This window comes from Triturus cristatus, chromosome 1_1 (assembly GCF_964204655.1).
Source record: "Triturus cristatus chromosome 1_1, aTriCri1.1, whole genome shotgun sequence".
NCBI classification, from domain to species: Eukaryota; Metazoa; Chordata; class Amphibia; order Caudata; family Salamandridae; genus Triturus; species Triturus cristatus.
Genome location: NC_140579.1, coordinates 148365493 through 148653850, shown reverse-complemented (window position 1 = coordinate 148653850; position 288358 = coordinate 148365493). Strand labels below are relative to the sequence as shown.

At 49.7% G+C, this 288358-nt stretch overlaps 1 protein-coding gene across 2 annotated transcripts; it reads right to left on the bottom strand.

The window, feature by feature from the left end:
• Positions 1-74586: 74586 nt before the first annotated feature.
• On the bottom strand, positions 74587-261831 carry SIT1 (signaling threshold regulating transmembrane adaptor 1). 2 transcript variants are annotated; one of them, XM_085623801.1, is made up of 8 exons: positions 261761-261818; positions 189593-189750; positions 164103-164618; positions 161041-161157; positions 160613-160649; positions 141349-141404; positions 119266-119333; positions 74587-76102 (listed from the first exon to the last, which is right to left on the bottom strand). In XM_085623801.1, the coding sequence occupies exons 3-8, from the start codon at positions 164140-164142 to the stop codon at positions 75848-75850; spliced, it is 573 nt and encodes a 190-aa protein (XP_085479927.1). In that variant the 5' UTR covers positions 164143-164618; positions 189593-189750; positions 261761-261818; the 3' UTR covers positions 74587-75847. The 2 variants fall into 2 exon arrangements, with proteins under 2 accessions (XP_085479927.1, XP_085479921.1); XM_085623795.1 differs by lacking the exon at positions 189593-189750 and having other exon boundaries at positions 261761-261831.
• Positions 261832-288358: the final 26527 nt, after the last annotated feature.

Below are 288358 nucleotides of genomic sequence, written 5' to 3'. Positions count from 1 at the left end.
AACTGCTAAGCCAGGTCCTCCCTAGACCGGAAACAAGCATCCTAGGAACGGTTTCGGGGTTTCACCCCTCTGCAGCCAGGTTAGCTTGATTCCAGTGGCACAGTGAGCCCGGGACCCACATCTGGGCATACCCGGTGCACTTAGGGCGAGAAAGCAAAAGACACACAATTGATAGACGGAATGCAGAACAAATCAAAACATTCACCCCCAGTCAAGAGATCTGGGTTAAATCCATCATTCTTTTGCTCACCATGCCACCCCAGTTTAGACCTGGCCATATGCCAATCAGTCATGACCCTGTGCCTCATGGGAACAGTGCAGCCCAAACTGCTAAGCCAGGTCCTCCCTGGACCGGAAACAAGCATCCTAGGACCGGTTTCGGGGTCTCACCCTTCTTCAGCCAGGATAGCTTAATTCCAGTGGCACAGTGAGCCCGGGACCCACGTCTGGGCATACCAGGCACACTTAGGGCGAAAAAGCAAAAGACACATAATTGATGGACGGAATGCAGAACAAATCAAAACATTCACCTCCAGTCAAGAGATCTGGGTTAAATCCATCATTCTTTTGCTCACCATGCCACCCCAGTTTAGACCTGGCAATGTGCAAATCAGTTTTGACCCTGTGCCTCATGGGAACAGTCCAGCCCGAACTGCTAAGCCAGGTCCTCCCTGGACCGGAAATAAGCATCCTAGGACCGGTTTCGGGGTTTCATCCCTCTTCAGCCAGGATAGCTTGATTCCAGTGGCACAGTGAGCCCAGGACCCACGTCTGGGCATACCCGGCGCACTTAGGGCGAGAAAGCAAAAGACACAATTGATGGACGGAATGCAGAACAAATCAAAACATTCACCCACAGTCAAGAGATCTGGGTTAAATCCATCATTCTTTTGCTCACCATGCCACCCTAGTTTAGACCTGGCCATATACAAATCAGTCTTGACCCTGTGCCTCATGGGAACAGTCCAGCCCAAACTGCTAAGTCAGGTCCTCCCTGGACCGGAAACAAGCATCCTAGGACCGGTTTCGTGGTTTCAGCCAGGATAGCTTAATTCCAGTGGCACAGTGAGCCCGAGACCCACGTCTGTGCATACCCGGCGCACCTAGGGCGAGAAAGCAAAAGACACACAATTAATGGACGGAATGCAGAACAAATCAAAACATTCACCCCCAGTCAAGAGATCTAGGTTAAATCCATCATTCTTTTGCTCACCATGCCACCCCAGTTTAGACCTGGCCATATGCAAATCAGTCTTGACCCTGTGCCTCATGGGAACAGTCCAGCCCGAACTGCTAAGCCAGGTCCTCCCTGGACCGGAAATAAGCATCCTAGGACAGGTTTCGGGGTTTCATCCCTCTTCAGCCAGGATAGCTTGATTCCAGTGGGACAGTTAGCCCAGGACCCACGTCTGGGCATACCCGGCGCACTTAGGGCGAGAAAGCAAAAGACACAATTGATGGACGGAATGCAGAACAAATCAAAACATTCACCCACAGTCAAGAGATCTGGGTTAAATCCATCATTCTTTTGCTCACCATGCCACTCCAGTTTAGACCAGGCCATGTGCAAATCAGTCTTGACCCTGTGCCTCATGGGAACAGTCCAGCCCAAACTGCTAAGCCAGGTCCTCCCTGGACCGGAAACAAGCATCCTAGGACCGGTTTCGGGGGTTCACCCTTCTTCAGCCAGGATAGCTTGATTCCAGTGGCACAGTGAGCCCGAGACCCACGTCTGGGCATACTCGGCGCACTTAGGGCGAGAAAGCAAAAGACACACAATTAATGGACGGAATGCAGAACAAATCAAAACATTCACCCCAAGTCAAGAGATCTGGGTTAAATACATCAACTTTTGTTCACCATGCCACTCCAGTTTAGATCTGGCCATATGCTCAACAGTCTTGACCCTGTGCCTCATAGAAACAGTCCAGCCCGAACTGCTCAGCCAGGTCCTCCCTGGACCGGAAACAAGCATCCTAGGACCGGTTTCGGGGTTTCACCCCTCTGCAGCCAGGTCAGCTTGATTCCAGTGGCACAGTGAGCCCGGGACCCACGTCTGGGCATACCCGGTGCACTTAGGGCGAGAAAGCAAAAGACACACAATTGATGGACGGAATGCAGAACAAATCGAAACATTCACCCCCAGTCAAGAGATCTGGGTTAAATCCATCATTCTTTTGCTCAACATGCCACCCCAGTTTGGACCTGGCAATATGCAAATCAGTCTTGACCCTGTGCCTCATGGGAACAGTCCAGCCCGAACTGCTAAGCCAGGTCCTCCCTGGACCGGAAACAAGCATCCTAGGACCTGTTTCGGGGTTTCACCCTTCTTCAGCCAGGATAGCTTGATTCCAGTGGCACAGTGAGCCCGGGACCCACGTCTGGGCATACCAGGCGCACTTAGGGCGAGAAAGCAAAAGACACACAATTTATGGACGGAATGCAGAACAAATCAAAACATTCACCCCAGCCAGGAGATCTGGGTTAAATCCATCATTCTTTTGCTCACCATGCCACCCCAGTTTAGACCTGGCCATATGCAAATCAGTCTTGACCCTGTGCCTGATGGGAACAGTCCAGTCCGAACTGCTAAGCCAGGTCCTCCCTGGACCGGAAACAAGCATCCTAGGACCGGTTTCGGGGTCTCACCCTTCTTCAGCCAGGATAGCTTGATTCCAGTGGCACAGTGAGGCCGGGACCCACGTCTGGGCATACCCGGCGCACTTAGGGCGAGAAAGCAAAAGACACACAATTAATGGACGGAATGCAGAACAAATCAAAACATTCACCTCCAGTCAAGAGATCTGGGTTAAATCCATCATTCTTTTGCTCACCATGCCACCCCAGTTTAGACCTGGCAATATGCAAATCAGTTTTCACCCTGTGCCTCATGGGAACAGTCCAGCCTGAACTGCTAAGCCAGGTCCTCCCTGGACCGGAAATAAGAATCCTAGGACCGGTTTCGGGGTTTCATCCCTCTTCAGCCAGGATAGCTTGATTCCAGTGGCACAGTGAGCCCAGGACCCACGTCTGGGCATACCCGGCACACTTAGGGCGAGAAAGCAAAACACACAATTGATGGACGGAATGCAGAACAAATCAAAACATTCACCCACAGTCAAGAGATCTGGGTTAAATCCATCATTCTTTTGCTCACCATGCCACTCCAGTTTAGACCAGGCCATATGCAAATCAGTCTTGACCCTGTGCCTCATGGGAACAGTCCAGCCCAAACTGCTAAGCCAGGTCCTCCCTGGACCGGAAACAAGCATCCTAGGACCGGTTTCGGGGTTTCACCCTTCTTCAGCCAGGATAGCTTGATTCCAGTGGCACAGTGAGCCCGAGACCCACGTCTGGGTATACCCGGTGCACTTAGGGCGAGAAAGCAAAAGACACACAATTAATGGACGGAATGCAGAACAAATCAAAACATTCACCCCCAGTCAAGAGATCTGGGTTAAATCCATCATTCTTTTGTTCACCATGCCACCCCAGTTTAGATCTGGCCATATGCTCAACAGTGTTGACCCTGTGCCTCATGGAAACAGTCCAGCCCGAACTGCTAAGCCAGGTCCTCCCTGGACCGGAAACAAGCATCCTAGGACCGGTTTCGGGATTTCACCCCTCTGCAGCCAGGTTAGCTTGATTCCAGCGGCACAGTGAGCCCGGGACCCACGTCTGGGCATACCCGGTGCACTTAGGGCGAGAAAGCAAAAGACACACAATTGATGGACGGAATGCACAACAAATCAAAACATTCACCCCCAGTCAAGAGATCTGGGTTAAATCCATCATTCTTTTGCTCACCATGCCACCCCAGTTTAGACCTGGCAATATGGAAATCAGTCTTGACTCTGTGCCTCAGGGAACAGTCCAGCCCGAACTGCTAAGCCAGGTCCTCCCTGGACCGGAAAAAAGCATCCTAGGACCGGTTTCGGAGTTTCACCCCTCTTCAGCCAGGATAGCTTGATTCCAGTGGCACAGTGAGCCCGGGACGCACGTCTGGGCATACCCGGCGCACTTAGGGCGAGAAGGCAAAAGACACACAATTGATGGACGGAATGCAGAACAAATCAAAACATTCACCCCCAGTCAAGAGATCTGGGTTAAATCCATCATTCTTTTGCTCACCATGCCACCCCAGTTTAGACCTGGCCATATGCAAATCAGTCTTGACCCTGTGCCTCATGGGAACAGTCCAGCCCGAACTGCTAAGCCAGGTCCTCCCTGGACCGGAAACAAGCATCCTAGGACCGGTTTCGGGGTCTCACCCTTCTTCAGCCAGGATAGCTTGATTCCAGTGGCACAGTGAGGCCGGGACCCACGTCTGGGCATACCCGGCGCACTTAGGGCGAGAAAGCAAAAGACACACAATTAATGGACGGAATGCAGAACAAATCAAAACATTCACCCCCAGTCAAGAGATCTGGGTTAAATCCATCATTCTTTTGCTCACCATGCCACCCCAGTTTAGATCTGGCCATATGCAAATCAGTCTTGACCCTGTGCCTCATGGGAACAGTCCAGCCCAAACTGCTAAGGCAGGTCCTCCCTGGACCGGAAACAAGCATCCTAGGACCGGTTTCGGGGTTTCACCCTTCTTCAGCCAGGATAGCTTGATTCCAGTGGCACAGTGAACCCGAAACCCACGTCTGGGCATACCCGGCGCACTTAGGGAGAGAAAGCAAAAGACACACAATTAATGGACGGAATGCAGAACAAATCAAAACATTCACCCCCAGTCAAGAGATCTGGGTTAAATCCATCATTCTTTTGTTCACCATGCCACCCCAGTTTAGATCTGGCCATATGCTCATCAGTCTTGACCCTGTGCCTCATGGGAACAGTCCAGCCCAAACTGCTAAGCCAGGTCCTCCCTGGACCGGAAACAAGCATCCTAGGACCGGTTTCGGGGTCTCACCCTTCTTCAGCCAGGATAGCTTAATTCCAGTGGCACAGTGAGCCCGGGACCCACGTCTGGGCATACCAGGCACACTTAGGGCGAAAAAGCAAAAGACACATAATTGATGGACGGAATGCAGAACAAATCAAAACATTCACCTCCAGTCAAGAGATCTGGGTTAAATCCATCATTCTTTTGCTCACCATGCCACCCCAGTTTAGACCTGGCAATATGCAAATCAGTTTTGACCCTGTGCCTCATGGGAACAGTCCAGCCCGAACTGCTAAGCCAGGTCCTCCCTGGACCGGAAATAAGCATCCTAGGACCGGTTTCGGGGTTTCACCCCTCTTCAGCCAGGTTAGCTTGATTCCAGTGGCACAGTGAGCCCGGGACCCACGTCTGGGCATACCCGGTGCACTTAGGGCGAGAAAGCAAAAGACACAATTGATGGACGGAATGCAGAACAAATCAAAACATTCACCCCCAGTCAAGAGATCTGGGTTAAATCCATCATTCTTTTGCTCACCATGCCACCCCAGTTTAGACCTGGCCATATGCAAATCAGTCATGACCCTGTGCCTCATGGGAACAGTCCAGCCCAAACTGCTAAGCCAGGTTCTCCCTGGACCGGAAAGAAGCATCCTCGGACCGGTTTCGGGGTCTCACCCTTCTTCAGCCAGGACAGCTTGATTCCAGTGGCACAGTGAGCCCGGGACCCACGTCTGGGCATACCAGGCGCACTTAGGGCGAGAAAGCAAAAGACACACAATTGATGGACAGAATGCAGAACAAATCAAAACATTCACCCCCAGTCAAGAGATCTGGGTTAAATCCATAATTCTTTGCTCACTATGCCACCCCAGTTTAGACCTGGCCATATGCAAATCAGTCATGACCCTGTGCCTCATGGGAACAGTCCAGCCCAAACTGCTAAGCCAGGTTCTCCCTGGACCGGAAATAAGCATCCTAGGACCGGTTTTGGGGTTTCATCCCTCTTCAGCCAGGATAGCTTGATTCCAGTGGCACAGTGAGCCCAGGACCCACGTCTGGGCATACCCGGCGCACTTAGAGTGAGAAAGCAAAAGACACAATTGATGGACGGAATGCAGAACAAATCAAAACATTCACCCACAGTCAAGAGATCTGGGTTAAATCCATCATTCTTTTCCTAGCCATGCCACTCCAGTTTAGACCAGGCCATATGCAAATCAGTCTTGACCCTGTGCCTCATGGGAACAGTCCAGCCCAAACTGCTAAGCCAGGTCCTCCCTGGACCGGAAACAAGCATCCTAGGACCGGTTTCGGGGTTTCACCCTTCTTCAGCCAGGATAGCTTGAATCGACTGGCACAGTGAACCCGAGACCCACGTCTGGGCATTCCCGGCGCACTTAGGGCGAGAAAGCAAAAGACACACAATTAATGGACGGAATGCAGAACAAATCAAAACATTCACCCCCAGTCAAGAGATCTGGGTTAAATCCATCATTCTTTTGTTCACCATGCCACCCCAGTTTAGATCTGGCCATATGCTCATCAGTCTTGACCCTGTGCCTCATGGGAACAGTCCAGCCCAAACTGCTAAGCCAGGTCCTCCCTGGACCGGAAACAAGCATCCTAGGACCGGTTTCGGGGTCTCACCCTTCTTCAGCCAGGATAGCTTAATTCCAGTGGCACAGTGAGCCCGGGACCCACGTCTGGGCATACCAGGCACACTTAGGGCGAAAAAGCAAAAGACACATAATTGATGGACGGAATGCAGAACAAATCAAAACATTCACCTCCAGTCAAGAGATCTGGGTTAAATCCATAATTCTTTGCTCACTATGCCACCCCAGTTTAGACCTGGCCATATGCAAATCAGTCGTGACCCTGTGCCTCATGGGAACAGTCCAGCCCAAACTGCTAAGCCAGGTTCTCCCTGGACCGGAAATAAGCATCCTAGGACCGGTTTTGGGGTTTCATCCCTCTTCAGCCAGGATAGCTTGATTCCAGTGGCACAGTGAGCCCAGGACCCACGTCTGGGCATACCCGGCGCACTTAGAGTGAGAAAGCAAAAGACACAATTGATGGACGGAATGCAGAACAAATCAAAACATTCACCCACAGTCAAGAGATCTGGGTTAAATCCATCATTCTTTTCCTAGCCATGCCACTCCAGTTTAGACCAGGCCATATGCAAATCAGTCTTGACCCTGTGCCTCATGGGAACAGTCCAGCCCAAACTGCTAAGCCAGGTCCTCCCTGGACCGGAAACAAGCATCCTAGGACCGGTTTCGGGGTTTCACCCTTCTTCAGCCAGGATAGCTTGATTCCAGTGGCACAGTGAACCCGAGACCCAAGTCTGGGCATACCCGGCGCACTTAGGGCGAGAAAGCAAAAGACACACAATTAATGGACGGAATGCAGAACAAATCAAAACATTCACCCCCAGTCAAGAGATCTGGGTTAAATCCATCATTCTTTTGTTCACCATGCCACCCCAGTTTAGATCTGGCCATATGCTCATCAGTCTTGACCCTGTGCCTCATGGGAACAGTCCAGCCCAAACTGCTAAGCCAGGTCCTCCCTGGACCGGAAACAAGCATCCTAGGACCGGTTTCGGGGTCTCACCCTTCTTCAGCCAGGATAGCTTAATTCCAGTGGCACAGTGAGCCCGGGACCCACGTCTTGGCATACCAGGCACACTTAGGGCGAAAAAGCAAAAGACACATAATTGATGGACGGAATGCAGAACAAATCAAAACAGTCACCTCCAGTCAAGAGATCTGGGTTAAATCCATCATGCTTTTGCTCACCATGCCACCCCAGTTTAGACCTGGCAATATGCAAATCAGTTTTGACCCTGTGCCTCATGGGAACAGTCCAGCCCGAACTGCTAAGCCAGGTCCTCCCTGGACCGGAAATAAGCATCCTAGGACCGGTTCCGGGGTTTCACCCCTCTTCAGCCAGGTTAGCTTGATTCCAGTGGCACAGTGAGCCCGGGACCCACGTCTGGGCATACCCGGTGCACTTAGGGCGAGAAAGCAAAAGACACACAATTGATGGACAGAATGCAGAACAAATCAAAACATTCACCCCCAGTCAAGAGATCTGGGTTAAATCCATAATTCTTTGCTCACTATGCCACCCCAGTTTAGACCTGGCCATATGCAAATCAGTCATGACCCTGTGCCTCATGGAAACAGTCCAGCCCAAACTGCTAAGCCAGGTTCTCCCTGGACCGGAAATAAGCATCCTAGGACCGGTTTTGGGGTTTCATCCCTCTTCAGCCAGGATAGCTTGATTCCAGTGGCACAGTGAGCCCAGGACCCACGTCTGGGCATACCCTGCGCACTTAGAGTGAGAAAGCAAAAGACACAATTGATGAACGGAATGCAGAACAAATCAAAACATTCACCCACAGTCAAGAGATCTGGGTTAAATCCATCATTCTTTTCCTAGCCATGCCACTCCAGTTTAGACCAGGCCATATGCAAATCAGTCTTGACCCTGTGCCTCATGGGAACAGTCCAGCCCAAACTGCTAAGCCAGGTCCTCCCTGGACCGGAAACAAGCATCCTAGGACCGGTTTCGGGGTTTCACCCTTCTTCAGCCAGGATAGCTTGATTCCAGTGGCACAGTGAACCCGAGACCCACGTCTGGGCATACCCGGCGCACTTAGGGCGAGAAAGCAAAAGACACACAATTAATGGACGGAATGCAGAACAAATCAAAACATTCACCCCCAGTCAAGAGATCTGGGTTAAATCCATCATTCTTTTGTTCACCATGCCACCCCAGTTTAGATCTGGCCATATGCTCATCAGTCTTGACCCTGTGCCTCATGGGAACAGTCCAGCCTAAACTGCTAAGCCAGGTCCTCCCTGGACCGGAAACAAGCATCCTAGGACCGGTTTCGGGGTCTCACCCTTCTTCAGCCAGGATAGCTTAATTCCAGTGGCACAGTGAGCCCGGGACCCACGTCTGGGCATACCAGGCACACTTAGGGCGAAAAAGCAAAAGACACATAATTGATGGACGGAATGCAGAACAAATCAAAACATTCACCTCCAGTCAAGAGATCTGGGTTAAATCCATCATTCTTTTGCTCACCATGCCACCCCAGTTTAGACCTGGCAATATGCAAATCAGTTTTGACCCTGTGCCTCATGGGAACAGTCCAGCCCGAACTGCTAAGCCAGGTCCTCCCTGGACCGGAAATAAGCATCCTAGGACCGGTTTCGGGGTTTCATCCCTCTTCAGCCAGGATAGCTTGATTCCAGTGGCACAGTGAGCCCAGGACCCACGTCTGGGCATACCCGGCGCACTTAGGGCGAGAAAGCAAAAGACACAATTGATGGACGGAATGCAGAACAAATCAAAACATTCACCCACAGTCAAGAGATCTGGGTTAAATCCATCATTCTTTTGCTCACCATGCCACCCTAGTTTAGACCTGGCCATATACAAATCAGTCTTGACCCTGTGCCTCATGGGAACAGTCCAGCCCAAACTGCTAAGTCAGGTCCTCCCTGGACCGGAAACAAGCATCCTAGGACCGGTTTCGTGGTTTCAGCCCTCTTTAGCCAGGTTAGCTTGATTCCAGTGGCACAGTGAGCCCGGGACCCACGTCTGGGCATACCAGGCGCACTTAGGGCGAGAAAGCAAAAGACACACAATTGATGGACAGAATGCAGAACAAATCAAAACATTCACCCCCAGTCAAGAGATCTGGGTTAAATCCATAATTCTTTGCTCACTATGCCACCCCAGTTTAGACCTGGCCATATGCAAATCAGTCATGACCCTGTGCCTCATGGGAACAGTCCAGCCCAAACTGCTAAGCCAGGTTCTCCCTGGACCGGAAATAAGCATCCTAGGACCGGTTTTGGGGTTTCATCCCTCTTCAGCCAGGATAGCTTGATTCCAGTGGCACAGTGAGCCCGGGACCCACGTCTGGGCATACCAGGCACACTTAGGGCGAGAAAGCAAAAGACACATAATTGATGGACGGAATGCAGAACAAATCAAAACATTCACCTCCAGTCAAGAGATCTGGGTTAAATCCATCATTCTTTTGCTCACCATGCCACCCCAGTTTAGACCTGGCAATATGCAAATCAGTTTTGACCCTGTGCCTCATGGGAACAGTCCAGCCCGAACTGCTAAGCCAGGTCCTCCCTAGACCGGAAACAAGCATCCTAGGACCGGTTTCATAGTTTCAGCCAGGATAGCTTGATTCCAGTGACACAGTGAGCCCGAGACCCACGTCTGTGCATACCCGGCGCACTTAGGGCGAGAAAGCAAAAGACACACAATTAATGGACGGAATGCAGAACAAATCAAAACATTCACCGCCAGTCAAGAGATCTAGGTTAAATCCATCATTCTTTTGCTCACCATGCCACCCCAGTTTAGACCTGGCCATATGCAAATCAGTCATGACCCTGTGCCTCATGGGAACAGTCCAGCCCAAACTGCTAAGCCAGGTTCTCCCTGGACCGGAAATAAGCATCCTAGGACCGGTTTCGGGGTTTCATCCCTCTTCAGCCAGGATAGCTTGATTCCAGTGGCACAGTGAGCCCAGGACCCACGTCTGGGCATACCCGGCGCACTTAGAGTGAGAAAGCAAAAGACACAATTGATGGACGGAATGCAGAACAAATCAAAACATTCACCCCCAGTCAAGAGATCTGGGTTAAATCCATCATTCTTTTGTTCACCATGCCACCCCAGTTTAGATCTGGCCATATGCTCATCAGTCTTGACCCTGTGCCTCATGGAAACAGTCCAGCCCGAACTGCTAAGCCAGGTCCTCCCTGGACCGGAAACAAGCATCCTAGGACCTGTTTCGGGGTTTCACCGCTCGTCAGCCAGGATAGCTTGATTCCAGTGGCACAGTGAGCCCGGGATCCACGTCTAGGCATACCCGGCGCACTTACGGCGAGAAAGCAAAAGACATACAATTGATGGACGGAATGGAGAACAAATCAAAACATTCACCCCCAGTCAAGAGACCTGGGTTAAATCCATCATTCTTTTGCTCACCATGCCACCCCAGTTTAGACCTGGCAATATGCAAATCAGTCTTGACCCTGTGCCTCATGGGAACAGTCCAGCCCGAACTGCTAAGCCAGGTCCTCCCTGGACCGGAAACAAGCATCCTAGGAACGGTTTCGGGGTTTCACCCCTCTGCAGCCAGGTTAGCTTGATTCCAGTGGCACAGTGAGCCCGGGACCCACGTCTGGGCATACCCGGTGCACTTAGGGCGAGAAAGCAAAAGACACACAATTGATGGACGGAATGCAGAACAAATCAAAACATTCACCCCCAGTTAATAGATCTGGTTTAAATCCATCATTCTTTTGCTCACCATGCCACCCCAGTTTGGACCTGGCAATATGCAAATCAGTCTTGACCCTGTGCCTCATGGGAACAGTCCAGCCCGAACTGCTAAGCCAGGTCCTCCCTGGACCGGAAATAAGCATCCTAGGACCGGTTTCGGGGTTTCATCCCTCTTCAGCCAGGATAGCTTGATTCCAGTGGCACAGTGAGCCCAGGACCCACGTCTGGGCATACCCGGCGCACTTAGGGCGAGAAAGCAAAAGACACAATTGATGGACGGAATGCAGAACAAATCAAAACATTCACCCCCAGTCAAGAGATCTGGGTTAAATCCATCATTCTTTTGCTCACCATGCCACCCCAGTTTAGACCTGGCCATAGGCAAATCAGTTTTGACCCTGTGCCTCATGGGAACAGTCCAGCCCGAACTGCTAAGCCAGGTCCTCCCTGGAACGGAAACAAGCATCCTAGGACCGGTTTCGGGGTTTCATCCCTCTTCAGCCAGGTTAACTTGATTCCAGTGGCACAGTGAGCCCGGGACCCACGACTGGGCATACCCGGTGCACTTAGGGCGAGAAAGCAAAAGACACAATTGATGGACGGAATGCAGAACAAATCAAAACATTCACCCCCAGTCAAGAGATCTGGGTTAAATCCATCATTCTTTTGCTCACCATGCCACCCCAGTTTAGACCTGGCCATATGCCAATCAGTCATGACCCTGTGCCTCATGGGAACAGTCCAGCCCAAACTGCTAAGCCAGGTCCTCCCTGGACCGCAAACAAGCATCCTAGGACCGGTTTCGGGGTCTCACCCTTCTTCAGCCAGGATAGCTTAATTCCAGTGGCACAGTGAGCCCGGGACCCACGTCTGGGCATACCAGGCACACTTAGGGCGAAAAAGCAAAAGACACATAATTGATGGACGGAATGCAGAACAAATCAAAACATTCACCTCCAGTCAAGAGATCTGGGTTAAATCCATCATTCTTTTTCTCACCATGCCACCCCAGTTTAGACCTGGCAATATGCAAATCAGTTTTGACCCTGTGCCTCATGGGAACAGTCCAGCCCGAACTGCTAAGCCAGGTCCTCCCTGGACCGGAAATAAGCATCCTAGGACCGGTTTCGGGGTTTCATCCCTCTTCAGCCAGGATAGCTTGATTCCAGTGGCACAGTGAGCCCAGGACCCACGTCTGGGCATACCCGGCGCACTTAGGGCGAGAAAGCAAAAGACACAATTGATGGACGGAATGCAGAACAAATCAAAACATTCACCCACAGTCAAGAGATCTGGGTTAAATCCATCATTCTTTTGCTCACCATGCCACCCTAGTTTAGACCTGGCCATATACAAATCAGTCTTGACCCTGTGCCTCATGTGAACAGTCCAGCCCAAACTGCTAAGTCAGGTCCTCCCTGGACCGGAAACAAGCATCCTAGGACCGGTTTCGTGGTTTCAGCCAGGATAGCTTGATTCCAGTGGCACAGTGAGCCCGAGACCCACGTCTGTGCATACCCGGCGCACCTAGGGCGAGAAAGCAAAAGACACACAATTAATGGACGGAATGCAGAACAAATCAAAACATTCACCCCCAGTCAAGAGATCTAGGTTAAATCCATCATTCTTTTGCTCACCATGCCACCCCAGTTTAGACCTGGCCATATGCAAATCAGTCTTGACCCTGTGCCTCATGGAAACAGTCCAGCCCGAACTGCTAAGCCAGGTCCTCCCTGGACCGGAAACAAGCATCCTAGGACTGGTTTCGGGGTTCCACCCCTCTTCAGCCAGTATAGCTTGCTTCCAGTGGCACAGTGAGCCCGGGACCCACGTCTGGGCATACCCAGCGCACTTAGGGCGAGAAAGCAAAAGACACACAATTGATGGACGGAATGCAGAACAAATCAAAACATTCACCCACAGTAAAGAGATCTGGGATACATCCATCATTCTTTTGCTCACCATGCCACCCCAGTTTAGACCTGGCCATATGCAAATCAGTCTTGACCCTGTGCCTCATGGCAACAGTCCAGTCCGAACTGCTAAGCCAGGTCCTCCCTGGACCGGAAACAAGCATCCTAGGACCGGTTTCGGGGTCTCACCCTTCTTCAGCCAGGATAGCTTGATTCCAGTGGCACAGTGAGGCCGGGACCCACGTCTGGGCATACCCGGCGCACTTAGGGCGAGAAAGCAAAAGACACACAATTAATGGACGGAATGCAGAACAAATCAAAACATTCACCTCCAGTCAAGAGATCTGGGTTAAATCCATCATTCTTTTGCTCACCATGCCACCCCAGTTTAGACCTGGCAATATGCAAATCAGTTTTCACCCTTTGCCTCATGGGAACAGTCCAGCCTGAACTGCTAAGCCAGGTCCTCCCTGGACCGGAAATAAGAATCCTAGGACCGGTTTCGGGGTTTCATCCCTCTTCAACCAGGATAGCTTGATTCCAGTGGCACAGTGAGCCCAGGACCCACGTCTGGGCATACCCGTCGCACTTAGGGCGAGAAAGCAAAACACACAATTGATGGACGGAATGCAGAACAAATCAAAACATTCACCCACAGTCAAGAGATCTGGGTTAAATCCATCATTCTTTTGCTCACCATGCCACTCCAGTTTAGACCAGGCCATATGCAAATCAGTCTTGACCCTGTGCCTCATGGGAACAGTCCAGCCCAAACTGCTAAGCCAGGTCCTCCCTGGACCGGAAACAAGCATCCTAGGACCGGTTTCGGGGTTTCACCCTTCTTCAGCCAGGATAGCTTGATTCCAGTGGCACAGTGAGCCCGGGACCCACGTCTGGGCATACCCGGTGCACTTAGGGCGAGAAAGCAAAAGACACAATTGATGGACGGAATGCAGAACAAATCAAAACATTCACCCCCAGTCAAGAGATCTGGGTTAAATCCATCATTCTTTTGCTCACCATGCCACCCCAGTTTAGACCTGGCCATATGCCAATCAGTCATGACCCTGTGCCTCATGGGAACAGTCCAGCCCAAACTGCTAAGCCAGGTCCTCCCTGGACCGCAAACAAGCATCCTAGGACCGGTTTCGGGGTCTCACCCTTCTTCAGCCAGGATAGCTTAATTCCAGTGGCACAGTGAGCCCGGGACCCACGTCTGGGCATACCAGGCACACTTAGGGCGAAAAAGCAAAAGACACATAATTGATGGACGGAATGCAGAACAAATCAAAACATTCACCTCCAGTCAAGAGATAATCAATCAATCAATCAATCATGGAACTTATATCGCGCACTACTCACCCGTAAGGGTCTCAAGGCGCTTGGGGAAGGGGGTCTGCTACTGCTCGAACAGCCAGGTCTTGAGCTGTTTCCTGAAGGCCAGGTGGTCCTGGGTCATCCGCAGGTGGACGGGTAGGGAGTTCCAAGTCTTAGCTGCCAGGTAGGAGAATGACCTTCCTCCAGCGGTGGCTCTCTGGATGCGAGGGACGACGGCGAGGGCGAGGTTAGCGGAACGTAGCCGGCGGGTGGGCGTGTAGAAGGTGAGGCGGCTGTTGAGGTACCCTGGGCCTAGGTCGTGGAGGGACTTGTGTGCGTGGGTGAGGAGTCTGAACGTGATCCTCTTGTTGACCGGGAGCCAGTGCAGGTCTCTCAGGTGGCACGAGATGTGGCTGCGTCGGGGGACGTCCAGGATGAGTCGGGCGGAGGCGTTCTGAATTCGCTGAAGTCTTTTCTGAAGCTTGGCCGTAGTACCGGCGTAGAGGGTGTTTCCGTAGTCTAGTCTGCTGGTGACGAGAGCGTGGGTGACCGTCTTCCTGGTCTCGGTTGGGATCCATCGGAAGATCTTTCGGAGCATGCGGAGGTTGTGGAAGCAGGCTGAGGAGACGGCGTTGACTTGTCTGGTCATCGATAGGGAGGAGTCCAGTATGACGCCCAAGTTGCGTGCGTGGTCCGTCGGTTCAGGTGCGGTGCCTAGTGCCGGGGGCCACCAGGAGTCGTCCCATGCGGAGGGTGATGGTCCCAGGATGAGGACTTCTGTCTTGTCCGTGTTCAGTTTCAGGCGGCTGATGTTCATCCATTCAGCGACGTCTGTCATCCCTTCGTGCAGGCTGGCTTTGGCGGTGTCGGGGTCTCTGGTGAGGGAGAGAATTAGCTGGGTGTCATCGGCGTAGGAAATGATGTTGAGGTTGTGTTGGCGTGCGATGGCAGCGAGGGGTTTCATGTAGATGTTGAAGAGAGTGGGGCTGAGCGACGATCCTTGCGGGACGCCGCAGATGACTTCGGTGGCCTCGGAGCGGAACGGAGGGAGGCGTACTCTCTGTGTTCTGCCTGAGAGGTATGAGATGATCCATTCCAGAGCCTTCCCTTGGATGCCGGTGTCGTTGAGGCGTTGGACTAGTGTGCGGTGGCAGACAGTGTCAAATGCTGCGGAGAGGTCTAGGAGGATGAGTGCCGCTGTTTCGCCGTTGTCGAGCAGGGCTCGGATGTCGTCGGTGGCTGCGATGAGGGCGGTCTCGGTGCTGTGGTTGGCTCTGAATCCGGACTGTGATGGGTCGAGGGATCCGTTCGTCTCGAGGAAGGCGGCCAGTTGCTTGTTGACGACCTTCTCGATGACTTTGGCGGGGAAAGGAAGGAGCGAGATGGGGCGGAAGTTCTTGAGGTCGGTCGGGTCCGCTGTTGGTTTCTTCAGCAGAGCGCTGAGTTCGGCGTGCTTCCAGCTCTCCGGGAAAGTTGCTGTGTTGAAGGAGGTGTTGATGATGTCTCGGAGGTGGGGTGCGATGGTAGAGGCTGCCTTGTTGAAAACATGATGGGGGCACGGGTCGGTCGGAGATCCGGAGTGGATGGTGTTCATCATGCGTGACGTGTCTTCGGGGGTCACCTCGGTCCATGTCTGGAGGGTGGCGGCGGGGTGCGAAGGTACGACCGATGGGTGCGGGGGTGAAATGTCGAAGCTGTTGTGGATGTTGGCGATCTTGCGGTGGAAGAACGAGGCGAGGGAGTCGCAGAGGTCCTGTGAGGGAGTGATGTCGTTGTTGCCGGTGCTGGGGTTGGAGAACTCCTTGACGATGTTGAAGAGCTCCTTGCTGTCATGGGCGTTCTTGTCCAGTCGTTCCCGCAGAGATTTCTTCTTGGTGGTGCGGATGAGCTGGTGATGTCTGCGAGTGGCGAGTTTCAGTGCTGTTCTGTTGTCGGCGGTCTTGTTGAGGAGCCAGGCCTTCTCGAGGGTGCGGCAGGCCTTCTTGGAGTCCTTAAGTTCGTCGGTGAACCAGGGGGCCTTCTTGCTTCTGGGCCTGGTGAGGGGGTTCTTCAGTGGCGCGAGGTCGTCGGCACAGGAGGTCAGCCACTGCGTGAGGTCGAGGGCAGCTGTGTTAGGGTCCGTGGTCCTGACAGGTGGGCTCTGGCTGAGGGAGGTGGCGAGCTGGTCGGCGGTGATCTTGCTCCAGTTTCTGTGGGGAGCCTGCTTCGGGTGATGGTGGACCGTGTTCTTTCTGAAGCTGAAATGGACGCAGCTGTGGTCGGTCCAGTGAAGTCCGGTGGAGTGGCTGAAGGTGACGTGCTTGCTGGACGAGAAGAGTGGGTCGAGCGTGTGGCCGGCGAAGTGGGTGGGGGTGTTGACCAGTTGCTGAAGTCCGAGGTTGGCGAGGTTATCCAGCAGGGCGGTGGTGTTGCGGTCATTGTTGCTCTCCAGGTGGAAGTTGAGGTCCCCGAGGAGGATGTAGTCGGCGGAGGGGAGGGCGTGAGGGCTGATGAAGTCGGCGATGTCTTCGCAGAACTGTGCGCGTGGTCCCGGGGGTCTGTAGATGAGGGTGCCTCTGAGGGTAGTCTTGGGGTCGGTGTGGATCTGGAAGTGCAGGTATTCGGCGGCGTTGAATACGTCGATGGAGTCAGTCGAGATGCGAATGGTGCTCTTGTGTACGATGGCGATGCCTCCTCCGGTCTGGTTGACGCGATCCTTCCTGATGATCTTGTAGCCGTCCGGGATGGTAATGGCGATGTCGGGGGCTGAAGAGTCGTTCATCCAGGTTTCCGTGAGGAAGGCGACGTCTGGAGATGCAGTGTCGAGGAGGTTCCAGAGTTCCACGGCGTGTCTGTGGACGGAGCGGGTGTTGAGCAGGATGCACTTGAGGTGGTTGCTGTTGTCCGTCTTGGTGGGCGTGGTGCTTGTTTGGAGGCAGGAGAAGTTGCAGGATCTGCAGGCGAAGGGTCCATGGGTGCGTTAAATCCATCATTCTTTTTCTCACCATGCCACCCCAGTTTAGACCTGGCAATATGCAAATCAGTTTTGACCCTGTGCCTCATGGGAACAGTCCAGCCCGAACTGCTAAGCCAGGTCCTCCCTGGACCGGAAATAAGCATCCTAGGACCGGTTTTGGGGTTTTATCCCTCTTCAGCCAGGATAGCTTGATTCCAGTGGCACAGTGAGCCCAGGACCCACGTCTGGGCATACCCGGCGCACTTAGGGCGAGAAAGCAAAAGACACAATTGATGGACGGAATGCAGAACAAATCAAAACATTCACCCACAGTCAAGAGATCTGGGTTAAATCCATCATTCTTTTGCTCACCATGCCACCCTAGTTTAGACCTGGCCATATACAAATCAGTCTTGACCCTGTGCCTCATGGGAACAGTCCAGCCCAAACTGCTAAGTCAGGTCCTCCCTGGACCGGAAACAAGCATCCTAGGACCGGTTTCGTGGTTTCAGCCAGGATAGCTTGATTCCAGTGGCAGAGTGAGCCCGAGACCCACGTCTGTGCATACCCGGCGCACCTAGGGCGAGAAAGCAAAAGACACACAATTAATGGACGGAATGCAGAACAAATCAAAACATTCACCCCCAGTCAAGAGATCTAGGTTAAATCCATCATTCTTTTGCTCACCATGCCACCCCAGTTTAGACCTGGCCATATGCAAATCAGTCTTGACCCTGTGCCTCATGAGAACAGTCCAGCCCGAACTGCTAAGCCAGGTCCTCCCTGGACCGGAAACAAGCATCCTAGGACTGGTTTCGGGGTTTCACCCCTCTTCAGCCAGTATAGCTTGCTTCCAGTGGCACAGTGAGCCCGGGACCCATGTCTGGGCATACCCAGCGCACTTAGGGCGAGAAAGCAAAAGACACACAATTGATGGACGGAATGCAGAACAAATCAAAACATTCACCCACAGTAAAGAGATCTGGGTTACATCCATCATTCTTTTGCTCACCATGCCACCCCAGTTTAGACCTGGCCATATGCCAATCAGTTTTGACCCTGTGCCTCATGGGAACAGTCCAGCCCAAACTGCTAAGCAAGGTCCTCCCTGGACCGGAAACAAGCATCCTAGTACCAGTTTCGGGGTTTCACCCTTCTTCAGCCAGGATAGCTTGATTCCAGTGGCACAGTGAGCCCGGGACCCACGTCTGGGCATACCAGGCGCACTTAGGGCGAGAAAGCAAAAGACACACAATTTATGGACGGAATGCAGAACAAATCAAAACATTCACCCCAGCCAGGAGATCTGGGTTAAATCCATCATTCTTTTGCTCACCATGCCACCCCAGTTTAGACCTGGCCATATGCAAATCAGTCTTGACCCTGTGCCTCATGGGAACAGTCCAGTCCGAACTGCTAAGCCAGGTCCTCCCTGGACCGGAAACAAGCATCCTAGGACCGGTTTCGGGGTCTCACCCTTCTTCAGCCAGGATAGCTTGATTCCAGTGGCACAGTGAGGCCGGGACCCACGTCTGGGCATACCCGGCGCACTTAGGGCGAGAAAGCAAAAGACACACAATTAATGGACGGAATGCAGAACAAATCAAAACATTCACCTCCAGTCAAGAGATCTGGGTTAAATCCATCATTCTTTTGCTCATCATGCCACCCCAGTTTAGACCTGGCAATATGCAAATCAGTTTTCACCCTGTGCCTCATGGGATCAGTCCAGCCTGAACTGCTAAGCCAGGTCCTCCCTGGACCGGAAATAAGAATCCTAGGACCGGTTTCGGGGTTTCATCCCTCTTCAGCCAGGATAGCTTGATTCCAGTGGCACAGTGAGCCCAGGACCCACGTCTGGGCATACCCGGCGCACTTAGGGCGAGAAAGCAAAACACACAATTGATGGATGGAATGCAGAACAAATCAAAACATTCACCCACAGTCAAGAGATCTGGGTTAAATCCATCATTCTTTTGCTCACCATGCCACTCCAGTTTAGACCAGGCCATATGCAAATCAGTCTTGACCCTGTGCCTCATGGGAACAGTCCAGCCCATACTGCTAAGCCAGGTCCTCCCTGGACCGGAAACAAGCATCCTAGGACCGGTTTCGGGGTTTCACCCTTCTTCAGCCAGGATAGCTTGATTCCAGTGGCACAGTGAGCCCGAGACCCACGTCTGGGCATACCCGGTGCACTTAGGGCGAGAAAGCAAAAGACACACAATTAATGGACGGAATGCAGAACAAATCAAAACATTCACCCCCAGTCAAGAGATCTGGGTTAAATCCATCATTCTTTTGTTCACCATGCCACCCCAGTTTAGATCTGGCCATATGCTCAACAGTGTTGACCCTGTGCCTCATGGAAACAGTCCAGCCAGAACTGCTACGCCAGGTCCTCCCTGGACCGGAAACAAGCATCCTAGGACCGGTTTCGGGGTTTCACCCCTCTGCAGCCAGGTTAGCTTGATTCCAGTGGCACAGTGAGCCCGGGACCCACGTCTGGGCATACCCGGTGCACTTAGGGCGAGAAAGCAAAAGACACACAATTGATGGACGGAATGCAGAACAAATCAAAACATTCACCCCCAGTCAAGAGATCTGGGTTAAATCCATCATTCTTTTGCTCACCATGCCACCCCAGTTTAGACCTGGCAATATGGAAATCCGTCTTGACTCTGTGCCTCAGGGAACAGTCCAGCCCGAACTGCTAAGCCAGGTCCTCCCTGGACCGGAAAAAAGCATCCTAGGACCGGTTTCGGAGTTTCACCCCTCTTCAGCCAGGATAGCTTGATTCCAGTGGCACAGTGAGCCCGGGACGCACGTCTGGGCATACCCGGCGCACTTAGGGCGAGAAGGCAAAAGACACACAATTGATGAACGGAATGCAGAACAAATCAAAACATTCACCCCCAGTCAAGAGATCTGGGTTAAATCCATCATTCTTTTGCTCACCATGCCACCCCAGTTTAGACCTGGCCAAATGCAAATCAGTCTTGACCCTGTGCCTCATGGGAACAGTCCAGCCCGAACTGCTAAGCCAGGTCCTCCCTGGACCGGAAACAAGCATCCTAGGACCGGTTTCGGGGTCTCACCCTTCTTCAGCCAGGATAGCTTGATTCCAGTGGCACAGTGAGGCCGGGACCCACGTCTGGGCATACCCTTCGCACTTAGGGCGAGAAAGCAAAAGACACACAATTAGGTGCCGATCACGATCCGGTAAAAAATTACCCCGTGCGACTCGTATCCGGTCTTTTTACCGTACGAATCGTACAAGTGCCGTACGAACTGGCAATCACGATTCGCATGGGAAAAAGTCCATACGAACCGCATTGGGAACCATTCCCCACACGTCCTCAGGTCGGAAAATGTGTCCAACACGTCCTCGGACGATTTACCGTACAAACGTGAAAAGTCAAGTCCGACCAAGGAATCACGATCCATCCCGTGCGTCCGAGGTCACAACCGTATGGAAAAAACACCGTCCGCACCGAACTCCTATAGCAACCATGGAGACATGTGCCCGCATACGCGCCCAACACTCCCCCCAGCCCCCGTACGTCCGACACGTACCCCCCGTGTATGTACACCCCCACCCGTCTAGGTACACCCCAGTACGTTCGAGTCCTACCCCCACCCCTGTACGTGTCGTACCACCGTGTACCCAGTACGTTCGAGTCCTACCCCCACCCCTGTACGTGTCCTACCCCCGTGTACCCCCACCCCAGTACGTTCCAGTCCTACCCCCACCCCTGTACGTGTCGTACCACCGTGTACCCACACCCCAGTACGTTCCAGTCGTACCCCCACCCCTGTACGTGTCCTACCCCCGTGTACCCCCACCCCAGTACGTTCCAGTCGTACCCCCACCCCTGTACGTGTCCTACCCCCGTGTACCCACACCCCAGTACGTTCCAGTCGTACCCCCACCCCTGTACGTGTCGTACCACCGTGTACCCCCACCCCAGTACGTTCCAGTCGTACCCCCACCCCTGTACGTGTCGTCCCACCGTGTACCCCCACCCCAGTACGTTCGAGTCCTACCCCCACCCCTGTACGTGTCATACCACCGTCCATGTACACCCCAGTACGTTCGAGTCCTACTCCCACCCCTGTACGTGTCCTACCCCCGTATACCCACACCCCAGTACGTTCCAGTCGTACCCCCACCCCTGTACGTGTCGTACCACCGTGTACCCCCACCCCAGTACGTTCCAGTCGTACCCCCACCCCTGTACGTGTCGTCCCACCGTGTACCCCCACCCCAGTACGTTCGAGTCCTACCCCAACCCCTGTACGTGTCATACCACCGTCCATGTACACCCCAGTATGTTCGAGTCCTACCCCCACCCCTGTACGTGTCCTACCCCCGTGTACCCCCACCCCAGTACGTTCCAGTCGTACCCCCACCCCTGTACGTGTCCTACCCCCGTGTACCCCCACCCCAGTACGTTCCAGTCGTACCCCCACCCCTGTACGTGTCGTCCCACCGTGTACCCCCACCCCAGTACGTTCCAGTCGTACCCCCACCCCTGTACGTGTCGTCCCACCGTGTACCCCCACCCCAGTACGTTCCAGTCGTACCCCCACCCCTGTACGTGTCCTACCACCGTGTACCCCCACCCCAGTACGTTCCAGTCGTACCCCCACCCCTGTACGTGTCCTACCACCGTGTACCCCCACCCCAGTACATTCGAGTCCTATCCCCATCCCTGTACGTGTCGTACCACCGTGTACCCAGTACGTTCGAGTCCTACCCCCACCCCTGTACGTGTCGAACCACCGTGTATGTACATCCCAGTACGTTCGAGTCCTACCCCCACCCCTGTACGTGTCGTACCACCGTGTACCCAGTACGTTCGAGTCCTACCCCCACCCCTGTACGTGTCGAACCACCGTGTATGTACATCCCAGTACGTTCGAGTCCTACCCCCAACACAACCTCCTAACTACGGAGCGCACCCCAGGCCCCAACATCACAACCGCATGTACGAGTCGTACCAAGCCACACACAAGGACAGCACCGTACAACCAAATGGCCCATGTACACACCGTACACACGCTCAAAACGCACGGACACAACCAGGACAAAACAAAACAACACAACAATACACCATTCGAATGGCACAAAGCCACTAAACATGGCCAAAAAACACTAAAACAACACCTTCACTGACCTGCAACTGCCAAAAACAAACAGAGGCCCAATACACCACCACTCCTTATAACCAACCCACCCACAATTCAAACACAGGCACACCCACCAATGGACCAATAAAAAGGGCCCACACACACAAACCATGAGCCTTTGCAACAGACCCACTGCTGCCAGACCCCACAGACAACCCACAGCACCAGACCTCAACCTTTACTACACCTTACACTTGCACACCTTCACACAACCACCTTCACAAACACACCCTCATCACATTCACACACACACGCACCTGCACAACCACACCCACACACCCACAACCATCCACACACCACCCCCACCATCCACACCCCCCCCCACCATCCACACCCCTCATCATGCCCACTACCAAGAATCCAAAGTTCAGTAACCGAGAGTTGGAGGTTCTTGTTGATCAAATCCTCAGAGTCGAGCCACAGATCTTTGGAACATTGGTCAGAAACACCAGCCAGGCAGCAAAAACAGCCATGTGGCAGACCATCGTCGATGCTGTGAATGCTGTTGCGGACACCAGACGGACCAGGCAGGAATGCCAGAACAGGTGGTACGATCTGCGGAGGAGGGTCCGAGCCAAGAGGCAGGATGAACACGACCAGGCCAACGCCACCGGAGGAGGGCCCTCCCGCAGACCCGTACACTACCATCCCTGGGAGGAGAGGGTGATGGCCATACTGCCGGTGGAGGCAGTCGAAGGATTAGAGGGACTCCGAGACCCGGGTGAGTACACAAACAACGCACCTCACATGGGGGGAACGGCATCCACAACCAACATCACTAACAGGCACGCAACCACCACAAGCCATCGCATGACTCAACCACACTCCATGAGCACACACATGCCACTGCTGCCACCATGCCCCATGCACCCAGCTGGACAATGTCAAGTCACAGGCCACAGAAGACAACAACACATGACACGGTAACCCGGATGGCGGGAGGCTGGGCCCAAAAAAGCACATAGTGCAACTCAGAAGCAGACAACAATTCACTCTACCCGTATGGCCTAGGTCACAGCCAGACAAACAGTGTGTCCCAACACAGGAATGACTTGCCAGCAAATGGCGGACGCCTTGCATCAACACATGGGGGTGAAGGCACTGTTTTGCACATGACAGCAGCTAATGAACAGCCAACATTGTGAAAGAGTGGCAGCACACACCACCACAGCAGCAGCGCACAGACACACATCACACCCAATGGGTGCCTAGAGATCAGAAACAAACTCACATCAACAAGCCAAGGGCCACTCAAAGATCTGCTAACAGTGTGTGCCCAGGAAGCTGGGCCGAGGTGACAGAGGGTGACACACGGAGGGAGGGAGAGGGGGACAGAGAGGGAGGGAGAGGGGGACAGAGGGAGGGAGAGGGGGACAGAGAGGGAGGGAGACGGACAGAGGGAGGAGGCTGACACACGGAGGGAGGGAGAGGGGGACACAGAGGGAGGGAGAGGGGGACAGAGAGGGAGGTAGAGGGGGACAGAGATGGAGGGAGAGGGGGACAGAGAGGGAGGGAGAGGGGACAGAGAGGGAGGGAGAGGGGGACAGAGAGGGAGGGAGACGGACAGAGGGAGGAGGCTGACACACGGAGGGAGGGAGAGGGGGACACAGAGGGAGGGAGAGGGGGACAGAGAGGGAGGTAGAGGGGGACAGAGAAGGAGGGAGAGGGGGACAGAGAGGGAGGGAGAGGGGGACAGAGAGGGAGGGAGAGGGGGACAGAGAGGGAGGGAGACGGACAGAGGGAGGAGGCTGACACACGGAGGGAGGGAGAGGGGGACACAGAGGGAGGGAGAAGGCGACAGAGAGGGAGGGAGAGGGGGACAGAGATGGAGGCAGAGGGGGACAGAGAGGGAGGGAGACGGACAGAGGGAGGAGACTGACACACGGAGGGAGGGAGAGGGGGACACAGAGGGAGGGAGAAGGCGACAGAGAGGGAGGGAGAGGGGGACAGAGATGGAGGGAGAGGGGGACAGAGAGGGAGGGAGACGGACAGAGGGAGGAGGCTGACACACGGAGGGAGGGAGAGGGGGACACAGAGGGAGGGAGAAGGCGACAGAGAGGGAGGGAGAGGGGGACAGAGATGGAGGGAGAGGGGGACAGAGAGGGAGCGAGACACAGGGAGAGCTAATCAGCCGTGTTGCGTGTGTGAATGTCTGCTCGTCAGCAGGTAGACTGCGTGCATGTAGACAAGGGTGGCCAGTGCCAGAACCCCCCCTCTTCACCATGGCAAAACACAGGGCCATGTCACAACCTGTACACGAGCACAAGGACAGCTACCTGGATCATATAAGTGTGTGGATCCACTCCATGTGCGCATGTACAGTGCTACACGGAAGGCGCCAATGCATGGCTCGCCACACCTGCCCACTCCACTGCTGACTGCAGTCACACTTGACGCAGCAAGTAAGACTGTGCCACACATAGTTAAAGGGGCCAAAGTGGTGGCCAAGGGACACACCCATGCACAAGTGCACTGTGAGTGGAATGCAAGACAGATCCTAATTCCAAGAGGAAATGTGCCAACTTTGAAACGGATGAAACATGGATGTTGCATGGACCAATATTAACATTGTCTCTCTGACACACAGGTCAACGTCGTGGTGCACCCCCCAACACTGGGGGGGAACACTCACAGGACCCGGATCTGCAGGAGCCCGATCCCACCGGCAGCGACCACTCTCACCACTCTGCGGACGACCCCAACCGACCTGGCCCCTCTGGTGTCCAACCCCCTGCAGCACCTGCGTCAGGTACAACTGTGCCAACCACCACCCCCACTCCTGCCACATCCCAGGAGACACCCAGGATCCCTGCCCCAACACCACAATGCAGCCAGGCTCGCCAGGAGGGACACGGTGTCCCGGGCACCCAGGAGGAGGCAGGCGACAACGCCAATGCCACCCCTCAGGGGTCCCGGAGACCCCATGTGCCCACAAGTGCAGGCCAGGCGCAAGTGGGCAGGGGTGGTGGGAGTGGAGGACGGCGGAGGCGCGAGCCTGACCAGTTGGCTGGGGATCCGGTATTTTCCCATGTCCGTAACATCCTGGACTCATACCGGCAGGACACCACGGGCATGGCCCAGGTTGTGTCCGTCCTCGAGGGGATCAAGGCCCAGCAGGCCCAGCAACATGCGGAGCTAATTGCCTGTCTACAGGTACACCAACGGAGGATGGAGGACAGACAGGCTGAGCAAGTGACGGCATTCCAGGGGATTCACGCTACACTCCGTCGGATGGCCGACACCATGGCCGACCCTCCCTGTGCCAGAAGGCGGAGAACATCACCACCCACAGGGAGGGATCAGGAGGAGGAGGAGGAAACATCCGACAGAGCATCCCAGACGTCGTCACGGCCTGCTGGTGAGGTTCCCCGCAGGAGGCCGGGTCGTCCACGGAAAGGACCGTGAGGGTGGCTGCTACATCACCATCTCCCAGGACACCTGGCCTGGCACCTGGCCCACTGGAGCAACAGCATCACAGCATCAAGAGACATTCTCTGCCACATGGCCCTGCTGGTCACTGGCTGACCAATGTTGACAAAGACTGTGGCATGGACTCTGAGGATTTCCAATGGCAAGGACACCAACTCCCCTACTGAACTTTGGATTCCCTAATCCCGGAAAGCCCCTCACTTTGTCCCCCCCCCCCCAATAATAAATCACACTATGAAGAGTAGATGCCTGCTGGTAGCATTATTACCTAACATGTGTCTTGTAAAGTCTAAACATGCCTGAGTCATCTTTTCTCTTCAACCATCCACACCCTGGGGCCTGAGTCTGGCACAGGACACATGGGTCACAGTTTATTAGGCAAGACAGACATGGAGCACCATACACACCCGTGATGGGCACAACCAGCTGAGGGGGTGGCCGAACAACCGTGCTGACACACACATTGAGTACACCAACAGTCATGCGCAGAGGTCAGGGATCCAGTCCAGTGTCCTGGGTGGCACCCAGGTATGTGTAGACAGGTGGCAGAACCATGTCCTGCAAGCTTGAGTCCGGTGGATGCAGAGAATGGGGGCCTGGCCAACGTTGGATGCATGGGGATGGCACATGTCACAATACCCACGCAGTCATGGACATCATGCCCAATACACAGTCTCAGCCCACACACACAGCTTGCATCTTGCGACTCGACACATTGACACATAGCCACAATCAGGGAATACCATGCCAGACATGCAGGATGCACCGTGCCAACACACCAGCATTGACTGAGAAGAGGCACCTTGGAGGCATAGGGACACCTTTATTAGTCATGTATTCGGGTTTGCAGAGGCAACTCGAAGTACAGATGAACACATCATGTGGAGTGACATGTGGGTCCAACACTGGCACCCCCCTTCTGCAGCACAAATGCGTGATAGCCATGGTACTGGCACACAAGCGTCGGCTAACAGCTAAATACCCACAGCTGCACACGGAGAGCCTGCCATACACCATAGATCCGCTGATGTGGAAGTCCCACACCATGTCAAGCCAATGCTAACCGTATGTGTCCGAGGGCAGTGTCACACACATTGATGCCATCATCACAATCCACTATCCCATCACTGATGACTGTCAACCAGGCAGACCATCTATTCAGGTGTACACAGCTGCATGTCGTGTCCCATGGGGATGCGACATGGCTGCAGAGGAACCAAACCCCGACAGGGGCAGTGTGCACACATCGTGAACAGCTGCCACACCCAATACACCCCAGATGCATCCCTTACCCCATGGAGACTTCCAAACGTGTCCGTGCCTGTAACGCTGAGTCAGCCCACGATGTCATGTCCATGAGGAATAGCAGTGCCACAACAATGCAACCAGCAAACGGCATGCGCAGGTACCTGGGGAAGAGAGACACACAAGAAGTCAGCCACAAAAAGCACAGCCACTTGCATGTGCATTTACTCGACACATGTATGGATGACAACATGCTAGGTCACAATTATGACTGGGGAAATACTACCATCACTGCCACCATCACTCCAGTGACACACCCACACACACCTCTGACCCACATGCCATACATGCAGGTGGAGACACACATCACAACGCATGCCACACGGGGACCAATGCGTGCACACTCAGACACTGGTACTCACCACTAAGCAAAGAAGTCGCGTATGAGCCGAGTCCGGATGTCCTCTTGCGGCTCCACATCCTCCACATCACTAGCCCCATTGCCAAGCCCTTCGTCCTCCACGGGTGGATGGTCCTCGTCATGTTGATTCAGGATGAGTGGCACAGCTCTTTCAACTGCCATGTTGTGCAGCATGCAGCAGACCATGAAGATCTTGCAGACCTTCGCCGGTGCATAAGGGAGTGCACCGCCGGTCTTGTGGAGGCACCGGAATCGGCTCTTCAGCATGCCAAACGTCCTCTCTATCACTCGCCTTGTCCGGCCATGGGCGGTGTTATAGCGGAGCTGGGCCGGCGTGATGGGGTTGCGGAGAGGTGTGAGCAGCCAAGGCATGTTGGGATAGCCAGCGTCCCCTACATGGGAAGCACATGGACATCGTTAGAACTGGTGAAGCGGGCGTGCTGGTCGGCTATACAGAATACAGGACAGACAGACTGTACCCACCAACAACACATGCCCGTTCGTTGCGCAGCTGCATCATCATATCAGGCATCCCGCTACGCCTCATGATGTAGGCATCGTGTGCTGATCCTGGGAAACGAGCACAGACATGTGAAATCACCATATTGGACAGACACACCACAAGGGCATTGATGGAGTGGTAGTGCTTCCGATTGCGGTACGCCACCTCCCGTGCGTGTGGTGGTGCCAAAGCTACATGTGTCCCATCTATGGACCCAATGACATGGGGCATCCCTCCCAGGGCATAGAATCCACGCTTGACCTCAGTCATCTGTTCAGGGGTTGGGAACTTGATGAAGTCAACCAGGTGAATCAACATGGCCTCCAAGAAATCATGCAGCACACCGCTGAACATGCTCTGGGACATGCCACCAACATGAGCTATGGTATTTTGGAAGGTACCCGTGGCAAGAAAATGTAGGGCAGCCATTACCTTCAGCTGGGGTGTCAGTGCCGTAGGATACCTGTGCTGCGGTTGCAGGTGTGGTGCCAGTCTCGCCGTCAGCTCCAGGATCAACGGTTGGGTGAAGCGGTAGAGCCGGATCCTGTCATTCTCCTGCATGGCAGCCAAGTCTGGAATTCTTCGGGCAAGAGGCGGCGCTCTGCAGTAATTTGGAAGTGACAAGGAAGAGTGAGTGCACTACGACAACAACTCATGTCTACTGAGCACATGTAAATCTGGCAATACACACATGCTACATAGGGAGTCAGGTATGTGCTACATGCCCAGGACACGTATGGATGCAAGGTGACACTCCTTCCAAGACCCAGCTACACACGGAGATTGAGAACCTCCCCATGCCACGCCATGGGAATAGCTGTGTCCCAGTGCAAGTGAACAGCCCGACGCAAGACAGGAGTGACATACACCCACACATCAGCAGAAGTGGGATGCCGATTGCAGAGACTGGTAGCGGAACACCGGAGCCACAGGTCACATGACATTACACTAGGCCTGCCCACACACCTTGCCATGAAGGTGCACATGTCATGACTCACCACACATTCCTTGTGAGGATGCTGACATGGCCTTGTCACGCTACTCCGTGTCCCATGCATACATGTGCACCTCACATCCGATAACACATGTGGCATGGTGTGCGGAACAGTGTGCAATGACAATCTACACACAGACACATGTTGGTTGCTGCAACGGCTGCAGCTTTTGAGGGTGCTACAACATCAACCTGATGAAAATCCCGGACACATAAATGACATAGTCACATTGTGCACTGTGGGTAGTGACAAGTCATGTGTCATGACCCCTGTACCGGGCATCATGGGACACTTCCGTGTGTTGGTGTCCGTGCCATGCCAGTGACGCTCACCCCAAGTGCGCAGTACGACATGCACACATGTCAAAGGAGTCAAGGGCATGCCTGGCACACATTGCACCGTCACACAGTACATCTATACACATCTCATCATACATCTGGTGCCTTCTCCACTCAGGAGGCATGTTCCACATCACAGCCTGTCACACCTGTGCCCCACACATGTAGTAATGCACAGACGATGCCTTGATGTCCATTCCTGGACAAGTATGTCCATCCATGGACAAGTATGTCCATCTATGGACAAGTATGTCCGCCCTATTCCTACCTGTGTGTCGCCTATCACCACTGTGATGTGTAAAAACCGCCGTACTGCTGCTAAGAGGGCCTGTGTATGTTCCCAAATCACTGTGGGAGTGCTGCCGTATGTGTACCCATCGTGATGGCGAGCGTACAGGCATTTGTACGGTCCGTACCACTATGGGTACGCATACGCGTGCAGACCCATAGTGATAGTGAGCGTAGATGCGTGTGTACGGTCCGTACCACTACGGGTACGCATACGCGTGCAGACCCATAGTGATAGTGAGCGTAGATGCGTGTGTACGGTCCGTACCACTACGAGTACGCATACGCGTGCAGACCCATAGTGATAGTGAGCGTAGATGCGTGTGTACGGCCCTATCACTATGGGTCTGCACGCGTATGCGTACCCGTAGTGGTACGGACCGTACACACGCATCTACGCTCACTATCACTATGGGTCTGCACGCGTATGCGTACCCGTAGTGGTACGGACCGTACACACGCATCTACACTCACTATCACTATGGGTCTGCACGCGTATGCGTACCCGTAGTGGTACGGACCGTACACACGCATCTACGCTCACTATCACTATGGGTCTGCACGCGTATGCGTACCCGTAGTGGTACGGACCGTACACACGCATCTACGCTCACTATCACTATGGGTCTGCATGCGTATGCGTACCCGTAGTGGTACGGACCGTACACACGCATCTACACTCACTATCACTATGGGTCTGCACGCGTATGCGTACTCGTAGTGATAGTGAGCGTACATGCGAGTGTACGGCCCGTACCACTACGAGTACGCATACGCGTGCAGACCCATAGTGATAGTGAACGTAGGCATGCATGTACGGGCCGTTGCCATGCATTTGGGGTGCCCTAGGGCCCCGAAACGCACCGTACCTGTGTGTGATGCTCCAAATTACATAGGGGACAAGTATTAAGGCCTACATGCATGCTGGTTGTCATGGAGACCAAGTTCAAATTTCAAAATTGTTCTGGAAGGTGCACAGCAGAAGTCAGTTGGAATTCTTCTACTTTGTTGCAATGTGTTTGTGGGGCTGACATCATGCAGGAGAATGAAACCGATAGAGAACCCACAGACTGCTAGGTTTGAAGGGATTGGTGGAAACATAGGATGCAAATGTGAGTGACCAATCACTCTGTACTCCTGTGCATGAGACTGGGCAGAAGGGCACATATAAGGCAGCCAGGTCCCATGAGGGAGTACTTGCCTGCACATCTTTGCATTCGTCGACCCAGCTGCTGCTACTGATTCCCTGGAACCATGTCAAGGGCTGTGGAGAGGACACAGCCATTCACCCTGGAGGAGAACATGGCTCTGCTGGATGTGATCCTCCCACAGTACTCCATGCTGTATGGGCGACCAGGGTATCAGGTGAGTGCATAGGCCACTGCCACAGACTGTCCCTATGTTGTGACTGTGACTTCAGGCATTGTGTCCTGGTGTGACGCACATGCCATGTACTGTCGGGGGGGTCCCAGGGGGGGGGGTGCCTGATGTCTCCCAGCAGTGCCCTGAGACAGGAGGGGTGGGGGTCTATCACTCACAGCAGTGCCCTGAGACAGGAGGGGTGGGGGCCTATCACTCACAGCAGTGCCCTGAGACAGGAGGGGTGGGGGCCTATCACTCACAGCAGTGCCCTGAGACAGGAGGGGTGGGGGCCTATCACTCACAGCAGTGCCCTGAGACAGGAGGGGTGTGTGCCTATCACTAACAGCAGTGCCCTGAGACAGGAGGGGTGGATGCAGAGTCCTCCCAGCAGTGCCCTGAGACAGGAGGGGTGGGGGCCTATCACTCACAGCAGTGCCCTGAGACAGGAGGGGTGGGGGCCTATCACTCACAGCAGTGCCCTGAGACAGGAGGGGTGGGGGCCTATCACTAACAGCAGTGCCCTGAGACAGGAGGGGTGGGGGCCTATCACTCACAGCAGTGCCCTGAGACAGGAGGGGTGGGTGTGATGCACAGTGTGAGCCTTGATCATTGATTGTGACATTGCCATCATTCCACCTGTGTACCCACTATGGCACGTACTGCTTTTTCCCTCACCAGGGGATGATGTCCCTATGACAAAGGTGCAATGCGTTGACTGCATGACATGCCTTGTTGTAACCAGCTAATTTGTACTCATATGTCTCTCTGTAACATGTGGCTGGTGTATTGATGTGGTGTCACTTGTTCCTCCTCACAGGTAGGCGCCACTGCCAAGGAGCAGATCTGGCTGACCGCCGTCAGTGCCGTGAGGGGTGTGGATGGTCGGAGGCGGAGCCTGCCCCAGGTGAGGAAACGCTGGCAGGATATCCGGTGCTGGACGCGGAGGATTGCACGGCTCCTGCTGGGGGACTCACCTGAGAGCCACAAGAACCGCGGCCGCCGCCGTCTGAGCCACCTCCACAGGCGTGTGCTGCCGGTGGTCTTTCCAGACCTGGAGAGGCGCTTACAGGCGATGCAGCAGCCGGAAGGGGGTAGGTACATGTGTGTTTGTTGTGTGTCACCGGCATTTGTAAGGGCACAGTAGCATGAATTCACTGGCAGGGTTTAAAGGTGCTGTGCAGATCCTGTTTGCCCCAGTATAGCGCTGCGCCCCTGCCACCCTTCCCCTCCTTGCAATGTGTTCCCTGGTCTGTGTGTAGTCACTCCTTCACAAGATAATGTAGGCTGGCGCTTTGTCCACGAGAACAATGACTGTAGCATCATGTGTGGGGGTGGTGTGTAACAGGTTGTGGGACCTTGCCTGTGCACTGTCAAGTTCACTGCATGTGGGTTCCATGTCAGTTGGCACTGATGCTGACTCCAGACATGGGAGTTGGTCTCTCATGTGTCATGCCTTACAGCGCGCATGTCCTATGTAGTGGCCTGTGACATGATGTGCATGAGTGTGCGATACGCATAGTGCAGGGATGGTGACGTGTGTTGCAGTCATTACCATTCAGTAGCATGTAGTTGCGTGCCCACTACTGTCCCCTGGGGCACCTTTTCCTCAGTGGTGTATGTGTCATCATAAACGTGGACACTCTCAGTGTCTACAGCGTAGGTTGTGCTCTGTGCCATTGTCCCCTGTCACCATGTATATAGACGTGCTATTTTGTACAGGTGTCCACTGTGCAGCCTGACCTGATTGTCCTTCTTCATACTCACAGTTGCCAGTGCCTGTGTGTCTTGTTATACTCATCTGAGGATGGGCACTGGTACCTCATTATTTGTACAGGCGCACCTTGGCTGTTTGGCGTCCAATCTTGCATTTTGCCTGCCCCTGTGTTTATCACCCAGACTATGAGATGTTGGTGCCACCTGTGTCTCAACAATTTGCCTCGTGTAGGGTTTTGTTGGGGCGGGCAATGCCTATGTGTCAAATCCTGATTTCTACTTGCTGGGTCTGGGCAGTGTGTGATGTTTCTGGACACACACGCAAGGTGCAGTGACCGAGTCATGTTGGGCATGTTTTCAGCATTACCTATGCAGCATGTGTCTCAAGTTCATGGATATGGTCCCTGGTCATCGGTATTTTCGCCAACGCTGTGTGGTGCAGATGCAGTGCTGGATTGTCCCCAGGGCCTGGGTGCTATGTCAGACTCCGTTTCCTGTCTTTAGCTATTGTCTCATGCTCTCCATGGTATTTCAGTGGCATGGTGGCTCAACCAACTGTGTGTTTCATGCCCTACATCGGTACCTTGTTTAGTAGATGTTAGGGATCTTCCTTTTCAGGCTATGCAGTGTTACCTATGTCGATTGGACTCATGTGACTGATGTGTACAGCTGTCTGATTAATTTCTGTCTCTCCACCCTGCCCACAGCATCGTCGGGGGACACAGAGGGAGACATGGACACAGGCAAGGCGGAGGGACCGAGCACCAGTGCCAGCCGTGACATCGGGGCTGGCACATCGAGTGGGACAGAGGTGGAGGATAGTGCGGCCGAGGACCTGTCGACTGGCACGTCAGAATACGAAGCTGACAGGTCCGAGGAGGATGTCTCCGAGTGGGCGGTGGCTGCACCAGCAGCTGACAGCGGAACAACACCTCGCACCGCCCCCTCAGTTCCCATCAGCCGCCTCCCACTTGCTCGTGTCCCTTCCCAGCGTGCCCGGTCACCGCATGTCTCCTTCCGGCCAGGCACCGCACCCCCTGCCCCTGTCTCCACTGCTGCCGCCAATGCTGAGTCTGTGGACATCCAGCGGCAACTGCAGGTTGGTCAGGCTGCGATCCTTAATGTCCTCCATGCCCAAGGGAAAACCCTCACCAACATCGAGGCATTCTTGGAGGGCATTCATTCATCGCAGGCTGACCAACGCAACTTGCTGAGGTCCATAGACTCCACACTGACTGCAGCAGTGGGTCTCCTGCAGCGCGACCTCCCCCCACCTACCCCTGCCCCATCCACACTTCCCACTCCCATGCCTGTCCCACGTACACCCAGATGTCGGCATGCACCCACATCAACAGACACAGGCACCACACCAGCAGGGAAGGTCCACCGCACTCCTCCTGACACGCACACACAGGGTGAGGTAGGCACACCCACTGGGTCGGGGGGCAAACGTGTGACACGCAGCCATAGTGGGAGTCCGCATTCCACCCAGTCCACTCCCTCCAAATCCCCTCCCCTCAGCTCTCCTGGCCACATCTCCCCCAAGGACTCCTTCATGGCCGCTTTGTCCCTGAGCCCCACAGTTACACCACCACGCAAGCGGTCAAGGAAGTCCTCGGTCAGGGTGGTTGAGTCTCCCCCCCTGTCTCCACCCTCCCCCGGTGGCGCTGCGACCCATCCCTCTGACCCCCCCCCCCCCCTCCTTGGGGCCTGAGGTCCCTTCGGGTGCAGGGGAGTCCCTGGAGGACCTTGCTAAGGTGTGTAGTGCCATCCTGGCCTCCGCCTTTGGCCATGACACACCCCCTGTGGTTGAGTCCTCCATCCCTGCACCCACAACGCCGCCCCTTTGCCCTGATGTCCCTGCGGTGCCTGGTGCTTCCCCCCCCCCTGATGCCCTCACCAGTATGGAAGACGATGCCATTTGACTGTGCAGGCAAGGTAGGGGACACGCATCCCACTGTGTCCCCCATCCAGATGCGAATCATTGACTGCCCTATGGGCTTTGTGAATATTGAACTGCCTGCGATCCACGGACATTGTGCTCATGCTGAATAAAGCTTAATTTTGTTTTCATTATCACACTACTGCTATGGTGGTATTGGTGTTGTTGGGGCTGCTACATGGTTTTGGGTGGTGTTTAAGGGTTTGGGTGTGTGGGATATGTAGTAGTGTTCTGCTCATTGGGGGGACCCTGGGATCTGTGTGCCATCACAAGGTGTTGGCTAACTTCCTTTGGTCATGTAAGCAGTTACTGCATGGTGCAATTGTCCCAGGGTGTATTCCTTCCTCTGTGTACCCAGATTTCTTCCCTGCAGGGTGTTCCCAATGTTTAGCGCAGAGCAGTGTCTACATGAGCTGTGTGTGTGACGGAGCCCTTCTACTTTGGCCATGCATGCATGGCCATGTCTCCACCTGCAACAATCGTGGCATCCTTGGTGATCACTGTACTTGTGTGTGGAGTCTGTTGACATGAGTTCATGGGGACATGTTCCCTTGTAGGCAGTATGGATGTGGGTAATTCCGGCCTCACACACATGTGTTACACTCCTCCTGTCTCTGGGCACTGCTGGGAGGACTCCACACCCACCCCTCCTGTGTCTGGGCACTGCTGGGAGGACTCTGCACCCACCCCTCCTGCCTCTGGGCACTGCTGGGTGGACTCTGCACACACCCCTCCTGTCTCTGGGCACTGCTGGGAGGACTCTGCACACACCCCTCCTGTGTCTGGGCACTGCTGGGAGGACTCTGCACACACACCTCCTGTCTCTGGGCACTGCTGGGAGGACTCTGCACACACCCCTCCTGTGTCTGGGCACTGCTGGGAGGACTCTGCACACACACCTCCTGTCTCTGGGCACTGCTGGGAGTGATAGGCACACACCCCTCCTGTCTCTGGGCACTGCTGGGAGGACTCCACACCCACCCCTCCTGTCTCTGGGCACTGCTGGGAGGACTCTGCACCCACCCCTCCTGTGTCTGGGCACTGCTGGGAGGACTCTGCACACACACCTCCTGTCTCTGGGCACTGCTGGGAGTGATAGGCACACACCCCTCCTGTCTCTGGGCACTGCTGGGAGTGATAGGCACACACCCCTCCTGCCTCTGGGCACTGCTGGGTGGACTCTGCACACACACCTCCTGTCTCTGGGCACTGCTGGGAGTGATAGGCACACACCCCTCCTGTCTCTGGGCACTGCTGGGAGGACTCTGCACACACCCCTCCTGTCTCAGGGCACTGCTGGGAGTGATAGGCACACACCCCTCCTGCCTCTGGGCACTGCTGGGTGGACTCTGCACACACACCTCCTATTTCTGGATATGTACGCTTGGAACATACACGGTGGGGGTGCGCTCCATGCATTCGAGGTGAGGGTACGAGTCTAGTTACACTGGTGTGGTGGGGGTACGGTCCGTGAGTCCGCGGGTGGGGGTACGGGTCGTACTTACACTGTTGGGGTGGGGGGTACGCTCCATGCATACGTGGGTGGGGGTACGGGTCGTACTTACACTGATGGGGTGGGGGGTACGCTCCTTGCATACGCGGGTGAGGGTTCGAGTCGTACTTACACTGTTGGCATGGGGGGTACGGTCCGTGAGTCCGCGGGTGGGGGTACGGGTCGTACTTACACTGTTGGGGTGGGGGGTACGCTCCTTGCATACGCGGGTGAGGGTTCGAGTCGTACTTACACTGTTGGCATGGGGGGTACGGTCCGTGAGTCCGCGGGTGGGGGTACGGGTCATACTTACACTGTTGGGGTGGGGGGTACGCTCCTTGCATACGCGGGTGAGGGTTTGAGTCGTACTTACACTGTTGGCATGGGGGGTACGGTCCGTGAGTCCGCGGGTGGGGGTACGGGTCGTACTTACACTGTTGGGGTGGGGGGTACGCTCCTTGCATACGCGGGTGAGGGTTCGAGTCGTACTTACACTGTTGGCATGGGGGGTACGCTCCATGCATACGCGGGTGGGGGTACGGGTCGTACTTACACTGATGGGGTGGGGGGTACGCTCCTTGCATACGCGGGTGAGGGTTCGAGTCGTACTTACACTGTTGGCATGGGGGGTACGGTCCGTGAGTCCGCGGGTGGGGGTACGGGTCGTACTTACACTGTTGGGGTGGGGGGTACGCTCCTTGCATACGCGGGTGAGGGTTCGAGTCGTACTTACACTGTTGGCATGGGGGGTACGGTCCGTGAGTCCGCGGGTGGGGGTACGGGTCGTACTTACACTGTTGGGGTGGGGGGTACGCTCCTTGCATACGCGGGTGAGGGTTCGAGTCGTACTTACACTGTTGGCATGGGGGGTACGCTCCATGCATACGCGGGTGGGGGTACGGGTCGTACTTACACTGATGGGGTGGGGGTACGCTCCTTGCATACGCGGGTGAGGGTTCGAGTCGTACTTACACTGTTGGCATGGGGGGTACGGTCCGTGAGTCCACGGGTGGGGGTACGGGTCGTACTTACACTGTTGGGGTGGGGGTACGCTCCATGCATACAGGGTGGGGGTAGGGTCCGTACATATCCGTCCCCACGCTATGTGATGCTTGTGCGGGCCGTACCCAGGCCTTTGCCACGTGGGTACGATCCGTCCCGCCATTGTTGGGGTGACGTGTGTGTGGGCGTGGTACGACTCGTACCCACGCTCTTCAGGCGTGGGTACGGGACGTACCTGTCTGGTTGTGTTGCCGGTTCGCGTGGTGACGGACTTCCGTTGTGGCGGTCGCTGGCTTATCAGGACACGCCCCCACCCCCTCGTGGTGACCAGGGCATGGGAGTCAGGTATGTCCAGGCCATGTGTGGTGTGTGACTTATGTGGTTGTTTTGTGGCCTGCCCTGGTCGTGCCACCCCCACCCCACCCCACTTTCCCCCCTCCCTTAGTTATTCTGACCTTCTGCGGCGTCTGCGTCGTAACCTGTAGAGGAGGTGGACTGCTATGAGGGCAGGGATGACTCGTAGGTTCGGGTCCATGTCTGTCCGTCGCGTACTGGTACTCCTTGATCGCGTCGTCCTGTCGCGTACGGGTCCTCCTTGATCGCGGCGTCCTGTCGCGTACGGGTCCTCCTTGGTCGCGTGGTCCTGTGTGTCCGTCGCGTACTGGTCCTCCTTGTTCGCGTCGTCGTCTGTCCGTCGCGTACTGGTGGTCCTTGTTCGCGTCGTCCTGATTTCCCGGCAGTTTTTGGCTGCCGCAAAATATTCACCGTGCGGGGTGACGTCGGTGCGAATCGTGATTCCTGGGTCGTGAATGGCTGGCTGCGAGCGTCCCGACGTCAGGTCGGCGCTTTTCCGGATCGCATTGGTAGGTTTTTTTTGGTCGGTCGGGCTTTTTTACGATTCGTACGGTACTGGTGTACCCGTGCGAATCGTAATTCCTTGTTTGTAAAAATTAACGACCGGGTACGCGTCGGACGGAGATTATGCTCCGTCCGACGGTTCGTACCCGGTTTTTGCCGGATCGTGATCGGCACCTAAATGTCTCGCAGAGCAGCGCATGCGCTGGCTCAGCGAGTTCTTAAAACTAGGAGAAATAAGCATTTTTTCTCGTTACATCATGTAAAGACCAGGTTTTCCCTGGTCTTACTTATGGCGCTGACCATATTTACGCCACCCTTGTAAATATGGGGCAGCATAAAAATCAATGGGTGTTGCGGTGGAATGCCCACCTTAACACCCATTGCCCACCCCTTTCAGTAATGTCCACTGCAACATGTTCGGTCATTGGAATGTGAGACCGCCTTCCTATCCGTCATCTAACCCTGACCCTAATTAGAATTGTGACAAAGGCCCCGTACAGACCATGAATCTTTATGCATTAGCTCCAACCATTGGCTACTCCAGGAGGTGAGAATGAAATTCATGTTTACTACATCTGCCCCAAAGTGCTCAGACATCAACAACCAGCACAAGTCCACTCCACCCTAAATACGTCCAGAAATCCCAGAGGACAAGCACTTCTGCGACTGGAATCAAGAACATTTAAGGCTGACTGAGTCCTTTTTCAGGGGCTACGCCGGCTTTATGAAACTCAGTACCTGAGGACTGGAGAAGCCAGTAACACATTGTTACTTTCTGGAAAACAAAGAAGAAAAATATATATTTTGACCATATCAATGTTTAGGTGCATATTAATCAAGGTTTTGCACTGCCCTTGTGCCAAGTTAGGGGATGCAAGGGCGACGCAAAACCTAAATGAGAATTATCAAGCCCTGCGTGGCTTAATAAATCTGGAGTAATGCAGGGCAGCACAAATCCATGCCTAGTGTTATTCTGTGTCAGGGTGGCATGCCATGGGTGGAGTGTGGGTGTTCCCAGGCATCCACCCATGCATTATAACACATTCCCAGATTTACCAACACTGCTAGACCTGGGACTGTGTCAGAATTGTTTGCCTCCCCACCAGAGGCGCAACGAGGAGAAATATCCTTATTTCGCCTCATTGTTTCCACTTTGTAAGTGAGCTGCATTGAGCAGCACACGTAGAAGGAGGAAAATGCCTCTGAGGATTGTTTAGTGCAGGAATGGACACTGTCCTGCACAAAAACAATCCTGTCTGTAAAACACCATGGTGTATAAAGGCCTGCGTTGGCTCTAGGCAGAGGTTTTGTGCGCCAGCGCCGGCAGCAGGAATGAACCATATAATGTTAAATACAGCGCATTGCTGCCCTCTCCCTTTCGTGCAGTGCAGCTCAGCAAGGTGGCTTGTTGCATTGCGTGAACTATTGATAAATACAGACCTAAATCTCTTTTTTATCTTCCTCAGTAACAGACAGATTGGTGCAGACTCACCCCCCTTCCAATCTACCTAGTCTCTCCCCGTCCAAACCTGATTTATTAACTGTGCAGCATATGGCTTCACAATTTTGGCGACCCGGCATTAGGCGCTGGTAGTAGGGTGCGGGGGTGCTGCAGCGACAATAACCATGCTGGAGTTCAGAAGGTGAACGAGCAGTAAAGCGGACTTCATCGTGTTACATTTGCTGCGACATTGGTCACATGTCGAGCTGTGTCTTCTGCTGATTCTGAAACTGGTGTTTACTGATGTTTCTGTGGCTGCAAAGTGAGAGGATTTTGTAAAGTGAACTCTCTGACAATCTTGCCGGAAGAGGAAGTGAAAGGGGAGGCCCTAGGATGTCCCTTCTAACACAACAACTTTTAAATACCTGGAAATAAACTATGCACATATTTCAACTGAAGCATCTGTAATTCTGGAGTGTGATGGAAACAAAGACTTTAATAGGCTCAAAATAATCCAGACCCTATACTGAATGATGCGCAAATGATCAATATTCACTGAAACCTGATTTCCACACATTATCATTAGTGCGCTGTATAGTTTTACCTGTAAAGCTGCGCGTCGATGCACATTTAGTGGCCATTTCAAAGGAGAATTTGCGCTCTATAATGGCAGCGGCTGCCTCACGGCGCTTTAGTAATATGTTTGCGGCAGTGTGATCCAAAGTGCACCACCGGCTCCATACTCCACCCTCACCACAGGCTCCATACTCCACCGCCTCCATACTCCACCCTCACCACCGGCTCCATACTCCACCCTCACCACCGGCTCCTCCCTCGCCACCGGATCCATACTCCGCCCTCACCACCGGCTCCGTACTCCACCCTCACCACCGGCTCCATACTCCACCCTCACCACTGGCTCCATACTCCACCCTCACCACTGGCTCCATACTCCACCCTCACCACCGGCTCCGTACTCCACCCTCACCACCGGCTCCATACTCCACCCTCACCACCGGCTCCATACTCCACCCTCACCACCGGCTCCATACTCCACCCTCACCACAGGCTCCATACTCCACCCTCACCACCGGCTCCATACTCCACCCTCATCATCAGCTCCATACTCCACCCTCACCACTGGCTCCATACTCCAACCTCACCACCGGCTCCATACTCTAACCTCACCACCGGCTCCATACTCCACCCTCATCATCAGCTCCATACTCCACCCTCACCACTGGCTCCATACTCCACCCTCACCACCGGCTCCGTACTCCACCCTCACCACCCTCACCACCAGCTCCATACTCCACCCTCACCACCGGCTCCATACTCCACCCTCACCACCGGCTCCATCCTTTACCGGCTCCATACTCCACCCTCACCACCAGTCCATACTCCACCCTCACCACCGGCTCCATACTCCACCCTCACCACCGGCTCCATACTCCACCCTCACCACCGGCTCCATACTCTACCGGCTCCATACTCCACCCTCACCACTGGCTCCATACTCCACCCTCACCACAGGCTCCATACTCCACCCTCAACACCAGCTCCATACTCCACCCTCACCACCGGCTCCATACTCCACCCTCACCACCGACTCCATATTCCACCCTCACCAGCGGCTCCATACTCCACCCTCACCACTAGCTCCATACTCCACCCTCACCACCGGTCCACACTCCCCCCTCACCACTGGCTCCATACTCCACCCTCACCACCAGCTCCATACTCCACCCTCACCACTGGCTCCATACTCCACCCTCACCACCGGCTCCATACTCCACCCTCACCACCGGCTCCATACTCCACCCTCACCACTAGCTCCATACTCCGCCCTCACCACCGGTCCATACTCCCCCCTCACCACCGGCTCCATACACCCCCCTCACCACCGGCTCCATACTCCACCCTCACCACTAGCTCCATACTCCACCCTCACCACCGGTCCACACTCCCCCCTCACCACTGGCTCCATACTCCACCCTCACCACCGGCTCCATACTCCACCCTCACCACTGGCTCCATACTCCACCCTCACCACCGGCTCCATACTCCACCCTCACCATCGGCTCCATACTCCACCCTCACCATCGGCTCCATACTCCACCCTCACCACTGGCTCCATATCCACCCTCACCACCGACTCCATACTCCACTCTCACCACCGGCTCCATACTCCGCCCTCACCACCGGTCCATACTCCCCCCTCACCACCGGCTCCATACACCCCCCTCACCACCGGCTCCATACTCCACCCTCACCACTAGCTCCATACTCCGCCCTCAACCACCGGTCCATACTCCCCCCTCACCACCGGCTCCATACACCCCCCTCACCACCGGCTCCATACTCCACCCTCACCACTAGCTCCATACTCCACCCTCACCACCGGTCCACACTCCCCCCTCACCACTGGCTCCATACTCCACCCTCACCACCGGCTCCATACTCCACCCTCACCACTGGCTCCATACTCCACCCTCACCACCGGCTCCATACTCCACCCTCACCACCGGCTCCATACTCCACCCTCACCACTAGCTCCATACTCCACCCTCACCACTGGCTCCACACTCTCCCCTCACCACCAGCTCCACACTCCACCCTCACCACCGGCACCATACTCCCCCCTCACCACCAGCTCCATACTTCACCATCGGCTCCATACTCCACCCTAACCACCGGCTCCCTATCCACCCTCACCACCGGCTCCATACTCCACTCTCACCGCTGGCTCCATACTCCCCCTACCCACCGGCTCCATACTCCCCCCACACCACCAGCTCCACACTCCACCCTCACCACCGGCTCCATACTCCACCCTCACCACCGGCTCCATACTCCACCCTCACCACCGGTCCATACTCCACCCTCATCACCGGCTCCATACTCCACCCTCACCACCGGCTCCATACTCCACCCTCAGCACCGGTCCATACTCCACCCTCAGCACTGGTTCCATACTCCACCATCACCACCGGCTCCATACTCCACCCTCACCACCAGCACCATACTCCACCCTCACCACCGGCTCCATACCCCACCCTTACCACCGGCTCCATACTCCATCCTCAGCACCGGCTCCATACTGCACCCTCACCACCGGCTCCATACTCCACCCTCACCACCAGTCCATACTGCACCCTCACCACCGGCTCCATACTCCACCCTCAGCACCGGTTCATACTCCACCCTCATCACTGGCTCCATACTCCACCCTCACCACTAGCTCCATACTCCGCCCTCACCACCGGTCCATACTCCTCCCTCACCACCGGCTCCATACACCCCCCTCACCACCGGCTCCATACTCAACCCTCACCACTAGCTCCATACTCCACCCTCACCACCGGTCCACACTCCCCCCTCACCACTGGCTCCATACTCCACCCTCACCACCGGCTCCATACTCCACCCTCACCACTGGCTCCATACTCCACCCTCACCACTGTCTCCATACTCCACCCTCACCACTGGCTCCATACTCCACCCTCACCACCGGCTCCATACTCCACCCTCACCATCGGCTCCATACTCCACCCTCACCATCGGCTCCATACTCCACCCTCACCACTGGCTCCATATCCACCCTCACCACCGACTCCATACTCCACTCTCACCACCGGCTCCATACTCCGCCCTCACCACCGGTCCATACTCCCCCCTCACCACCGGCTCCATACACCCCCCTCACCACCGGCTCCATACTCCACCCTCACCACTAGCTCCATACTCCGCCCTCACCACCGGTCCATACTCCCCCCTCACCACCGGCTCCATACACCCCCCTCACCACCGGCTCCATACTCCACCCTCACCACTAGCTCCATACTCCACCCTCACCACCGGTCCACACTCCCCCCTCACCACTGGCTCCATACTCCACCCTCACCACCGGCTCCATACTCCACCCTCACCACTGGCTCCATACTCCACCCTCACCACCGGCTCCATACTCCACCCTCACCACCGGCTCCATACTCCACCCTCACCACTAGCTCCATACTCCACCCTCACCACTGGCTCCACACTCTCCCCTCACCACCAGCTCCACACTCCACCCTCACCACCGGCACCATACTCCCCCCTCACCACCAGCTCCATACTTCACCATCGGCTCCATACTCCACCCTAACCACCGGCTCCATATCCACCCTCACCACCGGCTCCATACTCCACTCTCACCACTGGCTCCATACTCCCCCTACCCACCGGCTCCATACTCCCCCCACACCACCAGCTCCACACTCCACCCTCACCACCGGCTCCATACTCCACCCTCACCACCGGCTCCATACTCCACCCTCACCACCGGTCCATACTCCACCCTCATCACCGGCTCCATACTCCACCCTCACCACCGGCTCCATACTCCACCCTCAGCACCGGTCCATACTCTACCCTCAGCACTGGTTCCATACTCCACCCTCACCACCGGCTCCATACTCCACCCTCACCACCGGCTCCATACTCCACCCTCAGCACCGGTCTATACTCCACCCTCAGCACTTGGTCCATACTCCACCCTCACCACCGGCTCCATACTCCACCCTCACCACCAGCACCATACTCCACCCTCACCACCGGCTCCATACTCCACCCTCACCACCGGCTCCATACTCCATCCTCAGCACCGGCTCCATACTGCACCCTCACCACCGGCTCCATACTCCACCCTCACCACCAGTCCATACTGCACCCTCACCACCGGCTCCATACTCCACCCTCAGCACCGGTTCATACTCCACCCTCACCACTGGCTCCATACTCCACCCTCACAACCGGCTCCATACTCCACCCTCACCACTGGCTCCATACTCCACCCTCTCCACCGGCTCCATACTCCACCCTCACCATTGGCTCCATACTCCACCCTCACCATCGGCTCCATACTCCACCTTCACCACCGGCTCCATATCCACCCTCACCACCGGCTCCATACTCCACTCTCACCACCGGCTCCATACTCCTCCCTCACCACCGGCTCCATACTCCACCCTCACCACTAGCTCCATACTCCACCCTCACCACCGGCTCCATACTCCCCCCTCACCACCAGCTCCACACTCCACCCTCACCACCGGCTCCATACTCCCCCCTCACCACCAGCTCCATATCCACCCTCACCACCGGCTCCATACTCCACTCTCACCACTGGCTCCATATCCACCCTCACCACCGGCTCCATACTCCACTCTCACCACTGGCTCCATACTCCCCCTACCCACCGGCTCCATACTCCCCCCTCACCACCAGCTCCACACTCCACCCTCACCACCGGCTCCATACTCCACCCTCACCACCGGCTCCATACTCCACCCTCATCACCGGCTCCATACTCCACCCTCATCATCGGCTCCATACTCCACCCTCACCACCGGCTCCATACTCCACCCTCAGCACTGGCTCCATACTCCACCCTCACCACCGGCTCCATACTCCACCCTCAGCACCAGCTCCATACTGCACCCTCACCACCGGCTCCATACTCCACCCTCACCACCAGTCCATACTGCACCCTCACCACCGGCTCCATACTCTACCCTCAGCACCGGTTCATACTCCACCCTCACCACCGGCTCCATACTCCACCCTCACCGCTCTCCTTTTAATGGGCGTGGCACGTTTGCTCCAGCTCTTCTTTGTGTGACGCTTGGATTTTTCACAACCCCTATGACTTCAGTGATTTAACATTAACGGCAGCCCCCACCCCACACCCACCCGGAGACTGTCCATTCACCACTGGAACCCCTTGCTGTATGCATGTTTAAAAGTATTTAGGCGACCCCCTGTCTCCTTTGGGGTCAGAGCAGCGCCCTATGAAGATCAGAAATACCTTTAGCAAGAAGTACTACGAGGCTGGTTTTATTGTCACACACGAACTGAAAACGGGCTCCGACCGGCTTCCATCGAACTGTTCAAGGCGTTACTGTCTAATGTGGCGAGGGTGAGACAGGGTGTGACGTTACTGTCTAATGAGTGTGAGATTGGGACAGAGTGTGGCGTTACTGTCTAATGAGGCGAGAGTGGGACAGGGTGTGGCTTTACTGTCTAAAGAGTGTGAGAGTGGGACAGGGTGTAGCGTTACTGTCTAATGTGGCGAGAGTGGGACAGGGTGTGGCATTACTGTCTAATGAGTGTGAGAGTGGGACAGGGTGTGGCGTTACTCTCTAATGAGTGTGAGAGTAGGACAGGGTGTGGCGTTACTGTGTGAGTGTGAGAGTGGGGCAGGGTGTGGCGTTACTGTCTAATGTGTGTGAGAGTGGGACAGGGTGTGGTGTTACTGTCTAATGCGTGTGAGATTGGCACAGGGTGTGGCGTTACTGTCTAATGTGGCAAGAGTGGGACAGGGTTTGGCATTACTGTCTAATGAGTGTGAGAGTGGGACAGGGTGTGGCGTTACTGTCTAATGTGTGTGAGAGCGGGACAGGGTGTGGCGTTACTGTCTAATGTATGTGAGAGCGGGACAGGGTGTGGCGTTACTGTCTAATGAGTGTGAGATTGGGACAAGATGTGGCGTTACTGTCTAATGAGGCGAGAGTGGAACAGGGTGTGGCTTTACTGTCTAATGAGTGTGAGAGTGGGACAGGGTGTGGCGTTACTGTCTAATGTGGCGAGAGTGGGACAGGGTGTGGCATAACTGTCTAATGAGTGTGAGAGTGGAACAGGGTGTGGCGTTACTCTCTAATGAGTGTGAGAGTGGGACAGGGTGTGGCGTTACTGTCTAATGAGTGTGAGAGTGGAACAGGGTGTGGCATTACTGTCTGAGTGTGAGAGTGGGACAGGGTGTGGCGTTACTGTCTGAGTGTGAGAGTGGGACAGGGTGTGGCGTTACTGTCTAATGTGTGTGAGAGTGGGACAGGGTGTGGCGTTACTGTCTAATGTGGCGAGAGTGGGACAGGGTGTGGCGTTACTCTCTAATGTGTGTGAGAGTGGGACAGGGTGTGGCGTTACTGTCTAATGTGGCGAGAGTGGAACAGGGTGTGTCGTTACTCTCTAATGAGTGTGAGAGTGGGACAGGGTGTGGCGTTACTGTCTAAAGAGTGTGAGAGTGGAACAGGGTGTGGCATTACTGTCTGAGTGTGAGAGTGGAACAGGGTGTGGCGTTACTCTCTAATGAGTGTGAGAGTGGGACAGGGTGTGGCGTTACTGTCTAATGAGTGTGAGAGTGGAACAGGGTGTGGCATTACTGTCTGAGTGTGAGAGTGGGACAGGGTGTGGCGTTACTGTCTAATGTGTGTGAGAGTGGGACAGGGTGTGGCTTTACTGTCTAATGAGTGTGAGAGTGGGACAGGGTGTAGCGTTACTGTCTAATGTGGCGAGAGTGGGACAGGGTGTGGCATTACTGTCTAATGAGTGTGAGAGTGGGACAGGGTGTGGCGTTACTCTCTAATGAGTGTGAGAGTAGGACAGGGTGTGGCGTTACTGTGTGAATGTGAGAGTGGGGCAGGGTGTGGCATTACTGTCTAATGTGTGTGAGAGTGGGACAGGGTGTGGTGTTACTGTCTAATGCGTGTGAGAGTGGCACAGGGTGTGGCGTTACTGTCTAATGTGGCAAGAGTGGGACAGGGTTTGGCATTACTGTCTAATGAGTGTGAGAGTGGGACAGGGTGTGGCGTTACTGTCTAATGTGTGTGAGAGCGGGACAGGGTGTGGCGTTACTGTCTAATGTATGTGAGAGCGGGACAGGGTGTGGCGTTACTGTCTAATGAGTGTGAGATTGGGACAAGATGTGGCGTTACTGTCTAATGAGGCGAGAGTGGAACAGGGTGTGGCTTTACTGTCTAATGAGTGTGAGAGTGGGACAGGGTGTGGCGTTACTGTCTAATGTGGCGAGAGTGGGACAAGGTGTGGCATAACTGTCTAATGAGTGTGAGAGTGGAACAGGGTGTGGCGTTACTCTCTAATGAGTGTGAGAGTGGGACAGGGTGTGGCGTTACTGTCTAATGAGTGTGAGAGTGGAACAGGGTGTGGCATTACTGTCTGAGTGTGAGAGTGGGACAGGGTGTGGCGTTACTGTCTAATGTGTGTGAGAGTGGGACAGGGTGTGGCGTTACTGTCTAATGTGGCGAGAGTGGGACAGGGTGTGGCGTTACTCTCTAATGTGTGTGAGAGTGGGACAGGGTGTGGCGTTACTGTCTAATGTGGCGAGAGTGGAACAGGGTGTGGCGTTACTCTCTAATGAGTGTGAGAGTGGGACAGGGTGTGGCGTTACTGTCTAATGAGTGTGAGAGTGGAACAGGGTGTGGCATTACTGTCTGAGTGTGAGAGTGGAACAGGGTGTGGCGTTACTCTCTAATGAGTGTGAGAGTGGGACAGGGTGTGGCGTTACTGTCTAATGAGTGTGAGAGTGGAACAGGGTGTGGCATTACTGTCTGAGTGTGAGAGTGGGACAGGGTGTGGCGTTACTGTCTAATGTGTGTGAGAGTGGGACAGGGTGTGGCGTTACTGTCTAATGTGGCGAGAGTGGGACAGGGTGTGGCGTTACTGTCTAATGAGGCGAGAGTGGGACAGGGTGTGGCGTTACTGTCTAATGTGGCGAGAGTGGGACAGGGTGTGGCATTACTGTCTAATGAGACGAGAGTGGGACAGGGTGTGGTTTTACTGTCTAATGAGTGTGAGAGTGGGACAGGGTGTGGCGTTACTGTCAAATGTGGCGAGAGTGGGACAGGGTGTGACATTACTGTCTAATGAGTGAGAGTGGGACAGGGTGTGGTGTTACTCTCTAATGAGTGTGAGAGTGGGACAGGGTGTGGCGTTACTGTCTAATGAGTGTGAGAGTGGGACAGGGTGTGGCGTTACTGTCTAATGAGGCGAGAGTGGGACAGGGTGTGGCATTACTGTCTAATGAGTGTGAGAGTGGGACAGGGTGTGGCGTTACTGTCTAATGTGTGTGAGAGCGGGACAGGGTGTAGCGTTACTGTCTAATGTGGCGAGAGTGGGACAGGGTGTGGCATTACTGTCTAATGAGTGTGAGAGTGGGACAGGGTGTGGCGTTACTGTGTGAGTGTGAGAGTGGGACAGGGTGTGGCGTTACTGTGTGAGTGTGAGAGTGGGGCAGGGTGTGGCGTTACTGTCTAATGTGTGTGAGAGTGGGACAGGGTGTGGTGTTACTGTCTAATGAGTGTGAGAGTGGCACAGGGTGTGGCGTTACTGTCTAATGTGGCAAGAGTGGGACAGGGTTTGGCATTACTGTCTAATAAATGTGAGAGTGGGACAGGGTGTGGCGTTACTGTCTAATGTGTGTGAGAGCGGGACAGGGTGTGGCATTACTGTCTAATGTATGTGAGAGCGGGACAGGGTGTGGCATTACTGTCTAATGAGTGTGAGATTGGGACAGGATGTGGCGTTACTGTCTAATGAGGCGAGAGTGGGACAGGGTGTGGCTTTACTGTCTAATGAGTGTGAGAGTGGGACAGGGTGTGGCGTTACTGTCTAATGTGGTGAGAGTGGGACAGGGTGTGGCATCACTGTCTAATGAGTGTGAGAGTGGAACAGGGTGTGGCGTTACTCTCTAATGAGTGTGAGAGTGGGACAGGGTGTGGCGTTACTGTCTAATGAGTGTGAGAGTGGAACAGGGTGTGGCATTACTGTCTGAGTGTGAGAGTGGGACAGGGTGTGGCGTTACTGTCTAATGTGTGTGAGAGTGGGACAGGGTGTGGCGTTACTGTCTAATGAGGCGAGAGTGGGACAGGGTGTGGCTTTACTGTCTAATGTGGCGAGAGTGGGACAGGGTGTGGCATTACTGTCTAATGAGTGAGAGTGGGACAGGGTGTGGCGTTACTGTCTAATGTGGCGAGAGTGGGACAGGGTGTGGCGTTACTGTCTAATGAGGTGAGAGTGGGACAGGGTGTGGCTTTACTGTCTAATGACTGTGAGAGTGGGACAGGGTGTGGCGTTACTGTCAAATGTGGCGAGAGTGGGACAGGGTGTGACATTACTGTCTAATGAGTGAGAGTGGGACAGGGTGTGGTGTTACTCTAATGAGTGTGAGAGTGGGACAGGATGTGGCGTTACTCTCTAATGAGTGTGAGAGTGGGACAGGGTGTGGCGTTACTGTCTAATGAGTGTGAGAGTGGGACAGGGTGTGGCGTTACTGTCTAATGAGGAGAGAGTGGGACAGGGTGTGGCATTACTGTCTAATGAGTGTGAGAGTGGGACAGGGTGTGGCGTTACTGTTTAATGTGTGTGAGGGCGGGACAGGGTGTGGCATTACTGTTTAATGTGTGTGAGATCGGGACAGGGTGTGGCGTTACTGTCTAATGTGTGTGAGAGCGGGACAGGGTGTGGCGTTACTGTCTAATGAGTGTGAAGTGGGACAGGGTGTGGCGTTACTCTCTAATGAGTGTGAGAGTGGGACAGGGTGTGGCGTTACTGTCTAATGAGTGTGAGAGTGGGACAGGGTGTTGCGTTACTCTCTAATGAGTATGAGAGTGGGACAGGGTGTGGCGTTACTGTCTAATGAGTGTGAGAGTGGAACAGGGTGTGGCATTACTGTCTGAGTGTGAGAGCGGGACAGGGTGTGGCGTTACTGTCTAATGTGCCGAGAGTGGGACAGGGTGTGACGTTACTGTCTAATGAGGCGAGAGTGGGACAGGGTGTGGCTTTACTGTCTAATGTGGCGAGAGAGGGAGAGGGTGTGGCGTTATTGTCTAATGACTGAGAGTGGGACAGGGTGTGGCGTTACTGTCTAATGTGGCGAGAGTGGGACAGCGTGTGGCGTTACTGTCTAATGAGGCGAGAATGGGACAGGGTGTGGCTTTACTGTCTAATGAGTGTGAGAGTGGGACAGGGTGTGGTGTTACTGTCTAATGTGGCGAGAGTGGGACAGGGTGTGGCATTACTGTCTAATGAGGCGAGAGTGGGACAGGGCGTGGCGTTACTGTCTAATGAGGGAGAGTGGGACAGGGTGTGGCGTTACTGTCTAATGTGGCGAGAGTGGGACAGGGTGTGGCGTTACTTTCAAATGAGGCGAGAATGGGACAGGGTGTGGCTTTACTGTCTAATGAGTGTGAGAGTGGAACAGGGTGTGGTGTTACTGTCTAATGTGGCGAGAGTGGGACAGGGTGTGGCATTACTGTCTAAGGAGTGAGAGTGGGACAGGGTGTGGCGTTATTCTCTAATGAGTGTGAGAGTGGGACAGGGTGTGGCGTTATTCTCTAATGAGTGTGAGAGTGGGACAGGGTGTGGCGTTACTCTCTAATGAGTGTGAGAGTGGGACAGGGTTTGGCGTTACTTTCTAATGTGTGTGAGAGCGGGACAGGGTGTGGCGTTACTGTCTAATGTGAGTGGGACAGGGTGTGGCGTTACTGCAAGAACTGCTGACTTTGCAACTGGAGAACCAGTATTTAGTCTTGGCTCTGGCTCGACATCCTCTGATTCTGTGCAAATAACCTAATCTTCCTAACGTACAAAAAACAAGCTTTGGCAAAGCCAAGAGTTCTGTGCCAACCATCAACCTTTATTGGCTTTAGATATTCTCGTGTTTTTTCTATCGTGGCTTCTAGAAAAAAAATTGTTGGGTAAGCTTGTGGGCCCTCATCATTCTACCCCAAAAATGTATTGAAGGCAAAAATATTTTTGGGTCTGCAAACACCACACAATATTAATGTAGTCCCTGGCACTGAAGAGAACTACTTTGTGCGTGCATGTACTCTTTGTGAAAGGGCAGTGTGCCTTACCTCACAGTGGAGTCCGCCAGTGGCTGAAGGGGACTGACACATTGCTGCATGATGCAGGCTAGGGTAGGTGGCAGGAGTGACCCGTGCAGGTAAGAGCGACGGGGCAGGGTGGGTGAACTCGACAGACGGCGAGGGAAGTTTAATTATCGAGGGAAAAATAATTATTTATTTAATTTCCCCTCATCGTCGTCTGTCAATTCCCTCATATCCCGCCCACCGCCCACTGCTCTTACCTGCATGGGCCTCTCCTGGTAGATGTAAGAAGATGATGAACAACACAACAATGGATGAAGTCTGGCTGGGAAGCCCCATATCCAGCTAGTTGGCTTGTGTTCTCGTCTTTTTGTGCTGCTTTGTTTCATGGAGGCCAGAGTTTCAGCGCAGTTGGTGATCCACTTGCTGAAGTTCTGAATGTTGAGTGCCAGGATGCCTGTGGGTTCTGATTTGTTCTCGTGTAGGGCGAGTGACCACTCCGCCTCTGTTGAGTTGTTTCAGTGTCAGGAGGATGAAAGCGCTGGTGTTGAGCACTGGAGGGGGGGGGGGGGAGGATGATGGTTGTAAAGTTAGCTAGAGGGCCCGGGGGGTGGGGTGGAGCAGTATATTAGGGTTCCACCCAGTGTGCAGTTTGCTGTGAATTGTAAGTTGAGGTGCTCCGTGTAGTTTGTTCTGGTTTTGGTGGACGTGGTGCCGATGAAGGTCCCTTTGTAGACGATTCCTCCTCCAGGCCTGTTTTGGGGTCTTGCCTGGTGATCTTGTATCCGGTGGGGATGGCGGTGGCGATCTCTGGCATTGAAGGTGTAGTCATCCATGTTTCTGTGAGGAAGAGGAGGTCCTGGCGGAGTCTTCTAGTAGATCCCAGATCTCCGTGGCGTGCTTGCTGAGTGAGCGGTTGTTGAGGAGTATGCATGCTGTTGGTGTGGGGGGTAGATGTTTGAGTGTGTTTGGGGTGGGTTCGGTGTGGTGGCTATGTTCTTGGTTGGTGTAACGGGAGCAGTGGTACAAGTGAAACAGCAGAGGGAGCAAGTGAAGGCTCTTTCCATGTTGTGTCGTGTTGCACACCAGCAGGGTGGCTGGACATCCGGGATTCAAGGCGCTAAGGAGAGCGGCAGGTTAATGGTGGGTTGGAGATGACGAGAGTTTCTGGTGCTGGGCACAGTCCAGGCACAGATGGGCTTGCCTTTGGTGCGCCCACTGCACGTGTCCGCACTGCACTGTCATTAAGTAGGTCCTGGGAGGGGGAGGAGCACGGTGGGCGGAGCTGAGATGGAGCACAACTGCAATTCAGGAAAGAGCTGCGAATAGCAGAGAGATAGCAAAGGTCTGAAGGAAGATGAGAAATGTCACACAGAGCTAGAAGAGCAAGGGAAACAGTACAGAAAAGTCACAGATAGAGTACGAAAAGAGTGAGTAAAAGGCACAAAATATTTCAGTAAGAGTTAGAGAATAGGTACAAAGACTGACAGAAGAGGCACAAAGAGAGAGAGAAATGGCACAGAAAAGTCACAGTAATAGTAAGAAAAAGGTAGAAAGAGTGCCGAAAGTGGTGCAAAAAGTCACAGAGAGAGAGAAAGAGAGAAACAGGACGAGGTGAGAGAGCCGTAGGGAGAGAGGCGAAGCAGGTGCCCTTGAGGCACTGGAGCTGGGTACACAAGAGCCTTGAGCAGTCGGAGTACAGGTCTCAGGTATGTCCGGGATGGGGGGTTGGGCCTATGCACCTGCTCAATGTTCAGGGGGTCATTGCATGTGATCAGCAGGATATTGTGTGTGCATGTGCTTTCAACAAGACTTCACGAGTGATCAGCGGGTGATCACATACGATTAGTGGGTCATTGCACGTAATCAAGGGGACATCACGTGCAATCAGCTGGACATGATGTGTGTGATCAGTGGTTTATCATATGTAATCAGCAGGACATTAGGTGACATTAGGTGTGATTGGCAAGGGTGTGATTGGCAGGATGTTGGGTGTGATTGGCAGGATGTTGGGTGTGATTGGCAGGACGTCTGACCACCAGGACATTGCGCGTGATTACCAAGACTCTGCAAATGATCAGTGGGATGGTGCGTCTGATCAGTGGGACATCACATGTGCTCCTAAAGCGTACAATTTTAAGCCAACCTTTATAGAAGTCTTCCTTAGAAGCCCCCCAAGGATGGACAGAAATTCCTGATCCATGTAAGGGCTCAGAGAACAATGGAGCTCCCAATGAGGGTCCCGCAGACTGCTCTGGGGTGCTATTGCTGTCCCTGACCCCAAAGAGGTTATATGAGTGGGGCTCTCCTTGTCTCCCACCAATGTCCCGGTGCTGGCAGTAGATGTGCACTCTCCAGGAAGCTAGCACCCCCAGCCACACCTGGAGGAAGGCAGGCAGGAATATGTGATGTTACAACGCATGCTGTTACATCGCATGCCATTGCAACGCAAAACTTTACCCTGACTTTCTGTCGGGGGAGCGCTGGAAGTTGGAATAGATTCATTTTCCATTCCACCTCCAGTGTGTGCAACAGTAGGGAAGGTGTTGGAGTTAAATCCAACACCTTCTACCCACTGCTGCACACCTTTTGCGTTGCAATGGCATGCGATGTAATCGCATGCGTTGTAACGGTTGCGTTAAAAAGGCTGTTTCCTGGTAGGCAGCGCCTTCATGAATTAACTGCAGACAAGTGGGGTTACACTCACAGCACACTTCAGCTGTGATAGTGAGTGGAGATGTCTGGGTGGTTAGTGGAAGATGTGACTGTTCAGGTAGGTGGGACCTAAGTTGAGTAGTGCCTTGAATGTGTGTGTGAGGAGTTTGAAAAGAGCATGTTTGCATATTGGGAGCCAGTGTAGTTCCCTGAGGTGTGGTGTGATGTGAGTTCAGTGTGGGAGTTTAAGGATGATCCTGGCTGCTGAGTTCTGGATGGTTTGTAGTCTTCTAGTTATGCTATGTTATATAGATTTGTATGGCACAGCTTGTCACCTGTGGTGGTATCCAGGTGCTGGAGCAGGAGGGACGGTCCAGCGGTGCTCTAAGTTGAGCATCCAGGTCTTCAGCTGCTCTGGAAAGTTGAGGAGAGGGGTGGCAGTCCTGATGTGTAGAGGGAGTTCATTCCAATTTTTGGCAGTGATGAAGGAGAAGGCTCGTCCCCCTGTCTTGCTTCTGCAAATGCAAGGGATTCATGCAAGGGAGAGGGAGATGGAGCACAGCCATCTGGATGGTTAGTGGAGTTGGAGTTGGTCATTGAGGTAGACTGGTCCTGGGTTTTGGGGGCTATATAGGCTTGGATGACAAGTTTCAATTTGCAGTTTTTCTGGATTGATATCAGTGCAGTTCCGAGAGGTAGGGGGTGATGTGCTTGGTTCTGGGGACGTCTAGGATGAGTCTGGTGGCGGTGTTCCGGGTGGTTTGGAGTCTTTGCATGAGTTGTTGAAGATGTCAACATAGAACGCGTTGCCTTAGTTGGTCTGCTTGTGATGAGGCTTGGGTGACCATGCGTCTTGCATGCATGGGGAGGCATTTGAAGATTTTGCAAAGCAATCTGAGGATGTGGCAGCAGGATGCAATCACAGCATTGACTTGTTTGCTCATGGAAAGCTTGTCGTCTTTGATGATGCCGAGGTTTCTGACATGGTTTCTGGGGATGGGCGTGGGACCGAGGTTGGGTGGCCACCAGGAGAAGTCCCATGGGAAGTTCTTCTCAGCAAAGATCAGGCTTTCTGTTTTGTCAGTGTGTAGTTTGAGGCAGTTCTCTTACATCTAGTTGGCTACATTGGACATGCAGGCGGTGAAGTTGTTTCTGGTTTTGTTCATGTCAGTGAAGAAGTGGATGAGCTGGGTATCGTCGGCATAGAAGTCGATGGTGATGTCATTCACGATGGGTGGAGAGCTGATTGTTAATTTCTTTCTCCAGGATGGCAGGAGAGAGATGGGCCTGTAGTTGCTGAGGTATTTCTTTTGCTTGGTGATCCTTGGGTAGAGGGTGTTCCCATAGTCCAACTTGCTGGTGACGAGAGCGTGAAACACAGTTTTTCTTTGGCTGTCTGGGAGCCATTTGAAGATTTTTCTAGGTATCTTCAGTGTATGGAAGCAGGATGCAGTGACTGTGTTGACCTGTCAGGTCATGTCCAGTTTACGGTCGATGAATATTCCGAGGTTCCTGGCATGGGTGCTGGTTGTGGGTGCAGGACCTAGTTCGGCTGACCACCAGTTGGAGTCCCATGGTGAGGTGGTCTTGCCAAAGATCAGTACTTCTGTCTAGTGAGTTTTGAGATTGAGGCAGTAGCTTTCATACAGTTAGTGACTTCAGACATGCAGGCAGTGAACTTGTTTCTTGTGTTGTGCGTCTTGTCAGAGAGGGAGAATATGAGTTGCATATCTTCGGCATAGGAAAGGATGTTGATGTCATGTGAACGAATAACGTTCGCCAGAGGGATCTTGCAAGCAGTGGGCGCCGGCATGAATTGTGGGCAGAATCTTGAGGCACAAGGGAAGAGATAGAGGACAAGATGCAGTCGATGCAGCATGTAGGGATGTGAGTCACAGAGTAGGAGACAAAGTACAAGGTGCAGTAGATGGCTGCAGGAAGGGTGGGAGAACCAGGAGGCACAGTGGAGCAGACAAGGGTACTTGGCCGGCAGCAGGAAGGATAGCGAGATCCAGACAGCACAGCGGAGGAGGCAAAGGGCAAGAGGCAGAGGGCAAGATGCAGTGGTTGCCAGCAAGAAGGGTGGTGAGAACCAGGAGACAGGGGGGAGGAGACAAGGGCAAGATGCAGCAAATGCCGGCAAGAAGGGTGGTGAGAACCAGGAGGCATAGGGAAGGAGACAAAGGATAAGATTCAGTGGATGTAGCAGGAAGGGAGGTAGAACCTGGAGGGGGGTGCAGAGGACAAGAAGATGCATTGGACGGCAGCAGGAAACATGGCTGAACCAGATGGCACAGCGGAGGAGGCAGAGGACAATATGCAGCGAACGCCGGCAAGAAGGGTGGTGAGAACCAGGAGGCAGACGGGAGGAGACAAAGGATAAGATTCAGTGGATGTAGCAGGAAGGGAGGTAGAACCAGGAGGCACAGGGGAGGGGATGATGGACAAGATAAAGTGGATGCAGCAGGAAGGGAGGTAGAACCAGGAGGCACAGGGGAGGGGATGATGGACAAGATGCAGTGGATGCAGCAGGAAGGATGGTAGAACCTGGAGGGAGGTGCAAAGGACAAAAAAATGCATTGGACAGCAGCAGAAAACGTGACAGAACCAGAAGGCTGGGAAGGAGGCAAAAAACACCAAGATGCAGCAGCAGGAAAGGTAGAGGGAACCAGTAGGCACAGGAAAGGGGACAAAGGACAAGATGCTGTGGCTTTCAGCAGGAATGGTGGTAAGAACCAGGAGGCACAGGGGAGGAGACAGAGGACAAGATGCGGTGGACACCAGCAGAAAGGGAGGTATAGCCGGTAGGCAGAGGCGAGGAGACAAAGGTCAAGATGCTGTGGATTCGAATGTCTGACAGAATATCGACGGACAGAAAATCGTAGTAAAAAAATATCGACACAAAAATATCGAAAGTCAAAAATAGCGAAGTCCTACTTAATGGTAAGTACAAATATAGCGGAAAAAAAATATTGTAAAAAATATCGATGTTAAAAATATCGTTTTTTTAATTGTTTTAAAAATAATGTAAAATTAAGTAAATAATACATATAATTAAAAGAAATATAGTTAAAAATATTAAAACATATTAAAAAATAATAACTAATACATATAATTTTAAAATAAATGAAACATATACATATAAATTATTATATATATACTTACTCCACATAGTGCAACAGTGGGGAAAGCGCTGGATAGCGTAGGGGTAAAAATTACTATTTACACTCCAGAGTGTGCAACAGTAGGGAAAGCGCTGGATAGTGTAGGGGTAAAAACTACTATTCCCACTCCAGAGAGTGCAACAGTAGGGAAAGCGTTGGTTAGCGCAGGGGTAAAAATCACTATTCCCGCTCCAATGAGTGCAACAGTAGGGAAAGCGTTGGATAGCGGAGGGGTACAAATTACTATTCACACTCCAGAGAGTGCAACAGTAGGGAAAGCGTTGGATAGCATATGTGTTAAAAATAACATACTTATAAATCAAATAAATATTGTAATTAAATAATGATTTATAAAAAAATTAACAATAAATAAAATAAAAACTACAAACATATCAAAATTAATAATTACTTTAATAATATTAAATACTTCCCACCCTATTCCCCAATAAACACACAACATACTCCACATAACATTTCAGACCACGCACGCAACCTGGGCTTCATCCTGGACTCATCCCTCTCCATGACCAGACAAGTCAACGCCGTCTCCTCATCATGCTTCAACATCCTACGCATGCTACGCAAGATCTTCCGGTGGATCCCCACCGAGACCAGGAAGACGGTCACCCAGGCCCTCGTCACCAGCCGACTGGACTACGGCAACGCCCTCTACGCCGGAACCACCGCCAAGCTCCAGAAGAGACTCCAGCGGATCCAGAACGCCTCAGCCAGACTCATCCTCGACATCCCCCGACGCAGCCACATCTCCGGACATCTGAGAGACCTGCACTGGCTCCCCGTCAACAAGAGAATCACCTTCCGTCTCCTGACCCACGCACACAAAGCCCTACACGACCAAGGCCCGAGCCACCTCAACAACCGCCTCAACTTCTACGCTCCCAAACGCCACCTCCGATCGACCAGTCACGCCCTCGCCGCCGTCCCCCGCATCCAAAGAGCAGGAGGAAGGTCCTTCTCCTACCTGGCCGCCAAGACCTGGAACTCCCTCCCTCCCTCCCGACCTGCGCCTGACCCAAGACCACCTGTCCTTCAGGAAGAAGCTCAAGACCTGGCTGTTTGAGCAGTAGCGGCACCCCCCCCCCCCCCCAAGCGCCTTGAGACCCTCCGGGTGAGTAGTGCGCTCTATAAATACCTTGATTGATTGATTGATTGATTTCATTTTCAATTAATCAATTAATAAAAATTAATTTGCAATGATTAACTAATTAACAATAAATTAATTGTCAATACCGATACATATTATTTAATACAAATTCATAACCAATTCATAATTGATTAACAAAAAAATGATTTATCAATACCCAAGTTTTTTTATTAATTACTTAATTACAAAGAAATTACTTCCCACCCTATTCCCCTATAAAGCCACAACCCACTCCAATAATAAATTAATACAAATAATATAATTATCAATTAATAATAATTAATTACATATTAATAATTAATTAACAATACATTAATTATTAATACCAATAATTAAAAATTGATAATTACTTACTTAAAATTAAATGACTTCTCACCCCATTCTCCTATAAACACACAACCCACTCCAATCATAAATTATTACAAATAATATAATTATAAATGTATAATAATGAACTACCAATTAATAATGAATTAAAAATAACTTAATTATTAATACCAATAATTCAAAATTAATAATTATTACCGAATTAAAATTTCATTACTTCCCACCCTATTCCCCTATACACCCACCACCCGCTACAGAACTAAAACACAAAATTTAATTACAAATAATTAATAATTCCTAAAAATAATATTTAATTTACTATAATTAAATTACTTCCCACCCTATTCCCCTCTAAACCCACAACCTGCTACGGTACTAAAACGCATAATTTACTTTAAACAAAATTACTAATTTAAAAAAAAGTATACATATATTTAAAAAAACAGTACAATACTTAAAAAAAAATATAGAACACATACATCTAAAATACATAATAAAATACATAACACTAACATAAATATCGATATTATTAACATTGATAATTTTACTATCGATATTACTAACATCGATATTTGCAACATCGATATTTCTTACCTTAAGTTCGACTTTCTGGTTGTCGATATTCTTGTTATCGATATTCGTTCCCTACGACATTTAAAACTCGATATAAATGTACTTCGATATTTAAAAATCTATATTTTGACTGTTCACCATGGATGCAGCATCAAGGGTGGCAGAACTATGAGGTAGAGGGAAGGAGACAGAGAACAAGATGCAGTGGACGGCAGCAAGAAGGGAGAGGGTGACAGAACCAGGAGCAGAAGGGTGGAGACAGAGGACAAGATGCAGTGGATGGCAGCAGGAAAGAAGAGAGCGTTAAAACCAGGAGGCAGAAGGAAGGAGATAGAGGACAAGATGTAGTTGACGGCAGCAGGAAGGGAGGTAGAACCGGGAAGTACAGGGGAGGAGGGTAAGGTTAAGACTCAAGAGGAGGATACACATAAGACATAAGACATAAGGGCTAGGAGCCACTATGGAGAATAAAACTGAGACTTTGCAAGACACCCAGGATAAGGAGAACATGATTTTGACTTTTGATGGTTACAATAAAGTTTTATTCACATCAGTGGACACAGATCCATGTTAACCACCCAACTGCGAAATTGCGATTGATGAAGTCAAATCTGTAATGCTGGTTGAGTCGGGTTCATCTTTTTCATTAGTATTGTTGGCTTTTTTTAAGGAACAATGGAAAAACGGAGAATTAGAAGATAACAATATAAAAGCCTATGGTTATGGGTAAATGATTATTAACATTCTAGGTTACTTAGCGGCATCTATTTCATTTTTGCCTCACACTATTCTAGGAAAGATATATGTAGTTAAGAATGGTCAACATGTGTTGGGCTAGAGGAACCAAGGAAGCCTTGGGCCTATTCTTGATCCATCATCTGATTTCTCACTATATTGTATGGTTGTTCACAAAGGTATGCATTATGTTATTTCCCAGTACAAGGATGCAATCAGAAAAAAGTTGGGATGGTTAGAGGATTCAATCATGAGATTAAACTTAAAGGTTGTGCATCTCCTGTTAAACATAGCTTTAGAGATGTACCTCTGAGTTTTTCCTCGCGCAATACCCTTGCGTGCCAGTAAGTGTGCGACAGTCAGCTCTGTATGACATTGTCGGCACCATCCACGACAGAAGTGACGTCTGCGCCACCTATAAAGGTGCCACCATGGCGCGCTGACACTCTTTGACAGGCTTTTTCGACATTTTGTCAATGAATTTGGTGTGCAGGTTTTTTTACAAACATGTCAAAGAAGACTTCTGGATTCAATCCATGCGGTGCCTGCCATCGCACCATGTCAGTGACGTATCTGGACTTGATTTGTCTCTGGTGCCTGGAGCACGACTGCAACTCGAAGTCATGCTCTGACTGCCGGGCTATGGCTCTGAAAGCTTTGAGGGAGCGGTCCCTAAAGCTGCTTGCAGCCTGGCGCTCAGCACCACGCCGTTCGCCCCGGAGGTCTTGTTCTTGGTCCTAGTCGAGAAGATTTGTGCACTGCTGCGGGCATCCTAAGTCCTTGCCCTCCTACTCAAATTTGTTGGGTCGGTCAGGTAAGAGGCATAAGAAACACAAGAAGATTAAGCGTGCTTCAACTTCTCCCCATCCGTCGGCCGACGTGAGGGAGGAGTCTCAGCGCACTAGGCCTCAGTCTTCAGAATCTGTGCCTGGATCGGCTATATGCTTCCCTGCCTTTCCAGGAGCTGGAGCAACCCATGCCAACCTTAAAGAATGTATGACGCCATGTGCCTCATATTTTGGTGACCTAACCCTGACCCTCCCCGCGCGCCTTGGGATCCGGAGGCAAAGAGGGGACTCCATCGGGTTGGTAGGTCCAGACAGGTGCTGGTCATGCCACTGTGACCTTTCCCTGAAGAAGGCCTCCACGCCGAGACTCCAGCCTGACAACCTGGCGCCGAATCGGCGCCTACCAACACGGATTCTGGCACCGGCGGTACCCTTGGGTCCTCAGTCGGTTCCTCAGCCCTATTTTGAAGAGCTAGGAATGGAGGCAGATTGGGAGGGGCCACGGGAGCCTTTACAAGACCAGTCTGAGCATGAAACGGGCTGGTATGAGGAAGTGGGTGAGGCTGGTGGAATAGATACCTCTCCAGATTCTGGCCTGCTTTCTCCCCCTACCGTGGCTACGGAGGAAGAAGATTCATATGCTATGGTGGGAGAAGGGCAGCTGAGGCCCTGGACCTTCAGCTCCCTTCCGTAGAAGTCAAGATGAACATCTTGACAGAGGTCCTGCAGCGAGGTGTCTCCTCCTCGGAACCCCTCCTGCCTTTCAACGAGGCCTTGACTGACGCCCTTCTGGGAACCTGGTCCAAGCCCAGCATAGGGGCTCCTGTGAATAGGATAATCATCCACCACCATCGCCCTGCACCGGGTGACCCAAAATTCCTCACCAACCAGCCTACCCCAGAGAGCTCGGTGGTCCAGACCTCTACCTCACGAGGCACATTCCCTTCCGCACCCCCTGACAAGGAATCCAAGAGGGTAAATAGTTGGAGCAAGACATGTTTTTCTTGCGCTAGCCTTGCATTGTGGGCGGTGAACACTGCATGCCTATTGGTCCGTTACTCCCACTCCTTGTGGGAAATGGTTGCGCAAGTGTTGCCACAGGTCCTGGAGGAGGATCAGGCCATTTTCCACTAAGCAGTATCACTCAGGAAGGATGTGGCAAAGTTCACCATTCGCTGAGGGCCTGACACCACCAACTCACTGAGCAGAGCGATGTAATCGACGGTGGCTGTTCGATGCCACGCCTGGCTGAAAACTTATGGCTTTTTTGACGATATCCAAACTTCCCTTCTGGTCATGCCCTTTGATGGCACCCGTCCATTTGGAGACAAGGCAGACATGGCCCTAGAGCGCTTTAAGGACTCACGGGCTACTGTCAAGTCCTTGGGCCTCTCAGTGGCCACCCGTCTCCCGTCTGCCTGTCACTCTTTTCATGGCCTTGGAAGGGGCTTTCAGCCGTGCCAGCCGTATCCCAGCCACAAAACCGCACAAGTTCAGCAACCTCTGCACAGCTGTGGGTGCGTCTCCTTTTAGACCATGTGGGTCAGGCTGCCAGAGATCGGGCCAGTCCACTCCTCTCCCTTCAGCCTCCAAACGTTCCTAGTCTGGCCCTTCAAGATCATCGGCGACCACTTGGTAGCAGGATCGGACATCACCTCCACTACTGGCAAAACATCACGTCGGACAGGTGGGTTCTTCAGATAGTCCAAAGGGGCTACTCCCTCCCCTTTGAGACATATGCATCCATGCCTCCAACATGCAGCTGGCTGATGGAGGACCATCTGAACTTGCTTTGGGAGGAAGTCAGGACTCTCTTGGCCAAGAGAGCCATGGAGAAGGTTCCGGTGCCAGAAGTCCTTGGTGGTTGCTGTTCCTGCTACTTTCTGGTCCCAGAAAAGGACAAGGGCCCTCGTCCTATCCTAAATCTACAAGCCCCCAACTACTTCCTCCAAAAGGAAAAATTCAAGATGCCCACTCTAGCTAAGGTTTTGTCTGCCCTAGACCCTGGTGACTGGATGGTAGCGTGGGATTTCCAAGAAGCCTATTTTCACATCCCCGTCTTGCCCTGATCATCGGCATTACCAGGTGTTCAGGGTAGGCCATTAGCACTATCAGTTCACGGTACTCCCCTTTGGCCTTACCAGCGCCCCCTGGGTGTTCATCAAGATAATGTCAGTGGTCATAGCTCATTTGCATAGGTAAGGGATGCAAGTCTTCCCCTATCTCGATGACTGGCTGTTGAAGGTGAACTCGCCCCAGGCAGTCGTCTCCTACCCCCAGACTAAGGTGACTAACATGCCTAAGTCATACCTGACTCCCTGTCAGACACTCCCTTTCATCGATGCTGCTCTGGATCAGGGCAGTTTCTAGCCTATGCTCCCGTATGTCAAGTCCAGGATATTCAGGCTCTGATATCGATGTTCCAGTCTCTAGCCTGGATTTCGGTGAGGCTGCTGGAGCTCATGGCGTCCTGCATCCGCTAGTGACACATGCCAAATGGCATATGTGGGTTCTGCGATGGGACTTGAAGTTCCAGTGGGTGCAGCATCAGGGAAATCTCTCCAACATGGTCCAGACCTCAGAGGAAACTGCACAGGACCTGCAGAGGTGGATGACAAATTGAGATTGGGTCAGAGGCAGACCCTTCTCCCTTCCTCAACCAGATCACACAGTAGTGACAGATGCTTCACTCCTGGGATGGGGCAGCCATCTGGAAAAGGTGGAGATCAGAGGACTCTGGACTCAAGCGGACTCCGGACTCCAAATCAAAGTGCCGGAGCTCTGGGTGATTCACTTGGCATTGAAAGCTTTTCTTCCTTCCATCAAGGGAAAGCGGGTTCAGGTGTTCACGGACAACACTACTGCCATGTGGTACTGCAACAAACAGGGCGGGGTGGGGTCATGTACCCTTCGACAAGAGGCCATACGTCTCCGAACATGGCTGGAACAGCAGGGTATATCCCTGGTGGTTTAACATCTGGCAGGTTCCCTGAACACCAGGGCAGACAAACTCAGCCATCGATGCCTAGTGCAGCATGAGTGGCATCTCCACCCGGAAGTGGTGCAAGGTTTCTTTCAGTGGTGGGGAGAGCCTTGATTAGATCTGTTTGCCTCCACAGAGAACACGCAATATCAGCAGTTTCCAAGGCGGCTGTCGCTCGGAGACGCTTTTCGTCTCGAATGGAGCTCAGGCCTGCTATACGCCTTTCCGCCAATACAGCTCCAGGACAGAGTGCTCAAGAAGATCAGGAGCGACTGGGCACAAGTAATTCTTGTGGTCCTGACGGGGCACATTGTGTCTGGTATCCCGAGCTTCTCCAATTGTGCATCGATCCTCCGATCATGCTGTCCCATTGGGAGGATATTCTATTGCAGCAACAGGGGAGGGTCCTCCACCTGAACCTGTCAACTCCACGACTTCATGCATGGAGATTGATTGGCGGCAGTTGAGAGCATTTGACCTTCCTTTCAAAGTCTGTAATGGTATTTTGGGAGCAAGGTGTCCCAAGACCGTATACGCCTGCTGGTGGAACAAATTTGTAGAATATTGTACCGAAAGATCTATTGATCCTCTTTCCGCTCCCCTCTTTCAAGTCTTGTTGTTTCTTTTGACCCTTGCCCAGCAGGGCTCTGCTCTGGGCACTGTTGAAGGGTACCTTTTGGCCTTGTTTGCCTTCTTGAGACTGCCAGACCAACTATTTTTATTTAAATCCCCTATTGTAAATTGATTTCTTTAGGGACTTGTACATAGGTTCTCACATGCCCCCTTCATCATGCCTCAGTGGAACCTTAATTTGGTTTTCACGTTCCTGATGTGTGCTCTCTTCGAACCTCTGTACAACTTTCCCCTCTGTCTGCTTACCATTAAAACAGTCTTTTTAGTGGCAATAACTTCCGCCAGGAGGGTGAGTGCATCGCAGGCTCTGTCATTCAAGCCTCCTTACCTGGCCATTTTCCCTTTTAAGTTGATGTTTCGCACTAGGGCCACTTTCTTAACAAAAGTGATAACACCATTCCACGTAGGGCAATCAGTCACCATGCCCACTTTCTATGCTCCTCCGCACCCCTCTAGAGGAACGACTCCACCGTCTGGACCCAAAATGAGTGTTGTTGTTCTACTGTGACCACTCTAAAGAGTTCACGGTGGATGACCAACTCTTCGTGGGGTACTTTGGATTAAAGAAAGGTTGTGCGGTGTAAAAGAGCACTATCTTACGATGGGTCATCCTCTTCATCAAAATTTGCTGTGCTCTGGCCAAAAGGCAGCCTCATAAAGGCTTAAGGGCTCATTCCACCAGACCTAAGGCTGCTACCATGGCATTGCAACATTTGCCAGGCAGCAACATGGCATCACTGCCCACGTTTACCAAACACTACTGCCTGGACAGTCAAGTCCGATGGGATGGCCTTTTTGGCTGCTCTGTCCTCAAGGACTTCCTGCTCTAACCTTGTCTGCAGTCCCTTCTCTTGAGATGGTACTGCCTGGGTATCTATTCAAAAGTAAGGAATCTGCGGATAGATGTCTCTATTAGATGGACAAGTTACTTACCTTCGGTAATGCTTTATCTGGCAGACACATGATCTAGCTGCAGATACCTTACTGACCCACCCATCCTCCCCGCACTGCGGACAGGTTCTTAAGGTCAGGGACCTTGTTGTTCTAAACACACCACTGTCAGTGCAATTCATGGCTCCGAGCTCCTGGCGTGCAAAGTAACTGACAGCAGCGATCCGAGGTAGCGCCTATATAGGTGGCGTGGACGTCACTTCCAACACAGACGACACCGACAACATCATGTAGAGCCGAACAATGCCACCTACCGACCCACAAGGGTATTGCTCGAGGTAAAGTCTTCTGGATCCAGCCTGACGCCTGTGAAATTCAAAGGTATGGAATCTGCAGCTAGATCATATCTCTACCAGATAAGGTGTGACCAAAGGTAAGTAGCTTGCTCAACAGAGTTGTTGTTGAAGCTGTGCAGGTGGCTTTAGCCAATGTTGAGGAGTTTGTTGTGGAAAACATATAGACATCATTTTTCCCAACTTATGCACAGGATTCTCACCATTTTCCATGCTTAAGGAACAGTTACCAAGGACTTCACTCATTCCTTTTTGGATCAAGCGAGATTTACCCATTTTGGATCTTATTTTGGTTTAGCTGGTTATGTTTCTGTCAGAAGGTGTCTAAAGCTGGGATGAGTGATAAAGTTAGTTTGAATCATACTAAGGTCAGGTTGGAGGTGGTAGTTTCCATCAAAATTAAACTTTCGTTTCATGTCGAAAAGGGTGAGTCCAAATTTTCCAAAACTTTTAAAATGATTAGGGTTGGAGAATCATCGGTCAGACTTAACCATGGCTCTTGGTGGAGTATGTGCAGGCTTGCCAAGGTGGAGGGGTGCCTGCTGAATAGTGATGGGTTATACCAATGTTGATATAAAAGAAGGCGAGAGATGTTTTGACTCTGATAATGCTGATTTTGATTCACAATTTTCTTCTCTTACAGATTCTAATGTCAAATTATCCCTTGAAACTTTTTCTCCTGATGCATGTGAGTGATCTCACTCATTGTGTGATGAAGAGGATTTGTTGGATGTAAATGATAGTAATAGAAAGGAGGAAGGTAATGTTTCCATCAGGGGGAGATTACCATCTCATCCGGCCATAGGAGTGATTCACTATCTATTAAGGAAGCAAATATGATGGACTTCCGTCTCAAGAGAGACATTACAACAACCAAAAGATCAAGTGCCTTATTTACAAGGAATGAATGCAGGGCGGTGCCACAAGCCATTTGGCTACACCAAGCTGCATTTATTCGGAAGCAAAAGTATGCGTCATATTTACAACGATATGACAGATCCCTTTGCTCTCCCCTGCCCTGGCGTCGAAGGAGAAGCATCATTTCCGATCAGCGCAAAGTATTCGATGCATGGGTTCTGCTGGGTCAGCGCGGAAAAGTCACTTCCAAGGGCCAAGGACTGGGTTGGCACCACTTGGTAAGGCAGGACTCACAGATGACAGAGTCCAGGTGCTGTTGCAGGGCTGTAGGAAGTCTTTGATGACCCTGAGACTTCAGAACAGGGGCAAGCCAGCAAACCATTGGAGTTACTCTGGGTTAAAGTGAGATGGTTCCAGTCCTTTACTCAACAGGGCAGAGGGTAGCAAGCAACAGGCAACAGGCAGCACATAAGAGCAGAAAATAAGTTCTTCCAGAGCAGCAGTCCAGCAGAGTAGCAGTCCTTGTAGCAGCACAGCAGTCTTCCTTCCTGACAGGGTTCTTCACAGGACCAGTAGGGTACTGTCTTGGTAGGGTCAGAGACCAAGGGCCTCATTTATGAGTTTTTGCTGTAGGCAAAAGAAAAGGGCAGGAATGCGCTGTATCTATCAGATATGGTGCATTCCTGTCCTTTTCTCCTGTGCTGGCGCACACTGGGCTGCCATGCGCCAACGCAGGCACCTTTGCACCATGGTGCAAGGGTGACTGCATTGCGGGGATGATTCTTTTTGTACAGGAAGGAAAACCTTCCTGCACAAAAACAATCACAAGAGGCTTATTCCTCTTTCTATTTGTGCTGCAGAATGCGGCACACATAAAAAAGGAAACAAAACAAGGAGAAATAAAGATGTTTCTCTTCGTTGCGCCTCCCTAACGCCTCCCCTGGGGAGGCGTAAGTTTTTGGCGCTGCCTCAGAATAACGATTTCTCGTCAATCTGGAGCAGTGTCAAAAAGCCATGGATACTACTGGGAACGCCACAGCAACACCCATGTTACCCCCTTTAACACAGAAAACTGCATTAAAGAGAACAATATTTACAAGGCAACATTAAGCCAAAAAAGTGGCTTAGTGCTGCCTGGGAAATATGGAGCAGACTCCTGCGCCACCGGAGCTTCACAAAAAGCGATGTACCAGCGGCACAAGGGACTTATAACTAAGCCCCCTAGTATTTATACCGAGTTGTGCCTTTGTAGTGGGGATGACTTCAAAGAAGGGTCTTTGAAGTGCACCGACGTCCTTTCTATCCACCCCTGGCTCCAGACTATCAGTAGGGGGTATTCAGCCCTTTGGGTGGAAAGAGGACACTGCCTCTTCAGGTGTAAGCGTCAGCTCCCCCTCCCGTTCCTGTCCAGGAAGAACCATCAGAATGCAGATAAGAATTCAGACACAACTAACCATCCTGTGTTTGTGGCTGTCTAGAGGGAATGCACAAAGTGTAGTTGTCACCCACCCCCAGATGTATTGAAGACAGGCCGCAGGCAAACAGCAGTAAGAGCAGAGAAATGTCCACTTTCTAAAAGTGCCATTTCTAAAACAGTAATATTAAATCCAACTTTACCAGTATAGATGATTTATCATTACCATTTCAAAGATATGAAACATGATGCAACTACTCCTTTCTAATCAGGAATTATAGCTTTAAAAAGTGTGAAGGAATACCCAATGTTAACATATGCGCGGTGTATGCCTCACAGTAGTGAAAAACAAATTTGGGTGTTTGTCGCGATCAGGATATGCAAAACGTAACAGTACATGTTCTACCTTTTACTTACATAGCACCCTGCCCTATGGGCTATCTAGGGCCTACCTTAGGGGTGACTAATGTGTAATAAAAGGGGTGTTTTGGCTTGGCAAATGGTTTTAAATGCCATGTCGAAGTGGCAGTACTGCACACACAGCCCTTGCAGCAGAAGGTCTGAGACATGTTTGAAAAGCTGCTTGTGTGGGTGCCACAATCAGTGCTGCAGGCCCGATACTTGCATTTAATTTACAGGCCCTGGTATATGGTATACCACTTAACAAAGGAATTATAAGTAAACGAAATATGACAACTGTGTATATACCAATGCTACCATGTTTAAGGGAAAAGCACATGCCACTTTAGCACTGGTCGGCAGTGGAAAACTGCTCAGAGTCCTAAGGCCAGCAAAAAGAATCAGCAAAAAGAAGAGGTGAGCAAGCACAATATTTGGGGGAAGACCACCCTAAGGATGACAGGTCTAACATACCCCCTCCCACTGTTCCTTCTAGGCAGAACTGTCACCTTTCGGGCTATCATGAGACAGCTGGTGATTTCATCCATATACATAACCTATGGCCTGGTGCAGCATTCAAACACTCATCCTTCGGCTTCTATGGCAGCACCGGCAGCACCCTAAGCTGGAGGAAACTGCAGAATAGCTCCTTGGGTAACATGGTATGATTCACAGAGGAGAGTCAAACACTTGTGTCCAAAGGTTTTTGTTTTATTTCAGGACAAGTATTTACAGTGAGACCCCGCTGCTGTTCTCAAGTCTCCCGTCAGCCTCCATGTGAGGGAAGGTGAGTCCTTATAATGGGATCCCAGCCCTGTTCTCAAGTCTCCCGTCAGCCTCCAGGTGAGGGAAGGTGAGTCCTTATAATGAGATCCCAGCCCTCTTCTCAAGCCTCTCGTCAGTCATGTGAGGGAAGGTGAGTCCTTATAATGAGATCCCAGCCCTGTTCTCAAGTCTCCCGTCAGCCTCCAGGTGAGGGAAGGTGAGTCCTTATAATGAGATCCCAGCCCTGTTCTCAAGCCTCTCGTCAGTCAGGTGAGGGAAGGTGAGTCCTTATAATGAGATCCCAGCCCTGTTCTCAAGTCTCCCGTCAGCCTCCATGTGAGGGAAGGTGAGTCCTTATTATGGGATCCCAGCCCTGTTCTCAAGTCTCCCGTCAGCCTCCAGGTGAGGTAAGGTGAGTCCTTATAATGAGATCCCAGCCCTGTTCTCAAGCCTCTCATCAGTCAGGTGAGGGAAGGTAAGTCCTTATAATGCGATCTCAGCCCTGTTCTCAAGCCTCCCATCAGCCTCCAGGTGAGGGAAGGTGAGTCCTTATAATGAGATCCCAGCCCTGCTCTCAAGCTTTCCATTAGTCAGGTGAGGGAGGGTGAGTCCTTATAATGAGATCCCAGTTCTGTCCTCAAGCCTCCTGTCAGCCTCCAAGTGAGGGGAGGTGAGTCCTTATAATGAGATCCCAGCCCTGTTCTCAAGCTCCCGTCAGCCTCCAGGTGAGGGAAGGTGGGTCCTTATAATGAGATCCCAGCCCTGCTCTCAAGCCTCCTGTCAGTCTCCAGGTGAGGGAAAGTGAGTCCTTATAATAGGATCCCAGCCCTGTTCTCCAGCCTCCCGCCAGCCTCCAGGTGAGGGCAGGTGAGTCCTTATAATGAGATCCCAGCCCTATTCTCAAGCTTCTCGTCACACTCCAGGTGAGGGAAGGTGAGTCCTTATAATGAGATCCCAGCCCTGTTCTCAAAGCTCCCGTCAGCCTCCAGATGAGGGAAGGTGAGTCCATATAATGAGATCCCAGCCCTGTTCTCAAGCCTCCTGTCAGCCTCCAGGTGAGGGCAGGTGAGTCCTTATAATGAGATCCCAGCCCTGTTCTCAAGCTTCTCGTCACACTCCAGGTGAGTCTATATAATGAGATCCCAGCCCTGTTCTCAAGCTCCCGTTAGCCTCCAGATGAGGGAAGGTGAGTCCATATAATGAGATCCCAGCCCTGTTCTCAAGCCTCCCGTCAGCCCCCAGGTGAGGGCAGGTGAGTCCTTATAATGAGATCCCAGCCCTGTTCTCAGGCCTCTCGTCAGACTCTAGGTGAGGGTAGGTGAGTCCTGATAATGAGATCCCAGCCCTGTTCTCAGGCCTCTCGTTAGCCTCCAGGTGAGGGAAGGTGAGTCCTTGTAATGAGATCCCAGCCCTGTTCTCAAGCCTCTCGTCAGCCTCCAGGTGAGGGATGGTGAGCCCTTATAATGAGATCCCAGCCCTGTTCTCAAGCCTCTCGTCAGCCTCCAAGTGAGGGAAGGTGAGTCCTTATAATGAGATCCCAGCCCTGCTCTCAAGCGTCTCGTCAGCCTCCAGGTGAGGGAAGGTGAGTCCTTATCATGAGATCCCAGCCCTGTTCTCAAGCCTCCCATCAGCCTCCGGGTGAGGGAAGGTGAGTCCTTATAATGAGATCCCAGCCCTGTTCTCAAGCCTTTCGTCAGTCTCCAGGTGAGGGAAGGTGAGTCCTTATAATGAGATCCCAGCCCTGTTCTCAAGCCTCTCGTCAGTCAGGTGAGGGAAGGTGTGTCCTTATAATGGGATCCCAGCCCTGTTCTCAAGTCTCCCGTCAGCCTCCATGTGAGGGAAGGTGAGTCCTTATAATGGGATCCCAGCCCTGTTCTCAAGTCTCCCGTCAGCCTCCAGGTGAGGGAAGGTGAGTCCTTATAATGAGATCCCAGCCCTCTTCTCAAGCCTCTCGTCAGTCATGTGAGGGAAGGTGAGTCCTTATAATGAGATCCCAGCCCTGTTCTCAAGTCTCCCGTCAGCCTCCAGGTGAGGGAAGGTGAGTCCTTATAATGAGATCCCAGCCCTGTTCTCAAGCCTCTCGTCAGTCAGGTGAGGGAAGGTGAGTCCTTATAATGAGATCCCAGCCCTGTTCTCAAGTCTCCCGTCAGCCTCCATGTGAGGGAAGGTGAGTCCTTATTATGGGATCCCAGCCCTGTTCTCAAGTCTCCCGTCAGCCTCCAGGTGAGGGAAGGTGAGTCCTTATAATGAGATCCCAGCCCTGTTCTCAAGCCTCTCATCAGTCAGGTGAGGGAAGGTAAGTCCTTATAATGCGATCTCAGCCCTGTTCTCAAGCCTCCCATCAGCCTCCAGGTGAGGGAAGGTGAGTCCTTATAATGAGATCCCAGCCCTGCTCTCAAGCTTTCCATTAGTCAGGTGAGGGAGGGTGAGTCCTTATAATGAGATCCCAGTTCTGTTCTCAAGTCTCCTGTCAGCCTCCAAGTGAGGGGAGGTGAGTCCTTATAATGAGATCCCAGCCCTGTTCTCAAGCTCCCGTTAGCCTCCAGGTGAGGGAAGGTGAGTCCTTATAATGAGATCCCAGCCCTGCTCTCAAGCCTCCTGTCAGTCTCCAGGTGAGGGAAAGTGAGTCCTTATAATAGGATCCCAGCCCTGTTCTCCAGCCTCCCGCCAGCCTCCAGGTGAGGGCAGGTGAGTCCTTATAATGAGATCCCAGCCCTATTCTCAAGCTTCTCGTCACACTCCAGGTGAGGGAAGGTGAGTCCTTATAATGAGATCCCAGCCCTGTTCTCAAAGCTCCCGTCAGCCTCCAGATGAGGGAAGGTGAGTCCATATAATGAGATCCCAGCCCTGTTCTCAAGCCTCCTGTCAGCCTCCAGGTGAGGGCAGGTGAGTCCTTATAATGAGATCCCAGCCCTGTTCTCAAGCTTCTCGTCACACTCCAGGTGAGTCTATATAATGAGATCCCAGCCCTGTTCTCAAGCTCCCGTTAGCCTCCAGATGAGGGAAGGTGAGTCCATATAATGAGATCCCAGCCCTGTTCTCAAGCCTCCCGTCAGCCCCCAGGTGAGGGCAGGTGAGTCCTTATAATGAGATCCCAGCCCTGTTCTCAGGCCTCTCGTCAGACTCTAGGTGAGGGTAGGTGAGTCCTGATAATGAGATCCCAGCCCTGTTCTCAGGCCTCTCGTTAGCCTCCAGGTGAGGGAAGGTGAGTCCTTATAATGAGATCCCAGCCCTGTTCTCAAGCCTCTCGTCAGCCTCCAGGTGAGGGAAGGTGAGCCCTTATAATGAGATCCCAGCCCTGTTCTGAAGCCTCTCGTCAGCCTCCAAGTGAGGGAAGGTGAGTCCTTATAATGAGATCCCAGCCCTGTTCTCAAGCCTCTCGTCAGTCAGGTGAGGGAAGGTGTGTCCTTATAATGGGATCCCAGCCCTGTTCTCAAGTCTCCCGTCAGCCTCCATGTGAGGGAAGGTGAGTCCTTATAATGGGATCCCAGCCCTGTTCTCAAGTCTCCCGTCAGCCTCCAGGTGAGGGAAGGTGAGTCCTTATAATGAGATCCCAGCCCTCTTCTCAAGCCTCTCGTCAGTCATGTGAGGGAAGGTGAGTCCTTATAATGAGATCCCAGCCCTGTTCTCAAGTCTCCCGTCAGCCTCCAGGTGAGGGAAGGTGAGTCCTTATAATGAGATCCCAGCCCTGTTCTCAAGCCTCTCGTCAGTCAGGTGAGGGAAGGTGAGTCCTTATAATGAGATCCCAGCCCTGTTCTCAAGTCTCCCGTCAGCCTCCATGTGAGGGAAGGTGAGTCCTTATTATGGGATCCCAGCCCTGTTCTCAAGTCTCCCGTCAGCCTCCAGGTGAGGGAAGGTGAGTCCTTATAATGAGATCCCAGCCCTGTTCTCAAGCCTCTCATCAGTCAGGTGAGGGAAGGTAAGTCCTTATAATGCGATCTCAGCCCTGTTCTCAAGCCTCCCATCAGCCTCCAGGTGAGGGAAGGTGAGTCCTTATAATGAGATCCCAGCCCTGCTCTCAAGCTTTCCATTAGTCAGGTGAGGGAGGGTGAGTCCTTATAATGAGATCCCAGTTCTGTTCTCAAGTCTCCTGTCAGCCTCCAAGTGAGGGGAGGTGAGTCCTTATAATGAGATCCCAGCCCTGTTCTCAAGCTCCCGTTAGCCTCCAGGTGAGGGAAGGTGAGTCCTTATAATGAGATCCCAGCCCTGCTCTCAAGCCTCCTGTCAGTCTCCAGGTGAGGGAAAGTGAGTCCTTATAATAGGATCCCAGCCCTGTTCTCCAGCCTCCCGCCAGCCTCCAGGTGAGGGCAGGTGAGTCCTTATAATGAGATCCCAGCCCTATTCTCAAGCTTCTCGTCACACTCCAGGTGAGGGAAGGTGAGTCCTTATAATGAGATCCCAGCCCTGTTCTCAAAGCTCCCGTCAGCCTCCAGATGAGGGAAGGTGAGTCCATATAATGAGATCCCAGCCCTGTTCTCAAGCCTCCTGTCAGCCTCCAGGTGAGGGCAGGTGAGTCCTTATAATGAGATCCCAGCCCTGTTCTCAAGCTTCTCGTCACACTCCAGGTGAGTCTATATAATGAGATCCCAGCCCTGTTCTCAAGCTCCCGTTAGCCTCCAGATGAGGGAAGGTGAGTCCATATAATGAGATCCCAGCCCTGTTCTCAAGCCTCCCGTCAGCCCCCAGGTGAGGGCAGGTGAGTCCTTATAATGAGATCCCAGCCCTGTTCTCAGGCCTCTCGTCAGACTCTAGGTGAGGGTAGGTGAGTCCTGATAATGAGATCCCAGCCCTGTTCTCAGGCCTCTCGTTAGCCTCCAGGTGAGGGAAGGTGAGTCCTTATAATGAGATCCCAGCCCTGTTCTCAAGCCTCTCGTCAGCCTCCAGGTGAGGGAAGGTGAGCCCTTATAATGAGATCCCAGCCCTGTTCTGAAGCCTCTCGTCAGCCTCCAAGTGAGGGAAGGTGAGTCCTTATAATGAGATCCCAGCCCTGCTCTCAAGCGTCTCGTCAGCCTCCAGGTGAGGGAAGGTAAGTCCTTATAATGAGATCCCAGCCCTGTTCTGAAGCCTCTCGTCAGCCTCCAGGTGAGAGAAGGTGAGTCCTTATAATGAGATCCCAGCCCTGTTCTCAAGCCTTCCATCATCCTCCAGGTGAGGGAAGGTGAGCCCTTATAATGAGATCCCAGCCCTGCTCTCAAGCGTCTCGTCAGCCTCCAGGTGAGGGAAGGTGAGTCTTTATAATGCGATCCCAGCCCTGTTCTCTAGCTCCCATCAGTCTCCAGGTGAGGGAAGGTGAGTCCATATAATGAGATCTTAGCCCTGTTCTCAAGCCTCTCGTCAGCCTCCAGGTGAGGGAAGGTGAGTCCTGTAAGGCTCATCACATTAAAGGGTGAATTTGTGGATTCCTCCCAGAGACGCCACTAGGACCCCTGCTTAATTTACATATCTTTTCTTCCCAGAATGCATCTCTGCAAGATAATCATCCATATTTACTGTTTTGTTTACGCTGAAGCTCAGAAATAAGCATGAAAGCACAGTACTGCTCACAAGAAGATTTCACCCACAAAACCTGTGAAATCTAAAGTAGGATCCTACAATTCATAACTACTTTAATATGTTTGAGTTTAATATGTTTGGAAATGATAAATGTTCTTTCATTTTGTTTTCACTGGTATCTCAACATCGTAATAGCTGTTTTTCATCCCTTTAACTGTGTGTGATGTTATGCATTCTCTATTTACTGGATATGACATCATAACTTTCCTATAACTGCTGGTGATGTCATGCATTGACCATTCCCTCTTTATAGCATCCCAAATCTATCTTGCCTGCTTCTCATACAAAGTGGCAGTGATCAGTCATGTGTCCGACATAACACGATCCCATTGACTGACTGTGATGGCATACAGTGATTATTCCATATCTATGACATCACACCTCATTGGCATACTGTGATGTCATATATTCAGTAATCCCTGTCTATGACATCACACCATCCCACTGACAGACTGTGATGTCATACAGTAATTATTCCTTTCTATGATAACACGCCATCTCATTGTTTTACTGTGATGTTCTACATTGACTATTCCCTGCCTAGGAGATCACACGATCCCATTGATTAATCCCTGTCAATGACATCACACCACCCCATTGAGTCGCTGTGATGTCATATATTGATTATTCCCTATATATCACCATGCCTTTTCATTGACTTGCAGTGACGTCTTCCACTGACTATTCCCTTTCTTTGACATCTTACTGATTAATTCCCTTGTCTGTCTGTGATGTCATATACTAATCAATCTCTGTGTATGACATCATGTCATCCATTGAGTGACTATTATGTCATACATTGATGAATTCCAGTCTGTGACATCACACCATCCCATTGAGTGACTAAGATGTCACAGGAAATTAATGTTCAACACCACAAACGGTCGATGGAATGTCAATAAATGACATCAAAAAATGTAGTGGCACCTCCTGGACCAGTCTTTTCTTATTACATAATTTGATGTATGATTTTAGGGAGAAGAAACAGATCTTAAGACGAATCAAAACAGGAATTAGGTGAGGAGGAAAAAAGCATGCTGCCTGTCATAGAACATTCCTGTCTACTTCAACGCAGTTGTGACTCAGTACCTGGATCTGTACCATTACTGGTCAGTAGAAGAAAGGCCGCGAGTTTAAGATCTTCCAAGTTGGTGTGCATCTCTCCCCTCATGACCAACCTCAAACCCTCATCAATCTGCTAACCCTTACCAAAGTATGCTTGATGATCACCCTAAACAGAGAAGCCGCTACCACTGACTCAAAGTAAGCCCTAGTACTCAATCGTACCCCCTGGTAGTCACTCCAAGACCCATCAGTTGTTATTGGCATAGTCCAGGTCCTCAAACTGTGTTTTGTACCGGTCTGTTTGTACCGAGGCATAGAGGGGGTCTTGAGCCTCCACAGCCCGCGGGGCAGCTCTCTTCTGCTTTCCAGGGTCCTTCCCAGGGGCGGTGGGCTGCGACGCTCCATTCAGCAGAGTCACCACGTCTGCGTACTGGATGCCGGAGTCCGTCGCCTGCTGGACCGCTGCTGGTTTCATCACCTTCAGATTGGCGTAGCACATCTTCTGCAATGAGAGAGAAGAGAGGTCTGTAGACTCTTTAGAGGTTTTAAGGATCATGAAGGCTTCTCAATGCCCCACAGAAGAGACACAACCACATTAATTCAGGACAAACTTACTACATGATAAATTCCTATCTGGATGAGTGAGAACCAGCTGTGCCTGGAACCAGGGGACACAAAAGAGAATGATGCTCCTCTTAGGAGTACACAATATATACCATTTCCTCTCCTACAGTCACCTCCCTGTTCTTTTATTGCCTGCCATCACCTCATCAAGGTGTGGGTAGCATTATTTTATCAATTACCTTGCCATAGCGTCCTCTATTTACTACTCACACAGGTCTTGCCTTTTTGAGATTAATTTTAATCGAATAGCTAATATTTAAATATTTCTGACTTATCCAAACCTCTATTGCTAAATATAATTAACACTGCCCCTCGTTTAACGTTATTAAATATTTTTACTTATTTAAACGCTTTTACATTTATTTTTAATACCTGAATCTAATGCTAGCGCTATGTTGTTTCTCTAAAAACCTCTTCCTCAAAGCCATTTGCATCCCTCTCTTGATTGTAAGTTATTAAATTCATGTAAAAATGATTTTACATGTTTAAATTAATTTAATTTAATTGGGGAACCCATATTTTGACCCTAATGCTAATCATAACCCTAACCGATGTTTAATGACTTAGGACCATATTTAGAGTTTGGTGAACTGGTCCCTCCATCACAAAAGTGGTGCATAAGTGGACACCTTTCTGCACAAAAACAATCCTTAGAGTCATTTCCCTCTTTCAATGGGTGCTGTTGAATGCAGCACACATAGAAAGCAAAAAAAAGAAGGAGAAATATAGATATTTCTCCTCGTTACGCTTCAACTGGGAGGCGAAGCATTTTGACCCATTCCCAGGTACTTCATTGTTGGTAAATCTGTGAATGCACCAAGATCCATGGGTGGATGCGTGGGAACACCCACGCTCCACCCATGGAACACCTCCCTGGGGCAGAGTAACGCAACACAGCAATTTGTGCCGCGCAGCGTTACTCTAGATTCATCAAGCCAGGCAGGGCCACGCAAGGTGGCCTTGCGTGACTTGATATATCTGATTTAGTAGTTGTGTCACTCTTGCGCCCCCTTGCGTGACGACACAACTCAATGATAAATCTGCCCCATGTGTTTTGGTCCCGTTCGAGAACATTTTTATTTTTAAACAAACTCCCGAAGTGGGACCTTCCTTCTGAAAAACAAAAAAAGGCCCTAATGTCATGGTTATTGTTGGATTTAACTGTCCATGGTGGTCCAGGACAGGGTACTCATGTGACAGTCGCCCCATCCAAAATAGGTCTCTATGACCTGGACTGGCCACCAGGTCAAATGCTTCAACCAGCAGAGCCAACTAGGGTCACTGGTGGAAACCCTGTGAACTTGGCTGCTGGGTGCATTTATGGTCATTTACCTACTGAGGCATCTCTCTGGAGTATATCTCTTTGGGCTCCTTTGTAAGGGCCTTAAAGACGATACACAACGCTTGGACTCTATAAAGTCTATTGATAAGATATTCCGGTGCTCCGAGTTACAGTAATCGAGCCTGCTCAGAATAACGCTGCATGCGAAAAAGCGTTTACAAGGCAGACAGAACTACGCAGTGCCGTTACAAAGCAGGCACTACAACAAACGCGTAGTTACCACGCGTTCCATTAAAACACAAGTTGTTACAACTACTTGCTTTAGGGAATGCATTGTTGTATTTTAAATCCAACACCTTCCCTACTGTTGCGCAGGCTGGAGTTGGAATAGTAGAATATACTATTCCAAAGTCCAGCGTTTCCCTAAGGCAAGTCGTTGTAACGACTTGCGTTGTAATGGAACATGTGATAACTACGCGTTCGTTGTATTGCCCGCGTTGTAAAGGCATGCGTTGTAAAAGCATGCATGAATTCATCATACATCCAGGCTGCACACTAAATGAGGTTTAGCTTGAGCTGGCAGCAGTGGGAAAACCTTCCTAAGACCACACAGAAGCACAAAGCAGGTCCCTGATACTTTTGTGACATGGTTCCCCAGGGATAGTTTTACATCAAAAGTAACCACAAGGTTGCGGACCGTGTCAGGAAGAAGCAGCTATTGCTCAGTTGGGGTTGGCCAGACATTAGAGGGGAGTGTCATGGGGACTTTGTTTTCAGAACAGCATCGGAATTCAGTTTTCCCCCATTAAATTTGAGGAAATTTGTATTCAACCCGTTAACAATGTCTGTCACAAAGTTATTGAAGGAGTCAACGACATCTTGCAGGTTATTATGGATTGACAGAATCAGCTGCGTGTGGTGAGCACTGTTAACTAGCCTGATATGGGCTTTGATAAGGGTGATGAGATGCCTCATATAAATATTAAAGAGGATAGAATGAGTGCCGAACCCTGTGGAACTCCATGTTGGATAGTTTTGAAAGCAGAATGATAAGGGGGTAGGGCAACCACCTGGCACCTATATGAAAGATAGGAGCTTATCCATTTCAATACGGTCCCACCACCTCCAAAAGTGGCTAGTCTATTCAGCTATTCAGGAGGGTTTGGTGGTTGACCTTTCAAAGGTGCCCGACAGATCTAGCAGTATTGGCCGCTGTCCACCTTCAAATGGATTTCATCCAGGGCAAGGAGTAGGGCCAACCCAGTCCCAAGCCCTGGCCTAAAACCAAGCTGTTTCTCCTCTAAAACACAGTGTTCTTCCAAATAGTGGGACAACTTCCTACTGACAAAGCACCAGACTATTTTTACTATAAAAGGAAAGAGAGATATCGACCTGTAATTACGTTGTAGATTTTATTCAGCAGGAGGGTGACTATTGCCCTCTGCCACCTTGGTGGAACAGTACCCGACTCCAAAGATTGATTGCATATCTGCAACGTAGGGGGGATCAGCTCTCATTTCTTTCCATACCCTATAGCCTGATGAAGTGGATATAGCAATGGCCTGGAAACCCTCCTCAGAAATTGGGTCGAAGATTTCAAACCTGTGAGAAAGATTACCTTCATGATTGGGCCCATCGTATGTTTCGATGTCACGTTGAACAGTAACTTCGACATTAGAAGGAATAGGTGTAACTGATACCGTACTTCCATCTGGGTGTGATTCCTCCAATATCCTCCAAAATCTTGCTGATCTTCTTCTCAAAGAAGTCCGCAAGATTATCGCAGAGATCTTATGAAGATGTTATTTCCAGTTTTTGACACTATGAGTTAGGCAGATCATGTAAAATGCCAAATCAATCAATTAGTCAGTCAGAAGTTTGTATAGCGTGGCTATTCACCCGTAAGGGCCTCAAGGCGCTGGTCGCACTGGGTGCAGGATCATTCAAAGAGCCAGGTCTGGAAGTCCTTCTTGAATTGGGTCAGCAATGTAGATTGCCTGAGGTGGAAGGGCTGGGTGTTCCAGGTCTTGGCGGTGAGGTAGCAGATCTAACTTCCTCCGGTTCTGGTCTTGTGGATCCTGGGATGGAGACTAGGGCGAGTTGGGCGGAGCAGAGTTGTCTGGCAGGAAGGTGGAATGCGAGGCAGTGGTTCAGGTATGCTGGTCCTTCGTCATGTAGAGCTTTGTAGGCATGAGTGATGTGGCTGCGGCGGGGATGTCGAGGACCAATCTGGCTGCGGCGTTTTGAATGTTCTGTAGTTTCTTGAGTTGTTTCTGGGTGACGCCGGTGTAGAGTGCGTTGCTGTAGTTAAGTCTGCTGGTGGTGAGTGCATGGGTGACCGTCTTTCTGGATTCTGTGGGGATCCATGTAAACGTCTTTCGAAGCATGCACAGCATGTGAAAGCAGGCTGAGGAAACTGCGTTGATTTGGCAGCTCACTGTGAGCGATAAGTCCAGTATGATGGTCCGTCTGGGTGGCGGCGAATCCCAGAGTATCTAACCGACAGGAGTCGTCCCAGCCTGAAGGAGTTGGTCCCAGGATGAGTACTTCGTCTTGTCCAAGTTGAGCATGAGGCAGCTGTCATTCATCCAGGGAGCAACAGCATTCATTCCACTGTGGAAGTTGGTTCTGGCGGTTGTGGGTTCATTGGTGAGAGAGAGGATCAGCTGGGTGTCGTCGGCGTAGAAGACGATGTTGAGTCCGTAGCTTCTGACAATGGCTGTGAGGGGGCCATGTAGATGTTGAAGAGGGTGGGGCTCAGGAAGGAATCCTGGGGAACTCCACAGCTGATCTCTGTGTGTTGTGAGAGGAACAGTGGTAGTCTAACTCGCTGAGTCTGGCCGGTGAGGAAGGAGTGGATCCTGTCCAGTGCCTTGTCATGGATGTGGGCGTCGTGGAGTCTCGTGATTAGGGTGCGGTGGGAGACAGTGTCAAAGGCAGCCAAGAGGCCTAGTAGGATGAGGGCTTTGGTCTTGCCCCGGTTGAGGAGGGAACGGATGTCATCGGTAGCAGCGAGGATTGTGGTCTCTGTGCTGTGGTTGCTTCAGAAGCCGTATTGGAAGGTGTCCTTGACGTGATTCACTTAGATGAACTTGGAGAGTTTGCCAATGATAGCCTTCTTGATGATCTTGGATGGGAAAGGAAGGAGGGAGATGGGCCTGACGTTTTTGACGTCCTCCGGGTATAAGGACGGCTTCTTCAGAAGGGTGTTGATCTCAACGTGTTTCCAGTCGTTGGGAAAGGTGGCGGTTTCGATGGAGCAGTTGATGGTGTGGCAAAGATGGGGGGCCATGGTGGCGGCTTCTCTGTGAAAGATGTGGTATGGGGAAGGATCCGTTGGGGCTCCTGAGTGGATGCTCTTCATGGACTGGAGTGTGTCCTCTGTTGTGTTCTATGGTGCCGGGTCTAGGGTGTTCAAGCTGTTGTGGATCTTCTGATCTTGTGGTGGAAGAAGGTGCTGAGTTTGTTGCAGAGGTCTTGGGAGGGAGGAACGTCTGTGGTCTCGCTGTTGGGCCTGGCGAACTCCTTGACGATTGCGAAGAGTTCTTTGATGTTGTGTGTGTTAGCATTGATTCTGTCTTGAAGGGCCGTTTTCTTTGTGGTTTTGAGGAGGAGGTGGTGTACGTTGACAGCAGATTTGAAGGCTGTGTGAGTTTCTGGGGTTTTGTTGTTCCTCCATCTCTTCTCGAGTTGCCTACAGGTGCTTCTGGACTCGTGGAGCTGGCTTTCTTGGGATGTTGCTTGCCTGGTCTTTTCTTGAGGGGTGCCAGGGTGATCGGCGCAGTTGGAGATTGGTGGAGGTTATGTGATGTGGTGTTGGTGTACATTGGTGTAGGTGGAGTGGTTGTGCTGTGGGATTTGACGAGAAGTTCTTCAGTGGCCTTGATCCAGCTGCGACGGGGGCGATGAGGGTGGTGGTGTACGTTGGGTGTGACGAAGGCGAGATGAACGCAGTGGTGTTCAGTCCAGGAGAGTTTGGTGGTGTGGCTGTAGCTGATGTTCCCGCTGGCGGAGAAGATGAGGACGAGTGTGTGTCCAGCTGTGTGGGTTGGTGCAGTAACTAGCTGGTTGAGTCTGATGTTGGCGAGGTTCTCCAGAAGGGAGGTGGTGTTCTGGTCACTGGGGTTGTCCATGTGGTCGTTGAGGTCTCTGAGTAAGATATAGTCAGTGGTTGCGAGAGACTGGGGTGCAATAAGGTCTACGATGGTGTAGGTGAAGGGCGGTTAGGCCGGGAGGCCTGTAGATGAGGGTGCCGCAACAGGGGTCATTGGGGTTGGTCCGGATCTGGAAGTGGAGGTGTTCCATGGCCGTCATTGGGTTGTTAGAGTGCGTGGTCAGTCGGAGTGTGCTCTTGTGGATGATGGTGATGCCTCCTCCTGAGCAGTCGGGTCAGTATTTGCGGGTGATTTTGTAGCCGTCGGGGATGGGGATGTCCAGTCCGGAGCAGGGGTTAGTACAGGTTTCTGTAAAGAAAGCGATGTCAGAAGAGGTGGCGTTGAGTAGGTCCCAAATTTCGGTGGCATGTTTGTGGAGGGACCGCACTTTGAGGAGGATGCAGTTTAGCCGGACAGGTGCGCTGTTGGTCGGCTGGACAGCAAGAGGACCTGGCGTGTTGACGTGGGAGAAGGTGTGGTTGCAGTTCCGGGAGGCAAAGGGTTCATGGGCCTGCTTCAGAAATGCTACATGACAAGCGGTGTGGCGTTGAGGGTGAGGAGGGTGCTGGCGTCATAATGGTGCAATGTCCGAGAAGCAGGGTCCCTGGGTGCAGTCCAGGCGTGGATGGGCGCAGACAGGGTTGCCTTTGGCAAGCTGTGTCTGCCATTAAGTAGTGCTGCGGGGGGTTGGACAGCTGGGAGGTGGGAATGCACACTGAAGAGGTGTCGGGCCACGGGGGATCGCAGAGGCAGGGGCGACAAGGGAGAAAAAAACAGAAGGGAAAGGGAAGAGGCAGAAGCAGAGATAAAAAGAGAGAGAGAAACGCAGTAAGAGAGACAGATGGGCAGTCAAGCAGCAGAGCGGTGATGCTCTACCACTGGACCACCATGGTTGAAGTACAGGCAGGAGTCTGCGGTTGGAGGAGGGCCTCAAACTCCTGACCTTTGGGTCAGCAGCAGCAGATGGGGACAGCAGCGGCTACCAGACGGTGCTGCACTGTGGAAGGAGCAAGTCCACTAAAAGATAGTGTACTGCACTTTCACCGTGCAGCGGCCACCATTAAGTTGTGTTGCGGGCGGGGGGGGGGGGCCAGCTGGAAGAAAAGGGAAAACCCAGGAGCTGGAAGGGACACTGGAGAATGGCATGGCTCGGGGGATCGTAGGGGCGAAGAGAATGAAAAAACAGGAGGAAAAGGAAAAGGAAAGAAAACAAGCCAGTAGCAAAAATAAAAAGAGAGAGAAACGCAGATAGAGACAGAGAAAGCAGAAAGAAAGACAGAAGAGCAGTCAAGCAGCAGAGGGGTGACGCTCTACCACTGGACCACCAGGGATGAGGCACAGGCAGGAGTTTGCGGGTGGAGAAGGGCCTCGAACTCCTGACTTTCGAGTCAGCAACAGATGGGGACAGCAGCAGCTACCAGATGGTGCTGCGCAGTGGAAATGCAAGTCCACCAAAGGATAGTGATCTTCTTTGCTCTATTAGGAGTGGACATGATAGTAGTGGCATGGTAGTTGGCCTTTACTTTACATACTACCCTTTTATATTCATTCAGAGAGTTCTTTAAAAAATGTTTGTCCTCTTCTGAATAAGACCTTCGCCACTGCCTTTCAAGTTTTTTACAGGCTCGTTTTAACTCTTTTAAAGATGTTCTATATTATGGGGCAGAGGGTCGGTGAGGCTTTTTTAGATTGTGAGGGGTATTTCTTTATCTAGTGTTGCTAAGATTCCCTTCTCGAGGGCAGAGCAATTGTTCTCTACTGTGTTCTTAGAGTTAAAGGTATTAGAAAGGCTGAAAATCTGTCCATATGTCCACCTCGTACCTGCCCATATGTTCGCCTGGTGAGTTTAAGCCAGGCCCTGCCTTTCCTTGTTATGGCTGAGCCTGTCTTTGGAGTGTGAGGTTCTTTTATATTGAGGATGAGGGCTAATAATGCAAGGTCGGTCCAGTACAAAGCTAAGATCTCTTTTACTTGGATTAATCCATCAGGTGAAAAAATAAGATCAAGGGTTTGACCACCCCGGTGGGCGGGGCCATGCACCAACTGCTGCAGTCCCAGAATTTCCCTGCTTCACATTTGATTTCCAGAGATACTGCTTCTTCTTTTACTTGCTCTTGTTTTCTACTATCCCCGACAAAGACGACTGTTTAAGAATAAAGGAGAAGAACTATCTTTCGCAATCTGAAGCAATTAAGAGCCCTCCCTGGATTAGGGTGTCAGATGCAGTCTTAAACGGAACAGTCAAGGATAGAGTGACGTGCATCCTGAACTGTACTCGGACAAATATTCAGCCAAATTGATGAGCCCTTCCCCTCAAGCCCCCATTCCTAGTTTCCATAACTTCTACTGAGGAGCCAGTGAAATCCAAGCACATCTAGCTTCAGAGCTTTATTTATACAGGAGCTAAGTCTGCCAGTTCCATCTAAACAGGGTCATGTGCTTATTTTCAATATAATTCAGGGGGTTGTAACTAGGGCAGCAGGTTGCTTGGAAAACGCCAGGAGCACCCGCAACCACGGAGGACCGAATAACGATGCCTAATAGAAGGACCTCCCAAGAGAATTCGGGATTGGAGGAACAAACTCCCACTGAGGTTGCCCCATACAGAAAAAATAATAAGAATAATCTTCCATGTGTTGATATGGTTGCAGTTAAAGACTACGAATAAAAGTGGAGGCTACTTGTAGATGTCGTGGTTACAAAATAATAAGCAAGTGGATAAGATTATGATAGTAGATCAGATCGGTCTAGGGAACAAATGTCCTCAAAACAGATAAAATAAGAAGAAATAAGGATATGACATAAGGAAGTGTGATTTAATGGTAACCAACCAGTGCCAATAATAGGAGAGACATAATTATTGGTCTTGAAAAAGATGGAATAGTGAATGAAGCCATCGAAACGCGTTGACGCTGAAACTAACACAATTCGTTGGAAGAGGTTCTCCTAATGATATAGAATTATAGAAAAGGTTTAGGATGAATTATTGCTAAAAGAACTCTGGGAGAACGGATGTGTTAATTAATGACAAAATATACTGTCTTCTTTCTTGTCTCTCTGTAATGTGTCTGTTGCAGTATTAGGTGTCCAAACTGAGGAGGGTATTGTGTATTGTATATGAAGTGTGTTCTGTATGAATTGTGCTTCATGATATTAGACAGTTATATGTCTATTTTAAATTGTAATAGAATGTGTTTTTAATAAATTTAATGTACAACATTTTTATATACGGAATATAGTGTTTGTTCTGATTTTTTCAAGTTGAGATCTATGTCCTAACAAATGGGCTCAGAAATCAGGGTGTAAAAGAACTGAACTTAATTGTCAAACTTATTATTTGTGCCAAGGTACAACAAATTTTCTCTACCTACTAGGGCAGCACCCCCAGATAACCTTCCAGGGCTAAGCTGGATTTCAGCCACGAAGAGGGCCTTACAGTGCATTTTCACGCAAAGTAGTAAGCTCCACGATAAATCCTCCATAAATGGGAGGCGAATGTCACAACATTGCTCGAGTCAAAGAAGACAGTGTTTGTACACTGAGACTACCCTCGCTAAAGGAACAATCTGTTGGCGCCTAAAATCTATTTACTTGCTGGACAATAATGACACTCTTGTGACACTACTTCGGATCACCTTTTAAAATTTCTACCAAACCCACACAAACTGCAATCAGTGCTGGTAACACTACTCTAGCTGCTTGCTAGTTCTATGCGAGCCACGATGATCCTATCCCTGAAAAGTTGATGTGCACATCCTTGATTGTGGGATCCTCTGCCACAGTCTACTGGTGTCTTTTCTGTATATATTTTGCGTCCTGAAGAAGACCCTTTTCTAAATAATTGTTATCGAGGTCGAAACATCAACAGGCAACTGGTACAGTGGGCTGTTTTTAAATTGATATAGGATACATACCTGTCGACTACGGCCACCTTGGTGCTCTTCTCTAGCTCTCCTCCTGGCAGTCACTAGGTACAGGCTCCCCACCAATCCCAGCACTGCTCAAAGTAGCATGAGAGCAACACCAGGATTGGTCTGAGCGGCCCGGTTCGCCGCTCAGACAGTGCCTGGGAGTCTGTGCTGTTTCTCCAACCTTGCTGTGCAACACAGCTGGGTTGGAGAAACCTAAGTGTGCACCCCCATATCTCCTCACAGAAAACAAACCCAAAACAAAGGGTCATTGAGGCAGTACCGATGTCCTGGGGTGTTTTCACTATACAGCCCTCCCTGACCCCTACTTAATGGTAGCCACTGCGGGGACAGGCGAGCAAGACCACTGACTCATTGTCAGTGAAATTGCTCTCCCTCCCTCGCAGCTCCACCATTAAGTAAGGCATTCCCCCGAGCCCCTGCACTCTTGAGTGTTGGTGATCGAGGTCCTCCTCCACCCGCAGGTTTCCCTACGCCTTATCCCTGGTGGTCCAGTGGACCTCTGTCTCCTTCCTCTCGCTCTGCTTTTTTACTCGTTTTTCTACCCTCTCTTATTTTTCACCTTTCTGCACTTTTCTGCATCTCTGCTCGTTTCTGCTTTATTTCTGCTTATTTTCCCTTTTCCTTTATTCCTTATTTCCTCCCTTTACCTTTCCCCGATGCTGCTGCCCCCATGGCCCCTCCCCCCCGGCACGACTACTGCGACCGGCCCAATCCAGCTCGCCTCCCCGCTTCCGCCTCCAAGCAGTCCAGCCCTCCCCGACTCCTACTTAATGGCAGTCGCTACTGCGCCCGTCCGTGATCCGACCGTGACCAGCACCACGAACCCTGGACCTCCGCACCACCAACGCTACGATCCAGTAGCACTCCACGCACTGCCAGGAACTCAGACCCAGCACAACCCGACCGCAAGAACACACCCGACCCAAAGACCCTGCAATACATCCTCCTCAACGTCCGATCCCTCCACAAACACGCCACCGAAATCTGGGACCTCCTCGACAGCACCACCCCGGATGTAGCATTCCTCACCGAAACCTGGACCAACACTACCTCCAGACCAGACATCGCCACCGCCATTTCCCAAGGATACAAGATCTCCAGGAAGGACCGCCACACCTGCCCGGGAGGAGGCATCGCCATCGTCCACAAATCCACCCTCCGCCTGAGCACACTCCCGAATGAGCCCACAGACATGATGGAACACCTACACTTCAAGATACTGACCAGCCCCACCACCACCCTCCGAGGAACCCTCATCTACTGACTCCCTGGACCCCACGGACCGTTCACCAACTCCATCACGGACATCATCTCCCCACATGCATTGGCATCCACCAGCTACATCTTGCTGGAGACCTCAAATTCCAACTCGACAACCACCTGGACCCCAACACCACATCCCTCCTGGACAACCTCCACATTGGACTCCGCCAAATCGTGACCGAACCCACGCACTCAGCAGGACACACCCTCGACCCCCTCTTCACAACAGGAAACTCCATCACCTTCAGCCACAGCACTGAACTCCCATGGACTGACCACCGATGCGTCCAATTCACCTTCAGAACAACCACAAACCACAGACACCAGCACCTACTCCCATGAAGAAACGGGACCAGAATCATCGACGACCAGCTCACCTCTCACTCAGCAACTCCACCCCAACCATTGCGGAAAACAAAGACCCCAACACCGCAGCCTGAACCCTGCACAGATGGATCTCCGACAGCGCCAACACCATAGCCCCCCTCAAGAAAAAGAACAACACCCATGCCAAGAAAGCCAGATGGTTTACCACCGAACTTCGAGAGTCCAGACGCACCTGCCGCCGCCTAGAAAAGGCCTGGAGGAACACCAAGTCCACAGAAGCCCACAACAACTTCAGAGCCGCCAACAGCGCCCACCACCGACTCATCAGAGAAACAAGGAAAAAAGCAATTGAAGACAGAATCTCCACACACGCACACAACAGCAATGAACTCTTCATCATCAAGGACTTCGCCCAACCCACCTGCGAGTCTACTGACATCCCTCCCTCACAAGACCTCTGCAACAAACTCAGCACCTTCTTTCACCACAAAATCAAGAGCATCTATGACAACTTCAATGAAGACAACCAACACACTGAACCACCACCAACCACCCCCGACACCCTGAAGCCAACGATTGACAACTGGACAGCCCTCACCTCCGAAGACACACTTAAGACGATGAAGTCAATCCACTCCAGGGCCCCCACGGACCCCTGCCCCAATCACATCTTCAACAGAGCTGCCAACACCATCGCACCCTTGCTTTGCCACACCATCAACCGCTCCCTGGCGACCGCCTCGTTACCTGACGACTGGAAACACGCTGAAGTCAACCCCATCCTGAAGAAACCCTCGGCAGACCCCATTGACCTCAAAAACGACAGACCCATCTCCCTGCTCCCGTTCCCAGCGAAAGTAATCGAGAAAGCCATCAACAGCCAAATCGCCACATTCATCGAAGAGCACAACATCCTCAACTCCTCCCAATCCGGCTTCAGAAAAAACATAGCTTTTGCGGCAGTTTTCTGCGACGATTTTGCAGGAGCAGGTTCGAGGTGGAGACAGGCCACTAGGGCTGGGGGCAAGTCAGTGGGCGTCTTCCTCTTGTTAGCTTCAGCACGGCTGTTCGGTACTTGTTCTTCTTTTCTTGTAGTTTCTTCTGGTCTGAGGAAGCAAGGTTCAGGGTTGCCCCTAAATACTAGATTTAAGGACGTTACAGGTAGGTAAAAAGGTTGAGACCAAAGGGTCCCTTTCCTGGGGTAGGTACACCCCCTATTATGCCACTCTCCAGAGGGAGGGGCGCATAAGCCTTTCCCTGGTTGGCTGAGTCCACCCATCTGCAAGATGGTGGGGACTGAGAGTTGTGCTTCACCTCGCCTACCCCACCTGAGGGGTGGAGTTCACAGAGGTGGGCACACCTCTCTTCCTCACTTGTTTTTCCCGCCGGTTCGCGAACCCAAAGTGGGGGTCAAAACCAGGTGCTGAAAGCAGCAAGTGGTCTGGGGAAGCTCACAAAGGTGGCAAGCCTTTGAAGCTTCCCTCTCGTGAACCCTGCCCATCCTGGGGGAGGAGGCTTGGCACCTTGTCCTAGGATGTGCATTGTTTCAGGCCCCCAAGAGCAGCAGGCTCTCGACCCAGGGGTCCAGAAACATGTCTGGTGGTGGCAGCTGAAAGCAGCCACCCAGCATTGACACTAGTGGTAGGTCGGTTTTCAGGGGGCATCTCTAAGATGCCCTCTGTGTGCATTTTTCATTAAATACCACACTAGCATCAGTGTGGGTTTAATGTGCTGAGAAGTTTGATATCAAAGGAGCCGCTCGCAGAGGAGTAATTGACCCGTGTTGCCTGCAGCTACTGGAGCCCCGTAGGGCATTGGCCTCACTTAACCTGTGTCCAGGGAGCCCCGTTGGGCATTGGAAGTTGATCGGTGAGCCGCTGTACAGGAGTACGGGACTGCGAGGACCAGCAGGCTGTGCGTGTTCCATCCAGCACACCTGCCGCCTCTTCCCGTGACTCCGCCCCCTGCTGACCGCTGAAAACTGCTCGCGGCCCCCGCTTCGCGGGAGCCGCTCGCAGAGGAGTAATTGACCCGTGTTGCCTGCAGCTACTGGAGCCCCGTAGGGCATTGGCCTCACTTAACCTGTGTCCAGGGAGCCCCGTTGGGCATTGGAAGTTGATCGGTGAGCCGCTGTACAGGAGTACGGGACTGCGAGGACCAGCAGGCTGTGCGTGTTCCATCCAGCACACCTGCCGCCTCTTCCCGTGACTCCGCCCCCTCTATCTACAGCCAGTATAAGACCTGAAGGTATTACGCGTCAGCGGGACGCGTTTGCGGGACATCACCCAGGACAAAGCCCGGACTAAGGGCGGACCCTCTGAGACCCTCCGAGGCCGATCGAGGCTGGGCTGGGCCAGGAGTGACTCCGCTGCATTGTGGTAATTGGGAGTTTCTTCATTTTCTTTCAAAAATTGCCATGGATTCTAGTGTGAATGTCATGCCTGGGGAGAAACCAAGGCCAGTGGTAAATGGCCCCCTTGACAGTTATTTTAAAAAATCCTACGTAATGGATAAGGAGCTGGACACTACCCTGGAGGAGCGTAGACTAGAACGTCGTCGCTCAATTGAAAACATGAAACGTAGAGCTCCAGAGGTTGTCTCCCCAAACATTCCTGCTGTCGATAGTGGTAGTAATGGTGTAAACGACACCCCCCTCTCGCAAGAGGGTGTTCCGCTATTGTTACGTGACTGTTCGCCCTCAAACTGTGTCCCTAGTGTTCAGGTTATCAGCGACTCTCTCCCCCCACATGCCACAAGTCATTCTAAAATTTTCAATACGCGCCTTGTGGGACGGGGGGTAGGAAAAAAGGCTAAGAATCTGAACAAGGGGATTATTCACGGCCCTCCTCCCAGAAAAAAAAGGCGTAGGGTGGGGGTGATCAATGGGCCCAGGACACTGCATTCAGAATTTGGCCACTATACTTCTAATGGGTCTGTTTCGGGGTTATTAATTGGGCCAGATCATAGCCAGACGACGGCCATTAGTACAAGTTCAACGGCTGTGAACCCTGTTGTGACCCCCTTAGAGCCTGCTCTATCAACTGTAGTTATCCCACAGGTGCCTATTCCCACAGATTTTTTACCCCAACTGGGGGATATGATTAGCATTCTCCTTTTACCCATTACTGACATCTTAAGGAAGTTGGAGTATAGGCTAGCGAACATTGAATCTACAATGAGAAATATGGCCGTTGTAGGTAAGGTTACAAAGGATGGTACTAGTAAACAGGCTGGAGCTCCCCCTATAAATCCACCTAGGGAACCTCCTGATCTTAGTAGGAACGTAATGCAGACTGCGGCCCACCTAGTTCCGGACCAGGGCAGAAATGAACCTTTGTTGCCGAAGGAACATTTAGTTAGCAAGCCCGTCATGGAGTTGGTGGAGGAAGCCAGTATTGCCCCAGTAGGGAGCACCGTCCAGGCGCAGGGTAACCCTAGGTGGGAGGGGGCCCCTGGGATTCATGGTCTTCGGGTTGATTTACCCCCAGAAGCCGCACCCTTAGTGGTGGTGCTGACTGGGGTTCCTGTTTTAACTGATAATAAGAGTGAGGATTACGCCCAGCTTAAAAATAAAACTATCCACTGGTTAAGAACATATAGACCCATAAATAGGAAAGTAAATGGTGAGATATTACATGTTAGACGTCTCCCATGGCTTGGTGGAAGGAATAAAGACGTGGATGGAGATATAGTTCTGATCAATTTCAGAGACCCAGAAGCGGTAGCTTCTATATTGAACTGGCCCCTGGGCAACGGTAATAGCCAAATTCGCCCTCGATCTTTGACCTATTTCTATCCTAGGTCCTTGGTTTTCCCCACATCCTATGTAAGGAAAAATCACTCAGTCTACACTAATGACCCCACTGCCCTTTATGCACCAAATCAGTGAATCGATCACCAAGGTTGGAATATGGTCCCCCTTAGCGGCCCCAGGAATAACAACATTCGGAGAATGGAGCACCTGAGGCCTTTTACACCTTTAGAATTAGGGAACAGGTTTGATGTTTTTTCCAGCATGGATGATTGTGTTTGAAAATTACAGTTTGGGCAGGGGAAGCGGGAGAGTCCAATTGGAGGTGGAGTTGTGGGGAACGTTACTGTGTTACCCAATGTGGTTGATGACCCTCAAAGCAGTGATGGGCTTCTCCAGGATGCGGAAAACATCACTCTAAGAACTTCTAATGTGTCAGATACCACCATATGTACTGCCGAAAAATGTATGATAAATCCAACAATATCATCGGCCACAATAGTTACCAACCCATCCCATGTCGCCTTAGAAGAGAACCTAAGGGCTATTACATGGAATATAGCTGGGCTAGCTTCCAAGGTAAACACCCCCATATGGGCTGATTTTATTAAACAAGGTTACGATATTATTTGCCTGCAAGAAACTTGGGATAGGGCTGAAGTACATGTTGAGGGCTATACTTCCTTTAATGTGCAGGCTGTGGCATCCCAAGCTGGTCGAGCCAAGGGCGGACTCGTGACCCTGATATCCACTGCACTGACTGAGTTCTGTGCTAGTGATCATGTAGTTCTAGGTGAACATGCCTCGGTTCTGCGTATGGTTCATAGCGGTTGCAGAGACTTAATAATAGTGAACTTTTATAACAACATAGCCGGGCACAAACAGGGAAAGTTTATTTCTGACATAGAGCAGGCCATTGATGCCTTTTTATTGAGTACACCCAAACCTGCAGCCATCATATGGGTGGGAGATTTTAACATTAAATCATGTACCTATGCACTCAAGGGGGCTTGTGGCCATAGGGAGGAGTACTCGGGAAGGGAAACAACATGTGTATATAATCATTTCCCGCATAACAACTATGGTAGTGCTCTGAATAACCTATTGGCCAAATATGACCTGGACCTCCTAGAGTGTGATAAGAACAAAAACAATGTTAGATGTCCGACATTCCACGGGAGGAACAGTCAATCATTTATTGATCATATTATGATATCTTGCTCTGTAGCTTATATCAATGTTTGGGTGATTGAACAAAAGGTCAGTGATCACAACAGTGTAACCGTTGAACTATTGGGTTGGGGAATCAAAAGGAATACCTTTGGTAAACCAATTCAGGACATTGTTGCAGTAAGACCGAATGGGATGAGAGTGAAATGGATAAAAGTTGACCCTACTAAACTTGTTGCCAATGTGATCACAAACTGTTGTGGTGAGGTTGAGTATTGTTTATTGCTGGACCCATGCCCACGAATTCTGCTATCCAAATTCCTAACTATTACAAAAACCATTGAGAAATCCCTGACACACAAACCTCGGAAATCAAGGAAAGTTAAGGCGGTGTGGTTCGATGACCATTGTGCGCAGTCATTAAAAAGGTTAAAAATTTCACTTGATGCCACACCAAGAGACGTTTGTAAGATCAGGGAAGAGCGCCTTAACTATAAAACTGCACTCTCCATTAGGAAGAAGGAATTGCAGGATGCGGCATGGGAAAAATTAGATCTGGCTGCAGATACCAAAGATCATAAACTTTTTTGGGACACCGTAAATAGTCCATTCTTGAAGAACGACAATGTCCCTGAACTAACCTCGCATGTCAGCTGTCAGGCCTGGATAGCTCACTTCACTGGGATTTTTAATTCTGATTTTACTACTGTTTTTAATTCTAATGTTTTAACTGATACTCCAACCTGTTTTAAATGGGAGAAATTATTGTTCTCGGTGACACTAAGCGAGGTGATTGTGGCAATTGAAAAGAGTAAGGGGGGGAAAGCCCCGGGTCCAGATGGGGTCCCCGTGGACTTTTTCAAATCTGAGATTGTTTTATGGGCCCCCATTTTAACCCGTTATTTCAATGCTGCAATCGAGGACGAGTTACCAACCTCATGGGGTCAATCCATCTTAGTACCACTTTTTAAAAAGGGTTCTAGGGCTGAAGCACGAAATTATCGCCCAATTTCACTTTTAGACTCGTCGTTAAAGATTTTGAGTCGTATACTTCTGATGAGACTAGAGACCTGGGCCGAGGACAATAATGTTCTTTCGCCTATTCAGTTTGGGTTCCGAAGGGGTCTAGGAACTATGGAGCAGTGCGTGAACCTTGAACTTATCATCGGCAAGTACACTAAAGCCAAGGAGGGGAATTTGTTTATGTGCTTTGCCGATCTAAGTTCTGCTTTTGATTTAGTGGAACACGCACTGCTCTGGCCAGTACTACTTGACATGGGCGCACCACCTGAAATCATCCACCTCTTGGCTAGAATGTATAGTAATCTTTCAAGTAAGGTTAGATTCGGAACAAATGGTGAATGCACCCCCCTTTTTAAAATTGGTAGAGGGATCCGACAAGGGTGTGTGCTTGCTCCCCTTTTATTCTCCCTTTTTATAAATCAGGTTGATCGATTTTTACAAGAATTTTATGCTGATGCTCCCATCATCAATGGTAAGCAAATACCCGTCCTATTATATGCGGACGACGCGGTCCTGATTTCCAGGACCGCGAATGGGTTGCAAAAGTTAATCGAGAAGTTTCATATTTTTATTCAGGGCAGAAAGCTTAAAATTAACAAGGGTAAGACTATGACTATGACCTGTGGTAAGAAAATAAAGAAAAACAAGTCATTCTTTTTAGATGGGGATAAACTTGAGGCAGTTCGACATTTCTGCTACTTAGGTATCACCTTTTCAGGTGATGGGAGATGGGTAAACGAGCAATCCTGTGTTGGTATGAAGATGACCAGAAATACAAATTGCATCTTCAGATTCGCCTCGAAATTGGGGGGTCGTAGAATCCGAGAGATGATTTCCATCTATAATTCAAGGTGCATGTCCTCTGTCTTGTATGGAGCAGGGATATGGGGATATAATCGCCAGATTGCGCTGTCCATCCAGCAAGAGGAAAACAAGTACTTGAAACGACTATTATGCCTTCCTGCTTCTGCCTCAAACGAGATTACCCACAGAGAGCTAGGCATAAATTATGTCACAGATCTGATTGCATTGCGTCCCTTGTCCCTATGGCGGTCCATATGGGCCAAAGAAGAAACTAGGTTTACCCAGGAAGTAATTTTGGACTGTATCCAATTAGATCGGCATTCGAAAATCCCCTGGTTAGAACATATTCACTCCTGGTATAAGATTCTCTTTGGCCAGGATATTTTTAAAGATATTTTAACAACATCGGTTTTAACAAAGCGTAACCTTAAAACCACTTACTTGGACCATACAAAAGGGACCAGAACGAAGGAGTATGCAATGCAAAGTACGTTCAAATTATATTTGGAGTATAACCTTAGTACAAGATTCCCACCTTATCTTACATTTGTTAGTATTAATTCTCATCGCTTCGTTCTAGCACGCCTGAGGTTGGGAATAGTCCACCATTTGGTGGCTTTCCCAACCGTAAAAAAACCCGGGTTATGTCTGTGCCCATGCGATGGGAAATCTAAACAGAGCATCTGCCACTTTTTACTCTTCTGTAATTTTTATTCTGGTTTTAGAAAGTTTTATTTGAAGCAATTATTTTTAGAATATAAGACATACAATACAAGAGCCGCAATACAATTGTTGTTTGATTTGGCTTCCCCAAATGTGTGCTATCGCGTGGCCACCTACATTTTAAAATGCACCTGGCACAGGAAATCAATTATTATATGATTCCCTCCTTCCGTTATCCCCGTTCACCCCGTTGGCTATTATATTTTATGACTATTGGTGATTTACTGTTAAGTTACATTGTTTGTTGTGTATTTATTTTTGTACTGACATTTGCACAAACTTTTATTACAAACAAACTGCTGCTAAAATGTCTAAATTGAATTAACTCCCCCCTTAACAACCATTACTAAAATGTACTTAATGATTAAATTTAATTCTGTATTCAATGTGATATACTTTATTGATTTAACAATATTGGCATGGATAGTGATGTGATTTTAAATGTTTTTTTTATTTTATTTTCATAAATTTGATTCTTTATTGTTTTGATGTATGTTGCTATATGGTTGTACTCGTACATACCGAATAAAGCATTTTTTAATTGAATTGAATTGATATCAAACTTCTCAGTTTTCAGTGCAGCCATTGTGGTGCTGTTGAGTTCGTTATGACAAACTCCCAGCACCATATACTCTGGCAGCACTGCACTTACAATGTCTAGGAATGGACTTAGATACTGTAGTGGTACAGGGCTCATGCACCTATACACTCACCACTGGTCTAGGGCACCCAGCTAGAGGGGTGACTGACCTATGCCAAGGCAGTGGGTTGTAGGCATTGCACACAGGGATGTGTGCCATGTCGACTCTTCACTTTGTTCTGCACTAAGACACGCAGCTTGCAAAGACAGTGTGTGAGTGTGAAGGTACAGGACCTCTAATGGTGGCACAATAAGTGCTGCAGCCCTTAGAGGCCTTCTCTGGTCACAGTGCCCTGGGTACCGGTGGTACCATTTACCAGGGGCTGACTTGTGTCCAGAGATGCCAATTGGGTTTAGGCTTCAATGCAGTTTTAGGTAAAGAACATTGGCCCTGGGTACTTGATTAGCAGGAGCCCAGGGCACACTCAGTCAAAGCACATCAGCAGTCCAGAAAAAAGTGGGGGCAACCATGCAGGTGGCGTACAGCCGAGTGTTGAGGTGTGTCATGGAATGGCATAGTGATGTGGAGTGGGGTAGTGTGGAGTGCAATAGTGCAGAGTGGAGTGTTATGGAGTGTTGTGGCGGGAGTAGAGTGTCATAAAGCAAAGTTCATAAAGCAAAGTGGCGCGGAGTGGAGTGGCGTACAGTGGAGTAAAGTGGCATTGAGGGAGTTGTGTACAGTGGAGTACAGTGTTGTAGCATATAGTGAAGTAGATTGGGGTAGAGTGGAGTGGCTTAGAGTGGACTAGAGTGTTATAGAATTGAATGGCATAGGCTGTCAAGGAGTGGTAGAGTGATGTGGAGTGGCGTAGTGTGGAGTGGGGTAGAGCAGAGTGGGGTGTCATGGAGTGTTGTGGAGGGAGTGGAGTAGTGTGTCGTACAGTGGAGTGACGAAGAGTTGAGTGGCGTAGAGTAAAGTAGCATGGAGCAGAATAGAGCAAGTTGTGGTTAGTAGAGTGTTGTGGCATAGAGTGCAGTAGATTGACGTAGAGTGTAGTGGCATAGAGTGGAGTAGAGTGTCATAGGATAGAGTGTCATAGGCTATCAAGGTGTGGCATAAAATGTCGTGGAGTAGAGCAGAGTGGAGTGGAGTGGCATGGGGTGGAGTAGCATAGAGTATCATGGGGTAGCATAAAGTGTCATAAAATGTCATGGAGTGTGTGGAGTGGTGTAGAGTGGCACAGAGTGTCCTGCCATGAGTAGAGTGCCATAAAGGGGGATTGAGTGGAGTTGACTGAGTGGAGTGGCCTAGAGCGGAGTAAAGTTACGTGGAGTGGCATAGAGAGACTTGTACAGAGTGGAGTAGCATGATGTAGAGTAGAGTGGCGTAGAGTGGAGTGGCCTAGATTGGAGTGGCACAGAGTAGATTACAGTGTCATAGAGTAGAGTGTTGTTGAGTGGAGTGTCGGCGAGTGAAGTGTCATCGAGTAGAATGTTATCGAGTAGAATGTTGTTGAGTAGAATGTTATCAAGTAGATTAGTGTCGTACGTAGAGTGGAATGTCATACAGTGGAGTGTCGTACAGTGGATCGGAGTGTCATCAAGTGGAGTGTCACTGAGTGGAATAGAGTGGAGTGTCATAGAGTGTCGTACAGTGGAGTGCATAGAGTGGTGTTGTGGAGTAGAGTAAAATAGTGTGTCTTTGGGTGGAGTGGCATTGAGGGAGTTGTGCACAGTGTTTTAGAATAGCATAGAGTGGAGCAGAGTGTTATAGAGTGGAGTGGCAAAGAGTGTCGTAAAGTGGAGAGGCGTAGAGTGGAGTGTCATAGAGTGTCATACAGTGGAGTGCGAAAAGTGGCATTGTGGAGTAGAGTAAAATAGTGTGTCATAGGGTGGAGTGGAGTGGCATGGAGGGAGTTGTGCAGAGTGTTGTATAGTAGCATAGAGTGGAGCAGAGTGTTATAGAGTGGAGTGGCATAGAGTGTCGTAAAGTGGAGAGGCGTAGAGTGGAGTAGAGTGGAATAGAGTGGTGTATCATAGAGTGAAGAAAAGTTATATAGAGTTGAGTGTTGTGGAGTGGAGAGTCATAGATTGAAGTGTAGTAGAGTGTCATGTCGTAGAGTGGAGTGGCAGGAGAGGCATATCGTATAATATTGGAGTGTTATGTTATAGAGTGGAGTGTTGTAGAGTGTCAGAGTGGAGGGACATGGAGTGGCATGTCATAGAGTACATTGAAATGAAGTGTTGTAGAGAGTAGTGGCATGTCGTAGAGTGGAGTGGCATGTCATGGTGTGGAGTGGAGTAGAGTGACATGGAGTGTCATAGAGTGAAGTGTAGTAGAGTGGCATGTGGTAGAGTGGTGTGGCATAGAGTGGAGGGTTGTAACGTGGATTGCTGTGTCATAGAGTAGAGTGACCTGCCGTAGAGTAGAGTGGTGTGTTATAGAGTGGCATAGAGTGGAGTGGCAGGAGTGGAGTGGTGTGTTGTAGAGTGTCAGAGTGGAGGGACATGGAGTGGCATGTCATGGAGTACATTGAAATGGGGTGTTGTAGAGAGGAGTGGCATGTCGTAGAGTGGAGTGGCATGTCATGGTGTGGAGTGGAGTAGAGTGACATGGAGTGTCATAGAGTGAAGTGTAGTAGAGTGGCATGTCGTAGAGTGGTGTGGCATAGAGTGGAGGGATGTAACATGGAGGGCTGTGTCATAGAGTAGAGTGACCTGCTGTAGAGTAGAGTGGTGTGTTATAGAGTGGCATAGAGTGGAGTGGCAGGAGTGGAGTGGTGTGTTGTAGAGTGTCAGAGTGGAGGGACATGGAGTGGCATGTCATGGAGTACATTGGAATGGGGTGTTGTATAGAGGAGTGGCATGTCATACAGTGCAGTGGAGTGTCATGGAGTGTAGTGTAGTGTCATGGAGTGGAGTGGACCAGAGTGACGTAGAGTGGAGTGTCGTGAAGTGGAATGTGAGAGAGTCGAGAGGGGTGTCATGGAGTGGAATGTCGTACAGTGGAGAGGGGTGTCATGGAGTGGAGTGCCAAGGAATGAAGTGGCATGTCATATAGTGTCACTGAATGTTGTAGAGTGGAGGGGCATAGAGTGGAGTAGAGTGTTGTAGAGTAGAGGGGCATAGATTGGAGTAGAGTGTTGTAGAGTGGAGGGGCATAGAGTGGAGTAGAGTGTTGTAGAGTGGAGGGGCATAGAGTGGAGTAGAGTGGAGGGGCATAAAGTGGAGTAGAGTTTTGTAGAGTGGAGTGGTGTAGTGTGAAGTGGTGTAATATGGAGTACGCACGGTGTGGTAGCGCACTGCCATTACAGACAACACATTTTCCATTGAAGTGTCCAATTACATTTGCAGACATACAGTTTTACTAATAAAAGTACACAACGTACCTCTCCATCTACTTTTCTTTCTTTTCTTTTCTTTCTTTTTCTCCTTTTCCTTCATTCTTCTCCTTTCCTGGCTTCTTCTACTCGCTAGACATGTCTGGTGCCCTGGATCCCTAGTACAATTTTCGGGATGTGAATATCTGGCTTTCAAGTTTATTATGCTGTTGAAGATATATGATTTTGATGGCTGTCATATGAGCCCTGCTATGTGGTATTTAAAATATTCGCATTTGTTCCTATGTCAAGACCCATACTTATTGAGTTCAAAAATTTGAAACCGTTCCTGATGGCCACTAACAAACAATGTGCCCTATCAAGCGATTTGAAGCTAGTGTCTCTAAATGTTAAAGGTCTTAATCACCCTGTGAAAAGACGTAAGGTCTTTGAGTATTTAGCCAAGACAAAAAGTGACATTGTGATGTTACAAGAGACAAAGCTTTCTGAGGATGACAATAAACTCATTAAATGCAACTGGATTTCGCAAATGGCATGCTCTCCAGCTGATAAGAAGAAACGAGGTGTTATTACCTTGATTTCGAGATCAGCTAACATAACGCTAGAATCCTATACACACGACAATGAAGGTAGTTTTTTGATCACTCACTTGAGGAGAGGCGAGGATTTATTACACGTGGTCAATATACATGGTCCTAACACGGATGATCCCTCCTTTTGGTCCAGCGTTTCAGACAGGTTAGATAGTATACCTCAGGAAGATCTTATAGTAATGGTAGGAAACTTTAATCTACCCTTGGATCCGATAATTGACAGGCAGTCCAACTGCCATTATCAACCCACGAGCTCACACGCAGTACTCACAACTACTTGCTCTAAACTTAATCTCAAAGATCCCTGGAGACTCCAGCACCCAGACACAAGGGATTACACTTTCTATTCGGCCCCTCACAACGCGTACACTAGGATTGACTATATCCTTGTTTCTGGGGCATACACCTGCCTCATCGAGTCTACTGATATAGCCCCAAGATTGATTTCTGACCATTCTTGCATTTCTCTTACATTAACAGGAAGTCACAAGGAACAAACTCCTAAAAGATGGCGGTTTAACAACGATGTCTTGTCAGACCCTGAGGACAGAGAGAAGATTGCGGAGGCCATTACAGACTATCTTGGACATAACAAGGTGACTGATACTAATATAAATATACACTGGGATGCATTGAAGGCCACTGTAAGGGGGCTAGTCATTGCAATAAAAACAAAAATAAATAAACGCCTGAACCAAGGACTACTCCAGCTAGAACGAGAAATTAGAGATTTAGAGACTGCCCACATTGCTTCCTTAAATGATTCTAGTCTATTGCTGACTTTGACACAGAAGAAATATGAGTACAATAAGATATTAAGTGAACGTGCGGGGGTGTGGATTAATAAATTTAAAGCTCTGAATTTATGTGAGGCCAACAAAGCAGGGAAACTTTTAGCTTCATACCTTAAACATAGACAAAACCAACATGTCATCTCTTCAATCAAAGATGCCAATAATCAAACTCATACGACACATAATGGCATTCTCAGTACTTTTAAACAATTTTATCAAGACCTGTATTCAAATAATCAGACTTTTGACAGTGAGAGGTGCACTGATTTCCTCCGTGATCTCAATCTGCCACAACTCTCAGAAGTGGATTCTGCCATGTTAGGTATGGAAATCAATAGCTCGGAGATAGAAAAGGCGGTCAGGTCCTTGAAAGAGAATAAAGCGCCAGGGCCAGATGGTTTCACGGCAACCTTCTATAAATCCTTTTTAGTTCAATTAGGTCCTACTATGAAACAGGTCTTTAACCATAGTGCCACCACAGGACACACGCCTGACTCTATGTCCGAAGCTAACATTGTCGTTATCCCCAAGGATGGGAAAGACCCTGTATATCCAAAAAATTATAGACCTATTTCACTTATAAATGTTGATTGTAAAATATATGCCAAAATTCTTGCGGTTAGGCTCAATTCGGTCCTTCATAAATTGATAAGCAATTCCCAGGTGGGGTTTCTCCGGAACCGTTTATCCAATGATAACACACGTCTGTTATGCCATGTATTAGAAAATGCTGCAACTAAAAATGAACCCTCTGTTGCCATCACGTTAGATGCCGAGAAGGCCTTTGACAGAGTCTCTTGGGCGTTCTTGGAACGTTGTTTGCATTTCTTTAATTTGGGTAATGATTTTATTAAGATGGTTATGTCACTGTACCTAAAACCGACTGGCCGTATAGCTGTTAATGGGTCACTTTCGGAGGCCTTCCCTCTTTATCAGGGTACCAGACAGGGATGCCCTTTATCTCCATGACTTTTTCTCTTGGCATTGGAACCTCTTCTTCAGGCCATCAAACTCAACACAGATATTACAGGAGTTGATATCAATGGCGTGCGAGTCAAATTGGCCGCATATGCGGATGATATTTTGAGTTACAGAACGCCCGGATTCTTCAATAACAGCCCTGATGGAAACAATAGCATTATATTCTATACACTCCGGGTATAAACTCAATAGAGACAAATCGGAAGTTAAACCATTAAACGTGTTTTGCACTAGCGATATGTTGGGGGACTCTGGTTTAACATGGCAATCGGGTTACATTAAATACTTGGGGATTGAATTTGGAAACAACATTATGGACACCCTGCATAAAAATGAGAAGGTGCTTCTAGAGAAAATTAAGAAACTTTTGGATGCCTGGTCCCCAAAATTTATCACGTGGTGGGGGAGAATTGAGACTATCAAGATGATGGTTACCCCTTTAGTTAATTACCTCATATGTATGCTTCCACTTATACTGACTGACTCCTTTCATCATAAATTAGATACTCTTTTAACCCCTTCGATGCTCATGACGGAGCGGTTCCGTCATGAGCATCGGTTGGGCTGGGGCATCGATCGTGCCCCCACAGAGGGGGATGGCAGCGGAAGAGTTCCCGCTGCCACCCCCGAGCCCCCCCACGCTTCCCCATGACGTCAGCGCGCACAGCGCGCGCCGGCGTCATCAGGAAACGCTGGGACGCCTGGAAGCCATTTGCTTCCAGGCGTCCACAGAGGGAGGGTGAGTGCTGTGTGCTCCGGTGGGGCGGCGGGGGCCTTTTGGAGTGTATTGAGGCATCGGGGGAGAGGAAAGAGTATTTCCTCTCCCCTGATGTCTCAATACAGGGCATTCCTGCTCCACGATCGCGCACAGCGTCGCGATCGTGGAGCAGGGATGCCCCACTAGACACCAGAGATGTGTGTTTTTGTATTTGGGAAGCGACCCCTTGGGCAAGGGTCGCTTCCTGGGCCCCTATAATGCATTGAAGACTTTTCTGCCCCCTCTGGGGGCAGATCGGTGTTATTTTTTCGCCGTTTCAGCTCCCAGGGGGGCAGAAAAGCCCAATAGACACCAGGGATGTAAATATTATTGTAGGAAGTGACCCCTTGGGCAAGGGTCGCTTCCTTTGGCCCCTAAATTATTTGAAGACTTTTCTGCCCCCTCTGGGGGCAGATCGGTGTTATTTTTTTGCCGTTTCTGCTCCCAGGGGGGGCAGAAAAGCCCACTAGACACCAGGGATATAAATATTATTGTAGGAAGCGACCCCTTGGACAAGATTCGCTTCCTTGTGCCCCTAAATTATTTGAAGACTTTTCTGCCCCCTCTGGGGGCAGATTGGTGTTATTTTTTTGCCGTTTCTGCTCCCAGGGGGGGCAGAAAAGCCCACTAGACACCAGGGATCTAATTATTATTGTAGGAAGCGACCCCTTGGGCAAGGGTCGCTTCCTTGGGCCCCTAATTTATTTGTAGACTTTTCTGCCCCCTCTGGGGGCAGATCGGTTTTATTTTTTCGCCGTTTCTGCTCCCAGGGGGGGCAGAAAAGCCCACTAGACACCAGGGATCTGATTATCATTGTAGGAAGCGACCCCTTGGGCAAGGGTCGCTTCCTGGGCCCCCTAATTCATTTGAAGACTTTTCTGCCGCATCTGGGGGCAGATCGGTTTTATTTTTTCGCCGTTTCTGCTCCCAGGGGGGGCAGAAAAGCCCACTAGACACCAGGGAATTAGTTGAAATAAAAATAGAAGTGACCCCTCGCTTCCAGGGTGCAATTTGTTATAATATGTATTTGGCTCACCCGCCCCGGGACTGAGTATTCTTTTTTTTCCTGCTGTTTTCTGCCCCACCTGGCACACAACCCGATTGACCATTTGGCTAGTGACATAGCATGTTATAATGTTTATTGTTATATTTTTTGTGAGTTGCAATTGTAATTTTTTTTTTTTTTTTACTTTTTTGTTCTAGGTGAAGGCTTTTCCTCTTTTCAGTTTGCCGTTTTGTTCTGCTGTTTGATTAGTTTGGTAAGAGACTTTTTTTTGTACAATGTAAATGTGTTTGATTTATCTGCCCTTTTTTTTTTTTGCAAATGGTGTAATAATAGCAGTATGTTTGGCTTTTGAGTGTCAAAAACTTTTTGCATTGGTGCTCGATGTGTATATTGTTGTCTTGTGAGTAATTTGGTTTTTTTTCTTCTTTCTAGTTTGATATCGTTGGTTTTTGCTGTGTCACTGGTTTCTGGTGAGTGCAGCTGTCTCTTGTAATTGGATTGTATAGTTTTTGAGTACATTGATCTTTGCGATAAAGGTACACATTTCTTTACTTACTTGGTTTGCACAGTGTTGGTTGTTGTTGGCTTGTTTGTGCAGTCTTCTATCTTAGTAAGTATAATGGCTAGCCGCAGGATTACTGCTCAGCAGGTTGTTGGTTTGCTGTTTGAGTCTTCCTCTGACCATGGTTCAGAGACTGACTCTGCATCTGAGGGAGAGGAGGCAGGGGACGATTCTGGCAGTGAGTTGTCTCTCCGTATGGAGTCATCGGATGATGAAGATACTCTTAGTGCGGATGAAGTGCCTGTGTTAGAGGAGGAGACTGATGTGCCGATAGTGCGGCAAGAGGCATCTGGGCTGCAGCCTGGGACTGCAAGGCTTCCCGTTGGTGTAGTGCGGCAAGAGGCATCTGGGCTGCAGGCTGGGGCTGCAAGGCTTCCCTTTGAAAGTGATGACCTCTGGGTTGCCCCTGGCATGGAGCAGCCGGCATTGCCAGAGTTTACTGGTGTTCCAGGGTCTAGAGTGAATACTGAAAACTTTTTGCCGGTAAATTTTTTTCAGTTGTTTATGGACGATGTGTTTTTGGCAGAGATTGTTGAGCAGACTAATTTGTATGCCGAACAGTTTTTGAGGGACAACAGTGCCAGACTTAGGCCCTACTCTAGAGCTACCCGGAGGACTCCCACAAATGTTGAAGAGATGAAGAAGTTCTTGGGTTTAACTTTTTTGATGGGCTTGCTAAGGAAGCCATCAATGTCTTCATATTGGTCTAGCAGTCCCTTGATGGCAACGTCTATTTTTCCGGCAGTCATGACTCGTGACAGGTATTTGCTTCTGCTTCGGATGATGCATTTTGTTGATAATGGTTTAGCGTTGCCACGAGATCACCCTGACTGTGACCGTCTTTTTAAGATTAGGCCTGTTCTTGATCACTTTGTTGATCGATTTTCTGAGATTTATGCCCCTGGGAAAGAAATTGCAGTGGATGAGTCTTTGGTGTTGTTCAAGGGCCGCTTGGTTTTTAGGCAATACATTCCTAGTAAGAGGGCACGCTATGGAATAAAGCTGTATATGCTGTGTGACAGTAGGACTGGATATGTCTCTAATTTCAGGGTGTACACCGGTAAGGAATCTAGGATTAACCTCCCTGGTTGTCCGTCCACTTTTGGAGTGACTGAGAAAATTGTTTGGGAACTTGGTAGAGGATTTTTTAAGAAAGGCCACCATTTATATTTAGATAACTTCTACACTGGTGTGCGGTTGTTCAGGGAATTGGCCAAAGTGGACACTCTTGCTTGTGGCACAATCCGTTCTAACCGTAAAGGTTTCCCGAAAGAACTTGTTTGTCAAAAGCTTGTGCGGGGACAGTGCAGTGCGTTGCGTTGCCAGGAGCTTCTTGCTGTGAAGTTTACAGACAGGAGAGATGTCTACATGCTGACTACCATCCATGATGAAAGCACTGCACCTGTGACTGTTTGGGGTCAGGTCGCTGAAGCGCGCAAACCTGTGTGCATTTTAGACTATAATAGGCACATGGGTGGTGTTGACAGAGTAGATCAGAGTTGGAACCTTACACTGCTCTTCGTAAGGCTTACATTTGGTACAAGAAGTTGGCTATCCATCTTTTCCACTTGGCAATGTTTAATGCTTTTGTTGTGTTCCAGGATTCTTGCCCTGAGTCAAAGATGACTTTTGCTAAGTTTCAGGAGTCTGTAATAGGCAGCCTTGTTGTAGTGGAACAGGCAAGTGTTCCTAGAGTTGGAGTGGTGGAGGATGTTGCTAGATTGAAAGAACGCCACTTTCCAGATCACATTCCTCCCACACCCGCAAAAGATTTTCCCAGTAGGAGATGTAGAGTCTGTTGGCGAAGAGGTTCGCGGAAGGAGAGTCGTATGTACTGCCCCGACTGTCCTTCTCATCCTGCACTGTGTCTCCCTGCTTGTTTTAGAGCGTACCACACGCGAAAGAATTTTTGGGAGCATTCATGAGTGGTAAAGTGAACTGCCTGGTCTGTATTCTTTGGATAATTTGATTCTGTTTCAAGGTTGGTGTTAGTGCAATGTATTTAGATGCTGATTTTCTGTTAGAAGATTTGTATCTATTTGCGATTTGTTTTTGTTTTTATTTTTTTCTAAAAAAATCCTACATGTGATGGCGGTGTGTGTAGGCTTGCGCTTGGCTGTTGGTGTGTGTGGACTGGCACTTGGTTGGTGGTGTGCGTGGAATGGTGCTTGGCTGGCGGTGTGCGTGGTCTGGCGGTGTGCATGGACTGGCGGTCTGCGTGGACTGGTGCGTGGCTGGTGGTGTGCGTGGACTGGAGCTTGGCTGGCGGTGTGCGTGGAATGGTGCTTGGCTGGCGGTGTGCGTGGACAGGTACTTGGCTGGCGGTGTGCGTGGACTGGTGGTGTGTGTGGACCGGTGCTTGACTGGTGGTGTCCGTGGACTGGAGCTTGGCTGGTGGTGTGCGTGGACTGGAGCTTGGATGGCGGTGTGCGTGGAATGGGGCTTGGCTGGCGGTGTGCGTGGACTGGTACTTGGCTGGCGGTGTGCGTGGACTGGTGGTGTGTGCGGACTGGTGCTTGGCTGGTGGTGTCCGTGGAGTGGAGCTTGGCTGGCGGTGTGCGTGGATTGGCGATTGGCTGCCGGTGGGCCTGGACTGGCGATTGGCTGGCGGTGTGCCTGGACTGGCGATTGGCTGGTGGTGTGCCTGGACTGGCGCTTGGCTAGCGGTGTGCGTGGACTGGTGTTTGGCTAGCGGTGTGTGTGGACTGGTGCTCGGCTGGCTGTGTGTGAGTAGTGACTTTCTGCTGGTCACTACACACACTGCTAGCTGAGTGGCACTCCACGCAATCCATCAGCCTGTGTAGTTGCTGTGTCTGGATTGTGGGCGTGTGAAAGTGATGGGCCCTTGAATGGCGCTGTGTGCTGGTGTGAGTTTTGTTATGTGATGGGCCCGCGGCTGGCGGTGTGAATGGTTTTGTATGTCTCACACGTATGAAAGGTGTATAAATGGCCTGTAAAGAGGTTGGTGCCTTGTCGTGGCTTTACAGCTCACGAGCTGTGAGTCAATGGTTCAGTTTCTCGCCCTTTCAATTATTACCAGTGCATTTCATTTATGTGAAATCACTTGCTAATACAATTGTATCTACTGAACCATCACTCACCCTCGTGCCAAATCCAACCAGTATGTGTGTGTGCTTGCGGATTAGATGGCTGTGCAGTAATATTTGTCTTTCTGAAGCAGGGTGTACCTTGTCCCTTTTTGGTGAATTTTGTAATTTGTTGCTTTTGTGCCTGGTGGTGCGAATGGTCTTGTTTGTATCACGTATGAAAGGTGTGTGAATGGCCTGTAAAGTGGTTGGTGCCTTGACGTGGCTTTACAGCTCACGAGCTGCGAGTCATTGGTTTGGTTTTTTGTGAATTTAATTATTGACAGTGCATTTCATTTTTGTGAAATCTCTTGTTAATAAAATTTAATACACTGAACCATGACTCGCCCTCGTGCCAAATCCAACCAGTATGTGTGTGTGTTTGAGGAATAGATGGTTGTGCAGGAATCTTTGTCTTTAGTTTCTCTGCCAAGGTACACTTTCCATGCAAGAATAACCCACCAACTGTAGATATTGTCGAAAACCCATGGGAGTTCATGTTGATGTCTCTCTTGTGAATTCCCAAATTTTTTTTATCCCCAATGTCCTGCAAACCTCAAAATGTCTGCCACATTTTCTTTGCAATATTATTCCAAAATTCTCACGCTGTAGGAACAATAGTTAATCTGGTTTTGCAAGGGGGGTCACTTTAGTTTTTGGCCCGGTGCTCGGCGGCCATCTAGGGAAACCTACCAAACCCACACATTTCTGAAAACTAGACACCCGGCGGCTTCCAAGGAAGTATGGCTTGCGTGGATCCCCCAACGTTTCCTTACCCAGAATCCCCTGCAAACCTCAATTTTAGCTTTTTGGGGTGGGAAAGTTGTGGCATCACCGGGCTCACACAAATTTACCACCACCCAGCGTTCCCCCAGGTCTCCCGGTAAAAATGGTGCCTCACTTGTGTGGGAGGCCCAAGTACCCGCGGCAGGCAATGGCCCAAAACGTAGTGAGGCGACATCAAAATGGCCTATCGCAAAACCACCGGGTTTTGCAAGGGGGGTCACTTTGGTTTTTGGCCCGGTGCTCGGCGGCCATCTAGGGAAACCTACCAAACCCATGCATTTCTGAAAACTAGACACCCGGCGGCTTCCAGGGAGGTATGGCTTGCGTGGATCCCCCAACGTTTCCTTACCCAGAATCCCCTGCAAACCTCAATTTTAGCTGAATAAATCACTTTTTTCACACATTTTGGGGTGGGAAAGTTGTGGCATCACCGGGCTCACACAAATTTACCACCACCCAGCGTTCCCCCAGTAAAAATGGTGCCTCACTTGTGTGGGAGGCCCAAGTACCCGCGGCAGGCAAGGTCCCAAAACGCAGTGAGGCGACATCAAAATGGCCTATCGCAAAACCACCTGGTTTTGCAAGGGGGGTCACTTTGGTTTTTGGCCCGGTGCTCGGCGGCCATCTAGGGAAACCTACCAAACCTACACATTTCTGAAAACTAGACACCCGGCGGCTTCCAGGGAGGTATGGCTTGCGTGGATCCCCCAACGTTTCCTTACCCAGAATCCCCTGCAAACCTCAATTTTAGCTGAAAAAATCACTTTTTTCACACATTTTGGGGTGGGAAAGTTGTGGCATCACTGGGCTCACACAAATTTACCACCACCCAGCGTTCCCCCAGGTCTCCCGGTAAAAATGGTGCCTCACTTGTGTGGGAGGCCCAAGTACCCGCGGCAGGCAAGGCGCCCAAAACGCAGTGAGGCGACATCAAAATGGCCTATCGCAAAACCACCTGGTTTTGCAAGGGGGGTCACTTTGGTTTTTGGCCCGGTGCTCGGCGGCCATCTAGGGAAACCTACCAAACCTACACATTTCTGAAAACTAGACACATGGCGGCTTCCAGGGAGGTATGGCTTGCATGGATCCCCCAACGTTTCCTTACCCAGAATCCCCTGCAAACCTCAATTTTGGCTGAAAAAATCACTTTTTTCACACATTTTGGGGTGGGAAAGTTGTGGCATCACTGGGCTCACACAAATTTACCACCACCCAGCGTTCCCCCAGGTCTCCCGGTAAAAATGGTGCCTCACTTGTGTGGGAGGCCCAAGTACCCGCGGCAGGCAAGGGCCCAAAACGTAGCGAGGCGACATCAAAATGGCCTATCGCCAAACTACCTTGTTTTGCAAAGGGGGTCACTTTGGTTTTTGGCCCGGTGCTCGGCGGCCATCTAGGGAAACCTACCAAACCCATGCATTTCTGAAAACTAGACACCCGGCGGCTTCCAGGGAGGTATGGCTTGTGTGGATCCCCCAAAGTTTCCTTACCCAGAATCCCCTGCAAACCTCAATTTTAGCTGAAAAAATCACTTTTTTCACACATTTTGGGGTGGGAAAGTTGTGGCATCACCGGGCTCACACAAATTTACCACCACCCAGCGTTCCCCCAGGTCTCCCGGTAAAAATGGTGCCTCACTTGTGTGGGAGGCCCAAGTACCCGCGGCACGCAAGGGCCCAAAACGTAGTGATGCGACATTTGGGATAGGCAATGTTGATGTCGCCTCACTACGTTTTGGGCCCTTGCCTGCCGCGGGTACTTGGGCCTCCCACACAAGTGAGGCACCATTTTTACCGGGACACCTGGGGGAACGCTGGGTGGTGGTAAATTTGTGTGAGCCCAGTGATGCCACTACTTTCCCACCCTAAAATGTGTGAAAAAAGTGATTTTTTCAGCAAAAATTGAGGTTTGCAGGGGATTCTGGGTAAGGAAACGTTGGGGGATCCACGCAAGCCATACCTCCCTGGAAGCCGCCGGGTGTCTAGTTTTCAGAAATGCAAGGGTTTGGTAGGTTTCCCTAGATGGCCGCCGAGCACCGGGCCAAAAACCTAAGTGACCCCCCCTTGCAAAACCAGGTGGTTTTGTGATAGGCCTTTTTGATGTCGCCTCACTACGTTTTGGGCCCTTGCCTGCCGCGGGTACTTGGGCCTCCCACACAAGTGAGGCACCATTTTTACCAGGAGACCTGGGGGAACGCTGGGTGGTGGTAAATTTGTGTGAGCCCGGTGATGCCACAACTTTCCCACCCCAAAATGTGTGAAAAAAGTGATTTTTTCAGCAAGAATTGAGGTTTGCAGGGGATTCTGGGTAAGGAAACGTTGGGGGATCCACGCAAGCCATACCTGCCTGGAAGCCGCTGGGTGTCTAGTTTTCAGAAATGTTTGGGTTTGGTAGGTTTCCCTAGATGGCCGCCGAGCACCGGGCCAAAAACCAAAGTGACCCCCCTTGCAAAACCAGGTGGTTTTGCGATAGGCCATTTTGATGTCGCCTCACTATGTTTTGGGCCATTGCCTGCCGCGGGTACTTGGGCCTCCCACACAAGTGAGGCACCATTTTTACCGGGAGACCTGGCGGAACGCTGGGTGGTGGTAAATTTGTGTGAGCCCGGTGATGCCACTACTTTCCCACCCCAAAATGTGTGAAAAAAGTGATTTTTTCAGCAAAAATTGAGGTTTGCAGGGGATTCTGGGTAAGGAAACGTTGGGGGATCCACGCAAGCCATACCTCCCTGGAAGCCGCCGGGTGTCTAGTTTTCAGAAATGCGTGGGTTTGGTAGGTTTCCCTAGATGGCCGCCGCGCACCGGGCCAAAAACCTAAGTGACCCCCCTTGCAAAACCAGGTGGTTTTGCGATAGGCCATTTTGATGTCGCCTCACTACGTTTTGGGCCCTTGCCTGCCGCGGGTACTTGGGCCTCCCACACAAGTGAGGCGCCATTTGTACCGGGAGACCTGGGGGAAGGCTGGGTGGTGGTAAATTTGTGTAAGCCCGGTGATGGCACTACTTTCCCACCCCAAAATGTGTGAAAAAAGTGATTTTTTCTGCAAAAATTGAGGTTTGCACGGGATTCTGGGTAAGGAAACGTTGGGGGATCCACGCAAGCCATACCTCCCTGGAAGCCGCCGGGTGTCTAGTTTTCAGAAATGCGTGGGTTTGGTAGGTTTCCCTAGATGGCCGCCGCGCACCAGGCCAAAAACCTAAGTGACCCCCCTTGCAAAACCAGGTGGTTTTGCGATAGGCCATTTTGATGTCGCCTCACTACGTTTTGGGCCCTTGCCTGCCGCGGGTACTTGGGCCTCCCAAACAAGTGAGGCACCATTTTTACCGGGAGACCTGGGGGAACGCTGGGTGGTGGTAAATTTGTGTGAGCCCGGTGATGCCACAACTTTCCCACCCCAAAATGTGTGAAAAAAGTGATTTTTTCAGCAAAAATTGAGGTTTGCACGGGATTCTGGGTAAGGAAACGTTGGGGGATCCATGCAAGCCATACCTCCCTGGAAGCCGCCAGGTGTCTAGTTTTCAGAAATGCGTGGGTTTGGTAGGTTTCCCTAGATGGCCGCCGAGCACCGGGCCAAAAACCTAAGTGACCCCCCTTGCAAAACCAGGTGGTTTTGCGATAGGCCATTTTGATGTCGCCTCACTGCGTTTTGGGCCCTTGCCTGCCGCGGGTACTTGGGCCTCCCACACAAGTGAGGCGCCATTTGTACCGGGAGACCTGGGGGAAGGCTGGGTGGTGGTAAATTTGTGTAAGCCCGGTGATGGCACTACTTTCCCACCCCAAAATGTGTGAAAAAAGTGATTTTTTCTGCAAAAATTGAGGTTTGCACGGGATTCTGGGTAAGGAAACGTTGGGGGATCCACGCAAGCCATACCTCCCTGGAAGCCGCCGGGTGTCTAGTTTTCAGAAATGCGTGGGTTTGGTAGGTTTCCTGTTGGACTTGGCCCTTCTGGCAGGTTCACCCCTGAACTTTTTTTGCTTTTATTGGTGACTTGGTGATAGTGGTTTTTGGTTTCTGCGCACTTTCCCTGTGTCCCAGGGTAAAGTGTGTGCGCACTCTGAGTGCATGTGGTGAGGTTGGCCTGCCCTCCCATAGGAATGCATGGGGAATGTATGTGTCCCTGGTAGTTCCTGATGCGTGGGGTGTGCAGGCTCGAGTTTGGTATGTGCGGACTCGTGTGATTGAATGCTGCGCGAGGATGTGTGCGGCGTGCATGTACCTAGTATGGAAGTGCCACTTCTAGAAGTGGGCACTTCGGTGTGCAGTGTAAAATGTGTGCCTTGTCGCGGGATTGGCTGGCTGAGGTCATGTGACGGGCTAGGGATTCCCCAGAGTCAGGAGGAGTCACCCGCTGGTGAATAGGGAGATTAGCATGCTGATGGCTGGGGAGGAGTGCACCTTGGACCTGAATAGGGCAGGGCTTTCCCCACACAATGCTGGCTCCGCCCCCTGTGGTGCGACTGACGACCCTAGCCCTGCCAGTGAATAGAGTGAGGGGCTGAGCACATCAAGGGTGCTCCCCAACCAGCTGCGACTGGTTTTCCCCCTCACCCTGAACCAAGAACAAAGGGTTTTACTGTATAAAAATGGGGCTCTGTCCCCACAGAAACTGTTCTCTGCCAGGATCTTACCTGAGGGGGGCTGCTGCTGCTGCCGCTGGACCAGAGGACCGCCACTTGGACTACCTCCCTGCCTGGAGGCCCAGTGAGCTGGCTCTGGGTCCAGCCTTGCCCGCCACCCCTGCCCTGCTGCATGCAGGGGAGAACTTTGCTGGACTTGGTGTCTGTGGGCATCCCTAAGCGCCTGGAAGCGCTTTTATTTTCCTTAGCGCTAGGAGCGCTTTATTTCTGAAAGCCGGTGCCCACCTGGCGTTTGCCCCATCTTCGCTGATCTTAGAGTCCCCTGGCAGGTGCCCACCCTGCCAGGGACATTGCCGTGGCCGTTGGCGGGTGCCCACCCCGCTTATTGGTCTTAATTTCACGGCGGGTGCCCACCCCACCGTGTATTTCATAGCGCGAGGGAGCCTACCCCTTTTATTTCCGAAACCACCGCCGCGGCCGGGCTTCAGCCGGAAGTCAAGCAGCCCTTGCAGGACGTGGGCGGGACTTGACCCGGAAGCCAACGGGAGCCCACCCCGTGCCCCGGTGCAGCCCGGAGAAGTGAGCCGGCGGTGGAGTCCAGGCGGGAGCCCACCCCGCACTGGACTGCAACCAACGGAGGCGAGGCCTCCTGGACGAAGCAGAGTCCGGCCGGGCTGACGCAGCGCGACCCAGGAGAGAGACGGAAGTGCTGGGTCCGCCCCCAGCCCCCGCCGCGAGGGAAGCGCTCGCCGGAGGGCCAAGAGCAGACCTTACCGCCGGTGAGTGAAGAGGGCAGGCCGGGGTAGTGGGTTTTACCTGCATTGTTGCTCCGAGCGCCAGTGCGCTCTAACGGGACTCCGCGTGGTTCCCGCCTCTGCCCCCCTGTCCCTCACAGCGGCGCCGCAGTTGCGGGCCGCTCCGAGAGGGGGTATTTCTGGAATGTGAAGAGCGGCCCCGGAAGGCAGCGGGCCGCTCCAACGTTGCCCCAGAGGTGTCCTAGGGCCCACCGAGGCTCCAACGCGTGGCAGTGGTGTACAGAGCCCCGAGTACAGGCTCCAACGAAGGGGCGCATTCTTGTTGTAGAGCCTGCGAGGCTCAGGGGGCATTTCTTGTTGTGGAGCCCAGAGGGGCTCAGGGGGCAACGAGTGTTTGCTCAGAGCCCAGCGAGGCTCCAACGGAGGCCATACTTGTTCTTAGGGCCCAGAGGTGCCCAGGCCTCAGTCCCTACAGCTGCCCAGCACTTAGTGGGCAGCTGCCACGTTTAGGCCCCCCCCCTGACATTGGGACATAGGGCGTCTTGCCCCTTCAAGGCCAGTTGGCCTCGGGACTGCCACAGGTGGTGGCGAATGTGAGTTTTGCGCTAATGTGCCTTGTGTTTACACCTCTGAATGTGCTTTTATGCGCCATGTGTATTATGCTTTTACCCCTACAGGTATCGTGATACTTAGGTGGTTGTTTGTTTTCTCCTAGTACAGGTGGTGCTAGTGAGGTCCTAGATCCCTGCGCGATATTTTCCTACGGTGGTTAGGGTTGCGTAGGTGGTACTTACCTGTTACCAGTAAGTACTGGTTGTGTGCTACATGTTCTATTTTAGCGCTACAGTGATTGTATGTGCTATGTGCTAAAGTATTATTCCTATGTTCTAAGTGCTAATTTCCACAAGTGCTAATTCCTGACAGTGGTCCATGTGGCCCTGTCCCCTGTTCATATAATCCCTTGTAAATTCTGCCCGTGCCTGTTGGCACATTGTAGAGTGTGTGTTTTTATCTAATATGTTGTGGTATAATACAAAGGTTATTTTTTTATAATACCTTGTGTGGAGTTTCCTTTGTGTTGGGCCTTGGGTGTTGTTGCTGGGTGCGCGCGCAAACGCTTTACACATCGCCTCAGAGATAAGCCTGACTGCTCGTGCCAAGCTACCAAGGGGGTGAGCAGGGGTTATCTTTGGCGTGTAACTTCCTTGCCCTGACTAGAGTGGTGGTTTCTGCCTGACTTTGGCGCAAGCCTTAGCCAACCAGAAATCCCATTTCTAACATTTCCCTAGATGGCCGCCGAGCACCGGGCCAAAAACCTAAGTGACCTCCCTTGCAAAACCAAGTGGTTTTGCGATAGGCCATTTTGATGTCGCCTCACTGCGTTTTGGGCCCTTGCCTGCCGCGGGTACTTTGGCCTCCCACACAAGAGAGGTGCCATTTTTACCGGGAGACCTGGGGGGAAGGCTGGTGGTAAATTTGTGTGAGCCCGGTGATGCCACTACGTTCCCACCCCAAAATGTGTGAAAAAAGTGATTTTTTCAGCAAAAATTGAGGTTTGCAGGAGATTCTGGGTAAGGAAACATTGGGGGATCCACGCAAGCCATACCTCCCTGGAAGCCGCCGGGTGTCTAGTTTTCAGAAATACATGGGTTTGGTAGGTTTCCCTAGGTGCCGGCAGGGCTAGGGTTAAAAAACTACAGCTAGTCACTTTGCCAAAAAAGGGTCATTTTTCACTGCAAAATTGAGGTGTGACCACGTTGCGTTTTGCGCCGTTTCCTGTCGCGGGCACTAGGCCGACCCGCACAAGTGAGGTACCATTTTTCTCGTAGGACTTTGGGGAACGCGGGGTGTGTGGAAATTTGTGGATCCACGCAGATTCCAGAACTTTCCATCCCAGAAATGTGGGGAAAATGTGTTTTTTTGTCATTTTTTTAAGTTTGCAAGGGATTCTGGGTAACAGACCATGGTGGGAGGCAGTCAAGTCACCCAATCCTGGATCCCCTGGGTGTCTAGTTTTAAAAAATGTATAGGTTTGCTAGGTTTCCCTAGGTGCCGGCAGGGCTAGGGATCAAAAACTACAGCTAGTCACTTTGCCAAAAAAGGGTCATTTTTCACTGCAAAATTGAGGTGTGACCACGTTGTGTTTTGCGCCGTTTCCTGTCGCGGGCACTAGGCCGACCCGCACAAGTGAGGTACCATTTTTCTCATAGGACTTTAGGGAACGCGGGGTGGGTGGAAATTTGTGGATCCACGCAGATTCCAGAACTTTCCATTCCAGAAATGTGGGGAAAATGTGTTTTTTTTGTCATTTTTTTACGTTTGCAAGGGATTCTGGGTAACAGACCATGGTGGGAGGCAGTCAAGTCACCCCATCCTGGATTTCCCTGGGTGTCTAGTTTTCAAAAATGTATAGGTTTGCTAGGTTTCCCTAGGTGCCGGCAGGGCTAGGGATCAAAAACTACAGCTAGTCACTTTGCCAAAAAAGGGTCATTTTTCACTGCAAAATTGAGGTGTGACCACGTTGCGTTTTGCGCCGTTTCCTGTCGCGGGCACTAGGCCGACCCGCACAAGTGAGGTACCATTTTTCTCGTAGGACTTTGGGGAACGCGGGGTGGGTGGAAATTTGTGGATCCACGTAGATTCCAGAACTTTCCATCCCAGAAATGTGGGGAAAATGTGTTTTTTGGTCATTTTTTTACGTTTGCAAGGGATTCTGGGTAACAGACCATGGTGGGAGGCAGTCAAGTCACCCCATCCTGGATTCTCCTGGGTGTCTAGTTTTCAAAAATGTATAGGTTTGCTAGGTTTCCCTAGGTGCCGGCAGGGCTAGGGTTAAAAAACTACAGCTAGTCACTTTGCCAAAAAGGGGTCATTTTTCACTGCAAAATTGAGGTGTGACCATGTTGCGTTTTGCGCCGTTTCCTGTCGCGGGCACTAGGCCGACCCGCACAAGTGAGGTACCATTTTTCTCGTAGAACTTTGGGGAACGTGGGATGGGTGGAAATTTGTGGATCCACGCAGATTCCAGAACTTTCCATCCCAGAAATGTGGGGAAAATGTGTCTTTTTTGTCATTTTTTTACGTTTGCAAGGGATTCTGGGTAACAGACCATGGTGGGAGGCAGTCAAGTCACCCCATCCTGGATTCCCCTGGGTGTCTAGTTTTCAAAAATGTATAGGTTTGCTAGGTTTCCCTAGGTGCCGGCAGGGCTAGGGTTCAAAAACTACAGCTAGTCACTTTGCCAAAAAGGGGTCATTTTTCACTGCAAAATTGAGGTGTGACCACGTTGCGTTTTGCGCCGTTTCCTGTCGCGGGCACTAGGCCGACCCGCACAAGTGAGGTACCATTTTTCTCGTAGGACTTTGCGGAACGCGGGATGGGTGGAAATTTGTGGATCCACGCAGATTCCAGAACTTTCCATCCCAGAAATGTGGGGAAAATTTGTTTTTTTTGTCATTTTTTTACGTTTGCAAGGGATTCTGGGTAACAGACCATGGTGGTAGGCAGTCAAGTCACCCCATCCTGGATTCCCCTGGGTGTCTAGTTTTCAAAAATGTATAGGTTTGCTAGGTTTCCCTAGGTGCCGGCAGGGCTAGGGTTCAAAAACTACAGCTAGACTCTTCGCAAAAAAAGTGTAAATTTTCAGTGTGAAAATGTGGTGTGTTCAGCTTAGGTTTTGTGCCACTTCCTGTCGTGGGCACTATGCCTACCCACACAAGTGAGGTACCATTTTTATCGGGAGACTTAGGGTAGTTCAGATTTGTAAAGCAACTGTTATTACCTATTGATTTTGGATGCATTTCTCCCTTCCAAATGAAAGACATTGCGTAAAAAAAAAGTCATTTTGAAAAATGACCAATAATTGTCATGCAAGTATGAGTATCCCCAATTTCGAAAATGTGCAAATATGCACTGTTTCTAAACTCTGTAATTTGTTCCCATTTCAGAAATACATAGGTGTCTTTCATACCGATTTTTCCATGTATACATTTTCCCACAATAATTGCTATATACCCGGAACAAAAAAAAAAACCATTACAAAATGCTGCTCAGTTTTTTACTCTGGGTTCGTTGGGCTCTTGGTGAACCTACAAGTCCTATATATCCCCACAACCAGGATGGTCCAGTGGATGTAACAGTACATTGCTTTCTAAGAGATGTGATAATTAGAAGAAGTTACAGGTGAAAACGTTGACTCAAAAGGCTGCTTTTTTCAACTAATTTTTAATTTTTCCTATATTTAACTGGTAGTTTCTATAAAGAAACCTTGATGGATCTACACAAATGACCCCTTGCTGAATTCAGAATTTTGTCTACTTTTCAAAAATGTATAGCTTTCCAGGATCCATTATTGTTTTTGTACCCATTTCTACCATTAACTGGAAGGAGGTTGAAAGCACAAAAAATAGCAAAAATAGGGTATGTCCCAGAAAAAGGCCAAAACTGTGTAAAAAATGTTGGTTTTCTGACAAAATTCTGTCATTCCCTAAAAGCTGGAGAAATGGTGATTTCAGCCCCACAAATCCTTTTTGGATACCATTTGCAGAGAAAAACCCAGACGCTTTCATTTGCAGCCCGTTTTTCCCATTTTTCACAAAAAAAACAAAATGTTGCTGTATTTTGACTACTTTCTGGGAACCCTCTATGAGAATCCACAAACCCTGGGTACCTTTAGAATCCCCAAGATGTTGGAAGAAAAGGACGCAAATTTGGCGTGGATACCTAATGTGGTCAAAACGTTACAGGGGCCTAAGCGCGCACTACCCCAAATAGCCCAAAAAAGGCTTAGCACAGGAGGGGAAAAGGCCTAGCAGCGAAGGGGTTAACATCCTTCCTTTGGCGCGTAGGTCTCCCAGATCTACAAACTTTTGCGTCCAAAATCCTCAAAGCTTAATATTAAGGTAGTTGATTACTGGAACTTGCTTTCGTCTACTCAGTTAACCGAAGACTCGTGGTCCTCATTATGGAGTTCAGTTTCACGCAATAAGATTTCCCCAGTTCTATCTCAAACTAAATTCTGGCTATTACATAAGGCTTTTTGGATACCGGCTAGGCTGTTTTCCATGGGGATCCGGGAGGATGACATGTGTTGGAATTGTAATCAAGGCAGAGGAGATTTGGCTCACCTTATTTGACATTGTTCTGTAGTGAAACCCTTCTGGGATAAGGTTTACTTATTTTTGAATAAACTATTTAATTGTGTACTTCCCAGGGATTTGCCAACCGTGGTAACTGCTTTTTTACAGGAGGATTTGCAGTCGGAGGATGACCGAGCTCTTCTTGATCTATTGTTGATTTCTGCAGTTAAAATGGTGCTCACCAATTGGAAAGATACTAGCAAGGCCTCCTACAATTGCTGGATGAACTGGGTCATACACCTCAGGGGGGCAGATAACATTGTCTTGCAAAATTCACCCTGGAAACCCTCAACGAGGAGAATGTGGTCTACCCTGGACGAATACTTTGCTTCTCATAAGCCGCCATGAACTCTTTATTTTGAAGGATAATTTCTATGTGGGCTTTACATTTATGAAAATTGTGCTTGCCAGATATTTGCTGTATTATGCTATGTTAAGTATAGGGTTCGAGGCTCTGGACAGTCTCTTCTGTCTTTTCTCTTCCCCTTCTGGTTTTCTTTTCCTCTTTCCTTTACTCATTCTATCTTTTCATCCTCTCTTGAGCTGGTGATTAAGAGGTTATTTTATTGTCAAGATGTACATCTATTGCCAGTAATTGCTTTATGATCATTTGAAATACCATTTTATGTACATTGTGATACTTGACCATGTTACCAACTCCTGTTATGATCCTCTTATTTTCTTCTTTTTTACCTTCTTTTTCATAAAATTCAATAAAGATAATTTGAAATCGACAATGACAAAAAAAAAAAAAAAGTACACAACGTACAAACGATGATGTGTGGAAATGTCGTCACCGAGAGAATTGATTTATTTTGATCATATTAAAATATGTGTTTCCTCCACATTTCAGGGAGCGAGAGTGGGAGAAAGAGAGAGAGAGAAAGAAAGAGAGAGAGAGAGAGAGAGAGAGAGATAGATTTATATTGTGTATTTTTGAACGATGTAGGCTAAACTGAAAGCTCGAGCCAGGGGCCTGACTTTGGTTCTGGCCCAGCTTGAGGTCTCGAAGTATTTTATCATATTTAAACATAATGTTTGTTGCATAATGTACATGTCAACGACTTTCAGGACTCAGCTCATGCATGGACTTAGAGTCAATGGCAGTGTGTGTAAGGTTAAAGGGAGGGTATATGTAAGTGAAAATGTCAGTTTAAACAAAGTTTTAAACTAACATAGCTATTGAAATTCCCCAGTTATCGTTATCTCTAGTAACTAAACTATAACTTGCGTCCCCCCCATCCAAAGTGTTGTTTTCAGGGGTCTTTAGGGCTGTTATCACTGCAGTCATTGAACATGTCACGAGTGATGTAATATGCAAGTGTACAACCCGCGCATGGTGAGGGTGCGAGTTATAATTACTTTAGGGCACAAGTTATAGTTGCTTGAGATAATTATAACTGGTGAATTTCAGTGGTTTTGTTAGTTTAAAAAGTACACAGCGAGGACACCCTTTCATATAGCACACTGACACCCTTCGTGGTCGAGTAAAGCTATATAAGAAAATAAGCTAAATAAATCATGTAATCAGGCACACGAAAGAATAGCTTGTTCCCACTCACAAAAATGGAGCACCCACTGAGTGAGTGCAGAGAGTAACTATGAAATATCTTACTAATGAGTAACCTTAAATACCATATAAGGATCAGTAGTGCTTACCTGAGGCTTCGGGGCGCGCTGAGCTGAGGGTTCCTGCTTGCCCACCGTTTCGCCAGTCACAAGAGCTTCTGTTGGCGAAGGAGTTACACAACGACTGTTAATGTGAGTGGGAGCAGTAACACCTAACATTTCACCGGATATCCAGACAGGGTTTTCTCCATGGAAAGAAGCGCCTAGCTGAAGGGGAGCTTGGCGCATTGCAGCGCTAGATTGGGAACAAAAATCAGCCCTGGGAATGTTCTAATGTCACCCCAAAAGAGCACGAGGGTGGAGGGGTTCTCCTGGTCGCTTATTTTTTTTAAGTGGGGTCACATGATTAATTTAAGAGCACAGCTTTCCAAAGATTGGGAATAAGCATGGGGTGTACATGACAGATTCACAGAAGCAGCACACAACGCATGTACCAGCTAAATCCCTCTGGTCTATGTTTCCACCTCTGTGGGATGAGGGACCCTCAAACTTATTCCCTCGCGCCCACCAGGAGGTGCTCAGTGCCCTTTAGGTCAGCCTAGTCCTGGTACAATGGGGAAGGAGATGGCTCAATGGGTCAGAGGGACAAAGACCTGCACTAGTGTCAATCACACCACAATTGTAAAGGGAGAGCAGTAGAAAGAGAAGAGGGCTGCAGTGAAGAGAGAAAACACTAGGAGCCAAGGTCACCGCTGCAGGGGGAGGGCTAACATAAATACACTGTAACATGTGAGCTAGCAAGCTTGATACAGCTTGATACAATGTAACATGTGTCCTAGCAAGCTTCATACATTGTACTGTGTGTCCTAGCAAGCTTGATGCACGGTAACATGTGTCCTTGCAAGCTTGATACGCGTAACATGTGTCCTAGCAAGCTTGATACACTGTAACATGTGAGCTAGTGAGCTTGATATACTGTAACATGTGAGTTAGCAAGTTTGATACAATGTAACATGTGTCCTAGCAAGCATCATACATTGTACTGTGTGTCCCAGCAAGCTTGATGCACGGTAACAAGTGCCCTAGCAAACTTAATACACTGTAACGAGTCCTTGCAAGCTTGTTGCACTGTAACATTGGTCCTAGCAAGCTTGATACATTGTACTATGTGTCCTAGCAAGAGTTATACACTGTAACATGTGTCCTAGCAAGCTTGATACATTGTAACTTGCAATCTTTCCAGTTGTATACATTGTAACACGTAATCTAGCAAGCTTGATACACTGTAACATGTGTCCTTGCAAGCTTGATACACTGTAACATGTAATCTAGCAATCTTGATACACTGTAACATGTAATCTAGCAAGCTTGGTACAATGTAACGTGTAATCTAGCAAGCTTGATACATTGTAACATGTAATCTAGCAAGCTTGATACATTGTAACATGTAATCTAGCAAACATGGTACACTGTAACATGTAATCTAGCAAACTTGATACATTGTACATGTAATCTAGCAAGCTTGATACATTGTAACATGTAATCTAGCAAGCTTGGTACACTGTAACATGTAATCTAGCAAGCGTGATACATTGTAACACGTAATCTAGCAAGCTTGATACATTGTAACATGTAATCTAGCAAGTTTGGTACACTGTAACATGTAATCTAGCAAACTTGGTACACTGTAACATTTAATCTAGCAATCTTGGTACACTGTAACATGTAATCTAGCAAACTTGGTACATTGTAACATGTAATCTAGCAAACATGGTACACTGTAACATGTAATCTAGCAAACATGGTACACTGTAACATGTAATCTAGCAAACTTGATACATTGTACATGTAATCTAGCAAGCTTGATACATTGTAACATGTAATCTAGCAAGCTTGGTACATTATAACATGTAATCTAGCAAACATGGTACACTGTAACATGTAATCTAGCAAGCTTGGTACACTGTAACATTTAATCTCGCAATTTTGGTACATTGTAACATGTAATTTAGCAAGATTGATACACTGTAACATGTAATCTAGCAAGCTTGGTACACTGTAACATTTAATATAGCAATCTTGGTACACTGTAACATGTAATCTAGCAAGCTTGGTACATTGTAACATGTAATCTAGCAAGTTTGGGACACTGTAACATGTAATCTAGCAAGCTTGATACACTGTAACATGTAATCTAGCAAACTTGATACACTGTAACATGTAATCTAGCAAGCTTGGTACACTGTAACATGTAATCTAGCAAGCTTGATATATTGTAACATGTAATCTAGCAAGTTTGGTACACTGTAACATGTAATCTAGCAAACTTGGTACACTGTAACATGTAATCTAGCAATCTTGGTACACTGTAACATGTAATCTAGCATGCATCATACATTGTAACTTGTATACACAGTACGAGGAACAGATGTCTCCACTGTTTATGGATGATGCACGCATGCTTGTAACCCTCATGCAGTGATACTAGGTGGGGGTCTTGGATGTCATGAATGGAACTCTGGGACGGGGTGCGGATCTGGGTCCAAGCATGATCCTAGCAGGTAAGCAGAAAGACGTCGGCACATTGATGCACAAACTCATGGCAGGCCTGGTGACCATGGCCACAAAGAGGGGTGAATGACCCTATCGATCTGACAGGGGGGCAGTGGGGCCAGTATGGATCATATATATCCGTAATGGAGTGGACAAGTGACCTCTAATGTGGTGAGGGGGTGCAAGGAGAAAGGAGCTTCCGAAGAGGGGGCTCAGATAACGGAAGCCCCGCCTACCCATCTCTGGTCATGGGGAATGGAAACCATGCCCAGAGCATGAATAGATAAAACACATAACTATTGGCCTTTGCCAAACAGTGACCATCGACAAATTCCTTGTTTGTAGTCAGAAGTGACAAACAAGGCTTTCAATGAACGTCAATAATGAAACAAAGCACATTGCAAGGAAAACACTGCTCTTTTTGAGAAAACAGGACCCTGCCAGTGAGGAGTCTGGTCATGAAGGCCTTATGCAGTAATCTCCAGGGCTGTAGGGACAGCTGGCCCCAGACCCTGCCAGTGGAGTCCGGCCATGAAGGCCTTATGCAGGAATCTCCAGGGCGGGAGGGACAGCTGACCCCAAACCCTGCCAGTGAGGAGTCCGGCCGTGAAGGCCTTATGCAGTAATCTCCAGGGCTGGAGGGACAGCTGGCCCCAGACCCTGCCAGTGAGGAGTCCGGCCGTGAAGGCCTTATGCAGTAATGACCAGGGCTGGAAGGACAGCTGGCCCCAGACCCTGCCAATGAGGAGTCCGGCCGTGAAGGCCTTATGCAGTAATCTCCAGGGCTGGAGGGGCAGCTGGCCCCAGACCGTGCCAGTGAGGAGTCCGGCCATGAAGGCCTTATGCAGTAATCTCCAGGGCGGGAGGTACAGCTGGCCCCAGACCTTGCAAGTCAGGAGTCCGGCCGCAAAGGCCTTATGCAGTAATCTCCAGGGCTGGAGGGACAGCTGGCCCCAGACCCTGCCAGTGGAGTTTGGCCACGGAGGCCTTATGCAGTAATCTCCAGGGCTGGAGGGACAGCTGGCCCCAGACCCTGCCAGTCAGGAGTCCGGCCGTAAAGGCCTTATGCAGTAATCGCCAGGGCTGGAGGGACAGCTGATCCCAGACGCTGCCAGTCAGGAGTCCGGCCGTAAAGGCCTTATGCAGTAATCTCCAGGGCTGGAGGGACAGCTGGCCCCAGACCCTGCCAGTGAGGAGTCCTGCCGTGAAGGCCTTATGCAGTAATCTCCAGGGCTGGAGGGACAGCTGGCCCCAGACCCTGCCAGTGAGGAGTCCGGCCGTGAAGGCCTCATGCAGTAATCTCCAGGGCTGGAGGGACAGCTGGCCCCAGACCCTGCCAGTAAGGAGTCCGGCCGTGAAGGCCTTATGCAGTAATGACAAGGGATGGAAGGACAGCTGGCCCCAGACCCTGCCAATGAGGAGTCCGGCCGTGAAGGCCTTATGCAGTAATCTCCAGGGCTGGAGGGGCAGCTGGCCTCAGACCCTGCCAGTGAGGAGTCCGGCCGTGAAGGCCTTATGCAGTAATCTCCAGGGCAGGAGGGACAGCTGGCCCCAGACCCTGCCAGTCAGGAGTCCGGCCGCAAAGGCCTTATGCAGTAATCTCCAGGGCTGGAGGGACAGCTGGCCCAGACCCTGCCAGTGGAGTCTGGCCACGGAGGCCTTATGCAGTAATCTCCAGGGCTGAAGGGACAGCTGGCCCCAGAACCTGCCAGTCAGGAGTCCGGCCGTAAAGGCCTTATGCAGTAATCGCCAGGGCTGGAGGGACAGCTGATCCCAGACCCTGCGAGTCAGGAGTCCGGCCGTAAAGGCCTTATGCAGTAATCTCCAGGGCTGGAGGGACAGCTGGCCCCAGACCCTGCCAGTGAGAAGTCCTGCCGTGATGGCCTTATGCAGTAATCTCCAGGGCTGGAGGGACAGCTGGCCCCAGACCCTGCCAGTGAGGAGTCCGGCCGTGAAGGCCTTATGCAGTAATCTCCAGGGCTGGAGGGACAGCTGGCCCCAGACCCTGCCAGTAAGGAGTCCGGCCGTGAAGGCCTTATGCAGTAATGACCAGGGGTGGAAGGACAGCTGGCCCCAGACCCTGCCAATGAGGAGTCCGGCCGTGAAGGCCTTATGCAGTAATCTCCAGGGCTGGAGGGGCAGCTGGCCCCAGACCCTGCCAGTGAGGAGTCCGGCCGTGAAGGCCTAATGCAGTAATCTCCAGGGCGGGAGGGACAGCTGGCCCCAGACCCTGCCAGTCAGGAGTCCGGCCGCAAAGGCCTTATGCAGTAATCTCCAGGGCTGGAGGGACAGCTGGCCCCAGACCCTGCCAGTGGAGTCTGGCCACGGAGGCCTTATGCAGTAATCTCCAGGACTGGAGGGACAGCTGGCCCCAGACCCTGCCAGTCAGGAGTCCGGCCGTAAAGGCCTTATGCTGTAATGCCCAGGGCTGGAGGGACAGCTGGCCCCAGACCCTAACAGTCAGGAGTCCGGCCATGAAGGCCTTATGCAGTAATCTCCAGGGCTGGGGGGACAGCTGACCCCTGACCCTGCCAGTCAGGAGTCCGGCCGTAAAGGCCTTATGCAGTAATCTCCAGGGCTGGGGGGACAGCTGACCCCAGACCCTGCCAGTCAGGAGTCCGGCCGTAAAGGCCTTATGCAGTAATCTCCAGGGCTGGAGGGACAGCTGGCCCCAGACCCGGCCAGGGCTGACTGTACTGATGGCCAACAGGGTCTCTTTGAGTTGCTGCATCCTTGATTTTAAAAACAAAATAACATCACAATTCATTAACTTGTCCCATCCCCCTCTCCCACACCCCCTAAATAAGGTGAGAGATGCGAGTCAACCGTGTGCAAATAAATATAACTCCATACATGACATCCAAAGTAAAAACAATCCTGTCTGTAACAAGGGGACCCTTGTAGCATGAGGCAAGGGTGCCTGTGTGGGCGCTGGGCAGTCTCCAGTAGGGTGCCAGACCTTAGCTGGGCGTCCTGCTCTGACTGTCCAGGTGGATGCATTTTAAAAGGTACAAATTGAAACAGCATGTAAATATCCCTTGGCTCCAGGATGGGCACGTTTGGCAAGAGATCTGGTCTAGCGCTTTGAACTTCTTGTGGTGAGAGTAGGAGCTAGCTGCATAGCGCCTTAAGGCTGCATAGGCTATCGCAGTGCTTAATTTGTGCCGGTGCTTTCCGGTGCTTAGCACCGGCACTTATTTACCAGGGCCGGGTCGCCCCTGCCCCTGCCAACTCACATCAACATCAGGACTGCACTCACTGCACGTCATATCGTACAAGTAAAAATAATTGGCTCACTCACTGCAGGTTAATCAAACTCTGCTACAGTCTCCCAAGTCTCCAGGTGAATAAGTGCTGCTGTGCTGAAAAACCGAAAATAAATCCCTATCCATGCAAATTTGCCTTCAGTTCCGTGTTAGCGGTGGGCGGGCCACTGATTGGCCTGTATTTGGTTCTGGGGGGTGGGGGGGGGGGGGGGGGGGGCTAGGGGCTGCGGCAGCCTGCGTCACCTTTTTTTTTAATTTTATTAAATGTCACGTCCGGCACACACGCACCTCATGCGTCACCGCCCGTAAAGCACTACGTTGAGGCGGGCACTATCATTCGAATTCGAGACAGCAGCAGGCCCCTTCATAAAGGCAGGGCCACCAGTAAACATCAAACCGATGCTGCTTTTTAGGTCGAGGACCGCCGGTCTGCCGAAGGCAGAACCGGAAGTCGGAGATTTAATGACTTGGAGAACAGGGGCTTGAAACCGCCCCTCTTCTCCCCTGTTCTCCATTGGCTGGCCTCTTCAATGCTGGCCAGCCATTGGAGAAGAGGTCCCGTCACTCCGATCAGGCCCCGTCCTTTTCGGATCGGGGGGCGTGTTTTTTGCAGAAAGTCTAATTATCACCTCCAGCCAATGGCTGGAGGAGATAACAGCAAAACACGCCCCCGAATCCGAAAACGACGCTGCGTTTCTCCGAGGCATTTCTGCTCTGCCTCGGAGAAAGGCGGCGGTGTTCGATGACTGCTTGGAAATATGCTTTTTACAAAACGCTGCAGCAAGTACTGAGGTACCGAAGATTCTCTGTTGCAGCAAGGCACTGAGTGGCGGTAAAAGGAGTCTGATGTAAATATACATGCGTCAGCAGTGGAGGTGCAATAAGTGTACTTGCTGATGGTGCAGTGTTGTGGATATATCTAATTAGTTGTCGATATTCCCTCTCGCCATGCCAGCCTATAACCCTCTAAATGCCCCCTTGTTCTTACTTGGTAAACTTCTCTGAGCCCGCACCAGGTCCTCAGGAGGTGCCCACCCCCAGCCGGTCGGCGTATCACCTCCGCAGCGTGGACATGGTCAGGTTCCACACGAAGCGGCTGCCGTTGAAGAGCAGGCCCTCCACGCCGCACATGAAGGCTGAAGCCATGGGTCGGGCGGCCCCCTCCTCAGAGCCGCGCCGCGTGCCTGTGCCTCCGCCGAGGGCTCGTGCCGCACTCCGCGCTCTCATAATTAGGATGAGAGTCAGAAGCTCCGTTAACATGAATTGGTTAAAAATAATAGCATGCTGTAGAGATCTATATAAAAATTGTCTTTCCATTGTACTGCTGCTCTCCTTATTTGCTAACCTTTGTCAACATGCAGCATGCTTCCTCCGCCCTGAACGGACTTTCCCTTCGACCTACCTCCCAGTGGTATTTTTCATTGGAGCCTGCGATTCTTGCAAATAGAAAGCGTAAGCATGTATCTCAAACAGAAACTGAAACTTCTCTATCAAGGGGAAAAATCACTGCCAAAGTTCAGAGCTTGTGAAAAAGCGACCAGCGAAATCACTTGCTAGTTAATGTTCGGGGGGGAACTAAACAAAAATTTCAGGGGGGGCTTAATCTTTAAACAGTAGGCAGAGTGGCGCTGATTTCAGGGGTGGGGGGGCTGAATCTAGGCAGAGTGGAGCTGCGGGGGTTCTTAGAAGGGGTGAACCAACAGCGAGGCCTCATTAACATGCAAATGGTCTTTTTAAAGACCTGTGAAGTGCTCGGGCGCGGCTTTGTGTCTGCCCGGGAAGAGGTCTCATCCCGGGCTGCCACACACGACGGGGGGGGGGGCTGAAGCCCTTTGAGTTCAATGGGTGTTGCGCGCCTGATCACAGGTAAATGCGGGAGAGAACGGGGTTGTTGAGCAGGGCCGGGCTGGCTTGCCCGGGCATCGGGCGTTTCCTGTAGCAAAAGTGCTTCACAGTTAACCTACCCCATGACCCTCCAGCTGGTCCGACATAATTGCCAGGCCTACTTTGGGGTTCCAGTTCGGCCCTGTTGTTGAGTATCCTACCCAGGGCTTTAAGTGGGATAAAAAAAAATAGGTGGGGGTGGGGGGCAGTGTTGCGCGGGGTCTATACGACTTGTATTTTGCTGTCTCTTTTGTCCTTGCATCCAGGCATAATGATACAACAAGTAACATGATACCTACAACAAGTTAGGACTATTGGCTTTGTCAATCGTTGTTAGTTGCATAAGATAAATTAGCAGTAACTGTGGCTTGTATATAATATTGAAAAAGCATCCACTTGAAGCCCTAGTGACACCAAGACAATGTTACTGCTCCTGAGTTTCAAAAAGAGACAACAATATAATCATGCAGTGGCTGAACTCGACAGATTAAGAAATATATCCCAAATTATATATAACAGTCGGTAGACGCATGCCTCTACAGTGTTCTCTTATATTTTGAAACCAGAATTGGTCAAGTTCGTATCCTTTCAAAGTTCCCTTTTCAAATAATCATTATCAACGCCAAGTCTGGCCCTGGCACGGTAGTGCGATTTTTGTTTAGTATTAATAAAATTTGACACTTCAGACAGCAGTTTCAGCAGAGAGGACAAAGAAGGAATGGGCATGGAATCCAAATACAGAAACTGAAACGCCTCTATCAAGGGGAAACATCACTGCCAAAGTTCAGAGCTTGTGAAAAAGCGACCAGCGAAATCACTTGCTAGTTAATGTTCGGGTGGGGCTAAGCAAAAATTTCGGGGGGGGGGCTGAATCTTTAAACAGTAGGCAGAGTGGCGCAGATTTTGGGGGTGGGGGGCTGAATCTAGGCAGAGTGGAGATGGGGGAGTTCTTAGAAGGGGTGAACCAACAGCGAGGCCTCATTAACATGCAAATGGTCTTTTTAAAGACCTGTGAAGTGCTCGGGCACGGCTTTGTGTCTGCCCGGGAAGCGGTCTCATCCCGGGCTGCCACACACGACGGGGGGGGGGGCTGAAGCCCTTTGAGTTCAATGGGTGTTGCGCGCCTGATCACAGGTAAATGCGGGAGAGAACGGGGTTGTTGAGCAGGGCCGGGCTGGCTTGCCCTAGCATCGGGCGTACATTGTACTATGTGTCCTAGCAAGAGTTATACACTGTAACATGTGTCCTAGCAAGCTTGATACATTGTAACTTGCAATCTTTCCAGTTGTATCCATTGTAACACGTAATCTAGCAAGCTTGATACACTTTAACATGTGTCCTTGCAAGCTTGATACGCTGTAACATGTGTCCTAGCAAACTTGATACACTGTAACATGTAATCTAGCAATCTTGATACACTGTAACATGTAATCTAACAAGCTTGGTACAATGTAACATGTAATCTAGCAAGCTTGATACATTGTAACATGTAATCTAGCAAGCTTGGTACATTGTAACATGTAATCTAGCAAACATGGTACACTGTAACATGTGTCCTAGCAAGCTTGATACATTGTAACTTGCAATCTTTCCAGTTGTATCCATTGTAACACGTAATCTAGCAAGCTTGATACACTTTAACATGTGTCCTTGCAAGCTTGATACGCTGTAACATGTGTCCTAGCAAACTTGATACACTGTAACATGTAATCTAGCAATCTTGATACACTGTAACATGTAATCTAACAAGCTTGGTACAATGTAACATGTAATCTAGCAAGCTTGATACATTGTAACATGTAATCTAGCAAGCTTGGTACATTGTAACATGTAATCTAGCAAACATGGTACACTGTAACATGTGTCCTAGCAAGCTTGATACATTGTAACTTGCAATCTTTCCAGTTGTATCCATTGTAACACGTAATCTAGCAAGCTTGATACACTTTAACATGTGTCCTTGCAAGCTTGATACGCTGTAACATGTGTCCTAGCAAACTTGATACACTGTAACATGTAATCTAGCAATCTTGATACACTGTAACATGTAATCTAACAAGCTTGGTACAATGTAACATGTAATCTAGCAAGCTTGGTACATTGTAACATGTAATCTAGCAAACATGGTACACTGTAACATGTAATCTAGCAAGCTTGGTACACTGTAACATTTAATCTCGCAATTTTGGTACATTGTAACATGTAATTTAGCAAGATTGATACACTGTAACATGTAATCTAGCAAGCTTGGTACACTGTAACATTTAATATAGCAATCTTGGTACACTGTAACATGTAATCTAGCAAGCTTGGTACATTGTAACATGTAATCTAGCAAGTTTGGGACACTGTAACATGTAATCTAGCAAGCTTGATACACTGTAACATGTAATCTAGCAAACTTGATACACTGTAACATGTAATCTAGCAAGCTTGGTACACTGTAACATGTAATCTAGCAAGCTTGATACATTGTAACATGTAATCTAGCAAGCTTGGTACATTGTAACATGTAATCTAGCAAACATGGTACACTGTAACATGTAATCTAGCAAACTTGGTACACTGTAACATTTAATCTCGCAATTTTGGTACATTGTAACATGTAATTTAGCAAGATTGATACACTGTAACATGTAATCTAGCAAGCTTGGTACACTGTAACATTTAATATAGCAATCTTGGTACACTGTAACATGTAATCTAGCAAGCTTGGTACATTGTAACATGTAATCAGGCAAGTTTGGGACACTGTAACATGTAATCTAGCAAGCTTGATACACTGTAACATGTAATCTAGCAAACTTGATACACTGTAACATGTAATCTAGCAAGCTTGGTACACTGTAACATGTAATCTAGCAAGCTTGATACATTGTAACATGTAATCTAGCAAGTTTGGTACACTGTAACATGTAATCTAGCAAACTTGGTACACTGTAACATGTAATCTAGCAATCTTGGTACACTGTAACATGTAATCTAGCATGCATCATACATTGTAACTTGTATACACAGTACGAGGAACAGATGTCTCCACTGTTTATGGATGATGCACGCATGCTTGTAACCCTCATGCAGTGATACTAGGTGGGGGTCTTGGATGTCATGAATGGAACTCTGGGACGGGGTGCGGATCTGGGTCCAAGCATGATCCTAGCAGGTAAGCAGAGAGACGTCGGCACATTGATGCACAAACTCATGGCAGGCCTGGTGACCATGGCCACAAAGAGGGGTGAATGACCCTATCGATCTGACAGGGGGGCAGTGGGGCCAGTATGGATCATATATATCCGTAATGGAGTGGACAAGTGACCTCTAATGTGGTGAGGGGGTGCAAGGAGAAAGGAGCTTCCGAAGAGGGGGCTCAGATAACGGAAGCCCCGCCTACCCATCTCTGGTCATGGGGAATGGAAACCATGCCCAGAGCATGAATAGATAAAACACATAACTATTGGCCTTTGCCAAACAGTGACCATCGACAAATTCCTTGTTTGTAGTCAGAAGTGACAAACAAGGCTTTCAATGAACGTCAATAATGAAACAAAGCACATTGCAAGGAAAACACTGCTCTTTTTGAGAAAACAGGACCCTGCCAGTGAGGAGTCTGGTCATGAAGGCCTTATGCAGTAATCTCCAGGGCTGTAGGGACAGCTGGCCCCAGACCCTGCCAGTGGAGTCCGGCCATGAAGGCCTTATGCAGTAATCTCCAGGGCGGGAGGGACAGCTGACCCCAAACCCTGCCAGTGAGGAGTCCGGCCGTGAAGGCCTTATGCAGTAATCTCCAGGGCTGGAGGGACAGCTGGCCCCAGACCCTGCCAGTGAGGAGTCCGGCCGTGAAGGCCTTATGCAGTAATGACCAGGGCTGGAAGGACAGCTGGCCCCAGACCGTGCCAGTGAGGAGTCCGGCCATGAAGGCCTTATGCAGTAATCTCCAGGGCGGGAGGTACAGCTGGCCCCAGACCCTGCAAGTCAGGAGTCCGGCCGCAAAGGCCTTATGCAGTAATCTCCAGGGCTGGAGGGACAGCTGGCCCCAGACCCTGCCAGTGGAGTTTGGCCACGGAGGCCTTATGCAGTAATCTCCAGGGCTGGAGGGACAGCTGGCCCCAGACCCTGCCAGTCAGGAGTCCGGCCGTAAAGGCCTTATGCAGTAATCGCAAGGGCTGGAGGGACAGCTGATCCCAGACCCTACCAGTCAGGAGTCCGGCCGTAAAGTCCTTATGCAGTAATCTCCAGGGCTGGAGGGACAGCTGGCCCCAGACCCTGCCAGTGAGGAGTCCTGCCGTGAAGGCCTTATGCAGTAATCTCCAGGGCTGGAGGGACAGCTGGCCCCAGACCCTGCCAGTGAGGAGTCCGGCCGTGAAGGCCTTATGCAGTAATCTCCAGGGCTGGAGGGACAGCTGGCCCCAGACCCTGCCAGTAAGGAGTCCGGCCGTGAAGGCCTTATGCAGTAATGACAAGGGATGGAAGGACAGCTGGCCCCAGACCCTGCCAATGAGGAGTCCGGCCGTGAAGGCCTTATGCAGTAATCTCCAGGGCTGGAGGGGCAGCTGGCCCCAGACCCTGCCAGTGAGGAGTCCGGCCGTGAAGGCCTTATGCAGTAATCTCCAGGGCGGGAGGGACAGCTGGCCCCAGACCCTGCCAGTCAGGAGTCCGGCCGCAAAGGCCTTATGCAGTAATCTCCAGGGCTGGAGGGACAGCTGGCCCCAGACCCTGCCAGTGGAGTCTGGCCACGGAGGCCTTATGCAGTAATCTCCAGGGCTGGAGGGACAGCTGGCCCCAGAACCTGCCAGTCAGGAGTCCGGCCGTAAAGGCCTTATGCAGTAATCGCCAGGGCTGGAGGGACAGCTGATCCCAGACCCTGCGAGTCAGGAGTCCGGCCGTAAAGGCCTTATGCAGTAATCTCCAGGGCTGTAGGGACAGCTGGCCCCAGACCCTGCCAGTGGAGTCCGGCCGTGATGGCCTTATGCAGTAATCTCCAGGGCGGGAGGGACAGCTGACCCCAAACCCTGCCAGTGAGGAGTCCGGCCGTGAAGGCCTTATGCAGTAATCTCCAGGGCTGGAGGGACAGCTGGCCCCAGACCCTGCCAGTGAGGAGTCCGGCCGTGAAGGCCTTATGCAGTAATGACCAGGGCTGGAAGGACAGCTGGCCCCAGACCCTGCCAATGAGGAGTCCGGCCGTGAAGGCCTTATGCAGTAATCTCCAGGGCTGGAGGGGCAGCTGGCCCCAGACCGTGCCACTGAGGAGTCCGGCCATGAAGGCCTTATGCAGTAATCTCCAGGGCGGGAGGTACAGCTGGCCCCAGACCCTGCAAGTCAGGAGTCCGGCCGCAAAGGCCTTATGCAGTAATCTACAGGGCTGGAGGGACAGCTGGCCCCAGACCCTGCCAGTGGAGTTTGGCCACGGAGGCCTTATGCAGTAATCTCCAGGGCTGGAGGGACAGCTGGCCCCAGACCCTGCCAGTCAGGAGTCCGGCCGTAAAGGCCTTATGCAGTAATCGCCAGGGCTGGAGGGACAGCTGATCCCAGACCCTGCCAGTCAGGAGTCCGGCCGTAAAGGCCTTATGCAGTAATCTCCAGGGCTGGAGGGACAGCTGGCCCCAGACCCTGCCAGTGAGGAGTCCTGCCGTGAAGGCCTTATGCAGTAATCTCCAGGGCTGGAGGGACAGCTGGCCCCAGACCCTGCCAGTGAGGAGTCCAGCCGTGAAGGCCTTATGCAGTAATCTCCAGGGCTGGAGGGACAGCTGGCCCCAGACCCTGCCAGTAAGGAGTCCGGCCGTGAAGGCCTTATGCAGTAATGACAAGGGATGGAAGGACAGCTGGCCCCAGACCCTGCCAATGAGGAGTCCGGCCGTGAAGGCCTTATGCAGTAATCTCCAGGGCTGGAGGGGCAGCTGGCCCCAGGCCCTGCCAGTGAGGAGTCCGGCCGTGAAGGCCTTATGCAGTAATCTCCAGGGCGGGAGGGACAGCTGGCCCCAGACCCTGCCAGTCAGGAGTCCGGCCGCAAAGGCCTTATGCAGTAATCTCCAGGGCTGGAGGGACAGCTGGCCCCAGACCCTGCCAGTGGAGTCTGGCCACGGAGGCCTTATGCAGTAATCTCCAGGGCTGGAGGGACAGCTGGCCCCAGAACCTGCCAGTCAGGAGTCCGGCCGTAAAGGCCTTATGCAGTAATCGCCAGGGCTGGAGGGACAGCTGATCCCAGACCCTGCGAGTCAGGAGTCCGGCCGTAAAGGCCTTATGCAGTAATCTCCAGGGCTGGAGGGACAGCTGGCCCCAGACCCTGCCAGTGAGGAGTCCTGCCGTGATGGCCTTATGCAGTAATCTCCAGGGCTGGAGGGACAGCTGGCCCCAGACCCTGCCAGTGAGGAGTCCGGCCGTGAAGGCCTTATGCAGTAATCTCTGTCTGTAACAAGGGGACCCTTGTAGCATGAGGCAAGGGTGCCTGTGTGGGCGCTGGGCAGTCTCCAGTAGGGTGCCAGACCTTAGCTGGGCGTCCTGCTCGGACTGTCCAGGTCGATGCATTTTAAATGGTACAATTTGAAACAGCATGTAAATATCCCTTGGCTCCAGGAGGGGCACGTTTGGCAAGAGATCTGGTCTAGCGCTTTGAACTTCTTGTGGTGAGAGTAGGAGCTAGCTGCATAGCGCCTTAAGGCTGCATAGGCTATCACAGTGCTTAATTTGTGCCGGTGCTTTCCGGTGCTTAGCACCGGCACTTATTTACCAGGGCCGGGTTGCCCCTGCCCCTGCCAACTCACATCAACATCAGGACTGCACTCACTGCACGTCATGTCGTACAAGTAAAAATAATTGGCTCACTCACTGCAGGTTAATCAAACTCTGCTACAGTCTCCCAAGTCTCCAGGTGAATAAGTGCTGCTGTGCTGAAAAACCGAAAATAAATCCCTATCCATGCAAATTTGCCTTCAGTTTCGTGTTAGCGGTGGGCGGGCCACTGATTGGCCTGTATTTGGTTCTGGGGGGTGGGGGGGGGGGGGGGCTACGGGCTGCGGCAGCCTGCGTAACCTTTTTTTTTTATTTTATTAAATGTCACGTCCGGCACACACGCACCTCATGCGTCACCGCCCGTAAAGCACTACGTTGTGGCGGGCACTATCATTCGAATTCGAGGCAGCAGCAGGCCCCTTCATAAAGGCAGGGCCACCAGTAAACATCAAACCGATGCTGCTTTTTAGGTCGAGGACCGCCGGTCTGCCGAAGGCAGAACCGGAAGTCGGAGATTTAATGACTTGGAGAACAGGGGCTTGAAACCGCCCCTCTTCTCCCCTGTTCTCCATTGGCTGGCCTCTTCAATGCTGGCCAGCCATTGGAGAAGAGGTCCGTCACTCCGATCAGGCCCCGTCCTTTTCGGATCGGGGGGCGTGTTTTTTGCAGAAAGTCTAATTATCACCTCCAGCCAATGGCTGGAGGAGATAACAGCAAAACACGCCCCCGAATCCGAAAACGACGCTGCGTTTCTCCGAGGCATTTCTGCTCTGCCTCGGAGAAAGGCGGCGGTGTTCGATGACTGCTTGGAAATATGCTTTTTACAAAACGCTGCAGCAAGTACTGAGGTACCGAAGATTCTCTGTTGCAGCAAGGCACTGAGTGGCGGTAAAAGGAGTCTGATGTAAATATACATGCGTCAGCAGCGGAGGTGCAATAAGTGTACTTGCTGATGGTGCAGTGTTGTGGATATATCTAATTAGTTGTCGATATTCCCTCTCGCCATGCCAGCCTATAACCCTCTAAATGCCCCCTTGTTCTTACTTGGTAAACTTCTCTGAGCCCGCACCAGGTCCTCAGGAGGTGCCCACCCCCAGCCGGTCGGCGTACCACCTCCGCAGCGTGGACATGGTCAGGTTCCACACGAAGCGGCTGCCGTTGAAGAGCAGGCCCTCCACGCCGCACATGAAGGCTGAAGCCATGGGTCGGGCGGCCCCCTCCTCAGAGCCGCGCCGCGCACCTGTGCCTCCGCCGAGGGCTCGTGCCGCACTCCGCGCTCTCATAATTAGGATGAGAGTCAGAAGCTCCGTTGACATGAATTGGTTAAAAATAATAGCATGCTGTAGAGATCTATATAAAAATTGTCTTTCCATTGTACTGCTGCTCTCCTTATTTGCTAACCTTTGTCAACATGCAGCATGCTTCCTCCGCCCTGAACGGACTTTCCCTTCGACCTACCTCCCAGTGGTATTTTTCATTGGAGCCTGCGATTCTTGCAAATAGAAAGCGTAAGCGTGTATCTCAAACAGAAACTGAAACTTCTCTATCAAGGGGAAACATCACTGCCAAAGTTCAGAGCTTGTGAAAAAGCGACCAGCGAAATCACTTGCTAGTTAATGTTCGGGGGGGGCTAAGCAAAAATTTCGGGGGGGGGGCTTAATCTTTAAACAGTAGGCAGAGTGGCGCTGATTTCGGGGGTGGGGGGGCTGAATCTAGGCAGAGTGCAGCTGCGGGGGTTCTTAGAAGGGGTGAACCAACAGCGAGGCCTCATTAACATGCAAATGGTCTTTTTAAAGACCTGTGAAGTGCTCGGGCGCGGCTTTGTGTCTGCCCGGGAAGCGGTCTCATCCCGGGCTGCCACACACGACGGGGGGGGGGCTGAAGCCCTTTGAGTTCAATGGGTGTTGCGCGCCTGATCACAGGTAAATGCGGGAGAGAACGGGGTTGTTGAGCAGGGCCGGGCTGGCTTGCCGGGGCATCGGGCGTTTCCTGTAGCAAAAGTGCTTCACAGTTAACCTACCCCATGACCCTCCAGCTGGTCCGACATAATTGCCAGGCCTACTTTGGGGTTCCAGTTCGGCCCTGTTGTTGAGTGTCCTACCCAGGGCTTTAAGTGGGATAAAAAAAAATAGGTGGGGGTGGGGGGCAGTGTTGCGCGGGGTCTATACGACTTGTATTTTGCTGTCTCTTTTGTCCTTGCATCCAGGCATAATGATACAACAAGTAACATGATACCTACAACAAGTTAGGACTATTGGCTTTGTCAATCGTTGTTAGTTGCATAAGATAAATTAGCAGTAACTGTGGCTTGTATATAATATTGAAAAAAGCATCCACTTGAAGCCCTAGTGACACCACGACAATGTTACTGCTCCTGAGTTTCAAAAAGAGACAATATATGCAGTGGCTGAACTCGACAGATTAAGAAATATATCCCAAATTATATAAAACAGTCGGTAGACGCAAGCCTCTACAGTGTTCTCTTATATTTTGAAACCAGAATTGGTCAAGTTCGTATCCCTTCAAAGTTCCCTTTTCAAACAATCATTATCAATGCCAAGTCTGGCCCTGGCACGGTAGTGCGATTTTTGTTTAGTATTAATAAAATTTGACACTTCAGACAGCAGTTTCAGCAGAGAGGACAAAGAAGGAATGGGCATGGAATCCAAATACTAATCATGAATATTAGTCTGGGCCACTGGCATTTTGCGATGCTGCAGCGTTTTCCTCATAATTATGGATTTGCCAAACTTCCCAAATAATGCTCGCATAATAAATCTCGCTTTTGAGAGTGATTAAGCTATTGACATTGTAAATAACAATGCCGTTTCTTTAAATGTTTTAAAAACAAAAACATAAACAAAAATAATGTCATGAGCAATGCCAATAGCTCTAACTTTAACAATGCCGAGACCGTTGCATTGTAAATGCTTGTTCTTGATGGTCACCGTGGGGGGAGTAAAACAGACTTGGTATGAACAGAGTCTGAGGCCCGAGCACTCTCCGGGCGGGGCACCGTGTGTGCAGGAGCACAAGTCAGGTCAGGAGGCTGAAAGGGCGGCAGGGTCTTGGCCTTTAACCCCTTTCTGTCTGTGATTTACTTTTACTTGCCTAAATTCAAATGAAATGCTGTTTTTCCTTGCATTTCATCTGTTTTGGAATCTGGATATTTCTATTTTACGTCATCGTTGCTCAGGTTGTTTGTGCATGCCAGTGCCGGCTTTAGGGCGGTGCGACTGGCTCCGGGTGCTGGCTTCTTGGGGGCGCCGTGTTTGCAAGTTTATTATGTGTTTGAAGCACCTGCTGCAGCGTTTCTTTCCTCTGGGAATTGCCAGGCCTCAGAATAATGTCAAAATAAATCGTGTGATTAATTATCTTCCCGGAGAGAGCTCAGTGTTTTGTATAGTTGAGGTTTTGACTTAGGTGAAGTTAGTGCAGAGGGTTAATATGCCTGCTGCAAAGAACGTGTACCAAGTAGATTACAGAGTGCATATGATGTAAACAGACCAACAGATTACTGCCTTCAAAAGAGACATCCTTTTGTTACTTGCGATTTATAACTTAAAGTCCTAATATAGGACAGTGAGCTATTAACTTTCATCCTAGAACTGCATACACACTGCAAAGTATACATTAGAACATTGGTTAATGTTGCATAAAGGGTTAATTTGACTAGAAATTGATTCTTATTATTAAAGAAAACTCCCAACTATGCGGTTTCTTTTTCGAGGGTGTGCTTCTCCACACCAGCACTCTTGAACTATACTGCCTCCCAGTATGGATGACATTTTACTCCTACACTTTCAGTCCTCTGGCTTATGTAACATTTCCTATATTCTGATTTAAAACACGTATGATTGATTGTCTCTGTGTAATCTGTGTGTGATGCAAAGTGCTCGGACACCCTACACTGGTATGAGTGGCGCTATATAACTAATTCAATGCATCTGAGAGAGTGTGGTTATGGTGACTTGGTCACTGTTAAAGGATGCTAGTGAGAGAATCCGTGGTGGAGGTGGACATTGGAGGGGGCGCCAACAAACATTGTCGCACAGGGCGCCACCAGCGCTAAAGCCCTCCCTGGTGCATGCTGTGGTGATTCCTGTTGTGAGGTACGGACCAGTTGGGCCACTGCATCCGTTTGCTGCATGGCCTCTTTACTTAGTTTGCAGAAGATGTTTGGCTGCATCCTGCGTTATTTTAACTTCAATTTGATTTCCATTGCCATTCCAACATCACTAGCCTTGCTTGTGCACATTCAGCTTCAGTGATGTTATCTCGCTGCTGGGGCTCTTTCCACGCTTGTCTGTGTTTGCTGAATGTCCCGAGGTCCAGGAGCCCCCGCTCTGTGCAGGTGTGGTGACCTTCATGAACTTTATATCTGCTGTGCTGTGGATCCTGAAGGCGGGCAAGAGTTGTTGATGTGTACTTTGTGTAGCAAGGGATGAGTGAAGTCAGTAACTGACTTCCAAGTTCCAACCCAAGTGAGTTAATGCCCCATAAGCATAACAAGTGACCTGAGAGAAAAATGCATCTAATGTTACACATATTGTTCATATACAGTGCCCACCTCAGCCAAGCAATACCTCATTTATAAAAGTATATTAAACAATGTGGATTTCATTTTTAATTTTGTATTCCTTACATATGTCACACGCTAGTGGCCCTCGTGGGATCAAATGAAAGGGGCGGGATTGTGTTTACATATATATGTACAGAATAGATCATCTCAAGGAGAGTTTATGTTAAGTAGTTGATGTATCATGAATCTAACTGCAAGATGCAGTGTGTGTCACTTTGTATTAAACATTTTTATTTGCGCATAAGCGTTCCAAACATTACATAAGTATATATATATGTGTGTGTATGTGTATATATATATATATATATATATATATAAATATATATATATATATATATATATATTACTGCTCCAACACACCGGTCAGGTGCACTCTCAGGCGGGTGCTTCTTAGTGCGGGGGTGTACCCGCATTCTATTACCGCTGCAACTCCCCTTCTCACATCCAACTTTACCGGAGAAAGACAGCACTCACGGGGGGCAGTTCCCAAAGTTTATTCACTGGAAACTTGCACGATCACAAAACATGTGGATGTGAGAAGGGAAGTTGCAGCGGTAATATATATATATATATATATGAGAGATATGTAAACTATGAATATTACATTTAGTCACATTGTCTAGTTCCTCAGTCTACAACCCCACTTTGGAGGGCCTGCTCTCTACCCAGTAGAGACTATTATTGGTAGGGCCCACCACAGCTGACAGCAATTTTCACCTCAAAAGTTAGACATCTGACACACTTGGACAACAAGACAGTAGCATGCACACAGAAACTAACAACACTTACAAAGTACAGGAGCACAACAACATGTAGGTAAGTGGAAGGTTACAAAACTTAAGTTGTGCCTGTCATTGGGAAAGCACCAACCTTCAGACAACAGTATCATTGTTCCGGGCTAGCAATAAAAAACTGGCATGCACATTCTAACAAAACCCTAAGGCGTTGGTGATGAATGCTCTATCCAAACCCAATGTTGTGTAATATGATATAAAACTCTAAAACTGATTTCTGCATTAGGGTATCATTCACAATAATTAAATTGGCCAAGGTGCCGAACATGAGCCTGCAAAACATGATATTTATTATTTATTCTCTCAATAGCTTGTATCTGAACAGAAAAAAGCAGGTATAGCATCATAGAATATACCACCATTGTGTCACAACCCTTGTCTTTTTTTGTCTGTCTAATATGATGAAATGAAACCAATCTAAGATATACAAAATTATTCTAGCTGGTTGAATGCTTAGATAGTTCCACTCAAACTAATCACAGGTCACCTAAAACTGCAGGAAAGAACACTTGTTTAAAGAAACTTTCTTTGTCCACTAAAGCACCCTGATTAAACATTTCAGGACAATGATATGCTGTGCCATTAGAATGCCAAATGCGATAATCTTTTATATTTCAGGAGAATATCTCTGTAGTGCCTAATTTGAAAAAATGTAGGTGCCAATTCCCATCTCAGGAGGCCACTGCAGCCTGCACCACCCATTGCCCCTGTCAGCTCTGCCAGTGATAGTACCAACCCAAATACTTACCATCTTACTCCTACAAGCGTGACAATTCAGACTATTACTGGCCATCCAAAGCAATAAGGATGTATATTGAAATTTTAAACACTGTCGCTATGCTTTTCTCAAAATTAGACAGATAGCTCTGTCATGTGGTGGACTGTCATTAGTGTCTGTGTTGAGAATTAAGTGCCATTACTGAGCATCGGAAACCACTGCCTCAAACTTAGCACTGGTTTCATGTAGTTTGTAGAAAGCATCACCTGATTACAGTCATGCATGATGCAGTTAAGTTTAGAGTATAAAAGAAAAATGGGGCTTTGTGCCTCAGGGGCAGAAATCATCATGTATGTTAAAGCTGCGCATTCGAAGCTCATGCCATAGTGCGTAAACAGGTAATCAGCTATTAGCACTTGCCCCTTCTTTGCTTGTGACCAATCTGAAGCTTGATTGGGAAATCAGTGAGCACTGCTATGATTGTAGAGAAACAGGTTAGGGCACACATTAGTATTTATACTGTAGCAAGTGAGGAACATCTGAGATGTGGAAAATTTTGGGCTACTCTCAACATGAGAGGATAACACATAAGCATGACTATCTAATCCAGGCAGCATTTAGGCCATGCCCTCCTAATAAGTCCATGTAAGGATGCAGCATAGCAATAGAGGGACAACTGAAAACAAGCCCTTGTCTCTCTCGCTCTCTTTCTTGCTCTCTTTCTTGCAAACACACATTGCCAGCAGTGCCTAAGTTTATATGAGAAGTGTCAATTCAACAAACACACATTTATGGTTAGATTTCCCTGCTTGCAATGCAAGTCCTGGGGTTGCATTCCACAGCATAGATAAGATGTGTGGCAACTCTAACAGCTCTCATTAGAAAGTGTCCACAAGCACAATTAAGTACTACAGTGTCACCCACATGCATCACTGGTCCAGTTATTGCCCAATTTAAGCAACTACTTACACTGGCAGGAATGCAGAGCACCAGTGCAGCAAGCAGTTATTTCTTTAACAACAACTGACTGCTGCTAACTTGCTTCCCTCATGTCAGAGGAATGAAAGGAATCTATTAAAGTGAGATACAATTTTGACATGGAAATGGAGTGCCAGCATTACTATTGTTACAAAAGGCTATCTTTAGCCAACCCACACACTCACAAAGATGGCGTCTTGATTTTGTTGCTGTGAAAGGGAACTAGTGGACTAATGTGTGGGGATGGAGTAGATGTCTGGGCGCTGTCTCATCTTCAGCAGCATGGAATCTTTACATTGCCAGAGATTAAAGTATGGAGTTCCTTTTAAATAAATACTTCCATTTTTACTCATTCAACACTCTTACAACCTACAGCCACTCACCCACCACGATTATGTAGATATGTAGATAGATAGAAAATGTTTACAGGGTAAGGGAACCTCCTATCAAAACCTTACTTGGAGGAAAGCTTCCTTGCTGAAATTCAGATCGGGCATTATATCTGACTTTCAGCAGTACCAGTTGAGGATGTGGGTGGGGCCAATATAGGAAGTGGGTGGAGCCAGTGGAGGCAGTGGGTGGAGCTGGGAAAAGTGGGTGTGGCCTCCAAAAAACATTTGAGCACCTGTACTTCATATTTTACAAATTAAGCACTGGGCTATCGGTGCTCACCTTCCTGTAGAAAGCGGAGGTTGCTGTACAGTGGGGCCTCATCGGATGACGTCAAGCTGAAAGAGAAAGGATTAGAGTCATAAATCATTCAGAGCGCGGACCAGACGCCAGAGGGTGCTAGAGAGCTGCACGAGTTGTCTGCTGGATGTCAGCACACCAAAAGGAGCAGAAACAATAGTCACGTCAAAAGTTTATTTAAGAAGTTGGCATTCTGAACACCGGTACCTATGGACTGAAACCTCTGAACAGGCAAGAGGTCAGAAATTCTTCACCATAAAGAACCTTTTCTTCAAGAGCATTTTGCATGATAGATTTCAAATATGTTTGTTCTTAAATTAATTGGCCAAAAATCACCAATACCAAATAAAATATTAGAAAAAAGTCACACACATGCACACACACAATCACTTATGCAAACGCAGGCCCAGATGTATTAAGGACTTGCGATGTCCTTGCGTGACATGTGATGCTCCTATATGCCGCCCCCATGCACCCACCCATGGAATTTGATGCAACCCCAGATGTAGTAAAGTTAGTAAACCTGGGATTGCGCCAGGATGGGGCGCCTACCACAGTGAGGCGTAACAAGGAGAAAGATGTTTATTTCTGCATTGTGCATTCTGCATCACACATAGAAGGAGGAAATTAACATTTAGGATTTTTTGGGCAAGAAGGTGTCACTTCCTGCACAAAAACAATCCTGTCTGTAACACGGGCTCCCTTGTAGCATGAGGCAAGGGTGTGTGTGTTGGCGCTGGGCAGCCTCACGTGCGCCAGCGCAGGTAGAGAGATAAAGAGTACAATATCTTAGAAGATATATATTTTTTTTCTCCTGAGTTTTATATAGCGCTAACTTGACACAAAGTTATCAGGCATCAGAGCGCTTTACATGAGCACCAGTTGCGTTACATGAGGACACATTCATTTTTGTTAGGCACGGGGAGATTAAGTGATTTGCCCAGAATCACAGTATGTTGAGCGTCATTGCCGAGACTCGAATCCGGTTCCCCAGATTTGAGATCGACCACCTTAGCCGTTTGGCTACATCCTCTCCCCAGATATGGCGCTTTTCAGCTCTCTCCCATTCACGCAACTGTGCTTGCTGCTTTGCATGCGTCAGCTCTTAGTAAATGTTACCCGCAGTATCTAAAAACAACAAGCACTGGCAAAAGCCAATAGGTCTGCCTTTAATCTGCTGACGCTTGCAAACAGCATTTGTGTTTGCACTCGTTAGCACATTAGCGCCAGACATATCGATTTGTCAGTGCCTTGTTGCTCAGAATGTTGTACATTGTGTGGACAACAAATCCACGAACAACTGACCTGGAGTTATGTCTAATGATTGGGACCCTCGACTCAACAAAGGCAACAAGAGGGACTTTGGAAGAGAAGCAGCGGGGAGGAAGCTTTGTGCGAAGCGGTGGTAGTTGGAAAAGCAAGAGCATTCCCTGCTCATTCTTGTAAAGAAATCCTCTATGATACGCAGTAGAATAGATGGGTGGGGAACAGACTACAGAGGTCACTCAGGCTCAGTGATATGGCTTGGGTTAAGAGCACCTTCTCATGCAGGTCAGATAACTTGGTGACCTAGGTTGGTTGGTTGGTCAGTGGCGTAACGAAACCTGAGGGGGCCCCCCTGCAAAGTACATGGAGGGCCCCCCCCCCCCACCACCCACCACTTTGCCACACCGCCCAAAAATCTGGTATATTTTTCATTGAAACCTCCAACATTTAATGAAATGCCTCTATATTCGGTACTCAAAGTTCCAATAAGAAAGTAAGAAACACTCAACATATAAGCTACACCATTAGCAACATTGTCAAGAGCAGATTATTTAACTGAGACAGGAATCAGAGCAATGCCAAGGAGTGGTCCTGTTGTTTGAGGACCTGCCTATCGCTGAAGACCAACTACATAGGGTCTGAATTAGAATTGACATTTATGGAAAATAACTCGAAACTCTGAAAGACAAACCCAAATCTGCAATTTAACAGACTCGACTGACAATATACATGAGCAGTACACAAGATATACATATCCCAGCATCCTGCCAGGTCCAAGAGAAATAAACTGGTGTGAATTATCTGCATGCCACACGCTTGCGTCTGTCAGGGATTTTGTATCATATTAACCACTCTATAGTAATTAAAATGAACTGAGGATGCAATTTCAATATCTACCATCAGGGCTTTATTTGTAAGCAGGGCATAAACAGGCAGGCACACAAGGCTGAAGATGAAAACTGCTTGGATGCTTCAGAACATTGATGCAGATGTGTGTCTGTATTTATCAATTTTGTATTGTACACAAAGCTAATTACACAATTCCAGGTGCGCATAATATAGACAGGTGCAAACAACACCATCAATAACGCATCATGTAGGATAAAAACAAACCATATTAGCAAGTACCTAATGACAGAATCTATACTAACTGTAGCTGGTGAAACAAAGGAAAAAGTGCAAATGCTTTCAAAGTGCATAATAAAAGAATCAGCAATCCAGCAATATACAAAACTCAAGCGTGTTTTGTAAAGCAATCCCCCTTTCGTCTTGCATCAAGGTGAAAACACTTTCAAAGTGTGTGATAAAAACAAATCCAGCAGTATGCAGAAATGAAGCCAGGTTGGTCAAACAATTCCCCCTTTGGTTTGTGTATGAAGGTGCAAACAATAACAAGCACAACAGAATGTATGACGTTACATTGCATACATTTACAACGTGGTATTTTACATCGCATTCATTACAACACAAGTCATTACAACGACTTGAGCTGGAGGGCGCTGGACTTAGGAATAGTATGATTTACTATTCCAACTCCAGTCTACGTACAGTAGGGAAGGTGTTGGAATAGTAAATCATACTATTCCTTAGGTTAGAGCGCCATCCAGCGCAAGTCGGAACGACTTGCATTGTAATGACCGCGATGTAGAGGCATTGCAATGCAATGTCGGCGTTGTAATGGATGTCTCCCAGCAGAACAGCATACAAAAATCAAATCTAACCAGTTTAATCAGACTAAGGCCCTTTGGTTTGTGAACGAAGGCGCAAATATTTCAAAATGACTTTTTAAACAATAACAAGTACAGCAGGCAGCAGCATACAAAATTCAAACCAGTTTAGTCAACCAATGCCCCTTTGGTTTGTACATGAAGGTGCAGATATTTCAAAGTCACTGTTTAAACAATAATAAGTACAGCAGGCAGCAGCATATAAAAATCCCTGTACTGTACCCTTCCCAGGCACACACACATCTAGCGCAGAGTCACTGCTCCTGCGCAGCACTGCACATCTACCTGAAGTAGGCCAAGGGTGAGTCAAGCACACAGCAGTGGAACTTTAAAGTCAGTGAGCCTGTTAGCCTCACTCCAGTGACAGGGTAAAAAGGACCTGTTCACTACTACTGATCACTACACAATATGTTGCCACCACTGCGCTTGTGCTGCTTAACACCTGGCGAAGGCTGTAGCCTTCCACCGCTATAAGGATCGCACTTTGGGTGCCCCTCCTGGTCCAACAAGACCGCATACCATGAGACAGACCTGTGTCATGGCGCATGATCTGTGTTCACCTATGAGTCTAGAGCTTAGCAGAACGGAAAACAGAGACCACGGAAAAATGAAAGAAAATGGAGCAGACGGGAAAGGAAACCAGAGAGCATGGGAAAAAGGAAAGTAGATACTAGCGGAAAACAAGTGACAAGTGCTAGATCCATGATTTTTCCACACCTGTCCTAATACTGATTAAGGTTGATTCCAAGCTGAGATTCTGGCTCAGAGAGCTCCACAGACCTCGATCCAGGCTCTGGGAGAGCTGCCTCCGTGCTTGCCCTGTTTTAAGACCGGTGTTGAAAATTAAGGGCAGCAAATGCATGTTTCTGTTGGTAACAGTAAAGGTGCGGTTTTTTTAAACTATAAACAGACTATACGTGTTTTGAAGGACACCAACTGTTAGAAGATAAGGGAATATTTATAAAAAGAAATTTGACCAAAATCACACAATTTGATTAAATAGGAGAGGGGATGGATCCTGAAATTAGTATTACTTGGTTTTGTAGCATCAACGCTGAAGAACAATTCCTCTCCCTTTAGACTCAAAATCAGTAGGTGCATGCCTTCAAACATGGGTATATTGGCTTTAAAAAAGTGTGAAATCTCTCCTGAAATCCGCGGAAAATCATTTAAACTGTGGGGGGTAGAGGCGGCTGGAAGTTGAGAAAAATCCAGGCCTAGCATCTTCGAAGTCACAATTGAGCCTCGGACATCTTTCGGGTGTTTGTTTGGCCATAAAAGTGAATTCTAAAGCATCCGGACCCCAGTGAGTGGCAGCTGCTTGTTAAGCAGTGTTTTAACACTCACATAGCTGCCAAGGTTTTAGATTGCTATGTGTGACATTTTCATAATTTCAGTGTAATTATGAGAGACATTCAATGACTATGAGTGACACTTTCTCGCGAGCAAAATTAGGCAATTTAGACCAGGGAAACATATAAATATCAGAAATTACACCCATTTGAGGAATGAGAAACTCTAAGAAGTTCTTAAAACTACTGTAAAGCACCAGAAATAGAAGAGCATTAACCTAGTAAAAAGCAGTAACTCACAGCTAATCCTCATAGAATACAATTTTGCGAATGCACCTGGTTCATGTTGGAGGAGGTGTGTGCAGAAAGACCTCTATAAACCTTCCAGTCGCCCTGTAGTGGGAGGATCAGTTACACGGTGTCCTGACACATTCCTGAGCAGGCTTAGGGCCTCCTGCAGTGACAGACACTCTGCCCACCCCACCCATTCCATAGGGCCCGGTTTCAAGCGCGCTTCCAAGCAGGGTTGGATTGGGACCAAAAATGGGCCCGGTCACCCGTAAAAAGCAGCCCATGTTTGTGGATCATGACCTATCATGAAACCTTGCTTGATATGTGTCAGTGGGCTAAGTTTTGGAAACATTTATGGTAAATTTAGTGTTTTAAAGCTTGTAGGGCCTGTCACTCTAGGTATGTTTTCCAGGACAACAATTAAAATGGGAAGCATTCAAGCAGAAAGGACTGCTTGTTTGTACCAGTTCACACCTAGGAGGTCTCAGTAGAGCAGGCGTGTGCCTTCTCCACCATCATGCTCACTCTACTCCCACTGGAACCACATAGACCCGTTTCTTTCTGCAGCCTTCACTCCGGACATGACTGTGCTTCTTGCATTGTCCTCAGTGACAAGAGTGTGCTTCCTGCATCCTCCAGACTGACAGAACCATTCTTCTGGGCCATTCCCCAGACCTGATGTGTGTTTCCTGAACTCTCTGTATGGGCAGGTCTTGGCCTGATGCACTTTTCCCAAATGCAGGTCTGCACTTACTGCATCCACCCCATAAATGGATGATGCACCTTGACCTCGATGGAACTGTATGTTGCACCCCAAGGCAGAAGACATAACTCATGTCAAAGAGTATTTATGTGGTGCATTTGTTGCCCCACGTAGTGTGAGCTGTTCACACGCTGCACTGCACACAATATGTAAAACCAATGTATGCCAAGAGTGGTGCTTTTGAATCCGAGCTCTTTTTTTCAGTTTTGCATATTATTCTTTTTTTGCACTTGCTCGGTTGTGTAACCTTCCCTTGAGAGAAAGTATGGTTTATTGTAAAGCACCTGAACATCAACTGGTGCATGTGTGCAACATACGACTCGTAAATAAGCAAAGCTTCTGCCTTCTTTGTGATCTTCCTCTTCACACTCCAGGTGCTTTCATTGTCTGGTTCTGCTGACTCTTGTTCCAGTGGTGTAACCTTCAAATTACTTTACCAGTGCATTTCCACTAAAGTTATGCCTGAAATACAGTACTGAACAAACTCCAGCAGCTCCAGCTTATTCCTGTGCAGGTAATCACTCTCAGCTGTGCCAAGGCACTCCACTAAAGTCTGGGGCACCTGCACTACTGAAATAATCAGAGTAACATACAGTTTAGAATAAGCATTGCAGTCACTTGCAGCTATAATTGTAATTCCAGGTGGCACAAAGGTGACCTTCGTTCTGTGCTCTGCAGAGAGGCCAAAGATTGGATGAGTGTGTTGTCAGGAAACCTTTATGACAAAGTGAAACTCACACTGCTTTCAAGCTTAACTTTGGAGCCCTCAATGTTACCCCGTCAAGAACCCCTTCCACAATCTGACCTGGCCCTAACCCTTAGAAGCAATTCAGCTTGCGTGATGCGCTGCAGACTCAAGCTGCATGACAAAATAAATTAATAAAAAACACATCTGGAAAAATTAAATACTCTTAGGAAACAGGCCTACATATACTATACAACATGAGATCAAACTAGTAAAATGTAAATGGGACTGCATGGCGGACATATTTTTTGAGTTCTTGTACATACTGTTGTGTTTTACTTCTATCGTTAAGGAGATGAATATAGGAGTTATTAGGGACCGTTACTGTTTTTAACTGGACCCGTCCCACATCATCCTCCGGCCTCAGTCTTTACACCCCCGTGGGCTACTTGAAACCTGAGAGGCCAGTGTAATGCAAAAAGGCATTGATGCCCGCGGCGACTGCGATATGCCCAATTAACGTTAGCTGACCTGTCAGGGCACCGGACTAACAAAACTGCTTTACTCCACCTCGTACCCTACTCCACACACCTCCTCATACATAGTGAGTGCCCTTCCGGGCATCTCTAGAGGATGCACAGGCCCAAGCACATGATCAGTTTGGAGGAGGGAAAGGCCTCACATTTGGTACTCAATCAGGACGGTCCATTGTTGTTCTGTGCGTGAGAGTAGGCCGAGCAGGCTGACAACTTTCCAATGCTACAGCAGCTTTGGTTTGTATGAGGTGTTCCTGGCAGGTGGGTTTGCAAATGAGGCACTGAGGGTAAAAACACACCGGCTAATAGATGGGCGTCATCTGCTGGCCCATCGGCCAATGCCTGAATTCCCAATCCCACCCTGCTTCCAAGACCCATAAATCCCCGATATGTGCTCCTGAACAATACATAATATTTTGCCCCCCCTCTGACAATCGTAGACATCCCATTGCACTACTTAAGTGCACTGTTGGCTCTCACCTGTGCCACCATGATGTGTCCTCCTGCAGTACCAGGGTGGGCCAGAGAGCATCTTTAACCAGGTTGTTGGAAAGAGGGTCACTGAAGCTGCACGCAGTAGTGCTGTAGACTGGCTGTAGGTGGCTGTTTGTACTGCTGAGAGAGTTGGCTTCTCTGGTTGATGCACTGACACTCACTGCCACTGCGCTAAGCTGCTCTCTATGATTGTCACTTTGATGGCCTTGGTCTGCTCGAGTCCTCAGTCAGGAGCTATAGTGCACTACTGTGGGCAGAAGCTTTCCTGTGTGCACGAGCCGATCTCTAGGGCCGCATTGGTAGAGGGGGCAGCTATCACAGGGCGTGGCATAAATGGACTGGGATTGTTAAATACTTGCAAGGTGAGATGATCCTGTGCGTTGAGTCACGTGCTAGTATATTAAATTTAATTAACATTAATTAATATAACGGGGAGGGCAGGCCGAGCCCCGGTACCAATGTCTCGTGGCCACAGGCACCTGGGGCAGAGGGTGATGGGACATAGGTCTGTGGGGGGAAAAACAGTCAGTCAGAAGATGATATTGTTTGTGTTACTTAGCTGCAAAAGGATACTTCAACAATTCACACAAGCACGCCTCATCAAATGGAGCATTAGAAAAAATACACACACACAGCATTTAGGGACGGCCCTAGGGAGTTCCCTACAAGACAGAGGCAGCTTCAGCAACATTACAGGCTTTAATTCACAGCAAGAATCCAGACATGTATAGGTTTATAAAATCGTGAGTTAGGAACAGCAAAACTAACGTGTCCTAGAGTGCACAGGACACCGTCATGTGAAAAAAAAAAGAATAAAAACGTTTGTTTCGTATGTTTTTTTGCTCTTTTTTATAAGCACCTCTGCAGTTTGAGATTGAAACATTCCCAGCGACCATAAATCTATTCTTGGTGATCACGTCACCTGCATGATCCCCGGCCCTGACAGGTTTTTTTACGGTTGCCCAAGAGAAGAGGGCATGGCAGCCGAGGGGCAGGTTTACTGCCAGGCCGTCGCAAAAAGGGCCGCAATCTGCGCCAGAATCGGACTTTGCAACCCGCCCTATATACTGGTGGGCTGGTTCTCAACCAATGTCCCCCTGACATCCTATGTCTATGTCTAGCGCCAAGGCTGGGAGCTAGGCTCGAGGCTCATAGCGGGGACTCCATCCCCTCTGAGGGTGCAGTTAGGAGAGGGGTTTAGGTCAGGATTACTGCACCGATTGAATGAGGGGTGGAGGAGTGTGTCCTCCCCAGAGTATGGCCGTAGAAGGGCTGTAGGAACTTTAATTTTTCCATGTAGGGTCTGACCATGCCACCCGCACCTCGTGGAGCGCGCGCGCATCTGCAGAGATTTATTGAAGGTTTTAGATATAACTTGGGCACTACTCATGGGCAGCGGCTTCAGATCACCACAATCATTGGTAATGAAATCTGGAGTGCTCCGGGAGAAGTTATTCCTAGGAGAGCACAAGTCTGATACACTTTTAACACGAGTCACTGCAGGCAGAGTCTGACCTGGATAATGCCCTGGGAACAAGAACATCCTGTAGCATACGGCCCGGGGGCCCTCCTCGCAGTGAGCATGGAATGTGGGGGCGGAGGAGGGGTCTGCGCAGGATGGAAAGGCACGAGGCTACAGTTCATTTGTGGTGGGCGTTCCTGGTTATAGGAAAAGGGAGTTCGATGACCACCTGTGATTATTCAGTGATCTGATCACACCTCAAGGGCGCACTGATTGACTTCCCATCCCAATCAGGCCGGATAATTACAGCTAAGTCAGTTCGCCACGCGCTGCCACACACACCCGCACCCCCAGTCTGCCTCCTGAAACTGTTATGAAATGAAGACCTGGGAACGGCGGGCAAGATGACGAGAGGCCTGCTTCGGTAGTGTCCACGGGAGCAGGCGCAGATGACTGCTGCTAAACTGACGCGCGTAGTTTACTCTGCGCACATTACCCACCGTGCATAGCAATGCGTGATGGCGCGCAGGCGGCGCACTAAATGTTAACGTGCGTGCGACACTGTAAACCCAGACTCTGTCTCTGAGGCGAGGGCCTGTTATAATAAACGCCTGCTGCCCGTGCACAGAGCCAGCCTTTGCGGTGCATGGGTGGCAGGTCATTATCAATATTAAAATGCTCCTCTGCCTCAAAGCGAGTTAATATTTATTTGGCCCCAGAGTAAAGCCAGTCTGCATTGTGCTGAGGGGGCCCCCGAGACTTGGGGGCCCCCCCGCACCGCGGGGGCTGCGGGGGCCTGTGTTACGCCCCTGTATTACCCGCCTTTTGCTCCGCGTTTCCCTCTTTGTGTTATATTTATCGCAATGACGCTGGCTGTGAGCGCACTCTGACATCGCTAACAGAAAGATAACGTTTTTGTCCTTCCGCTTTGGGGAAGTGGTGGCAGCTGTAAAATGATCACGTGTCTCTCTTGTCGGTTCACACGCTAGCACCTATCGTTCACTTCAGTCTGTTTACCAGGAAAGGCGCAGTTATGGAGTGCCAGGCTGGAGAGAGGCCAGGGTGTGTGATAACATGCACTGTCCAAAGTCCGCTGTCTGTGTTTTTCTGACACACAGATTACTTCACACAATGCTGACTGACATCTCTGTTCCCTTAACTTACACCTGCTCTCACACCATGCTACGCTGGACAGAAAAGCCAGACTGTTGGTGTGCACTGTAGCTTGTCGTTTCTTTTATTACAAGCACAAATTCCCTTTTTTTTCTGATGGACACTGTTTCTGTGTCCCAAGGGCCATGTACATTCCGATGTGCTGCAAAAAGAAGTTTGCAACCAAAACGGAATCCCAGCTGTGGTGCAAATTGTGCACTAAGGGTTTCTAATTGTTGAGTTTGGAAATGACTGTTTTTCGCAGCCTTGCAGACGGAAACATGAATGTATGTGTGTGTGTGTTTGGTGTGTGCGTGCCTGGGTGTGTGTGTGCATCTGTGTATGTGTGCATGCCTGTGTGTGTTTGCTTGTGTATGTGAATGCATCGGTGTGTGTGTGTGTGCGTGCCTGCGTGTGTGCGCGCATCTGTGTATGTGTGCGTGCCTGTGTATGTGTGCGCATCTGCGTGTGTGTGCATCAGTGTGTGTGTGCGTGCCTGGGCGTGTGTGCGCATCTGTGTGTGTTTGCCTGTGTATGTGAAAGCATCTGTGTCTGGGGATGTGTGCGTGCCTATGTGTGTGTGCCTGTATATGTGTGCACATCTGTGTGTGTGTGTATGCGTACCTGGGCCTGTGTGTGCATGCTAGGGCCTGTGTGCGCATCTGTGTGTGTGTGTGTGCCTGCCTGGGCGAGTGTGTGCATCTGTGTGTGTGTGCATGCCTGTGTATGTTTGCCTGTGTTTGTGAAAGCATCTGTGTGTGTGTGTGTGTTTGCCTGTGTATGTCGAAGCATGTGTGTGTGTGTGCCTCTGTGTGTGTGTGTGTGTGCATGTGTGTCCAGGGCAATGCAATCCTGCACTTCTGTCAAGATTAACATAACAAGCATTTGCAATGCAATAGGTCTCACATTATTAAAGTTTGAGCTATTGGTGTTACATTATTTAGCAATGCCAATAGCTCAAACTTTAATAATGCGAGACCTATTGCATTGCAAATGCTTGTTGTTAATGTGTGTTAGATCTTTAGAATGTACTACTTCGGTTTCCTGTTGCGCATGGTGAGGATGCCTTTAGGCTTAGTATTTTGAAAGGAACGAAGAAGTGGTCCAACTGATCCAATTTAAGATGGTTCGAAAAGTGTATGTGGTGTTCGTTATGAACATCAGGTCAGGGTACTGCATTTATTGTGAAGATGGAGGCTCAGTGGGGCATAGTCTCAAGTATTTATAGCCGAGTTATCGGCACTTTATCGCAGCCAAAGTGGTGTTAAATTCATCGCACCATTCACAAGCTGGTGCAAACAGCTGATATCACCAGTTTCCCTGCGATAGCAGACACAAAAAACATCACCACGGATGACACCGGCAACTAACGCTAATGAGATGCAGAGTAGGCGTTCCCGTGCAAAAAGCAGTGAAAACACCACTTCGCAACATTCTCAACGACCAGCCAGATTTGCGATAAGACCACAAAATAGGCGATAAGGCACGTTAGCAGCATGAAATTCACACCTGCTCTGACCTGGTGCAAAGTCGGACGACAACCGGCGCCAGACAAGGGAGCACAGCCCACATCCACACCTGAAGAACTACAGATGCCATGGAGCTACTCATCATGCAGCTCGGAGCACCAACAGGGCCACAACACCCACCGCAACTACCCCCAGGACCGCAACACCCCCGGACAACCCCGGACCACCCCACCCCCCGCGGACCACCAAAGAGGCAGCGCGGACAAAGACAGCGGACCTTCAGGAAACGCACCAGCCTCACAGACTTCAATCCAGAGCATGTCATTGCCCACTACAGACTCAAAGGGACAACCATCCTCCGCATCCTGAACATCATAGCCCACAGGCTGACGGTACCAACACAGCAGAAAACCAACATCCCTCCGCAGACAAAGCTGCTGGCTGTGCTGCACCAGTTGGCCTCTTGGACATTCCAACCAACAACCGCCAGAGTCGGAGGAGTCACACAGCCAGCCCTATCCAAGTTCCTCACACATGTCCTGGATGCCATCATCAGCTTGGTATCCCAGTACCTATACTTCCCACACACTGCGCAGGAACGGCTGGAGACCAAGCAAGGCTTCTACACCAAAGCTGCATTCCCGCACGTGTTGGGGGCAATCAACTGCACACATGTACTCCTTGTGCCCCCGGCCGCCACTGCACACAATTACCGCAACAGGAAGCACACGCATTACATCAATGTGCAGGCCATAGTGGACTACCGGGGACTTTTCACCAATGTCCTCGCCAACTACCCAGGCAGTGTGCATGATTCATACATCTTCGGACAGTCCATCATCAACCGACGCTTCCAGGATGGCACCTACGGAAATGCAGTGCTCGTTGGTAAGTACCACATTAACACGCCACACACCGCAACTCCACAATCAAGCAACTCACAACTCTGGGAATGCACACGTTACATACTCACATACAACATGCCAAACAACATGCTCATAAACCATACACAACTGCACAACGTACTGCGGCAACCTGGGCTAGCCACATACATGAGCCATCAACGGCATAGCACCTAAGCCACACAATAGCAGAATGTGGGGAGAGGTGGGAACTAGGCATGTCCGTAGGAGGCAAGTCACCCATGAATGAGAATGTACTCAATGCCAAGTGTGGCAGTGATGTGCTGGACAGACATATCCATGTCGACATATACTGCTGGTGGTGGTAGTGTTGTGGACAGTGGACGCAACCATGTCATCCCAGCCAGTGGGGAAGATCTCGGAAATGTAGCTTGTTACGTCTCCCCTGTAAGCCTGTGCAGAGTGGGCTGACCCGGCATACACCAGGCTAGTGTAGCGGTGTGAATAAAAACCACGTAGCCCTGGGCGTGGTTCTCTTCTGGAATGGCCAACGTGTCGGCCAGGGCGGCACCTCTCACCCGCCACGAGGCCGATGCCGTGAGCCGTGGTGCCTGTGATCCTGTGAGCCTGCTGCTCCTCAGGCTGCAGGTCCCCAGACCTCGTCCTGCCCCCCCCTGCGCATCCAGGCCTCACGGCTCACCTGCCGACACTGGCATGTCTCCAAGAGGGCCCACCACGTGCCCATGCAAGCACCAACCCCGAGGCCCGCGACCTGGCAGCCTCCTCAGACCATCACGGTCTCCGCGGGCAAGGCCCGCAGGACTCCTTTCACGTTGACGTACTCCACCGGCATACACAGCGGACAAGTAGGTCACAGATTTGAAACAGAGTCTTGATTACACAATGGCAGAGTACATATTTAATGGCATATTGTATGTCACTATACTCCCTTCGATGTGGTGCCACCAACTCTGTGCATAGCATTCCAACCACACCTGTCTGTGGGCCCTTGCTGAGTTCTGCCTTCGGCCTACACTGCGGTCCTGCAGGCCTCACACCAATTCAATACAGACCGTACCAGGCAGTACACGGCATCATCGCAGGGTGCACACCCGCTCAGCTCTGGTGCCTCCACCTCCGTCACCCAGAAATCTTCTACACATTCTATTTCAATGCGGTGTGTTTGAGATCCAGATGGAGCTGGCTGCACAGCGGTTGACCCGAGCTGACCGCTGCCTCTGGCCTCCACTGCGGTCGAGTAGGACACACAATTGGAACTGAGTCTTGATTTGGTTATGGCAGAGTTCATATCACAGTACGCAAGGAGAGGAGTAAGAGGAAGAAGTGGTTCAGTCCGGAGGAAAAAAGGATCTCTGTTACGGAGGTGATAGAACACTACCCACAACTGCACTGGTGCCACTGACTGTGCATCCCAAGCCGACGACACATGGCTGTGGGCCACTGCTGACCGCTGCCTTCGGCACACACTGCGGTCAAGTAGGACACACAATTGGAACTGAGTCTTGATTTCCTTATGGCAGAGTTCATACCATTATACAGGCCTCATCACAGACTGCATCCCCTTCCAGCTCTGGTGCCACTGACTCTGTGCTATGGGAGTCATGGACACTCTCTGGTTGAACTTTGGTGGCATCTGAGTCTATCGCCTGGGGTTGTCTTCATCATTGTGTAGCTGATACTGATGACATGGTGGGAAATAGGAGACTGTAGCATTCAACTCCACCATATTGCCTGTTTCTGCTTACTTCTGCCCTCTGCATCATGCCCTAGATGGACACCTTCCACTGTCCCCCATAAAACTCTACGACATTCTCCTTGGACATCAACGAGGACCCGCTCAGCTCTCGTGGCCTTATCTCAGTGCACCGCAAGTCACCGTCCCTTGCGGGTGTGCCTGTGCCGGCCGCAATGTATCCGGGGCCACTAACTCTGTGCAGCTCAAGTCATGGACCCTTGCTGTTTGTACTTTGAACTTCTGATTGTCTAATCACTGTTGTAGTTGTTGCCAGCACCAAACAACCCTTGAGGAGTGCTTACACTATCCAACACCCATCCAGCACAGGCGTCACTGGATGTGTGACCCTGGCAATAAAAGGTGCTGGGCGCACGTGCCTGTAGCCAGTTCCACAAATTATCTCAGTGTGTCCGTGTGGTCATTATGTATGCATGAGGGCCCCGGGCTATGCCACATTGTGCTGTGTACAGCGTGCGCATCCTTGTCACCTCAGGCAGTGGGCTAGACCTGGCACATGTAGCTGTGTTGTTGGACCCCCCTTTGAGCATAAGGGAGTGGCCCAGCGTACGGCAGTTCGGCTTAGGGGTGTGGTCATTCCACACGTGGCTCTGGGTGTGGTTGAGTTTAGGCCTTGCCAAGGAAGTTACTAATGCGTGTGTCACTGGTGTACTGTCGGCGCCACCCGTCACGCAATATACAATGTTGCTATGTAGAATGCCCCCGGAGTGAGGGCTCGGCCGAGGGGTACATGAGGGTGCGCAAGGCCGCTCGGGGTAAGGGATCAGACATGCCAACTGTTGTGTGTGTGGCTATTTCCGCACCATGAGCCAGAGGTCTAGCCTCAACCGCATGGCGAGTTCAGCCAGGCATGGACTACATCTGTGTCCACCCTGTCCTTACCACAGGCCTACACACATTTGGCCGGCCACCTTCAGCGCACAACATCACTATGTCGTTGTCAGGTTTGTGGACATGCGCAGACAGGCATGACAATGGTGTACCGTAGGGGTGCAAGTGATGCAACGGCACTGCGCACACTAGTGAATGGGCTCGGGGGGAGGGAGGAGCCGCTGTGAGGCTACGTAATACATGTTGATGCCGCTCATTTGCAACAAGCAGTACATGTCATACATAAATCACAAAGTCACACATATCACACACCAATGAACCAGTGAGCCTGCCTACACATCAGGCAGAACCAATTATTGACACATGTCTCTGCACTGTCACAGGTGACCAAGGATATGCACTCTGCGCTTGGATGATGACACCCCTACAAGCACCGAACACACAGACCCAGAGGCAGTACAATTCAGCTCACAAACGCACCAGGGGCATCGTGGAACACACATTTGGCGTGTTGAAGTCACGTTTCAGGTGCCTGGACGTCACAGGTGGAAGGTTCCTGTACAGCCCAGACATCGTGTGCAGGATGATCGTTGCATGTTGTGTGTTGCACAACATATGTGTACGCAGCAGAGCTCCATGGATACGAGTACCAGATGCACCAGAGGATGATGATAAAGATGAAGCAGGTGGATCACACCCCACTGCAGCCGCAGCAGGAATAGCCCGTAGGAACATCATCATTGACAATTTCCTCACATGAGCACGTCACATTGTGACAGTCCTTAGCAATCATGGGACAGTACAAAATGACCACAGGCACAGCATGTGCAAATAAAGGCATTCCAGAAAAACATTCCCTGAGTGCATGTCACTCATCTGTACAGGCACATCACTCAGCCAAGTGTGAGAGCGACATGTAGTACTAACAATTTTATGATTTGTTCATGGATGGTGGGTCTGTCACCTCTGTGCAGAGAGGCTGTTTGGGTGTCACGTATTCGAACTGCCAGTTCTGTGTGTCACAGTTAGTAGGGAATCCCACTCTTCGGCGTGTGTCCAAAATCATTCCATTTTGGCTGCCATTTGGGAGCTACAGGTGACAACAGGGCTACTTTTGGGGTCAGATATGTACCACCGTGAGGCAGGGATGCCCCCTGTGACTCAAGTCCCACAACATGGGCAACATGTATGTAAGTGGGACTCACTGTCCCTACATTCGTCAACGCTTTCATAATTGATTGCTCATGATCATGATACGTCTGTGTGCAGGAGGGGTTGCTTGTCCCTCTGCAATGTGAAGGGAAGACGCGGTTTCACAGTGTGTTCCAGCATTGGCCCAGTTTTCATGCAGACTGCATGTCAATATACATTGTGACTGTGAGGAGATGACTATTTGATGCAGGACAATGGTCATTTGTTCTGCGTCACGGATGTGGGGTAGTGCTCGTACATTGTCATCTCACCGTTTTTTTACTCTGCTGTGATGCAGTAAGAACTGCATCACAGCTAAGATTCTAGGATTAACCAGTATTGGAGAGTATTGCTGAAGGTTGCTGCATGTAATCTGTACTCCAATAAAAGCACTTCAAGAACATATTTGGAGTTAATTTGTCTGCATTACTACAAAGTTGTTGTCTAATTGGAAGGTGTGTCTCTTTGTTTTTTTCTAGTGGCGGTTGTAGAATCCTCCCAAGCCCGGTAGCATGCAAATGACCACGCCACACACGGTGCTCAGTAGTGCGCGTCTTTATTCTCATATTGCAACCGTTAACTGCATGTACTGCGTCATAAACTTTATTAACCACACCCTGACACAGCCAAAATGATTGTCATTTCCTACGGAGTCCTTCTGGGACCAGAAGGGTCCTACTGTACATACTCACAAGGCTCTACAGCGGTTGAAACCTCCCAAGGAAACCTGGTCACTAGAGGAGGTGAGCTGATCAATGGCATAATCAAGGGAACCATCAATAAAACGCCGTCAGGTGGCCAACCAGGAATTATCATCCTCAATGCTTTAGGCGTAGAATGGCTAATCTCCACAGTGAGGCACTCAAACACGAAAGAGAATGTTGAGTAAATCTGTTTGCAGTAAACCGACTGCTTGGGGATATTGAGAAGCCCATCTCAGTTTTTTTTGCTTTGCGAGGTGGCGGATTTACACTAGTGGTAGATCAAATAGTGGTAAAATAAAGGAGCAGAACCAAGGTGCTGTAAGCTCAGTAGACTCAAGGACCTTGGCTTGGATGAGGGCAGAGGTGCAGGCTTCACTGTAGGCTAAAGGCGCATCTCAGGAGGGTGGCCATGATGTGATGTAGAGTCGATGGGTTACTGGGTTGTAGGAATAGAGTCATCTGAGGTTGCTACAGCAGAACAATCTTTGATTATGTTCAGGATGTCTGGATGTGTTGTGGATTCTGAGATCACAGTCAATGAGAGCGTGTATGGCGTGTTAGAGGTCATGCGACAGTAGAAATGCCCTGAAGTGCTGGTGTTGGTGTCCATATTGGGACCTTCTGGAGCAGATACAGTAAGTGAGGTTGTAACAGGACAGTCGGGGGAACAGCCCCTAGGATGAGAAGGCTTGTGAGCAATGGAGAGTGTGGTTTACAGACGCGAACATCTCATGCAGGTGACTCAGCTCCAGTTTGATGTCAAGAAGTACCTTTTGGGAGTGGATAAGAGGTTTGTGCTCTGTTCAGCAGTAAGTGGCTGCAATTAAGCCCGAGGCGAGTAATCAAGCCTCTCGCCTGAATCGAGCCTATGGGCGACGGGCTCCGTCTGCGGAGGGTCAGTTTGAGTGCTGTCGTTTTGATTTAGTGGAGGGGACCAGGAAGTTGGTTGGAAGACAATCTCTTCAAAGGTGGCTTAGAAGAAAAAGCAGAGCGTAACAGTCCAGGACATATAAAAAGCAGTTCAAAAGGAGTCCCGTGCGTGACTACAGGATTTGTGTCTGGTTCTGGTTTTCTAGTTGACTGTCATAGCTCGATTTTTGTGATTTTGAGGGTTGATTGAAATAAGCCGGGGCACAGGATCCCTGAGATGCTGTTACGTGCACCCTGGAGTCTGACCTGATACGAAGCTCTTTCTGGTGTATGTCTGATGGCCATAGATCATGTGAATAATATGTAGGCTATTAATCTTAAAAGGCAGATTTAGGCCTATATTTTTCATAGGTTTGCGTTGCCCTTACGCCACGGAAGGGGGCGCCAGGGTGACACAAAACCTTGAATGATATTCACTGAGCCACAGGAGGCCAACTTGCTGGCCCTGCATGGCTAGGTAAATGTGGAATAAAGCAGGGCACTGCAAATCGCTGTGCTGCATTAGTCTGCCCCAGGGGGGCGTTCCATGGGTGGAGCGTGGGTGTTCCTGCGCATCCACCCATGGATTTTGGCACACTCCCAGATTTACCAACACTGGTGGACCTGGGAATGCGTCTGAATGCTAGACCTCCCAGGTGAGACATAACGAGGGTAAAAATCTTTATTTCTCCTCGTTTTTCCTCTTTCTACTTTGGTTGCACTCTGCATCACAAAGAGAACGAGGGAAATTACTCTTCCTGCACAAAAACAATCTTGGCTGCAACGCAGACACCCTGGCACCATGGTGCAAGGATGCCTGCATTGGCGAAGCGCAGTGGTTTGTGCTTTTAGGAGCACAAACTCCATTTAACAAGTGATGAAAAAAAATTGCAGTTAGGGCAAACATACTTTTAGTTGCAAAATTCCATTCAGGTGGAAAATACAATTTGTTGGAAAATGGCCCTTAGTGCAACATCCGAGAGGTGTGTGAGCATCTCTGTGAGTACAATTCACATACTGGAGCAAAATCACATTCAGGAGGGAAACTATCATTGGACGCAAAAATACATTTAAGTGTGCAACAGCCTCCTTACAAAATCAGCAGGATTGTGAGAATGCTTCTATGTGCAGAAACACATCTAAGTGTAAAAACACATTTTTGGTGCAAAATCCACTCAAGTATAGAAACACATTAATGTGCTAAAATGTCCTGTTGTGACCTGTCACATTGGGTGTACAAGCTGGGCACAACAAGGTGCAAAATCACCTTGATGCTGCTTCTACATAAGTGTGAGAAACATTTTGGAACACAAATCACAATCATGTGCAAAATAAAAAAAGAATGTGAATAACCGCTTTTAGGTGCAAATTTAAACATGGTGCAACGTAAGCAAGATTGTACTATCATTTAAAAGCAAAATCACATTAAAGTGCAAAATCGAACTAGGTGCAAGGATGTGAGATTGTGGTATCACATTTAGGAGCAAAAACACATTTGGATGTAGCTTCATAGCAGCAAAATCGCTGCTAAGATAGTGTCAATATTGGTGTGGATTCCCTTGTAAAAGCACAGATCATGCTTAAATATAAAAAGACATTTATACACATCACTTAGAGGTGCAAATGCCCTTTTTTGCAATATTAACCTGAGGCTGGGAACACTTTTAGGTGCAAATTTATCGTTGGTGCAAACTCAGCAGGAGTGATGTATGAGATGCAAGACAAACAAGAAGGTGCTGAGCTGACTATACAAAAAGAGAATACAACATTTGGCACATGCAATGGTTAGAAAACCTTAATAAAAACATTTACACCTAAAAGCAAGACTTAACCCACCTCGTTCGGGCTTGGCGAGGAGACCTCACGCTTTCACCTGGAAAAGGATTAGAAGAAACAGCAAATTTACAAGTGGCTCCTCAAAGAAGGAGTCAAGTTCATTGACTACACATGCCCACCTGGAGGACTACACACCTGCCAATCAAACACACATTCACCCTGACATCTACCACGTGCCACACAGTGATGGACATGTTCGGACAGAGAGGCCCAAAACCATGAGCCACAGTTAAGATCCTGCCTATCAGAAGAACTAGATTGGACACCAAATGAGGTCAAATCCATGGGCAACAGATGTAAAGGACTAAGCCACCCCAGGGCCAGTTTTTGGGCACCCTGAGAAGCCCATTCTTCAGGGTTAGTCCATAACTCTGGTACATCCATGCCAGGGGCACCTTCCACGAGTCATAAGTAAGTAGGGCACTTACGTTTCTTGTAGCGCTGAACACAACATGTGATGTTTCCAACCAACGACACCAGGAGAACAAGGGCGGTCGCCCCAAAGAGGCACTGGAGCTCCATGCTGCTGATGAGACCTTCCCACACTGTGAAGACAAACACAGATAGCAACCTGAAGGATGCCACCTTGAACAAACCAAATACCCCGGACACGGGCAATGTGCCTGCAAGCTGGAAGCAGCCGCCTTGCATACACAAGCCCCAACGACACAAGCAACTCTTTCACACCGCCTTCATCAATCATCTCACAACCCCAAAAAGTTGTCTTGTGAAGCACAAAACTGGCTTGCCAAGCCTGGCAAAATATCAATCTACATTGCACCAATCTGGGGTAAAAATGAAAGGGTCTTTCAACCCTCCCACCCCACCACAGAGAGATGAGTACTTAATTTAATTTCAGAAATGTCTTCCTCCTCTTCATCATTTGCATCCCTGTTGAGGGGGGGTCAGGGGCTTGTTTCCAGTAAGGCAGATATCTGGGCGGAGGCCCGAATCCAGTGAACTGTAGATCTGAGCAGTAAATGACATGCAGGGGTCAGTATTCCTCTTTCAGGGCGATGAAGTCATCGCAGCCTCCCTGATGGTTCGCCCTTAGCTTCACGGACACTTGGGGTGTCTTCGCGGTTAAACAGCAGGTTGGGTGTCTGTCCCATTATCTAGTGCTATGACAGCCACTTCTAAGCCCATCCCAAGACAAATGAGTGTAACGACGTCATCAACCACTACACTAGCAGCCATTACAAAGCCATATACACCTACAGCGACATTACATACATCATTTTATATCATCAATGCCTCAAAGTCCTTACATTTCCAGTGGCATAATAGTACCAGCTCCCCAACACTAACACAAACCCTTGCACCAAACCATAACTTTAGTCCTAAAGTGAACTTCAAACACCATCCCCAACCACCTATTTTACCCCTAACCCAAGCCTTACAGCTATCTCAGACCCTATCCCTGAGATATAACAGCAACCCCTAACCATAACTGTAATACTTACCCCTTACCTTAGTGCTCAGTCTTCACCCCTACCTGCAGCCACTAACCCAACCCTGAAGCCTTAATATAACTACTGCCCCAAACCATAATCCTAACTCTAAAATATAACACCAACTCCTAACTTAAAGTGCAATCCTTACCCCAACTGCTAACCATAGTACTCAACACTAGCCCCTACCTGCAGCCACTAACCCAACCCTGAAGCCTTAATATAACTACTGCCCCAAACCATAATCCTAACTCTAAAATATAACACCAACTCCTAACTTAAAGTGCAATCCTTACCCCAACTGCTAACCATAGTACTCAACACTAGCCCCTACCTGCAGCCACTAACCCAACCCTGAAGCCTTAATATAACTACTGCCCCAAACCATAATCCTAACTCTAAAATATAACACCAACTCCTAACTTAAAGTGCAATCCTTACCCCAACTGCTAACCATAGTACTCAACACTAACCCCTAACTGCAGCCACTAACCCAACCCTGAAGCCTTAATATAACTACTGCCCCAAACCATAATCCTAACTCTAAAATATAACACCAACTCCTAACTTAAAGTGCAATCCTTACCCCAACTGCTAACCATAGTACTCAACACTAGCCCCTACCTGCAGCCACTAACCCAACCCTGAAGCCTTAATATAACTACTGCCCCAAACCATAATCCTAACTCTAAAATATAACACCAACTCCTAACTTAAAGTGCAATCCTTACCCCAACTGCTAACCATAGTACTCAACACTAACCCCTAACTGCAGCCACTAACCTAACTCTGAAGCCTTAATCTAACTTTTTCTCCAAACTCTACTCCTAACTAAAAAATGTTTTACCAAATCCTAACCACAATTTTCATTATAACCGTAATCATAACTCTAAACGCCAGTCCTAGTATTCAACCATAAACCCTAACCACTAACCAAGCCCTAATTCCTAGCTCTAACTACTACCTCTAATCCTAACTCTAAAATGCAATACCATATTCTCACCAACGATAACCATAATCGCAACCCTAAGGCCCACCCCAGCACTGAATCGTAAACTCTGACTTCAACCACCATCCCAGCCCGGAGGCTTTACATTGACTACTACCGTGAACCCTAATTCTATCTCTAAATGTAACTCCAACGCCTAACCCCAACTTCTAAATATAATGGTAATCCTAATCCTGAACCGTGTAACCCTAGTATTCAACCCAAACCCCTAACCTCAGTGACTAACCGTCTCTAAAGATGAACGCTAAGTACTATATGTAGCCTAAGTGCGAGTCGTAACCCTACACCCAACCTCTAACGCTAACCCCAAACAGTAACTCTAGCCGCACCCCCAGGCCAAATGTCACATGACCATGTAATGATGAGAATGTAAGCGGTAGTGATTTAAATGTAGGTGGCAATGTTACTAGCACTGCGCAAAAGTGTGCCAATGTGAAGTGGGGAGCCCTTGGTGGTAACACCTGGTGGTGAAAGCTCATTAAAGGCCCTCCACCCTTCTTAAACCACCACAAGAGCTTAGAAGTCTCTCCTGGGAAACTCTTACCTTCATGGAGAGGCGACTTGTGGCAGCTGCAGTTCGACATCTTGTACCGCGCGTGATCCCTGCGGCTCCTGGTGGTAGAAGCCTATGAAAGCCCCTCTACCCTTCTTGAACCATCACAACAGCTTAGACATCTCTCCTAGCTCTGACCAGGGAAGCTCTTACCTTCATGAAGAGGCGACTTGTGGCAGCTGCAGTTCGCCATCTTGTACCGCGCGTGATCCCCACCGCTCCTGGTGGTAGAAGCCTATGAAAGCCCCTCCACCCTTCTTGAACCATCACAACAGCTTAGACGTCTCTCCTGGCTCTGACCAGGGAAGCTCTTACCTTCATGAAGAGGCGACTTGTGGCAGCTGCAGTTCGCCATCTTGTACCGCGCGTGATCCCCACCGCTCCTGGTGATAGAAGCCTATGAAAGCCCCCCCACCCTTCTTGAACCACCACAACAGCTTAGAAGTCTCTCCTTGCTCATACCAGGGAAGCACTTACATTCATGAAGAGGCGGCTTGTCGCAGCTGCAGTTCGACATCTTGTACCACGCGTGATCCCCACGGCTCCTGGTGCAAATCAAACCCCAACCAGCCGTGGCTTGGCCATTCCCGCTGTCCACAGCACCACTCCCACAAGTCCTTAAACCGTACTAGTGAGGTGTCCTCTTCTATCAGTTCTGTCCATACCCCTGTACCCTGGGGTTGCAGCAACAGCCTCAGGGTCTGAATGCCACTAAGCAAACCCCATCTGGGCCATTGGCCCCTCTGCGTGCTGAAAACTCAGTGCCATCTCTGATCTCGTGTGGTCTCGGGCACTCCTCGCCCCACCCCTGCGCCCTCTGTCTCTTTCCTTCTTCCTATCTCATCATCTCTTGCCTTGAGCTGGTTTGGGTGTTTTTGTTCCACGAGACCGACTTCTCAGCTGCTGCAGAACAGCTTCACCACAGTTGGCGCCTCAGATACTTGCAGGATTGCAATCTTGCCCCAACCGGATTTCCGCAGTCAACACCTGCTTCTAAATTTGGGGGGCAGAAAAAAACATATATATTTGTAAATGCAGACAGAAGAAACAAAGGCAAAGAAAGACATATGTAAAAGACGTTACGCAAAGATAGTACAGTGTCAACAACCACTTAACTTAGTTTCCTCCAAAGCCTCTGTTACTTTTTTTTATTTTTTTTGAGAATCTAAACCGGCCCACCAGTGGCGTAACGAAACCTGAGGGGGCCCCCCTGCAAAGTACATGGAGGGCCCCCCACCACCCACCACTTTGCCACACCGCCCAAAAATCTGGTATATTTTTCATTGAAACCTCCAACATTTAATGAAATGCCTCTATATTCGGTACTCAAAGTTCCAATAAGAAAGTAAGAAACACTCAACATATAAGCTACACCATTAGCAACATTGTCAAGAGCAGATTATTTAACTGAGACAGGAATCAGAGCAATGCCAAGGAGTGGTCCTGTTGTTTGAGGACCTGCCTATCGCTGAAGACCAACTACATAGGGTCTGAATTAGAATTGACATTTATGGAAAATAACTCGAAACTCTGAAAGACAAACCCAAATCTGCAATTTAACAGACTCGACTGACAATATACATGAGCAGTACACAAGATATACATATCCCAGCATCCTGCCAGGTCCAAGAGAAATAAACTGGTGTGAATTATCTGCATGCCACACGCTTGCGTCTGTCAGGGATTTTGTATCATATTAACCACTCTATAGTAATTAAAATGAACTGAGGATGCAATTTCAATATCTACCATCAGGGCTTTATTTGTAAGCAGGGCATAAACAGGCAGGCACACAAGGCTGAAGATGAAAACTGCTTGGATGCTTCAGAACATTGATGCAGATGTGTGTCTGTATTTATCAATGTTGTATTGTACACAAAGCTAATTACACAATTCCAGCAGGGGCGTAACACAGGCCCCCGCAGCCCCCGCGGTGCGGGGGGGCCCCCAAGTCTCGGGGGCCCCCTCAGCACAATGCAGACTGGCTTTACTCTGGGGCCAAATAAATATTAACTCGCTTTGAGGCAGAGGAGCATTTTAATATTGATAATGACCTGCCACCCATGCACCGCAAAGGCTGGCTCTGTGCACGGGCAGCAGGCGTTTATTATAACAGGCCCTCGCCTCAGAGACAGAGTCTGGGTTTACAGTGTCGCACGCACGTTAACATTTAGTGCGCCGCCTGCGCGCCATCACGCATTGCTATGCACGGTGGGTAATGTGCGCAGAGTAAACTACGCGCGTCAGTTTAGCAGCAGTCATCTGCGCCTGCTCCCGTGGACACTACCGAAGCAGGCCTCTCGTCATCTTGCCCGCCGTTCCCAGGTCTTCATTTCATAACAGTTTCAGGAGGCAGACTGTGGGTGCGGGTGTGTGTGGCAGCGCGTGGCGAACTGACTTAGCTGTAATTATCCGGCCTGATTGGGATGGGAAGTCAATCAGTGCGCCCTTGAGGTGTGATCAGATCACTGAATAATCACAGGTGGTCATCGAACTCCCTTTTCCTATAACCAGGAACGCCCACCACAAATGAACTGTAGCCTCGTGCCTTTCCATCCTGCGCAGACCCCTCCTCCGCCCCCACATTCCATGCTCACTGCGAGGAGGGCCCCCGGGCCGTATGCTACAGGATGTTCTTGTTCCCAGGGCATTATCCAGGTCAGACTCTGCCTGCAGTGACTCGTGTTAAAAGTGTATCAGACTTGTGCTCTCCTAGGAATAACTTCTCCCGGAGCACTCCAGATTTCATTACCAATGATTGTGGTGATCTGAAGCCGCTGCCCATGAGTAGTGCCCAAGTTATATCTAAAACCTTCAATAAATCTCTGCAGATGCGCGCGCGCTCCACGAGGTGCGGGTGGCATGGTCAGACCCTACATGGAATAATTAAAGTTCCTACAGCCCTTCTACGGCCATACTCTGGGGAGGACACACTCCTCCACCCCTCATTCAATCGGTGCAGTAATCCTGACCTAAACCCCTCTCCTAACTGCACCCTCAGAGGGGATGGAGTCCCCGCTATGAGCCTCGAGCCTAGCTCCCAGCCTTGGCGCTAGACATAGACATAGGATGTCAGGGGGACATTGGTTGAGAACCAGCCCACCAGTATATAGGGCGGGTTGCAAAGTCCGATTCTGGCGCAGATTGCGGCCCTTTTTGCGACGGCCTGGCAGTAAACCTGCCCCTCGGCTGCCATGCCCTCTTCTCTTGGGCAACCGTAAAAAAACCTGTCAGGGCCGGGGATCATGCAGGTGACGTGATCACCAAGAATAGATTTATGGTCGCTGGGAATGTTTCAATCTCAAACTGCAGAGGTGCTTATAAAAAAGAGCAAAAAAACATACGAAACAAACGTTTTTATTCTTTTTTTTTTCACATGACGGTGTCCTGTGCACTCTAGGACACGTTAGTTTTGCTGTTCCTAACTCACGATTTTATAAACCTATATATGTCTGGATTCTTGCTGTGAATTAAAGCCTGTAATGTTGCTGAAGCTGCCTCTGTCTTGTAGGGAACTCCCTAGGGCCGTCCCTAAATGCTGTGTGTGTGTATTTTTTCTAATGCTCCATTTGATGAGGCGTGCTTGTGTGAATTGTTGAAGTATCCTTTTGCAGCTAAGTAACACAAACAATATCATCTTCTGACTGACTGTTTTTCCCCCCACAGACCTATGTCCCATCACCCTCTGCCCCAGGTGCCTGTGGCCACGAGACATTGGTACCGGGGCTCGGCCTGCCCTCCCCGTTATATTAATTAATGTTAATTAAATTTAATATACTAGCACGTGACTCAACGCACAGGATCATCTCACCTTGCAAGTATTTAACAATCCCAGTCCATTTATGCCACGCCCTGTGATAGCTGCCCCCTCTACCAATGCGGCCCTAGAGATCGGCTCGTGCACACAGGAAAGCTTCTGCCCACAGTAGTGCACTATAGCTCCTGACTGAGGACTCGAGCAGACCAAGGCCATCAAAGTGACAATCATAGAGAGCAGCTTAGCGCAGTGGCAGTGAGTGTCAGTGCATCAACCAGAGAAGCCAACTCTCTCAGCAGTACAAACAGCCACCTACAGCCAGTCTACAGCACTACTGCGTGCAGCTTCAGTGACCCTCTTTCCAACAACCTGGTTAAAGATGCTCTCTGGCCCACCCTGGTACTGCAGGAGGACACATCATGGTGGCACAGGTGAGAGCCAACAGTGCACTTAAGTAGTGCAATGGGATGTCTACGATTGTCAGAGGGGGGGCAAAATATTATGTATTGTTCAGGAGCACATATCGGGGATTTATGGGTCTTGGAAGCAGGGTGGGATTGGGAATTCAGGCATTGGCCGATGGGCCAGCAGATGACGCCCATCTATTAGCCGGTGTGTTTCTACCCTCAGTGCCTCATTTGCAAACCCACCTGCCAGGAACACCTCATACAAACCAAAGCTGCTGTAGCATTGGAAAGTTGTCAGCCTGCTCGGCCTACTCTCACGCACAGAACAACAATGGACCGTCCTGATTGAGTACCAAATGTGAGGCCTTTCCCTCCTCCAAACTGATCATGTGCTTGGGCCTGTGCATCCTCTAGAGATGCCCGGAAGGGCACTCACTATGTATGAGGAGGTGTGTGGAGTAGGGTACGAGGTGGAGTAAAGCAGTTTTGTTAGTCCGGTGCCCTGACAGGTCAGCTAACGTTAATTGGGCATATCGCAGTCGCCGCGGGCATCAATGCCTTTTTGCATTACACTGGCCTCTCAGGTTTCAAGTAGCCCACGGGGGTGTAAAGACTGAGGCCGGAGGATGATGTGGGACGGGTCCAGTTAAAAACAGTAACGGTCCCTAATAACTCCTATATTCATCTCCTTAACGATAGAAGTAAAACACAACAGTATGTACAAGAACTCAAAAAATATGTCCGCCATGCAGTCCCATTTACATTTTACTAGTTTGATCTCATGTTGTATAGTATATGTAGGCCTGTTTCCTAAGAGTATTTAATTTTTCCAGATGTGTTTTTTATTAATTTATTTTGTCATGCAGCTTGAGTCTGCAGCGCATCACGCAAGCTGAATTGCTTCTAAGGGTTAGGGCCAGGTCAGATTGTGGAAGGGGTTCTTGACGGGGTAACATTGAGGGCTCCAAAGTTAAGCTTGAAAGCAGTGTGAGTTTCACTTTGTCATAAAGGTTTCCTGACAACACACTCATCCAATCTTTGGCCTCTCTGCAGAGCACAGAACGAAGGTCACCTTTGTGCCACCTGGAATTACAATTATAGCTGCAAGTGACTGCAATGCTTATTCTAAACTGTATGTTACTCTGATTATTTCAGTAGTGCAGGTGCCCCAGACTTTAGTGGAGTGCCTTGGCACAGCTGAGAGTGATTACCTGCACAGGAATAAGCTGGAGCTGCTGGAGTTTGTTCAGTACTGTATTTCAGGCATAACTTTAGTGGAAATGCACTGGTAAAGTAATTTGAAGGTTACACCACTGGAACAAGAGTCAGCAGAACCAGACAATGAAAGCACCTGGAGTGTGAAGAGGAAGATCACAAAGAAGGCAGAAGCTTTGCTTATTTACGAGTCGTATGTTGCACACATGCACCAGTTGATGTTCAGGTGCTTTACAATAAACCATACTTTCTCTCAAGGGAAGGTTACACAACCGAGCAAGTGCAAAAAAAGAATAATATGCAAAACTGAAAAAAAGAGCTCGGATTCAAAAGCACCACTCTTGGCATACATTGGTTTTACATATTGTGTGCAGTGCAGCGTGTGAACAGCTCACACTACGTGGGGCAACAAATGCACCACATAAATACTCTTTGACATGAGTTATGTCTTCTGCCTTGGGGTGCAACATACAGTTCCATCGAGGTCAAGGTGCATCATCCATTTATGGGGTGGATGCAGTAAGTGCAGACCTGCATTTGGGAAAAGTGCATCAGGCCAAGACCTGCCCATACAGAGAGTTCAGGAAACACACATCAGGTCTGGGGAATGGCCCAGAAGAATGGTTCTGTCAGTCTGGAGGATGCAGGAAGCACACTCTTGTCACTGAGGACAATGCAAGAAGCACAGTCATGTCCGGAGTGAAGGCTGCAGAAAGAAACGGGTCTATGTGGTTCCAGTGGGAGTAGAGTGAGCATGATGGTGGAGAAGGCACACGCCTGCTCTACTGAGACCTCCTAGGTGTGAACTGGTACAAACAAGCAGTCCTTTCTGCTTGAATGCTTCCCATTTTAATTGTTGTCCTGGAAAACATACCTAGAGTGACAGGCCCTACAAGCTTTAAAACACTAAATTTACCATAAATGTTTCCAAAACTTAGCCCACTGACACATATCAAGCAAGGTTTCATGATAGGTCATGATCCACAAACATGGGCTGCTTTTTACGGGTGACCGGGCCCATTTTTGGTCCCAATCCAACCCTGCTTGGAAGCGCGCTTGAAACCGGGCCCTATGGAATGGGTGGGGTGGGCAGAGTGTCTGTCACTGCAGGAGGCCCTAAGCCTGCTCAGGAATGTGTCAGGACACCGTGTAACTGATCCTCCCACTACAGGGCGACTGGAAGGTTTATAGAGGTCTTTCTGCACACACCTCCTCCAACATGAACCAGGTGCATTCGCAAAATTGTATTCTATGAGGATTAGCTGTGAGTTACTGCTTTTTACTAGGTTAATGCTCTTCTATTTCTGGTGCTTTACAGTAGTTTTAAGAACTTCTTAGAGTTTCTCATTCCTCAAATGGGTGTAATTTCTGATATTTATATGTTTCCCTGGTCTAAATTGCCTAATTTTGCTCGCGAGAAAGTGTCACTCATAGTCATTGAATGTCTCTCATAATTACACTGAAATTATGAAAATGTCACACATAGCAATCTAAAACCTTGGCAGCTATGTGAGTGTTAAAACACTGCTTAACAAGCAGCCGCCACTCACTGGGGTCCGGATGCTTTAGAATTCACTTTTATGGCCAAACAAACACCCGAAAGATGTCCGAGGCTCAATTGTGACTTCGAAGATGCTAGGCCTGGATTTTTCTCAACTTCCAGCCACCTCTACCCCCCACAGTTTAAATGATTTTCCGCGGATTTCAGGAGAGATTTCACACTTTTTTAAAGCCAATATACCCATGTTTGAAGGCATGCACCTACTGATTTTGAGTCTAAAGGGAGAGGAATTGTTCTTCAGCGTTGATGCTACAAAACCAAGTAATACTAATTTCAGGATCCATCCCCTCTCCTATTTAATCAAATTGTGTGATTTTGGTCAAATTTCTTTTTATAAATATTCCCTTATCTTCTAACAGTTGGTGTCCTTCAAAACACGTATAGTCTGTTTATAGTTTAAAAAAACCGCACCTTTACTGTTACCAACAGAAACATGCATTTGCTGCCCTTAATTTTCAACACCGGTCTTAAAACAGGGCAAGCACGGAGGCAGCTCTCCCAGAGCCTGGATCGAGGTCTGTGGAGCTCTCTGAGCCAGAATCTCAGCTTGGAATCAACCTTAATCAGTATTAGGACAGGTGTGGAAAAATCATGGATCTAGCACTTGTCACTTGTTTTCCGCTAGTATCTACTTTCCTTTTTCCCATGCTCTCTGGTTTCCTTTCCCGTCTGCTCCATTTTCTTTCATTTTTCCGTGGTCTCTGTTTTCCGTTCTGCTAAGCTCTAGACTCATAGGTGAACACAGATCATGCGCCATGACACAGGTCTGTCTCATGGTATGCGGTCTTGTTGGACCAGGAGGGGCACCCAAAGTGCGATCCTTATAGCGGTGGAAGGCTACAGCCTTCGCCAGGTGTTAAGCAGCACAAGCGCAGTGGTGGCAACATATTGTGTAGTGATCAGTAGTAGTGAACAGGTCCTTTTTACCCTGTCACTGGAGTGAGGCTAACAGGCTCACTGACTTTAAAGTTCCACTGCTGTGTGCTTGACTCACCCTTGGCCTACTTCAGGTAGATGTGCAGTGCTGCGCAGGAGCAGTGACTCTGCGCTAGATGTGTGTGTGCCTGGGAAGGGTACAGTACAGGGATTTTTATATGCTGCTGCCTGCTGTACTTATTATTGTTTAAACAGTGACTTTGAAATATCTGCACCTTCATGTACAAACCAAAGGGGCATTGGTTGACTAAACTGGTTTGAATTTTGTATGCTGCTGCCTGCTGTACTTGTTATTGTTTAAAAAGTCATTTTGAAATATTTGCGCCTTCGTTCACAAACCAAAGGGCCTTAGTCTGATTAAACTGGTTAGATTTGATTTTTGTATGCTGTTCTGCTGGGAGACATCCATTACAACGCCGACATTGCATTGCAATGCCTCTACATCGCGGTCATTACAATGCAAGTCGTTCCGACTTGCGCTGGATGGCGCTCTAACCTAAGGAATAGTATGATTTACTATTCCAACACCTTCCCTACTGTACGTAGACTGGAGTTGGAATAGTAAATCATACTATTCCTAAGTCCAGCGCCCTCCAGCTCAAGTCGTTGTAATGACTTGTGTTGTAATGAATGCGATGTAAAATACCACGTTGTAAATGTATGCGATGTAACGTCATACATTCTGTTGTGCTTGTTATTGTTTGCACCTTCATACACAAACCAAAGGGGGAATTGTTTGACCAACCTGGCTTCATTTCTGCATACTGCTGGAATTGTTTTTATCACACACTTTGAAAGTGTTTTCACCTTGATGCAAGAAGAAAGGGGGATTGCTTTACAAAACACGCTTGAGTTTTGTATATTGCTGGATTGCTGATTCTTTTATTATGCACTTTGAAAGCATTTGCACTTTTTCCTTTGTTTCACCAGCTACAGTTAGTATAGATTCTGTCATTAGGTACTTGCTAATATGGTTTGTTTTTATCCTACATGATGCGTTATTGATGGTGTTGTTTGCACCTGTCTATATTATGCGCACCTGGAATTGTGTAATTAGCTTTGTGTACAATACAAAATTGATAAATACAGACACACATCTGCATCAATGTTCTGAAGCATCCAAGCAGTTTTCATCTTCAGCCTTGTGTGCCTGCCTGTTTATGCCCTGCTTACAAATAAAGCCCTGATGGTAGATATTGAATTTGCATCCTCAGTTCATTTTAATTACTATAGAGTGGTTAATATTATACAAAATCCCTGACAGACGCAAGCGTGTGGCATGCAGATAATTCACACCAGTTTATTTCTCTTGGACCTGGCAGGATGCTGGGATATGTATATCTTGTGTACTGCTCATGTATATTGTCAGTCGAGTCTGTTAAATTGCAGATTTGGGTTTGTCTTTCAGAGTTTCGAGTTATTTTCCATAAATGTCAATTCTAATTCAGACCCTATGTAGTTGGTCTTCAGCGATAGGCAGGTCCTCAAACAACAGGACCACTCCTTGGCATTGCTCTGATTCCTGTCTCAGTTAAATAATCTGCTCTTGACAATGTTGCTAATGGTGTAGCTTATATGTTGAGTGTTTCTTACTTTCTTATTGGAACTTTGAGTACCGAATATAGAGGCATTTCATTAAATGTTGGAGGTTTCAATGAAAAATATACCAGATTTTTGGGCGGTGTGGCAAAGTGGTGGGTGGTGGGGGGGGGGGGGCCCTCCATGTACTTTGCAGGGGGGCCCCCTCAGGTTTCGTTACGCCACTGAATTCCAGGTGCGCATAATATAGACAGGTGCAAACAACACCATCAATAACGCATCATGTAGGATAAAAACAAACCATATTAGCAAGTACCTAATGACAGAATCTATACTAACTGTAGCTGGTGAAACAAAGGAAAAAGTGCAAATGCTTTCAAAGTGCATAATAAAAGAATCAGCAATCCAGCAATATACAAAACTCAAGCGTGTTTTGTAAAGCAATCCCCCTTTCTTCTTGCATCAAGGTGAAAACACTTTCAAAGTGTGTGATAAAAACAAATCCAGCAGTATGCAGAAATGAAGCCAGGTTGGTCAAACAATTCCCCCTTTGGTTTGTGTATGAAGGTGCAAACAATAACAAGCACAACAGAATGTATGACGTTACATCGCATACATTTACAACGTGGTATTTTACATCGCATTCATTACAACACAAGTCATTACAACGACTTGAGCTGGAGGGCGCTGGACTTAGGAATAGTATGATTTACTATTCCAACTCCAGTCTACGTACAGTAGGGAAGGTGTTGGAATAGTAAATCATACTATTCCTTAGGTTAGAGCGCCATCCAGCGCAAGTCGGAACGACTTGCATTGTAATGACTGCGATGTAGAGGCATTGCAATGCAATGTCGGCGTTGTAATGGATGTCTCCCAGCAGAACAGCATACAAAAATCAAATCTAACCAGTTTAATCAGACTAAGGCCCTTTGGTTTGTGAACGAAGGCGCAAATATTTCAAAATGACTTTTTAAACAATAACAAGTACAGCAGGCAGCAGCATACAAAATTCAAACCAGTTTAGTCAACCAATGCCCCTTTGGTTTGTACATGAAGGTGCAGATATTTCAAAGTCACTGTTTAAACAATAATAAGTACAGCAGGCAGCAGCATATAAAAATCCCTGTACTGTACCCTTCCCAGGCACACACACATCTAGCGCAGAGTCACTGCTCCTGCGCAGCACTGCACATCTACCTGAAGTAGGCCAAGGGTGAGTCAAGCACACAGCAGTGGAACTTTAAAGTCAGTGAGCCTGTTAGCCTCACTCCAGTGACAGGGTAAAAAGGACCTGTTCACTACTACTGATCACTACACAATATGTTGCCACCACTGCGCTTGTGCTGCTTAACACCTGGCGAAGGCTGTAGCCTTCCACCGCTATAAGGATCGCACTTTGGGTGCCCCTCCTGGTCCAACAAGACCGCATACCATGAGACAGACCTGTGTCATGGCGCATGATCTGTGTTCACCTATGAGTCTAGAGCTTAGCAGAACGGAAAACAGAGACCACGGAAAAATGAAAGAAAATGGAGCAGACGGGAAAGGAAACCAGAGAGCATGGGAAAAAGGAAAGTAGATACTAGCGGAAAACAAGTGACAAGTGCTAGATCCATGATTTTTCCACACCTGTCCTAATACTGATTAAGGTTGATTCCAAGCTGAGATTCTGGCTCAGAGAGCTCCACAGACCTCGATCCAGGCTCTGGGAGAGCTGCCTCCGTGCTTGCCCTGTTTTAAGACCGGTGTTGAAAATTAAGGGCAGCAAATGCATGTTTCTGTTGGTAACAGTAAAGGTGCGGTTTTTTTAAACTATAAACAGACTATACGTGTTTTGAAGGACACCAACTGTTAAAAGATAAGGGAATATTTATAAAAAGAAATTTGACCAAAATCACACAATTTGATTAAATAGGAGAGGGGATGGATCCTGAAATTAGTATTACTTGGTTTTGTAGCATCAACGCTGAAGAACAATTCCTCTCCCTTTAGACTCAAAATCAGTAGGTGCATGCCTTCAAACATGGGAATATTGGCTTTAAAAAAGTGTGAAATCTCTCCTGAAATCCGCGGAAAATCATTTAAACTGTGGGGGGTAGAGGCGGCTGGAAGTTGAGAAAAATCCAGGCCTAGCATCTTCGAAGTCACAATTGAGCCTCGGACATCTTTCGGGTGTTTGTTTGGCCATAAAAGTGAATTCTAAAGCATCCGGACCCCAGTGAGTGGCGGCTGCTTGTTAAGCAGTGTTTTAACACTCACATAGCTGCCAAGGTTTTAGATTGCTATGTGTGACATTTTCATAATTTCAGTGTAATTATGAGAGACATTCAATGACTATGAGTGACACTTTCTCGCGAGCAAAATTAGGCAATTTAGACCAGGGAAACATATAAATATCAGAAATTACACCCATTTGAGGAATGAGAAACTCTAAGAAGTTCTTAAAACTACTGTAAAGCACCAGAAATAGAAGAGCATTAACCTAGTAAAAAGCAGTAACTCACAGCTAATCCTCATAGAATACAATTTTGCGAATGCACCTGGTTCATGTTGGAGGAGGTGTGTGCAGAAAGACCTCTATAAACCTTCCAGTCGCCCTGTAGTGGGAGGATCAGTTACACGGTGTCCTGACACATTCCTGAGCAGGCTTAGGGCCTCCTGCAGTGACAGACACTCTGCCCACCCCACCCATTCCATAGGGCCCGGTTTCAAGCGCGCTTCCAAGCAGGGTTGGATTGGGACCAAAAATGGGCCCGGTCACCCGTAAAAAGCAGCCCATGTTTGTGGATCATGACCTATCATGAAACCTTGCTTGATATGTGTCAGTGGGCTAAGTTTTGGAAACATTTATGGTAAATTTAGTGTTTTAAAGCTTGTAGGGCCTGTCACTCTAGGTATGTTTTCCAGGACAACAATTAAAATGGGAAGCATTCAAGCAGAAAGGACTGCTTGTTTGTACCAGTTCACACCTAGGAGGTCTCAGTAGAGCAGGCGTGTGCCTTCTCCACCATCATGCTCACTCTACTCCCACTGGAACCACATAGACCCGTTTCTTTCTGCAGCCTTCACTCCGGACATGACTGTGCTTCTTGCATTGTCCTCAGTGACAAGAGTGTGCTTCCTGCATCCTCCAGACTGACAGAACCATTCTTCTGGGCCATTCCCCAGACCTGATGTGTGTTTCCTGAACTCTCTGTATGGGCAGGTCTTGGCCTGATGCACTTTTCCCAAATGCAGGTCTGCACTTACTGCATCCACCCCATAAATGGATGATGCACCTTGACCTCGATGGAACTGTATGTTGCACCCCAAGGCAGAAGACATAACTCATGTCAAAGAGTATTTATGTGGTGCATTTGTTGCCCCACGTAGTGTGAGCTGTTCACACGCTGCACTGCACACAATATGTAAAACCAATGTATGCCAAGAGTGGTGCTTTTGAATCCGAGCTCTTTTTTTCAGTTTTGCATATTATTCTTTTTTTGCACTCGCTCGGTTGTGTAACCTTCCCTTGAGAGAAAGTATGGTTTATTGTAAAGCACCTGAACATCAACTGGTGCATGTGTGCAACATACGACTCGTAAATAAGCAAAGCTTCTGCCTTCTTTGTGATCTTCCTCTTCACACTCCAGGTGCTTTCATTGTCTGGTTCTGCTGACTCTTGTTCCAGTGGTGTAACCTTCAAATTACTTTACCAGTGCATTTCCACTAAAGTTATGCCTGAAATACAGTACTGAACAAACTCCAGCAGCTCCAGCTTATTCCTGTGCAGGTAATCACTCTCAGCTGTGCCAAGGCACTCCACTAAAGTCTGGGGCACCTGCACTACTGAAATAATCAGAGTAACATACAGTTTAGAATAAGCATTGCAGTCACTTGCAGCTATAATTGTAATTCCAGGTGGCACAAAGGTGACCTTCGTTCTGTGCTCTGCAGAGAGGCCAAAGATTGGATGAGTGTGTTGTCAGGAAACCTTTATGACAAAGTGAAACTCACACTGCTTTCAAGCTTAACTTTGGAGCCCTCAATGTTACCCCGTCAAGAACCCCTTCCACAATCTGACCTGGCCCTAACCCTTAGAAGCAATTCAGCTTGCGTGATGCGCTGCAGACTCAAGCTGCATGACAAAATAAATTAATAAAAAACACATCTGGAAAAATTAAATACTCTTAGGAAACAGGCCTACACATACTATACAACATGAGATCAAACTAGTAAAATGTAAATGGGACTGCATGGCGGACATATTTTTTGAGTTCTTGTACATACTGTTGTGTTTTACTTCTATCGTTAAGGAGATGAATATAGGAGTTATTAGGGACCGTTACTGTTTTTAACTGGACCCGTCCCACATCATCCTCCGGCCTCAGTCTTTACACCCCCGTGGGCTACTTGAAACCTGAGAGGCCAGTGTAATGCAAAAAGGCATTGATGCCCGCGGCGACTGCGATATGCCCAATTAACGTTAGCTGACCTGTCAGGGCACCGGACTAACAAAACTGCTTTACTCCACCTCGTACCCTACTCCACACACCTCCTCATACATAGTGAGTGCCCTTCCGGGCATCTCTAGAGGATGCACAGGCCCAAGCACATGATCAGTTTGGAGGAGGGAAAGGCCTCACATTTGGTACTCAATCAGGACGGTCCATTGTTGTTCTGTGCGTGAGAGTAGGCCGAGCAGGCTGACAACTTTCCAATGCTACAGCAGCTTTGCTTTGTAAGAGGTGTTCCTGGCAGGTGGGTTTGCAAATGAGGCACTGAGGGTAAAAACACACCGGCTAATAGATGGGCGTCATCTGCTGGCCCATCGGCCAATGCCTGAATTCCCAATCCCACCCTGCTTCCAAGACCCATAAATCCCCGATATGTGCTCCTGAACAATACATAATATTTTGCCCCCCCTCTGACAATCGTAGACATCCCATTGCACTACTTAAGTGCACTGTTGGCTCTCACCTGTGCCACCATGATGTGTCCTCCTGCAGTACCAGGGTGGGCCAGAGAGCATCTTTAACCAGGTTGTTGGAAAGAGGGTCACTGAAGCTGCACGCAGTAGTGCTGTAGACTGGCTGTAGGTGGCTGTTTGTACTGCTGAGAGAGTTGGCTTCTCTGGTTGATGCACTGACACTCACTGCCACTGCGCTAAGCTGCTCTCTATGATTGTCACTTTGATGGCCTTGGTCTGCTCGAGTCCTCAGTCAGGAGCTATAGTACACTACTGTGGGCAGAAGCTTTCCTGTGTGCACGAGCCGATCTCTAGGGCCGCATTGGTAGAGGGGGCAGCTATCACAGTGCGTGGCATAAATGGACTGGGATTGTTAAATACTTGCAAGGTGAGATGATCCTGTGCGTTGAGTCACGTGCTAGTATATTAAATTTAATTAACATTAATTAATATAACGGGGAGGGCAGGCCGAGCCCCGGTACCAATGTCTCGTGGCCACAGGCACCTGGGGCAGAGGGTGATGGGACATAGGTCTGTGGGGGGAAAAGCAGTCAGTCAGAAGATGATATTGTTTGTGTTACTTAGCTGCAAAAGGATACTTCAACAATTCACACAAGCACGCCTCATCAAATGGAGCATTAGAAAAAATACACACACACAGCATTTAGGGACGGCCCTAGGGAGTTCCCTACAAGACAGAGGCAGCTTCAGCAACATTACAGGCTTTAATTCACAGCAAGAATCCAGACATATATAGGTTTATAAAATCGTGAGTTAGGAACAGCAAAACTAACGTGTCCTAGAGTGCACAGGACACCGTCATGTGAAAAAAAAAAGAATAAAAACGTTTGTTTCGTATGTTTTTTTGCTCTTTTTTATAAGCACCTCTGCAGTTTGAGATTGAAACATTCCCAGCGACCATAAATCTATTCTTGGTGATCACGTCACCTGCATGATCCCCGGCCCTGACAGGTTTTTTTACGGTTGCCCAAGAGAAGAGGGCATGGCAGCCGAGGGGCAGGTTTACTGCCAGGCCGTCGCAAAAAGGGCCGCAATCTGCGCCAGAATCGGACTTTGCAACCCGCCCTATATACTGGTGGGCTGGTTCTCAACCAATGTCCCCCTGACATCCTATGTCTATGTCTAGCGCCAAGGCTGGGAGCTAGGCTCGAGGCTCATAGCGGGGACTCCATCCCCTCTGAGGGTGCAGTTAGGAGAGGGGTTTAGGTCAGGATTACTGCACCGATTGAATGAGGGGTGGAGGAGTGTGTCCTCCCCAGAGTATGGCCGTAGAAGGGCTGTAGGAACTTTAATTTTTCCATGTAGGGTCTGACCATGCCACCCGCACCTCGTGGAGCGCGCGCGCATCTGCAGAGATTTATTGAAGGTTTTAGATATAACTTGGGCACTACTCATGGGCAGCGGCTTCAGATCACCACAATCATTGGTAATGAAATCTGGAGTGCTCCGGGAGAAGTTATTCCTAGGAGAGCACAAGTCTGATACACTTTTAACACGAGTCACTGCAGGCAGAGTCTGACCTGGATAATGCCCTGGGAACAAGAACATCCTGTAGCATACGGCCCGGGGGCCCTCCTCGCAGTGAGCATGGAATGTGGGGGCGGAGGAGGGGTCTGCGCAGGATGGAAAGGCACGAGGCTACAGTTCATTTGTGGTGGGCGTTCCTGGTTATAGGAAAAGGGAGTTCGATGACCACCTGTGATTATTCAGTGATCTGATCACACCTCAAGGGCGCACTGATTGACTTCCCATCCCAATCAGGCCGGATAATTACAGCTAAGTCAGTTCGCCACGCGCTGCCACACACACCCGCACCCCCAGTCTGCCTCCTGAAACTGTTATGAAATGAAGACCTGGGAACGGCGGGCAAGATGACGAGAGGCCTGCTTCGGTAGTGTCCACGGGAGCAGGCGCAGATGACTGCTGCTAAACTGACGCGCGTAGTTTACTCTGCGCACATTACCCACCGTGCATAGCAATGCGTGATGGCGCGCAGGCGGCGCACTAAATGTTAACGTGCGTGCGACACTGTAAACCCAGACTCTGTCTCTGAGGCGAGGGCCTGTTATAATAAACGCCTGCTGCCCGTGCACAGAGCCAGCCTTTGCGGTGCATGGGTGGCAGGTCATTATCAATATTAAAATGCTCCTCTGCCTCAAAGCGAGTTAATATTTATTTGGCCCCAGAGTAAAGCCAGTCTGCATTGTGCTGAGGGGGCCCCCGAGACTTGGGGGCCCCCCCGCACCGCGGGGGCTGCGGGGGCCTGTGTTACGCCCCTGCGGCCCACAAAAGAAAAGTTTAACTTTAGAAGTAGTAACAATCACTCAAGCACGTTGACAAAACCCCTACACACCGCTATCAAAGAGAAAAACGCAATCCTGCATATAAATATGCTGCTAACACACTGCAGCCTTCATTAACACAGGAGAGTCCACTCAACACCATACAGCCTTCAAGCGCATGGACACCACCTGAACTCCACAAACCTTCCAGTACACACACACACACTCTACAGCCCAAAGCCTTCGCACACACACACACTGCAGCATTGAAGCACTGCACACCACCTGAACTCCAGAAACCTTCCAGAACACTCACACTCACTCTACAGCCCAAAGCTCTCCTGCACACACACACACTGCAGCATTGAAGCACTGCACACCACCTGAACGCCAGAAACCTTCCAGTACACACACACTCAATCTACAGCCCAAAGCCTATGCACACACACCGCAGCATTGAAGCACTGCACACCACCTGAACTCCAGAAACCTTCCAGAACACACACACTGACTCACTCTACAGCCCAAAGCTTTCCTGCACACACACACACACACTGCAGCATTGAAGCACTGCACACCACCTGAACTCCAGAAACCTTCCAGTACACACACACTCAATCTACAGCCCAAAGCCTATGCACACATACCGCAGCATTGAAGCACTGCACACCACCTGAACTCCAAAAACATTCCAGAACACACACACTCACTCACTCTACAGCCCAAAGCTTTCCTGCACACACACACACACACACACTGCAGCATTGAAGCACTGCACACCACCTGAACGCCAGAAACCTTCCAGTACACACACACTCAATCTACAGCCCAAAGCCTATGCACACACACCGCAGCATTGAAGCACTGCACACCACCTGAACTCCAGAAACCTTCCAGAACACACACACTCACTCACTCTACAGCCCAAAGCTTTCCTGCACACACACACACACACACACACTGCAGCATTGAAGCACAGCACACCACCTGAACGCCAGAAATCTTCCAGTATACACACACTCAATCTACAGCCCAAAGCTGTCCTGCACACACACCGCAGCATTGAAGCACTGCACACCACCTGAACCCCAGAAACCTTCCAGAACAGACACTCACTCTACAGCCCAAAGCCTTCGCACACACACACACTGCAGCATTGAAGCACTGCACACCACCTGAACCCCAGAAACCTTCCAGAACACACACACTCACTCTACAGACCAAAGCTTTCCTGCACACACACACACACACTGCAGCATTGAAGCACTGCACACCACCTGAACGCTAGAAATCTTCCAGTACACACACACACTCAATCTACAGCCCAAAGCCTTCGCACACACACACCGTGGCATTGAAGCACCGTACACCACCACCTGAACTCCACAAACTTTCCAGTACACACACACACGCACTCTACAGCCCAAAGCCTTCCTGCACACACACACCGCGGCATTGAAACACTGCACACCACCTGAACTCCAGAAAACTTCCAGTACACACACACACTCTACAGCCCAAAGCCTTCCTGCACGCACCACAGCAATGAAGCTCTGCACACCACCTGAACACCAGAAACCTTCCAGGACACACAGAAACACTCCTCAGCCCAAAGCGTTCGCACACACACACCGCAGCATTGAAGCACTGCACACCACCTGAACTCCAGGTAAACTTCCAGTACACACACACTCTACAGCCCAAAGCCTTCCTGCACACACACACATCGCAGCTTTGAAGCACCGCACACCACCTGAACTGCAGAAACCTTCCAGTACACACACACACACTCTACAGCCCAAAGCCTTCCTGCACACACACACACCGCAGCATTGAAGCACTGCACACCACCTGAACTCCAGAAACATTCCAGTACACACACACACACACACTCTACAGCCCAAAGCCTTCGCACATACACACACACCGCAGCATTGAAGCACCGCACACCACCTGAACTCCACAAACCTTCCAGTACACACACAAACACTCCACAGCCCAAAGCCTTCGCACACACACACCGCAGCATTGAAGCACTGCACACCACCTGAACTCCAGAAACCTTCCAGTACACACACACTCACTCTACAGCCCAAAGCTGCCCTGCACACACACACACCGCGGCTTTGAAGCACCGCACAGCACCTGAACTGCAGAAACCTTCCAGTACACACACACACACTCTACAGCCCAAAGCCTTCCTGCACACACTCACACACTGCAGCATTGAAGCACTGCACACCACCTGAACTCCAGAAACCTTCCAGTACACACACACACACACACTCTACAGCCCAAAGCCTTCGCACATACACACACACCGCAGCATTGAAGCACCGCACACCACCTGGACTCCACAAACCTTCCAGTACACACACAAACACTCCACAGCGCAAAGCCTTCTCACACACACACCGCAGCATTGAAGCACTGCACACCACCTGAACTCCAGAAAACTTACAGTACACCTACACACTCTACAGCCCAAAGCCTTCCTGCACACACACACCGCAGCATTGAAGCACTGCACACCACCTGAACTCCAGAAACCTTCCAGAACACACACACACACACACTCTACAGCCCAAAGCCATCGCACATACACACAAACCGCAGCTTTGAAGCACCGCACACCACCTGAACTCCACAAACATTCCAGTACACACACAAACACTCCACAGCCCAAAGCCTTCACACACACACACCGCAGCATTGAAGCACTGCACACCACCTGTACTCCAGAAACCTTCCAGTACACACACACTCACTCTACAGCCCGAAGCCTTCCAGCATACACACACCACGGCATTGAAGCACTGCACACCACCTGAACTCCAGAAAACTTCCAGTACACACACACACACTCTACAGCCCAAAGCCATCCTGCACACACATACACACACTGCAGCATTGAAACACTGCACACCAGCTGAACTCCAGAAACCTTCCAGTACACACACACTCAATCTACAGCCCAAAGCCTTCGCACACACACACCGCGGCATTGAAGCACCACACACCACCACCTGAACTCCACAAACTTTCCAGTACACACACACACACACTCTACAGCCCAAAGCCACACACACCGTAGCATTGAAGCACTGCACACCACCTGAACTCCAGAAACCTTCCAGTACACACACACTCACTCTACAGCCCGAAGCCTTCCTGCGCACACACACTGCAGCATTGAAGCACTGCACACCACCTGAACTCCAGAAACCTTCCAGTACACATACACTCCCTTCCAGCACACACACCGCCGCTTTGAAGCACTGTACACCACCTGAATTCCAGAAACCTTCCAGTACACAGACACTCCCTTTCAGCACATACACACACCGAGGTATTGAAGCACTGCACACTACCCGAACTCCAGAAACTTTCCAAGTACACAAAAACTCACTCTACAGCCCAAAGCCTTCCTGCACGCACCACAGCATTGAAGCTCTGCACACCACCTGAACACCAGAAACCTTCCAGTACACACACTCTACAGCCCAAAGTTGTCCTGCACACACCACAGCATTGAAGCACATGCACACCACCTGAACCCCAGAAACCTTCCAGTACACACACACTCACTCTACAGCCCAAAGCCTTCCTGCACACACACACACCACAGCATTGAAGCACAGCACACCACCTGAACCCCAGAAACCTTCCAGTACACACACACTCACTCCACAGCCCAACGCCTTCCTGCACACACACACACCGAGGCATTTAAGCATTGCACACCACCTGAACTCCAGAAACCTTTAAGTACACACACACTCACTCTACAGCCTAAAGCCTTCCTGCACACATACACACACCGCAGCATTGAAGCACAGCACACTAACTGAACCCCAGCAACCTTCCAGTACACACACACACACACTCACTCTACAGCCCAAAGCTTTCCTGCACACACCACAGCATTGAAGCACATGCACACCACCTGAACCCCAGAAACCTTCCAGTACACACACACTCACTCTACAGCCCAAAGCCTTCCTGCACACATACACACATACCGCAGCATTGAAGCACAGCACACTACCTGAACCCCAGCAACCTTCCAGTACACACACACACACTCACTCTACAGCCCAACGCCCTCCTGCACACACACACACCGCAGCATTGAAGCACAGCACACCACCTGAACCCCAGAAACCTTCAAGTACACACACACTCACTGTAGAGCCCAAAGCCTTCCTGCACACACACACACCGCAGCATTGAAGCACTGCCCACCACCGGAACTCCAGATACCTTCCAGTACACACACTCTACAGCCAAAGCTTTCCTGCACACACCACAGCATTGAAGCACTGCACACCACCTCAACTCCAGAAACCTTCCAGTACACACACACACACTCTACAGCCCAAAGCCTTACTGCACACACACTGCAGCATTGAATCACTGCACACCACCTGAACTGCAGAAACCTTCCAGTACACACACACACACTCTACAGCCCAAAGCCTTCATGCACACGCACACACACACACACACCGAGGCATTTAAGCATTGCACACCACCTGAATTCCAGAAACCTTCAAGTACACACACACACTCCACAGCCCGAAGCCTTCCTGCACACACACACCGCATCATTGAAGCACTGCACACCACCTGAACTGCAGAAACCTTCCAGTACACACACACTCACTCTACAGCCCAAAGCTTTCCTACAACCCACACACACCGAGGAATTGAAGTACTGCACACCACCTGAACTCCAGAAACCTTCCAGTACACACACACTCACTCTACAGCCCGAAGCCTTCCTGCACACACACACAGCGGCATTGAAGCACTGCACACCACCTGAACTCCAGAAACCTTCAAGTACACGCACACACTCTACAGCCCGAAGCCTTCCTGCACACACACACCGAGGCATTGAAGCACTGCACACCACTTGAACTCCAGAAACCTTCAAGTACACGCACACAGTCTACAGCCCGAAGCCTTCCTGCACACACACACATACACACACACTACAGCATTGAAGCTCTGCACACCACCTGAACTACAGAAACCTTCCAGTACACACACACTCACTCTTCAGCCCGAAGCCTTCCTGCAGACACACACCGCAGCATTGAAGATCTGCACACCACCTGAACTACAGAAACCTTCCAGTATACATACACTCACTGTACAGCCCAAAGCTTTCTTGCACACACACACTCCACGGCATTGAAGCACTGCACACCGCCACCTGAACACCAGAAACCTTCCAGTACACACACACTCAATCTACAGCCCAAAGTCTTCCTTCACACCGCAGCATTGAAGCACTTGTTAGAAATGGAGGTCTCTAGTTGGCAGAGGTAGGTACCTTTGTCCAAATAGGGATCCTTCTTCCTAGTCAGGATAAGGGAGTACACTCCTAAAATAACTCCTGCTCACTCCCTTGGTAGCTTAGCACGAGCAGGCAGGCTTATCTTACAGGCAGTGAGTACAGCATTTGCACATAACCAACAGTAATACAGTGTAAGCACTACAAAAGGACACCACACCAGTTTAGAAAAATATCCAATATTTTGAGATACTCAAGACAAGACCAAAAACGATAAATAAATCCACAATACAGTACTTAGAAATCTTCAGTTATCAAAATAACCTTGAAATGCACTTCCTTGAATATGATAGCTGGTGTCTGGGGCTATCATGCCGTCTTGAACAAACAAATGCAAACAGTTCTGGCTAACCGCAGCATCGCGGGCTAGCTACGGTGTCGGAAAGACCCGTAAAACAGTACCTTTAGCAATGCAGGGCGTCGGCGACCTCTTGTTGAGCTTCCAAAAGCACAGCGTCTGCAGGAGTCGGTACCGGAGGCTGGTGCAGGAGTCGTCAGGCCTTTGAAGTCACATGCGTTGCAGATCAAACTCCTCACGGTTGAAGTCAGGCGTGCTGGCGTCGGCAGGCGTCGAATGCTGCGGTACGAAGTGCAGCAGTGCGGCATGTGATGCCCTCAGGTCACGGTGCAAGCAGCGGCTCGGTGGTGGCGTCAGATGATGTCATCGGCGAGACCAGGGTCGCAGTGCGAAGTGATGCGGTGCGCGTCGCGGTGCTGGCAAGCCACAGTGCAAGTAGCGGCATCGTCATTGCTGAAGTGCTGCAGTCAGCTGACGAACTGGAGTCAATGGCACCGGCATCGGTAGGCCAAGGCTACGGTGTGGGATGAGGGCGGTGCGTCGTGTAACTTTACGAACGGTGCCCTCGAACCACGGGTGCAAGCAGTGGCGTCGATTTTGGTGTGGAGCGACGTCATCGGGGTACCAAGGCAGCGTCGTGAAGTGAGGCGATGCGGAGTGTGATGCCCACAGGTCACGGTGTGAACAGCAGCTCAGTGGCGGCATCAGCAGGCATCGTCGGTGAGACTAGGGTCACGGGGCAGCATTGCCCTCTGCGGTGCCTTCAGGACACGGAGACGGGAGAGGCGTCGCAGACGGCGTCGGGTTGCTTTTTCTTCTGTTGCAGCACAAAACACACAGTCCCCAGTGCTGAGGGCAAAAGAACTTGAAGTCTTTGCTGTTCCTGAGACTTCTTGAACAGGGGGCAAGCTCTACCTCAAGCCCTTGGAGAAACTCACAAAAATAGATTGCAGAGAGTTCAGTCCAGTCCTTTCACTGCCCAAGACAATAGCAGCCACTGCAGGCCAACACGGCAAAGCACTCAGCAAAGTGGTAGCTTCTCCTCACAGCTTCTCCAGCTCTTCTTCTTGGCAGTCTTCTTGGTCCAAAAGAGTTCTAAAGTTCTGGGGTCTGGGCCCCAATATTTATACCACCAAATCCTTTGTTCTCTGAAGTCAGAGAGTGTCTGTACCCAGCCCAAACCAGTTCTATTATCTCTGCTGCAGCTTTGTGGCAGGAGGTGGAGACAGCATTTTCCAATGCAGACTGGGCCCATTCAGGCGCTAGTGATAACTCCTCCCACTACTCTGAATGCAGTCCAGGTCTATTCAGCCCTTTCCTGACCCACCTAGACTATCTGGAGCTACAGCTCTTCCCCAGCCCTTGTCATCCAAAACCCAGACAGTTAATCCACTAACCTAGCAGAGGACTACTGGATGGCTGAGCAAAAAAAATACCTGCTTTCTAAAAGTGGTATTTTCAAACATAGAATGTAAAAATTACCGTCACTAAAAGATGCATCTTTAGATTCAGGCATGCTAAACTTTATTTTTCTACCTAGTTCCCAGGGCTAGTTATGTTTATAAGCTGTCATAAACAAACTCCTCATTCTGTCCTATGGGAGCAGGTAGCCTTGCAATTGTGAAAAAACTAAATTGGCAGTATTTCACTATCAGGACATGCCACACACATCACGGCATGTCCTTACTTTCACATACACTGCACCTTGCCCTCAGGGGTACCTTGGGCCTATCTTAGGGGTGACTAACATGTAGAAAAGGGAAGGTAAGGGCCTGGCAAGTGGGTGCACTTGCCAGGTAGACATGGCAGTTACAAACTGCGCACAGACTCTGCAGTGGCAGGTCTGAGTTACCTTTTTACCGGCTACTTCTGTGGGTGGCACAACCCGTGCTGCGAGCCCACAGTAGCATTAGATTTACAGTCCCTGGCACTCTCAGTGCACTTTACTAGGGACTTACCAGTAAATCCAATATGCCAATCATGGAAACACCAATCCATAACACAATTTACACAGAGAGCATATGCACTTTAGCACTGATCAGCAGTGGTAAAGTGCCCAGAGTCCTACAACCAACAACAGCAGGTCAGGAAAAAATAGGAGGAAGAAGCAAAAAGGTTGGGAATGACCCTGCAAAAAGGGCCATTTCCAACAAAACCCCCTTCTAGCCTAATGCCAGGGTAGACCAATCCATACCTCGATGGGCTTCCCTACTTGGGGCGATAGAACATGGAACCTGGCCTGGAACAGCAGGGGTCTATTCCAGTTCTGCGCCTCCCTGAACCCAGTTGGAACCCTCTGTCCATACTCTCAGGGCCCACTAAGCTGACCCAAGGGGAACCCTTCATCTTACCTCTGGACACCATCTGTAGAGTGCCTAAACTTACTTTGCTCTCAGATGTGTCCCAACAGGCGGACAGTACCCACATGGCCAACACAGTGGTGTGGCCCAGTCCACCCCCAGGGTGTGACTCCTGTCCCCCTCCCAGGGTCACCTCTGTACACCAGAACAACAAGCCACAGTGACAAATGTCAGTGATGAGAGCCAGGCCTTAAGCCTTTCAGGCCTCTCTAATCTCTGTGGCGTCAGAGAGTGGGGTGTGGTAGCCCCAGGTGCCTGGCAACCTTTCTCCACTCTTCCTCCCGCCAAGTCAGGTATGGCATCCTGATACTGGACCACCAGTCCAGGGTCTGTACCCTGCGACTGGACAGGAGACTGGGGTGGGCTCTCCCACACCCTGTCCCCCCCAGGGCCCTGGATCCCCCCACTGGGAGCAGTCCCCCTCAATTCCAGAATTGTCAGGGCACCTGTGGCAGGTGTTCTGCACAATGTTCCCACCAGTTCAGGGGTGCTATCCTGCAACTGGTCCACCACCCCAGGGTCTGTACCATGAGGCTGGATACATAACTGGGGTGGTCTCTTCCACTCCCGGTCCTCCTCCATGGGGCTCTGTACCCTCCCACCTGGAACGGCACCCTTAGAAGACAAAGCGGTAGGGGCACTGTTAGCAGTCGCCCCTTCCTCCAGATCACGGGGGACATCCTGAACCTGGTGCTCCAACCAAGGTCTGTACCTTTAGGCTGGACCTCTGCCTGGCAACCCAGCATTACCAGGGGAGTACACCAACCCCCCCAAGGGAAACACACTCCTCATGAGGTGTGCGAAAGTCTACCTTGCGCAGGTCTCCAGCCTCCTGTCCACCTGACAGAGCATGAAGCCCCCAGGCCAGAAGTGGCCTCACCAGGGTCAGTCCTGGGATGTTTTAACCTCAGAGCTGGCACCCCCTATCCCACTGGTCCTTCCACTGGGGACGACGTCCCCCTTCACCCATTTCTCTGGACTCATGCACCCTCCCAATTGGAGCGGTGCTGCCAGACACCAGAACCGGTGGCACGCTGGTTACAGCCGTATCCCCCACTTCACCTGACACCTTGGGATCCCCCTCAGGGAATGGCCACTGGTTACAGACTAGGCCCCCCACCTGGTGTTCCCTAATGGGGTCAACCAGGCCCTGGGATGGGGTCTCAGGCACCTTGGGACTCAGCCCACCCCCAGTCCCTCTCCTCATAGACAGGACGTGGGACCCCTCACCCATCCCACTACACTGAGACTTATCTGGTTCACTACAAAGCTCCTTACCTGGTCAGGGAAAACCTGAGCCACTTCCTTCAGGATCACCTCCAGAAGCTTCTCCAGACCCTCTGGAATCTACCAAAAGGTCTGCCTCCAGTGCAAGCTCCCTGGGGTCAGAGAACTCACACTCCACCGGGTGTTGGCATAGCTCTGGAAAACAGGGACTGAAAATATGACATAGCATGATATTTGAGAATGTAAGACTGAAAGAAACAACATTGTTTGCAAGTGAAGATAAAGCAATGTTGGGTACTATCATAAGCTCTGGTGTACGTCAAACAATCTTCCCACTGTTAGGTTACCGCTCGACCACCATTGCTGCAAGGACGGCTGATCAGCTCGAAAGTCGAAAGCATAAAGTAATGGCTGGACGCAACCACTGAAAGGAGATTCTGCAAATGCTGGCATGAATATCTACTGCTGTTCATCCTCAAGTTTGGTTCACAGTATTAATTACAAAGCAGAGTGGGAGCCAGTTAGGGCACTACTGGTTTGACATAGCACAAGATGGACGGTAACAACAGCGTTCCCAGACCGCGACAGCATACTGACTAATTTCCTGGGGGCCTCCCTTTAACATTTCAACGAAGCCCTTGTTAGGAAGGGGCTTCTGATTATCCATCATGACGCACTGCCCTTTGTTAGATGTAGCTGTGAGGGGTTGAACTACAGTATCAGTTGTGCAGGTTAAGGGTCTTCTTGATCACACTTTCAGTTTGTCGGATGACAGAGAAGTGCTGAAACCTCACACCTCTCTGTGCCTCTGTTGTGGGTGCTCCAGGCAGGAGACTACCCTGCTGTGAGAAGCATCAGTCTATACAAAGGCTGTGCCTAGAATGCAGCCTGGAAAGGACACTTGAAAGGAGAACCACCCCAAACCAGTTCTGTAGCATGTACCATTTAGAAACCTGTATCACTAGGAATGAAAAAAATGTTTTATTTTCAAATTGCACAAGGTCGTTTATTTGATGGTATATTGTGTGTTAATCCAAAGCAAATTAACAAGAATCCCTCTGTACACTTAGCCATCATTCTAGAAACAGCTAGAGGCGCACCATGAGGGGGATGTTTGCATTTCATTACTTTAGGATGGGAAAAAAAACAATCACCTGTGATTTAAATTAAGCCCGGGCGGAGTTAGCAGAGTGCCACTACATGGAGTTCCACGGAGTTGGAAAAAAACTCAGTGGAACTCCACTCTGGTCTGCTCCCCTCCACCCTACCTAATTTAATTATAACAAAAAAAAGACACTTACCTGCTGTGGCGTCTCCAGACTGCCTTCCTCCTTACCGTGGTCTTTCTCTCCTCCTCGTCCACGCAAACTCCTACGTTGTACATCTTGCATGCATGCACGCGCTCAAGACGTACAACGTAGGATTTTGCGTGGACGAGGACGGCCAGGACGAGGACGAAGAAGAGAGACCACAGCGAGGAGGAGGGCAGCCCGGAGATGCCACAGCAGGTAAGTGCCTTAATCTTTTATTATAATTAAATTAGGGAGGGTGGAGGAGCCAGCTAACTCCGCTCCACTGCGGAGTCTGAGTTTTGCCTGAACTCCACGTTCTCAACAGAGCGCAAAGTACGCAAAACTCCATAAACTCCACTGGTGGAGCGGAGTTCTTTGCCAGGGGGTTAATTTAAATGTGCCAGAGTCCATCTCAGACATCAAACTACCCATTGTTTGAAGGCTTTCTAGTTTCACAGACATTTCGTGCAGAATCAGTCATTATAACAAAATCTTCAATTAAATCAACAACGTTATTCAATAAGAATTTGTGAGAAAGATAACAGCACAACCAGTATTTTCACGATGAGTGTGAGAAGTTGGCCTGATCTATGATGTCACTAATTCTAGTGTACACCTTGTATCAGTCCAAACAACCCTTATGGTGATTGGTTGTAAAGTCAACCTTATAGACCAGCTATCCTAGTGGTAGCATGGACAAGAGCAGTCTTAGGCTAAACTCTGTATGGCATGTGAAGCCAGCTGTGATACCATATATAATCCCTTGAATACCAAATGAAAGGACACCACAACAGATATATATAAAAACAGAATGTTTTTATTCTAGTCAAACCCTCAGCACTCTTTATGAGATTCGAGGTAAGTACAACACAGTCTTATTTAAGCATACATTAAGTCACACAGGTAAGTAATACAGTTAGGCCCTAGGGGCCACGCAAACCATATACTAAGTAAGTGGTATAAGAACCACTGTCACGAACACAGGATAGGCTAGGGCCCTAGGCCTAGGGAATCGCTGGGGCTACACTATACTACCAAAGGTTAGGAAGTGGAAGGCCCACGGGATTCAGGTGCAGAGTGGAAACACTCACGCGTAATGCGTAAAAGTCGATAGAAATAGTAGTTATTAGAATTTAACAGTTTTAGGACACTTCTGGAATAGCTAGGAAGTCGAGACTTGGAAACTAGACCCTAGGATAGTCAATACCCTTGTGAGCACCGGAGTACTCAAGTTACCTAGCCCACGGGCTGCGGGTGCATAGGTGTGAACTTGCGTCGGGTTTCGTCGTTGACTCCTATGGATGCCTGAAGGAAAGTTGCTGACAGTCAGTGAAGAGTGTCCGGTGGATCCCAAGGATGGAATCAAGAAGGAAGGATACCTGCAAGCAGAAGGGACAGAGTCTAGGTCACCAGCCAGGAGCCGGGAAGGAACCAGGAAGGAACCAGGCGATGTCGTGCAGATGCAGGTGAAGAGGTGAAGCTTGTCGCAGCAGCCACGGGTACCAGGAGACGTTGAGGATGACCAGGACCAGGAGGCGAGCTGTCCCACAAATGCTCTTGCTGTCGGCGGCGTCGATGTCGAGTTAGGACCCAACAAGCCTTGGCAAGCGGAACCCACGCAGAATGGAGGACTTGCTTCTGGTGCAGACCAGGAATGTCTGGGGTGCTTCTCTTTCACAGAGGAGCGAGTGCCAGTCCGGAGGAGCCGGACCAGCAAGATGAAATCAAAGGTTCATCGTCGCAGAGGTCACTAGCCAACGGGCCAGCAACCGGACAACACGTTGAGCCACTCAGGTGCAGAAGGGCCCCACGCAGAACACGTGAAGTGTGGGGAGCTGATCTTCTTTGCAGATGGTGCTCGGGATGGGGGCTTCTCAATTCCCCAAGCACAGCCTCGAGGAAGCCTCAGAAGTCGCGCTAGTCAGTTACTAGCCACTTTTCCCAAGTCGCCGGTCCCACGTCCCTCGCCGCCTCCATGGGTCTCAGCTTTGCTGTAGAGGTGGATCTGGTTCAGAGGTGTCTGGAAGTCTCGGTGCTGGTCAGTCTCTGCAGTCGTCCCTTGTAGGATCAGTCACAAAGCAAGCAGCGGTCGCTGGATGGTGCCTGGTTGCCCAGGGTGGTCACTCCTTGGCCACAAGGGAGATTTCTTCAGTCTTCTTCCTGAGGTCGAATGTCGAAGGTCCAGAGTTTCTGTTCAAGTTGCAGATTCAGGATAATCTCATTTTGCAGGGCTCAGCTACCTACTGATATACTGGGCTAGTGGGCTGGGCTACCTGCAAGGTCCCTCCTATGGGTGGGACCAGGAAGGGGGGTGGCTACACCCCCTTTCCTTTGTCCAGTTTCGCGCCAGAGCTGGGGCTGGAGTGCCCCAGCACCGGTTTAAACTGGACTATGCATGGAGCACCTTGTGTGCCCCAGGAATGTCTCATTCCTTTCAGTCCTCCCTGCCCCAATACACTAAAGTCTGTCTGGGGAGGTGCTAGCACCTCCCCAAGCAGGAAACCTATTGTACAGGCCTCCCTGGCTGGGAGGGCTCCCAGCTGCAGGAGGTCAGACTCGTGTCTGTGGCAGCAGCATCCATTTTGTGATGCTGAGGCTTTGGTCATAGTTAAACAGCAAAGTAGGATTTTAACATGTCTCTCCCTCTAGAAGGGGGGAATAATATCCTCATCACCAGAAATGGTATGGGGGTATTATTCCATAGTGTTAGACACCTTACACGACATGTTTTGATAAAGCCAAACCATAGTTACCATAACCGTTTAAGATTATAAGGTACTTTAAGAGTATATGGTAGGCTATATCATAGAACAGCTATAAGGACATGGTTCCGAAAGCTGCAGACAGGCTCAGCTCATGCTAGAGCACCATCTCACATGTTACCAAGCACTCTGCCTCCAGGATTGTTAAGGCCTGCCATAGGAGTGGCTCACAGGTACACATGTGTCTATTTTAAGGGTAGATATAGGTATACTATATCTATTCAAGAGGTGGGCTTGAGCACGCGAAGAGATGTGCGTCGCCCAGAAACCGGCCGCCCCCCCAGGAATCCGCGCTCGGATTGGCTCCCAGGCCCGGTAGCAAGCCGGCATTGGAGAGAGGGGCTCCGAGGAGAGCGGGAGCCCCTGATCACCCCAGATCGAGTTCCAAGAGCTCAGGGGGTGGTGGGAGCCAAAGAGTTATTCCGCCTCCCCCAGTCCAGGCCCCGAGCGTAGGAAGGAGCGTAGGAAGGAGCGGGCTGACTGACGCCGGCGCCTACCAGAGCCGGCGCTGCCTCAGTGACGGACTTCCCCCACGAGGGCTGACTGGTGAGTCCAGGAGGTCTGGGGGCCTACACTCACGCGGAAGCCCCTTCCACTGCCAGCAGGGTTAGCAAGGGGAACCTGGGGCCCGAACACTTAATCCCAGAAGCCCAGGCGCAAGCAACCCCTGTCAGTGAACCGCCCTTTCTGGAATGTCTTTGTGGCATCGGTAATGAGCCCCTGCCTGGGAAAACTGCCACATGTAGCAAACCTTGGCCTGGAAAAGTGTCAGCTACCTTGAATACCTGACGGCATAACACACATTGCCTGTATTGAATAGGGGTGCCGCTCGGAGGCAGGTCTTTGCCCACGGACTCTGGAAGCTGCACGGCGGAGCCTTTTGGCGGTGATTGCGGGTTGCTGAGTGTTTTGGGAGCATCGGGGACGACCTGTAAACGGAGCCGGGACTGCGAGTACCAGCGGCCCCTCTGCTGACGGACATTGGCCGCAGCTGTTGACTCTTCCCGGCCCCTCCCCCCTTTTCCATTATAACTAATCCCACAGTCACGCGTACGCGGGACGCGTCCGGGGCGTGTCCCGGGCGAAGCCCGGGCCAAGGGCGGGCCCGTTTAAGCCCGTTCAAGCACGGACAAGACCGGACCGGGCTACCCCTCTGTCATCCCAAACACCCCCTGCCGTACTGAGTATCGAGGAGGATTGTAAGTACTGTTATTTTTGTTGCTTGATTAACGTAGTATGGCTGCATCACAAACCAGAAGCAGGACTGCATTAACAGGAACTTTGGACAACTTCATTACAAGAGCAAATTCCGTAATTGACCAGGGGATAATATTAATGGAAAGAAGAGTCTCACAAGATTTAGCTTTTGCGAAAAGATCCTCTATGGGTCATATCGCCAAGGCTCGCACTCCGGATGCTCTCAGGAGAGAAATGTTAGACAATGGCCCCTCAAGTAGTGATAATGTACCTTGTAGCATAGATCCACCGCAGTCTCTTTCACCTGAGCAAGCTCTAGATTTCACTCTAGCTTTAACAATGCCAAGCTCACCCGAGAGATTAAGTCTCCCCCAGCTGCGAGGAAGACGTGAGGGAGCTATGCCAAAAAGGAAAATGAATATGGCCCCTAGGGCGGGGGGCAAAAAAGCTAAACTTGCCAAAGGTCACACGGGTAGCCAGATGACAAGTAATTCAACAACAACAGCTCCACCTATTGTTGCCCTAGTTCATGCCCCACCTACACCCTCAGAAATCCGGTTAGGATCCTCTATTAGCAGTGACACTCCAGTAGAGACACATGACACCCCAGTAGAGACACATGCCACCGTAAGTGCTCTTTTGAGTGCTATTATCAAGCCCCTGGAATTGAGATTGTCTCGTATCGAGCAACAGCTTTTGCGGATGGAACAGGTGGCGCTGGATATACAGAGCAATCTAAAGGTGTCCTGCTCCAGCTGAAATTGGGCATTCCCAGCCTGAGCTAGCTATAATTAATAACACCACGCCTGTCCCACCAACAATACCAATATCAATAATACCAACTACTACGCCAATTACATCATTGCGGAGGGGGGATGCCAACGTAGATAAAGGGAAGGGTGGTCAGATGGAGAGCAAGGGTTATCCTCCCAAGGAACGCACTATAGATTTGCCACCTGAATGCAGCCCTTATGTGGCAATTTTGGTTGGAGTCCCTGAGCTTCCAAATTCAACCATAGAACCATACCCTTCTCTTAAAAACAAAGTAATAGATTGGCTCAATAAAAATCGACCACTTCCCCCCCATATTACTAGTGAAATCCTTATGGCACGGAGAGTATCGTGGGTGGGTCATGGTCCTAAAACTATTAAGGGTGATTGTATCCTAGTAAATTTTAAAGATCCCCGAACTGCTGAACATATCTGCAATTGGAGGCAGTATGACCAGGGAGCAATGATTCAAACTTACCCTCTGTCTCACTTTTACCCACCGACCCGCTGGAACACTATGGAGAATGGGTGATCATTAGTACAACACAGAGGAGGAGATAGGTCATTAAGGGCTCCATATGATCATCTGCTAGCACCTCCCAAAATATCAATTCAAAACAGATACAGCTGTTTGGACCAAGTGGATTGACTTGGTCGGGTAATGGGCGATACCCAAATTCAGAACAATAGTAAAAGTAGGGCTGTTGGTGAGGCTGTGTGCTCGTCAAGAATAGATGGGATATTAATCACTGCTATAGAGAACCATACCCCCACCGCCGAACTCCCCCTTGAACCCCAAGAGGTTATATCTGATGGCAGGCACCTAGAAGCCCAAGTGGTCATAGAGCAGCACCTGTGTGAAACCATCATTGCAAACAGGAGTGTCTGCAACCCCAGGGCAACCACGAATATCGAATCCCTGGTGATTGCGTCCTGGAATGTTGCGGGGCTACATAGTAAAATAGCGAGTGATGACTGGGGCACTTTTATTGATGGAATGGACATATGTCTATTCCAGGAGACGTGGGCGAGAACAGAGGAAAGGAGAATGGGATTTGCGGGTTTTCACATACCTGCACGATGGGGGGGCAAGGGACGACCATCTGGGGGTCTTACCACATGGGTGGCAACTCATCTGGGTTGCACAGCTGAGTCTGTTTGCACCCAATCGGATGACATACAGTGTGTAATCCTGAAATGGCCTAATAGCTTTAAGCTGGCTGCTGTGAATGTCTACTCGAGACCTGTTAGTCTAGCTAGTGAGTCCACTACGGTTGACGAACTATCAAATTTTCTGTATTCCATTCCAACAGATGTGTTCCTATTAGTAGCAGGAGATTTGAATTGTCACTATGAACCCTTACCGGGGATGGATTACAGTGCACTTGCAACTGAGGATGACTACTAGTCCATTCCGCAAATCCAATCTCCACACACTAGGTCATGGTCCCCCTTAGCAGTCCAAATAACGGCCCTTACACTAAGTCACTCAATTAGGGCCTGTAACGGACGCACCTACTCAGATACACCTTCTAGGTGCACATATAATAAAAAGGGCCACGAATCACGTTTAGACTACATCATGGTTCGGACACAGCTGTGGTCAAAGGTTATCGACCTTGAGGTCATTGTAAGGGATGACAGTGATCACAATCTGCTGAGGCTGGAGTTGGTTTCTCCGGTCACACAACCGAAGGAACCAGGACACAGAGATGTTCGAGCAGATAGGCTAGTCCTAACGAATGATCGGCGCAGGGTCAAGTGGGATAAGGTGGAGGTGTCTTCAGAGGACCTGGCAAAATTGTATAGTTCAATCTTGCCGTGTTTCATTGAACTAGATGTTCTAACATCTCAACAACCTCCTCCTGATTTTAATATCAAATTGCAGGCTCTGCATACGAATCTAGTTAGTACCTTATTTGATGTTTTCAATCCATTGGTAACTAAGAGAAAGAATAGGATTCCTCTCTCCTCCTGGTTTAATGATGCTTGTCGCCTGGCAAAAAAAGAGTTGATTCGGGCTGTAAAATATGGCAATGAAAAGATCCTTATCTCCGCCAAGAGAACACACTATAAAGCTATGTTGAAGCTGGCCAAACAGGACTGGGACTATGCAAAATGGACCGACCTGTCCTGTGCCTTAGAACAAAATGATGCCCGTAAATTTTGGGCTATAATTAACACAGGAAGCAGCGATCCCAAACCTGCAACCGAACCTAATATAGAGGGTAACATTTGGGAAGACCATTTTAGAGCCCTGTACGCTATTGAAGTTGATATAGATTTACATCCGGTCTTACCAACATCGAATGATCCCTACGACTATATAGAGTTTTCGGTCGAGGAAGTTGTTAATGCCATCTCTAAAGTTCCATCCAGTAAGGCCCCAGGGCTAGACAAACTGCAGGGAGACCTCTTTAAACATCAAATGGGGATCTGGGGACCATATCTATGTATTTTATTTAATGCAATCTTGAGAGGAATGAATGTGCCCTGCACTTGGTTGGGTGCAGAAATCGTTCCCATCTTCAAGAAGGGTTCCCCTCTGTTACCGGTAAATTATAGGCCCATTAGCCTCATAGATGTCCCGCAAAAAATCTTCGCGCGGCTCATCCTTGAACGACTGCAGGACTGGATGGAGGAGCACGCCATACTGAGCCAATACCAAGCGGGGTTTAGGAGGAACACCTCTACCATGGACCAAATCTTTTGCTTGTTATTACTATTCTGGAAAACAGCAAAGATTGAGGGTGGCAGCCTCTACATGGTATTCGTGGACCTCCGCTCCGCTTTTGATCTAGTGCCCGAGGAAAACTTTGGGCTGTGTTGGTCAGTTTGGGGGTGCCACTACCAATCCTGGCAATACTGATTAAGTTGCATGAGGGTAATTTTGCCCAGGTGCGTCATGGGAAGAATGGGGCTTTAACTTCCAAGTTCCCCATTGGCAGAGGGGTGAGGCAGGGGTGCGTTTTAGCACCTACCCTGTTCTGCCTATACGTCAATGGTGTGATTTCCCATCTTAATAGTGCCCCTAATAATGATACCCCAATTTTGGCAGGTAGCAGGGTGCCAGCGATTATGTTCGCGGATGACACTCTGCTACTTTCTAAATCACCAATGGGAATTCAGCGTGTGCTCGACAGTTTCGAGGACTTTTGTAGAGGTCGTGGCCTGGAAATCAATGTGAATAAAACAAAGTATATGGTTTTTAATCCCTCACCTTCCACACCGCCGAACCCAAAATTAGATTCATCAAATCTGGAAAGGGTAAAAACCTTTGATTATCTAGGAGTAACTCTAAGTGAAAATCTTTCATGGGCTCCACAAATAGCTAAAGCGCAGCTGAAACTATCCCAGTATGCAGGGGGTATTCTTAGGTTTTCTAATACGTCTACATATAAACCTATTAAACCCCCGCTTGAAGTATATAAGAGCCAGGCTAGGGCAGCAATCTTATATGGAGCGGAACTTTGGGGGCATTTAACAGGGTTGGAACTTCCTAAAATTGAAAATAAGTTCATCAGACAGCTATTATCACTCCCACAAAGTACCCCGCTGCATCCTTTAAGGATGGATCTGGACCTGAGGCCGATCGATGATGAACTAGCCCTGAAGCCCCTTAGGTACTGGCACAGGTTGTGGACTACGCCGGAACTATTGCATTATAGACTAGAGTTGAAGGAAATTTTGGCTAGCAATGGTGTACTAAAAATCCCTTGGTTTATGTTTATAAAATCCCAGTTTATCAAACTTGGGTTAGATGACAGGTGACCCACTTGTGGGACACCCCCGCGCCGCACGGCCACCAGCTGCTGCGTGTGCCACTCCGCTTTGCCCTCTGCCTCGCTGCCTGCCTCGTTGCCGGCTGACGCCGCTGCCGTCTGTTCTGTTTTGTTTTAGTATAACATTTGTGCTTGTTTTTCTGCCTCGTGGCCGGCTGACGCCGCTGCCGTCTGTTTTGTTTTTGCTTTGCTTTAGTATAACATTTGTGCTTGTTTTTCTGCCTCGTGGCCGGCTGACGCCGCTGCCGTCTGTTTTTGTTTTGTTGCTGGATAACATTTGTGCTTGTTTTTCTCACTGTATTTACTTCCCTTGCTAGCGTCTTGCTTAAGCATTTGTGCCCGTTGTTTTGGTCACTTTTGCCCGTTTTCACGTTCTCCTTCCTGTCTGCCCGCCTACCGCGCCGCCCTCCGCCTTCCCTCCCCGCTCCCCGCTTCCCGCCACCACCGCTGACCACGCCCCTTTCCCTTCTGCTCCCGCCTCCCAGCTGCCCCGCCCACCCGCGCACTTCGCCTTAAATGGCGACCGTGCGAACGCGCAGCGGTCACGCGCAGCGGGTGCGCCGATTGTGCGCCGAAGGCGCGCCAAAGGTAAGCCCGTCTGCGCACGTCCGCGATCGGATCGCGACCAGCGCCAGGACCCCTGGTCCACGAAGACCCCGACCGACCCGCCTGACGTACTCCGCCGCCACCCTCATCGCTCTCAACTCCGGCCGACTCCCAGAATGCCATCAAGCCACACCACGACACACCCACGGACCTTTCAGCTGCCACGCCTGCAAATTCACCTGCATCCGGACCTGCCTCGCACCAGCACCCGCCAAGTCGAACACCAGCAGCACCCACCTCAAGTGCATCCTGCTCAACACCCGCTCCGTCCACAGACACGCCATCGAACTCTGGAACCTCCTAGACACCACTGCCCCTGACGTTGCCTTCCTCACAGAGACCTGGATGAACGCCTCTTCAGCTCCCGACGTCGCCATCGCTATCCCAGAGGGCTACAAGATCGTCCGGAGGGACCGCAACGCCAACCAGATGGGAGGAGGCATCGCCATCATCCACAGGAACACCATCCGTCTCACGACCAGCACCGACAACACCCTGACCACCGCCGAACATCTGCATTTCCAGATTCACACCGACCCGAAGACCACCCTCAGAGGCACCCTGATCTACCGACCTCCGGGACCACGCACCCAATTCAGCGAGGACATCGCCGACTTCGTCAGCCCGCACGCCCTCCCCTCCGCTGACTACATCCTCCTGGGGGACCTCAACTTCCACCTGGAGAACAACAACGACCGCAACACCAGCACCCTGCTCGACAACCTCGCCAATCTTGGACTCAAGCAACTGGTGTCCACCCCCACCCACCTCGCCGGACACACACTCGACGCAGTCTTCTCCTCCAGCACAGACATCGACTTCAGCCACGCCACAGAGCTTCAATGGACGGACCACAGCTGCGTCCACTTCACCTTCAAGAGTACGACGGCCCACCACCACCAGCATCAGGCCGCCCGCAGAAGCTGGAACAAGATCACAGCAGACCAGCTCGCCGCTTCCCTGAGCCAGCACCCTCCCGCCAGCTCAGCGAACCCCAGCCAGGCCGCCGACAACCTCACGAGGTGGATCAGTAACTGCGCGGACGAACTCGCCCCGCTGAGAACCCCGCCCAGCAGATCCGGCAGCAAGAAAGCCCCGTGGTTCACCGACGAACTCAAGAGCTCCAAGAAGAACTGCCGAGCCCTCGAGAAAGTCTGGAGAAGGGATCCTACACCAGACAACAGGACCACCTTCAAGCTGGCCACCCGGAAGCACCACCAGCTGATCCGCGCCGCCAAGAAAACTGCTTTCAAGGACCGGCTGGACAACAACGCACACAACTGCAAGGAACTCTTCAACATCGTGAAAGAGCTCTCCAACCCCAGCGCAGGAAACAACGACATCACCCCATCGCAAGACCTCTGCAACTCCCTCGCTTCATACTTCCACAACAAGATCGCGGACATACACAACAGCTTCAACAACCAACCAACGAACACCAAGACCGAACAACCACCCCCCACCACCACCCTCCACGCCTGGACCCCGGTCAGCACCGAAGACACCATCCGCACGATGAACTCCATCCACTCCGGATCACCGACCGACCCCTGCCCTCACCACATCTTCAACAAGGCTGACGCTGTCATCGCACCCCACCTGCGAGACATCATCAACACTTCCTTCAACACCGCCACCTTCCCTGAGAGCTGGAAGCATGCCGAACTCAGCGCTCTTCTCAAGAAACCCACAGCGGACCCCACCGAACTCAAGAACTACCGCCCCATCTCGCTCCTCCCGTTTCCAGCCAAAGTCATCGAGAAGACCGTCAACAAGCAGATGGCCGCCTTCCTCGAGACGAATGGATCCCTCGACCCCTCACAGTCCGGCTTCCGAGCCAATCACAGCACCGAGACCGCCCTCATCGCCGCCACCGATGACATCCGAGCCCTGATGGACAACGGAGAAACAGCGGCCCTCATCCTCCTAGACCTCTCCGCGGCTTTCGACACTGTCTGCCACCGCACCCTAGTACAGCGCCTCAGCAATATCGGAATCCAGGACAAGGCACTGGAATGGATCATCTCCTTCCTCGACGGAAGAACACAGAGAGTCCGTCTATCACCGTACAAGTCAGAGGCCACCGAAGTCATCTGCGGCGTCCCTCAAGGATCCTCGCTGAGCCCCACCCTCTTCAACGTCTACATGAGCCCCCTCGCGGCCATCGCACGCCAGCACAACCTCAACATAATCTCCTACGCCGACGACACCCAGCTGATCCTTTCCCTGACCAACGACCCCGCCACCGCCAGAGCCAACCTGCACGAAGGGATGAAAGAGGTAGCCGACTGGATGACGACCAGCCGCCTGAAACTGAACTCGGACAAGACGGAGGTCCTCATCCTGGGCTCCTCACCCTCCGCCTGGGACGACTCCTGGTGGCCTCCCGCCCTGGGCACCGCACCCAAACCGACAGACCATGCACGCAACCTGGGCTTCATCCTGGACTCCTCCCTCTCCATGACCAGGCAAGTCAACAACGTCTCATCGGCATGCTTCAACATCCTCCGCATGCTACGGAAGATCTTGTGGTGGATCCCCACCGAGACCAGGAAGACCGTCACCCAGGCCCTCGTCACCAGCCGACTGGACTACGGCAACGCCCTCTACGCCGGTACCACCGCCAAGCTCCAAAAGAGACTCCAGCGGATCCAGAACGCCTCAGCCAGACTCATCCTCGACATCCCACGAACCAGCCACATCTCCGGACATCTGAGAGACCTCCACTGGCTCCCCGTCAACAAAAGAATCACCTTCCGCCTCCTCACCCACGCACACAAAGCCCTACACGACCAAGGCCCGAGCTACCTCAACAGCCGAGTCAACTTCTACGCTCCCAAACGCCTCCTCCGATCAGCCAACCACGCCCTCGCCGACGTCCCCCGCATCCGAAGAGCGACTACAGGAGGAAGGTCCTTCTCCTACCTGGCCGCCAAGACCTGGAACTCCCTCCCGACCGACCTGCGCCTGACCCAAGACCACCTCTCCTTCAGGAAGAAGCTGAAGACCTGGCTGTTCGAGCAGTAGCGGCACCCCCCCCCCCCCCAGCGCCTTGAGACCCCACGGGTATGTAGCGCGCTCTATAAATGTCTTTGATTGATTGATTGATTGATTGATGACATGTGGTATGAACCGGAAACAAGCTGCAAGGTGATTTCGCGGAAGATGCTTACTAAGATCTACGTGGCTGAGCAACTAAACAGAGTACAGACTGCTCCTAAGAATGGAGTTTTAACTAAATCTTTTTTAAGTGTCAAGGATTTTTATCAATTTGAGAATTTTATGGATATTATCTATCCCATTGCATCAAGAAAATTATATCTTCAATGGAGATATGGCACTTTACCCCTGAGAGCTTTCACCAGTAGTTGGGCACTTACCTCTACTGAGGCCTGCCCTGGCTGTAGCTGTGATAAAGAGGATGAGCTCCATGTATTATTTTTTTGCCCTGCATACTCAAAAGCAAGGAAACATTGGATAGTGCCTATCTGCAAAAACATGGGTTTTCGGCAATGTAGCCATCCTTTTAGAATCCTTAAAACAGACACATCTGAATGTATAGTTTTTGCAGTTTCCAAATTTCTATTAGCAATGTGGAATAGAAGAAGGGGTCTGATCATCACCTAATGTATTGCTATGACTTATTTTATTCTGTGTCAGGTCTGTCTGTGTATATATTTATTCTTTGTACTTTTTAAGGCAAATCGCCGAAATAAAGATATCTTGATGATGATTACACGACCTTGCCCCAGCTGAGTGATCAGCCAGTTGTGTCTGATTGGAAGGCCAGGCCAGGGGTGGCATAATACATGCTGCAGCCCCTGGGAGGCCTAGGGTACACTTATGCCCTGGGTACCTAGGGTACACTGTACAGGGTACAATAAGGGGATCCTTACCAATTGGGTATGTACCTAGGGTACATGGAGTCCATTTTAAAGAGAGAGCAGACAGCCTGAGACCCTGAATGGCATCGAGTTTTATTAGACAAGAAACATTTTTAAATGAACAGTTTTGTGAGTGTCTTTCAGGACAAAAAAAAGAGAAAGAATAAATGAGTAGACCCCAGGTGTGAAACCATCCAAAACCAAAATCAAAGAAGGAATGGTGAGGTAGGAAATAAACATATACAGTGTACTGGTTGATTCATATCCAAAGGCAGCAGTTAATATTCGGTACATTTTAGGATACAGGAAATCAATCATTGTATCACAATTATGAAAAGTTGTCTGTCTTTGTACATGTGTCGACAGCGTTTCGACCCTTGGAAGGATAAAAGGGTCTCTTCAGGACTGAAATGGCCTGGGGTTGGCTGTGATTGTGAAAGTGCTGTTGACCATGGTAGGGGACACTAAGAATTATCAACTCAAACCAATCTTGGTAGGTGGGGAACATCTAAAATCGACTTGTATTGGATGACAGTCCTCTTAATAGTTCCTTTGAAGAATTTGGAGCAGCTGCATTGGGTTCTATTCAACAAACACGAGATCTTGTAGATTTAAAAGGCACAGCAACTGGAGTGGGCTATTGTTAGACATGGGGGTCTCTAGTTGGCACAGGTGTGCACTTGTGACAAATAGGGACCCTCGCATCTAGTCAGGGTAAAGGGGTACACTCCTAAAATAACCCCTGCTCACCCCCTTGGTAGCTTGGCACGAGCAGACAGGCTTATCTCAGAGGCAGTGTGTAAAGCATTTGTGAACACTACAGATGGACACCACACAGGATTTATATAAAAAATAAGTATTCTTTATATAAATTTACCACAAGACCATAAACGACAAAAATCCACAATATTGTTACTTTAAAATGGTAGAATTTAGCTTAGTTCTCTTGAGTTCTTAAATGCGACACTTTTAGTTTAATGTACCTTTAGATGCAACACGCAGGTCAACGGAAGTGTTGCAATGATGTTGATGTGATGAAAGTTTGGTGCAAAGAAATAAAGACGTGAAGATCTTCCAGATGCGGCACGCTTCTCTGATGTTGCGAGAAGACTTGGTTCGATGCATCAGCTGCAGCGGCGACACACCTTTACGCGATGCGACGACAGCGGCTTTGGCAGCGACACTCTTCTCCGTCGTTGCGAGACGCTTCCGCTCGATGCGACAACTGCAGCGGCGACACTCTTTACGTGATGCGACAACAACAGCTCCGACGGCGGCACGCTTCTCCGTGGATGCGAGGTGCTTTTCTTGATGTGGTGCAATGCGACAGCTACAGCGGAGTCATCCAAGATGCGACGGCAGCGGCTGCGACGGCGACACGCTTCTTCTTCGATGCGAGGCTCTTCTCTTGATGCGGTGCAATGTGTCAGCTACGATGGCTGCGATGGCGACACACTTCTTCGGCATTGCGAGACACTCGATGCGACAACTGCAGCGGCGACACCCTTTACGCGATGTGACAACAGCTCCGACGGCGGCAAGCTTGTCCTTCTTCAGTCACGCTTCCAGCTCCTTGCGACACGCAGTCCCTCAGAAGGCTCCAAAACAGCAGCAGGCACTTCCAAAGAACTCTGGGGAGCTGGTGGCTGAAGTCTGTTGTTCCTGAGACTTCAGCAGGAGGTAAGCTCTTTTCCAAGCCCTAGCAGATCCTTCACAAGTTGAGCAAAAGTACACACAAAGTTCCTTTCTCCTCTCTTTGGCAGTCAGGCAACCACTGCAGGCCAATCCCCCAGTTTCAGGGATAGTTTCTCATCAGCTTCTTCTTGGTTCCTCTCCTCAGCAGAGGTTTCTTCTTGTTTCCCAAAGTGATCTAATTTCTTGGGATCAGGGTCCCAATACTTATACCCCAAAATCCTTTGTCCTCTGAGGTCAGAGGGGCCTTTGCCTTTTTCAAACCAGTTCTGGTCAGTCCTGGAGCACTTTGTTTATCTGACTCCTTCTTTCCTTTCAGAGTGCAGGGCAGAGACATCAGACGCAACACAGGAGGTGGAGCCAGCATTGTGGAGGGAAGGCACAGCCCTATTCAGGTCCCAGGTGCAACTCCTCCGACCCATCTAGATGCAGATCTCTCTATTCACCACTGGGCCACCTCACCCTGTCTTCCCCAGCCCTGTCACTCAACTCCAGACAGGGAATACACAGCCTAGCAGAGGCAGTTTGAATGGTTAGACAAGAAAATACCTACTTTCTAAAAGTGGTATTTTCAAACACAGAATGTTAAAACCAACTTCACTAAAAGATGTATTTTATCATTCTGAGTTCAGGCATACTACATTCGAATTTCTACCATGTTCCCTGAGTCAGTTAGGATTATAAAATGTAATAACCAAACTGCCCATTCTGGCCTATGGAGAACAGGTAGCCTTGCAATAGTGAAAAACTAAAATGGCTGTAATTCACTATTAGGACATGCCATACACACCAGGGCATGCCCTACCTTATCTTTACAATGCACCCTGCACTTGGGCCTACCATAGGGGTGTCTGATATGAAGAAAAGGGAAGGTTTAGGGACTGGCAAGTGGGTGTATTTGCCCAGTCAGCATGGCAGTACCAGGCTGCACCCAGGCTCTGCAATGGCAAGCCTTAGACACACTTTTTCAGGCTGCTTCTGTGGGTGGCACAACCAGTGCTGCAAGCCCACCAGCAGCATTTGGATTTACAAGCCCTGGGCACTCCTGATGCACTGTACTAGGGTCTGACAGGTAAACCAAACCAACCAAGCATGGAATCACAAATTCATACATTAATTTACAATACGGAGAGCATATGCACTTTAGCACTGATCAGCAGTGGTAAGGTGCCCATAGTCATAAAACAGCCAACAACAGGTCAGAAACAATATAGGAGGAAGTCAAAAAGTTCAGGGATGACCCTCCAAAAAGGGCCAAGTCCAACAGCTATCTTCAACATGCAGCACATACAGTGTATCTAACAGGGAGAGCAGCCTCGGAGTGAACTGCAAGGCGGTCTCAATAGGAGCATTAATTGCCCTACTGGGGATTATCATATTGAAGATAACCTACTCCAGTTGCTATGCTCTTTAAATCTGCAAGATCTCATGCCAATCTAATAAGGTGTACAGTCTGATGGCTGGGCTATCTTCCCAGGGTATGGTGCCTTCAGATGATGCCCTTCTCTTCGACTCGGTTGATAGGGAGCTAGAAGGGGCTGTTAAGAGGTCTTACGCTCCCTCCGGTTTTTCCATCTGGGCTACAACCTAAACCAATTATATGGTTCAGTCCCTTCTGAAGGATTTCCAGATCCCGGTACTGCAGATATCTCTTTCGATAACCTGTGTCCTGCTGCAGCGGATTCGGGGGCCTCCATTGCGGCTTGTCGTCATAGCTGGATGCGTGCATGGTTTAAAGGTGTTTGGTCCCCACCTTCAGGAGATGATGAAGCAGTCGGCCGAAAATCAGAAGCTGGTTGCTCCCATTCGCCCTCCCTCCCCCCCCCGGGGATATGGTTTTGGTTATCGCCGCGCTTTTGCTTTCCCTCAGGCTAGTCATGCTGGGCAGCCCTTTCAAGGCAGGGTCGTAGCTGTGGGGCCCTGGACGTGACACGTCCCGGTCCCAGTCTACTGCTGCTTCCGCAGCTCAGTCTTCAAAGCAGTGACTACCGGCCCCCTCCATTTGGTGGTCATCTTCTCTTCTTTTGTCTCCAGTGGAAAAGTGTTTCAGATTTAGACAGTGACCTCCAGTTACCAGTTAGAGTTTTCCTCCTGTCCTCCCCCGGTATTAAAGGAGACTCCTCTGCCACAGAATCCCGTGAAGCGGGTGGTCTTGTTGAAGGGTCGTCAGCTTCTTTTGAAGAAGGTTGCGGTCATCAAGGTTCCACCTCTGAAGGGGCGGGGGGGACCTGGATATTATTCCATACTTTTTCTGATGCGAAAGAATGACACCGCGGACCTCTGCCCTGTGTTGGACCTGAAAGGGGTAAATTGGAACATTTTTCGTCGCTGCTTTAAGATGGTGACTCTGTAGTCGATCACACAGCTGGTGCGTCAGGGGGGCTTCCTCGCCCCTATCGACCAGCTGGACGCCTACCTGCATGGTCCCTTCCATCCGGTGGTTCAGAAGTTTTGGCACTTTGCTGTGGGCTCACAGCACTACCAGTTCTGGGCACTTCCTTTCGGCCCTTCATCGGCGCTAACGGTTTTTGTGAAGCTCTTGGCCCCCCTGTGGGTATTCTCCATTCTCAAGGTATTCAAGTCTATCCTTACCTTGATGGTTGGCTGATTGTTTCTCCTTCTTTTTCCCTGGCAACGGAGGAGGTGCATCGGTTCTGCCGTCTTCTGGAGTCTTTTGGGTTTCTAATCAACCCCAGAAGTCCTCTCTGCACCCCTCTCAGTCTCTGAAGTTCATCGGGCCCTCTTTTGGGTAGATCTTGGGATGGTGTTCCTATCTCTGGAACAACAGTTGACTCTCTTACAACACCTTTCCTGGGTGTTGTCCCAATCTCAGGTGTCAGCCCGTCTCTGGTTGCGGAGTCAGAGGGAGATGGCCTCCACGCTGCACTTTCTTCAGTGAGCCTGTCTCCATTTGTATCCCCCTTAAACAAAAGAGGGGGGACGGGGAGCTATTTAGAAAAAAGGTCCTGTACCAGAGCTCCCAAGTTAAATGCGGTAATACAAGTGGGATGGTAACAGTTCCTATAGGTAGAGAAATGCGAAAAAACAGCCAGGTAGGCTGAAGAGAAGTGTGAGATGTCTCCAAAAGAGTTCGAGTGTGCCGAGAGAGAGTAAGGTACTCCTGTGTGGATCCAGAGGTGCCCTCACACACCCTATCAGGTGTATAGCATCATCATCGGGCTGGTGCTCCTCGTGGGGGTGGCGCTACAGTCCCTCACGGGCCCGATTGACGGGGCTCTTTGATGGAGATCTTTTAGGAGTTTGCCGCACTTGTGCATGAGGGTGTGTGGGACAAAGTGATGGTGGTGAGTGAGATATAAAAAGACCCAAGGACACTAACAATTTATTGAGGATGTCCCTGGGGTCTGGTTAAGATATATCACGGGGGATGGAAAAGCAAGGTCAGTTGCCTATGTGAGAGGGGAAATTAAACAAATACATTCCCTCTTCTCTCACCCGTGTAGTGAAAAAGGTGGATATATTAGGGGGTCGACATGTTTCGCGCTTTTGTGAGTCCCTAATGGATCTGGGAGCGCTTCATCAGGACCTTAAGAAAGAATGTGCAATATGGGAATCGGGAAAAGACACCCTATAATCCCAATAGTCCCGTGCTCCGGAACACCTACCCGGCAGCCGCGGCAACCGGGTAGGTGTTCCGGAGCACGGACGGAGAGCGTGAACCGCCTCCACTACCGCACGGCTACGCTGACGAGGTCCATCCTCTAGCTAAGGAGGGCCGCATCTAGGGACACGCATAAACGACGTGTTCCGGTCAAACCTTTTCTACAATAATTCCTATAATTTAGGACTATTGGGATTATAGGGTGTCTTTTCCCGATTCCCATATTGCACATTCTTTCTTAAGGTCCTGATGAAGCGCTCCCAGATCCATTAGGGACTCACAAAAGCGCGAAACATGTCGACCCCCTAATATATCCACCTTTTTCACTACACGGGTGAGAGAAGAGGGAATGTATTTGTTTAATTTCCCCTCTCACATAGGCAACTGACCTTGCTTCTCCATCCCCCGTGATATATCTTAACCAGACCCCAGGGACATCCTCAATAAATTGTTAGTGTCCTTGGGTCTTTTTATATCTCACTCACCACCATCACTTTGTCCCACACACCCTCATGCACAAGTGCGGCAAACTCCTAAAAGATCTCCATCAAAGAGCCCGGTCAAACGGGCCCGTGAGGGACTGCAGCGCCACCCCTACGAGGAGCACCAGCCCGATGATGATGCTATACACCTGATAGGGTGTGTGAGGGCACCTCTGGATCCACACAGGAGTACCTTACTCTCTCTCGGCACACTCAAACTCTTTTGGAGACATCTCACACTTCTCTTCAGCCTACCTGGCTGTTTTTTCGCATTTCTCTACCTATAGGAACTGTTACCATTCCACTTGTATTACTCCATTTGTATCCCTTCATGCATCATCTTCTGTGCCAATGGGATCTGTCTTCTCAGGCTTGCGAGGTGCTCATTCCTGTGACCACAGATATTCAGGAGTCTCTCCGGTGGTGGTTGTCCCCTCATAATCTGTCCCAGGGCTTCATTCTCTATCCTCCTCCCTCGGTGGTCCTGTCAACCTATTCAAGCGCCGTGGGGTGGGGGACAGCTCTGGGGATTCCAATGGGGATTCCAAGACCCAGGGCAGGTGGTCCCAGTTCGGGCTCTCCAGTCCTCGAACTGGAGGGAATTGATGGCGGTGTGGTAGGCACTTTTCTGGTTCACTCCGCTCCTTCGGAGCTGTGCAGTCTGCGTTTAAATCGACAATCAGGTTGTTTACGCCTATATCAACCAGCAAGGGGTGATGCGCAGGTCTCTGTTTCTCCTTTCCCAGAAGAACGGTATGTGGGCAGAGAGGAATCTCCTCTCTCTCTCTGCGATCTATCTTCGAGGGGCAGAGAATGGGCCAGCGGATTCTTTGTGCAGAGTGTTCCCCTCATCTGTGACCATGAGTCGGTCGCCTTTTCTCTTCCAAAAGATTCTCCCCAGATTTGACCTTCCTTGGCTGGAACTTTTTGCCTCGGAGGAGATGGCCCTTCACCCTCTGTTTTGCAGTCTGATTGCCTCGAGGTTGGCCTGGGCGATCAATGCCTTCTCCATCCTGTTGTCCCAGGGGCTCCTGTTTGCCTTTCCCCGTTTCCCCTGATTTTCAGGGTCCTCAGGAAGATTCGGATGGACTGGGTGGATTTTCTTCTGGTTTTCCTGGAATGGCCTCGGTGGCCGTGGTCTCCCCTTCTTTGGGATCTGGCAGTGTGTCCCCACTGGAGGTTCCCCGTGCATCCCTCTCGCCAGCTTGCTACTCTTCTCAGATTGTCCTCTCTCCTGTGCCTCCGGCTGGGGGTATGGCACTTGAGAGGTTGATCTTGTTGGCTCAGGGTTGTTCGCTTAAAGTGGCCCAGCACATCCAATTGTCTTGCAGGCCTTCAACCCTGAAGTCTTACAGTTGTCTTTGGAAGAATGTTGACTCTTGGTGCCAGGGGAAGGGTTTGTCTCCTGTTTCCTGTGAGCCTGTCAAGGCGTTGAATTTTTTGAAGGATAGGTTTGCATTAGGTTTGGTAGTTTCTACCCTCCAAGCCCAAAGGGCCGCCGTTCTGGCTTTCGGAGGCTCTGATGTGGCTTCTGTCTATCCCTTGGTGTCACTCCTGTTGTGGAGCTATCTTCCGCTCTCCAGTCCCTGTCTGGTATCTCCCTTTGGTGCATCAGGCTCTGACTGGTCCTTCTTTTGAACCTTTGGTTTCTGCTGTCCTTAAGTTCTGCTAAGGTTCTTTTTTTGTTGGCGGTTTCTTCTGGTCGCAGAGTTGGTGAGCTGGTGGCTTTGTTGGCTTATCCCTCCTTTTTGCGTTTCTGTCCTGATAAGGTGATTTTACCCCCTAGTCAGTTTTTTCTGCCTAAGGTCTTGTCTGACTTCCACTGTTGGGAGGATGTTGTCCTTCCGGTGTTTTATCCTGCTCCCTCCACTCCTGAGGAGGAGGATCTCCATTCTCTGGATGTGTTGATGGATCTTTGCATCTATCTGCGTCGTACCAGTGGGTTCTGTCAAGTTGATTCCTTGTTTGTTACATATGGTCTCTCTGCGAGGGGCCTAAAGCCATCTTTGTCCACTCTTACGCATTGGGTGAAGTGTGCTGTATTCTTGGCTTACGCGGTTGCCCGCCTTCCTCTTTCCTCTTCTGCCCAGGGGCGGCCAACACTGAGTGTGTTCTCCTCTTGGGCGATGTTTAAGGGGGCATCTCTGCGGGACATGTGTAATGCTGCTATGTGGGCTTCTCCCCCCCCCACTTTTGATTCACACTATAGTCTTCAGTTGGGGATGGCAGCTTCCTCTAATTTTGGCACTCATGATGTGTCTGCTGTGCATAATCTGTTTGTTGTGGTTTGTTAATTAAATATGAAGTATGGGGCATCATTCACCGGTAATCTTTATTACTCTGAGTCCTGGTCTTCCCATCCTAATCCTGGGCCCGTACCTCCCTTCCGGGGTTTTGTTTATAGTGATTGTTTTCTTTCTGGTGATTTTCTTTGGTATTTTCAGGCGGTCAGGGTGGCCTACTTTCCTTTTATGCCTGCTGGGTAGGCGCTGCCATATTGGGTGAAGTATTTTATACCGTAGCTGGGTAAAACTGACTGCTCATGGATAAGGAACGAAATGCAAAGACAAGGACTCGGAATAATGAAGTTTACCGGTGAGTAACCGGGCATTAATTGGCACCCAACACTTCATGGAAATCCTTGGTGCAGGGTAAGTTATCATCCTTTTCCCTATGTGCATATTAGATTAGATTAATTAAATGTTATTGAAGGATAAACAAAAATCACACAATACACAAATATCTTATTCTAATCATTTAAAACCTGAACATAAAATATTTTTAGCAGCAAATTGTCTTAGATAAAAGTGATAAATAAGTCTATAATAGCTGGATGTTTATTAAAAATTTCAGCTAAAACTTCAAACCTATTGGCGCGTTAAGCAATGCCAGTTCCAAGGAGGGAGGTCCTAGGTTTGCCTATGATTACTTCAGTTACTTCTGAAGTTCAAGGATTAATCTCTTTCAGATACTTTCCTGTCTGCAAACTGGTGTTGATGTTTCCAGAACCCAATCCATCTGCGCACAAAATCCCTCCAGCAGTTTCTTGCACAGTGACTTTTCATATTACACGTTTGCCCAGTAAAGACCTGCCTTGAATGCGTGACGAAGAACCAATCATGTGTGTTGTTAATGATTGAATGATTACCACCCACATACCTGGCCTAGAAATGGCTGATTGAAGTTGTGCACTACATGCCCTGCTGTACCAAGCATCTGGCCTGGGTTGGGCTGAAACAGCTAAATATCTACTCTTCCACTGCCGCACTCTCTGGATATACTTGGTCTCCTGTTTTACCCTTGCGTTCTCACTTTCTTGCACTCATGTGTGCAAATGATGCCACATTTATTTGCAAAGCGCTCTTATGTTTAGCTTCACATAACTAGCCTAAAAAGAGAGAAATAGAAGTGATTGGTTAACAAGCCAGGTTTAGATGCATTCCTGAATTTGATTAAAATAGATTCTGACAAAATGGCAGCTGGGATTTCACAATGTCAGTTCTCCATGAGACAGTGAAATACTTTGTCTAAAGGACAATTGAACAAGTCCAGCAGCTGAGTTTTGAGAAAAGGGAAAATAAGTGAATTGAGCTGGGCATAAACCAGTTGGATGGCAGCATGTAATAGTGGCATCAAGGTTGGCCCCATCCACTGGAGCCAAAGTGTTTCAAGCAGTCAGAGTCTGGATGCTTAGGGTGTTGAGAGTCAGGTATTCAGTTATCCCTTTCTTTTTGTATAAAACATTTCTACATTACTGAATCCTTATTTTCCTTAGAGCCTAGACTGAGAGTTCCTGTGTCACTGAATACATTCCAATACCACTTCTGTATGTTTTTATGTTTTTTTTTTTTTAGTTGCCATAAGCCTCAACAAATATCAGCCTTGCAGAATATTGGTTACAAAGACTCTTAGAAAGTCTTCATTCTGTTAGCTAACACGTGTTTCACCCCATATATTGCCTGCAAGGATGGGGCTTTTCCAAGGCTTCACATAAGGTTGTTAGGCAGATATCAAATCCTATGTAGCAATTTTTTCATATTCACAATCTTAGAGTTCTCGACAAAGCCCCCATGGTCTCTGCGGTCCGAGTGTGAGCGATACTGTGGTTTCTCCAGTCTGAAGCTGTGAGCTCTGACAGGAAGATTATCTGGTGTAGTGTTTTTTCTGCCTAGAGGGTGTCACGTTGTATTTTAATCTTGTTGAAAATGAAGTGAGCTGGATTATAAGAGAGTTGTTTGGAATGTTGTAAGTTAGCTGAGGAAGCTCAAGGAAGTCATAGATCTGACGGAATAGGGAACATTTAGAAGATATGATTGTAGAAGTAGCTTTTCCTTCTTCCCTGATATTAGTTTATAGGGGCAGCTAGGTGCACATATTACCTTCTTTTATTTATATCATAGTCTCTACGCCACTGTCTTAATACTCTGAAAACTTCCAATTTGAGGGATTTTAATTCATGGGAGAGCCAAGGATTTCTTGTTCCATGTAGTTCTATCCCAAGAACTTCTGTTGAGATGTTTGCTCTTTTGTGCTGCTGAGAAAAGCAGAGAGTGATGGGCGGGATCCTTGAGGTAATGTCAGACACTGGTCGGTCCCTGGATGGAATTCCTGTCCATGGTTTTTATTCACTGTGTTACTAAGGCCAAGGACCAACCTATGCAGATCCGGCGTGTTCCTGCTGGGATAGAAAGAGTCCAGCCATGTCCTGTCCTCTTCTCTCTCAAAGGAAATGCAAGCAGCCCCAGGCTGGCCTCAGCCTTGTTAGCCCTCCTCGGTGAGGTCCTGATCACATCTCACAGCCAATGAGCCGCAGAGCCCACATCTGGGCATTCACATCACTCCCAGGAAATTTCACTGAGAAGAAGAAAACGGGGAAGGGTGAAATGTCTGATTTAATTTCAGTCCTGGTAATAACTGTGGAAACCATTCCAGCCCCTTGTTGATTTGGGCAGCGTACTATCGATGAGGCCGAACCTTATGCAGACCAGACATGGTTCTTCCTGTAGAAAACATAAGAAAACACTAGCTTTTGCTTTTTCAGCCAATGTTTCTTCTGGTTGTGATATGGAAATATTGACCAGGTTGGTAAAATACTGGTCAAGCTGCAGCCTGAGAGGGCTGGCCTCCCTCTCCTGGCCTTGCAGCCATGATCCAGCAATGTAAGGCTGGTGGAAAGGGCCAGCGAGAGAGGCAGGGTCGCAGGGTTGTTTGATTATATGTGGGCGCCTACGGGGTGCGCTGCAGGATTTGAACAAATCATTGTATGTAGGTGAAAGAATAGCAACACCTCGAAACTGTTAGCTGAATCTGCTTCATGCTAATTTACAAAGAGAAATATACTCTGGAACCGCCTAACTGTATAGTAATAATTAATATTAGGACTTTTAAAGACTCCAGAATGGGGTTAAAGGTCAAAGGGCACATGCCATTTAACTGTTTTAGCCTACTTATCATTGCTTTCTGGTATTTCCCATTTAACAATGTAAATTTGGGATGAGAAGTCCCAGAATGCTGATCAAATCAAATATCAAATATGCTTTATTCGATCACTAGTATCATAAAAGCAGTGTGCAACAAACATACGGAAGCAATAGGATTATACAATGATTCACATCAAGTTAAAACATGATTATACTGGATTTTTGAGTTGCTAAATTCATAAGAGATTAAATTTAAAACGAAGGATACTAGTAAAGGAAATAAGTCCTGAGTGAATTTTAAGAATTATAAAAACAGGGATATATGAAACAATGGAGGGAGAAGCATTAAAACACCACCAAGCAGTATTATGTACGATATGGGTATATAAAGACTTTACAAAAAACACTCACATACAATGAGAATGTATCTCAAAATAGGACACTCTGTTTTAAAAACACGTGCATTCCTCCCAAAGGTTCAAAACTGGTAATTCCTAGCAGTCTTCATAGAATAAAAACTCTTCAACATATTGCAATATATGTAAGGTGGGGGAGGAGCAGCCATTATTACTTGTCACCCAGCATGTGAGAGCCCTTCAAAGCTTTGTGTCTAATAATCCAGGCGCGACTCAAAAACTTAGCCACCTCACAAGTAAAAAGCATACTTGGATCAGTTTTGAAGATGCGCAGGGCAATCCTATGGTCACGTGTGCCCATGGATTTCCAAATTGGTTTTATCCATTTGGACCTGGCAATAGAGTAAGCTGGGCAGGCAAACAAAACATGGGACACGCTCTCCAGCGGAGCTATGCAGCGGGGACAGCCTTTGCTTTATTTAGATGTTGTTGTATGAACTGGGAGTGTGCCGAGCCTAAATTGGGTATATAGCAGCCTATCGCGTGGGACCTGGATGATATCCAGGTAAGGTTCTAAGGCTCCAGACTGCTTATGATTGAAAAATTCATCTGTCAATCTCCCCAAATTTGGTTTGCTCAGCTCATTAGAGTCGACCCAGTTCCAATAAATATGCTTAAGCTGTGACTTGCTGGGTGGGGCTTGGGTGTCCCATGTTTCCGAAAGACCCAGCTGTGTCAGCGTCTTTCTAACAATAGATATCCACGTGACCCTGTGCGCCACATCCAGATTAGTCACCTCAGTCAGGGCAGCGGCATATAAGTTTGGGATGAGAAGTCCCAGAATGCTAATAATAAACTAATAAATCATCCAGCTGCTCTTTTCCTTGGTCTGGCCTGTGCATTATAATCTTTCAAATAAAAAGGTAAATGTATTGGAACTCAGATGATCTCGCCAGATGCCACTGCTTAATTTTACAGTGACTTGAGTGGTGCATTTAATAAACGTCAAGCTATTTTCAACTGTTTGTTTGCTTTCATATCTTTCTTGCTCAGAAACCATCTACACCATTCACCTTATCCTTCATTGGGCATATATGACACCATCTTGAAATGTTAGTCCATCCTGGCCCCCCCTTAAGGCCATCCTTCATGCTGCAGCTCACCTCTCTGGGTTCTGAAGAAATATGAACACATCATCCCACCCTGATAGAGCTCCGCAGGCTGCCCCTACCGGCCCGCACCACCTTCAAAACCAGCTGCATCATCTGCAAAGCCATCACTACCAGCACCCCAGCTTACCGGATTTAAAGTTCACCCTCCCCAGGGTCTGTCCACACAGCCGCAGCCAGGACGTTTAGGAAGACAAAGAAGTGCACGAAAGAAAAACATACCTTCTCCATCCATGCACTGAGACCTGGAAGGATATCCCTGTATCCACCCAGACTGCCCCAACACAGCCACAGCTTAGGAAACAGTTGAGTGCTGCTCTCTTTAAAGAACTTTACATCATGAGGCAGGACCTGTTGGCTGTGTCTTTATCTGTTGTCCCTGTACAGCTCTCCGCTGCCTTTCGGTTACATTTCAGCTGTATAAATACCACATACATACATAATAACGCACCAATCTAAAAATAAATTGTTAACATTCGGGTAAAGATAAAAACGTTTGAGAGGCCACATACATGTGTGTACCCTTAGCCTCGTGTATTCGCATAATACAATTATAATCAATGAATGTAGTGCACTAGTATAGAAAGTGCAGTAATGGAGTGTTCTAAATGAGTAGGTGCATTAACTATTTTTCTTTTAGCAACAGCTGGACCGTTGACAGATATTCATATATAGGCTCAGATTGTACAGGAGTGCGCTAAAATGCATTTCATGCAGTGCATTCTCCATAAGTTAGGAAAGTTGGTGTTGTGTCTATAACGTGGTCAGTTCTAATAAATAAAAGTGCATTCATGTGTGAAAGTGTGATATAGATGAATAACTTATATGTATTTATGAATTTACAGAATTGTATATGGGTTGCATAATTATATGCTTTTAAAGTAACTTGCTAAGTTAGCGTGACTGTGGGCCTGAAGCTTACATTTGGAACATTTGACATTGATCGTGAAGGTTGTTTGAGATATATTTTTCCCTTTTGCAGCTGCAGACCAAAGCATTCTTAGTTAGTGAAAGAACATTGCATTTTAAGAGAGTGAGGTGAGGAAGAACTGGCAAGGTCAATTAAATTTAATAAGAAGAATGAGGGAGTGCTACCAGTTAGCGATATGTGTCGAAGGGAGGAATTCAAGGACACCTCAGAAGCGTAGACTGGAAAATGTGATTATTATACCAGGAGCTGGAACTCTTCATGGGAAATGTAAATAATGAGGTTGAGGAATGTACGGTTACGTGCCTCGAACGTTCTGTGTGTTTCTTATTAGTGAACTTACCTTGCAGTCGGAGAGATGTCTTATAGACATCAAGAGGTACAGATCTCTCCTGACTTCTGATTGTGTGAATTTATGATATACATGATCTTTTGCTTACATGATACTGATACCTTTTCTTGCTTCTGCAATAATAGGGTTTCCTTAACTCTCAGTTTAGTGTAGAGATAGCTAGATACTGCATGTGGAAAGGGAAGATGACAGATTGCACGAAATAGGTAGACAGCTAACACATAAAAGGAGGGAGAGTTGGTCAGAAATTATAGTTGATATCTTTGGAGCACTGATACCAGCAGTTGAAATATCTCTGAATGCACATAAAATTAGAAAATTGTCTACAGTTGTGGATCGTTTATCAACAAGCACAGCTGGATGGTTCTTAATGGTAAATACCGAAATGGTTGCCATGAGAGCGATGATAATGCAAAATCGACTTGCCCTTGATATTATATTGGCAAAAGAGGGAGGAGTCTGTGGAATGCTGAAAGTACAACATTGCTGTACTTATATTCCTGATGAAAGTCAGAACCTAAAGAAATATATTAAGAATATAACTGATTTGCATGAAGAAATTGTTCCAATGGAGGTTGAAGGTGTATGGGAGAAACTTGGTAAGGGCTTTACCACTATTAAGAATCTATTAACAAAACTAGGTAGCTCCTTTGTGGGGACAATACTGATACCTGTGACTTTTGTGAATATTGTAGTGTTAATATTAAGATTAGGATGTGTGTGCATGAAAAGAAGAAAAGTACAAAATAAGATAAAAAGAGAAAACAAGAAAAAAAAGAGAAAGGAATAAGAGAAAGAGAGATAGAAGAAATAGAATTAGAAGAGTTGCAAGATAATGCGTACAAGAAAACAAAAGAGAATAATATGGAGCACACTATGATTTAAACTAACAAATGCAAGTGGAACTGAATAAAACCATTTCTGTAGATAAATTTAGTAAAATTAGTGGGTAGTGGTGATGTTTAAAAATCACCAAAGGGGGGATTGATGGAGCAGGTAAAACAAAATTTTGTATACCTCCTAATTTGCATGAAATTAATTACGTAATCATTCTAATTTTAAGTTCCAATAATCTGTTTGCAGTGAAAATGTATTAATCAACTTTTTGCACCTTGATAAACTCGAGATACACGTGGGACTAAAATGCTAATTGCATGATTTATGTTGCTTTGTGATTGCTTGTGCTTTATAATCATCAAATGATAAGTATTATCGCTTTAAATGTTGCTGCAGCTAGAAAATTACTAATATACATTGGGATTAGTGTGGGTTTAAACATTAGAATCTTCATTTCTATATTTTAATTACTGTTATGTCTGTTTTTGCTTAAGTTGGCATTCGGGCCTACTAGGCCGCAGTACCCAAGAAACGTTCTCTGAAGCAGATGTCACCATGTGAGCGCAATGATTTCTGCACATGTCCAGATGGCTCAGGAGATCACCAAATAACCCGAACTCTTGACATCGTGTTCCCTGTCAAGGATTGGGACTTGTTCGCCTGCCAACAGATGATCATGTGGGAACAGCGGAAAGGACAATACAGAACCTGTGAAAATATGACTTTTTACATTGAACTGGTACATTCGCTGCTCTCGCCTGGGAACTATAATGAAACCTTATAAATTGTGCCTTACTATGCCAAGTCATCATGAAGAACCAGTTTTGCCCGGGGAAACTTTTAATAACCTACAGATAACCCCGAACTGTCCAATCAGAACATTTTCTTCTGCCCCAAATGTTGCATGTTAGTATGAAGTAAGATGGAAAAGGGGTATAAAATGCCTCATCCGCCATTGGGTGGGTGTCAATAGCTTTTGATTGTTCATGGTGTTAGGTTGCATTGAGCTGTTGGCGATTTGTTGGTTTGCCTTGGGTTTATTTTGCGTACGGGAAGAGTCTTGCAGTGCATCCTATTTTTCGTCTGATGGTTTGATCCTTTGCTGTTTGTCAGACAGCCTGTCCTGGGAGTTGTACCTGAGAATGCGGATAACTCTCTGATTGATCAGAATCCATCATCGTTGGCAAAATTGGTAATTAATTGACTGTGTTTTCTAAATTCATGTCTATTTACTAAATGTTTGAGTTCTCTTTAAATAAAACTAAATATATATTATGAGCTGTAGTGAATAAATGCAAACGCAAAGAAATGTATTCCTAGATAAACAAAATTTGAAATAATAAGAAATGAGTTTGTGGTTCTTTAATTAATTACAGAAAATACCCAATGTTTCCTAGGCTTTAATTGTGTTTTAGCTTTCTCTAATTCACCATCAACCAGTCCAACTAATTGGTCCATTGACCAAGTGGTGGAGTGCCTTGATGTTAAGGTCAGGATTCTGAAGATGTATATGTATAATGTGTATATAATGTAAACCAATTTAATCCTGATAGGTTATAAGGTACCCACATGTCCAGCGCTTTCCTCCTGTGTACAGATTCAAGTGAGATTTATTGGATCGCGAGTGTGTGTTGGTGTTATGGGCCCCACCAATGAACTGTGATTAAGAATCTGTGAAATAGGGAGAATATGTAAATGTCCTTCTGCGCTCTATCAGCTTCATCAGAGACTAATACAATGTATTTCTTCTCAATAAAGCGTTAAAATATTAGTACTTATTTTATTAGGGGTATTTTTAATGTTGTTATTGCTTTACGGATATCCGTACCACCAAAGTTGCTTTTTGCAATGTTGCTTCAAGGATGGCAGAGGATAGTCAACTAATATCACTTCCTGTGATGTCACGTCATATGCAAATTAAAGCTGCCTCACACTTTGCCATTCTGCCCTTGACCCCAAAAATCCTAGGACTGGCCCGATAACGTCTGTGGCAGAACTCCAAGTGGTGGAGGGTGGCATCCCCCCCTCAGACCACCCGGCATGAAATGTGTGCTTGAGCGTTTGTCTTTGCAACTGAGAAGGGACATATGGGTGCCGATCACGATCCGGTAAAAAAATAGCCCGTACGACTCGTATCCGGTCTTTTTACCGTACGAATCGTACAAGTGCCGTACAAACTGCCAATTACGATTCGCATGGGAAAAAGACCATACGAATCGCATTGGGAATTATTCCCCACACGTCCTCGGGTCGGAAAATGTGTCTGACACGTCCTCGGACGATTTACCGTACAAATGTGAAAAGTGAAGTCCGACCGCGGAATCACGATCCATCCCGTGCGTCCGATGTTACAACCGGATGGAAAAAACACCGTCCGCACCGAACTCCCATAGCAACCATGGAGACATGTGCCAGCATACGCGCCCAACACTCCCCCCAGCCCCCGTACGTTCGAGTCGTACCCCCGTGTATGTACACCCCCACCCGTGTATGTACACCCGTATCCGTGTCGTACCCCCCCCGTGTACGTTCGTGTCGTACCTCCCCCGTATTTACACCCGTGTACGTTCGCGTCGTCCCCCCGGGTATGGACAGCTGTGTACGTGTCGTACCCCCCGTGTATGTACACCCGTGTACGTGTCGTACCCCCCGTGTATGTACACCCGTGTACGTGTCGGACCCCCCGTGTATGTACACCCATGTACGTGTCGTACCCCCCGTGTATGTACACCCGTGTACGTGTCGTACCCCCGTGTATGTACACCCGTGTACGTGTCGTACCACACGTGTACGTGTCGAACCCCCCCATGTATGTACACCCGTGTACGTGTCGTACCCCCGTGTATGTACACCCGTGTACGTGTCGTACCCCCGTGTACGTACACCCGTGTACGTGTCGTACCCCCCGTGTATGTACACCCGTGTACGTGTCGTACCCCCGTGTATGTACAGCCGTGCACGTGTCGTACCCCCCGTGTATGTACACCCGTGTACGTGTCGTACCCCCGTGTATGTTCACCCGTGTACGTGTCGTACCCCCGTGTATGTACACCCGTGTACGTGTCGTACCCTCCCCTGTATGTACACCCGTGTACGTGTCATACCCCCGTGTATGTACACCCGTGTACGTGTCATACCCCCCGTGTATGTACACCCGTGTACGTGTCGTACCCCCCGTGTATGTACACCCGTGTACGTGTCATACCCCCCGTGTATGTACACCCGTGTACGTGTCGTACCCCCGTGTAGGTACACCCGTGTACGTGTCATACCCCCATGTATGTACACCCGTGTACGTGTCATACCCCCCGTGTATGTACACCCGTGTACGTGTCGTACCCCCGTGTATGTACACCCGTGTACGTGTTGTACCCCCCGTGTATGTACACCCGTGTACGTGTCATACCCGGGTGTATGTACCCCCGTGTACGTGTCGTACCCCCCGTGTACATACACCCGTGTACGTGTCGTACCCCCAGTGTATGTACACCCGTGTACGTGTCGTACCCCCCGTGTATGTACACCCGTGTACGTGTCGTACCCCCCGTGTATGTACAGCCATGTACGTGTCGTCCCCCCATGTATGTACACCCGTGCACGTGTCGTACCCCCGTGTATGTACACCCGTGTACGTGTCATCCCCCCGTGTATGTACACCCGTGTACGTGTCGTACCCCCCCTGTATGTACACCCGTGTACGTGTCGTACCCCCCGTGTATGTACACGCGTGTACGTGTCATACCCCCGTGTATGTACACCCGTGTACGTGTCGTACCCCCCCTGTATGTACACTCATGTACGTGTCGTACCCCCCCTGTATGTACACCCGTGTACGTGTCGTACCCCCCCTGTATGTACACTCGTGTACGTGTCGTACCCCCGTGTATGTACACCTGTGTACGTGTCGTACCCCCGTGTATGTACACCCCTGTACGTGTCCTACCCCCCTCTACGTTCGTGTCATACCCCCGTGTATCTACACCCGTGTACGTTAGAGTCGTACCTCCACCCGCGTATGCATGGAGCGTACCCCCACCACAACATTCGAAGTACAGAGCGCACCCCAGGCCCCAACATCACAACCGCATGTACGAGTCGTACCAAGCCACACACAAGGACAGCACCGTACAACAAAATGGCCCATGTACACACCGTACACACGCTAAAAACGCACGTACACAACCAGGACAAACCAAAACGACACAAGAATACACCATTCGAATGGCACAAAGCCACTAAACATGTCCAACAACCACTAAAACAACACATTCACTGACCTGCAACTGCCAAAAACAAACAGAGGCCCAAGACACCACCACTCCTTATAACACACCCACCCAAAGTTCAAACACAGCCACACCCACCAATGGACCAATAAAAAGGGCCAACACACACAAACCATGAGCCTTTGCAACAGACTCACTGCTGCCAGACCCCACAGACAACCTACAGCACCATACTAGAAGCTTTACCACACCTTACACTTGCACACCTTCACACACACACCTTCACAAACACCCCCTCATCACATTCACACACACACCTGCACAACCACACCCACAACCATCCACACACACCCCCCCACCATCCACACCCACACCCCTCACCATGCCCACTAACAAGAATCCAAAGTTCACTAGCCGAGAGTTGGAGGTCCTTGTCGATGAGTCGAGCCACACCTCTTTGGAACATTGGTCAGACAGACCAGCATATCAGCAAAAACAGCCATGTGGCAGACCATCGTCGATGCTGTGAATGCTGTTGCGGACACCAGAAGGAACAAGCAGGAATGCCAAGCCAGGTGGTACGATCTGCGGAGGAGGGTCCGAGCCAAGATGACGGATGAACACAACCAGGCCAACGTCACTGGAGGAGGGCCGTCCCGCAGACCCGTACACTACCATCCCTGGGAGGAGAGGGTGATGGCCATACTGCCGGTGGAGGCAGTCGAAGGATTAGGAGGACTCCGAGACCCGGGTGAGTACACAAACAACGCACCTCACATGGGGGGAACGTCATCCACAACCAAACTCACAAACAGGCACGCAACCACCCCAAGCTATAGCATGACTCAACCACACTCCATGAACACGCACATGCCACTGGCGCCACCATGCCCCATGCACCCAGCTGGACAATGTCAAGTCACAGGCCACAGTAGACACCAACACATGACACGGTAACCCGGATGGCGGGAGGGTGGGCCCCAAAAATCACATAGTGCAACTCAGAAGCAGACAACAATGCCCTCTGCCCATATGGCCTAGGTCACAGCCAGACAAACAGTGTGTCCCCACACAGGAAAGACTTGCCAGAAAATGTTGGACGCCTTGCATTAACACATGGGAGTGAAGGCACGTTTTTGCACATGACAGCAGCTAATGAACAGCCAACACTGTGAAAGAGTGGCAGCACACACCACCACAGCAGCAGCGCAGACACAGACACTACACCCAATGGGTGCCTGGAGATCAGAAACAAACTCACAGCAACAATCCAAGGGCCATTCAAAGAACTGCTAACAGTGTGTGCCCAGGAAGCTGGGCTGAGGTGACAGAGGGTGACACACAGAGGGAGGGAGAGGGGGACAGAGAGGGAGGGAGACACAGGGAGATGGACAGAGGGAGGAGCCCGACACACAGAGGGAGGGAGAGGGGGACAGAGAGGGAGGGAGACACAGGGAGACGGACAGAGGGAGGAGGCCGACACACAGAGGGAGGGAGAGGGGGACAGAGAGGGAGGGAGACACAGGGAGACGGACAGAGGGAGGAGGCCGACACACAGAGGGAGGGAGAGGGGGACAGAGAGGGAGGGAGACACAGGGAGACGGACAGAGGGAGGAGGCCGACACACAGAGGGAGGGAGAGGGGGACAGAGAGGGAGGGAGACACAGGGAGAGCAAATCAGCCTTGTGGTGTGTGGGAATGTCTGCTCGTCAGCAGGTGGACTGCGTGCATGTAGACAAGGGTGGCCAGTGCCAGCACCCCCCCTCTCCTCCATGGCAAAACACAGGGCCGTGTCACAACCTGTGCACAAGCACAACGACAGCTACCTGCATCATTGAAGTGTGTGGAACAACTTCATGTGCCCATGTACAGTGCAACACGGAAGGCGCCAATGCACGGCTCGCCACACCTGCCCACTCCACTGCTGACTGCAGTCACACTTGACGCAGCAAGTAAGACTGTGCCACACATAGTTAAAGTCGCCAAAGCTGGGCCCAAGGGACATACCCATGCACAAGTGCACTGTGAGTGGAATGCTAGACAGATCCAAATTCCCAGAGGAAATGTTCCAACTTTGAAACTAATGAAACATGGATGTTGCATGGAACAAAATTAACATTGTCTCTCTCACACACAGGTCAACGTCGTGGTTCACCCCCCAACACTGGGGGGGAAGACTCACAGGACCCGGCTCTGCGGGAGGCTGATCCCACCGGCAGCGACGACTCTCACCACTCTGTGGACGACCCCGACCAACCTGGCCCCTCTGGTGTCCAACGACCTGCAGCACCTGCGTCAGGTACAACGGGGCCAACCACCACCCCCACTCCTGCCACATCCCAGGAGACACCCAGGATCCGTGCCCCACCACCACAAAGCAGCCAGTCTGTCCAGGAGGGACAAGGTTCTCCGGGCATCCAGGAGGAGGCAGGCAACACCGCAAATGCCATCCCTCAGGGGTCCCGGAGACCCGATGTGCCCACAACGGCAGGCCAGGCGCAAGTGGGCAGGGGTGGTGGGAGTGGAGGACGGCGGAGGCGCCAGCCTGACCAGTTGGCTGGGGAACCGGTATATGCCCATGTCCGAAACATCCTGGACACATACCGGCAGGACACCATGGGCATGGCCCAGGTTGTGTCCGTCCTCGAGGGGATCAAGACCCAGCAGGCCCAGCAACATGCGGAGCTACATGCCTGTCTACTGCGACACCAACGGAGGATGGAGGACAGACAGGCTGAGCTTGTGACGGTGTTCACGGGAATTCACACTACACTCCGTCGGATGGCCGACAACATGGGCAACCCTCCCTGTGCCAGAAGGCGTAGAACATCACCACCCACAGGGAGGGATCAGGTGGAGGAGGAGGAAACATCCGATGGAGCATCACAAACATCGTCACGGCCTGCTTCTGAGGGTCCCCGCAGGAGGGCGGGTTGTCCACGGAAAAGACCGTGAGGGTCGGCGCTACAGCACCATCTCCCAGGAGGCCTGGCACCTGGCCCACTGGAGCAACAGCATCACAGCATCAAAAGACATTCTCTGCCACATGGCCTTGCTGGTCACTGTCTGACCAATGTTGACAAAGACTGTGGCATGGACTCTGAGGATTTCAAATGGCAAGGACGCCAACTCCCCTAGTGAACTTTGGATTCCACACACCCGGAAAGCCCCTCATGTCAAACCCGCCCCCCCCCCCCCCACTAAAATAAAAAGTCACACCATGAAGAGAAGATGCCTGCTGGTTGCATTATTACCTTACATGTGTCTTGTAAAGTCTAACCATGCCTGAGTTCTCTTTTGACTTCAACCATCCACACCCTGGGGCCTGAGTCTGGCACAGGACACACATGGGTCACAGTGTATTAGGCAAGACAGACATGGAGCACCATACACACCCGTGATGGGCCCAACCAGCTGAGGGGGTGGCCGCACAACCGTGCCGACAGACATATTGAGTACAGCAACAATCATGCGCAGAGGTCAGGGATCATGTGGAGTGTCCTGGGGGGCACCCAGGTATGTGTAGACAGGTGGCAGAACCATGTCCTGCAAGCTTGAGTCCGGTGGATGCAGAGAATGGTGGCCTGGCCAACGTTGGATGCATGGGGATGGCACATGTCACAATACCCACACAGTCATGGACATCATGCACAATACACAGTATAATCCCACACAAACAGCTTGCATCTTGCTACTCGACACATAGACACATAGCCACTATCACGGAAAACCATGCCAGACATGCTGGATGCACCGTGGCAACACACCAGCATTGACTGAGAAGAGGCACCTTGGAGGCATAGGGACACCTTTATTTGTCATGTATTCGGGATTGCAGAGGCAACTCGGAGTACACATGAACGGGTAATGTGGAGTTACATGTGGGTCCAACACTGGAACCCCCCTTCTGCAGCCCAAATGCGTGCTAGCCATGGAACTGGCACACAAGTGTCGGCTAACAGCTAAACACCCCCTGCTGCTCACGGAGAGACTGCCATACACCATTGATCCGCTGATGTGGAAGTCCCACACCATGTAAAGCCAATGCAAACTGTATGTGTCCGAGGGCAGTGTTACACACATTGATGCCATCATCACAATCCACTATCCCATCACTGATGACTGTCAACAAGTCTGACCATCTATTCAGGTGTACCCAGCTGCATGTAATGTGTACCATGGTGATGCGACATGTCTGCAGAGGAACCAAACATCGACAGGGGCAGTGTGCATACATCGTGAAAAACTGCCACACCCAATACACCCCTGATGCATCCCTTACCCTAAGGAGACTTCCAAACGATGCCCATGTAAGATTTAGATAACAAAAGCGTGTCATCAGCGAACATTAGGGCCGGGACCTTACGCCCCGCCAGTACAGGGGAGTCCAAGTTAGCGGTGCGCAAAAGATACTCAATCAGCCCATTGATAAAAAGAGAGAAAAGAGTGGGGGCCAGGACACAGCCCTGCCTCACGCCCTTTTCAACCGGGAATGGCCCAGAGATTTCCCCACATCTCCCGTATCTCACCCTTGCATAGGTGCCGGAATGGAGGCGTTTAAATAAGTGGCAAAGGTAGGGGGGAGCACCCATCTCTAACAACAGGGCCCATAGTTTTTCCCTTTGGACCATATCAAAAGCGGACCGAAGGTCCACAAAAATCAAATACAGATTACCAGCACCCATGCTGACTGACTTCCAGTAGATCAATAGTAATCTAAATAATTGATCGATAGTGGAAACCTTAGCACGGAACCCCGCCTGAAGGGAGGTTAGAATTTGTTGATCCTCCATCCAGGACTGTAATCTGGATAAGAGGACTCGGGCAAACAGCTTCTGTAGAACATCAATCAAGCTTATGGGGCGGTAGTTGGCTGGATCCAACGGGGAAGATTTTTTGTAAATGGGTATAATTTCTGCACCCAACCAGGTGTCCGGGATTCTAAGGCCCTGCAAAATGGCATTAAAATACACGCAAATGTAAGGGGCCCAGATTTTTACATCACTTCTGTACAAGTCGCCAGGGATCCTGTCAAGCCCCGGAGCTTTCCCTACTGATAGGGAGTTGAGGGCCAATTCTATTTCTGAAAGAGAAAAGGAATGACTCTCAAGTTCTTCCTGGCACAACTGGTCCATTGCAATATCAATCCGCGAGGTGCCCGGATCGGGGCCACCCGAGGAATTACTGACCGAAAAGAGGGGTTGGAAATGGGCAAGCCAGACCTCCTCGCTAAGATTAGGAATAATTGCAGGGCTACTGGCTACCGTGCCCGTTCGAACAATGTTCCAAAACGCCCTCGAGTCACGGTCTACTAAAGCTTGCAATAAATTTTGCCACCTTAGATCCTCCCACTCGGATTTTGCTTCCTTGATCAGGTTTTTGTATGTGGCCCTCGCCGCCCGGATACTAGACAGGGTACCCTCTTTTACTTCTTTTATCAGGGCAGTCTTAGCCCGCCTACAGGAACCATTAAACCAATGCTCGGGCCTAAGGGGCCTTGGTTTTGAGGAAGTAGGGCTATAAAAGAAGCCAGCCAGGCTGCCAAGGAGATCCTCATGAATGATCTGGAGATCGAGGAGGCGGGACTGTGGGATGTCCCTGGTGGGGCTCAAGAGGTGGGAGACTGCTTCCAAAGAGCAGGTCACACTGCTATATATATCTGCAAGCTTTAGGTCGTCGGACGCTACCCTTGCCCACCTAATCCGTCTACCACCTGCCGCTAACACCAGATTCTCACTATATGATGGTGATTGGAGCTTAGAAATTCCACTGCCACCGATCTTGTTAACCAATTCCAGTGACAGTAGGTTGTGATCGCTATCGACCCGTGGGATAACAGAAAAGGCGGCCAAATGGCCCCAAAATTCCACGTTCACCAGAAGATAGTCGATAGTCGAACAGCTCCCGGGTCTATGAAAAGTAAAAGACCCCGGCACGTCCGGGCAAAGTCTACCATTGCAAGCCCGCAAGGAGTGTGCAATGGTAAGCTTATTGATCTCAAGGGCTAGAGGGGAAAGACGTTTGGCAGGATAGGTAATGGGGTCTGGGATTAGATAACTTTCATCCTCGTCACAGGTGGGGGAGGGGATCCCAAGAAGGGGTTCGAAGTGACAATTAAGATCTGCACCAATTAATTTATAGGACGCAGGTGGAAGAGAATGTAATACATCTTCCAGGGCGCCCAAAATCGACAGGCCCAGCTGTACCGGGTGAGGGCGCAGGTAGACATTTATTACTACCAGCGAATAACTAGCAGGGAAAGTGAGTAGCAAACATAAAATGTCAGGGGACTTTGAATCTAATAACTTTACTGAGCACCCCAGGTGTGTTGCAACCCATACTACTAACCCCCCAGAAGGTCTTCCTCTCGCCCCTTGAACTGCTGGGGCCGAAAACGATGCATAGCCCACCCTCCGTGGTATAGCCCGTAGCCATGTTTCTTGGAATATGCAGATGTCGTAATTGTCCATTAGCTCTCCCCACTCGGGGTCAGAGAGTTTGGACTCCAATCCAGCCACATTCCAAGACCCAACTAAAGGTCTTCGAGTAGGTGTGCGGGGAGGGCTGTCAGCCAAAGGGGGAGAAGAGGGGGGGCGGTGGGAAGCAGAATGCTCAAGGGGGCCCAACACGGGGCATCCCACCATGGCGCTGGGGATCAAAGATGGGGGAGAAGAGGGCCCATGGCCTCTCTCCATGCCAAGAGCAGCCGAGGGGAGAGCCGTCACCACACCAGAAACATCCCTAGCCTGATTCCCCCCCAAAGGCATATACCCTCCCTTACTGAGACTCAGGGGTGATGGTCAGTCCACAGAGTTGAGCAGGTCGAAACGGTTTGCGACCGGGATATTAAAGCAAGTGTTATGAGAGGCCTGATGGAAGTACGGTAATTCCACTGGATTCAGAGTATTGGAGATGGAATAGAAGTACCCCAAATGCGATGTGTTTTGTGGTGCCCACCCTGCTCCAGTATGTGTCCTACTACTCTAGGGTCCCTAAAATTAATCAGGACACAATCCCCACCAATGTCCTTTGGGCGGGTCCCCAGCCAGTTGACCCTCCGAACAAAGAGGATCTCCCCTCTCCCTGCTCCCTCCAATGGTCTATTTTTGGACAACCAGTGGATGACTTTATTTTTCAATTCAAAGTAAGATTCCCCCCTTCCATTCATTAGTGGGGGAACTCCAGTGAGCACGGTCACATAAGGTGCTGCCTCAGGGGGAAGCTGTACTAGAGGAAGGGAGCCTTCCGGACTCCGAAGGGCTCGGTTCCCCCCCCCAGGAGGAAGGATCCTATCCCCGTCCGAACTCCGAAGGACTGAGTCCCTACAACTAAGGGACTGTTCGCATGATGAAACAACAATAGGGGCTCGGGGCAAAGTCGGGGGCATACGGGGACCAGCAGGGAGGGAAGGGGCAGATGGCTGCACCGGAGGAGGCTGAACTGAGTCCGTGGCTGTATGGTTCGAGGGTGAAAATGTCTGGCTTAGGGGGGTAGGGTTGTTAGGCGTTACTTGAATACCGGCACCCTCCGTACTACCCATGTTATGCTTTAGATCATGGTTTAACTGTTTCTTCCCGATACCTTTGGTATTAACTAGAGATACCAACCTGTCGATTTTAGATGACAGGGTTTTTAAAAGGAGGTTTAGGGACTGATCTATGTGTGACTGTAGGTCAATTAATAAAGTAGTCACCCAGGTCGGAGGGATAGTGGAAGTAGGGTGATGGGTCGAGGCCGAAAGAGCAGGGCTGTCTACAGGGGGGGCTGGTAAAGAACTCTTTTTTCTGAGTTTCTGTTTTCTTTTTCTTGGCTTTACCTGCTTAGTGGGGGCCACTATAGAAACAAAGGAGGATGATGATGGGCCAGCTTCCTCTTGTTCAGGCTCATCTATTTGTGCCTGAGCGCACGGTAATTGTGTGAACGAGGGCAACATAGATGACATCGCATCAGGATCCACCTGGTATGAAGATAAGTCAGCCAATCCATCAGAAGGAAGGGCCATATTAAATGCCGGGGTAATCGACAACCGTCTTTCGGTATTTTCAATGGCTGTAGCCACCACCCCAATTGTCTTCTGCAGCATTTTATCTATCGCTGTGAGACTGGGGATCTGCGGAATGGAATTGGCTAACTGTCTGGTCATAGGGCGACTGACTGTAGGTTTAGAATGCTTCCCCATGATTCCAATGAAACCAACAGCGAAAGTAATGCAATAAGGAACCCCTAACACAAATACCTAACATACAAACAATGTAAGATAAAAGGAACACACTCTATGCACAGCGAAAGACTGACGAATACTAAATAAAATGATATTAGCCACTGGAGGTTAGTTCAGACTGACCCAAAATGCAGAGCTAAGAGGAGCGGCCCAGCCCGGCCTCCTTTGGCCCCTGACGGCCAGCCCTTTGCCCGGGCTTAGCCCGCGCGCGGTCCCGCGATGCGGGGGGCGGAGTTACTGTTGAAGCGCCTTCTGGCGCGAAATGCAGGATGTCCGCTTCCGGTGTCTATTGCAGAGGAGCCTGGGGAATGTAGTTAGCTGACCCCCTTCACGCAGCGGTCGCCATAAACATCACTGCGACGGCGGGAGGGGAAAGAGCAGAGCAGCAACACGAACTCGCCAGCACCCAGGTCAAGGAGACAGGTAAGAACAGCACCAGGGTCAAAGGGCACAAGTGTTCAGGAAACCCGCTCTGCCGAGGGCGGAGTTACTTTTGAAGCGCCTTCTGGCGCGAAATGCAGGATGTCCGCTTCCGGTGTCTATTGCAGAGGAGCCTGGGGAATGTAGTTAGCTGACCCCCTTCACGCAGCGGTCGCCATAAACATCACTGCGACGGCGGGAGGGGAAAGAGCAGAGCAGCAACACGAACTCGCCAGCACCCAGGTCAAGGAGACAGGTAAGAACAGCACCAGGGTCAAAGGGCACAAGTGTTCAGGAAACCCGCTCTGCCGAGGGCGGAGTTACTTTTGAAGCGCCTTCTGGCGCGAAATGCAGGATGTCCGCTTCCGGTGTCTATTGCAGAGGAGCCTGGGGAATGTAGTTAGCTGACCCCCTTCACGCAGCGGTCGCCATAAACATCACTGCGACGGCGGGAGGGGAAAGAGCAGAGCAGCAACACGAACTCGCCAGCACCCAGGTCAAGGAGACAGGTAAGAACAGCACCAGGGTCAAAGGGCACAAGTGTTCAGGAAACCCGCTCTGCCGAGGGCGGAGTTACTTTTGAAGCGCCTTCTGGCGCGAAATGCAGGATGTCCGCTTCCGGTGTCTATTGCAGAGGAGCCTGGGGAATGTAGTTAGCTGACCCCCTTCACGCAGCGGTCGCCATAAACATCACTGCGACGGCGGGAGGGGAAAGAGCAGAGCAGCAACACGAACTCGCCAGCACCCAGGTCAAGGAGACAGGTAAGAACAGCACCAGGGTCAAAGGGCACAAGTGTTCAGGAAACCCGCTCTGCCGAGGGCGGAGTTACTTTTGAAGCGCCTTCTGGCGCGAAATGCAGGATGTCCGCTTCCGGTGTCTATTGCAGAGGAGCCTGGGGAATGTAGTTAGCTGACCCCCTTCACGCAGCGGTCGCCATAAACATCACTGCGACGGCGGGAGGGGAAAGAGCAGAGCAGCAACACGAACTCGCCAGCACCCAGGTCAAGGAGACAGGTAAGAACAGCACCAGGGTCAAAGGGCACAAGTGTTCAGGAAACCCGCTCTGCCGAGGGCGGAGTTACTTTTGAAGCGCCTTCTGGCGCGAAATGCAGGATGTCCGCTTCCGGTGTCTATAGCAGAGGAGCCTGGGGAATGTAGTTAGCTGACCCCCTTCACGCAGCGGTCGCCATAAACATCACTGCGACGGCGGGAGGGGAAAGAGCAGAGCAGCAACACGAACTCGCCAGCACCCAGGTCAAGGAGACAGGTAAGAACAGCACCAGGGTCAAAGGGCACAAGTGTTCAGGAAACCAGAATAGTCAAAGGTCTCTTCACAAATGAAAAGTCAAAAGATGAATGTCTGTATTTTTTGGCTTTTTGTCTGTGCTGTGGTTAAACAAACGTGGAATAGTCCCCTCCTGATTACAGCACTCTGGTGCTCAGAATTGTCATTAAACAAAGCGACTCCGTATTCTCAAACTCCTCGTTTGTTTTCCATTTATTTTTTAGACGGAGGGTGGTGGAAAAGCTTGCTATTCTCCGAAGGTTTAAAAGTCTATGAACAGGAGGCACAAGTTACAAGGGCAGTTTTCCGTAGCAGGAAAAGGGAAAACGATCTTTTTCAGGTTACGACGTATTCCTCAAACAAAACAGGAGCAAGGTCTAAAACATGAACTTGTAAAACCCCACAATGATTTGCTGTTCCAGGCGAGTTTATTTTGTTATAGTTCACAGAGGGGATCAGGGTTACAAATAAAGGAGCCAACGCTGGGAGGTACTCGGGGCAAGTCTTCTGTACAGTCAAATTGTCGTAGTGTCACCAAGTTTACCTACTCCCTCAGCCCTCCGGATCCAACACGCCGACACACGAGCGGCCCACAGGAGAGCCGCAGCGATCAAACCGGAGCGGGAAGCGGGAACAGACCCAAGGTACCAGCCCTCGAGCAGCACAACCCCTCGGGAGAATCCGAAAGAATCCGAAAGAATGCAATACAGACAGCGGGCCTCAAACACAACTCCGGCTCCACCAGTCCCAGCAATCTCGAGGCTCCAAGCATCAGAGGAGGTTTAGCAGAGGGGCAAGAATGAGAACAGGTGTATGATTAATTTCTGTCTCTTCACCCTGCCCACAGCATCGTCGGGGGACATGGAGGGAGACATGGGCACAGACGGAGCAGAGGGACCGAGCACCAGTGCCAGCGGTGACATCGGGGCTGGCACATCAAGTGGGACTGAGGCGGAGGAGAGTGAAGCCGGGGACCTGTCGACTGGCACAACAGAGTATGAAGCTGACGGGTCCGAGGATGATCTCTCCGAGTGGGCGGAGGCTGCACCACCAGCTGACAGCAGCACAACATCGCACCCCGCCCCCTCCATTGCCATCAGCCACCTCCCACTTGCTCGTGTCCCTTCCCAACGTGCCCGGTCACCACATGTCTCCTTCCTGCCAGGCACCGCACCCCCTGCCCCCACTGCTGCCGCCAATAACGAGTCTGTGGACATCCAGCGGCAGTTGCAGATTGGTCAGGCTGCGATCCTTAATGTCCTCCATGGCCACAGCCAGGTCCTCAACAACATGGAGGCATACTTGGAGGGCATTCATTCATCGCAGGCTGACCAACGCAGCTTGCTGAGGTCGATAGACTCGACACTGACTGCAGCAGTGGGTCTCCTGCAGCGCTACGTCCCACCCCCTACCCCTGCCCCATCCACACTTCCCACTCCCATGCCTGTCCCACGTACACCCAGACATCAGCATGCACCCACCACAACACACACAGGCACCACACCAGCAGGGAAGGTCCACCGCACACCTCCTGACACGCACACACAGGGTGAAGTAGGCACACCCACTGGGTCGGGGGCAAACTTGTGACACGCAGCCAGAGTGGGAGTCCGCATTCCACCAAATTCACTCCCTCCAAATCCCCTCCCCTCAGCTCTCCTGGCCACATCTCCCCCAAAGACTCATTCATGGCCGCTCTGTCCCTGAGCCCCACAGTGACACCACCACGCAAGCGGTCAAGGAAGTCCCCGGTCACACTCTCCCCCAGTGGCGCTGCGACCCATCCCTCTGACCCCTCCCCCTCCTTGGGGCCTGTGGTTCCTTCGGGTGCAGGGGATTCCCTGGAGGACCTTGCTAAGGTGTGCAGCGAGATCCTGGCCTCCGCCTTTGGCCCTGCCCCACCCCCTGTGGTGGAGTCCTCCATCGCTGCACCCACGACGCCTACCCTTCACCCTCCTGTCCCTGCGGTGCCTGGTTCTTCCCCCCCACATGATGCCCTCACCCCTGTGGAAGACGACGGAATGTAACTGTGCAGGCAAGCTAGGGGACACGCATCCCACTGTGTCCCCCATCCAGCTGTGACTTCTGGACTGCCCTATGGGCTTTGTAAATATTGAACTTCCTACAAACAAGATTTTTTGGTTCATGCTAAATAAAGCAATTTATTTTTTTCCCTTGGAACACTGCTGCTTTGCTGGTATTGCTGTTGGTGGGGCTGCTACATGGTTTTGGGTGGTGTTCATGTGTTGGGTGTGTGGGAAATGTAGAAGTGTGCTGGTCATAGGGGGGACCCTGGGATCTGTGTGCCATCACACGGTGTTAGCTAGGATTCTGTGTTCATGTAAGCAGTTGCTGCATGGTGAAATTGTCCCAAGGTGTATTCCTTCCTCTGTGTACCCTGACATCTTCCCTTCAGGGTGTTGCCAATATTTAGCGCTGAGCTGTGTGTACATTAGCTGGGTGTGTGACGGACTCCTTCAACTTTGCACATGCATGCTGAGCGATGTCTCCACCTGCATCATTCGTGGCATCCTTGGTAGTCATTGTACTTGTGTATGTGGACTATTGACATGACTTCATGTGGACATGTTTTCTTTTCTGCGCTATGCATGCGTATACTCCCAGCCTCGCACACATGTGTTACATGTACTGCAGGATCTTTGTACACCTGACTGAAATTTGTGGGCATGGTATCTGTGGCTACTCCACCCTTTGCGTTCCATGGGCACTGCTGTGAGTGTTAGGCACACACCCCTCTTATGTATGGGCACTGCTGGGAGTGTTAGGCACACACCCCTCCTGCGTCTGGGCACTGCTGGGAGGACTCTGCACCCACCCCTCCTGTCTCTGGGCACTGCTGGGAGGACTCTGCACCCACCCCTCCTGTCTCTGGGCACTGCTGGGAGGACTCTGCACCCACCCCTCCTGTGCCTGGGCACTGCTGGGAGGACTCTGCACCCACCCCTCCTGTGCCTGGGCACTGCTGGGAGGACTCTGCACACACCCCTCCTGACTCTGGGCACTGCTGGGAGGAATCTGCACCCACCCCTCCTGTGCCTGGGCACTGCTGGGAGGACTCTGCACACACCCCTCCTGTCTCTGGGCACTGCTGGGAGTGTTAGGCACACACCCCTCCTGCGTCTGGGCACTGCTGGGAGGACTCTGCACCCACCCCTCCTGTCTCTGGGCACTGCTGGGAGGACTCTGCACCCACCCCTCCTGTGCCTGGGCACTGCTGGGAGGACTCTGCACCCACCCCTCCTGTGCCTGGGCACTGCTGGGAGGACTCTGCACACACCCCTTCTGACTCTGGGCACTGCTGGGAGGACTCTGCACCCACCCCTCCTGACTCTGGGCACTGCTGGGAGGACTCTGCACCCACCCCTCCTGACTCTGGGCACTGCTGGGAGGACTCTGCACCCACCCCTCCTGTCTTTGGGCACTGCTGGGAGGAATCTGCACCCACCCCTCCTGCGTCTGGGCACTGCTGGGAGGACTCTGCACCCACCCCTCCTGTGCCTGGGCACTGCTGGGAGGACTCTGCACCCACCCCTCCTGTGCCTGGGCACTGCTGGGAGGACTCTGCACACACCCCTCCTGACTCTGGGCACTGCTGGGAGGACTCTGCACCCACCCCTCCTGTGCCTGGGCACTGCTGGGAGGACTCTGCACACACCCCTCCTGTCTCTGGGCACTGCTGGGAGTGATAGGCACACACCCCTTCTGCGTCTGGGCACTGCTGGGAGGACTCTGCACCCACCCCTCCTGTGTCTGGGCACTGCTGGGAGGACTCTGCACACACCCCTCCTGACTCTGGGCACTGCTGGGAGGACTCTGCACCCACCCCTCCTGACTCTGGGCACTGCTGGGAGGACTCTGCACCCACCCCTCCTGCGTCTGGGCACTGCTGGGAGGACTCTGCACCCACCCCTCCTGTGCCTGGGAACTGCTGGGAGGACTCTGCACCCACCCCTCCTGTGCCTGGGCACTGCTGGGAGGACTCTGCACACACCCCTCCTGTGCCTGGGAACTACTGGGAGGACTCTGCACACACCCCTCCTGACTCTGGGCACTGCTGGGAGGAATCTGCACCCACCCCTCCTGTGCCTGGGCACTGCTGGGAGGACTCTGCACACACCCCTCCTGTCTCTAGGCACTGCTGGGAGTGATAGGCACACACCCCTCCTGCGTCTGGGCACTGCTGGGAGGACTCTGCACCCACCCCTCCTGTCTCTGGGCACTGCTGGGAGGACTCTGCACCCACCCCTCCTGTGCCTGGGCACTGCTGGGAGGACTCTGCACCCACCCCTCCTGTGCCTGGGCACTGCTGGGAGGACTCTGCACACACCCCTCCTGACTCTGGGCACTGCTGGGAGGACTCTGCACCCACCCCTCCTGACTCTGGGCACTGCTGGGAGGACTCTGCACCCACCCATCCTGACTCTGGGCACTGCTGGGAGGACTCTGCACCCACCCCTCCTGTCTTTGGGCACTGCTGGGAGGACTCTGCACCCACCCCTCCTGCGTCTGGGCACTGCTGGGAGGACTCTGCACCCACCCCTCCTGTGCCTGGGCACTGCTGGGAGGACTCTGCACCCACCCCTCCTGTGCCTGGGCACTGCTGGGAGGACTCTGCACACACCCCTCCTGACTCTGGGCACTGCTGGGAGGACTCTGCACCCACCCCTCCTGTGCCTGGGCACTGCTGGGAGGACTCTGCACACACCCCTCCTGTCTCTGGGCACTGCTGGGAGTGATAGGCACACACCCCTCCTGCGTCTGGGCACTGCTGGGAGGACTCTGCACCCACCCCTCCTGTGTCTGGGCACTGCTGGGAGGACTCTGCACACACCCCTCCTGACTCTGGGCACTGCTGGGAGGACTCTGCACCCACCCCTCCTGACTCTGGGCACTGCTGGGAGGACTCTGCACCCACCCCTCCTGTCTCTGGGCACTGCTGGGAGGACTCTGCACCCACCCCTCCTGCGTCTGGGCACTGCTGGGAGGACTCTGCACCCACCCCTCCTGTGCCTGGGCACTGCTGGGAGGACTCTGCACCCACCCCTCCTGTGCCTGGGCACTGCTGGGAGGACTCTGCACACACCCCTCCTGACTCTGGGCACTGCTGGGAGGACTCTGCACCCACGCCTCCTGTGCCTGGGCACTGCTGGGAGGACTCTGCACACACCCCTCCTGTCTCTGGGCACTGCTGGGAGTGATAGGCACACACCCCTCCTGCGTCTGGGCACTGCTGGGAGGACTCTGCACCCACCCCTCCTGTCTCTGGGCACTGCTGGGAGGACTCTGCACATACCCCTCCTATTTAACAATATGTACGCTTAGAACATACACGTGTGTGGGTTCGCTCCATGGGGGTACGGGTCATACTTACACTGTTGGGGTGGGAGTACGCTTCATACATACGCGGGTGGGGTACGGGTCGTACTTACACTGTTGGGGTGGGGGTACGGTACGTACATACACGGTTGGGGTGGGGGTACGCTCCATGCATACGCGGGTGGGGGTACGGTACGTACTCACACTGTTGGGGTGGGAGTACGCTCCATGCATACGCGGGTGGGGGTACGGTCCGTACGTACACTGTTGGCATGGGGGTACGCTCCATACGTACGCGGGTACGGGTCGTACATACACGGTTGGGGTGGGGGTACGCTCCATGCATACGCGGGTGGGGGTACGGGTTGTACTTACACTGTTGGGGTGGGAGTACGCTCCATGCATACGTGGGTGGGGGACGGGTCGTACTTACACTGTTGGGGTGGGAGTACGCTCCATACGTACGCGGGTGGGGTACGGGTCGTACTTACACTGTTGGGGTGGGGGTACGGTACGTACATACACTGTTGGCATGGGGGGTACGCTCCATATGTACACGGGTGGGGTACGGGTCGTACTTACACTGTTGGGGTGGGGGGTACGCTCCATGCATACGGGGTGGGGGTACGGTCCGTACGTACACTGTTGGCATGGGGGGTACGCTCCATACGTACGCGGGTGAGGGTACGGGTCATACATACACGGTTGGGGTGGGGGTACGCTCCATGCATACGCGGGTGGGGGTACGGGTCGTACTTACACTGTTGGGGTGGGAGTACGCTCCATATGTACGCGGGTGGGGTACGGGTCGTACTTACACTGTTGGGGTGGGGGGTACGCTCCATGCATACGGGGTGGGGGTACGGTCTGTACGTACACTGTTGGCATGGGGGGTACGCTCCATACGTACGCGGGTGAGGGTACGGGTCGTACTTACACTGTTGGGGTGGGGGGTACGCTCCATGCATACGCGGGTGGGGGTACGGTCCGTCCATATCCGTACCCACGCTGTGGAATGCTTGTGCGGGCCATACCCAGGCCTTTGCCACGTGGGTTCGAGCCGTCCCGCCATTGTTGGGGTGACGTAGGTGTGGGCGTGGTACGACTCGTACCCACGCTCTTAAGGCGTGGGTACGGGACGTACCTGTATTGTTGTGTTGCCGGTTCGCGTCGTCAAGCACTTCCGTTGTGGCCGTCGCTGGCTTTGCTGGACACGACCCCACCCCCTCGTAGTGACCAGGGCCTGAGGGTCAGGTATGTCCAGGGCATGTGTGCTGTGTGACTTTGGTGGGGGTTTTGTGGCCTGCCCCTGGTCCTGCCACCCCCCCCCCTTTCCCCCCTCCCTTTGTTGTTCTGACCTTCTGCGGCGTCTGCGTCGTAACCTGTAGAGGAGGTCGACTGCTATGAGGGCCGGGATGACACGTAGGTTCGGGTCCATGTCTGTCCGTCGCGTACAGGTACTCCTTGTTCGCGTCGTACTGATTTCCCGGCAGTTTTTGGCAGCCGGAAAATATTGTCCGTGCGGGATGACGTCGGTGCGAATCGTAATTCCTGGTTCGTGAATGGCAGGCTGCGTGCGTCCCGACGTCACGTCGGCGCTTTCCCGGATCGCATTTGTATGTTTATTTTCGTCGGTCGGGGTTTTGTACGATTCGTACGGAAATGGTGTTTCCGTGCGAATCGTAATCCCATGGTTGTATATTTTGACGACCGGGTACGCGTCGGACGGAGAATATGCTCTGTCCGACGGTTCGTACCCGGCTTTTACAGGATCGTGATCGGCACCATGGTGTGATAAGAAAGCAGAGATTGCGAAGAGAAAGTAAAGCTGTTTGGAAAAAATGTGTTGGTAAGGCACTGCGGAAGCGGGGATGAACTGATGAAGATAGACTGTGGTGAGACGAGCCAGGATGCTTGGCCAGGTGGCCCTCATTTGAGATGTACTTTAGTGAAGAGGATTGAGGTCAGCTGAGCAGCCAGCACAAGGAGGCGTTTTCATTCTTTTCTGATTCATGCCTGAAGAATTCACGACATGGCCATAAATATTTTTTTAAACTTTCCTTTCCATCTTTAAACCCACGTTAGAGCCCCTCAAAAGGACTACCTGTTAAGATCTCCCTCAGGTCCAATACAATAGAAAGAGGACTATTGTAGGAGACTCCCACAAGAGCTACTCAAGATAGAAGAAGGACTACTTGTAAAGGACTCCATCAGATCCATGACAATAGAAAAGGGACTACTTAAGAAGACTCCTCACTGGCACACATATATTAGGAAATAAAAAGAAAGGAAGAACTGCTGTAGGAAGCTCCACATGACTAATATATAATACAAAAAGCCCACTAGCATATATCTACTTAGGGCACAACTGCAAAGAACTCCTGTTCTCAGTTTTAGAACATGAACAACACTTTGTCAAAAATAGCCCACAAAACCGACTTCCTACCAAAACAAGCCTAACCCAAAACTAGCCCAATCCTTTACCAAAAGAAGCCCCAATTCGAATCCTTCCCCCTAACACAAAAAATCAGGGTAGGTCATCTGCTATAGCCTTATAGCCCACCGTAGGAGGCTATATCGGCCATTAAAGGGCTGCTCCAGTGTTAACAAGGAGTCGGGCTTTTAGTGGGTGGAATAGCCAGCAACGGCAAGCTTTTAAAACATTCCACCCCTAGAGGGCAGAATGTTCTAATTAGAAAAACAAAGGCACCGAAGACCAAGGGGGTTGAAATCTCCGAGGCTCCGACGCATGTTTCACAGATGTTGCTGTCTTTGTTCAACAGCTAACAGCCATGTGCAGGGCCACATCTTTTGGCTGTTAAACATTCACAATAATAGCTGTGAAAGGGGCTGAAGGCAGCCCCTGGTTCCCCCCGGCCTGGCTTAACTGCTTTTTAGGTCTCGGGACCATCCGGTCTGCCGAAGGCAGAACCGGAAGTCGAGAGATTTAATGTTTTGGAGAAGAGGGGCTTGAACCCGCCCCTCTTCTCCCCTGTTCTCCATTGGCTGGCCTCTTCAATGCTGGCCAGCCATTGGAGAAGAGGTCCCGTCACTCCGATCAGGCCCCGTCCTTTTCGGATCGGGGGCGTGTTTTTTGCAGAAAGTCTAATTATCTCCTCCAGCCAATGGCTGGAGGAGATAACAGCAAAACACGCCCCCGAATCCGAAAACGACGCTGCGTTTCTCCGAGGCATTTCTGCTCTGCCTCGGAGAAAGGCAGCGGTGTTCGCTGACTGCTTGGAAATATGCTTTTTACAAAACGCTGCAAGTACTGAGGTATTGAAGATTCTCTGTTGCAGCAAGGCACTGAGTGGCGGTAAAAGGAGTTTGATGTAAATATACATGCGGCAGCAGCGGAGGTGCAATAAGCGTGTATCTCAAACAGAAACTGAAACTTCTCTATCAAGGGGAAACATCACTGCCAAAGTTCAGAGCTTGTGAAAAAGCGACCAGCGAAATCACTTGCTAGTTAATGTTCGGGGGGGGGGGCTAAGCAAAAATTTCGGGGGGGGCTGAATCTTTAAACAGTAGGCAGAGTGGCGCTGATTTCGGGGGTGGGGGGGGCTGAATCTAGGCAGAGTGGAGCTGCGGGGGTTCTTAGAAGGGGTGAACCAACAGCGAGGCCTCATTAACATGCACACACGACGGGGGGGGGGCTGAAGCCCTTTGAGTTCAATGGGTGATGCGCGCCTGATCACAGGTAAATGCGGGAGAGAACGGGGTTGTTGAGCAGGGCCGGACTGGCTTGCACGGGTATCGGGCGTTTCCTGTAGCAAAAGTGCTTCACAGTTAACCTCCCCCATGACCCTCCAGCTGGTCCGACATAATTGCCAGGCCTACTTTGGGGTTCCAGTTCGGCCCTGTTGTTGAGTATCCTACCCTGGGCTTTAAGTGGGATAAAAAAAAATGGGTGGGGGTGGGGGGCGGTGTTGCGCGGGGTCTATACGACTTGTATTTTGCTGTCTCTTTTGTCATTGCATCCAGGCATAATGATACAGCAAGTAACATGATACCTACAACAAGTTAGGACTATTGGCTTTGTCAATCGTTGTTAGTTGCATAAGATAAATTAGCAGTAACTGTGGCTTGTATATAATATTGAAAAAGCATCCACTTGGAGCCCTAGTGACACCACGACAATGTTACTGCTCCTGAGTTTCAAAAAGAGACAACAATATAATCATGCAGTGGCTGAACTCGACAGATTAAGAAATATATCCCAAATTATATAAAACAGTCGGTAGACGCATGCCTCTACAGTGTTCTCTTATATTTTGAAACCAGAATTGGTCAAGTTCGTATCCTTTCAAGGTTCCCTTTTCAAACAATCATTATCAACGCCAAGTCTGGCCCTGGCACGGTAGTGCGATTTTTGTTTAGTATTAATAAAATTTGACACTTCAGACAGCAGTTTCAGCAGAGAGGACAAAGAAGGAATGGGCATGGAATCCAAATACAGAAACTGAAACTTCTCTATCAAGGGGTAACATCACTGCCAAAGTTCAGAGCTTGTGAAAAAGCGACCAGCGAAATCACTTGCTAATTAATGTTCGGGGGGGGGGGGGTCTAAGCAAAAATTTCGGGGGGGGCTGAATCTTTAAACAGTAGGCAGAGTGGCGCTGATTTCGGGGGTGGGGGGGGCTGAATCTAGGCAGAGTGGAGCTGCAGGGGTTCTTAGAAGGGGTGAACCAACAGCGAGGCCTCATTAACATGCAAATGGTCTTTTTAAAGACCTGTGAAGTGCTCAGGCGCGGCTTTGTGTCTGCCCGGGAAGCGGTCTCATCCCGGGCTGCCACACACGATGGGGGGGGCTGAAGCCCTTTGAGTTCAATGGGTGTTGCGCGCCTGATCACAGGTAAATGCGGGAGAGAACGGGGTTGTTGAGCAGGGCCGGGCTGGCTTGCCCGGGCATCGGGCGTTTCCTGTAGCAAAAGTGCTTCACAGTTAACCTCCCCCATGACCCTCCAGCTGGTCCGACATAATTGCCAGGCCTACTTTGGGGTTCCAGTTCGACCCTGTTGTTGAGTATCCTACCCAGGGCTTTAAGTGGGATAAAAAAAAATGGGTGGGGGTGGGGGGCGGTGTTGCGTGGGGTCTATACGACTTGTATTTTGCTGTCTCTTTTGTCATTGCATCCAGGCATAATGATACAACAAGTAACATGATACCTACAACAAGTTAGGACTATTGGCTTTGTCAATCGTTGTTAGTTGCATTAGATAAATTAGCAGTAACTGTGGCTTGTATATAATATTGAAAAAGCATCCACTTGAAGCCCTAGTGACACCACGACAATGTTACTGCTCCTGAGTTTCAAAAAGAGACAACAATATAATCATGCAGTGGCTGAACTCGACAGATTAAGAAATATATCCCAAATTATATATAACAGTCGGTAGACGCATGCCTCTACAGTATTCTCTTATATTTTGAAACCAGAATTGGTCAAGTTCGTATCCTTTCAAAGTTCCCTTTTCAAACAATCATTATCAACGCCAAGGCTGGCCCTGGCACGGTAGTGCGATTTTTGTTTAGTATTAATAAAATTTGACACTTCAGACAGCAGTTTCAGCAGAGAGGGCAAAGAAGGAATGGGCATGGAATCCAAATACTAATCATGCATATTAGTCTGGGCCACTGGCATTTTGCGATGCTGCAGCGTTTTCCTCATAATTATGGATTTGCCAAACTTCCCAAATAATGCTTGCATAATAAATCTCGCTTTTGAGAGTGATTAAGCTATTGACATTGTAAATAACAATGCCGTTTCTTTAAATGTTTTAAAAACATAAACAAAAATAATGTCATGAGCAATGCCAATAGCTCTAACTTTAACAATGCCGAGACAGTTGCATTGTAAATGCTTGTTTCTCTTTCAGCCAAGCCAGGGAGGCCCACGATCTGAGCAGCATTACCCTCCCTCCTTCCAGGGTTCCAGTGACTCTGTGAGCTACGGGAGGAGAACGGGGGAAGGCCACAGTGTGCCCTGCAGCACAGCCTCTGCCTTTCGCTTCGCCTGCCCACTCTATGTATTTTGGAGAGGCAGGAGAAATAGGCTGTTTATTAGAACATTGAAATGTTGAAAGCAGGGGCCGATACCAGCTTATATAGTCAGCTGCTGTTCCATTGTCTTATGGGCACAACCCTCACAACCAGGGCCAGACTGGAATCTCTAACCAGCCCCGGTAATTACGTCTGACTGGCCGGGGGAGGGGTAGGGGTTATCAGGAACACTGCTGCTGCGCTTTTGTTACAAGGGGACGATTTTGCAGCACTGCTGCAATACCAGCCCCCAGTAACAAAAAAGGCCCTCCACCCTTCCGGCCCATCGAGGAAACTACTGGTGCCTGCTACGGCCAGTCCGGCCCTGCTCCCAACCCTATCTCGTTGAATCCCTCCTGCCTAGAGAAACCACTTTTCATGCAGAAAAATACCAAGCTTCTGCTCTCGTTATTAACATTCTGCAAAGGCCCGGACATGATGCTTAAGCAGAACTTTATATGAAATTATTTGTATTCATTTTTAACTTGACCTTTCCTTTTTGTTCACTTTAACTATCACTCTGGAGTCACTAAGCCATCTGTAGATCTCATTTTAAGAGTTTTCTTGACTTGATCCTTTTCTCTTCACCCCGATCCACACTCCGCATAATCATGGCAATGACACTACCCGACACTGCATCACCCTCGAAATCCATTTATAAATCAGATGTCAACTCTTTTAAGATTACATACCCTTCAAACCTCTCATAAATAATCGAAGAAAGATTTGAAGCACAAACGTTTGAGCGATTTCCCTGAATCCCTATTTGCAGTCCAATGCCACTGCATGCAGAAAGAAGCCCTTAAAACAGACCTCATCCTTTTACTCACTCCACCAACCTTTGGTACATCTCCTTACAAAATAAGCTTCAAGCCTCCTCACCGTCAAACATCCCCTTTGGATGCAAAATGAAAATTACCTCCTCCCTTGGCCCGTTAACCTCGCAATATCCATCTTCGATAACAGGAAAATCCTGTTCCGGCAAACAATAAGATTCTGGCTATGGTTGACGATATCTTTGCCTTTCTCAAACCCCTCCCAACTAACTCACTTCCCAACCCATCGTGTCTTTCACCCTCTTACCCTTCTCCGCCTATCATGCAACACTTCACCTTGGACTTCTGCTCCAATCAACACACCTTCATCCCGCTACAACACCTCTAACGATTCTCCTCGCCCTTATAAACCCTCCTACTCACACAACTCCATTGTCCACTCGCCGAACAACTCAGCAGGACCTATACACATACCCCTACTTTCAGGACCGTCAATACGTGTCGGCACACCCTTCCACCCATTGTGCAAATACCTACCTCTTTCCTTTAACTCTCTTGCCACACCTCCCACATTTCACTCACTGACAACTCCCCATGCCATTAACTTGTCCCCTCCTACCATCACTTCCAGCAGAAACAATAACCTTCTGAAACCTCCTCACCTTGGACCATATGTAGGTAAATTACATTTACCGATTCTTAAATACCGAATTTTACCGATTCGGTATTTATGAATCGGTAAATGTAATGTAGGTAAACAATCGGTAATTATTACCGATTCGGTAAATATCGATATTTAAGAATCGGTATTCACCGAATCGGTAATAATGCATCCCTTCCCATTCATTCCTATGGGCCTGGAGGCCCATAGGAATGAATGGGAAGCCAGTTACCATTACCGATTCGGTAAATACCGAATCGGTAATAGGGGAGGCATTATCATGGGTGGCAGGGTGTCACATTGACACCCTGTTGCACCCCTGATTCGTGCATGTGTGCACATGTGGCGCACATACATGCCCTAAGGGCATGTATGTCTGCCACATGGCACTTTTCAAATGGCACAAAAATGCTTTTTGAAAGGTATTCGTCATTTACCATCAACTTGTAGTTGGTGGTAAATAACGAATCCAGACACCAATGATGCACTCACTTGAGTGCCCCCTAGATAGCATTTCTGGATTCGGTATTTACCGAATCGGTATTTTACCGATTTCTTAAATTCCAATTCGGTAAATACCGAATCCAGAAATCAGCCACCTACATCGCAAATGCCTAAATACCGGTCGGTAACGGGATATTTACCGAATTTCGGCCGTTACCAACCGGTATTTGGCTACCTACATGAGGCCCCTTATCTCTCCACTTATGCCGCTCCACCCCACCTACATACTCCCAACACCTCCCACGAAAGAACAACATAAGCCTCAGCCCTCCCCTGTGCACCACTGGCCCCTTGTCTCTGCCCTTCTGTTTTCAATGTCTTATCTCACAACGAAAACAGACATCTCTACCCAGGCCTTCCCTCATTTCAGATACTTGCTACCTCCCACAAATGCTACCCACCACATCTAGCGCAGTTCAAGAGCCCCTTTCAAAATTCAATCTCTATGGACCGTCATTCACCCAGACCCACATGGGTTCACTCCCCACTCAAGAGGGCAACACCAAGGCCTCCGACACTCACATCCACAGTCAAACAAAAATGGCCTTCCTATCCCCACTATTGTGACTTATCTGCTAACCTAATCCATATTACCACTCTTCCGATCAGCCAAAATGAGCACAAACTCGTCAGTCCCTCCCTCACTTGCATGCTGCACAGCAGCCGCTCTGCAGTCAAACACCACCTCAAAATCTAAGACACGAATCATCGACCACAACACTGACATCCTGATCCTCACCGAAACCGGGCTGAACCGTACTAAAAAGAGCCTTCTTCCTCTCCCGCTGCCCCCCCCCCCCTCCTCCATTCTGAGAAACAACTGGGTAGGCAAAAAAGGCGGGGGCTGGGCAGTCCTATACAGAAATTCTCTGAGCTGTTGGTTTCTCTCCAATACCCAATTTCAATCCTTTGATTATCACTGGAAATGATCTCCCAAGCTTCCTCTAACGTCAGGTTGAACGTATCGCTCTCCACCCCGGTAAGATCAACTTCTTCATCTTAGAGTGCATTGAGCTCTTCACCGCACCATTAATCAGCTCTGACAACATCATCTTTGTCGGTGACTTCAACCTCCATTGGCGTTCCAAAGGAAATAAAATGCTCGACAACGGTGCTTCTTTTCCTGCTTTTCTAAAAGACAATGACCGTCACAAGCACGGGCAAAAACCCGTACACTACAAAGGCGCCACTCTGAACTTGATCATCTCCAGAACTCCTCACCTATCGACTAATGACCTCATTATGGGTGATTGGTCGGATTACCTGCAGCTTCCCTTCGCAGTGCCTTTCTCAAACAAGAAGTCCCTTGGACAACAGAATAAAGTGATCAATTTTGTCCAGAGACACCAGTAACATCAATTCTGAAACCATAGCTAATCGAGCCCTCAAAAACCTTTCCACAACAGCTACTAAACTTGACATCAACAAAGCCTGAGCAATTTCAGCTCCTGCTTGGACTCATTGATCAAGGACTTTGCATCCATCAAGAGCAAGTTCTGTAGACCCAAACCCTCTCCCAAGCCCTATGTAAAGGAAATAAAAATATGAGAAAGCTGGATGTAGGAGAGTAGGATCGGCTTCACATGGGTACCCCCACTTTTTACTGGTGTTTCACTGTTTTTCGACCTTAGTCTGGCTGTGGCCCTGCTAATCAGGACCTCAGCCTAGCTGCTTTCTCTCTTATGCCACCCATGGGAAGCACTCCAAAATGACACCACAGGTCTGCTACTGCAGCCTGGTTAAGGTGGTACATGCACCCATTACTGTGGTATAGCCTACCTATATCACTACCATTTCACACACATATAAAACCTATAAGTCACTCCTATGGCAGGCCTTAACAGTCCTGAAGGCAGAGAGCTTGGTTTTTACGTGGGACGGTGCCCCTGCATGAGCAGAGCCCCTCTGCAGCGTTTGGAGTACCTCCTCTGATGCTGTTTGTGGTGCAGCCTGACCATATACTCTTAAGTGCATTATAACCTCGCGGTAAATGCTAACTTTGGACTGGCTGCACGGAAACATGTCATGTTTGGTGTCAAACACTTTGGAATACTACCCCCCTGCCAGTTCTGGCAGCGGGGGTAGCATTCCACCCTTCTAGAGGGAGAGACATGTTCACACTGGTCTACCCGGTAAAGACTTTCTAAAGCCCTGGCATCACAAAATGGATGCCACTGCCACAGACACGGGTCTAGCCTCCTGCTGCTGACTGAAACTCCAGCAGGGGAGGCCTGGATAATAGGTTTCCTGTCCCAGGGAGTTGTAACCACCTCCCCAGACAGGCAGATGTGTATTGGGGCTGGATGGGAGCACTCTCTAGTGCTTTGAAGTCCTTCACTGGGGGCACAATTGGTGTCCCTGTGCATAGTCCAGTTCAAACCGGTTGCAGGAGCTACCTGCCCCTGCTCTGGTGTGAAACTGGACAAAGGAAATGGGTGTAACCACCCCTCTTTCCAAACCCTCCCATAGGTGGGTCCCCAGAGTATGTAGTATAAGTATAGGAACCCAGTCCTTGAGACTTTAGATTACCCTGGACGAAACTCTGCAACATATATCCTGGACCTTCGACTTTCTATTTCCGCTACAAGACTGAAGAAATCTCCCTTGGGGTCAAGGAGTGACTCCCCTGCTTGGCAGGCACCAAAGAAGCAACTGTCCGGTCTGCAACTCTGAAGCTCCCGCCGGATGCCGAAGTCTTTGCATCACCAGAGGTGGATTTCCAGACTTCCTCGAGGCTACCCTGAGTCCACAGCAAAGTTGAGGCCCATGGCTATCGTGGGTGACATGAAACCATGACGCCTGGACACCGTGATCTTTTGCCGATCCATCATCTTCCTGGTCTTTCTCGAAGTTGTGCTTTGGGCTCCGAGTAGCCCCAGCCTCCTGCACTGAAGATATCTGGCCTCCCCTCCATGAGTGACCCGTGGGCCAGTTTCAAGTGCGAACGCTTGAGGCTCCTTCGCGATCGCTAGCCCGTTGGCTAGTGGATCCCCACGAAGGCAACTCCTCTTCTGATTGGGCTTTCCTGGTTGATCCAGATGTGCCCAGACTTACCCTCGCTGGGTGATTCCCCCAGACCTTGCTGGTTTGCACCAACGTCCTTCTTCTATTTCCACTTGACTTGCCGTTGCCAAGGCTTGTTGGGTGCATCCTGGTCACCGACACCGTAGTACTCAACAGACTTCGTGGGACAGCCTGAATCCAGCTCCTGGTCATCATTGACCCCTCCTGGACCTCGTGGCTGAAGAGTCAAGACACCAGTCAACTCACCTGAAGCACCCGACATCTATGGGCAAAGGACTATCGTGCCCCTGCTCACTGGTAAGTGACCCAGACTCTGTCCCCTCTGCTTTCAGGTTCCTTCCATCCTTGATCCAGGCTTGGATCTCTTTGGACACTTCTCCTCTTCACGGCAGCAGCACTTCTTTGCCAGCTTCCATTGAAAATAGCGACGCGACCCGATAACAAAAGACACCTATGCACCCGGCTTCCATGGGTGAGGTAACTTGAGTACCCCGGTGCTCCTGTGGGTGTTGGCCCTAGACACCTCTAAGTCCAAAAGGGTTTGCTTGTAGTCATCCTCTAAGTGTCCTTAAACTCTTAATTTCCAACTGTGACTTTCCCCATAGAAGTTAACAGCGATTCGCGGCTGTTTTCTCACACTGCACGCGTCCCACCGTGGGTCCCCTGTGTCACTACCTTGTGTGGTTTACTGTGGTCCAAGCACTTCTACAGGCTCTAGGCCTTGTGTCTAGTTCAGTCGTGGTTCTTATACCACTTTATTGGTATATGGTTTTGTACGCCCCTAGGGCCCAAACGTGTATTTGTGCTTTTACTGTTGAATACTGACTTGTAACTTAAGTACTTCGAACTCCAGCCTCATAAAGAGACTAGAGGGGTGTGTTTTATCTTAAATACATATATTTTAAATATATACCTGGTGCGGTTGTCCTTTCATTTGGTCATTCAAGAGATTATAGACTGGTAAAACATGCTGCTCTACATTCCTTCAAGACTTAGCCTGAAGGCTGCTCTCCATAGCTACCACTAGGATAGCTTTCATTAAAGGTTGTCTTTAACCTATCACCATAAGGGGTTTGTTTGGACTAGTACAAGGTGCCCACTTTAATTAGTGGACAGCAAATACCAGGCCAACTTCTCACATTGGTGTGCAGCGTGTGGGATTCCAGCTTGCTATTGTTTTACCAGATAATCTCAATTGAATTGATCAACTGAAAACCACTAAAGGTACCTTAGGTACATATAATATCAAGTTTAGTATACAGTAAGTTCTACTGAACTTGGAGTTGTGTGTCAAGGGCTTAGCACACCCTTTCTACAACTCAAGAGAGTTTAGTAGGCCACACTAGTGTAGGTAGTGCCATACACCACACCACACAGGTAATGTCTAATCAGCCAGGAACCAGTGGGTCCCTGCCAGAAGCCAGTGGGCTTCTCCCCTATAAATATGAGGATCTCACCTTTGCTCAGCTTAGGGCCCTATGTTCCATTAGGAAGCTGAAGACAGGCAAAAGCCCAACCACCCAGCATCTCTTGCAGATACTCAGGCTGGATGATCTCTCAGGGCCTACTGGGCCTGAAGGGGTAGGCAGAGTGGGTGGGGCAGCAGTTGAGAGTGGACCTAGGGGTGGAACTCCCCCTGGCCCAACCTCTGCTGTTGACCAGACTGAAGACAATGATCAGGATCTGGGAAACCCAGCTCCCCTGGATGAGGATGATGAGGATGAGCACAATGCTCCCCTCTTTGTCCCTCCAGGAAGAGTTGAAAGCAGGGTTAGAAGGGATAGATCTCTCTCAAGGGAGTCTGTCCAGTCTACCTCATCTGTAGGGACCTCTGTTTCTTCTCACAGAGGGAGGGGAACCTCCCAGGAGAGGAGAGAGAGACTGCTGAAGTATGAGCAAGTTCAGCTTCACCTCAGAAAGCAGCAGATGGCCCTAGATAAGGAAGCCCTAGAGCTCTACAGAGCTAGAAAAAAGGAGGGACTGGAGTCCCTTGGTGGCAGCAACTCCCCTAGAGATAGGGAGAGGTATTATGACCATGGAAACCTAAGTAAGATTGTCCCTCCCTACCAGAGTGGGGATGACATCCACAAATGGATAACTGCCTTGGAGAGGGCCTGTAAAGTACAGAGGGTCCCCCAAGGGCAGTGGGCAGCAATCTTATGTCTCTCCTTTGCAGACAAAGGTAGAGATAAGCTCCTCACTGTAAGAGAAGAGGATGCTGATGATTACCAGGTCTTGAAAAGTGCACTGATAGATGGGTTTGGCCTAACCACTGAACAATACAGGTTAAAGTTCAGGGATACCCAAAAGGCACAAAACCAAGACTGGGTGGACTTTGTTGACTGTGCTGCTAAGGCTCTGGAAGGTTGGTTATTCGGGAATGTAAAGTGTGTGACTTCAAAGGATTGTACAATCTGATAATGAGGGAGCAGATTCTTAATAACTGTCAAAATCAGCTGTTGCACCAGTACCTGGTAGACTCTGATGTGACCTCTCCCCAAGAATTGGGAAAGAAGGAAGACAAATGGGTCAGAACCAGGGTGCGGCAGAAGGTACAGAACCAAGGTGGTGACCCTAAGAAGCAAGATTCTAAGAACTCTAACAAGGGTGGGGACAAGGGTAAAGACCAGAAGTCTTCACAAGGGCCCCAAAAATCTTCTTCCGGTGGGGATTCACAGTCCAACAAAGGGAAAGGCCAAAAGAAACCATGGGGCAAAGTCTGTAAGCAAAAGACACACTGTACCAGTGATTGCACCAAGTCCAAAGAGAATACTCCAGCTCCCACCAATGCCCCTAAGGTACCTGCTCCCCCTAGTGCAGTTACAATTGGTGGTGGGAATACACAAGCCAAGGGTTTAGTAGGGTTGACCCTGGGTACTGAGTTGGGCTCTGGCCTAGTCAGAGAAACCACTCAGGCTGTTCTTTTCTGTGATGGGGGCATGGATATGGCCCCCTCTGTGAGTCCCAGTAACTTGGGCAAGTACAGGCAACAGCCTTTAATCAACGGAGTACAGGCTTTGGCATTCAGGGACACAGGAGCAAGTGTCACTATGGTGACAAAAGATCTTGTGGATCCTGGGCAGATTATACTTGGTGAAATGTACCAAGTGACCAATGCTAGCAATGTTAGAACAGACCATTCTCTGGCAGTTGTGAACTTCTCATGGGGAGGGGTAACTGGCCTTAAGAAGGTTGTGGTGAGTGCAGACCTACCAGTCAAATGCTTGCTTGGCAATGATCTAGAGACTTTAGCTTTGGCAGAAGTAGAGCTCAGGACTCATGTAGAAATGCTGGGCATCCCTGCAGATGTGTTTGCTGTGACCAGGTCACAGGCAAAAATGTCTCAAACTGAACAGGCCTTGGATTCTGGAATAATGGACCAAGTGCCATCCAAGAGGAGGAGCAGAAGGGTTAAGGCAGAGCCTTTCCTGCTGACTCAGAAGGAGGATCAGTCTCTTGAGGGAGATGATTACAGTCCTGAAGAAGGAACTGTCCCAGAGGAGCTTGAGCCTGATCAGGTTGAGTTCTTGGGGACAGGGGGTCCTTCCAGGGCAGATCTAAGCCAGGAGCAGCAGAGCTGCCCCTCTCTTGAACCCCTCAGACAGCAAGCTGCTGCTAAGGCTGTTGGGAGTGCTAGTGGTACCCATGAGGTGTAGTGGGATGATGGACTCCTGTACTCAGAGTGTAGAGACCCCAAGTCTGGTGCCACCAGGAGGTTGGTTATACCTCTGAAGTTCAGGGGCTCCCTGTTGACCCTAGCCCATGATATCCCTTTACCAGGTCACCTGAGCCAGGACAAGACTTGGAACAGACTTGTCCCTCACTTTCACTGGCCCCGCATGTCTGAAGACACAAAGGATTTTTGCCGCTCCTGTGTAACCTGCCAAGTCAGTGGCAAAGCAGGTGGCATTACAAAGGCCCCCCTGATACCACTACCTGTGGTGGCGGTGCCCTTTGAAAGGGTAGGGATTGACATTGTTGGTCCCATGGATCCCCAAACAGCATCTGGGCACAGATTTATCCTGGTGGTAGTGGATCATGCCACCAGGTACCCAGAAGCTATTCCCCTTAGGACCACTACAGCACCTGTGGGGGCAAGAGCCCTGTTGGAATTTTCTCAAGAGTGGGTTTTCCTAAGGAGGTGGTATCCGACAGAGGTACCAACTTCATGTCTGGTTACTTAAGAGCAATGTGGAAGGAGTGTGGAGTGACTTATAAATTCACCACACCCTATCACCCACAATGCAATGGTTTGGTTGAAAGGTTCAACAAAACCTCAAAGGGCATGATTAAAGGGCTCCCAGAAAACCTTAGGCAAAGATGGGGCATTCTCTTGCCCTGTCTTTTGTTTGCATACAGGGAGGTGCCACAAAAAGGGGTTGGCTACAGCCCCTTTGAACTTTTGTATGGTCACCCTGTCAGGGGTCCATTGTGTTTGGTGAAGGAAGGATGGGAGATACCTCTCCAGCCCCCAAAGCAAGACATAGTGGACTATGTACTTGGTCTCCGCTCCAGAATGGCTGAGTACATGAAAAAGGCAACTAAAAACCTTGTGGCTAGCCAGGAACTGCAAAAAGCCTGGCATGACCAAAAGGCTGTACTGACTGTTTACCAGCCAGGACAGAAAGTGTGGGTGTTGGAGCCTGTGGCCCCAGCAGCTCTCCAAGACCAATGGAGTGGAGCCCACACTATTGTTGAACAGAAGGGAGAGGTTACTTACTTAGTAGACCTAGGAACTCCCAGGAGTCCCCACAGGGTTCTCCATGTCAACAGGCTAAAGCCATATGTAGACAGGGCTGACATGGGCTTGCTCATGGTTACTGATGAGGGACAGGAGGAAGAGAGTGACCCACTCCCTGACCTCCTCTCACAGAACCCTGATGACGGGTCAGTTGATGGTGTGTTCTCGGCAGGCAGCCTCACTGCCCAGAAGCAAACTGATTGCAGACAGGTGCTCAATCCGTTCAAAAACATGTTTTCTTTAACTCCAAGTCAGACTACCTGGTGCACTCATGAAGTGGACACTGGGGACAGTCTGCCTATTAAAAATAAGATTTATAGGCAACCTGACCATGTCAGGGACTGTATCAGGACAGAAGTCTAGAAAATGTTTGGGAGTTATTGAACCCTCAGATAGCCCTTGGGCTAGTCCAGTGGTCCTTGTGCCAAAACCTCACACCAGTGGTGGGAAAAGAGAGATGAGGTTTTGTGTGGACTACAGGGGTCTCAAATGCAGTCACTAGGACTGATGCCCATGCAATTCCAAGGGCAGATGAGCTTTTAGATACTTTGGCATCAGCCAAGTACCTTAGCACATTTGACTTGACAGCTGGCTACTGGCAGATCAGACTAGCTGATGATGCAAAGCCAAAAACAGCATTTTCAACCCCAAGTGGGCACTACCAGTTTGTGGTGATGCCCTTTGGTTTGAAGAATGCACCTGCCACTTTCCAAAGGTTGGTGAATACAGTTCTCACAGGTCTGGAAGCCTACAGTGCAGCTTATCTAGATGATATTGCTGTCTTTAGCTCTACCTGGGAGGATCACCTGGTCCACCTAAGGAATGTTTTGGAGGCCCTGCAAAAGGCAGGCCTCACTATCAAGGCCACCAAGTGCCAGATAGGGCAGACTCAGGTTGTGTACCTGGACCACCTTGTAGTTGGAGGCCAGGTTCAACCACTGCAGAGCAAAATCCAGACCATCATGGACTGGGTTGCTCCAACCACCCAGACTCAGGTGAGAGCCTTCTTAGGCCTGGCTGGGTACTATAGGAGATTTGTCGAGGGGTGTGGATCAATAGTGACACCCCTGAATGACTTAACTTCTAAGAAAATGCCCAAAAAGGTTCAGTGGACAGCTAGCTGTCAAAAGGCATTTGATGACCTGAAGCAGTCCTGATTACTCCAAGAAGTTCATTGTCCAAACAGATGCATCTGAATTGGGGGTAGGGGCTGTACTGTCACAATTGAATGATGAAGAATCAGGATCAGCCAGTAGCTTTCATAAGCAGAAGGCTGACCCCTAGAGAGAAACGTTGGTCAGCCATTGAGAGGGAGGCCTTTGCTGTGGTTTGGGCTCTGAAGACGTTGAGGCCATACTTGTTTGGTACTCACTTTCTTGTTCAGACAGACCATAAGCCCCTTTTATGACTAAAACAAATAAAGGGTGAAAACCCCAAACTGCTTAGGTGGTCCATTTCACTACAGGAGATGGACTTTACAGTGGAACATAGACCTGGGAGTAACCATGCCAATGCAGATGGACTCTCTAGGTATTTCCACTTAGAACATGAAGACTCAACTGGTCAAGGTTAGATTAATGTCCCTGCATTTGGGGTGGGGGGTTGTGTAGGAGAGTAGAATCTGCTTCACGTGGGTTCCCCCACTTTTTGCTGGTGTTTCACTGTTTTTCTACCCTAGTCTTGCTGTGGCCCTGCTAATCAGGACCCCAGCCTAGCTGCTTCCTCTCTTATGCCACCCCTGGGAAGCACTCCAAAATGACACCACAGGTCTGCTACTGCAGCCTGGGTAAGGGTGCGCTTGCACCCCTTACTGTGGTATAGCCTACCTACATCACTACCATTGCACACACATATAAAACCTACAAGTCACTCCTATGGCAGGCCTTAATGATCCTGAAGGCAGAGTGCTTGGTTTTTATGTGAGAGGGAGCCCCTGCGTGAGCAGAGCCCCTCTGCAGCATTCGGAGTACCTCCTCTGATGCTGTTTGTGGTGCAGCCTAACCATATACTCTTAAGTGCATTATAACCTTGCGGTAAATGCTAACTTTGGACTGGCTGCACGGAAACATGTTGTGTTTGGTGTCAAACACTTTGGAATACTACCCCCGCCAGTTCTGGCAGCGGGGGTAGCATTCCACCCTTCTAGAGGGAGAGACATGTTCACACTGGTCTACCCGGTAAAGACTTTCCAAAGCCCTGGCATCACAAAATGGATGCCACAGACACGGGTGTGGCCTCCTGCTGCTGGCCAAAACTCCGGCAGGGGAGGCCTGGACAATAGGTTTCCTGTCTCAGGGAGGTGTAACCACCTCGGGAGGTGTAACCACCTCCCCAGACAGGCAGATGTGTATTGGGGCTGGGCGGGAGCACTCTCTAGTGCTCTGAAGTCCTGCACTGGGGGCACACTTGCTGTCCCTGTGCATAGTCCAGTTCAAACCAGTTACAGGGGCTACCTGCCCCTGCTCTTGCGTGAAACTGGACAAAGGAAATAGGTGTAATCACCCCTCTTTCCAAACCCTCCCATAGGTGGGTCCCCAGAGTATGTCCAACCCCCTATCTTAGTACAAGTATAGGAACCCAGTCCTTGAGACTTTAGATTACCCTGGACAAAACTCTGCAACATATATCTTGGACCTTCGACTTTCTATTTCCGCTAAAAGACTGAAGAAATCTCCCTTGGGGTCAAGGAGTGACTCCCCTGCTTGGCAGGCACCAAAGAAGCAACTGCCCGGTCTGAAACTCTGAAGCTCCTGCCGGACGCCAAAGACTTTGCATCACCAGAGGTGGATTTCCAGACTTTGCCGAGGCTACCCTGAGTCCACAGCAAAGCTGAGGCCCGTGGCTATCGTGGGTGATGTGGAACCACGGCCCCTGGACACCGTGATCTTTTGCCGATCCATCATCTTCCTGGTCTTCCTCGAAGTTGTGTTTTGGCCTCCAAGTAGCCCCAGCCTAGAGCACCTCCTGCACTGAAGATCTCTGGCCTCCACGCCACAAGTGATCCGTGGGCCAGTTTCAAGTGCGACCGCTCAATGCTCCTTCACGATCGCTAGCCCATTGGCTAGTGGGTCCCCACAAAGGCAACTCCTCTTCTGATTGGGCTATCCTGGTTGCTCCAGGTGTGCCCCAACTTACCCTTGCTGGGTGAGTCCCTCAGACCTTGCTGATTTGCACCGACATCCTTCTTCTATTTCCACGTGACTTGCCATTGCCAAGGCTTGTTGGGTCCATCCTGGTCGCCGACAGCGCAGCACTCGACTGACTTTGTGGGACAGCTCGAATCCAGCTCCTGGTTGTCGTCGACGCCTCCTGGATCTCGTGGCTGAAGAGTCAAGACATCCATCAACTCACCTGAAGCACCCGACATCAGTGGGCATTGGACTATCGTGCCCCTGGTCACTGGTAAGTGACCCAGACTCTGTCCCCTCTGCTTTCAGGTTCCTTCCATCCTCAATCCAGGCTTGGATCTCTTCAGACACTTCTCCTCTTCACGGCAGCAGCACTTCTTTGCCAGCTTCCATTGAAAACAGCGACGCGACCTGACACCAAAAGTCACCTATGCACACGGCTTCCCTGGGTGAGGTAACTCGAGTACCCCGGTGCTCCCATGGGTGTTGGCCCTAGACACCTCTAAGTCCAAAAGGGTTTGCTTGTAGTCATCCTCTAGGTGTCCTTAAACTCTTAATTTCCAATTGCGACTTTTCCCATAGAAGTTAACGCCGATTCGAGGCTGTGTTCACACACTGCACGCGTCCCCCATGGTTTCCCTGTGTCACTACCTTGGGTAGTTCCTTGTGGTCCAAGCACTTCTACAGGCTCTAGGCCTTGTGTCTAGTTCAGTCGTGGTTCTTATACCACTTTTTTGGTATATGGTTTGGTACGCCCCTTGGGCCCAAACGTGTATTTGTGCTTTTACTGTTGAATACTGACTTGTAACTTAAGTACTTCGAACTCCAGTCTCATAAAGAGACTAGAGGGGTGTGTTTTATTTTAAATACATATATTTTAAATATATACCTGGTGTGGTTGTCCTTTCATTTGGTCATTCAAGAGGTTATAATCTGGTAAACCAAGCTGCCTTACATTCCTTCGAGACTTAGCCTGAAGGCTGCTCTCCATAGCTACCACTAGGATAGCTTTCAATAAAGGTTGTCTTTTACCTATCACCATAAGGGGTATGTTTGGACTGATACGGGGTGGCCACTTTAATTAGTGGACAGCATATACCAGGCCAGCTTCTCACACTGGAGAACTTCTCACGACAGAGCACCCTCATTATTAAGTCTAACAAAGCTTTGTGCTGCGAGACTCAAGAACAAAGCCACATCTTTAAAGCCAAGGCTTGACATATCAGATCCCTCCTGGATGCAGCCAAGAACAGACCAGAACAAATATCTGAGATAATTAATCAGGCCACCAACCCTCCCTCTATTCCCCCATTTAAGGCATCTGAAATCCTATACAATAACGTTGCGGACTTCTTAAACAAAAAAGACAAAGAAATTAACATCTCCCTTCCAGTCAATCTCAACATAGCCAAATAATATCTGCCTTTCAAGGCCCTGCATCCATGATCCTCTTCATCTCCAATCTCAGAGGCAGATCTTCTATGAACTCTATTCAAGGTGAAATCTCTAACCATCTTTGTGACGCCATTCCGAGCTCCACCAGCAAATCTCTATCTAAACTGCTTCTCCTCACTTGGACAACCCTGGTTAACTTATCACAGACTGGTTCCCAGACCGTCTAAAATGGGGTTAAATTCCTCTGCTCCTATAAAACAATCTCTGGGCACTGATGACCTTAACAACTTCTGCCCAGTGTCCACCCTGCCTCTCTGTTCTGTTGCTTCTAAATGGTCATCCCACATCCAGGTCAGCACCCCCCTTGACTCCCTTCCATCCGGATTCCACCAGGGTCACGGCACTGAGTCTGCCATTCTAAGCACTGTCTGACAACGCCCTCCACATCCTCGACACTGGTAACTCTTGTCTACTTGTTCTCCTCGACCGCTCCGCTGCGTTTGACATAATCAACCATCAGGCTTTGTAGACACCCTGAAGCACCGAATGGCTATCGATGGTGTCATCCATAAGTGGTTCACCGCATAGCTACCAAACTGCTCCCAAAAAGTCGAAATTGGTAATGCCGTCTCACAACCAGTCAATATAAAACATGGGGACCGCCAAGGTTTGATTCTCTCACTAACCGTTTTCAACCTCCACCTCAAGCCCCCCTACACTATCCTCAGGAACTCACGAGCCCTCATCCACCCATACATCAATGACACCCAAATCTACCGGACGATCTTATGCCCGGAAGACTTCACCCGCCTATCCAATTTCCTGGAAATAGTTCAAGCCTGGATGGTAAAGAAACACCTCAAACGTAACCAAGTGAAAATGAAGGGGCATATTAACAAGGAACAAGGGAAAATTAACGCTAAGGGCGCTTAGCGTTAATTTTTTTAACGCCCGCAATCGCTGGATAATATCGCCTGGTTATCGCGTTATTAACAATGCTAACCGCCTAGGCAATAAAAAATCCAGCGATAGCAGCATTTTGGGAGGTTATCGCTGGTAATGCAGCGATAAAACTACAAGGATAGGGATATCCTTGTTGAGAACCCATGGTGGATTTAGCCATGTAATCCACCTCCCATTGGATTACATGGCTAAGTCTGAAAATTAGCAGACGTAAAATGCAGCGTTAACCGTGGTTAGCGCTGCTTTTTTGGTCTCTAACAGGGTTAGCGCGAAGCTTGATAATAGAAGAACTGTTGCTTAGCGACATTTCTCCTATTATTTTGCTCTGGAACGCCCACTTTATTAGAGATGCAAAGGGAAGCATAGTGAAAAAGGGTGCTAACATGCGATTTTGCATTTTAGCACCCTGTTGTTGATAGGGTGATATTTTTATCTCCTCTTCTTTGGCGTTTAAAGTCAAAAATGCGGAGATAAAGCCCTTGTTAATATGCCCTATAATTTTTTCTCACCTCTCCAAAGAACACAAACTCTTCGATCCAAGACTGAATGGATCTCCTCCCGGACAGTGCGGCTGCCCCTCCATCATTCAGAAGGCCAAATCTCTTGCATTCACCCTCAACAGATATCTTAACGTCCAGAGCCATAGCTCCTCTACGGCTAAGAGTGCCCGGTTCCAGCTGAGACTGCTTTGGGGAGTCAGGAACCTCATCCCTGCACAAGATCTTAAATCTCTTGTCCAGGTGCCCGTGCTCTTCAGACTCGACTAAGCAATTGCACTCCGTTCCGGCATTCCCAAAGTCCACCTAGGTCCACTTAGAGCAGTCCTTCATGTGGCAGCCTGTTTCGTGAGAGGACACAAGACATTCAATTAAATCTCCCTGATTCGATGATCCCTTCAGTGGCTTCCCATAGAGGCGCGAGCTCAATTTAAAACCACCTGCATCACTCATGAAGCTATTCACGCCCCCTTACCCTCGGACCTCCCAGAGAGACTGAAAATCTCAGGCGCCAACCTAAATTCAAGAAATACTCAATCACTTCTCCTCGAACTCCCTACCTTTAAGCATGAACCAATCCTTCTCAGGAAATGCCACAAGAATCTGGAACTCCCTCCCACCGACGATGTCATGTCACCTTAGAAAAAGACCCGAAAGGTCTTCTATTTGAACGACACCTGGCCTAACCCGCTCCGACCTCCTCATGCTCCCGCCAAACTCATAGCAACCTCAACCTACACAAACTGTTCATGATCGTTACGGGGTGCTGTACATGTTTTTAACATGAATATGTCCCCTCTGCTTTCAGGTTCCTTCCATCCTCAATCCAGGCTTGGATCTCTTTGGACACTTCTCCTCTTCACGGCAGCAGCACTTCTTTGCCAGCTTCCATTGAAAACAGCGACGCGACCGCTTCGGCATCCACTCCACCTTACGGTACAAGTAAATGTGCTGCTTCTTTGTGAGGCGCTCTGATGCCTTCTGTACATGTCTGTCTGCGATTTGTTGCTGATATGCTCTGGTTTTATTGAGCGCCAGGATACCTGGCTCTCCACCCACTAAGGTACACCACCTCTGACCTCCGAACCCTGGACCCCGGATGCACCAACAACCCTGATGAACGTCCACTCGGCAGCAAACAGCTCCAGCGCCTCGAGACCCTCGCGGGTGATGTGCGGCGCTTTACAAATGTTCGATTGGTTGATTGAGATGCACTCTGATGCCTCCGGGCCATGTCCACACTAAATAAATCACAAGAATAAATAGAAAGGGCACATATGACCTTTATTGCACCGCTTCAGAGTTCTGTACGCTCACTGGCCCCAGCAGTCATCGACTTGGATGGGGAGCGCACAAAATCCCATCTACTGCCCAAGTCCAAAGTGCGTTGCCCATTCTGCACACACGCGTCTGAGCGGAAAGCCCGAATCACAGTCCCACATCCAGGCACAGCGTGACAAGAAGACAGGCAGCACCTGAGATACTAAAAACTGTTGTTGTGCATGCTGTATGGATGCACAGTGCTGGAGAAGCACGACCCACCATGAATCCAGGCCCCCAATCTCGTCATGAACTTCCCCGTTTGTCCTCCTCTATTGCTGCTGGGGTTGTAGCTTCCATTGATGCAGCAGGTGCAGTGGCACCGGGGCCCAGATGTCAAAGGGGCCCACTGTATGAATGAATGGATGACTAGGCTTACACAGCGCATGGCTATTCGGAGGGTACCCTTGCCCTAAGGCTAAATACAGAATTTTAACGCTACAGGCTAAACAAACAGTGGTGGCTGCCTCTGTATAGGGGTGGGGAGGCGTGAAAAAATATGTATAAATATATCAAATAAATAAACCTTCTTCGCCGTCACCACCGCCGCCGCACATTTCTCCTCCGTCCTCGCTCTCTGCCACCGGAAGCACCCAGGCTCACAGACTCTCCCAGCCAATCAGGACGTTGCAAGAGCAGCGCTGTGATTGGTCTGAGCAGCCTGTTTGGCTACTCAGGCAGTACCTGGGAGGCTGGGCACGTTCTCTACCCAGCTGTACAACACACCCCAGTGCACAACATGTCAAGTGCACATGACTTTTTGGTCTGCCCCAGAGGGCGGGCAGGGCCCGCAAAGCTGTCATGCGCACTTAGGGAAGGAGTGCAAACCATTCCTGCTACCTCTGACGGCGGCGAGCCCAGCCCTGCCCCACCCGACCTGGCTGGAGTCCTGTAAAGAAAAATAAAATGATAATAACTTATTATTATAATTTTTTCTTTTGCACTGCTCAACGAGCAGGGGCGACCCTACTCCGCCTTAATTGCTAGACATTGGCACTTAATTGTCACCACTACACTTATGACAGTCTGCCACATGGTGGCGCTGCTCACCTCATTTATTTGTTTATGAATACAACATACATTAAAAAATACTAATACCTGCCTCCCCGGCCATTCCTTTAGCTTTGGGACCTGGAATAACCCGAACTGTCGAAATTGCTGGTGAGAGAGAGGGTTAGTAGTTGTTTAGGCAGCGGTGATGGGAGATAGGTGAGGCAAGCTGCAGTGGCCTCCTTGTCAGGGCCCCGGCACTTATTATTGTACAAATTAAGCACTGTTGACCACAGCATAATGTGCCACTGGTATGTCAATGAGCCCGCAGCACTGGGTACTAAGTTTATTTAATCGTTTTTCAATATAACGAAACTCCACGGAGTATTTAGCAACACACGAGGGTAATTCGCAGTACCGCTAGTGAGAATATATATTTTTTAGTGACATGCCTTGGAACTGGTGAGTTTTAGAAGCTGAAAATAAGGTCATAATGCTTAATTTTTTTGGCTACAAAACGAGTCTCAAGTAAATGTGGTTTAGCGCGCATGTGGCATTGATCATCAGATGGTGCTGGACTTTTAAAACCTCACTAGTCCAATGGTAAAGGGTGGCGAAAAGGACACAGGCGTTCCCTTAATAACTCATTAATGACCATGAAAGATCACGCCGCGGCTCCTGTGCGTCCCTGCTGCAGAGTCAGAGAATGACCACCAGATGGCGCTCCTCACTTAATGATGGGGTAATACATAACGCACCAGTAGGTCTTTATCATTACTTAGCGTTGTGTGCTGCGCCTTGCGGTGCCGTGGTCCAGCCCTGTGAGGCTCAGCAGAGTAGGGTACAGGATTGCCCCTCCTTTCAGATGTTCTCCTGTATCTTACAGGACGCTCCTGCTGAACGCTAAAGGCCTGCGTTTGTTTGTTCACCAGGGCCCTCATGCAGGCCAGCAGGCGAATCCATAAGGCATGCAAACAGACAGGGGTGTCCCAGCACTGACGAGGAGCCCCCTGCACAGAGGTGCGAGGGGCCAGCATCTGTTAGCATCAGGAGGAAAGACTTCCAGGTCAGGCGATGACCACACGTTTAGTGCATTGACCTTTTGAGGTTCTAAAAAAGGAGAAATGGAAAACTGAGGATGGGACAGCCCTGAAAGAGCAGTAAAGATGTAAGTTAGAATAGGGTTCGTGTAAGGGGCACAGGCGAGGCACAGAACTGTATATATTCGAGGGTCAGAAATCAAAGTCCTTTTTTTGTTTCGTGCAGGGAATATTCAATATAATGGTGGTGAAAAGCAGAGCGTGATTGCTGGTTCTTTTATTTTACTGTACATTATTCAGGGATGAGGTGAGAGAAGGGTCTGTCATGCAGTAGGATTGGTTCTTGCGTAAGACATTGACAAGTTGGCCGGACCTGATTGTGGACAGAGCAGACTTTATTCTTGTTGAGGGTTCCCTTTTGCAGAAGACGGTGCGTCAGGGAATCGATGATAGTCAGGTGTGGAACAGCCAATCTTTAACCCTTCTTTTACATTCCAGATTGTAGTCAGTGGCTCTTATAGTCCCTGGCAGGGAATCCCATAATTTGGCAGCTGACTGCTGTAGAGACAGCAGAGCTGCCGACTGCTTCCGGTTTGTACGGTAGAAGGATAGATCAATGTGCTGCACTGTGCATTCGGTGAACAACCTTTACAACGCAACTATTACAACGCACTACACTTACAACGAAATTTTTACAATGCAACATCCACTACAACGCATTCCATTACATCGCATGACACTACAACGCATGTTTAAAAACTACCTTTACAACGCATTCCATTACATCGCATACTACCTTTACAACGCATACCATTACAACGCAATCCAACACTTACCCTACTGTTGCACCCCCTGGAGTTAGAATAGTAATTTTTACCCCTATACTATCCAATACTTACCTTAAATGCAATTTAATATTATGCGTTGTAATGGTATGCGTTGTAAAGGTAGTATGCGATGTAATGGAATGCGTTGTAAAGGTAGTTTTTAAAAATGTGTTGTAGTGCCATGCTATGTAATGGAATGCGTTGTAGTGGATGTTGCGTTGTAAAAAATGCGTTGTAAGTGCATGCGTTGTAAAAGTGTGCGTTGTAACGACATACATCCGTGCATTCGAGTGATACATAAAGATTGAATGAATGAATACCTAGGTGTGCCTGTTGACCAGGGGAGAGCCTTCAGGACAGCGGAAGTGTGTGAATGACGTGTCTTTAGATGAAAGTTATCTTGCGGCTGAGCTCTGAGTCCCTGGAGTCCTCTCGTGGTCGAAAGAGGAACCTGGTGATACAGACAACGCACAACATCTGGAGAAAATGGGCGATCTCGCTGCTTGTACCCTTTGTGGAAATCCAAGATGAGGAACATGCAGTGGAGTGTCTTCGAAGTGTAGAAAGGTGACTTTGTTAATTTCCCCACTTGGACAGTTTAAAGCCAATAACAATTCCAAGGTTTCGCACTTCTTAGATATGTTTGGCATTGTACCTAGATTGTCTGGCCCATGCACTAATGGATTATAACTTTGCCAGGCTCCATGATAAGCATTTAAGTTTTTGTTTCATGTAGCTTAAGATGGTTCCATTGCCATCGATTGGTCTCTGGCCTTGAGACAGTTCCGGAGTTCAGAATTTCGTATGTCATTGGGGTTTCCCGTTTTGAGTCCATGTGGCGATTGAAGATGACGATGAGTAGTTGTGTGCAGTTCGACTGGTGTGTGACTGAGAGTGTATGTGATGACTTTCTGTGGCAATCAAGAAGGGACTCAACAGACCTTCTCAACGCACAGACCATGACTGAGCCTCACTGGGCTCTCTGCCCTGTCTTGAGTCTTCACTCACTCTTGCCACGCTCTCACATCCCTCATCTGGCCATCACCCCAGCTGCCTCTTCTCAACTATTTATTGGTCTCTCAGCATCTCTCCACCCTGCCTCACCTACACATATCAGTGGAGTCTCTCTCCCCATTTCCTGTGTTTCTGTTCAAATCTTCACTTTCTTTGACTTTCTCTAATGCCCTTACTGTTGTGCTCCTTGTACACCACTAACCTGCCCCTCGGGTGTCTCTTGCCATCCCTTTCCCTGCACTGCTCAGGTGCCTTCTGATGAAGACACAGCACCTTGAGACCCTCACGGGTGAGTAGTTGTGCTTTATAAGATCACTGATTGACTGATTGACTGGTGTGGTGCAATAATCATCGGAATCAAGATGATTCCAAAGTAAAGTCAGGCTTCGAGGGGCAGTGGAAAGAAGATGTCACTGCACTGTCCCAAAGACAGATCTCGGCCTATGTGTGGCACGCTATCCTCCACTGCCTCCTGAAGGAACAGATTCCTGCAAGAGCCTAACTTGACATGCTTTAAAAAGCATCTGAAAACTTGGTTTATCCGAGACAGTATTAGTCCAGCCTTTACATAAACGATTGGCTCTTGTCTTTTACATTCTCCCTTTGTCGCTTCCCTCGCGTATGCTAGCGCCAAGACGCCCTCGGGCATTCGCTGCGCTTTATAGATTATATCAACAACTTGTCGTTCTCAGAAGATAAGCCTGATATCGAAGTTGAGGAAGTACTCTGTGTGCTGTTAATGCGCTGCCTGCTCTCCTCATTGTCCAGGTCTCCTGACTCACTGTCCCTGGGTGTCCCTTTGGCCGACACTCACAACCTGTGTCCGGGGGTGGAGTTCGACCTTTATATGAATGCACTCAACCCTGAAAAGGACAAATGCCTGCTTCACTGACTACGTACTGACATCGAAGATATTATTTTCCAGCCTGAAGATGGAGGGCGCGATTCCTATGATAAACTCAAAGAAAGTCTGATGGGCCATTCTCTACCGAATAGGTAGGTTAGGAACAATATATATTTCATTTCACTGTTCAGAAGCCTGGTGAAACCATAAATTCATTTGTAACTTGCCTCAACATTTCCACCATTGAAATTTTGGCAATGGAACCAGAGAGATTCTTCTGCCTTAGATAATCGCAGGTTTCGAATCCGCCCATTTTAATCAAGAGCTACTACAAAAACTTCACAAACAGGAAGACATGCTGACAATGTCTAGAGCATCACGCACAGCCAACTAGTCCTGAACATAAACTCTGTAATACTACTCAAGAATCGATCAAATGAGTAAAAGAACTGCGACTGACCAGAAGTGAGCCTTGAAGCAGATGTGCTTGCTACAGTTTCCACCTCCCACACTCAGGAGCCTGCCCTGCTTTCCAGAGCACACGCCACAGCGGTGGGAAAGGTGTCTGTTTTCAGGGCACCTGGAGAAGTCAAAATGAGAGCAAGTCTTTTTTTAACACCTCCTCATCCTTCCTGGCCAAGTAGACGAACCACCGACAAGCTCAAAGGCGCATCTCTTGTGATACACCAGGCTTAATGCACGGCTGAGCACACGCATGACTGGAACCTTCCTAGTGCCTTGATGCTTGTCCATGCCAAGTGGGGCATCCTCTGCTGTTCCGTGCCTAGAACATGCCGGCAGCGGGCCTGCGGAATGTAGCACTGGAGGGCGGATGTCAAAAGTGGGCTTCTTCTTCACATCCCAAGTGAGAGCAGTGATTTTAAGAGTGAAGGCATGGTCAAGTCCTACAAAGAGTCCTTTCCAAGATAGTGGTCAGCCCATAAGATGTGGTCTAGAAATCCCATTCCAAGATGACGTTTGACCCTTTTTGTGTTATGTCAATTTACAGAGCGAGTGAATGCCAATTGGTGTCTTGGCGCTGGTGCCCAAAGAGAGTCCTAGAGAGAATCAATCAATCAATCAATCAATCAGGGAATTGTGCAGCGCGCTACTCACCCGTGAAGGTCTCAAGGTGCTGGGGGTTGGGGGATGCTGCTCTGAATCAGCCGAAGAGCCAGGTCTTGAGGCTCTTCCTGAAGGTGTGCAGAGAGGAGGGGTGTCTGATGTTGATCGGGAGCTCGTTCTAGATCTTTGCCGTGATGTAGGAGAAGGCTCTTCCACCCGCTCTGTGGATGTGCTGGGTTTCGGCGAGGGTGAGGGCGGCAGATCAGAGGTTTCTCTTGGGTACGTGGATGGAGACTCTCATTGAGGTATTTGGGTCCGGTGTTGTGGAGGGATTTGTAGGCGTGGGTGAGTAGCTTGAAGGTTACTCTCTTCTCGACAGGGAACCAGTGAAGGTCTCGCAGGTGTTGGGTGATGCTTTCGTGTCGTGGGATGCCGAGGACGAGTCTGGCTGCGGTGTTCTGGATGGTCTGGAGTTTGCATAGCAGGGATTTGTTGATTCCAGCATAGAGGGCGTGGGTGACGGTGTTTCTGGATTCGGGGGGGATCCATTTGAAGGTCTTGTGAAGGATGCGGTGGGTGTTGAAGCAAGTGGAAGTGATGGCGTTGATCTGTCGGGTCATGGTGAGGAAGGAGTTGAGTATGATGCCGAGGATCCGGGTGTGGGCCGTGGGTGTGGGGGGGCTACTGAGGGCAGTGGGCTACCAGGTGTTGTCCCATGCTGAGGGGGTGGGCCAGAGGACAAGGACTTCTGCCTTCTCCGAGCTGAACTTCAGACAGTTACTGCTCATCCAGGATGCAACGTCTTTCATTCCTTCCTGGAAGCTGTCTGGTGGTGTCGGGTTCCTTTGTGAGGGAGAGGATGAGCTGGGTGTCGTCGGCGTAGGATACCATACTGAGTCCATGCGGTCTGACAATGGAGGCAAGGGGGGCCATGTAGATGTTGAAGAGTGTGGGACTGAGCGATGATCCTTGGGGTACTCCGCAGTTGATCTCTGTGGGAGGAAGAGGAAGGTCGGGAGTCTGATTCTTTGGGTTCTGCCTGAGAGGAAGGAGCAGAACCAATTGAGGACGGTTCCCTGCATGAGGGTGTCAGAGTGCAGTGGGAGACGTGTCAATGGCTGTGGAGAGGTCTGGTAGGTTAAGGGCCGCTGTGTGGCCTTGGTCGAGGAGCGTGCGGTTGTCGTCCTTGGCGGCAAGGAGGGCGGTCTTGGCGCTGTGGTTGCTGCGGAATCCAGATTGGGAAGGGTCGAGGATGGAGTTCTCTTCAATGACGTTCGTCAGCTGGATGTTGACGATCTTCTCAGTGACTTTGGCCGAGAAGGGGAGGAGAGAGATGGGTCGGTAGTTTTTGGGATCCGTCGGGTCTATAGAGGGTTTCTTGAGGAGGGGCTTGACTTCTGCGCATTTCCAGTCGTCGGGGAATGTTCTGGATTCAAAGGTGGCGTTGATGGTGTGTTGTAGCTCGGGTGCTATGGCGGTGGCGGCTCTGTGGAAGATGTGCGGTGAGCAGGGGTCCGTGGGGGCTCCTGAGTGAATGCTTTTCATGGTCGTTGCAGTGTGTTTGGTGGTTACCGGGGTCCAAGCAGAGATGGTAGGCTGGCTGTCTTTGCTGGAGGAAGGAGTGGTTTCGAGGTCTGGTGTCTGTTCATTGAAGTTGTCGTAGAGGGACTTGATTTTCAGATGGAAGTAGGAGCTGAGCTTGTTGCAAAGGTCCTGGGAGGGTGTGACATCCGTGGCTTTGCTGGGGGGGTTGGTGAATTCCTAGATGATGCTGAAGAATTCTTTTGAATTGTTGGAATTAGCGAGGATTTTGTTCCGGAAGAAAGTCTTTTTGGTGGATCTGATGAGTTGGTGGTATTCTGTCATTGCGTTCTTGTAGATGGTCTGGTCTTCCGCAATTTTGCTGTTTCTCCATCGCTTCTCGAGACGTCTGCAGGTGCATCTGGATTCTTAGAGGTCGGTGATGAACCAGGTGGCCTTTTTGGTGCGCTGTCTGTTGGGGTTGCAGTGGGGGGCGAGCTTCTCTGCGCAGTCGGTGATCCACCTGTGTAGTTCTTTGGCTGCAGAGTTGGCTGCAGAGTTGGCATCGGTCGAGGTGAGAGGGGAATCGTGGTTGAGGATGGAGTTGAGATGCTCCTCGGTGACCTTGCTCCAGTTCCTTCACGCAGGGCATGGTGTAGGTTTGTGAGCGGGGGCTTTGTTGAAAGAGAAGTGTAAGCAGTGGTGGTCTGTCCAGGGGGGTTGCGTGGTGTAGCTGAAGGGAATGTTGTTGCTTCTTGCCAAGATGGGGTCGAGGGTGTGTCCTGCCTCGTGGGTGGGGTTGGTGACGAGCTGTTTCAGTTCGATGTTGGCGAGGTTGTCCAGGAGGGCAGAGGAGTTGGGGTCGCTGAGGTTGTCCAGGTGGAAGTTGACATCTCCAAGCAGTATGTAGTGGCATAGGGTGCAATGAGGTCGGTGATGGTTGTGGCGAATGTCGTTCGAGGTCCTGGAGGTCTGCAGATGAGGATGCCATGTAGGGTCGTTCTGGGGCTGGTCTGGATCTGGAAATGGAGGTGTTCTGTGGGGGACGAGGAGTCGTTCATGCTGGAGGTGGTGAGTCGGAGGGCGTTCTTGTGCGCGATGGCGAGTCCTCCTGGGTGGTTGGGGCGGTCCTTCCTCTGGATCTTGTAGTGGAGAGGTGTGGTGCAGCGGCCAGGGCAGCTGGCTTTGGAGCACAGGGCTCACGGTTCGATCCCTGGCTCCGGCGCCAGCTCAGCTCTCCACCGTGTGACTCTGGGCAATAGCTCACTTAATTTCCACAACGGCCCCCAGCGCCTTGAGACCCGTAAGGGTGAGTAGTTCGCGCTTTAAAAATATGGATTTTATTTTATCCCTCGGGGATGGCGGTAGCGATGTCGGGGCGGAGGTGGGGTTGGTCCAGGATTCCGTGAAGAAGGCGACGTCTGGCAAGAGGGTGTCGAGCAGGTCCCAGATTTCTACTGCATGTCTGTGCAGGGAGCGCACGTTGAGGAGGATGCATCTCAGGGCTTCGGGTTTGCTGGCGTCCAGCAGGAGGGTGGTGGCCGTGGGGGTGCAGAGGTTGGTGAAGTTTTGGTGGCAGTGTCGGGAGGAGAAATGTCCGTGGGTAGTGTTCGGCATAGACCGCTGGCAGTTGTTCCTTCCAGGGTTGAGTGCGTGGAGGGCAGCTGCGTCGTAGTGGTCTGAGAACCAGGGTCACTGGCGCTGGTTACGGTTGGGTCACGGACAGGTGCAGACGAGCTTGCCTTTGGCATGCCAGCAGCACGCCTGCTGTGCACGGCCACCATTAAATAGGAAAAGGGGGAGTTGAAACGCAGCTGGGAGTCGGGAGCGGGAACCAGCAGGGGGGAGGGGCAGCAGGACAGCAGCAGCCAGAATAGGGCAGCAAAATGGGCACAGAGAAACGGAGGACACAACAAAGGCATAAAATACAAAAACCAGAAAAACAGGCATAATAACAGTGACAACAGCAAAGACAGATGGAAAACAGGCACAGATACAGACAAAAAGACAGTCAATAGAGAAGGCTGTCCGAGCCGACCAGCAGAAGAGCAAGGCTCTCCCACTGGACCACCAGTGATGAGGCACAGGCAGGAGCCTGCGGGTGGAGGAGGGCCTCGAATACCTACCTGAGCAGAGAGGTGTAGGGGGCAGCGGCAGCCGCGCAACAACGGAGCTGCTGGGGAGGGGAGCAGAGTTCCCTGACCAGGATGTCAGAGGTCTTGCTCAATCGCCCGAGCAGCGCCAATTGGGAGGAGAGATAAGAGTGCGACTAAAGGCCTAATTAGCAGCGGGAGAAAAAAGCCCAGCTTTTAGTTTTTTTCTGAAATTTAAGAGGTTTGGCTGGGTCCTGAGATGGTCAGTCAGGGCATTCCACCATTTGCATGTGGTATGGGAGAAACCTCTTCTTCCCCAGTGAGCCATTTTTAGGTCGAGCCTATAGCAGCAGCGCGCATTCGCTGCTCCCTTTGCGAGGCATGGAATATTCGGTATGGAGTGGAAGCTCAGCCCACTCTCCGCCCATCTTTTTCATTGGCTTAGTTCCTAAATGCTGCCTTCCGATTGGTTTCAGGCTTGTTAATCCCGCCTTATGACAGGCATGTTGTCATTTGTATCTTTCCATGGTTACTGGCCCCTTTACTTCGAGTGTTGCACAGTATGCTTTATTGATACTGTGAGCATTATTTTCGTCCCGTACCTCTTCCTCCTGTAGTCCATGCGTTCTCAGCCCATCCCCACTCCCAGTGTTCGTGCCTTCTCGCCTGCCCATACTCCTGTTTGCAATGCAATAGGTCTTGCGTATATTGGAGTCCTATTGCATTACAAATGCTGTTTTTTAAAATGTTACTTTAGGTCCGTTGCTGCTTCCACCCTCTGACAGTGCCGCTTCTTTTCATTTGAATATATATATATATATATTTTTACATTGCTGCCTTCCGCCCAGAAACGTACATTTGACCGTCCCGCTTTTTTTTTTACCAGTTTGTTCTCATTGGCACAGATATAGTTTTCGCACTTCCACCTGTTGCAGTTTGTTTTGATTGTGCCGCCCTCTCGAACTATTCTGGAGCGGCAGTAATGGTGCTTGTGCTCGCTTCTCAAAAGCAGAGCTATGACTGAGCCACTGCTGCTCCTCTGCTGCAGTCTGCAACTCTCTCGCCAGGGAAGGGTCCACCACATTACTGCTGCTCTTCATTGCACACAGCTTCAGTCACAGGGCTTCCTCCTTCTCTCAATAAGCGGCTGCACCCTACGGATGGCAAAAACAGCCTGGCACCGGCACTGATGTGCTCCCAGTTTCTCCACATTGCGTGAGTGCATTTAGTAATGCTCATGTTGCTTTCACCTTCCGCACGTCACAGTTTATCATTTGGCCGGGTACAGTTTGCTTTAATTTACGGGTCCCGCCTGCTGCTTTTCATAATTTTTTTTCTTTTCTTGTAAGGGACGAGAGACTAGACGCATTTGTGATTGCTGCAGGCAATGTGTTTTGCAGTTTCAGATTGATCAACTGGAAAAACCGCCTCGATCATAACAGGGCCACAAACAGCCCAAAAATACAAACTTAACAAGCATTGGCATAGCCAATAGGTCTCGCTTTTGGGACCTTATAAGTGTTTAGCCATGTTGCATATTACGCTGTGTAAGTGTTTAGCCATGCATCAAAGGAGGCTGTTGAGGAGATAAGGGAAGGAAAGGGGTTAACTATGATGTAATCGGGGTAAAACTACACGATCTAACTTTTACTACTTCTAGCATTCTTGTGAACTGACATCCCTCATGGCACTTCTAAATGAATAAATAGGCAGCCTGTTTTCCAGGGACCTTCCTGGAAAAGCCAGTCTGTTAGTTTTAGATCCTCGCCTGATATTAAATGAGGTGTGCAAAAAGAACAGTTGATGGACAGAATGCAGAAAAATGTCATACATTCACCCCAGAACAGAGATCTGGGCCTAAATCCATCGTTGTTTTGCTCACCATGCCGTTCCAGTTTGAACCCAGCTATATGCAAATCAGTCTTGACCCTGTGCCTCATGAAAACTGGTCCTAGGATGCTTGATTCCTGTCCAGGGAAGACATGGCCTGGCAGTTCGGTCTGGACTGTTCCCATGAAGCACAGGGTCAAGACTGATTTGCATATGGCTATGTCTGAACTGGGGTGGCATAGTGAGCAAAATAACGATGGATTAAACCCAGATCTGTGACTGGGGGTGAATGTTCAACATTCCGTCCATCATCTTTTTGTGTTGCATTTTCACTCTAAGTGGGATGGGTATTCCCAGACGTGGGACCCGTGCTCACTACGCTATTGGAGTCAAGCTATCCTGGCTGAAGACGGCTGAAATGCCAGAAACCGGTCCTAGGAATCTTGTTTCCGGTCCAGGGAGTAACTGGCTTGGCAGTTCGGTCTGGACTGTTCCCATGAGGCACAGGGTCAAGACTGATTTGCATATGGCCATGTCTGAACTGGGGTTGCGTGGTGAGCAAAATAACGATGGATTAAACCCAGATCTGTGACTGGGGGTGAATGTTTGACAATGTGCAACATTCCGTCCATCATCTTTTTGTGTTAAATGAGGTGTGTTCATAACCCTCGCGCATGGAAGACTAAATAAGTATTTTTTGCTTTTTACTCTGTAATTCAGCATAGTGTGCTGGAAACGTTATTCGGAAAAGCAGCTGTGCATGTGAAAGTCTCTTGGAAGCACGTGCTGTAACTACCCGTGCTGCGTGCTTCACACCGCCTGCTGCCACTTCATTGTATTACACCAATCCATGCTGACAGCCCTGCGTTTCCCATGGACGCACCAGCAGCATACTGATTGAATGGAAAAGCCTTAGGCGTCTTTGATCACAAAAATTAGAATTGTACAGCCCACAAACATTGTCTGAAGATGTCTAGTTTAGCGAAGTTTTAAACTTTGGAAGAGATTTTTAATTAGAAAAAAAAGCATTTGCAATGCAATAGGTCTCGCATTTGCAAGAGTTTAAGATATTGGCACTGTAAATGACAATGCTTTTTACTTATCTGTTTTTATAATTAACACAAATAAAAGGCATTGTCATTTACAAGACCAATAGTTCAAACTCTCACAAATGTGAGACCTCGGCTGCCATTGTCCCGGATTGCTTGTTAAGTGAAAGCGTGCATGTGACAACTGTATGTCAGTGTGGCAGGCTAAGCACTGACGGTCACTATTAATAGTGTCCACGCACTGCCTCCCCAAACACCCTTTCTGTTGCACCCCAAAACCTGGACGTTTCAAATTGAACAATCTGGGTTACAAAGATGGTTCCCTGTCACAAGCGCACAGAAATCCTTGGCTGTAGGTGCTGGGAACTTTCGGCCGGCAACGTGCTTTCTGGTGTAATATTAAAAAGCATTGGCAAAACCATTATGTTTTGGCAATGGCCAAGCTATTGGCATGGTCAATGTGATTTTTTTTTAGCTGTATGTTGGTGAGGTTGCGAATGTGTCATGTGTGCCGGTGTTCAAATGTGTTATACTATTACACATCTGTGTGTTATGTGTGCATGTTTGTGGGAACAATTGCTGTGCTCAATACACTGGCATACTGCATCTGCTAAGCAAGTAAAATACCACTGCACACCTAAAAACCCAGTGCCTTATGTAAATTCCCCAGTCGGCCTATTAGCATAAACAAAAGTATTAATTTTGATAAAGTACACAAAATGGGGAAAACCTTGAAAATTGACAGATTATATCATTCATCCTGAATACCAATTTAGTGTATCTGTTTAAGTATCGCCCATTAAAAGCAGCCGGCTTAAGAGCAGACACAGTAATGTCTCAGTGCGGACAATGTAAGACAGAATTGAGAATAATGAGGTGTGACTGCCCTACACAACAATCTCAACATTTAGGGAATTAGTTAAACACAAGCCGTGGTTCACCATCACACAGGCTCACTCCATCAACATGAAGATCACAAACTAAACAAACTTGAGCGTTCCATAAACACGCCACCAGTGGAAGCTGTATAGTGCGAGCAGGGCACACTCAAAATTGAGCCTCGCCTTTCAATGGTGCCATGTTCTGCCAGTCTCACGCGCATGCACGAGAATCAACAAGCTGTAGATGGAACATACTTTCCTATAGCGCTCGCTACCTGGAATCACAAATGTAACATCCACAGCGCCTGGAAGTTTATGCTGCAAACTGGCCGACTGTGCTCTTATGGGGCGAACAATTCCCTCAGCCATGTGTTCGCCCGCAGTTTACCAACCAGAAAGGCCAGGTCGGGCACTGCTTACACTGAGGCAATACTTTAGAAAGGGAAAACAAACCATACAGGTTCGCCTGACTGCTGCTACTGAACGGTGAGAGTCAAAACAGGAGCGCCTGTGAAAAGTGCTCTAAAAGAACATTGTGTGAATATCGCAGGCCACCCATGTCAGCAGTCCACTAGTCGAGCTTTGTTTACTGGTAAATAAAGGGTGTTTCTGCAGGGATGGAGCTAGGCCTGTTAACTGGTGTTGAATGTGTTTACACAGATCAGGTATTGTACGGTTGGAAATCATAATAAAAAAGTCACGAGAGAAAGTTTAGAGATTTTTTTAACTTAATATCTGCCCATTGATACACCTCACCCGCCCGTGCCATTAAAGCAGCTACAGAAAAGGTCACTCGCACTTCATGCTTTTGCATTGAGATGTTTTGTTTTATCATTGGTGTTAGTATTGGCGGTCTTTCACTTTTTAAGCATCCCCAGCTAAAGGACCCGAGCCGCAGTGATTTCCCCCAAATCGTCTTTTTCATGCATGGTCCATGCACTATAAACCAAGTGCATATTCCCCGAGGCTAGCTGGAAACATGGGTTGGGCGAAATACTAGTAAGGCCATGTATGGGATGGGCAAGACACTGGCAATGCAAGCCGCACAGAAAGGCAATATAGGATGGTCACCTGGTAATGTTATACCCTTGGCGAGCGGCCGCGAGACGCGATATGTGGTGGGGGGAGAAGCGGGAGTTGTGTGTGCACGCGCGCAAAGCAAACAAGCATTGAAAGCGTGCGTCATCGCGATCGCTCTGAAAGCGATAGTGATCGTGATGACGCACGAGTTTTCAAAGTGCTGGCCTAGCGCTTGCGTTCACGCGACCGTGCACGCGCAAACCACTAGCCCAGTCAGCAGCACTTTAAAAATTCACTTACAAAATGTCTCTCTGAGCCAGCGCATGCGCTGGGCTCAGCGAGACCTAAAAACCAGCCTTTACACTGATCACCCCTTAAGACATTGCCAGGTTGCCCTAAAGACCAATACGTCGCTGTCTGTAAGTTGTCGATTTAACTCTGTCTGGTTACATTAAAAAACAGCGTATTGTCCATGTTGCTGTTAGCTCATTGCTTATGGGGAAGATTTGCTTTGACTTGTTGACTGTTCCTGTTCTAGTTTATGTTCAACCTGTTACGGATATTTGTTCGAGTAGCTTGATTGTGTCTTGAACAAATAAAACAATGAGGCGGAACACTGGCTTATTTAGGTCGTTTTTACTTGATATGAGCTGAATTTATTTCAGTTGCGACACAGTGGTTACACAGACATTTAAATTCTGCACAAAATACCATTGTTGCCCCTTCAGTTTCTTCATTGTTTAAACCGCTTGTATATTTGGTTTCTGAAGGTCATTACTAGCAGTATCTGAGCCCGTGGCAATGAGAAAAAATGCCCGGTCATCAGCAGTGTCTATTAACGCAGTTTTCCAATTTCGATTAACAATTAATCTATACACAGGGGCGTAACGCAGGTCCCTTCAGCGCTGATGGGCCCCCAACCTTTCAGGGGCCCCCATTCAGCCTCTGGCCAAAGAATATCTGTGAGATGTGAGAGTCTGAGGGCCCCTCTTCGGGCAGTAGCAATGTACATAAAACATGCATAGACAGGTCAGAGCAGTTTTGTCATACACAGCGTACAGATCAGTTAAGTAGATGGTTCAGCAGCAAAGGTACTTACTATATGTTCAAGCTCATCCACTCTCCAGGCATCCTACATTTTTGTTATTTTCATAGGGGCTACCGTGTCTGATCCCTGTTGGGAGCCTGGAAAGTCTGTATCACCTACAATGTAAAACCTCTGACCAAACTTGTTTTTGCGGAAGCTGGGGGGTGCATAAGAGAGCAAACAGTGACTTGGAAGGGGCATTTTGAATGGGTAGGACTTACAGACCACCATGTATCAAACATGTTGACCCCATACTTGTTTAACTTTAAGCCATGTTGCACATCAGCTCCTGCTGCTGTGCAACGTGTAAAAAAAAAATGACAAAGCCAATAGGTCTTGCAAAGGCTAAAACTACTGGCTTTGCTAAAGCTGTTTGAGAATGAAATTGTATTTTTACTCGCCTGTAGTGCTGGTGTCAGGGTACTCTGAGTGGGAAGTCTGCTTTTGTGCTGGCGATGGGCAGAATAGTACAGCAAGTTAGTGTCTCGGCATCGGCTCAACATCCTATGATTCTGGGCAAATCATGTAATCTCCCCAGTGCATTAAAAAACAAGCATTTACAATGCCATAGGTCTCGCATTTGCAAAAGATGAAGCTATTGGCATTGTAAATGAAAATACCTTTTATTTATATGTTGAATTTCACACAAAAAAATTGGCATTGTCATTTACATTGCCAATAGTTTAAACTCTCGCAAATGGGAAGCCTATTGCATTGCAAATGCTTGTTATTCTGGTGATAACTACCTTTCTCACTGCGGAAGTCCACACGTTGTGAGTCGGTGCGTACCACTTCAAAATCTTTCAGAAAAAGAGAGGGCCGAACTTGTGTAGGGCATTATGGCTTTGAATTTGATCCGCTCCCTAATTGGTAGCCAATGCAGATCAAAAATGGTTCGTGAGATTGAGCTAAATTTAAGAAGGTTCATCAACACTCGGTCTGCCTCATTTTGGAGAGTCTGTAGTTGTAGGCGCTGTCAGGGTGCTTACATACAAAGCACTGCAGTAATCAAATTTTGAGATTACCAGAGCTAACATAATTGTTTTCTGCAGCTCTATGGGAAGAAAAGGAAGGATTTTGTATAAGATCTTGAACGTGGGAAGGCAAGCAGATGTTACCTGATTGATGTAATCAGCGAATGCTAGTTTGACATTAAAAATGACATCTAAATTCTTTCCTTTTTGGACCAGAGGCGGAATCTACCCTAGATTGGGGAGCCACCAGGTAGCATTCCAAAAAGAGGTGTCACTGCCAAACTCAACTCCTTGGTCTTTTCAGAATTTAGTTTCAAACAATGTTTCAGCATCCAAACAACGATGTTGCCCACGCAGACGTTACATTGTTTGGCTTCCTTTTCTGGGTTAGAAGAGACTGACACCACTGTCTGGGTGTCGTCAGCATAGGGAAGGACTGAGAAGCCACATGATCGACTAGGTTCGATTAGAGGGGTGACATACAGATTGAAAAGGGTGGTACTTAGCAAGGATCCCTGGGGGACCCCGCATTGGGAGTGTGAAGGGGTCTCAGGTGAAGTCCTCCAGTGCAACAACTGGCTCTCTGTTGGACTAAGGGAGCTGAGCAGTTCTAGTGCCAAACCCTTGATGCCGGGCGAGATCACTTTTGTAGACAACAGTTTTGATTAAAGGATGCCTGGCAGCGCATTTGTTTCCTATTTTTATTTGTGCTCTTTATTACTTTGTTTCTATTTTTGTCCCAGATTTTTGCTTTTTGCAGATGGCCCTTCAATTGGATATTGCACTGGATAGTGGCCTGCTTCTTTTCTCCTTCTTGTTCTTTCAAGCACTTGCTTTCTCATCATTAGCTCTTTGCATCATCAATCAAAGCTCTAAGACGGCCAGGATGTTTTTCCCTTGTGGGTTTTCTACCACTTTTGGACTCTCTTAAGGAGACCATCTTCTCTCACCTTTCTCAAATACTATTCTGAGCTGGGAGGCATTGTGGCTACAAGGAGGACCTGCCCTTTCTTTGGGAAATCTAGAAGTGGTCTCAGAAGATTGTTCAAGAGTCTATTCCTTGTCAAATATGTGCAGATCTGTGCTGTCTAAACGTAATCGTAAGGCATGAGACATATGTGGCACCCAGAATCCAGGACATGATACATCAATGAAATCAACAAAAGACTTCCCAAGTCTGGATGTGAAAAGGGGGTACCAGTAGCTGGAACTAGAAGAAGATTCATGCTCTAGGATAACTTTTTCTGCTGACTGCGCCCTAGTTCAGGTACTGTGGTTTTTCAAAAACAAAATGTCATGTCATACAGGGCATCGCGAGCTGCCTACAATATGGCGATTACAAACTGATATTGGAAAACCACAGAAAGAGCATGATGAAATGCTCATCATGGTCTGAAGAGCACAGCCAGCCTGATGCTTCACAACGACAGATGTCATTTTGGAAATACCTTGCATGGCACATCTGTTCATGGGAAGCCATGCGCTACGATTCGCATAAGAGCTCAGCTTTCGCGCCTTCCTTAAAAATGTAGCTGCTCTTTGCTTCTGTTTAGGTGTCTCAAGCGACTGTGCTCAGTACATTCCTGATTGTGCCGTGATCAGGGCATCAGAACTTACAAAGTGGTCTTCACATGGTCCAGAAGGTACCAGCTGGCATTCAAGATGCATTGTTCTAAGATGATGGTGGAAGAGCCTGGCCTACCTGGACCCATCCTTACACTGCGATTAGTGGTGCACGCGAGTCCAAGTGGTCTGGGCGCCAGCCTGTCTCAGAAAGATATCGATCCAGAATGGGCATGTGAGTAGTTCCATCTTTGATAATCCAAAGGCCAGAAGGGTTGATAGACTTCTCTGGAGTGAAAGTTGCACTTTGCAAAACGCTTTGATTAAATAACTAATTAAAATATTTAATTGACCTAGAAAAGACAAGAATACTGATCATTTCATATCCAGATTCCCGGTTGCCTCATGTGGAATTAAACCATCTGTTGCTGTGGAACTCATTCGTCAATCATTTAAAAGTTGTCTCTGTCCACTAAGCAAAAACACCATAACATAAGCATCGAAGAAAGAGCCCACGTTGCAGGCAGCATCAAATCTTATTTATAATTTGGGGTGGGTGATAAGTTCCGCTCCAGAGGCAGAATATGCAAAGTTTTGGCCACTCGGCATTACGCTTGTAATGCAGAGTTCCGACCAAACTCTGTCAATTGTAGCAGAAGTGCACAGCTTGCCAACGGTAAGTTGTCAAGCAAAAATCGCTGTCCCCTAGCCCCATTTTCCAGGACTAGAAGGGCACAGGCAAGATTTTCTCAACACAGACAGTCACGACCGCCACGGCGAGAAAGCTGCCACTTGAGTAGAAAATCTACACGAGCGGCAGCAAAGAAGCAGTGTCCTTTGGCACTCGGCCTGGTGCCGTTTGTGTTGATTTGGCAGAACGGAACAAGCTCCTGGTGCTGAAGCCCAGCGTGAGCAGTGACATTCTAATTTCTGCGAGCTCGAGGACCTCTGTAGAATCTCATGGAGTTTTTATGTAACTCCGCAGAATTCCGCAGAGTAAAACTAAGGAGGTTCTGTTCACCCCTATTTATAGAGGTCGAGAGAGGTGGAACTCAATTTTAAGCTACATAGTCCTTGTCATTTGAAAGGATGACAAGTGGACAGTGAAATGGGGAAGCCTCATAAAGGACTTGCACTCAGGGAAACCTGTTTAGCCATTTGTCATTCTCTAAAGTCGAGATTGGTGCATGAGGGCCACAGAGGCACAAAACATTTACTGCAACAACAAGTATTGGTTTCCTGCTGTTGAGGATCTTGCATGAAATAATGAGGAGAATGGGTCATTTGTCCGACAATAAGGAAAGATGAGGCTACAGAGCTGCTACAATTGTCGACGCTGCCAACAAACATCCGGGAAGTGGTTACAATTGACGTCTTTAGACTCATCTCTACAGGGTGACATCTACTGGTAGGGATGGATGAATATTCACGTTTAACAAAAGTAATGGCTGTCTGCAGTATTGCAACCTATGTGCCTTTGGCATCCCCTCTACAGTAAAATAAGACAATGAACACTTTTGCTGAAAAGATTTAAGGATTTTGCAACAATCCTAAAAGTTACACAGAAAATAACTGCATTTTTGTCCCGGACTAGTGGTGTCTCAGAGAGATGAATAGGGGCAGATCTTTGCAGCATTTAACAGTCTCCCATCCTCATCTAACGCCTACACAACATCAGAATCCAAGGACCCGCACTCCCATGGATTTGCTCCTTCCTGAATGGAAGGACCTTGTCAGTCAGCCTGGCACTCGTCACCTCAGACAACTGTAATCTCTTCTACAGAGTTCCGCAAGGATCCTCCCCACACCTGACCCTCTTCAATGCATACATGACCCCACTAGCCAGCATCATACTCTCTCACAATATCAACATTCTCTCCTATGCCGACGACCTGCAACTCATTCTCTCCCTCATGGACAAGATGCCCAGTACCCAAAGCTGAACACCAAGAAAATCCAAAATGGTGATCTTCGGGAAGAGCATATCACCAGGGGACTCCACCTAGTGCCAACAGAGCTAGGACTGACACCAATTCCAACCACCCACACCAAGAACATCGATATCATCACCAACAGCAAACTCGACATGACCAACGAAAGTCAATGCCGTCACCGCCTCATGCTACCATACCCTGAAGATGCTGAGGAAGATTTTCAAATGGCTCGTAATCAGCATCCGGAAAACCATCACACACGCCCTGGTCACAAGCAAGCTGGACTACGGGAACACCCTCTATGCCGGGAACAACAAAAACTCAACAGAAGACTGCAGACCATTCAGAACTTGGCAGTCAATATTACTCTCATGCCACACTCACATCACACCACCCCTGAAGGAGCTCTACTGGTTCTCCGTCCACAAACAAGCCTAATTCAAACTCTCACCCACACATTCAAGGCACTATATACCACTGGCCAAGCACTTCTCAACAATCACATCTGCTTTCACAAACCTTCCAGACACCTCCACTCGTCCCGGACTCCTACGTGGACAAATCCCTCGCATACAGAAAACGAAATCCAGCAGTCTAGCCTTCTCCTACATCATTCCTAAAACGTGGAACAGCCTACTGATACACATAGGAGCCTTCTCCTCACTTGTTGAATTTCACAAGAAGCTAAAGACCTGCCTTTTTGAGTAGTTCTACAAGGCGATAGGTTTCGCTAGACTTGCACCTGCTCATTACCAGGATACCCTCCTGGGCGATAGTGCACTCTACAAAACTATACAACATAAAAGATCGACAAGACCACAAGCTCTTCCATCTCACACACTCTCTGCCAAACACTGCGTGATTATACAGACACACTACACAGCACTAGTGGGGACTCATACGTAGAACTAGTGTTTCACAAAAACAAAGTATGTCACCTTTAGGAAGAACCACTCTCGACTGTTCGTGATGCTGCAAAGAAAGAGAGGATGTGGTCTGATGGCTAGAGTTGCGCTTTCGTGCTGGAAACCAACGGTTCGAGCCTTGGGGTCGTGTCCACATCCTGTGATTCTGGGCAAATCACGTAACCTCCCCGTGCCTACCAAAAAAACAAACAACTAAAAAATGTGTTCTTGTGTAACCAGTGCTCATGTAAAGCGCTCTGATACCTTCGGGTCGAGTTCGCGCTATTTAAATGTGCAAAAAAAAAGGAGGAAAAAAAAAATCAGATCTTATGCCAACAGGCGACTGCACGCTGAGTTCTTTCATTTGCATGAAGAAGATCTAGTAAGGCACAGAGGATGAACTGAACTATGACTCTCAGACTTATTTCATCACCAACAATAAAGGGTCTATGGTTACAGCCTGGTGAGATTATCTTGTCATCACTCGAAATCCATTTGACTTCAGACCTCCCCAAGGTATCTCAGTGAACTATTCTTGGCCAAAGCACCCCGTAACTCTAAACCCCTGAGGTCACCCTGGACAATCCTTCATCAGATGGAATTGGACTCAATGCCAATGGCAAATCATTTTCTGCCTGTTCTTATTCTTGGTTTGCTCCTGGTACCCTTCCCTTTCCTCTTTTTCTGCACCTATCATTACACTCGACTCATCCACCCTTTAACTAAGAAACATTCACCCTCCTGAGTGGCCATTACTGTCATGTAGTGACTGTGTTTAGATATATGTTGGAGGCTTGGGGAGATGCAGAGTGCCACGTCCCACCTGGTCCAAGCGTCACTTCCTGAGTGCAGTTTGGTCCTTCCACTGCACTCAGGAAGGGGTGAGAGGCCGGAAGGTGAGCCGGGCAGATGGGTATGTGCACCAATCAATGCCAATAATAGAAGACCTTCTCCCAGAGTCTGAAGTCAGTGTACAGTGCTGTATCTTGGCATGGCCATAATGCAAAGTTAATGTGTTGACTACTCTATGGGAAGATACAGCCAGTACAGCCAGAAAAAGGCACGGTTTCCCTGGTGCAGACAAATCTCCTCTTCCAGGTGGAACCATACGTTGGACAGGAGAAGTCTTCCATTACTGGTACAGCCCATCACTAGACTCCTGAACTCAAGAGCGGCGCACGTCTTCTCCATACTTGGGCTGAGGATCTGTCCATGCTCATCTGTACCAAGAGATCATGGAGGCACGCCACCTGTAGGAATACCCCCTCTTTACAGAAAAAATAGATTATTATCTCTCGCGAGAATTGGGATATTACAGTTATGCAAATAAGAAAGTGTCCAAAGAATAGGTTTACTTAACACGAAAAGAGAGTTGAAGCAGAATGAAAACAAACACATGAGATTGTGGAAGGGCCCTGCAGGCTCCTGTCCCCCAGGTGGAACAGACACAGTGAATTGTAGAAATACATCCTCAGTGTGGTCGTTGGAGAACAGCCAACAAAGTCCCCCTGCTGGTACTACTGCAAGGCGTGACGAGTCGAAGGCGGGCGGTGCCATATAGCTGTACTTGATTATTATTGAAGTAACATGTCCCTTTCTCATGAATGAGTCTAGGAATTCTGTATTATTTTTTGAGGAGTGGAACATTAAAAATAAATGCAAATTAATTACGTAATTACTCAAAGTTAAGAATTTACAATATACATAATTCCAGCCCTGAATAGTAACTCACAAATCCCATCTTCCGAAGAGCTACAATTGATTAATCCAATATTCTAGAGGATCCCAGATATGTTTCCCCTTATCTTCGCCATCTTACCTTTACATTTATAAGATCATGCTTCCAGATGAAAGGCAGTGTGCCCACCACTGATGAAAAGTAGGAGTCAGCGTCCAGCCATTTTAAAGTGATGCACGTGCCAACGATGACATTAACAACAAATATTTCATTATGAAATCCACGTGCGCCAAATATTGAGTCATCTATGCCCATGATGAGATCTGAAGTGGGTATAATCTGCTTATGCAGTGTTTTTTTCATAAAACCAAAAATTTCATACCAGTAAGCTTGCAGTGTTGGGCAATCATCATCCATATGTACAATGTCAGCACCCGCCTGATGACAGTGTGGGCAGTCATCATTATCCCAGCAGCCCCAGTTAAATAATTTAGCAGGAGGTATAATACGAATGAATGACGTTACTGTGGAAATGTGGATTTTCCTGATCAGTTATGTCCCCTATCTTGGACCCCAACGGTTCTATATGCATGTTACAAGTACATGTATGTTCCCTCCAGTTCCAGTTTCTAAGACGCAAACATATGTGTGTCTACCGTCAACATGTTCTCTGTCAGATCCGCCATCAATGGGCTGGATATTCGATTCCTAAACATGAAAGGCCACCGACTTTATATGGCTAAGTTACTCCATTTTTACAGTTCAGGCAAGTAGGCCCGATTCTGTCCTCAAAGCCTTTCCCTGCTCTCTGTCTTTGACAGCTTCAGCTTGAGCTCGCATCTGTATCCATGAACTTTGTCCTACTCCCTGTGCAGCTAACGGTGCCTGCCTCGGCCAGTTTTCGCATGCCTGCCAAGAAGCTGTATTTCACCTTCGAATTATCTATTTTGCTCTTCAGCCGATGCATTCCTGTCTAGTGATTTAGGTAAACATTTCCTTTAGCCCACAAGCAAAGGACTCAGCCTTTCCGTCCTCCTGCAAGTGATTCATAGCCCTGCTGCCATGGAAAGTTTTCTGCCCCTCGCATCTCATATAGACACTTAGACGCTTGTACACGCACATACAGTTAGTATAGAATAGATCTTGTCCGAGAGTCCTTCCTTGTGGATAACATAGTTCTTTAAACATAGGATGTTAGATATGATTTGGGATTGGGTTGACTTGACCCCTCAGACTTCTCGTCTCCACATGTAGAGCTAAATGTCAAGTCCCCTTCACCCCCTAGTTGCACGTCAATTACACGTCATGCTGCCGCGCGCGCATCTATGCCAAGTATTATCTTATAGATCCACCTATGTCTGATAAACCTAACCAATCATGTTTCTTTTATTCCTTATTACGCCTAGTTTCGATTACGTACCGTCATGTCACTTTTCTTATCAAATGTTACGCCTTCTACATTCGTTTCATTGTAATGCACTTATTATAAAAATGCATGTCTGTCAATAAAGTATTGTACTTCACTTCCTGAACCCTCGTGGTGACGGAACCTGAAGGCCGTGACTCGAGTCGGCCATTTTGAATATGGAATAAAGCCCATTTAGAAAACCTCTTATACCACGGATTCTGCCTCTTGTTATTCTGAGCTATTTTATTTTATTTCAAGATCCCGTATGAAATTCAGTCCGGTAAAAGGAAGATTTTATTTACCACAAAATGGCGCCCGAATAGGGACACTTTCTCATCTCACGCGCCGGCGGTGCGTTGCAGGCCCGGTCTCCTGCCACAGCTGGACGGACCATAAACGCGTACCAGCAGGATTTCCTGTAAGCTCCCTCCGGTCAAGCGGGGGCGACTGAGGCTGCGATCAACCCAGACGAGGCGGTGAGAAGTGCGAAGTATCCCGACCAGAGCCTAGCTGAGAGAGCAAGATCCGAGGTATACAGAGGCCCACCAGGTTTCTCGAAATCCCGATGTCCAGAGGGTCCGCTGTCCGCAGTCATCGAGTCCTGTCCATTCTCTGAGGCCTTCCGTTTCAAGGAGCTACTCGGTGAGTACCATCGCCGGGGAGGCGTGTTGACGCGCACATAGGTTGTGCCGGTCAAGACGGATTTGGGTACACAAATCCGGTCTGCACTGTTTAGCAGTGTATATGTACTGTTTAGCAGTATATCAAGTATTCCGAAGTATTCAGTTATTGTCAAGAATTCAGCGTGGTGATTAGTTAGGCAGACTGTCATCATTGTCGGTCGTTGTTAAAATGTTTAATGTTTAATGTTTAAAGTGTTCAAATATTGTGGTATGAATGATTGTTCATTGTTCACTGTTCATTATTGTGTTTTTCGTATTAAGTGAGTTCAAGAGTAAGTATCAGATCAGTTGTCAATATGCCGCTCTTCTCGAAGTTAAGACAGATTACTACCAGAAAAGGGGTGCTTGAAGAAGCAGTTCCTATTCCTCCTAGGGACACTGCAGGGCATTTTATGTACCATAAGCATGGCTTAGATGCCATATTGTTTCTTGATCTATGGGTAGATTATACCAAGGGATTACCGGAAAGTCAAAGGTGGCCCGCAGCGGGAACCTGGGATGCAGAGTGCATCATGAAAGTGGAGGAAGAGTTATGGAAAAGAAAGGTCAGACAGTCACAGAAAGACGCTGTTGAGTTATGGCGTAAAGAATCTCATAGACGAACAGAAAAAGCACGTAGACAAGAAGAGAGGAGTAAAGAAAGTTCAAATAAAGTTCAAGAAAATCTATTAATTGAGGAAGGTATCCGAGTGAAATCAGAACAAATAAATAGACAAAGAAATGCTCTTATGAATGGTATGTATCCCCTTCTAGCCGAAGGACTACCTAAGGCTGCTCCAGAGATGCCAAAAGACTTGCCACCCCCATTATTTCCAATTAAGGTACATCCTAAAGGGCATCCCAGAACCGCAGAAGATGTTTTTCTTTCCTCCTATCTAGACGACGCAGCTCCCGAGTATGCTAACGCCACACCACATAGACCGTCTGGCGGAGGGGTTCAACGTCAGGATCAGGTATCTGTCCCCGTGCAACAGCAAGTCCCGATACAAGCTTCGGCAAGCACATCTGTTTCCGCATCTGTCTCCGCAGTCGATTCTACAGGGGTATCGACACCCATAGTTGCTGTGTCACGCTCAACGAATCCATTCACACCCGACGCCCCAGATGGGGCCACGGGAGGTGCTAGCAGTACCTTTACACCACCCAGAATAAATAAACTTGTTTTTCAAGAGTCAGCGCATTCACGTACACCTAAATTCGTAAGTGAACGTACGCTTAAGGAACTCCTTGTAAATTGTAGATATGACCCAGTGGCTGGTAAAGAGGACGAAATGGTCCTGACATCATTACGTATCAGGCGAGCCGCAGAGTATTTAGCAAGGTTACCAGGAATGACTACGCATCTAGATAACATATATCATTTTGTTCAAACGGGACGAGATCCAGGATGTATTAACAGAGCTATGGAATTCCAGAAAGTAGAGATACAGGGGGAACTGTTACGTTTCCTCATAAACTGTGTGATCAGAAATCAAGACCGTCCGGGGGTAGACCCGAATACAATGCTTATTCTTACAAGATGGAGTCAGAATATATCAGAAGGGAGACACGATAAACAAAATTGTATAATAGCCATGTGCCGAAAAATCCGTAAAGAAATAGAGCGTATTCATGAAGAAAGATTGGGAACAGACGAGTTTGAGCAAGATGAAGTGTCCGAATCAGGGAATTCCGCAAGACAGTCAGAGACCATAGCCTATGTAGGCAGAGGAAGATCCTGTGAAAATACCAGATGTTTTTCTGATCCCATACACTCTGTATGCCCAAATAATAGCAGAACGTATCCGACGCCTGTAATAAATCTGAAGTCTCCTGAACATTCGTTTCAAGCCGCAGATAAAATACTACGAGAACGAAGAGGTTACCACCTCCTCGATTCCATGGATGAGCAAGAATTAGCCAGATCAGCCGTTCACTGGATTGACAGTCCTGAAAAATACGGTGATGAGACCATAGCACACACGTTTTTTAATCTCAGTGCAGATGAACAACGTTTAGCTGGAATATATATGATTCAGCAACTCCTCGTATTATATAAGAGCCAACATGCTGACCCTGGTCCTTTACCTGATATATTAACGGAACTACTCACGAACAGATGGAGAGGTTCTAGTAACAAGCTAGTTAAAGAGATATTAGTGTCACGTAAACAGTATGTCCTTTTTGTAAGTCCGGATTCTCTCTCGCTGCCCCGCAGAGAAAGAGCGCCGTACTATATGGATAGACAAAATCCTTTACGAGAAGTGCACCCAATAAAAGGCGAAGACAATGAGTTTCACCGTGTATTTGTTTACACACCCATATCAAAAATGGAATTATTGGAAATGAAGAAAGTAGTACCTAGTCATGACAAAGACCCAGCGGGTTTCCACCGAGAAATTAAAGACATGTTACTAATGGGAGAGTACACCTTTCCTGATATTATGACGATATTAAAGGTGCTTTTGCCTGCTGGCATTTATGAAAAACTGAAAGAAAAAGAGTGGGAAGTGGGAGACCAAAAGATAGACTGGACAGCATTAGCAGAGGAAGAAAGGGGCCGAACTGCAGGTTCAGGGCTCGGGGATAAAGTTAAACTGTTACCAGGTTTACTAGTACAGGTACTGCCACGTTTATTAACTACAAAAAAGGAAGATTGGGGTGCAATCACAGCCTGCAAGCAAAAGCAAGATGAAGACACAAGCGATTATTATGCTCGATTTGAAAAATGTTTTGGTA

What these genes read in the sequence shown, in the direction of transcription:
- SIT1 (XM_085623795.1), bottom strand. Translation starts at nt 164,142, where the DNA reads ATGTCGAACTGCAGCTGCGACAAGCCGCCTCTTCATGAAT. An exon ending in CCTCCGCTTTCTACAGGAAG is followed by an intron (nt 119,334 to 141,348) that starts GTGAGCACCGAT and finishes CTTCGCCAACAG; the next exon opens with AAGCTCTTGTGACTGGCGAA. An exon ending in AGCGCGCCCCGAAGCCTCAG is followed by an intron (nt 76,103 to 119,265) that starts GTAAGCACTACT and finishes CTCTCATTGCAG; the next exon opens with AAGATGTGCTACGCCAATCT.